The following is a 269439-nucleotide window of genomic DNA, read 5'->3' as shown; positions in this document are numbered from 1 at the left end:
TATTTCGTGAGTTGGGGCTTAAGAGAAAGGGATAGGGACGGGTACTGTATTCTTCCTGCTGTGGGTCCACAGCCGTCTACTCTGCTGTACCACACCAGCCTTTCCTGCCCTCTCCTGTTGGGCCAACAAGTCTTTGCACTGCCCAGCTCTTACTAGGGGCCTTCACCACCTTCTGGTCTGATCTTCTAGGCCCGAGATGTCCGGAATAGTGAAGTGGTGGCCATCAAGAAGATGTCCTACAGTGGGAAGCAGTCAAATGAGGTAGGTCAGGTCTGACAAGACTGGTGGGGGCCAGGTCAGGGGACCCCAGTCACAATGTGCAGGCTGAGTAAGCCTCTCCTCCCCTGACCTCCTCTTAGAAGTGGCAGGATATCATCAAGGAGGTGCGGTTCCTGCAGAAGCTCCGGCACCCCAATACCATTCAGTACCGGGGCTGTTACCTGAGGGAGCACACGGCTTGGGTGAGCTAGCCCCCTGACTCTGGCCTGATCTTTGCCCCCATCTTTGTCCTAGTCTCTTGGGTGGGCCCTGTTCCAGGTGCCATTATAGGGACCTTGGAAAGGAGGAGGTCTCCCCCAACTTCTTTAGTCCTCAGACGAACCCGTGAATAGCAGTGCCTGTCCAGAAGGAGAGGCTGGTTTGAAGATTGGCATAAACTGTTAGTAGTTGGAAAGGGGCACATGGGCTGGAGGAAATGGAGATAGAATGGGGTTTCGAAGGGATTCAGATGGGAGTGGTGGTATCTTGGGCTGTTTCTAGAGGAGTCCCTGGCTCTAGGGACTCTCCCATGACCACGTTGTTTTCTCAGTTGTCCTCCTTCTCTGTCTTTACCCCCCGGGGGCAATGCATGAGTGGAGGATAGGCAGAGAAACCCTCTGGATCTCTGCCCAAGGGAGATGGGGCAGGGGTGGCCAGATACGCTTATCTCTGACCCTTTAATCCTTTCTTAGCTGGTAATGGAGTATTGCCTGGGCTCAGCTTCTGACCTTCTAGAAGGTAAGTGGCTCTGACCAACAAGTGGGAGAAGGGAGAAGAGCAAAGAAGCTCTAGGAGAAGGGAGCAGGGGAGCTTGTTCCAGCGCCACCCTTGGGCTCCCTTCAGTTTGTTGTTTTTCCCTCACTCCCCAGTGCACAAGAAGCCCCTTCAGGAGGTGGAGATTGCAGCTGTGACCCACGGGGCCCTTCAGGGCCTGGCTTATCTGCACTCCCACAACATGATCCATAGGTACAAGCTGCACTGACAATGGCTGGGAGGGGGTGCACTCTGCACCAGTCCTCATTCAGTGGGCTATGGCCTTCTTGGAAACTTGTGCTAAAGCCCCTGCCCAGCCTTCCTGAGGTGCATGCCTTACCCTGTGCTTTGTCTCTGGCAGGGATGTGAAGGCTGGAAACATCTTGCTGTCAGAGCCAGGCTTGGTGAAGCTGGGGGACTTCGGCTCTGCATCTATCATGGCACCCGCCAACTCCTTTGTGGGCACCCCATACTGGTGAGTGGGGGTAGTGGTGAGTGGAGAGAGTCCCCAGGATGTTGGGAGCAGGAGTTGGCAGAGTCTGGGTGGGTGATCAGCCTCTTTCTCCTGACCTTTCTCCCAGGATGGCTCCAGAGGTGATCCTGGCAATGGATGAGGGGCAGTACGATGGCAAGGTGGATGTCTGGTCCTTGGGGATAACCTGCATCGAGCTGGGTAAGGACAACATCCTCTGTTCCTTTGTTCTTTTTTCTCCCACTCCTTTCTCTTTTTCTTACCATCCCCATACTATCTCACCCTCAGGCTTTCAAGCTCCTGTCCATTTTGACTCTACCCTTGATCCCCAATTCAGGCCAGCTGTCAAATCCTGCCAGCTCTTAGACCTGAAGATTTCGGAGCATTCCCTTCCTGTCCACTACTCTAGTTTGTTTTTTGTTTTTTGTTTTAAGAATTTATCTGACAGAGTACAAGCAGGGGGGAGAGCGACAGGCAAAAGGAGAGGGAGAAGCAGGCTCCCCGCTGAGCAGGGAGCCCGATGTGGTATTTGATGCCAGGATCCTGGTATCATAACCTGAGCCAAAAGCAGACGCTTAACCAACTGAGCCACCCAGGTGCCCCTATATCTTTTTTGAATGCCCACTGTGTGCCATGCTATGCTAGCAGGTTCTGGGGATATAGCAGGGAATGAGGTTCTTGCCCTCATGGAACTTATATTCTAGTTGGGGAAACAAGCATGTTTTCTCTCAGTGTGATAGAAGTTGAAAAGAGAAGTTAAAGGAACAGTACAACCGTAAAACAAAGGACTTGACGTAGTTCAGGGGCTGAGGAAGGTCTCCTTGTAACAGAGCTGTGTAAGCAGAACCGTAAGACAAATAGTAGCTGTGTGAAGACTATAGGGAAGAGCATTCCAGATAGGTAAGAGCAGGCATGGGGAGCTGAGACTAGCTTCGGTTGTTTGGAATATTACAGGTAATGCCGTGTAAAAAGCAGTGAGTGATAAGGCCAGAGAGGTTCAAGTGAGTTCATGAGGCCTTGCAGCCCTATCAAGGTTCTCATCTCTGCCAGCTTACACTACTGAAACAACTATTTGTGAGGTAATGTTCGTAAAGCCTTCAACACAGTTCTAGGCACAAGTAGTTGCCCAAGAAAGAGATGCCCTTAGCTCTTCTTATCAATGACTTCTTGCAGTGATCTTTCCTACCAATAGTCTCTTCTTCTCTCCAGTCTCTCTTATGTCAGAGAGATCTGCCCTAGCTGGGTGTTGTTGCTTCGCTCCCCTCTGCAAAGCCGTTAATGCTCCCCATTGCCTTCAAGACTGACGCCATCCCCACCCTTCCTTCCACCAAGCTAGAGGTTCCGCTTCCTGAACGTTCGCTCTCCCCTTCATGAGCACACCCTGAGTATGCCATGAACTTTTCCACTTTCTTGCCTTGGTTTGTATTGTGTCTTCTGCCCGAAGTCCGAGATTTGGACATATCCTTGTCCTCCATCTCCACATGTCTGCATTTGTCATTTGAGGCCACAGCCAGACAGGTGATGCAAATATGTGAAACAGGCCAGGTAGAAGAAAAATTGAGAGCTGTCCTTTTTATTCCTAGTTTTTGGTAGAGATGTGAATGCAGAGAAATATTTCTCTACTATTGAAGAAACAATTAGTCCTGATTATAAATGCCAGCTGATAGTCTGTATCAGAGAAGCAATGTGGAGAAGGCTCTGGCAAACTGGAGATTGCTGTTGCTTAGCCCATCATTATGTAGGAATGTTAGCTCCTTTTCACCAGATCTAATTTTTTAGGAGAAACTAGAAATTTAGATGATGATGGTGGTGGTGGTGGTGGTTATTAAATTGTTAGGTTGGAATTTAATTTGAAAATCACTGTTTAGGCCAAAAAACATAAACAACACAAAACATTTATCTGGGCCACAAGGAGCACCTGGCTTGTAATTTCTAATCTGAGGCCTAGCTCCAATATCCCTTTTTCTAAAGACCTACCCTTAATCCCCTGCCTATGTACCAGTTTGAGGGCCCACCATGCACACCCAGCTTCCCAGCCATTTTCCTGTCTCCTTCCCGGTTAGACTGGAAGTTCCCTGAGGACAGGGCCTGTCTCTTGTTTTTCCTTAACTTCCCCATAACACTTAGCAAGTTTTTTGTTTTTATTTGGAACCTAATAAATGTTAGTTGGGCTGATAACTGTGTTTCCTTCTTCTTCCTTTGGTGCTTATGCACACGTTGTTTTCTTTGATCCCTGCTCCACCGTGTGCAGGGGAGAGGATGCGTGTTACATTTTACAGAGGGAATTAATTGAGATTGTGAGAATTGGTCAGGGTCATGCAGCAAGGAAGTCAGAGAGCTGGGGTGTAGACCCAAATCTTTTGATTTCCATTCCAGCCTCCTCTGCCCACCTACCACCTCTCACCTTCTCCCTGTTGACCTTTCTCTGTAGCGGAACGGAAACCACCGCTGTTTAACATGAATGCGATGAGTGCCTTATACCACATTGCACAGAACGAGTCCCCCGTGCTCCAGTCAGGACACTGGTGAGAACTGGGATTCCTGGGCCCAGGGGTTAGGCCATACATAGAGTAAGGCTGCCTGGCTCATGGCCTTCCCACCCCTCCCTTATCCTCCCATGACTTCTAGGTCTGAGTACTTCCGGAATTTTGTTGACTCCTGTCTTCAGAAAATCCCTCAAGACAGACCAACCTCAGAGGTTCTTCTGAAGGTGAGGGCTCACTAGCCTAGCATTCTCCTAGAACTGTTGCCTGTTAGAATCACCTGAGAACCCCCTCAGTGACATTAGTGATTCCCAGTTCTTTCTCCACCAAGAACTTCATTATGAATTCCCACCCCCATTCCCAGTGCCCAATGGACTCTGTGTTTTGCAAGATTTTGTCTACCAGACTGCCTTTATTTATTTATTAAGTAATAATTTGTTTTCCCATCTTTTATTAATCAAAGATGTACATAATTGCCAGCCAGAGCTTCTGGTCTGCATGCGATAACCAGGGTTACCACACTGATCTGATGTAATTCAAGCCAAAAGCCTGTGTAGCCTTGTCATGGGTAAATGTATGATTTCCCTTAGGTGTGTTTTGAGTTATCAACAGTAGAGGGGCCCCCATTCCCTTCACAGATCCATGGGGGCCTAAGGAGACCTAGCTGGAAACTGATGTAGACAGTCTAGTTTGACCTACTTGTTCTGTAATCGTGGGATACCTTGTGAGGTTCAGAGAGGCCTCATGATGTGTCCAGCGGCACACAGCACTTTGATAGAGGACCTGAGCTACATTCCAGATCTCCTGACTGTCTTGTCTGTCAGCCGTGCCTGGAGGAACAGGAGCCTGTCCTGGGAGTAGTGATTGGGTGGTGAAAACTCATGTGGGCGCAGGGTTAAGACAAGGCTAGCATCAGCTTATGGTGGGCATGGGCCCCAGGGAAGTGTCTCAGGGCAGAGGGAACGCCAAAGCCCATGGATATTGGGGGGGGGAGGGGGGCAGGGTGCTCGGCAGCTGGCCTCAGCATTCTCTCCTCTCAGCACCGCTTTGTGCTCCGGGAGCGGCCACCCACAGTCATCATGGACCTAATCCAGAGGACTAAGGATGCTGTGCGGGAGCTAGACAACCTGCAGTACCGAAAGATGAAGAAGATACTGTTCCAGGAGGCACCCAATGGCCCTGGTGCTGAGGCCCCAGAGGAAGAGGAGGTGACCCAGCTTAGCATGCTACCCTTTTATACCACTGTGTTATGCTGGCCTCCTAGCAGCTGCTTGGCTCACTTTCCCTCTCCCTCTTCCTACCCTCTGTCTCCCTGTGCTGCCTCCATATACACACCCCTTGTCCTTCCCCTTCCCTGCCCAACAGCCTGCGCCCTGTCCACAGGAGGCCGAGCCCTATATGCACCGGGCTGGGACGCTGACCAGTTTAGAGAGTAGCCACTCAGTGCCCAGCATGTCCATCAGCGCCTCCAGTCAGAGCAGCTCAGTCAACAGCCTAGCGGATGCCTCAGACAACGAGGAGGAGGAGGAGGAAGAAGAAGAGGAGGAGGAGGAAGAGGAAGGGCCCGAAGCCCGAGAGATGGCTATGATGCAGGAAGGGGAGCACACGGTCACCTCCCATAGTTCCATCATCCACCGACTGCCGGTATGCAGCTCACCCTCAGTAAGCCTGATGGTGAGCAGGCTGAGCCCCAGTTCTCCCTCCCAAGCATGATTGCTCCTTCTCTAAGTCTCACTGGGTCTCCAGGGAACTCCCTTAGGGCCCTGAACCTTGGGCATTCCTTTTACCTTCCCTTCCTCTAGGGTTCTGACAACCTGTATGATGACCCCTACCAGCCAGAGATGACCCCCAGCCCTCTCCAGCCACCGGCAGCCCCGGCTCCCACCTCTACCACCTCTTCTGCCCGCCGCCGGGCCTACTGCCGCAACCGGGACCACTTTGCCACCATCCGTACTGCCTCCCTGGTAAGTGTGGCCATCCTCCCTCAGCCTGGATGCCTTAAACTCTAAGTCCAGAGATGATTTTTTCCACCTGTGGCACTGGATTAAGTCCAGATTGCACCCTCACTTTCTGTTGCTGTCTCTTGCCTTCTCTCCTCGACCCTCCCCACTGTCTTCTCGCAACAGACTGTTTTGGTCACATTGCCCAATGTGGGTATTCCTAGCTTGGGAAACTCTTACTCCTTTTTCCTGGCTAGACTTGAGTAGCATGTCCTGGGGTGTCTCCCCAGGCTCCTGGCCAGCCAGGTGCTTCACATCCCTGTGCTGTGTTGCTCCTAAATGGCATTATGATGGGTGTGCTGGATTTTGTGCCCCTGGAGGGCAAGGAATGGTGGCCAGTGTCTGCCTCATACCATTGTTTGGCTCTCAGGCTCACACCCATACCTGTATCTCATCCTTCCAGCTCCTCTGTAGGGAAAGGGTACAAGCCCATTTGAGAGATAAGGCAGTCGTGACTCAGGCGTGCTGTTGTCCAAGGCGCTTCCCCAAACACCTTTGGTGGTTCTCAAATTTTTAAATTAAGCAGGACCTTGGTCCTCCCAAAATCAAGTCATGGTTATGTTTTTCTCAGTTCACAGGAAAAGATGGATAGAGTTTTCATAAAACATAGTTTTTCATCCGTACGTTCAATAAACCTTTAGGTTACATTCTTGCTTGACTGCAAGCACCAACATCAGTTCCCTTGGAGGCTGGTGGTTAGTCTAGTATATTCTATGGCTAATGCTTATGGTTGACTGTTGTGCTAGGACAGCTCTTCAGATCCTGTGATGCTTAGTGCTTGGTGGTACTGTGCAGAGAGGTCTGTGACTTCCAGGGACTTAGCCACCTGGACTAGTTGGAGTCATGCCCACTTTACAATGGGATCTGAGCTCCAAACCTCAGATGGGGACATCCAGGCCAGTGTTCTTGATACTCCAACATCTCATGGTCCAGCTCCTAGCTCCATACCTGGACTGTGTAAGGAGTCCTTAGTGTTTGCTGAAATGGAAGGAAGCCAACACTTGTTAGGTCAGAGCATTTTATTAGACACTATGACATCTGTATCAGACTTAATTTCCACAGCTTCCTATGGAAGGGTATCATTGCTCCATTTAGCCAATGAGGGAGCGGAGGCATAATGTCATTACTTTGCTTGAGGTCACACGGTTAGTAAGTGGCCGAGCTGGGAGTGTAGCCCAGGCGTGTCTGATTTTGAATTAATTTGAATTGTTGCCACTTTTGTCCTGGGCCCTGTGTGGGTCTCAGCGGTTTGTGACATAGACTGTGTGTCCATCATCCTATGGAGGCAGCAGGCTCAGAGGGGCCGAGTGTGAGGAAAGCACCAAATGAGAATTAAACCCATGAATCTGAAACGCGTGTTCTCCAGTAGAGCACGACGATCGTGTTAATGAGATGGGGCAGGGCCGAGCCCCACTCCTCATCCTCTCTCCTGCCCCAGGTCAGCCGCCAGATCCAGGAGCACGAGCAGGACTCCGCGCTGCGGGAGCAGCTGAGCGGCTATAAGCGGATGCGACGACAGCACCAGAAACAGCTGCTGGCTCTGGAGTCACGGCTGAGGGGTGAACGTGAGGAGCACAGCGCGCGGCTGCAGCGGGAGCTTGAGGCCCAGCGGGCTGGCTTTGGGGCTGAGGCAGAAAAGCTGTCCCGGCGGCACCAGGCCATTGGAGAGAAGGAGGCTCGAGCTGCCCAGGCCGAGGAGCGTAAGTTCCAGCAGCACATCCTTGGGCAGCAGAAGAAGGAGCTGGCCGCCCTGCTGGAGGCACAGAAGCGAACCTACAAACTTCGGAAGGAGCAGCTGAAAGAGGTGGGATGGGGCCATCGCCTCGGGTGGGGCCTGTGGTGGGTGAGGCGCCCTGACCCCCTGCCCTCCCCACTGCCTTGCCCAGGAGCTCCAGGAGAACCCCAGCACCCCCAAGCGGGAGAAGGCCGAGTGGCTTCTGCGGCAGAAGGAGCAGCTCCAGCAGTGCCAGGCGGAGGAGGAGGCAGGTCTGCTGCGGCGGCAGCGCCAGTACTTTGAGCTTCAGTGTCGCCAGTATAAGCGCAAGATGCTGCTGGCTCGCCACAGCCTGGACCAGGACCTGCTGCGAGAGGTAGGCCACCCCATCCCCCATTCCCTCCCGCAGCACAGGCGCCTACCCCTTCCGTTTGCTTCGCTTAGGGTCATCTTTCCCCTCTGCCCTCTTTCATGTCACGGCTTGGCTTCTCTTCCACACCCCTTGTTTCCTCATGCCTGTCAGACCTGCTGGAGCTCCCTAGGCTCCTGTTCCCAGGCTAGCCAGGAGCTTGGCTCCCCTGCACCCCTCAGTTCCCTGTGCTTGGCTCCCTCTTCCAGAGAGTCCTGGAGCTCTCTTGATACCAACAAGGCTTCCTGACCAGGCTTGGGCCCTGCCTCCCTTCTACCTCAGGATTTGAACAAGAAGCAAACCCAGAAGGACTTGGAGTGTGCACTGCTGCTGCGGCAACATGAGGCCACGCGGGAGCTGGAGCTACGGCAGCTCCAGGCCGTCCAGCGCACACGGGCGGAGCTCACCCGCCTGCAGCACCAGACGGAGCTGGGCAACCAGCTGGAGTACAACAAGCGGCGTGAGCAAGAGTTGCGGCAGAAGCATGCGGCCCAGGTTCGCCAGCAGCCCAAGAGCCTCAAAGTACGTGCAGGCCAGCGTCCCCCGGGCCTCCCGCTCCCCATTCCTGGGGCTCTGGGACCACCCAGCACAGGCACCCCTAGAAAGGAGCAGCCCTGCTCATCTGGCCAGGAGGCAGTCCTGAACCAAAGAATTCTGGGAGAGGAGGAGGAAGCAGTTCCAGAGAGAAGGATTCTGGGAAAGGAAGGGGCCACCTTGGAGCCAGAGGAACAGAGGATATTGGGGGAAGAATCAGGGACCCCTAGTCCTGGTCCACAAAAACATAGGAGTTTGGTTGATGAGGAAGTTTGGGGTCTGCCTGAGGAGGAGATAGAGGAACTTAGAGTCCCATCCCTGGCACCCCAGGAGAGGAGCATTGTAGGCCAGGAGGCGGCTGGGGAATGGAGGTTATGGGGGAAGGAGGATGGGAGTCTCCTGGATGAGGAATTTGAGCTTGGCTGGATCCCAGGCCCAGCACTGACCCCAGTCCCTGAGGAGGAGGAAGAGGAAGAGGGAGCTCCAATTAGGACCCCGAGGGACCCTGGAGATGGCTGTCCCTCACCAGACATCCCGCCTGAACCCCCTCCAACACATCTGAGGCATGGCCCTGCTAGCCAGCTCCCTGGACTTCTGTCCCATGGTCTCCTGGCCGGCCTCTCCTTTGCAGTGGGGTCCTCCTCTGGCCTCCTGCCCCTACTACTTCTGCTGCTACTCCCACTGCTGGCAGCGCAGGGCGGGGGTGGCCTGCAGGCATCGCTGCTGGCCCTTGAGGTGGGGCTGGTGGGCCTGGGGGCCTCCTACCTACTTCTTTGTACGGCTCTGCACCTGCCCCCCAGTCTGTTCCTACTCCTGGCTCAGGGCACCGCACTGGGGGCCGTCCTGGGTCTGAGTTGGCGCCGTGGCCTTATGGGTGTCCCTCTGGGCCTTGGGGCCGCCTGGCTCCTAGCCTGGCCAGGCCTGGCTATACCTCTGGCAGCTCTCGCAGCTGGGGGCAAATGGGTGCGGCAGCAGGGCCCCCGGATGCACCGGGGTATCTCTCGACTCTGGTTGTGGGCTTTGCTGCACCTATCGCCCATGGCCTTTCGTGCCCTACAGGGCTGTGGGTCTGTGGGGGACCGGGGCCTGTTTGCACTCTACCCCAAAACCAACAAGGGTGGCTTTCGCAGCCGTTTGCCTGTCCCTGGGCCCCGGCGGGGTAATCCCCGTGCTGCCCGACACCCACTGGCCCTATTGGCGAGGTTTTGGACCCTGTGCAAGGGCTGGAACTGGCGCCTGGCACGGGCCAGCCAGGGTTTAGCCTCACATTTGCCCCCCTGGGCCATCCATACACTGGCCAGCTGGGGCCTGCTCCGGGGTGAAAGGCCCAGCCGTATTCCCCGGCTGCTGCCACGCAGCCAGCGCCGGCTAGGTCCTCCTGCCTCTCGCCAACCAGCGCCTGGGACTCTAACTGGGCGGCGATCCCGAACCCGCCAGTCCCGGGCCCTGCCTCCCTGGAGGTAACCAACTCTAGCTCCTCCTCAGCCCGAATCTAGAGCATCGAGCACTTTATCTCCCACTACTCAGTGAGGTTTCTCCAGTCCCAATCCTCTCCTCCCTTTCACCCCTCCTTCCTTAGTTTGCTTCCCCACCTCACCCCAGTCCTTTGGACCTCTAGACAGGCAGCCTCCTCCACCGTGGAGTCCGGAAGTTACACTTCGTGTTCTCCTGACACTCCTCCCCTACCCTAAATTATTGCTGTTCTCCCGCTGTGTGTGTGCTCATCCTCACCCTCATCAACTCAGGCCTGGGGCCGGGGGGTGGCGGTGGGTGGGAAGTCATGTTTTTTTTTTCTCTCTCTTTGATTTTGTTTTTCTGTCTCCCTTCCAACCTGTCCCCTTTCCCCCACCAAAAAAAAGAAAAAGACAAACACAAATAAAATATCTGAGCGGAACTGTACCTTTGGCCCAGGCTGCCTCTGTCTGCTTTGTCCTGCCGCCTAGCCTCCCGGGTATGCCCCCAATCTGGACCCTTGGCCCCCAGTTCCATGACCTCTTCACCCCCATCTACGTTATCTTAACCCCTTTCACTCCTCAGCCTCATCCTCTCTGCCTTCATAGCTTCGTTGCATCATGACCACCACCAGCTCGGAGGTCTGAGCCCCTGTTGAGCTTCCACAAGACTTCTTGGTCCCATAGTTCCCCTGTTGGTGGATTCTTTCCAGCGAGCCCTTAGGTTCCGGGTCCTTTGGTCCTCATCCCCTGCCTTTTCTCCCAACCCATTCCCTATGTGGTTCCCTCCTGTCTGGGAGCTGAATTTCTCTCCTGGCATTAGGCTTTACCCTAGAGGGCGTGGGGATGGGACTACAAACCCACTACAGTAGGGGGTGGTGAGTTTGGGGGACCAGGCAGAGTTGGGGCGCATGGAAATGGGATTGGTTTTGGGCTTGGGAGTGGGAGCTGAGTACATAAGGGGCCGGGCTGGAATGTGGAGATCTGGTCAGGGTAGCACCTGCTGGCCCATTGAACTTGTCAGGCCTTTTCTGGCCATCTCCTTTGCCCCTTTCCCTGGTGTGGCCCAAGATGGGGCTACTCCTTATCCATTTCTCAGCTCGGAGCTTATCCTCCTTCCCTCCCTCCCACCCTGAGGTGCTGAACCTGGGACTTCCTCTGTCTTTCCTTAGCCGTGTTGCTCTCTTCCATGGGTGTGTTGTGTGACCTGGTTCTCTCACTCTTATGCACATTCTGTATCTGCTCTCTTGGCTTCTGTCTCTGGGTTGTATTTTCTCCTTCTTTGCATGGTCAGAGTTTCTTGTGTGCACTCAGTACCCTAAAGATTTTCAGTTCCCTGTCCATGAACTCTCCTGCTGTTTCTTGTGAGTTTTCTACCCAACTCTGAACATGTTCTTGGCACCTGTCTTGTTTACTTTGTATCTCTTGCCCATTGAGAATCTTCCTGATCTCTCTCAACACAATCCCATCTCTCCATGTCTGTCTGTATACAACTCCCCCCGCCCCCTCTGTCTAACATGTTTTCTGTTTCTCTCCCTCTCCCTGTCTCTGCTTCTGTCTCCTCTTCTCTCTCTCTCTTCTCCCCCTCTCCCTGGTTGTTCCTCCTCCTCCTCTTCTTCCTCCTCCTCCTCCTCCTCCTCTCCCTTGCCCCCATCTCCCCTTGGTCCGTCCACTGCATAGTCTAAGGAGCTGCAGATCAAGAAGCAGTTCCAGGAGACGTGTAAGATCCAGACTCGGCAATACAAGGCCCTGCGGGCACACTTGCTGGAGACCACGCCCAAAGCTCAGCACAAGAGCCTCCTTAAGCGGCTCAAGGAAGAACAGACCCGCAAGCTGGCAATCCTAGCCGAGCAGTACGACCAGTCCATCTCAGAGATGCTCAGCTCACAGGCGGTGAGGCCTGGGGTCCAGGGAGGGAGCATGGTGGAGGCTGGCCTCTGTACGCCCAGCTTAGTTATGGGGAGTGGGAATGGGAGAGTGTGGACAAAGACGGGGCTTTTGTTCTTGGGGGAAACTTGGATACTCTCCCACTGTTAGAGTTCTCCGCAATGGTTTTATTGTCTCTCTCAAGTATTTTCTTAAGGTCTTGACAAAGCCAGCCTGACTACCAAGAACGCCAAGGAAAGAGTGGCTATAATTTTTTCCTGGGCCTGAGTTAGTTTAATGTGTTAACAGGGAGCAAATCAAAATGATTGTGGCCCTTGGGCCGATTTACTCAGACTTCTGGAGGATTTTGAAGATTGTTGTTCTAAGAGTGATCACACAACAACACTGGGATGGGCCAATTAAAAACTACACATAGTGTAAAACATCAAAGTGCCCCCTATTCATTGCCATTCTCTCACCCAATCCCACCTCTCAGAGGTAACTGTGAGTAATTGTATTTTAGATTTTTTTCCCTATGCGTATTTGGAAAATGACATACAATTTTAAACAGAAATGGGGTCGTATTGTACATACTGTTCTCTTCTTTTTCCACCTGATATTTCTTGGACATCTTTCCATGTCAGTACACCTGTCTCATTTTTGAAACAGCGTAGAATTTTCCATGGTATAGATGTACCATAATTTCTTTAACCCATCCCTTATTGGTGGACATTTAGGTTGTTTCCAGTATTTTGCTATTACAACGCTTCAGTGAACACCTCCGAGCACATGTGCAAGTATACCTGGGGGATAAATTCCTGGAAGTGTAATTGCTGTGTCACAGGGTATGACGATCTTTCATTCTGATAGATGTTGAGACTGGCTGCTACTTGAAACCTTAGGGCCCAGGCCTACCTGGGGCAGGGGAGGATTGTGGGGGGGGGGGGAGGAGGCCCCTGAAATGAGCTCTTCCTGTTTGCCAGCTGCGGCTTGATGAGACCCAGGAGGCAGAATTCCAGGCCCTGCGGCAGCAGCTTCAACAGGAGCTGGAGCTGCTCAATGCCTACCAGAGCAAGATCAAGATCCGCACAGAGAGTCAGCATGAGCGGGAGCTGCGGGAGCTGGAGCAGAGGGTGGCTCTGAGGCGGGCACTGCTGGAGCAGCGGGTAAGGGGGCTCTGACGCCAGGACGCTCTGGGAGGGCAGGCTCCCCACTTCCCGCCCCCGGATGTGCTAACCTCTCTTCTGGGTGTCCCAGGTGGAAGAGGAGCTGCTGGCCTTGCAGACAGGGCGCTCCGAGCGAATCCGGAGTTTGCTCGAGCGGCAGGCCCGTGAGATCGAGGCTTTCGATGCCGAGAGCATGAGGCTGGGCTTCTCCAGTATGGCTCTGGGGGGCATCCCAGCCGAGGCTGCTGCCCAGGGCTATCCCGCTCCACCCCCTGCCCCTGCCTGGCCCTCCCGTCCTGTTCCCCGATCGGGGGCACATTGGAGCCATGGTCCTCCTCCACCAGGCATGCCCCCCCCAGCCTGGCGTCAGCCCTCTCTGCTGGCTCCTCCAGGTCCCCCAAACTGGCTGGGGCCCCCCACACAGAGTGGTACACCCCGTGGTGGAGCCCTGCTGCTGCTAAGAAACAGCCCTCAGCCCCTGCGGCGGGCAGCCTCAGGGGGCAGTGGCAGTGACAACGTGGGCCCACCTGCCGCTGCAGTGCCTGGGCCTCTGAGCCGTAGCACCAGTGTCGCTTCCCACATCCTCAATGGTTCCTCCCACTTCTATTCCTGAAGTGCAGGGTGGATGAGCAGAGGAATGGGACAGGGGCAGGGGCAGGGGTGGGTGGAGCCTGATCCTGGAGGGCTGTAAGCTTGAGGCCCACCCAAGGGTGGGGGACAGGATGTTGGCTCCAGCTCCCCTCAGACCTCCTCATCTCACGAGCTTCTCGGGCTGGCCAGTGGCCCAGGGCCAGCTTGGGCATAGGTGCCTCAAGGCTGACCGGGAGCCCCTGCCTCCCCACCATGGTGCCAGGGTCTCTCTCCATCACAGCCTCGGGAAAGGAGGGAGATGTGTGTGTGTCAAATATTCATCTGGTCCCCTGGGGGAGGGGAAGGGTGGGTCTAGATATATTATATTCAAAGAACTATACTACCCCGTGTAATGGGGCCGTGGACCGGGGATGCCAGGCCCCCCCAGACCTGGGGTGTGGCAAAGCAGGTCTGGGGTGGGGAGAGCAGAAGGAAAAGGCCTTCCTAGGAAAGAAGGATCAGGATGGGGTCTTGGGGTCAGGTTGCCTGGTCTCTCCATTCCCCCCGTTGCTGTCTGACGTCCTGTGCCGTCTTGTCCTTTATCTTTTTTTTTTTTAATTGAGATCAGAGCTGGGGCAGGGGAACAAGGGAAGGACCTTCCGAAGGGGCTGCTCCCAGGCCAGGGGGCAGTCATGGGAGCCCCTCCCAGCTATGGGGTTGGCACAGAGCCCCACAGCAAGCTTTTAATAAACTGTTGGTTATTCTAACAGACCCCGGGACTCACCCTTTCTGTCCAAGTTGTGTATTAAGGACTGTTCGGTGGGAGGTGATAGTGTTCCTTGTATTTAAAAAAGGGAATTTATTGGGCTGTGTAACTAAAAATTTCAGTGATTTTAATGACTTTGGGCATGGCTGGATCCAGAGCTTTAAAGGAATTCATCAGTCTTTCAGCCTCTATTTCCCTTTGCCTTGGGCTTCAAAGATTTTCAGAAGGTTCACTTCATACACAGGCTCCCGGCAGCTCCAGACCTACATCTTAGCAGCAATCTCAACAGCGAGTATGCCAGAGGCCTGAGGTACTCGGATTGGTCAGGTCTACGCCCTGCACCCACCCCTTTAAGGCGAAAAGAATTGGCCCAGGGACTAAGTGGCTGTTTCCAGAAGGGGAGAAGGAAGACGTAAACACCAGCTGTCCCCAAGTCATTTCATTATGTTTCTCACATTTTTCTTAAGGCCAGTTATTCAGACGCTCCTCCCAGCTAGGCATGAAACACAGCTTAAAACAGGATGATGAGGGCCTTGCTGGTCAGGCTGGAGGAGGGGGGGTAGGAGCCACACTCTTTTCTGATAGAGTCTGGTGGCAGACTGGATGGCAGGGTCTGGAAGTGGGGACTTCATTTGGAGAAGCTGGGGGAAATAAAAGGGAACCAGACTGGGTGGGGACAGGGGCCACTCCTCACCTTCCTGGCTCAAAGGACAGGGAGGGAGGGTGGGGCCAGTTTTTTTTTTAATTTTTTTTATTTAAGTAATCTCTACACCCCAAACTCAGGAACCCCAAGATCAAGAGTCACATGCTTCTCCATCTGAGCCAGCCAGGCACCCCAAGTGGGGACCAGTTTTGATGAGGTGATTCAAACTCCTTTATTGAGTCTTAAAAAATAAACCCCTGTAAACGCCTTAAACTGAGAACGTGAGAAATAGGATCCCAACAACTTGTGTCCCTGGGGGGTGCAAAGTCTTCTTGGAAGAAAGCTGCTTCTGCTCTGCAGGCACAGATTGGAATGGGGGCTATGGGTGCTGTATCTGCTTTCTGCATGTGGAAAGCCGCCTGGGGAAGGGCAGGAGCTCAGTTACTCTCTCCATCACTGCTAATGATGCCACGCATATGTGACCAGTCTGGGGGTGGGGCACGGGGCTGCTCATCCTCTGAGCCCAAAGTCCGGCGGTATAGCTCCCCTGGGGGGTCTGCTTCACCTGAAGGGTTCCAAGCCGTGCGTCTTCGTGGCCGGCCTGGGTTGGGGGGCAGAAAAAGCAGGAGATCAGTTGTCTGAGAAAAATCCAGAGATTTTTGTATCTTGGAGAGTGGGAGGAAACCCCTCACCTGAACCACTGATGATGTTGGTAACGTCCAGGGAGGCCACCTCGGCTGCCTCCTCCCGCTGCTCCTTCAGGGCCCGGCACTTCTCTAAGGAAGGGTTACCTGGGGCAGAAAAGGCTGGTGATCCTCTCTTCCCCAGCAGCCCAGGCCCTCTCCTGCAGCCCCCAGGGCACACCCAGCCTCACCCTTCATGCCCAGGGCTTCCAGTTCTGCCCGGAGGACACTGAGGCGCTCCTTGTGTGAGCGGCAGGGGCCCAGCAGCTTCTTGTAGTTGCGATGGGCACCACAGGCCCGAATGTAACGCTTTAGCCTCATCACAGCTGGGTGGTCCTCACCGCGGCGACCAGAGCCAGCCTGTCCAGGAAAGACAGCAGCTGAAGGCCAAACCTTCTGGACTTGAGTCAGGGTCTCCCTCTTCCCTAAAGGTGGCCTCCCACCCCATTGTCACCCTCACCTTCCTGCCTTTGGGTTCCGGACTGCCATCTGTGGAAGAGGAGGAGGAGCTTCGTGTCCTGCCTTTCCTGGAGCTCTTCTTGAAAGAGTGGTTCTCCCTCTCCCTCTTAGGGCTTCCCCCTGCTTCACTGTCGCTCACCTCCCTCTCCGAGTCGCTTGCCTTACCACTGATACTGCCCACTTTGGCGGTCTTTCCAGTGCCTTCAGTAGTTGGTTTCACCTTTTTCCAGCTGTCTTCCTCATCCTCGCTGCTTCCACTCTGCCTTTTCCCACCCTTCTGTGGGGTCCTGTCCTTTCTCTTCCTCTGCACCAGGGGCTCTTCGTCTTCCCCGCTGTTATTCCCACTGCCTGCTCTTGCTTTTTCCTTTTCTTCCTCTCTGTCCCCTGAGTCTCCCAGCAGTCTTGCTGCCCTGCTTTTCTGCTTACAGCGCCTCTCCTCCCAAGCTGACTTTTTCCCTCCATTGCCCCAGGCTCCAGCTTTCCAATTCTCCTCCTCTTCCTCTCTGTTATCTTTCTTTTTGGCTAGGATGTCCTCCTCCTCACTGTCCTTTTCACTTTCCTGGTGGCTTTTAGCTCCTTTCTTTCCCTCCGCCTTCTTTCTTGTCCTCTGGATAGGTTCCTCCTCACTGTCCTCACTCTCCTCACTGGCCTGCTTCCTACTGGCTGAGGTTTTCCCTGGCGCCTCCTTATTCCTTGTCAGAGGTTCCTTCCTAATCCTGCCTTTAGACTCCTCCTCCTCTTCCTCATCTTCCTCACTGCTTTCTTCCTTTGAGACCTTACTTGTTCTGGCAGAGCCCTCTTCCTCCTCCTCACTGCTCTCCTTGGCCTCCACCTTCTCTAATCCAGTCTTTGCAGCCAGGTCCCTCTGCTGTTCTTCCTCATCACTGCTCTCCTCAACTGCTTTCTTTGAGGCTCGCTTTGGACTCTCCTCCTCAGCTGGACTGACTTCCGCTGCCGCCATCCCATTCTTTGCTGGGGGGCCAAAGCAGTCTGGACTGGAGGCTGCAGAGCCGGGCTCTGGAATGTGGAGAGAAAAGAAGGTTGGGATGGGTTCCTTCTGTCCCTTCTTCCAGTTGGGGTTGGTTGCCTCTGACAGATGGAGGGAAGGGCAACAGAAAACAGCTATCAATCAGTCCTCCCATCCCACCCCACCCCCCCGTTCCTGGTTCCCGACTCACTGGCCTTGGGCCCTCATCCAATGCCTTGGGATATAATACACGCACAGTAAATACCTTTTAAATGAACCAACTATGCAGAAGGCACTAACCTGACTCCGAATTGAAACGGAACCTTTTCCTCCCGAGGCCACTGCTGGGGGTGGGAGGCCTCTTTGCCTTCTTGGCAAGATCTAGCGTCTCTTCCCTGGCTTCTGCTTCATCCACCTGCGTGGGTGAGAGGGCAAAACGTGCACAAAGTTTGCGTTCCCTACCCCCTCCCAGGCCCCTCCTCCTCAGCAACAAACCCCGCCTCTGGTGGCCCAGGCTCGCGCCCACACCTGCACCTTCAGCAGCTCCTTCTCCACCAGCCGCTTCAGCGCCTGCTTCTCGTCAGGTTCCAGGTGGTCGCGGCCCGCGTGAGCCAAGAACCTCCGCCGCACGATGGAGTGCGTGAGCGTGCTGCGGAGACATGTGTCAAGACGGAGTCCCCGCCCCGCCCCTGCCCTTTCCAACCCCAACGACAGCCTCTAGTGCACCTGAGGTCCGGACGGCCTCGGAAGAAGCCACGGATGAACTCCTGCATCTCTTTCTCCCGCGCCATTTTGCTCCACCCAGGATTGGTGGCTCCCGCCTTTTTTTCTCTTCGGCCTCCGTCACTGCGTTTGACAGGAGCTTGCGCACTCGCAGGGTCGTGGCGCCGAGAGGGGAGGGACCGTTGGGGGTCGGTCGCGGGTCGCTTGGACCGAGAGCTTTTCCAGACAAAACTTGCTTGCCGCAGGCAGTTGGAGGGGTTCGCGGCTCCTCCCTTAGGATCAGTCGTTTTTTTAAAGTTCTCGTTAGAAACCGGCTCGGCGCCGGCAGCTTTCGGGTGTAACGTAATCAACCCGCGACACTGCCTCCGTCCGTGGTCACGGGCACTAGCTAGGCCGCTGTGATTTCGACAGACATATGAAAAAGGATATTCTCGCCTGAAGACTAGGAATCCCTGGGGGAAAGCCTTGTGGCTTGCGATTGCTAAGTACGTCCAGAATCCGTAAAGGTACCTCCGGCGTCCGCCATCTTTATGACATCATTGCGACGCCATCTTCAGCGTAGCCCCTGGAGGCTACGTTCTTTTCCTGGTGTTCATAAGAGGGCAGCCCTTGTGGTTAAGAGTCTTGGGCGCGGGGTACGCTGGGAGTTGTAGTCCCGGCGGACACAGCCTTACGGAGTCTCCGGAAGCGGAGGCGTGAGAGGCCGGGCTGTGCAGGCTCTGGGTAGCGGGACGCCCGAGTACTGCTGGGCACTGCTCCCGGGGCAGGTCATGAACGGGCCGGCGGACGGCGAAGTGGACTACAAGAAGAAATACCGGAACCTGAAGCGGAAGCTCAAGTTCCTCATCTACGTGAGTGCTGGGGTGAGAGGTTGTGGGGGTTGAGGCCTGGCGCTGGTAGGACCTCAGTTTACCCACGTGTAAAGGGAGCGGAGTCAGCTGTCGCCGGGTTCCGGGCCCCTTTACGGATGGCCGTTGGCTCAGCGTCCACCTTGCCTGTGATATAGGAACACGAGTGCTTCCAGGAGGAGCTGAGGAAGGCGCAGAGGAAGTTGCTGAAGGTGTCCCGGGATAAGAGGTGGGACACGGTGGGGGGAAGGGGGAATGTCTGCGGGTGATGTGGCTCTTGTGGATCTACATTCGGACCCCATCCTTGGAATTGGGCCACAAATGCATGGCGCCTGGCTTGGGGCTGTTGCGAGGATCCAGCGGGCCAGCCAGAAGAGACAGGGTCCAGGAGAACATTGCTGAGATGGGAATAAACACTTGTTCTCCCCGTCTCTTCTCTTAGTTTCCTCCTAGACCGACTTCTGCAGTACGAGAACGTGGATGAAGATTCTTCTGGTGAGCAAGGACATGAAAAATTGGCAGAGGATGTGGCTCCTGGCACTTCAGCAATCTTCCTGGGCCCCTCCTTATAGGCTGCGGAGGCTGATAAAACCTCCGGTGGTTCTTAAATCTATTGCTCGCCCTCCGCCTCTATCATTCTTTCACCCAAGCATTTATTGCTTTGCACAGGGGATACAGTGGAATTTGCGTCTAGCTGGAGGTGACAGGAAGGCAAAGAAACTAGGATCTTAGATTTGAAAGGAATAAAATGAGGGTTTTATGGTAGTGATCAGAATAGAGCAGGGGTTGATAAGCTTTTTTTGTAAAGGGCCAGATAAAAAATATTTCAGGCTTTGCAGAATTGTTGCAGCTACCCAGTTGTGCTGTTGTAGTGCAAAAGTAGCCATAGGTGATATGTAAGTAAATGAGCATGGATGTGTTTCAATAAAACTTTATTTATGCATGCTGAAATTTGAATTTCATGTGATTTTCACATGTCATAAGTAGTATTTTTCCTTTGAGCCCACCCCCGCCCCACATTTAAAAACGTAAAAGCCGTTCTTAGTTTGCAGACAACGCAAAAGCAGATGACAGCGTCAATAGCTCCAGAAAAGCCTTTCTTGAGAAGGAATGTTTGAGCTGGGACCTAGGTAAGAAGCGGAAACCAGTCTTGTGAAGATACAAGTGAGAGATTTCCAGGCAGAGGGAATGGCCAGTGCAGATGCCCTGACATGAGATGGGACCAGGTTGTCTGCAGAGCAAAAGGGCTGAAGCATGCAAAGCAATGTTTCCAAACTCCACTCTGAGCACTTCTTATCGTGTCAGCCCAAGGTCCCACGGACATACTTGCTTATGAGACAACAGAATGAGACAACCTGAAGGTCATCGTATGTAATTTGTTCTGATGGTTTTTAGACTGCTTTTTTCTTTACCTTTTTTTTTTTAAAACTTAATTCTGGTTGCAAACCAATAAGTTGACTTCATGACCAATTAATGGGTTGAGACCCACAGTTTGAAAAAGTGCTAAGGTGGGCATTTGTGGTCCTATTCCAGCGTGGGGTCCTCATAACCTATGACATATACGATCACCTGTCCCCATGGTGCCTTTAACACTGGTCTGGAGCCGGGTCAGCAGACAATGGGCAGCCAGGCTACTTGGTTTTGTAAATAACGTTTTATTGGAACACACAATGGCTTAGCTTATGTATGATGGGATGGTAGGTGATGGATGAGGTCAGAGAAATAGGCAGGAGCCAGCTCACGCAGGCCTAGGCAAACCTAGACTAAAAAAAGTTTGGCTTTTAGTCTTGCTTCTCATTGCCTGCCTGTTCTTTCCCTGAGGTCTTCCAAGTAACTTCCTGTTTGAGGGAGACTTCAGGACAGGAGCCATGAGAAAAACAGCATGTTCATGGTCAGAGTGGGAAAAATCTTGAGGAGTGAGAGCCAGAGACGTAAGCCGCCACTCGTATCCTGGAAAAGCCCACCGTCTGGTCAGGGAGACACCCACATATGACACATCTTAGCACAGTGTGAGGAGCGCCCTGACAAGTGAGAGTGGAGAGTTTTGGGGAGAGCCAGCAATTAACTGAGCCTGAGGGATTCTGGAAGACTTCTCAGAGAGGCGGTGTTTAATTTTACTTCTTAAAGGATCTGAGCGGAGAAACTGGGAACAGCCTATATCCCATGTATCGGTTATTTGTTAAGTGAACGATGGGCCTTCTAGGTAGAAGTGCAGAACTGGGAGATAAATTTCTTTTTAGAGGAAATGATGTGAAGGAAGAGCACAGTTCCGTCAGGAGACCAGAAAGGTAGCTTGAGACCAGATTTAAGAAGCACTCCGAATGCTTGCAGGCAGTAGGGGACATCACCAGGGAGGCTGGGATCAGCTTTCCCTATAGATCATTCTGGAGTTGGCATGGACGGTGGGTGGCAGGAGAGGTGAGATTGCTAAGCTGGCGATTTTGATGTTTTGGCCTGAGCTGGTGGTCGTTGGGATGTGGAGCACTGGATAAAGATAGGAGAGATGTGAAGGGTAGCTCTGCAGGACCCTGGACACGGGGTGGAGCAGAGGCAGGAGCTGAAGGCAGCTTAGGAGGCTCATAAAGGAGAGTGGGAGAAGACGGTCAATGAGTCAGAGATGGGGGTTCAAGCCTCGATGACCTCATCTGGAAAGAGGACATGATGCCCTCACCTTCTTCCTTGGATGGTTATGAACATGGAGTGGTGGTGAGCCTTTCAGAGTCTAGCACCCAGTTAAGTGCTTGACAGACATGTTACGAGGTAGAGTCCAGGCAGAAAGTCAGTTGTAAAAGGTTGTTTTAGGAAGCTGTGGGCTTCCCCAGAAGAGCACGTATGTGCCAGCTGGGGGTCAGATTCCCCGGGGCCCATCCATAGAATTGACATTGCACCTCTGGGGAGTAGGCCGGAGCCCCCCACCCTCCCTCTGACCAGCCCTCCCCACTCACAGACTCAGACGCCACTGCATCTTCAGATAACAGCGAGACAGAGGGAACACCCAAGCTGTCGGACACGCCAGCCCCCAAGAGGTGAGAAGAAGCCATCCTTCTCTGGAAGTGGAGGTGGGCAGGGGCGCCTGGGCCTTGGAGCTGCCTCTGATCCTCTCCTCCCCTGTCCTTTATCCAGGAAGAGAAGCCCTCCGCTGGGGGGTGCCCCCTCCCCCTCCAGCCTCTCCCTGCCTCCTTCAACGGGGTTTCCCCTTCAGGCCTCCACGGCCCCCTCCCCATACCTGAGCTCGGTGAGTTGCAGTCAAGGGTGGGAAGTGGTAACTGAACCGCCTGGGAGTAAGGTGGGCATTGTTGGGCAGACAGGCCTCAGGGGGAGGCTGGCCCAACTCTTGGGACATCTGTCTGGGTGTGGCCAGCAAGCATCCATTGGAGGGGTGTGAGTCGGGGCTGCCCACTTCTCTCTGGTTTAGGAATGGGGGACAGGCACGACTGAGGAGAGCAGAACTCAGGACACAGTCCTGCTGCTGTCCCCTCCCCTTCTGTTCTCAGGAGCCACACTCATCACCACCTCTTGTTTTTCCATTCCTTCTCCTGTTTGCGTTTCTTCCCTCCCCCCCACCCCATCCACTCCATTTCCCATCTCCATCCCCCCACTCCTGCCTGCAGCTGGCTTCCCCCCCCTACCCCCCATTCCCTTCTGACTACCTGGCCCTGCAGCTGCCCGAGCCCAGCCCCCTGAGGCCCAAGCGGGAGAAACGGCCCCGCCTGCCCCGGAAACTCAAGGTACCCTGATGGGGGTTGTTAGGGAGGGGCCAGAACGGCAGGAGGACCGCCATCTGAGGGAGGCTCGAGACAGGGGCTGGGGCCTGTCCAAGAACTTCCAAGGATCAATTTGGGGCTGCCGGGGGCCCAACCTAGGGCTAGGCACCGAGGGGTGGATCAGAGACATCCTGGCCCACAGGCTTGATGTGGAGAAAAAGGAGGGCAGGACCAGGCTTGGGGCACTCAGAACGAAGACTCATGGGGGCCAGGCTCATTGTTTGTGGTCTGTGATGTCAGGCAGCCCCCGAGGACAGGCAGAGTTGTGGGATCGGGAGTCAGGTGAAGACTGCACCCGTTAAAAAACAGCATCACCTTGAGCAGTCCTCTCTGACCCTCTAGGGCTCCTCTTCTGTGTCTGTAAATGAGTGATCAAACCACGTGTACCCAGCAAGTGTTTCCAGAGAACCTGCTGTGTCGCAGGCCCTGTTCTAGGTGCTGCAGACGCACTAGCGCACTAGAGAACAAAACAGACACAAATCCCCGCCCCCATGGAGCTCCCATTCTAGCGAGAGAGGTGGGAGACAGACAAGATAAGCAGGTGCTTGTACCGAGAAACGGGGCCAGGTCCAGCGGGGGCGGGGGGGGGGCCTCCAGAGCAGATAGGGGCCGGTGTCCGTGGGTGGGCGGTCTGGGACGGTGTTCGGTCAGAGGCTTAAGAAATGAGAAGCGGCAGTGTGGCTCTCTGAAAAGGTGTCTCCGGGAGGATGAGCTGTGCAGGGGCCCCCGAGGAGGGCGTGTCCCCCACCTATTTGCGGACCAGGAAGGAGACCATTGTGGTTGGAGGCAGGGGAGGGGATGGAGGGTAGGGTGAGCAGGTTTGAGAAACAACCAAGGGCAAGATGGTGGCACGCCTTCCCGGTGTTGTAGAGACTTTGCTTGTACCGTGAATGCAGTGGGGAGCAATGGGGAGCCGCTGCAGAAGGTCGGGCAGAGGGCAGTCTTCTCTGATTGACGGGACTCACTGCTGTGTGGAGAATGGACCCGGGAGGTGCTGGGTCAGGCTGGAAGGGGGGAGACCTCCGAGCAGGCTCTTGCCGTGAAGCAGGTAGAGTGGCTGGAAAGTGGCTGATGCCTCGATTTCAAGGACGGAGCCATGGGAAGACCGCGTGGGCTATGGGAAAAAGTGAAGCCCAGGGGCGGCTCCAGGGTGTGGGGCCCAGCGACTGAAGAAGTGGGCTGGCCTCCCTCTGAGATGGGGAGGCCTGGGAGGAGCAGCCTTGGGAGGGAAGACGAGGAGTTCGGTTGGACCTGCTGAGATGCTGTCTGGAAATGCCGGCGAGACAACAGGAGAACTCGAGCCTGGGGCTTGTGGGGTGCACGTTTTGAAGGCCTCAGCGTGCAGGCGGGTGTGATTGTCGGGGCAGAATGTGGTGGAGAAGGGAAGAGGCCCGCGTGCTGAGCCTCAGGAGAGATGCGGGCACAGAAGGCCCCTTGGCCTTCCAGCTCCGAGTCAAAGTGGAATTGGGACTAGACAGGACAGCTTTCACGTTGGGTTGACTGGAGCCGGAGGCAAAATGGGAGGTCACGTTTGTGGTGGTTAGGAGTGCGGGTTCTGGAGTTCAGATCCCAGCTCTGCCTCTTACCCTCTATATGACCTTGGCCCTTGAGCGTGAAAAGTGGGTAGGTAATGGGTGATGATGCTCTCCGTGCACTCTGCTCAGCAGGGTTTGGCCTCTGGCCTGTAGGGTAGGATGGTGCAGAAGGCCGGAGGCGGCAAAGCCTGGAGCGGCTGGGTAGAGGTGTGGCACAGGTGTGGTGTGACGCTGTGAGGCTTTCTGAGGTGCTGGGTCCTGACGTAGAGGTGATGGGGGGCTGAGTTGTGGCATCGAGGAGAGAAACGGTTGGTTGAGAGAGGCCCGGATCAATTGCTGTGATGGAGGAGGGGGTAAATCAGGGAAGGCCTCAAAGAAGAGGTAACATTTGAGCCCAGGGGAGGTGAGATTTGGAAATTGCAGGCTCAGCAAGAGTGGAAGGAAGACAAGGATGTGGCAGAAGTATTGTTTGGGCTGCGCAGGCATGAGGAGGGGGAAGGACGGTGGAAAGAAACATAGGGTGAGGGGGGATCACAGAGGCCTGGGTGCCCAGAGCCAGGAGGTCCTTGTAAAGTGGTGGGGCGTCACTGAAGTTTCTGGGTGGCTTGGTCTGAGGAGACAAGGGACAGCCGTGAAGACAGGAGCAGGTCAATGAAGGGCCTGAGTCTCAGTCAGGCGGAGAGGGTTTGAGCTTTCCACGCACTCCCCGTGTGACCTTGGGCAAGTCATTTCACCTTTTGAGCTTCAGCTTGCTTCTCTGTTCAGTAGGGTTGGTGTAGAATAGAGTGAGTTAAGGGAGAGAAAACACATAGCCCAGTGCCTGGTCTCTAGTAAGCTGCGGATAAGCAGGAGCTGCTCTGGCTCACACAGAGGCCATTGAGGAAGGCCAGGCCGGGGTGGGACTTAGGGATTAGGGTGAGGGTCCAAAGGTGGCAGCCAGAGGAGGGGGGCTGTCCTTATGGAGCTGGGCCTCCTGTCTGTCATCCGTCCTGGCCGAGTCCTGTACCCTGAGGCACTGACCAGGAGGTAAAAGCCCGCTCGGGCCGATCACCCCCCCCCCAGGACAGCAGCGGGGCTGGGGGCTCCTGAAGAGGCAGGCGGAAGGCTGTGAGGGCGGAAGGTGTGCAAGCAGTCCCTGTAAAGACACACTTAAGCGCTTCCTGCCACTGCCACCTGGGGCCAGACGGGACCCTGCCCAGTGGGGACCAGCAGGCCTGTGCCTCAAAGTCTCCATTTGCAAGTCTCTGATTCCTCCTCTGGCCCGTGACTTCCCTTCCCTTCCCTCCCCTCCTCTCCCCTTCCAGGGTGGTTGGAACGGACCGTTAATGGCAGCCACTTGGGACGTAGCAGGTGCTCAGTTTGGGCCCACAGGCAAAGCATGAGGCCCACGGAGCTCTCTGTGGAGGGGACTCCTGGTAGGGGCTGGGGGCTGGAGGGTTGGGCAGGAAGAGGCCACTTCCCAGCCTCAGAGGACAAAGCAAGACTTTTGATAAGTAGAAGAGGACACTCCAGGTGGAGGGACTCCTGTTCTCAGGCATACTTTCCCGCCTGTCCCAAGGGCAGTGAGGAGCCTGTCCCTTGAGGGGAGGAATGACACGCTCAGGTTTGTGTTTTAGAGAGCTCACTCTGGCTGCAGTGTGGAGGAGGAGCTGGCTCTGGGAGAGGCTGAAGGCAGGGAGTCCAGTTAGGAGGCTGGTACCGTAGCCCAGGTGAGCAGAGAGGAGGGCCTGGCTTCGGCCGTTGGCTGCGGGGATCCCAAGGAGGGGCCCATCCAAGATATAAGAGAAGCCTCACACGGCGGGGGGTGAAGACCTAGGACACCCTCCACCTAACCAGTGAGTCCCGAAGTAGGGAGAGGAGGCCAGTGCTGGCAAGTGGGGTGTGAGGTGTCCAGAGGCGGGCAGGCAGGCACTGCGGGCTGTGACCGGCTCTAAGTGCTTTCACAGGCGCAGCCAAGGTGCCTTCCCGGAGAGGGCGGGGCCTGGCCTTCCCCTCCTGGTTTCCTGTAAGACCCCCCACCACCACCACCACCCTCATCACCGCCTCCATCACCACCCCTCACCTGCAGGCACTCGCTGGGTTGAGACTCAAGGGGCTGAGGTGGGGCAGGCCCCCCACCCCGATTCCAGCATTGGCTGGCCCGGCTGTGTCCACTAGCCCTGGCGTGAGCCTTCACCCCCTTCCCTGTCCCCCAGAACTGCCTTAAGAGGCCCTGGCAGCCTTCTGGAGGTCCAGTACCTCTCTGACCAGCCCTCCCTGTGTTTCTTCCCCTTGCTGCAGATGGCGGTGGGACCCCCTGACTGCCCTGTGGGAGGGCCGCTGACCTTCCCGGGCCGGGGTTCTGGGGCCGGGGTGGGGGCAGCCCTGGCCCCACTGCCCCCACCCAAGATGCCTCCCCCCACGATCCTGAGCGCCGTCCCTCGGCAGATGTTCAGCGACGCGGGCAGCGGGGACGATGCCCTGGACGGGGACGATGACCTGGTGATCGACATCCCGGAGTGACCCCCTCTGTGGCCGAGCCCCTGCCCCGTGCCCGATGCCAGCACACACGAGCCCCCAGCTTCCGCAGAGACGTTTATTGATGCCCAGTTGCCATGCGGCGGCCACTGACACAATCAGAAGAGGCGTAAACATGCACGAATGTCCCCTGGGAGGTGGGTCCCCAGGGGGAGGGCAGAGGCCCTGCCCTCCCATCCCGGCCCCATCCAGGGGACAGTTCTTTAAATGAGTGGCCGGGAGCATCTGCCACCTCTGGGAGAGGCAGAGAGCCTGCGGGGGCCCCCCATTTAAAAGGGCAGCTGTACAGGGCTAGGTTGGTTGGTTGGTTTTTAATGAAGATTCTGTATTAAAGGAGTGGCTCTTTTTTTGTTGTTTTTTTTTTTCTGTCCTTCTCTTGTTTGGAGACATTCTCCTCCTCCGAACCCCCCCGAATCCGACCTCCTCCCTGTGGGCCGAGGGGGACGGGGCAGCCTGGAGAGGCAGGAGAGAGGAGCAGCAGCCCCCTGCGGGCCTGCCCAGGACGGGTGTTTGCATATTTGCGTGGTAGCGAGTCAGGCAGGAGGAAGTTTGCATATGTGAATATAGATCTCCACAGTCCCTCACGAGAAGACAGACCCACAGTCACGCGGACTCTCACAAAACAGGTAGTGGGGGGCGGGGCATCCACCCCGTGTAAACGTGCAACACACTCGTGCGAAGGTTGGGTACTGGCCCCGGCCCCGCGGGGCCCGCGCTGGGCAGGTGCCGTCCCGCTCAGGCTGAGGGCAGGGCACTGGCCGCGGGGGGCAGCTCGCTGGTCAGGGTGTGCCAGCGTTCCAGGGCTGCGTCCGGCTGCTGCAGACAGTCGCTCCAGTGCTTCCGGGCTTCGCCCCGGGCCCCGGGCCCCAGGGACACGCCACCTGGGAGGCAGCAAGAAGCAGGCACAGTCAGGGCCCATCTCTCTGCCAGCCTGCCCCCCCCCATCAGCCCCAGCCGTCAGGCTCCTCCCTCACCGATGAAGTCGTTGGATTTGCCGATGTCATAGTCCCAGACTGTGACTTCCAGAGTCTTGGTGGCCAGAGCAGAGAGCTCCATCTCGTAGAAGAAGTCCTGGGGCAGAGCAAGGCCACATCCTCCGTGAGGCCCTGCCCCAGCCTGACCTCCCCCCCCCCCCCCGGCCCCCTGGTTTCTGGGCCCTGCCCCGCTCACCTCATTGAACTCCGGATTGAGAGTCTTCTTCTTCACACATGTTTTATGCTTGGATTTCTTGTCCACGTCAGGCCTCAGGTACCTGCAGAGGAGGGTGGGGTGGAGGAGCGGGGCGGTCAGGGACAGGGCAGGCCCCAGAGGAAGGCCACGCAGAGGTCGGGCTCCCTGGGGAAGGGAGGGCAGCCTCACGTCTTGACGTAGGGGTCGGAGTAGCCGTTGACGTCCATGGCAGCCAGGTGGGCGCAGCGCACGATGCCCACCAGCAGCCCCCGGCGCCGAGAGCTGTAGCTGAGGCTCAGCAGGATACGCCCGCGCTCTTCCAGCAGCCCAGGCCCCTGCTCGGCCTGCTCCAGCTGTGGGGCAGACACGGGGGTCAGCCTGCGTCCTCACCACCACCACCCCCGCCCCCGACGTGGTCCCTGTGAGGTACCTCACCTCCTTCAGGTAACAGGAGATGCCCCTCAGTGCCGCCGACATGGAGGAGGGTGAAGCCAGCTGAGGGGACAGAGAGAAGGTTCTGGAAACCTGGCCTCGCTAGGGCCGCCCCCTGCCCAGCACCCCACCAGCCCCACACAGACCGGGACCTGGCGCTCAAGGCAGATGTTAAAATGTTTCTTCTGTGAAGGCTTGAGGCGGCGGAGGGGTACTCGGATCTCCCCGATAAATTCGTTGTGGCTCAGCTTGTCCTCGTCACAGACGGAGATCCTGGCAGGGAACTGCAGGGTCAGGGCCCCCTGGCGTGCCTGAGCCTGCTCCGGTGGGGGAGAAATGTCCTCCAACCGAACCCTGAGCACCTGAAGCCAGTCCTAGCTCTGCCCTAAATTCTCTACGCCTCACCTGTCCCGCAGGCTGTGGGGTGAGCACCCGGCCTGGGGCGGGAGGAGGATACTGTGATTTGCCCCGTTCCTCCATGCCTCCCTCTCCAGCTGCCCAGGCCATCCCCGGCCTATCGGGACCTCACAAATCCTGAGGACCACCGCCGTCCACTGCCTCCATTCAGAGCCTGGGGACGGGATCCAGCTGAACAGCATGCCCAGGGCCGGCACTGGTGGATGGTGGGTCACGGATTCAGTGTGCAAGGGGCTAGAAGCGCCTAGAGGAGCCTTGGGCTGTCGGACGAGATCCCACACCTCCCCTGGCGCTCCCGGCCTTGTCTGTATGGAGCAGAGAACCAGCCTGGGAGAGTCCCATGAGCCCAGCAATTAAGAAATGACTGTTTTTAGGGATGCCTGAGGGGCTCAGTCAGTTAAGCGTCTGCCTTCAGCTCAGGCCATGATCCCAGGGTCCTGGGGTCGAATCCATGCTCAGCGGGGAGTCTGCTCCTCCCTCTCCCCCTGCTTATGTGCTCACATTCTCTGTCTGACAAAATCTTATGATTGCCTTCAGTTCCGTTCGTCCCCTTCTGCAGCTCCGTGCACTTCCTTCTGTCCTGACACTCTTGGGGAGCTCCGTCATGGAGGGGTGTTCCCCACCTCTGCCACCTATTAGCTACCTGTGTGACCTTGGCTGAGTCATTTAACCTCCCTATGCCTCAATTCCCGTCTATGAAAGGGAGATAGTAGTACCCACTTCCTACAGCTGTCGGGATCAAGGGCAATAAGGGTAAAGGTGCACAGCGCAGGGCTGGGCACCAGCCAGCACTCAGCTACTGAGGCCTAGTGTGTGTGCATCTGAAAAATGGGCCAGGCTTCCTGGGGTCAGGCTCCCCCCAGGTCGGCCTCACAGCCAGCAGGGTGATCTCCAAAACCCAAGCCTGACCATGCCCCCGCCCCAATGCCAACCGTCCCCCAGCCTCCCTGTTGCCAAAAACACAGCTCAAGGCCTCACAAGCCTGGGCTGTGCTGCCCTTCAGTCCGGTCAGGGACTACAGTCCCCACAGCTCCACCTCCTGGGATGATGGAGTAAGTTTCCTGTCCCTGAAGACTGCACTCCTTAGCACTGTCAGGGGGGCACAGGCAACAGAATGGGCAGACCTCTGCTACATAGGCCTGCCTTGTCGGGGGCTTTGAGGAGGGCTCTTGGCAACCAGGGAAAGCTTCTAGGAGGAGGCACAGCGGGGAGCACTTTCCATGGAAAGGTCAGGAGTCTGGAACCTGACCCGCCCACAGTGGGCAAGCATCTGTTGGAGCAGCAGCAGGAGGAGGTATTTGGAGAGCAGGAAAGCCAGGGAAACATTTTGGCCTGCTGCCAAAGGGGCTGGGGAGCCAGTGATTGTTCCTGAGCACCTGAGGGGCTTAATGGGAGGCAGATCAACCAACCAAAGAAGGTGCCAGTGACAGCCCCCAGAGGAGGTGACGAGCTGGAGTCCTCAGTAATGGGGGGGGGGATGGGGCCCTCACCTGAGCACCTTGTGGGTGATGTCATCATCCGTGATTCCACTGTACGTCAGATCCTCATTCCACACGGGATTCAGCGTGTTCCTCTGAGTCTTAGTTTTTAGCTTATTGGCCTGAGGTGTGGGGACGGGGATTCTCAGTACATGCCCCCCCAGACCCATGGGGGCCAAAGGCAGGGGAAGGTTAGGAGGAGACCCACAAGCCGGATCAGGCTGGTGGAGGGAAGAGGCCATTACCTTGCAGGCCCCAGGCAGCAGGTGTAGCTTGACATAGGGGTCGGCCAGGCCATTGAAATCCATGGGCTTGAGGCCCTGCAAGGCAGGGGAGGGAAGGGAAGAGGGCTGCACGCTTCCAGCCTCCCTCCCTGCCTTCCTCTGCAGCGTAGATCCTCGGGGGGTGTGGAGAGTCAAGAAGATGGGTGCTGGGGGATAGGGGTCGGGGGAGCAGGAGGGGTCCAACCTGGGGACCTGGAAACAGGCAAACAGGGCCAGGGCTTGGGAGGCAGGGAGCACCCACCTTGGCCCTGAGAATACTACAGTGCAGAGTGCAGGAGGCCTGGTCGTAGAGAAGGTCAAACTCCAACATGCCCAGGGCGGCTGGGAAAGAGGGAAGAGGGAGCCTGCGTCAGGGTGTAAGGACAGGTGTGTGTGCGCGAGACCAGTGGGCAGGCTGGCTGTTGCGGTGCTGGCCAAGGTGTGTGCGTGTCAGTGTCTGTCAGCCTGCAAGTGTGTGCGCGAGCGTCTGGGTCCCTGGCTGGGCCGCAACTGGGGCTGTGTGGGTGGTTGAGTGTCTCAGCAGAAATATTGAATATTGAGCCTTTCTGAAACTGTAATCTCCACGCTGACTGCAGCCGTGGTGGCAGAGCCCGCCTCCCCCAACACGCCCAGCAGGGCCCCAGCCCCTCTTCACGGCCCCCCCGGAAGCCCCCCTCAGCCCCCGGGCCCTCCCAGCCCCCAGACTCACTGGTATCATCCGAGTCGTAGCTGTCCACCTCAGCTCCATCCTCGGGTGTGGTAGCCCCAAGGAGGGCTGCAGGAGGGGCCAGGGCCAGGGGGGCCAGGCGAGCAGGGGCCTCCCTGAAATCCCTGCCCCCGCCTTCAGGTCCTGGTCCCCGGCGGGGGAAGTAGTCAGAGATCTGCCGGATGGGCCGGATGGGCCCGGGGCACACGTTGATGGCCATGTGCTCCTGGATGTTGATGGTCATGCGGTCGCCCCTGCGGCCCCTCATGTGGCACCCTTGGCTGCGGGAGGGAGGTCCAAGAGAGCATGAGCCCCAGGCGGACTCCTCTTACCTGCTGTCTGCTGGCTGAGGGCCAGGCGGCAACCTCCCCAGTTGGTGGGGCCCTCCCTGGCTTCCCTTCCCAGGTGTCCAGGGAGAGGGTGGCCTGGGCCACTGGCGGCCAGGCAGGAGGCCTGGGCCCTCCAGACCCCCGCTTTGCTGCACCGGGGCTGGGCTGCCAGCCCACTCCCCCAGATAGGTCCTGGCTCCACCTTGGCCGTGCCCACATACCTTTGGACAAGTCCCAATGCCATCTTCCCAGCTCCTGCCCCTCATCCTGGGATGCCATCTGCCCCTGGGTCCTGCCTCCCTCCGAAGCAGCCCCGCAGGCCCCCTCCTCTGTCTCTCTGAGGCTCTGTCCATCCCTCTGCACCAGGCGCCAGTCTGGTCCGGGTGTCACCCACCCCTCTAGGCTTTCATGGCCCACTGTCCCTTCATTCAGCCCCAGGATCTGCCTGCCTGCCTGCCTGCCTGGTCCCCCCCTACCCTGCAGCCCCACGCGGGGACCCCTGCCTCGGATGCCTCCTCCTGAGACTGGCTGTCCAAGAGGAGCCAGAAATTGCAGCCTCCAGGGAGCTAGACACCCCATCCATCGGCACACAGGCTACCACACACGCGCTCCCTCACCCTCACGCCCCCGGCGGCCCAGCCCTCTGCACCTGTGTCTGTGCCTCCAACAGGTGCCCAAGCACTGGGGGGGACGGCAGGTACAGGCTGGGCGGTGGCGGCCGGCGACTCCCGCGGCGGCCAGCGAGAAGAGCGCGGAGTCCGGCGCTGAGAGCCGAGAGGGAGGGAGGGAGAGCAGGAGAAAGTGCGGGGAGGAGGGGGTGAGCGAGGTGGAGGCGAGGAAGCAGCCGGCGCAGGCGGCGGGGGGCGGGGAGGGGCGGCCGGAGGCTGGGGAGGGGGCGGGACTCTCCCGCCCGCGCCCGCGGGGCACAGTCCGGGACGCACGCGAGTGCACACACACACACCCACCCACGGGCACTCCCGCGCACACGCCTGCGCCCACGTGCGCACGCTCGCACACATGCACTAACCCACCCCGGAGAACTTCGCATGCACACACTCGCAGACACAGGGGCTGTCTGCGCCACCGGGAACCAGCGGTGAGAACTGCCCGGTGTTCCCCAACTCTCCGGAGACCTCGGGCCCCCGCCCCTGCCCCCGCGCGGAGCCAGCGGCGCCACCCTCCCCCGCGGTCTCCGTGCTTTCCTCTTGGGTCTGCGGGGCCGGACCACCCGCCTGGTTGCCATGGCGACGCCTGCTCCTCCTCCTCCCCCGCCCCCCGCGCATCCTCACGCCCCTCCCCCACGGAGCGGACGCAGGGGAGGGAGTAGGTTGTCTGGCCCTCTCCTCCCCATATCCATAGGGGCGGGGCTTAGAGATCCGCAGTGACCCAGGGGTGGGCCGGCGGAGGGGATCTGATCGGCCCGTGCTCGCTGGCCTGGGATCTGGGGGTCTCCAAGCCGGCCTGGGGAACCTCACAGTCGGAGGGAGGGGACAGGTCCGAGACCGTGGCTTCCCCCACGCCCCTTCTCTGTAGCTATTCAGGCGTCTCTCCTGTGGCCCAGCTCAGCCCGCAAAGGCCGGGGTCCCCTTCTTAGGGATGGCATCTCCCTTGGGAATACACCCTCCCTCACCCCACCCCCTGCCATCTCCAGTTCTGTCCATCAGGTGGGGAGGGGCGTGGAGCTTCGTTCTGAATGCTGCGGAGCCTTGCAGATCTGTCCCTCACCAGTCTGCCATTTCCCACCTGAACCCTACCATCTGCCTGTCAAACTCCAGCCTTGGATCTTTGCTCTTTTTTGCCCCAAACTCGCCATCTCCCAAAGACAGAGTGCTCACAGTGGCCTTCAAGGCCCGTCGGCACAAGACCCTGACTTCTCCTATCCGTGGCTGTCCGGCAGGAACATTACTTGCGGTTCCTAGAACGCACCTGGATCCCTAAGGCCTCTGGACCTTTGCTCACGGGACCTACCCAGGCCTGGAAGAGCTTCCCTTCCTTCCAGGGTCATCCTGGGTCACCTCTTCCTAGGAGCCTTCCTGGAGCATCTCCACCCCACCCCCTAGCTTCCAAAGTGCTACCTTAGGCTCAGTTCTTGCGCCTGTTTACATTCTGTCTCCCCCACCACCAGGGAGTGCCATGGAGGCTACCCCAAGCTGGGCCTACCACTAAACTGGTATCCTGAAGTATTGTGATTTAAAAGTAAGAGAGAAGCATAGTTGTACAGTAATGTGAATATACTTAACACTACTGAACCGTATGCTTGCAAACGGTTAAGATAGAAATATTATGTGTATTTTTTTAAAATACACGATTTTTTTAAAAACAGAGAGAAATGCAAAGTCAAACCACACTTGAGACAGCACTTATCACCTACCAGATGACAAAACTCAGAGCATCTGTTAACACACAATGCGTGCGACGCTGTGGGAAAATGGGCACCCCCACCCCCACCCCCACCACCCGAGGCCATTCTGACGCTGGATACCAAGATGACAAATACACAGACTTTTTGACCCAGAAATTCTACTTCTGGGATCTTATCCTACAGATATGCTGGCCGATGAGCAAAAGAATCGAAGTTCAGGGTTCTTAAATACGGTATGTTTGCAATGACCAAAGACTGGAAACAACCTAAATGTCCACAAGCAGGGGATCAGTTCAATCAGTTCCGACACAATTTCATACAATGAAAGAGGATGCAGCCACAGCAAAGGAGGAGGCCCGTGGACTTGTGTGCACGTACTTGTACGGAGTCATCTTCCCAATCTCGGCTTAACCTAAAAAAGTAAGGTGCGGAACAGTATGAATGGAATGGGGAGAAAAGAGTTTATATGTGTTTAGGTTTTTGTGCATAACTCATCCCTGGAAGGCTGCCCAAGAAAGTGGTAACTACATTAGGCTCTGAGGAGATTGCTGTGGGGGGCGGGGCAGGAATAGGAAAGACTTATTTTCTATGCTTTTGTACCTTTTGAAGTTTGTACCAGTCGCCTCTGTTCCCTATTCAAACGAATACATTAAAATAATATCTGTTTAAAGGCAACCATCAGGTTTCCTGTGGGGCTATCCAGGATAAGAGAGGAGGCAGGACCAAGGGAGACCCCGTCCAGGACCGGAGCTGGTGGGTTTGGCAAGAGGCAGACCCGGGCCTGCAGGGAGTGGGGGGAGCACGCTGGCCAAGAAGGCCTGCCCAGCAGTGCGCCTCCAGAAAGCCCTGTTGAGACAAGATGAGGAGGAAGCAAGAGCTCGAGCCAGTTGCAGGGCAAATGGCAGACAGTGCTGCACCCTCGCTGGTCCACAGGCTGGAAAGGTTTTCATCGCTCCATTCAGCCAATAAATATTTATTGGACACCTACTGTATGCTTTGGTGCAAGTGTATGACCCAGATCAGTGATCTCTAGCTTCACGGCCTTGTAGGGGAAATGGACAAAATACACAGACAACTCCGATGCAGTGAGATGGACGGCGGATAATCCCAAGGCCATGGGAGTTCCTCTCCCTCTCAAAGTGTGGTCTCAGCTGAGACCCGGAAGATAGGAGAAGTTAGCCAGTTCATGTTGGCGGGGGAGGGGGGGCTGTGTCCTAGGCACAGGTGTGTGCCAAGACTGGAGTGTGTGCTGAGCAAGGGCGGATCATGCAGGAGCTGGGCTGGGTGGGTGGATGGGGCTGGGCAGGAGTCTCGCAGGTCAGGGTAAGAAGGTCATAACTCACACAGGCACCACGGGAAGCCATTGAAGGGTTTAAAGTAGTGGATCTGAGTGTTCTAGTTTGTTCTCTCTGAGGGAAGAGTGAACAGAGAGCAGTCCACCAGTCCACGGGCTGTCGAAATACCAGGGGGGGCATGGGGTTGACTTGAAAGAGTGGAAAGCAATGGAGGATGAGGGAGGCGGATGGATTGGAGATTTGTGTTGGAAGTTGAGCCAACAGGTCTTGATGACGGCTCTGTCAGGAGAGAGGGAGGGAGAGGTTGGGATGACTCCTTGGGTGTTTGTGTCGAGCAGAGCGTCTCAAGGAACGGTGAGACCCGTTTGCGGCGATGGGAAGCAGGAGCCCAGTTTGGGATAGGAGAACCAAGAGCTCCATTTGGGATCTATTGAGTTGGAGATGGTTTTGGACATAGGGAGACACGAAGCAGGAAGTTGGGTAGAGGAGTCTGGAGCTCAGAGAGGACTCGGCTGGAAATATACATTTGTGACTCACCAGCATATAGATAGTATTTAAAGCCATGAGACTGAATGAGATCACCTAGGGAGAGAGAATATAGACAGAAAAGAGAAGGTCCAAGGCTGAGCTGGCTGGAGAAGGAGGAACCCTGAAAACGGGGGAGTGTGGCTCCCACGCCAAGAGGCAGGGGCATGCGCGCTCTGCTGGAGACAGACTGGAAGGAACAGAAGTAATCATTAGATTTGGCAAGTTAAGAGGTCATTGGTAGACTTGGCAAAAGTGGCTTCAGTGGAGTGGTGAGGACGAAGCCAGGTCGGGAGGGGTTGAAGAATACATTAAAGGTGAGGGAGCAGAGACAGCAAGTGTAGACAGCCCCATAGGGGTTGTCTGTCTATATTCTAATGATGTGCATCCAAGAGGTGTTTCCCCTGTGATCCCTGAGGGCTGAGACCGTGCCCTGGTGATTTCTATCTAACCCATAAACAGAGCCGGCTCGGAGCAGGAGCTCAATACATTTACTTAATGATCGGATGAATAAATGAATGAGAAATCACTGCCTATGTCAAAAGGGCCTTTTCTGGTGGAGAGGGCAGCTTCATTCTTTTGGGGCTAGTGAGGAAACTGCAAGATCCACGCCAATGGCTAAAGGCTCGGATCCCCTTCTCCCCACTAAAGGGGGGTGGCAGCCTCCCACAGGCCTGGGCTGTCAGGAGCCAGGTGGTTCGACCCCTCACATGCCTGATGTTGGATAAGTCACTTCCTCTTTCTTAGAAGAGAGACGTGCACGGGAAAGAGGCAGGTCCCGTAGATGTGAGTCTGTCTCCTGCTCCCCCATTTTCTCCTCCCTGGGCTTTACTGTTTAGGAAATAGAAGCTGAGCAGGGCAAGGACCTCCGTGGGGCTACTGTTGGGAGACCCAGAGGGTAGCCCCTGAGGGCAAAAAAAGAGGAAGGGTGGGGGACGGGAGGAAGGGGGGGCCTCCATCATAGGACAGAGGGCCTCCCAACGCGCCACAGACACATGCCTCATTTGGGGGAAGTCCCAGAATTGGGACTGACAGAGAACAGGCATCTGTGTAGTCAAACCAAGAAGACCCTGAAGTGTCCTTGGGTTTGGGCGGGGCGGGACACATCTGTGATGGACAGGCCCACCTGCCAATCAGAGGAGAGCTAACTCTTAGAGGCTGAGAGGGGCGCGCAGGCTTGACAGTGGCTGTTGGGAAGTGACAAATAGAGAAAAGCGGGGATTGGAAATGGGAAATGGGAAGGCCCTTGGGGGAGCCCACCCAGAGACAGGAGGCTGCGAGGGCTCCGTGGGTGACCAAGAGACCTGCCTCGAGATAGGCGGGGCCTTTTCTCCGACAACCCCAGTGCCCGCCATTCCCTCAGTAGTACCTTTTCCTGCAGCACCTGCGGGAAGAGGCGGGAGGAGGGCTTGGAGGAGCTGGAGCGGTGCCCTCGCGGGTGGGAGGGAAACGGGCAACCGTGAACACTGCTGCCACCTAGTGGGACAAGCCTGTTATTTCTCCTGGCTCCCAACCCCAGGGTCGTCCTCAGCTGAGTACTAAGTGACTCCTATGCCCTTGAATTTGGGGACCCAAGGCAGGGGGGAGCCTCAGAGAGGACAATGCACAGTTCTGGGAAGTGTGCGTCGCCCACATGATATTTGCCCCTCTATGCCTTGGTTCCCTTTTCCGTATAATGAGGGCAGGCTAGCTGTGGTGGGCAAGGGCGTCCATGGAGAGAGTGGATTCCAGGGGTAACGGGAGGTGTTTAGCCCTGCCCCCACCCCAGGAAAGACTGTGCCTGCTACACGATTGCAGTTCTCCTTAGTCCCAGCTTCCAGCAAGCTTGCCCCAAGTACCTCCTATTTCTAAATGCTGGGGCTGCCCCTGTTACTGTTTTATCATCAGCCTCACCCCAAAGGATGAAGGCCCTGGGGGCGGGGGTCCCAAAATGTCTTCTTCGGATGTGGGGACTTGGGGGGAAGAGTCCCAGCTCCCAGCACTTTCTCTCTCCCCTCACCCCATAGCTTGTGCTCAGAATGGCCCCAGGCTGTGACATCACAGAGCCCCCACCCCTGTCACAGGAGTGGAAGGGTCATGGGGCTGTGGCAGTGGGCATGGGCATGGATGTGGCTGGTTGGACTGGGGACCATAAAAACAGGTGGGAAGCTGTCCTGGGAGCAGTGGGGAGGAGGAAGTCTTGGGGGTGAAGGGTCAATCTGCCTTAGGAGCTGGGAGGCCAAGCAAGGGCCTTCTTCTCCCTCCACATGTCTCTCCCACCCTCCCCATCCAGCATGGGCCTTCGCATGGAGAGCTCAGCCGATCCTTGAGAAGTTCCTGGAACAAAACCAAGCCCCTCCCCAGCACACTAAGGCTGTGTGGCCTGACAGGGTCCTGGGTCGGCTACAGCCTCTTGGGGTGGAGGGCAGGGGCCTGCTTGATTCTTGACGTAGACTTTGCTCCCTAGCACCCAGCCGGGAGAGTGCCAACACCTTGGCCCGGGGAGCAGAGTCTCTGCTCTTCATAGACAGACCTGACTTCTTTGATTACCCAGACTCAGACCAAGCCAGGCTCCTGGCCGTGGCCCAGTTTATTGGAGAGAAACCTGTCATCTTTGTTAACTCAGGTATGAACCCGCCTGAGAAGGGGCTTCCTTCCTTGCCAGGGCCTGGAGAAGAACTGCCCTTGGCCCTTCCATTGGAAAGGAGGCCAGGGTCCCCATGTCCCCCTCCCTGTCTAACAGGATCCAACTCCGAGTTCTTCCATCACATCCTTGTGGGCGCTCTGGTGGTGGCCTTCCTCTTCCTCCTTTACCAGTTCTGCACACACATGTAAGGCCCCCCTTCCCCTGCCACTCCCATTTTTGCTGACCCCTCCCGCCTCAGCCTGCCTTGGGAGAGGCTGAAGGACCCAAAAGCCTAGTGTGGCCTCCCACTTCTGATCTCATATCCCATAGGACCTGGCAGAAAGGGGCCTGAGGAGCCGGACAAGGGCCCTGGACTCTGCCCTGAGTGCCCAAACCCGCCCTCCTCTCCTGCTGAATAAAAGTCTGCTTTTCTCTTCCCTGACTGCTCGGTAACCAGGCAGGGGGTCCTGCCCCATCCTGGGGTCATCCGTGCTTTCTACCCCCAGACCCCCCACCCTTCCCTGCACCAAAGAACTGGGTGAAGAGGGCCTTGGTGGCGTTCACGCAGATCAGATCGTCTTTATTAGCGGTCTGGAAAGCACCTCCCAGGGTCCCCTGACCCCAGACTGGAGGAAGCCTTGAGAGGTCTGTAGCACCAGGGACATGCCAGGGCCCGAGGGCAAGATGTGCAGCCTAGTGGGGAAGGGACGGGGTGCCCCCTCACCCGCCCCCGGGGTTGCTCAGCACTAGGAAGGTTGGGGGTAGCAGCCACCTCCCTCCCCCCACCCCCACAGACTAGTATGGATTTGGGCAAATAAATAAAATAAATAAGACTCCTCAGGCTGGCCTCCCCAAGAGAGAGGAGCAGTGGAGGCAGCTAGCCCCAAGCAAGGCCTGCGGGGGGAGGTTAAGGTGTCCCCTCCCTCCCAGATGGTGTGGGAACTGAGAAGAGTCTGCAGCAGGGGGGCTGGCTGGGATGGCCTTGGCAGCAGGGCCTCCCCCACATTCTCTGAGTCCTGGTCCCCTTGAGTCAGTTTCCCCACGGCCCTCTAGCCCTCAGTGGATGGGAAGTGATGTCCCCTTCCTCTGTCCTTTGCTTCCCCAGGGCCCCAGGGTTGGTGATGGGAGAAGGGGTGTGCAGGAAGGGGTTTGCTATCTTCAGCTCAGGCACTGCTGGGAGAAGAGGCTCCCCCTCCCTGCCTTTCACCTGGTCCCTGACCCTCTGCCCCCGGGGGGAGATGTCCCACCCCTTTGCAGTACACCTGTTGGTCCTGGGGCTGTCAGGGCAAGAGGCCTCTGGCTCCCACCCCCAGGCCCGGCAGCCCCAGAGCCCCATCCCCAAGGTATGGGGTGGGGTGGGGTGGGGAGGGTCCCCCGGCCCCACCCTCAGTCCTGGGTCTGACAGGGAGAGGGCGGCGGGGAGCCCCGGGGCCGGAAGAGGCGGCAGGCCCCGCGGCAGATAAGGAAGAACCAGTAGAGCTGGGGGGCCAGAAGCAGCGCGGCGCCCAGGTTGACGTGCGCCGGGATGGCGAGCGGCACGGCGAGCAGCGGCAGGCCAGCGTGCCGCCCGTAGGCCCAGTACAGGTAGGGGAAGAGCAGCACCCGACAGCAGAGGAAGCTGATGAGCATCAGGGCCCCGTTCACCTTGTGCAGCAGAGTGTGCTGCTGCTTGTACTGTGGGGGGGACGGGGGGAGGTCAGAGAGCAGGGGGGAGGGGTGCAGAGCGGGTGCCCCAACGCCAGCACCCTTCCCCTCCTCAGCACCCTGGGCCCCACCGCCCCTGACCCCGGGCCTGGGGCCCCTCCCAGACCTGGCCCGTTCAAGAATCCCTGAAGGTCCCTGAAAGCGCCCTCCCTCCAGGCTCACACACCCTCAGGCACCCTCTCACCTGGATGAGGATCTTGCCAAGGCAGACGAAGGGGGTGCTGACCTCAGCCATCAGCAAGCAGCCTAGAAAGAAATCTCCCTTGCCCTGACGCCACACCTGCGAAGGAGAGGGAGGAACTAGGCGGGCCTCACCCTGGACTCCCTCCCTCTTCTCTGGGGCCACTTTGGCAGATGCTCAACTTGGAAAGTCTGAACACCTGTGTGCATCGGCAAAGCTGCGAGCATGACGTCACCGTATCCCCCCAACCATCCTGCCAGGGAGACTCTATACCTTAAGTTACAGATGAGGAAACTGAGGCGCAGAGACCGGCAACCAGGGCTCCCAGGCATCACGGCTGGGCAGATCCAGCCCGGGCCAGGCTGACCCCAGACCCTGTTGCTATTTGGGGCTGGTCTGGGGCTCAGGAAACCCTCTGTGGGGACTCTCCATCCTGGGTCTGCCCTGCTGCTGGGGGACCCGGCCACAGGGCTTCCCGGGCTCCTGCAGTGCTGGCGCGAGCAGGACAGGGGGCCCTGGCTTTCAGCACCCCAACTCACCACCGACAGCGGGAAGCATACGAGCACCATGACGGCGTGGTGGAGCACCATGAGGAACTCCTTGTGCAGGTAGCCGCGCGCCACGGCCCAGGTGCTGCCCGGGGCTCTGGCCCCCCCTTCGTCCCCTCCGTGCCCCTTGACCTGGTGCTTGTGCCAGTGACAGAGGAACATGGCGTAGATGTCATAGATGAAGTAGGGCACTGCAAATTGCGTGTAGGCAGAGGAAAGCCAGTGTCTGTTGGGCGGAGAGAGAGAGGGGCGGGGATCAGAGAGGAAAGGAGATGGCTAGAGCAGCGACCAGGTGCCCGGGTCAGCGCTGGATGGGCCACCGGGAGTCAGATCGCAAGCGATATTCACAGCAACCCTGAGATGGCGGGACTCTCGAGTTCTGTGATGGAACCCAAGGGTAGAGAGCAAGACACTGGCCCAAGGTCGGATGGTCACAACGCTGACAGGTAGGAGTGCTGTGAATCAAACCCGGGCTCTCTGACCTCAGAACCCACCCATTTTTCATGTTCCTTCATTCATCATTCGTTCATTCATATTCTCTCTCTCTCTCTCTCTGCAATATGGGGAGAGGGGAGGTAGGGAAAAGACCACAAAGGACAGCCACAGACCACAGGGCAGTGACAGAGTGAGAGAGCAAGCTCAGGCAAGATCTGAGAGACAGCTGAGGTTAGGACAAATAACAGCAGAAGAGGCAAAAGCAGCGGAGAGGGGTCGTCTTGGCTGACATCCACTGACACGCGGGCATTGTTCTAATATCCAAAACATTTTACATGCATAAACTTATTCACTCCCCACAAAAACCCGACACAAAGTGGGGATGGTTCCCACCCCCCTTTTACAGATGAGGAAACTGAGAGACTAAGTGATTTGGCCAAGGAATAACCAACCACGGGAAGTCTGGCTCCACTGTCCCTAGAAGATTCGAGACAGGTGTCACAGACAAGCCACACTGGGGACTTGGTGGTGCTGTTAGGCCTGCAAATTCTGCCCGAATGTCGCCCAACCTCTTGTTTTTTTCAGGTACAGCCAAGCGTTAATGGAGAAAATGCTGAGCAAAAGGAGCCAAGAACAGAGAAAGTTCTGTGTACTTTGAGAGTAAACAAAAATGAAAAGTGCCTGAATATGCAATATTGCATTTTTCTTCTTGACTCAGCCCGTTGAGCACTTTCTCTTAAATGCTATAGCCCCGTGGCAGGTCTAAGGTGGGAGTGCAAGGTCAGGAAACTGGCCCAGCTAGGTGGAGGGATGAAAGCAAAGTCAGCCGGAGTGACACAGAAAAGGAGCTGAGACCATATATGAGGAGCTGCCCAAGGGAGAGGAGGAATGAGGGCCCGGGGGGAGGCCAGCGAAGGATCAGGTGAGATGGAGACAGACTGCAAACCCTGGGAAGACCGGTCTGCAAGGAGACAGGCAGTCCACTCCAGCAGGGATGATTTGGGGCAAAGAGAACCCGAGACTCATACTGGAGCATGAAGAAAGGGAGAGAGGTGAGGGAGCAGCAGCCCAGGTTAGCCACACAGGGCAGGAAAGCAGGGACAGCCCTGGTGGAAAGGGGTCCAACTGGCCCAAAGGGAGTTGGAGCAAGAATAGCTGGGAGAGCCACCCCAGGAGCCATGTGGCCTGTGGGGGGACCAGTCTTGGTTTAACTTGAAGAGTTAAACCCGTCCCCACACTCTCAGCAGTTAGGTGCTCAGAAGTAGGAACAGCTGTTGTCCCTGGATTAACCCTGATCTTCCCCACCCACCTGAGGATTACAGGGGAAAGGACAAGAACAGCCCTGGGTGGGGGGAGAGGAAATATAAAAGTGGAAAGGTGACCTCTGACTGAGAAGGCGAGAGCAAGAAAGACCCAGGGGTGGAGCAGAAGGGCGGAGGGGAAGAGGAAGCCCAGTTACCAAATGGGACCTGAAGAAGAGTTAAGCACCCACTGTGCAAGAGCCAGACTGCTTTAGGCATTTGACTCACGCAGCTCAATGCCTCGTCAGGGCAGCCCTTCCAGGAAGGGATGTACCTCCCTCCACAGAAAGGGAACTCATCTGGAGAGAAAGAGGGGCACCGCCAGGTCAGGGTCCTCCAGACAATGTTCCTGCAGCCCCACAGTTGCCAGAGAAGGGGGTCAGGGCCAGAAGTGAAGCATGGGGCTTCTTCAGCACCCCAATGAGCAATCTGCAGCAGCCCGCGGGTCACCTGGAGCCGGCCCGTCAGCACCACGGACAGGGCCCCTCTCCTTCCTCCTACGGCCCCACCTCTCAGGCCTGGGCTTTGTTGGCAAGCACCAGGCACTGCAGCAGCCTACAGTGCCAAAGTCTGGCCTCTTCCCCCTTCCCCCACCCCACCCCCCACGGGCGAACCATTAGTGGCCTTGTCTCTGTCATCTCTCTCCTCTGTCTCCCTCTTGTGCACGGAGCTGGGACTGGACACCTGGATTCTGGGAGGAGCTGAGGGGTGAGCCTGGCATGAGGAGGGAGGCAGCCCAGTTGGGTGCTGGTTAGAAAAGGGGTCTGAGGGATGTAAGGGGGGGAAGAGGTGGGGAGGAAAGGGCACACAGGACCTACTACGATATGAGAGGGCAGGAAGCCTAAGAGCCGCTGACAATCCTTTTTGATCCCCACTCCTTTACCCCCTGGCTCTGACCTTTAAGGACAGGACATGGATAAATTTATCCCTAGGTGTTGAGTTGCAGCTAATGCAGTTAACTTGCTCAGTCCCAAGTGAAGGGCTTGGGGACCACTGAAAGAGTCCCCTAGAAGACCTGGGGTCCTCGGGAGTCACACACGCACATGGGCTGCAGGAACTTGGGCAAAGGTGGTCTTGAGGCACTTACTGGTCATCTATGATGTGTTTGCAGGAGGTGGAAACGATGTAGCCAGCGGTGGAGGCCATGACGGCTTGGACAGAGGACACTAGCCTAGGGAGAAAGAGGGAGCAGAGGTAGAAGAAGGGGATGCAGCCCTCGGTTTCTCCTCTTTACTGTCCAGCTACTGCGCCTCGGGCCACTCTCTGCCTGTCTCTGCCTGAGGCCAGCCTGCCCAGGGCTCACCCCCAACCTCAGGCTCCAGGACCCCCCCCCCCCCCGCTGCTGCTACTCATTACACCCCACTCCTCCCTTGGTCAGTCGTGGACACTGAGTGGCCCTCTTCTCAGGAGGACACCAGGGAGGTCATCTTGAGGTGAGACAATGCTGATAACAAGGTCTCTTCCTGGGGAGGGGCAGCTCAGGGACAGCCCTGGATGGCAAGGGGGTGCCCCAGGCCTGTTCTCGCAGCACTCAGCCTTCCAGTCACCACGCCATTCCTTGGTGACCCCATATTCCCCCAGCCACTTTCCCGCTCACTCTTTGACTGTCCCCATGCTCCCCTCCCCAACTCTGGCCCTCATTCCAGCTTGTACGGAGTTCTACCTTCACTCCTCTATCTTTTGTACCCCCATACATGTGCCCTGACTAATACACAGCTCTCTGCCCCTCGCCTTGTTCCCTAATATCTTATAGGAATGTTTTAGTCACATGCTGGTCCTGTTTTGGAGGGTGGGAGGGTGAATGGGGGAGAGGGAAGAAAAGCAGTCTGGATACTAGTAGACCAGATGGCTGGGTTTGGACGAGGTCTCCTGGGACAGTGAGTAAGGCAGTGAAGGGGGCAGGAAGCTTGGAGGTAAAGCCCACCAACCACTTCAGGAACCCCCAGTCCCTAATGGGCCAAGGGTCCAGGGAAGGACTGGGGTCCCTTCCACCCCCATAATGCCTGAGAAGGGGAGAGGGGCCGAGGGGAAGGGATGCAGTTTACCTGGCTGAGACAATGACCGCGTCAGCCTCCTCCCAGCGCAGCTGGGGCAGCCGCTGGAGCGTGTTCTTGGAGAGGAGGAAGAGTCCGGGGAACACCACCCCCCCAGCCACCATTGGGGTCAGCATGGTGGCTCAGGCCTCGGGCAGGGAGGCTGGCGGCCGTGAGGGGACAGGGAGGCCGAGCTGAAGGGAGTTAGAGGTGGAGAAGGGACACCAAGCCAGGGAAGGAGAGAGAAAAAGAAAAAGGGGCACAAAGGGGACAGGGCGGGGATGGGATGGGGCAGGCGAGTCAGCCCAGAGGAAGGGAGAAAGGGAGTTAAATGAGACTGGGGAAATGGGGAGAGACTGGGTAGAGGGAGGATCCGGGAAAGGGAGCGGGAGGAAGCTGGCCAGAGGGCTGGAAGCGAGACAGGAGGAGAGGACTTGATAAGAGGACAGAGAGGGAGAGGGTACCGGAGGAGGAGGATGTGGGTGGGGGAGGGGAGGGAGAGAAGAGGCAGGTGGGGAGGGGGGGCTTACGTGGAGAGGCTGGGAGGACCCGAGAAGGCGGGGTGGGACTGTGGTGCCAGCCCTGAGAAGGAGGGAGAGAGGGAGGGAGGGAGAAGGGAGGGAGGGAAGGAGACAAGAGGAGCGGCTGGGCAAGTGGTCAGCGGTCAGCACTGCTCTCCCGCCTCTCGCTGCCGCCACGGTCCTTGCCGCCCGGCCGGGAGGCTGCACGGGGCATTATAGCGAGTTCCTGCCCAGCCCCCTGCCCCCTCGGTGGGGAGGGGGAGGGGGAGGGGGGAGTCACCAGCTTGGGGAGGGCGGGGGAGGGGTGGGGAATGATGGCACCGACCAGACACCAAGAAACCGGACCTGCAGCAGCGTCTCCCCATGCAGCTCTGAGCCACAGCAGCGGCTGCGACAGAGATGGGGGGGAGCAAAGAAAGAGGGAGGGGGAGGCCCTTAAAGAGACAGCAGCTGCGGCATAGGGGGCTGCTGGGGACATGGACCAGTGGAGGGTCGGCTCTCCTCTTGGGGAGGAAGGTGGCCCTGGGCACCCTGGCCAGCTGGGAGGGGGCTCTGAGCCCCCAGATGGGGGCTTGACCCTGTTTCCCACCAGCACATGGCAAATGCCTGCCATTTCTTCTCTGCCAGTGCCTCCCAAGTGGCCTGCTGGGGTCCCAGTTTAGGGGTGCCACTCCAGCAGAGAGGAAAAGGATTCCTTGGAGGAGGGAGTGAGACAAAGTGGTGCGTCTTGCTGTCTCTGAAGGATGAGTTTAAGCACTGGATGAGAATAAAAACACCTCCAGACAGCCTCCTTCCGGCTCAGAGACCCCCCCACATCCTTCACTCCAATGGGAAGGGGGAAAACTATAGGGAGAAGTGAGGTGCCCCTAGAGCCCATCTTCACTGCAAGGCTGTCCGGTGATCTTGTCTAACAATTGTAATAGCCCTGAGGTAACAGCACTTGTCCCGTTCTTGCAAGTCAAGAAATGGTCCTGAAGCCTACGGTGGCCCTCCCCAAGGTGACATATTTAGAAGAGGCCGGAGCCCTCCCATGCTGGGTATTAGAGTGACTACAGGGTTTGAAGAGGGTGAGGAAACCCTGCCTCTCTGAAAACCCACCTGGAATGGGACGATGCTCTTGCCCCTGTCCCTCAGGCTGCCTGGCCTCTCCTGGCCTCCCCTAAGCACTGGTCACTCGCTTTTTCTTCAGGTTTCTTATCTTCCTGACTCCCCTTCCTTGGGGACTTCACAGAACAGCAGTTTCCCAGTGGGAAAGGACCCCAGGGATTAGGTGGTTCAAACCCCTCATTCAACCACAAGGAAACCGAGGCACAGTGACTTGGCCAGGGTCACGCTGCATGTCCGAAGCCCAGCTGGAACCCCGCTGGCCTCTGAGCTGCTTCTCACCCTTTCGTGCTGCTTCCTGGAATTTGGCCTTCCTGTCCTGAACTCCACCGTCCTACGGACTTCTGCATGACCTGGGGCCTTGTACCCAAATCGTACTCTGGTTTCCAGGCCTACCCTAAGGTACACCTCAATAAGCAGCCCCACAATTTGTCTTTGCCTGTCCAAAGACCATTCCATTTCCTCCCCAAAAGAGAGGCTGAGGGCTGGATATGCAATTTTGTGCTGCCCTCTAGTGTCAGCGGAAGGAATAGACTGAGAGGTCTCTGGCCTTTGGCAGAAGGAGTTAGGGACAATTTAGGGGCAATAGTGGATCTAGCTTCTTGACCTCAGGGCTTCCTCTAAGGGGGAAAAGGACCCAACTTGTGTATGTTTACTATGTGCTGACCATGAGGCAATGTGGTTTATGTTCTTATTTAATCTTCCCAGATGGTAATATCTGTTTTATAGACAAGAAACGGGTTCAGAGATTGAAGGGAAAAAAAAAAAAGACAAAAAACTTGCCCAAGATAACACAGCTATGAGAACTGGCAAAACTGGATAGCTCCAAAGCCAAAGAGCAAAGCTGAGTTGGGGGTGGGTGGGCAATGGTAGGGCACCATAACTACTTGATTGAGGACTACAAACCTGGTCAAGTCGTGGCTTCTCTCTGGATGACCTGAACTACAGCCGGCAGAGACACTTTTCTGTCCTCCAGGAATTCACCCAGACACCCAAGTAAATTCTGCCTTCTGTCTGCTCCCTCTCCTACCTAAGTTTCCATGATAGTTCACACGTGTATTAAGCTGTGTCAAACAGGTCATAAATTGGCAGCGGAAGGGCCCGATCTGGCCCACAAACATGCTTTGCTTAGCCAGTCTGGTGTTGCCGGGATAGTATTTTCTTAAATTCTAACTTATTTGTCAGTGTTTGCAAATTAGGTGATTTCACATCGAAGCTCAACTTCTTTTGAGAAAGAACGAGAAAGTCAGACAACATGGAGCCCATATTCTAGCTCCATAATGTTTGGTGGGAGCCAAGCAGCTGCTGCTTCATTCAGTGGGCTGAATGTTGAGTCCTCCAGCTCACCAGTCATCCCCACAGAGCCTACAGCCTTGTTCCTTGCAGGAGTTGGCCACCCCTATTTCACAGACATGAATTCACCTATCCTCGCACAAGGTCTCCATGAAGACTGGAAGGTGGGTGTTCTTAGTAACCCATTTACAAGTTGGGGGGGGGGGGCTCTGAAGTTCAGAGAGGTTAAATAACTTGCAAAAGATCCCCTAGCCAGTTTCTTTTGAGTTTTAATCTACCCCTGGCACACGCACTCACACACACACACACACACACACACACACACACACTGCTCCTGCTGTCACCACTAACTCTTCCTGAAAGCAGGAGATCAGCTCCACCAGCCCTGGCCCAGGAAGGACGCCCTCACCCTGTCCTCTTACTTGGACGCCACCAAAACAGCCTCGGGTCTCTCCATCCGCAGGGTGGGGTGGTTCTGCAGGCCCCAGCAGAGGGCAGTGAAGCTCAGTGGGAAGAAAATGCAGCCCAGTACAAAGAGCAGGGTCATGCCTGTCTGGGGTAGAGAAGGTGAGAAAAGATGAGCATGAGAACCCACAGCGTCCCTTAGACCCAGAGACTCCCTTCACCCTGATAACTCAGCGGCCCATGGGATCCATTCATCTGTAACCCATGAGGCATTGCTCTTCCCTAATCTCTTTGGGATTTTTTTTTTTAAAGATTTTATTTATTTGAAAAGGACAGAGAGAGCAGGAGCGGGCGGGGGGGGGGGGGGTGGAGCAGAGGGAGAGAGAGAAGCAGACTCCCCGCTGAGCAGGAAGCCCAAGGTGGGGCTCAATCCCAGGACCCCAGGACTGGGAGATCATGACCTCAATCCAAGGCAGGTGCGTAAGCGACTGAGCCACCCAGGTGCCCCACTTTGGGATCTTTATTGCACTTTAAATATCCCTCCTCCAGGACAGTTGGGCATCCTAATTTTTTTTTTTAAATCAACCCATTCCAAGCATTTCATTCATTTTCCTGGAGCTGGTCCACACCTCCCAATCCATATCACACCTTAAAATTTCTTCTCTTCATCCTTCAACCCTAAGGATGTGCCTACTCCTTCTTATGATCTCCAACCCATCTCGTTCTCTGCCCGCCCCCAAGCTCTTCCAGTCCCCTCTCCCTTCTCCTAGGTTCTCACCTCTGAGGGGCAAGGTGGAGGCTACAGAGGGAGGCTGGTGATTCTCATCAGCACCCAGAACTCAGAAAAACCAGAGGGTGTTCAAATTGTAAAGATATTTGAAATTGAAAAATAATACTTTTTTAAAAAGAAAAAACCAAGGCATTATCCCAGTAACAGAGAAAAAAACCCAAGAAACAACAGAACCCCTGAAAACATACATATTTACATATATGTTATTTTTGTCTGGAAAAGTCTCCCCTCCCATCCACCACAGGGAGGGGAGGGGTGCAGGAGGCCCAGGGAGGGTGCAAGGAGTTGGGGCCCGCCATCCTGCATCTCCTAGGCAGCTTCGAGGGCCCCTTCTTCTAGGACACAAGAAAGGTGTCAAACTGCAAGGGCACGAGGCTGAGGCAGCCGGGCAGTTGAAGAGGGCGGGAACACCACGCTCCCATTGGTGGACGGGTGGACGGTTTAGAACACGCTCTCCTCCCATTGGCCCACCTCTTGACACATGTGCCCTATATATGCGTCCTGGCCGAGGGCCCTCCTCTGGCGGGGCGGGACTGTGCCGGGCCTTCTAATGCAGAACTGACCAATTAGAATTCGTCGATGGCTTGACGGACACCTTTGTTTCGGGCAGAGCTGAAAAAGGAGTCAGGAAAAGGAAGGAGGGGGAGAATAAGAACACCCTAAGGAGTCCTGGCTTTAAAAGGCGGCACAATATAGGATAATAGTTAAGATGGCAATTTCTAGGGTGGGACCATCTGGGCTTCAAATTCAGACTGCGGATAATAAAAGAAGCTGACTGTATGGCTCCATTTGGATGAAGTTCAAAACAGGCAGAATGTCTTCGGTGAAGATTCAGAATAGCGCTCAACTTGGGGCGGGGGAGGTATTGACTGAGGGGAGACCCCAGTGAGCCTCTGAGGTGTTGGGAATGCCCCTATTTTTTTTTAAGATTTTATTTATTTATTCGACAGCGATAGAGACAGCCAGTGAGAGAGGGAACACAAGCAGGGGGAGTGGGAGAGGAAGAAGCAGGCTCATAGCGGAGGAGCCCGATGTGGGGGCTCGATCCCACAACGCCGGGATCACGCCCTGAGCCGAAGGCAGACGCTTAACCGCTGTGCCACCCAGGCGCCCTAAGGAATGCCCCTATTTTGATCACGAGTGTACACATAGGTAAGCGTGCCCAAGGCGTACCCTTAAAATGTGTGCACTTTATTTAAATTAAGCTGGAATTAATTTTTAAAATGCTAAACAAATTTAGGCTCTGAATGATGGTGGGCCAATCTCTGGGGACCTCAATTCTTCATCCGTGAAGCTGGTATGATAATAATTCCAGGTCATTAAATGCCGCTTATGGAGCATTTACTATGGGCCAGACACTGATCTGAGCGCTTAAAAATATCAACTCATTTCCTCATTAACGGAGGAACAGCTTTGCGGGTTGTTTATTATTGTGTCTATTTTACAGAGATGGGAAAACAGAGGCACGGAGAGGTTTGGTACCTTGTCCGAGGTTACACAGGAAGTGAACAAGGTAGGATTTTTAAAATCCTATTTTCTGACTGCATTGGTCTCTATAATGTTAAACAGATATAGAAAACCCATAAACTCATTTTCCTAAAGGAACTGCAAGGTTAAAGACAAAAAAGATATCATTTTAATACAGTGTAGACATCAGTCACAATTTCAGAGCTTATCTCTGTGAATGGCTCTTGCTTGTTTAGTTACTCCATTTTCCCCCTCTGGGTAGGACTCTGAACATCAAATTAAAGGTTGAACCCAAAGCAAGGTAAGATTTTTTTTTTTAAGATTTTATGTATTTATTTGAGAGTGTGAGAGAGCGCATGAGCAGGGGGGAGGGGCAGAGGAAGAGGGAGAAGGAGACGCCCCGCTGAGCAGGGAGCCTGACCTCAGGACCCTGGGATCACGACCTGAGCCCAAGGCAGACGCTTGACTGAGCCACCCAGACGCCGCACAAGATAAGACCGTTAAAGATGAAGCCTTTAGGGGCGCCTGGGTGGCACAGTCGTTAAGTGTCTGCCTTGGGCTCAGGGCGTGGTCCCAGTGTTCTGGGATCAAGCCCCACATCAGGCTCCTCTGCTGGGAGCCTGCTTCTTCCTCTGCCACTCCCCCTGCTTGTGTTCCCTCTCTCGCTGGCTGTCTCTCTCTGTCAAATAAATAAATACAATCTTAAAATAAAAAAAAAAAGATGAAGCCTTTAGTTGCGTAATGAGTGGCCATTCTCCCCACCATCCTCTCCTCACCATCTGTCTAATCAGGACCCCTTGCACTGACTGCATAACCCACTATGGGTAACAACTCAAGTTGGAAAAATTTGGTTTACAGCACTCAACTTCTTTTTTTTCATGATTCTCCCCTACGCAGCCTTTTTTAGACAATTTGTCTCCTAATCACCACTCATCATGAAATTTTGATAACACAGTTCTACTGTATATCTGTGCTTAGGATACTAAAAAGTTTTTTGGTTTGTTTTTTTTTTTTTTTTTTTTTTTTGCCACCAAGAACCTATTTCTGTCCCCTTGGGGGCGATATTAGCCGCGTCGAAATGCACTGGAGTCACCATACTGCCACTTTTACACATACCGCCTCCACATCCAGCGAAAGTCCCATTCCACAGATGCAGGCAGCGAGAGGTTGCATTAATTACTGAAGATTGAAGTGGCTGGTAAATGGATCAGGGATCCAGAGACCTACAGAGATCCTAGCTCAGTTACTTAATTATCTTCTTCAAAACTGTGCTTTCTGACATGGAAAATGGTGGGACTGGTCCAAAGAGGTTTTCTCTAAACCTCGGGGTTGTGTGTGTCTGTTTGTTTTTACCCCATTTGACTTAACAATAGCAAACATCGATAAAGCGCATACTGGATGTCAGGCACCAATCCGTGCCCTATACATATACTAACTAATGGGTTGTCACAATAACCTAAGGAGGAGATACCATTATTACTTTCCCTTTATAGAGGAGGGAATCGAGGCACAGAGAGGTGGTGTGATTTGCTCAAGGTCACACAGGCAGTTAAGTGGCAGAGCTGGGATTTGAACCTAGTAGTCCGATTGGCAGAGTACCCATTCTTAACCATGTACTTTAAAAGGAAACTATCACTATCGAAAATAGAAAACCAGTATCACTTGCTGTAAATGAAGGTAACAAAAAAATAAATACAATGGAAAAAATAAAGTGTTCTAACCTTGTAGCTAGATACTTTCACCTGCTCGGAATTCTGAGCTGGAGGGCTGCACTCTCTTTGTTATAGATGAGACATGGCAAGATAAGTGTGGACAGAGAGGTGTTAAAGGGCTTCTGGCAGCAAAATGAGACCGGCTCCTGGAATAATCAGAAGTGTTGAAGAGGAACTGGAAAGAGAATAGCTTTCGTGCGCGCGCCTGATTTTTTGCAGACGGGTGTAGCGTGTAAAATAAACCCAAGACCGGTCGCATTCCACACACCGTGATCCCTCGTCCGGGCGTCCTAGGGGTGCCTGAACTCCCCGGAGGAGAGAGGGAGACCGTGCCAGTTTTGGGGGGCAGGGGGGTGCAGCCCTCAGGACCGCGCCCGTAGAGAGGGGCGTCATGGGGGGCACTCCCTAGGTGCCCATCCAGGCTCCAGGGACTCCAGCCGCTTTCCCACCCCAGCCTGGCTCCCCAAGGGAGTCTCTCACCCCCACTCGGTGCTCACACACCTGCCACACAATTCACCCGGGGCCTGGAGTTTACCGTTTCCTGCTACTCCAGGCTCCTGTTTCCAAATGGTGTCTCGTGCATCCCCTTTGCCTCGGTGCTGCGCAGCGCCGGCCCTGGGAGGCGTGCAGGTGTGATATCACCGAAGGCTGTGAATAAGTAAAGAATAAGCAGCCAAAAGTGGCCTGTTTCCCGCATGATACCCAGGGAAGGGTCCAATTCCCCCTACCCGTGCTCTGGGGAGAGTCCCGCCCAGCGCGCCAGAACATTTATTATTTAGTACTTTTATTGTACCTGTCCCAGGCTAGGCACTGTTCTAGGCAAGTCCAGTCCCACCCTTTATCTGTGCAGTAGAAAAAGCTGAAGGGCACGACTGGTGAGTGGAGTGAGAAAAGGAAGAGCCTGGCCAGGCCTTTTTTTCTCCCATAGATTGGCTGTGACACCTTGGTCAAGTGTCAGAACCTCTCTGAGCCTCGGGTGTATACACACAAAGTTCCACTTGCCTGGGCTCAAATCCTAGCTCTGTCACTCAACCAGCCAGGAGAACTCATGCAAGTGATTTATCACCTCTTAAAAGGAGGATGGGGGAGGGGGGAAGCAGTCGTACCTCTCCCTTGGGCTGCTAGGATAAGTGAATGAGATGTGTGTAAAGCATGCTTCCTATGTGGCCCCTTGTAAATTCTCACTGTGATATGCATTCCAGGTTGTTCTCGTCCTATTTTTTTATGAGCCCTTGTTCTATGCCGGGGACTCTACATACCTTTCCTCCGATCATCACGCATCCTCTCAGATCTTAGGTGACCCCACTTTCCCAATAAGTGAGACTCAAGCTCAGTGAGGTCAGCTGACTTGCCCAGTGGCACGACTAGAATCCATTGCCTGACCTTCTTTTTCAACCGGGTCAGGATTCTTTTCTATCTACAAAATGTAAATAAGGCAGGGCGGGGGAGCACCTGGGTGGCTCGGTCGGTTAACCATCTGCCTTTGGCTCTGGTCATGATCCCAGGGTTCTGGAATCGAGCCCTGTGTTAGGCTCCCTGCTGAGCAGGGAGTCTGCTTCTCCTTCTCCCTTTGCCCCTACCCCCTACCCCCCACTCCTGCTTTCTCTCTCTCTCTCCATTCTCTCTCTCAAATCAATCAATCAAATCAAATAAATAAAAATTAAATTAAAATAAGACGGAAATGATGGTTCATGCCACTTAGGTCTACTGTTAGGATTAAATAAGATGAAGTCTGGGAAGAGGGCTTGATGGATGCTTGCTCTAGTTCTGCTCCCTCGGCTTATTATTCCCTGGGCATAACTACCTGAGCACAGGCCTTTCATTTTCCTAACAGGACGCTGATAACCTCCTCTTAGTCTCTGGGAGGCAATATAGTCAGATGTCCATTAGGAGGGGCCGAAAGTCTAAGAGCAAATTCAGAGCAGCTGGGTTCCGTTCCCACGCCTGACTGCAGGCCGGGCTGAATTTCTCTCATCTTCTGGGTGTTCGGTGGGTCTCAGATCTCCCACCCACCCCACGAGGACTGAGAGTACATCATCTTTTTTCTCTCCTTCCTGGGGCAGTGCAAGACTCCACATGATCGTATCCGACATCTCCAATTCTGAACTTTAGGGAGAGCGAGGTCTTATGGTTACTTGGCTATCACGAAATCGGTTTCTCCCTGCCTCCAACAAATGGTGTGATGTGGGCGGAAGTGGCCTTGGCAAAGTGGGTGCATACATCGCCCGTCCCATTGATTTGTCTTGCAGAGAGCAGGCCCGGTGCACTGTCCACCATCCTGCATAATGTATGAGCCCATGGTAGGAACAGAATACCATCAGTGAATCTGTCCACTGCAGGCCATGGACGTGTCCAGAGGCCTTGCCAAGGCTGACGTCTCCCTGTTGGCAGGAACAGAACAGAGCGAGGGAGTCTGTGTCGCCTGAGGCCTTTCCCAGGGCAGGGGTGGGAACTGGCCTCATCTCGGGCCTCGGGATTCTGCAAAGAAGATGGGTTAGACAAGAAGACAGCCCCAAGAAGGCAATCTGACTCTGCCTTAGAATCAGCAATGGTGATATTGGGGACAGCCAGCCTCCTGTCTCCTGGGTCTGAAGCTCCCTCTGGGAGGGTGGGGGGGGTGGGAGAGGAGGAGGGTGGGACTCTGTCCGTGTGGTTGAAGGTGAGAAGGAGATTTGGGACCAGGGACACAAACCCTGGCGATTTCTGGGGTTGCCTCATGGTGCCAGAAATCCCCAGGGGCGGTGGTGGAGGCGAAGTACACGGGGGTGGAGGACATAGACAGAAGTAGGTATATGGTGGTACTGCTGATGTGGGAAACAAAGGCCGAAGAATAATTATTTCATTTCCTTACCACCTACAGCCCACTGACAAGTCCTTGAAACAGGCAGAGTGACATTCCTCTAGGGACTCAACTTCCTCAATGTTGACATTTGCTGAGGGCAAAAGACAATCCTAGCCCACCCCACCCCTTACCTCCCAGGGTCTTGTAAGTTTACTTTAATGTATAAAAATTCTTTTGGAAACTTCCTTTATCTCTAAACCCCCCAAGATACGTGTTGGCAATCATCCCCCAAGCATATGGCCCACCAATATACATCTGAAGGGTCTCAAGACTGAAGTTTTATTAGACAGTAATAAATGACCTTTCCCCAACAATAGCTAGCCCCCCCAAGGTCCTGGAAACCTTGCTTCCAAAATTCCTTAGAAACTTCCCCTATCCCTAACCCCCTCCCAACTTGAAAGTATATAATGGGCCACTCTGCATGACCCCATGGCAGTTCTTTCTACCCGCGAGTCCTATGCCCGTGCTTTAATAAAATCACCTTTTTGCACCAAAGATGTCTCAAGAATTCTTTCTTGGCCGTTGGCTTAGAACCCTAACGTTCTTTCCTACATCACTGCTTTCAGGGGAACATACCCGGATGCACTAATCGTGGATGAAGTCTGAGGCCCCGTTGTGCTTACGTGAGTGTACGTAGTCCAATCATGTATGTGTAGAACCCCAAAGGGCAGGAATGCAAGTGGGAGGTCCGAGTGGCTTGTGAGCCACGGGACAAGGGCATCTCGATAACAACCCTTTATTGGTGGATGGCTGGATTTGATTCGTTCATAGAATCAGTGAGTACTCGCTAGAGGCCCCCGGGACCACACCAACTGCCAGGGCTTGGGCTATGGGGATGAATCAGACCCAGGCACTTGCCGTCTAACCGTCTAACCAGGGAGCCAGGCACCAAAGGGGAGAATTCAAACACCTTGTCATCACTGCTGGAATAAGCATGCGAATAAGATGCCCAAAGCAGCCCCCTCTGCCTGAGGTTGGCAGGGAGACCTCCCTGAGACAAAATTGAGCAGAGGCTTGAAGGATGAGAGAGTTCTTCCGGGGGAAACAGGAAGGGTGTTCTAGGCAGAGGGAACAGTATCTGCAAATGTGTGGAGCTGTGGAACCCCTTGCACTGGCTCAGGAACCATGAACAGATCCTATGGGGGAAGACTGGAAGAATGATGGAACACAGAACAGTCTTACTTTTTTCTTTACAGATTATCTGACCCTGGTCCCCCAGTGCAACGTGTGTCCCAGGAGGGCAGGAAATTTGTCTGCCTTTTTCTCTGCCGGAAGCCCAGAGCCTAGATGAGATTTGCTGTTGATGAGCAAAGGGAAGATAGGAGGGGCCCAGACTGGATGAGGTTGACAGCGAAGCATTTGGACTTTGCCCTTTGGAGGTTTTAAAATAGAAAAAGGACAAGATGCAAGGTGGTGGGAGGAAATCACTTTGACAGTGACCTGAGGGGGAGGAGACCCACCCAAGTCTTAAACTCGAGCACTGTCAATAAAAAATGAGTGGGGTAAAGTTGGAAAAAAAAAAAAAAAGCAGAATGCTATACAACTGACGAGTAGCTTTGATTTTTACAACTTCCCCGTAAGGCAGGAGTTTCCCTGTTTTACAGAGGAGGAAATGGATTCCGCGAGGTTCAGGGACTTGGCCAAAGCCACACAGCACGTTGGTGGTGTAGCCCGGGGGGTCGGTGTCCCCTTTGCAGCGCCGCAGGACCCAGCAAGGGATGAGGACCCGACCAGGGCAGGTGGCAGCGGGAAATCGCCTTTTCCGTTCAGGAATAGCGGGAAAACCCGGCGGGCGGCGACCAAGAGGGGCTGGTGGCCTCCGAGGTTCGAGCCGGGGAAGAGCGGCGGGGAGAAGGAATTTGGGTCTCGGCGGCCGCCGTACGAGCGGCGCTCGGATCTCCATGGCAACGGCCAGAAGCAGCGGGAGCTTCTGGGCGGTGCAGCCGCCGCGCCCGATTGGACGAGCTTGGCGCGGAATCCGCGAACTGCCCGCGGCCCCGAGGGTGCAGGTGATGGGGACCGGTCACTGGAGGGAGCCGGGGTGTGGGGACAGCCAGGGGTGTAGCCAGGGTCAGGCTGGGGCCTGCGAGGGGGACGCCGCCTCGAATCCCCGGACCCCCGATGGACCAGGAGCCATCGTTCGGCCTCAGTTTCTCCAAGCGGGAATTGGGTGGGTGGGGGAGTGGGCACCCCAGTCCAATGGCCCCTCTCAGACTCTGAGACACAGGACTTTTTCTCCTTTGCAGCTCCTGGACTGACTGGCGCTGTCCTGACCCATGGACGTGAGTCCTAGGCCCCTTACCCTTTTCTGGAGCGGCCCCCTCAGGGCCTTAAACTCGCCTTGGAGCCCGAGCCCAGACTGGAGAGGGGGCTGTTTACCCAACATAGACCCTTCGAGCCCAGGACCAGAGCTGTGAGAGAGTGCCCGGAGTAGACTTCACACGGAGAGCACATTCCCGCTCTACCTGGCAAGATGAGAAGCTTGCCAAGTCACCGAGGAGGAAAGGCATCCCAGGCCAAGGGAACAGCTTGGGCAGAGCCTCGCGGGTGGGAGAGAGCACAGGCATTTGGGAAGCTGCTAGGACTTCAGTCTGGCCGGAGTATAGAGGAGGAAAGAGGGAGGAGTAGGCAGGGCTAGACTGGGGCTTTGTCCCTGAGATAAGAGGTTTGGACTGAGTCGGTGGGAGTCATTGATGGATTGTAAGGGAGGGTGCGATACACAACACAGCTGGTGTGGAAAGGGGCAAGATCGCAGATTGGAAGACATTTAGGGGCCAGTAACGTGGCCTGAGGGATGGCGAAGTAGTCCAGAGGACTCAGAGACAATAGATATGTATGGAGAGGCATTCTGAGAGGAAGATCAACAAGTCTTGGAAAATTCTCGAATGACCAACAGGTACTGATGGTCCTGAAATGGGGATGAGAGGGAAAAGTCACGTTTGGGGACCAGGATAGTGTAGTCCTAATGACTCTCTCCCCGCCATCTGGTGGCTGTTCCTTCCCTCATCCCGGCCACCTCCTCCGGGTGTCCTTCCTGGTATTTTTGTGTTCCCACAGCCCCTCCCACCTCCTTGTCACCCCTTCCTCCTGTGCTTGTCCAGGCCTCCTCTAGTCCATGGAATCCAACCCCGGCTCCCGTCAGCAGTCCTTCCCTGCTGCTCCCCATCCCTGCCATCGTGTTCATTGCTGTGGGGACCTATTTGTTGCTGCTCGGCGCGGTGCTGCTGGCTAGGCACTGCCTGCTGGTGAGGGGCCTGGTGGAGGCCGAAGGGTGGGCCCCGGGGAAGAGGAGGTGGTCAGGTAGTGCCCTCATCTGCAGGCCCTGACCCAGAGGCTCCTTTGCCATTTAGTCCCCACACCTATCCCTACGTGTCGTGTCCCCCCCACTTCCCCCCACCACCTGGCCCAGATCCTGCCCCGTTCCATCGCGTAGGCCCAGGGCTGCTGCACAGACTGCAGCTCCCCCTGCAAGAAGCAAGGCGCCTCCAGGCCCCAGGACTGTTGCTGGACCTGTGCCGAAGCCTGCGACTTCCCTCTGCCTAGCCCAGCCCACTGCCTGGATGCCTGCTGCCCCCAGCCCACCGAAGCTGTGAGTTCTCGTCCCAGCCCTGACCCCCTGAGCCCTGACCTGGGCCCTCTCTGGGCATTCTTTCGTTGGTGGTGTGCAACAACATGGGAGGCTGAGCCCCTGCTCTGGGCCCGGCCCCGTTCTGGGGGCTGGGTCAGTGGGAGACAGCCAAAGATGCCATGAACAGCACATCACGTACCTTCTGGTGCTGAAAGCCACTTGCAGAAAAGAAAGCAGGGTGGCAGCTGGGGACAGGTGGGTCACCTGGAGGGCATACTGACTTGCTTTCTAAAAGAAAAAACAACCTGGCACAGAGCTGCTGCTGCTCTCTGAGTGAGTACGACGCCCAGATCCTTTATGGAGGATTTGAGTGCCACTTTATTGACATTATCATTTACTCAGCAACCCTGAGAGCTGGGTATTTTTAAAAACCTGGATATATATGGTTCTGAGTACAAAAAGCATTGATTACAAAGTGCGCGTGTAGAAATACGTAGAAAGCACCAGTCGGCGCATAAACCAGCTCTGTAACCAAAGTCGTTATGTTTTGTGTGTGCCCCTCACGTCCTAAGAGACTATCACTGCTGTGTTACCTACCATTATTTGGCCAAGATGGGGTCATGCCACAAATACTCCTGCTACCTACCCTTTTTGATTTGGCATCACGCCTTGACCTCCTCTGTGCCTGTGGATGTAGACAGGTAAGTATTTCTAGCCTCCTTTTGCGGGGGGAGGAGCTGGCTGAGGGAGGTTCGGTCACTTCTACAATGTTACGTGGTAGAGTCTTACACAGCGAATTGCTCCATTGTGTGTCGAAACAGAATCCTCGGGGAGACGCCTGGCTCCCGGAGGACAGGCCATCTTTGCTTTTGTGGGTTGAAAGATGGTAAATGTAATCGACCACCTTCCTATTTTGGGCTCTGATTTAGACAGTGAAGCTCCTGCCCTTGAGGTGGTGACCTTCCCCAGGAGGAAAGAGGGAGGATAAAAGTCCAAGCAAATTCATAACTTGGGCTGACTGTCGTTGGTCAAATTTCCCGGGGGAGATTTTGAGTGTTGAAGGAAATTATGGGGCAAGGGGCTCTCCCCTTACAAAAAAATCTGCTTCTGGTTTCCTAGGGGTAGCTGGGAAAGGGAGCCCAGGACTGAGGCTAAGGGGGCAAAGGGGAAAAAGAAGATAACCCTGGGTCCTAAAAACTCCCTGTTTGATAGGAAATGCTCAGTTATGAAGCGATTTCTGGCCCCCTGCCCGGGGTATGCTGCCCCTTGCCCCTTCTGTCAGTCCAGGCCTCTCCTCGGTCAGGGTGACAGTGGAGCGAGGTGCAGGGAATTTCAGACCTGGAGACCTCAAGACCTGATCTACCTGGCTTCTGCCAGAGCCAGGAAGGAAGGATTCTAGAACGGCACAGGGCAGGGCAGGGTCGTTCTGTCCTTGAGCTGTCTTCGCACAAAGTACAGTAAAGTGTGTGTTCTTCAGTTTCCTTGTCGTAACAGTAACAACCACAAATACGCAAAGCTCTTGGCTACTTCACAGCCTTCAGAAACAGGCTTCCAGAGGCTGGAGTGACTTACCTGAGGCCCAGGCCGGGACACAAACCCAGGTTTCTCTTCCTCTTTGTGGGAGACACCTGCCTGCTCTGCTGCTTTCACCAAGCATGTGGCAAGGTTCTCATTCACTCGTTCACCCCATTCCTCCACCTACGAAAGATCTACGTAGTCATCGTTGAGGCACTGTGCCAGGCCCTAGGGGCTCCGTGAAACAAGCGGGACTGGGTCCCAATCCACACGGGGCTTCCAGGGCAGCGAAGGACAGGGGGAGGAAGTAGGCAGTTATGCTAGAGCAAGAGAAGCGAAGGGGCACATAGCGCGATGGTTGGTCCTCAGCCGTGGGTGTGATCAGAACTGTGGATGAGACAGACACAAAGCCAGGCGTTTGGGCCCCACACCCAGTAGGTCTGGCCGGGGCGGGGGGCGTGCAGAGCTGTGGCAGGACTCGCTGCCTTTTCTTGAGTGCTCACTAGGTACCCAGCATTGTGCCCAGTTCCCTCCACTGGTTCCCCCGCCGGGAGCCTTTGAAGCAGGCATTCTGTTTGTTTCCAAGATGACCAAACGGAGGCTCCAAACACGAGTGAGCCAAACCTGGGCCTGAATTTGACTCAAACCTGGGCCTGCGCTCTAACCGCCAGAGACGGCTGGCCGTCCCAAAGTCACAGGGAAGGAATTGGAGCAGAAGCTGCAGAGCCGAGAGAGAGACACAAGGGTTAACAGGCTCGTGGCATTCTTGTGTATGTACTCAAGTAGCAGATTCTTTCCAGAAGCCACATGGCTGCTTGTGAGAGTCGAGAAATCCATTAGACAGTTATTAATGACTAGCTGTAAACCCTTCCAGTGGACAGAGCCCAGAAATGCTTTTAATACCCTCTCCTCTGAGGTGAGGGCGGTGGAGCCTCTCTCAGCCACCAGTGCTGCGCACAGAATGACGCTGTGGTCCTCCAAAAACCCACAGAGCCCACTTCATCCCAAACTAGGACTCCCCAGGGACGCCCCAAACCACCCCTTCGTCAGACACAAGGAAACCGCTTCGCTCTCCCTTCCGCCACGATGCTTCTAGCATCTAGAGACAATTCTGCTGACAGCAGCACCAGCCCAGTTCAGACCCCTGTCCCTGCAGCCAGCAGATCCCCTTCCCTCACTGGAGCCCCTAGTGATATCTGATCTCACCGGTCATCTGCCACCGCACCCCCAAACCTCAGCTGTTTCAAAGGTCATTCCCCTATTCCTGGCTTGGCCGGGTATCTGACTGAGCTGTGCAACTGTGACTGTCAGCTCTGCCCCAGGCCTCAAGGAGCGAATCTCCTGGCACATCCTGGGTGTGTCCCACTCCAGCCACTTGGCCTGACTCCAGTCCATGCGTGAAGCAGTCGCAGATCACCCCTGTCACCAGGCAGGAGAGAAGTAGGCTGAAATAGACCGGTTCTCCCTTCTTGTCACGAAGGACATCCTGTCCTATTCCCCAAGAGACAAACCCTTCCCCCTGCCCCCCCGGAGCTGAAAAGTCCTCTTCTTTCTTCTTTGCCCAAAGCCGGGGGGGGGGAAATGGTTTGATTCATCCACTCGTTCAACATTCGTTTGTATCACACGTACCTGCCGAGGCCGAGTCCTCATGCTAGCTCAATGGTGACATGTCCCTGTCCCCACAGACCCAGAAAGAAGCTGATATTCCTCACCCTGGGAGGCAGTGGGGTCAAGGGGGATCTCCCTCTCTGAGGCTCTATTTCCTCTTTCGTAAATACAGACGCCCCCTGCGCAAGGTTCTGATAAAAGAGAGGTGACTCTTAAAAACATTAAAAAAAAAATCTGCCAATTACCATTTTCAAAGACAACTGAGGTTTTTCAGAATCATTCATGAATACAGTCTGCCTTTCAGGGAGCAGATGCTCAGAAATGATGAAGGAGGTCCTACAGTTGGGTCTCATGCCAAGGAAGAAATCCACAGAACCAAGGAGATAGTAGAACCAACTTCGAGCTGAACCTTGGGACTTAATGGAACAGGGCTACTTGATGTCTCAGCCTCCTTGCCTATAAAATGGGAAGAAGGAAAGAATGCCCTGAATAGTCTCTTCCAGCTCCTGAACTCAGTTGTTTGGAACACTGCCGCCTTGCTGATTTCTCAACAGTGCAGGGAATTGATTTGTTCCCAGGAATGGTAGATGGTACCCTCTGTTCCACTGGGCAAATGGGGCTTCCCAGGCCTCTCTGTTCCCTTCTCCCCTGAGAGGGAAAGAGCTTAGGGGACTGGTCACCCCTCCTCCTGCCTGCCTCCCTCACCCCTCTCTCCTCTCCCTCAGGATTGGGCCCCTCGCTGCCCCCGCTGCTGCCCACTTTGTGACTGTGCCTGCGCGTGCCAACTTCCTGACTGCCAGAGCCTCAACTGTCTCTGCTTCGAGATCAAGCTCCGATGAGGACCCAGAGTCCTTGCCCCTTGGGGAGTGGCCAGCCCCCAGGGCCCACATGCCTCATTCCCTGACCTGCCTTCAGGCACCTTTCTCCAGGCCACTGGAACCACAAATGGCCTGCCTAGCTCTTCGGCCTCTGAACCAGCCCTGGAGAGCCTGGCTCCCTGCAGAGCAGGACTCAGAGAGCCCTTGGCCATTTGGACTGCAGCCCCTTTGGAGGGCCAGGAGGGAAAGGGGCTAGCGCTCTGGCAGGTGACCCTGCCCGCCTCTCCACATAAACTATTATAATCGAAGGTGTGAGTGGGAGACACTGCTGGCCACGGAGCACCTCATGGGTCAAACCTGAGCCTTGAGTATCAGGATATAGGGGTACCCCAGCCACACCTTGTCTGTGGAATCTTGGTTATCTTCAGGTGAGTGTCATGCCTGCATCTGCTCTCCCTCCAAAGGAACGGTCTCCCCAGAATCACAAGAACCACCATCAGGGCCCGGCGGGGAGGGAGAAGAGAGAAGGAGGCAAGGAGGGCCACAGATTTCAGTCTCCTTTCCTCTTCTCCCTCTCCACAGATTCCTGCGCAAAGACTGATTTCTCTTAACAACCTTTGAGCGCCTCGGGCTGGATTTCCAAGGAAATTTCCTCTGAAGTACCGGTGAGTGGGCAGGGCCCGCCCCTAGCCCCCAACTAGGGCAGGCCCAGGGCTTCCTCCCCCTTCCCTCACTTGAGGCCTCATGCTGGCATGAATGTCAGGGGCTTCAGGTTTCCCTAAATATAGGTCCCTGCCAGGGGATCCGTGGCAAGGAAAGGGCAGGGGTCACCGGAGGAGGTTGGGGACATGGGCTGGGGGGAGGGCAGGAGCTGCCTTATAACCCAGCCCGGGAGCGGCCTGGCTCACTCGCTGCTGACCAGGCTCTGCCCGCTCTTTCTGCCTCCTCGCAGGTGGGCGCCAGCGGGACGCAGCAGGGGTGGAGTGGGGCCTAAGGGGTCCGGATGAGGAGGGGGGTCCTGGCCAGTAGGATGAGGAGCTCGGAATGTATTTAGGGGCTGAGCAGCTAGGGGCAGATTGGACTTGGAGGGGGAAGTCGGCCCAGGGAGACGTTTTCGCAGGGACTCCGGCGCCGCATCCCCAGACTCGCTGGGGCTGGCGGTGGCGGCTGCAGGCCGGTCCGCGTCGGCGGCGGGCGGAGGGGCGGAGAGCGCTTGCGCACGCGCGGTGAGGCTGGCCCTCCGGGCCCCGAACGGGACGGGCGCCACCAGGGCGCCGACACCCGCACGGGCGGGCCGCCCGGAACCTCTGCCCCGCCGTCCTCTCGTGCTCCTCCCGGGGCAGCCGCTCTTCCGCGTGGGCTGGTGGCCCGGGGAGGGGTGGCCCCGCGCCCCCGAGCCGGCAGGTTCGCAGGCCGGCAGACGCCCGACCTCCGGGCCCGCCACGGCGTGACACACGCGGCCGTCAGCGCAGGCCGGAAGCTGGGGCTGCCCCGGGCCGCCGCGCTGGGCCTAGGCGGGGAGGCTGAGCCTTCCTCTTTTCAGGCTCTTGCGCCCGCTTCCCCCCTCCCCATCTCCTCCGGTGCCCCAAATCGGCTGAGTCACGGCGCCCCAGAACGCGCCAACTGGGGGGAAAAGGGAGAGGGAGGGGAGGGCCTCGGCGACCCGCGGGATGTGGCCCGAGTCACGTCCTAGGGGGCCGGGGGAGGGATCGTGTTCTCGCCGCGCTGTCCCCGCCCAAGCGCCGCCTCAGGGCTTCGCCTTTCGGGGGCGGCCTCTCCACCGTTCCTCGCCTGCAATTGGACGCCGGGGCGCCTCCGGCCCCCTTCAAGGGAAAAAACCCGGCGGAGGCTGGCGTGGTGCCTTTATAAAGCCCGGCGCCACCTCCCTGCTGCCCGCCTTCTGCGCCGCCCCCTCAAGAGCTGAATAGGCTGCGTTCCTCCTGGAACGCGCCGCAGAACCAGGGTCCTGGTGACGACTGCCGCGTTCGCTCCCTCAGTCTGCTCGCCGGCCCGCAGCCCTCCACCGCCGCACCCCGCAAACCCGCCCCCTCGCGTGCCAGGTGAGCACCCCTCGCCATGTGCGAAGGTCAGGGACCGTGGAGAAGGATCCCGGGGGCCGTCGGCAGTCGGAGCCCCCCTCCCCCCAACCCCGGTCCCAGCATCTCCCCCGCCCCACTACCACCCATACCTCTGCTCCCAGCCCGGACTCCGCAACTTTATCGAGCCCCCTCGGTTTGCTGCGCAACGCAGCGGCTCCCCGCGCTGAGTCATGGCGGGGGAGGAAGCGGGACGAGATGAAGGGCCATTCTCTCTCTCTGCTTTTCTTGCTGGCACCCCAGATGCAAAGGATTATGGCCCCTTTGCCTCGGCGGGGGTCCTAAGAGGCAGCGAGGGGTGGGGGCCAGCTCATACACTGCCTCAGGGTTCCCGAAAGTGTGGTTGGGCCCTGCCCTGGGATGTGGGCGCACCTGGCGAGGAGGGGAAACCCCTTGGAGGCGCCTGATGCCCAGTTAACACTTAACGTGTCTTTCCTTATTGGGTGACCTTGATTGTGAGCCTGGAACAGCTGCAGCCGTGCGAGCAGACAGGAGCATTTTCATGGGAAGGGGTGGGGCGCTTGCCTCGCTACAGTTCTCTCACCCTGTATGAGCAGTGAGATTGGCAAACCTTACCCCTTTCCGCCACCCCCCCCCCACCCCTTTCCTGGGCTTCTGATTACCCTCCTGCCCTTTCTTCTAACACCTTTTTTCCTTTTCCTAACGCCTTCCCCCAACCCTGGGCGGAGAAGCTTGACCTTGGGGTGTCCTTGAGGCTTTAGTGCCTGGGCCAGCCCTGGGATCTTGGGTGGATTGGAAGGCCCTGGCAGTCAGAAGATCTGGGTTCTGATCTCAGCTCTGGCCCTTGTGCTGTGGGACTTGAAGCACAGAACTTTTCCCTTCTCTGGGTCCTTGGGTTGGGCCCTCTGCCTGCGTATCCCCTCTAAATTCTAAAATACTCGGGTTCGGTTCTGCTTCTAGGCAAGGTGACCCCATGGCAGAGCGCAAGCCAGAAGGGTCCAGCTTCTACACGACCTGTCTGTCCATGGCTCTGGCCTATTGCATTGCCCCAGATGTCAATACGCAACCCCACCCACCACAGCTGGGAAACACCCAGCAACAGGCAGAGTTAGGAAAGGTACAGGAGGCAGGCCTAGTATAGGGAAGTTGGGCGTAGGGGAGGGCTGGGGACAGGAAGTGGCCTGAGACCTGCCGGTATGGAGCAGGGGAGGTAGGTCCCGACCTCCAGGCAAGGGGCCCTGCTGGTCGGGAGACCACAGTGAGACCCAGCTAACCAGTCCTCCCCTATCTGCCTCCTTGCCCAGGAACTGACCGGCACCATGCCCTACCAGTACCCAGCGCTGACCCCGGAGCAGAAGAAAGAGCTTTCTGACATCGCTCACCGCATCGTGGCCCCGGGCAAGGGCATCCTGGCTGCAGATGAGTCCACTGGTATGGGCAGGACGCAGGAGGAGGAGAGCCTAGGGCCGAGGGTGACCGGCTGATCCCCTTATTTCCGTATGCTGCCCCCTTCCAGGGAGCATCGCCAAGCGGCTACAGTCCATCGGCACTGAGAACACCGAGGAGAACCGGCGTTTCTACCGCCAGCTGCTGCTCACTGCTGACGACCGCGTGAACCCCTGCATTGGGGGCGTCATCCTCTTCCACGAGACACTCTACCAGAAGACAGATGATGGGCGTCCCTTCCCCCAAGTTATCAAATCCAAGGGCGGTGTTGTGGGCATCAAGGTGAGGGGCGGGGTCTCAGGATGCGAGAGGTGAGATAGATCTCATGGAAAGAAGGCCAGAGTTGTACGCTGGGGGTGGGCATTGGGTTGGGAGTCTGGAGACTTGGGTGGGATCGCCCAGATCACCTCCAAAGCTTATGTGACAAAAGCTAGAAGCTTTTGGGACCTGCATGGCTTTTTTTTTTTTTTTTAAATCATCTTATTTTTAAGTAATCCCTATATCCAACATGGTGCTTGAACTCAAAACCAACCCCGAGATCAAGAGTCATAGGCTCCACCGACTGAGCCAGCCAGGCACCCCTGCTTGGCACTTTTAATCCTTGTAATTCCCAGAGCGCGGTATTCCCTTCGTCATACAGACAAAAACCCAGAAGCTCAAGGCAGTGAAGCGTGCGGCTCACTGAGTTAGTAAGTGCTAGGAGCCCAGGCTCTGTCCGATCACATCCCCACGTAGTTTCCCTCCTGCCATCAGGTAGTGTAACTGCGTGAAGACATTTGCAAAGCGAGATTACCATTTGAGAGAGTAAGGGAAGTTGAGGGCAGAGTGGAGTACTCGAGGTTGCTTCCCCGTCTTACACTGTTGCCCACCTTCCCGGGACAGGTGGACAAGGGCGTGGTGCCCCTGGCAGGAACAAACGGCGAGACCACCACCCAAGGTGAGAACTGCTCTGCTCCCCGCGCTCCAGACCAACCCATTCCAGGCCGCTACCCGTCTGGGTGCCAGCTGCCCCCTCCTTTGCCGTGCTCTGACTCCTCTGTTCCCCCCCAGGGCTGGATGGGCTGTCTGAGCGCTGCGCCCAGTACAAGAAGGACGGAGCTGACTTCGCCAAGTGGCGCTGTGTGCTGAAGATTGGGGAACACACCCCCTCAGCCCTTGCCATCATGGAAAATGCCAACGTTCTGGCCCGCTACGCCAGCATCTGCCAGCAGGTGGGCCTGCAGGTCCCTAACAGGCCACCTCCCACCTCCTCTGGTTCCAGAGTGTCAGCTAGCCTGCCACCCATCTGTCAGGATACATATCACCCCCTCACCCAAGGCAACAGTTCTGGAGCCGCACCAAGCGTCAGGCTGGGGCCCGTGGAGGATACTTGTGGGTTCTGTGAGCAGAGGAGCAGAATAGGGATTGTGTGGGTGGCTCGGAGGAGATGCGTGTCTCCTGCAGTCCGCTGAGGGGTGTGAAGCCATGAGTCTGTGTCATCATGGAGAGAAGATCTTGGCTGATGGCTGTGGACAGCTGTAGGTGGGCTCCAGGTTAGGAGGCCTCACGGCTGCCCTGTCCCCCACCCCACAGAATGGCATTGTGCCCATCGTGGAGCCTGAGATCCTCCCTGATGGGGACCACGACTTGAAGCGCTGTCAGTATGTAACCGAGAAGGTAAGGTGCCTGCCTGGGGCAAGGGCCTTGGGGCTGACCCCTGTCCCCACCTTGCCCCCAGCTCCACCCCAATCCACTTTGGCCCTGCTCTGCTCTAGGTGCTGGCTGCCGTCTACAAGGCTCTGAGTGACCACCACATCTACCTGGAAGGCACTTTGCTGAAGCCCAACATGGTAACCCCAGGCCACGCCTGCACCCACAAGTACTCTCATGAGGAGATTGCCATGGCAACTGTCACAGCACTGCGACGCACAGTGCCCCCCGCTGTCACTGGTGAGACCCACATCCTCATCTTGACCTCTGGGAGGTAGATGAACTGCACCCACAATCCTTACGCCCATTTGGTCAGATTTTTAGGTTGGTTTCTAGCGGCTTCTACCAGTGCCCAGGTCTTCGCCTACAGCCACTTACCCCACTTTACCCCCTTGTTCTACAGGGATCACCTTCCTGTCTGGAGGCCAGAGTGAGGAGGAGGCATCCATCAACCTCAACGCCATCAACAAGTGTCCCCTGCTGAAGCCGTGGGCCCTGACCTTCTCCTATGGCCGAGCTCTGCAGGCTTCTGCCCTGAAGGCCTGGGGTGGGAAGAAGGAGAACCTGAAGGCTGCCCAGGAGGAGTATGTCAAGCGAGCCCTGGTAAGGATGGGACTGGAGGGAGGTGGGCAGGGTGCCGGGGTGGATGGAATTCTGATGAGACCTCACTCTGGCTCCTCTCCCCTCTTAGGCCAACAGCCTCGCCTGCCAAGGAAAGTACACCCCAAGTGGTCAGGCCGGGGCTGCAGCCAGCGAGTCCCTCTTCATCTCTAACCATGCCTACTAAGCGGAGGTGTTCTAAGGCTGCCCCCTCAACACTCCAGCCCCCGCCCCCTCCCACACTCACTCTTGAAGAGGGGGGGCCTCATCGGGGCTCCAGGCTGCTCTCTCCCATCACTTTTCGCCTCCCACGTGACATTGGTGTGTGGTGTTGTCTGTATATGCTAACTCCATTGCTCTTTCCAGCCCACTGCCAATAAACAACTATTTAAGGGGGAGTCTGCTGTTCGTGTCTGGTGTTCAGGCCAGGGGAGGGCCAGGGGAGGTGGCAGAGGCTGAACAGTCCCTGTTTTCTGTTTTTCCTTGTGAGGCAGGAGAAAATCAAATGGGTTGGGAGAGGACCTTTCTGCTTCGTTTTACGCTTGCCCAGGGCTTCAAGAAGAGGGCTTGTGAAATTTTCTTCCCACCATCGAGGGCTCCTCCCCCTTTTGCCTGCAGCAACCGTTAAGGCTCACAGTTGGGGACTATGTGTATAACCGTTAGCTCAGCCTCACTTTTAGACCCAGAATTTACAGGTGCAGAAGCCCCCTCTGACAAAAACAGTTGCTGACAAAAAGCCAACATTTCCCGAGTGCTATGAGCCTGGTGACACAAGTGATCTGTAGGAGTCGGTACTCACGCTTAAGGCCGTACTGCTTGAGATGGCACTTTCTTGATGAATAAAAGATTGTTAATACGTATGTCCTTCATATACACTGTTGAGCTGCTTTGTTTTCCCATCTTAACAGGAGATAGGATTAGAACTAGCTTCTTAATCTTCTTGGGGCTGGGGAAGCCCTTGACAAACCTGGAATCCCTTTCTAACAGCGACCTCAGCAACACAAACAACTGGGGCTCGGGTTCCAGGTTAAGCCCTGAGCCAACGTAGCTGCTGTATTCCAGGAAGCCAGAACAAAGGCCCTGCCCTTAACCCCCTGTGCCATGCCCTGAACCCTTCCCCGGTCACCCAGGCTGGGGGGTAGCAGTTAATGCATCAGGTCTTCCGAGCTGACAAATTAGATCCTGGTCATAACCAGGGACCTTGTGACTCTTGCCATTTCCTGAATTTCCCGATATGGGCCCTTTCCTGTCTGACCGTCCCTCTAGAGAAAAAAAATAGCCTTGACTTTTGTGGTCTCTCTGGACTTAACCGAATCCCTATAGGGATGGTCATAGAGCTGACTTACTAGGACCTTCTAGGAGTTTAAGGACTTGGTCCTTTCCTTCAATGCACATTTGCATGTTGCCTACATACAACACCAAACCCACTCTTAGTGCTCCTCTCCCACTCTTAGTACTCCTCTAAACTTTGGCCTCACTTCTGTGCCTGGCCTCACTTCTGTGCCTAGCCTCACTCAATTCCCTGTGAAACCAAGTCAAGTAAAGCAAATAAAAACTTAAGGTCAACGGAAGATAGTAAAAAGGACTTTTCAGAAGGGAGCAGCCTGTGCAAAGCCTCAGACACCATAAAGTATGCTCTCAGACCAGTCCTCTCAAATGTCAATTTGGGGCTTTTGACCTTTTATAATAACAGTGAATTCCAGAGCGTGTAAGTGATAGGTGGAGGAGAAACTAGAAGGGATTCCTTAAAAAAAGGAATGCAACTTGCAGACAATAGGAAGCAACTGAGGGATGTCGGGGATTGTTCTGGAATCAGGGAGGTCATATTGACCGGGGCGAAGGCTAGGTGTGAGCAAGGTGGCTTCCTTTCTGCCTCTCACTTCAGAGGTCCTCTCTGGCAGATTTCTCCGGGGCTGTGGAAGGAGATTTGGACAGGATTCCTCCATCCATTGAACACGTATTTAGGTATGCCTACTCTGCCCGGCCGTGTTCCAAGCACTGGGGCTGCAAGGGCGACCCTCAGGGATTGTAACGCGGGAGGCCGACGCAAACAGAAATCAAAGCGTGCAACGAAGTTACAAGCGGGGCCGCAGCTCACTTTCTTCCCTCACGGAGAGTGCCGCGCAGCGCACTGAGTGTCCATCCGCCCGACTAGCAGCGGCCCCCTCCGCCCGCGGTCACCCCGGCTCGCAAGCTGCCGACATCCGGTTCCTCAGCTCATTTCCATTCTTAGGCTCGAGAGGTGGGGTTAGGGGCGCGGCGCGGGAAGGGGAGGGTGTGTATGACGCCATTTCCGGCGCGCGGCGGAACTGATCCCCCTTTGCTTCCGCGGCGGGGCCGGAAGTAGAAGCGGCGGTGGCGGCGGCCCAAAGCGAAGGGAAGGAGGAAGGCAGGGATCCCGGGAGCGGGAGCCGGAGTCGCGGCGGCGGTAATAGTCCGAGACCCCTCTAGGCCACCGTCCCGAGCGCGGGCCCGCGGGGTTCGACGGGAGTTAGCGGGGAGCGGCCAGGGCCGTGGGACTTTGGGGGTCCGGGGGCCGATGTGAGGGGAGGCGGGGGTGGGGGGGCCGGGCCAGCTCCAGGATCGAGTTGCCTCCCTACCTCCACCCCCGGCGCCCGCTACGGGCAGTCTGATCCACGGGCTCGCCTTCGCCTTTCTCAGGAGACCCCTGTGCGGTGCGGAGGGGGCGGCGGCCCCGGCTCTGACCCGCGCCGGGGGGGTGGGCCATGGCGGAGATCAGCGACCTGGACCGGCAGATCGAGCAACTGCGCCGCTGCGAGCTCATCAAAGAGAGCGAAGTCAAGGCCCTGTGCGCTAAGGCCAGGTGAGCCGGGTGGCCCCGCTGTCCCGGGGTTCCGGCCTGAGGCAGACCCAGCTGAGAACTTGGGGCCTGGTTCATCCTGGAATCTTTCCCAGAGAGGAGCAGAATAGAGCCACTTCCCTCGAGGAGCAAACAGCCTGTTGGGAAAAGACAGACCTGGAGAAAGACACTTAAAGTATTAGGTGATGTGTTTTCAGTGGCGTTAGAGAGTTATAAGAAGTACTTAGGAAGCTCAGGGAGACAGCCCTACTTGTCGGGGGAACAGAGGTGTCTTGGAGGAATTGAACTTTGGCGTAAGGCCTTGAAGAATAAGATGATAAAAGGGAGTGTCCACAAGAACAAAAGTTCAAGGCAGGAAAGCTAAAGACTCTGTGGTTTATAAAAATTTTTTTAATTCTAAGAGCAACCCCTAAAAGCAGGTGGAATTGTCCTCCTTTTGCAGGTGAGGACTCTTACGTTCAGAGTCAACCAGCAAGAAAAGGATGGAGGCTGAAGCCAGCGCTCCCTGTCCTGTCTCTTTTCAGGCCTTAATGCAAGATGGTGGAGTTGGATTACCGCGTGTTCAGGGTGAAGTGGTAGCAAATCAGCCAGAGTAGAATGAAACCTGACATGAAGGGAGGCCCGTGGGAAGCAGGATGATGTGGTTGAGAGCTCCGGCTTTGGAATGTGATGGTTCTAGGTTGGAATGTGAGCGCCGCCACTTACTGGCAGTGTTGGTGATCTTGAGTTCTCCGCACGGTTTCTTCATCTGTCAAGTGGGAATAATGAGTATTTAAGAAGACGGTGGTGAAGAACCAGTAAGTCGGTTCTTGGGACGAGCTTAGCATAGCACCTCGGTACAATGTAAGTGTTCAGCAGCTTTTAGGTGTTACTGTTCCTACCGTGTAGGGAGGGCGTTGCCGATAAGGACTGACATCACCGGGGAAGGCTTCTAAGAGGAGGTGGCCTTGAAAGATGCAACTAATTTGGATAGCGGATGGGAGCAGGGCCAGGGAGGAAGGACATTCCCGGCAGGATGAGAGCACGAGTGGAGGCTCTGAGATGTTTGGGCATCAGTGAGGAGACCACTTACCTGCCTCCCCTGAGGTACCGTTTGGGGCTTGCACCACGCTGGAGATTACCGGGAAGGAGCCAGCAAAATGACCCTACATTTGTGGAACAGCAGGCCCGCTATTGTACAAGAGGCCTTGTACTGACAAGCAACGTCTGTCTTCCCACAGCAATCTTGTGAGGTTGGAACTATTTGCTCCCTTTAACATGACTCCTAGAGGCCTCGTGACTCGACTGAGGTCACCCAGAGAGAAAGTGGCAGAGCTGGGCTCTGAACTGGCGGCTCTCGGCCTCTCGCTTGGCTTTACCTCAGACAGACCCACAGCGGCCAGACCAGGCCTGTTTGACGAACAGGCAAGGCCTCGTTTTAAATGCTTGTCTGTGACTCTCTGTGTTTTGCCATCTAAAGAAAATTTCCCTGACTGGACCAGCCCCAAAGTGTTTGTAGTCATCCCTGTTCCCTCGGTCTTGAGTGGCATTTTTAGGAACTTAAACCAGTTGTTACTTGGCACCGTTCTTTTTCCTGTAAGACTCATCGTGCCCTGAGGGCCTGAATTGATTTGGTGGTGATGGTAGCTAGTGCTTGCATCTAGAAAGCTAGCCTCCGTGCGCTCTCTCTCTTTATGTCAGTATAGTAAGAGAGCAGAGGGGTGGTGGTTGTTTTTTTTTTTTTTTTTTAAGTTTTGTTTATTTATTTGAAAGAGTGAGACAGACAGAGAGCATGAGTTGGGGGAGAGGGAGAAGCAGACTCCCCGCTGAGCAAGGAGCCCGATGCAGGGCTCGATCCCAGGACCCTGCGATCATGACCTGAGCCGAAGCAGATGCTTAACGGACTGAGCCCTAGACCGGAGGGTTGGAATCAGGTGGTCTTCAGTATGAATTCCAGCTTTGTCACCTATAAACAATATGACCCTGGCCAAGTCACTATACCTCTCCAAGACTTTGATGTCATTATGGAGCTCCAGTGGGATTCTGCACGTCGGGACAGGGACTGGGGCTTCAGCAGGCGCTTCCTAAAGGTGGCATTTGTTGCGGAAGTAAAGGTGGGCAGGTGTGAGCCCTGAAAGTTTGGATGTTGTGCTGCGAGTGACAGAGCTAGGGTCGGAGGCTGGCCCTTGTCCCCAGACCATGCTGGGCCCTGCCAGCATGGGTCGGGGGGCGTTAGACCTGGAATCTGTGGGTGAGGCTGGCACAGATTCTTAGGACTTTGGGCTCCTGAGTTGCCCTTCTTTCACTCTCCAGCTTCGTGACCTTGATCCTGCCCTTTTTTCCCTCTAAGCTGCAGTTTCTCTGTCAGATGAGGATGAAAAGAACTTTCCTGGGTCAGCTGGGAAGGTCAGCACAAGCAGTTGATGTGGAAGGATGTTGGACATGAGATGCTGTCCCGGTGGGAGGGCCTGGTTGCCGGCTGCGCCCTCAGACCCCTGCCAGGGCCTCCTCGCATTCCCAGAAAGCCAAGCAGGCACATTTCCCTCCAGGCGCCCTTGTCAGAGAGAGTACCCTCAGGGGCATAGGTAAAACCAGGGTTCTCCGAAGCTCCGAGTCTCCTGGGAGGAGGCTGGCAGGAAGAGGTAGGCGAGTGCCCGGGGCCCTCCCACACCGGAGCAGCTTGATAAAGGCTCCAGACCCCGGAGCCGGGCCTCCTGGTTCAAGTCCCCCCTGTGCGACTGTGGCCAGTGTACTCATCTGGGCAGCGGGCGGTGTCACAGTGCCTGCCTTTGGGGTTGGCTCTTCGAGTGTGTCATCGATGCAAAGCTCCTCCCGCGGTCCTGGGGCACGGCGTGCCCTGGAATGGTCACTGCTGCTGGCCTCAAGGTCGAAATCCGGAAGCGCGGCACCTCTTCCATGGCCTGTCTGTAACTGACCGAGTGGTTTTATGTCACATCCCCTCAAGTAGTAATAGGCTCCACTGCAGGGAGAAGTGAAAGAACAAAGTTGTCACTCCCTCTAAGGAGAAAGCCCCGCGTGTCACTTTGACGGTGTGTCTGAGGACTGGGTGCCTTTGGACAGTCTGGGCAACGCCTCGGTGATGGGCAGGGAGGGACTGTAAGCTCAGCGGGGGGCACGGTCTCAGAGCGCTCCAGGCCGAGGGAGCAGCGTGAGCAGAGGGCTCTGTGTGGAGAGGAGGTCTGTTTTCTGGAATGTGCCCCGGATGTATGAAAGAAGGCAGCAGGGAAGGTCAAGGCTTGGAAAGGCCACTGCATCCTTGGAAGGGCTTTGAATGCAGTAAGAGTCTGGGTTCTGGCCTGTTGGCCTTGGGGAAGCCCGGCCAGCCCGTCCTGGGGGTCGTGCACACCTCACTCCTGCCCCTAGAGGTTCAAGGACTACTTCATGTCCTCCCCTCCAAAAAGCTGAGGAATTGGGCCAGGCTGGCTTGGCTGTGGTGACCCTGGTCTTCTCCTGTCTCCAGAGAGATCTTGGTAGAGGAGAGCAACGTACAGAGAGTGGACTCGCCAGTCACGGTGAGTACCGTCTGTCCTCCCAGAGCCCGGCTCGCTCTCGGAGGCGCATGTGCGTTCCCCTTGATCTCACGGGCTGCCGAGGCCCAGCCCTCATCCCGGAGAGCCCAGACAGCCCCGTGTATCCGCTCGCTCTCCCATCTTCAAGGGAGCCTTGCTGTACGAAGCGGATGTTATGGGAAGGCTCTTTTGATTTGTTGGGGGGACGCTCTTGGCCAGAATAGGAGGCCTCTTGGTATGGTGAGTGATTCTCCTCCACGTGCTCCTGGGTGTTCTCTGTTACTAGGAGCTTGCTTCTGGGTTCTTTGAGGGGAACGGGGAGGAGAGGGCCAGGTCCTCCAGAAGCTACAGGTCTAGCTGGAACAACCTGGCTCTGGCCCTTCCCACAGAATAGTGGGCGCTGCATGTGGGATGGGGTGTGATTCTAGACCCGGCGAAGTCAGGTAGGAGAGTAGATTCTGGGCCCGGGAAAGTAGAGACTCGGCGGGAGGGCTGAGGAGCTCCCGAAGCAGGGCGTGTTTTGAAGGCTGGGCCCTGGGAGCAGAGCTTTCAGACTGTGTGAGTTCCGACCCCCCTGTCCTCACCTCCCAGGTATGCGGCGACATCCATGGGCAATTCTATGACCTCAAGGAGCTGTTCAGAGTAAGTGTGGGGAGACTGTGGGACAGAGAACCTGGGGGCCGACTGGAAGACCCCTCTCACTGAGAGTGGCAGCTTTGAATTTGGTGCGTGGAGTGTGGGCGAGAGGCCTGCAGTTAGGTGGGCCCTCTGAAAGAAGGGCCACTGCTTGACTGGCAAACGGGCTGCCACGGTGGGGGACATTTTGGGACCAGGCAGAATCTTCTCCCCCCACCAGGTGGGTGGCGACGTCCCTGAGACCAACTACCTCTTCATGGGAGACTTTGTGGACCGTGGTTTCTACAGCGTCGAAACGTTCCTCCTGCTGCTGGCACTTAAGGTGGGAGCCCGGGCTTCGGGTGCCCAAGCTGGGCCACCTCCAGCCTGACCTGTCTGTGCCCTCGTCCCCTGCCCCATCTGCCCCCAGCTCTGAGCTGTGCTGCTGGGGTCCAGCTTGCCAGGGGGTGGGCAGAGCCGCTCTCCTTGACTCGGGGGCGTCTGATGGGGCCCCTGGAGGGGGAGTCGAGCGGCGCGTTGGAGGGGAGGGAAGAGAGGCCCCCCGTGTTCAGAAAAGAGCAGGGCGTTGAGTTCGCCTAGGTATGGTCTCCATTGGTGGGCGAGATGACAAGGCCCCCGGGGGTCCGGGTAAGGACGCGGTGGCGAAAGAGGAGCCACTCAGTTTGTGGCTGATGGAGAGGGGTCAGCTTTGGAGCCCCTGGAGGAGAGACTGGGGCCTACGAGGCGGGTGCGGCAGGACTCAGGCGTGAGAGGACTGGGTGGGGCTGACACGTGAGGAGGTCCGGGAGGGAGGGTGAGGTGACGAGGGACGGCCAGAGCCCGGAGCCCAGCCCCGTGCGGGTGGCTGCCCGCAGGTTCGCTATCCTGACCGCATCACCCTGATCCGGGGCAACCACGAGAGCCGCCAGATCACCCAGGTCTACGGCTTCTACGACGAGTGTCTGCGCAAGTACGGCTCGGTGACCGTGTGGCGCTACTGCACGGAGATCTTCGACTACCTCAGCCTGTCGGCCATCATCGATGGCAAGGTGGGCCGGCCGCCGGGCCCTGCAGGGGTGGGACGGGTGGGGGAGGCGCTGGGCTCAGCTTGCCCGCGCTCCTGTCTTGTCGCCCTGTAGATCTTCTGTGTGCACGGGGGCCTTTCCCCGTCTATCCAGACCCTGGACCAGATCCGGACGATTGACCGGAAGCAAGAGGTGCCCCACGATGGGCCCATGTGTGACCTGCTCTGGTCCGACCCTGAAGGTGAGGGCGGGGGTGGGGCGGGCAGGGGCAGGCGGGCTCTTCCCTTAGTTTGGCAGGAGACTGAGGGGGTCCTGTGGTGAAAGGGACAGTTTAAAGGGTGGAAGGGACGGTCGGGCCAGACGGTGGGGAAGAGCAGAGCGGGGCTGGTCTTCACGGGCACGCTGCGTGCGGGGGGGGGGCGGGCACGGGCAGCTGGTGCGTTGAGCTCGGAGACGGGTTGGGCGTGTGTGTCCTCGCTGAGAGGCTTGTTGGGACAAGGTCATCCGTGCCCTCAGTGTGAAGGGGCTTCTGCAGAGGGTAGACTCCCAGAATGCTGGCCCCTGAGGATCCCTCATTTTGTGGGGTCCCCCAGCTCGTCTAGAGCAGAGCCGGGATTGAAAGCTGAGTCTCCCAAATACCAGTCCGGAGCTCCTTCTGTGACGGCACGGCCTCCGCTCCCTCCCTGCCCTGCCCAACTGCCTGGCCGCCACCCCCAAGGTGGCCGGGCCAGCCCTCTTCACACCTGCTGGACCCTCGTGGTCATTATCAGCACCTCCTTTCACTTTCGGGTACACCTGTTTAGCCAGTAAATCACATGGTCACTCTGATGACGGGGCAGCTCCAACTGTCCGAAAGTTCTTTCTCCTTTGGAGCTTCTCTGCTCCGGCATTTGCTGTCCTGTCTCCAGGATCCCCCAGAACACACTCCGGCCCTGGGCTCTTGCCCCAGGGGCCTGATTTGGAGAAGGGGATGGGATGTTCTCTTTCGAAGGGCAGTGGGCACCAGAGATGCCTTGAGGGCGCCGTCTCCCCCCATCCCTACCTTCCTTTGCCTCAGACACAACAGGCTGGGGCGTGAGCCCCCGTGGGGCTGGCTACCTGTTCGGCAGTGACGTGGTGGCCCAGTTCAACGCGGCCAATGACATTGACATGATCTGCCGTGCCCACCAACTGGTGATGGAAGGTTACAAGTGGCACTTCAATGAGACTGTGCTCACTGTGTGGTCAGCACCCAACTATTGCTACCGGTGAGCTGCCCGGGCCGGGAGGTCAAGGTTGGGGTGGGGAGCCGGGCTGACCCACTCTGACGCTACCGCCTCCCCCTGCCAGCTGTGGGAACGTGGCAGCCATCTTGGAGCTGGATGAGCACCTCCAGAAAGATTTCATCATCTTCGAGGCTGCTCCCCAAGAGACCCGGGGCATCCCCTCCAAGAAGCCCGTGGCCGATTACTTCCTGTGATCCCTCCAGCCCCTGCCCCTCCAGCCTCTCTGGCCCTCGGACCACTGTGACTCTGCCCTCTTCTCCAGACGGAGGCTGGGCATTGGGGGGCTATCTCAGCTCTGCTCTCCCCCCAGAGAGGGCACTTCGAGGGTGAGGACTTTCTCTGGAGAGGCTCGGAGCCTCGGCTCCACGCTCCTCTCCTTTCTTCCCACTTGAACCATGGAGTTTCCAATAATTTTTTGGTTTTCTTTTTTCCTTTTTTTTTTTTTTTGTTTGTTTTTAGATAAAAAATTTTGAGAGAAAAAAAGAAAAATTCTAATAAAAGGAGAAAAATGGTCTTTGGGTTTGTGTCCGACTTGATGGGTAATGACCAGCAACGCCGGCCTGGGACCTGGGGTGCACAGAGGACCTTGACTGCCCCAGAGCCTCCTGGGCTAGATCCAGTGACAGCAGCTGTTCCCCGGAGGCTTGCCACGTGCTAGGTAGAGAGCTGGGTTCTCAGAAGCGGCCTTATTTAATTCTCAAAACAAGTGAGTGTCAGGACATTCAGATTTCCCCATTTCCCTGGAAAGGAAACAGTCCCAGAGCTGCTGATTTACGCGCACGATGGTCAAGCAGCAGGAAATTGGCAAGTCGGAATCGGGGCCCAGGTCTTCCCACAGAACCTTCGCTTGCCCAGCCCCGCCCAGGGCTCAACAGCATTAGCTGACGTTTCTAGAGCACTGAGGCCTTTGGAGTTTTATTAACAAAAATACTCTGGTCCTGAGAACAGACTGGTATGGCTTGCGCTGGGGTGAGGGGGCACAACTTGCGGAGCCCAAGGGTGAGGCCCAGGAGGTGGGAGAGCTGGGCAGCGGCCCCATTTGGCCAGGCAGAGCCTCCCTTCATTCACACCCAGGTGAGAGCCTGGAAGGGGAAGCTGGCCCCAGCTGGACTCCCAGCAGCTTAGCCAGAGCTTTGAAGCCAGGGTGGGTGGGAGTGAAATCAAAGTGTGAAGTGGGGTGGGGGAGGCCCCAGGCAGCCATTTGGTGTGGGGGATGGGGCCAGTGGAAGTGATGGGGCTGCAGGCCTGGGGGAAGGGCAGCGGAGGTCTGTGATGGAAGATAGGGAGGGAGGCAGAGGGGCCCCCAGAGAGCTCAGTACATTGGTTTGGAGCCCACATCCAGGTAAGCCCCAGGGCCGGGGTAGGCAAGGGGGAAGGGACCCCCCTGGAGGAAGTGCGAGGCGAAGGGTGCCGGGGGTGCAGCTGCTGGGTATCCTGAGCCCCCTGGCCCAGGCTGCAGCTCCAGGAACGCAGCTGAGTAGGGGGTCGGACGCCCCGAGTCTGGAGCCTCAGGGAAGCTGGGGTTCCTGAAGTCAAGAGAGGTGTCAGAACAGGGGCAAGGGACCCCAACTTAGAACAGCCCAGCTCCGTGCCCTCGTCCCACTCACCTGGTTGGAAGGTGACTGGGGGCTCCATGAAAAGCCGCGGGGTGCAGAAGGTAGGCTTCGGCACTGGAGCCACCACACGGAGGGGCTGGCGCTGGGGCAGCTTCGCGGGGGGCCGGGGCCTGCTCTGGGTCCGACTCGCGGATGTCCCCACCCAGCGTGGAATCACAGGGACCGCCTGGTGCATCTGGGGAGACAGAGGGGACAGGTTGGGCTAAGGAAGACTGGCGCCTGAGGACTGGCCCCCGTCACTACTGAGACTATGCTCACCTCCACTCCCATAGGCCTCTGCGGCTACCGGCTCTGGGCCCCGCAGTTTCCTCTTCACACGGGCATCTCGCTCCCTGGAGAACAGTGACAATGATGATGATGATGATGATGACGACGATGGTGATGGTGATGGTGATGATGGTGGTAATAATAGCACTTGCCAGGCATTTCACCCTCCCAGGGACCCTGTCGGGTAGGTGCCATTATTATACCCATTCTACAGATGAAGGAACTGAAGGCCAGAGAAGTGACTAGAAAGCGGCGGAACTGGGCTCGATTTTCCCCCTTAAAACTTTCCAATGCTTTCCTATTGCATGTATTGCATTTGCGAAACCGCTCCCAAGCTAGAAGGCCAGGGCATGCTCTGAACCCCGCTCATCCCGCTTGGCTTGCCAAGCCACCATAACTGCCTTGCCGCCCGATTCTGGAATCCTCTTCTGTCTGCCCCTGCTCACCTGTTGAGCTCATCCTTGTCTCAGTTCCCATTCTTGTCTCACTTCCTCAAGGAAGTCCTCCCGAACTCCCACAGCATGACACAACCTCCCTCATGACATCTGTCCACAGTTTACATGTGTTCGGGTGACCCTTTGATTAATGGCTGCCTGACACACCTCGAGGGCAAGCGACAGCTCCGCGGGAGTGGTCCTCCGTACTCAGAATAGAAGCCAGAGTCCTAACTAAACCTTTAGTACCCAACAGAACGCGGCTCCCCTTCGCCTCTGACTTGCCTCTTCCCCTCCACCCACGCCACCGGCGCACCCTCCCTCAGGGCCCTCGCATAGGCTGTTCCTGCTTCTTGGCCCGCCTTTCCTCAGATGCCCACTATATACCCTTTAGGACTTGTCCAGGCCTCTAATCTATTGCATACCTCGCTCCGGTCCTTCCTCTCTTCCTTCATTTCTTTTCTCTTCAGAACTTATCCCTAACATGTAATATTTTACTTATGTCTGTTTGCTTGCCTCCTCTGTCCCCTAGAGTATCAGCCCCATAAGGGCAGGGGCTTTGGTTTTGTTCACGGATGGATCTCCAGCGCCTGGAACTGTGCGTGGCACACAGCAGGTGCTCAATGGGAAACACGAGTGATGAACGTCCTTACTTACTCCTGTGTTCCTGGCACACCGTGGTCAGCTCACGAACATTTGCTGAATGAGCGAGGGAATGAATGAACAATGCCCACCTCTTACAGTTTCTGCCGTTCTCCCGGAAGCCCTTGGCAAAGGGATTGGCTGCGATCTTCAGTTGTGTGATCTGGGGACACACATCCAGGGTCAAAGCTCCCGCGGGCCGGGGCAGGGCCCACCACCCCCCTCAAGCGGGGTCACTTACCCGCGGGTTTTGGTAGGCTGTCACAGAGATGAATGTGGTCTCAGGGAAGCGGAAGGAGGCGACCCCCCCCCAGTGCTGGCTGCAGAGCTGGGCTGCCCGCACCAGGTGTATGCGGGGCTGGTACTTGTGCATGGAGTGCAAGATCAGCTGGGAGAGAAGCACCGAGATCACTCCCTGCCTGGGGCCCCACCCCCACCCCTCAGCCTGTCCTCCCAGCCGCCGGGGCCTCACATGGCCATGGGGGTCCAGGGTGCTGTTGGTGAGCTTGACACGGTGGAAGGACACAGGCTGCCGCATCCAGTGTGCGCCCGTGGCAGGAGAGTCGGGGTGAATGTAGACGCGGTCAGGCAGGCGGGGTTCCGCCTTGCCGCTGGGCTCCCAGCGCCGGCCCTGCCAGCGGTAGCGAGCCCCATCCACTGGAACCACATCCAGAAGAAACAGGTAGCGGGCCTCGGGGTCCAGGCCAGTGACTGATACTCGACAAGCCGGGAACATGCGCCTGGACGGGGGAGGGGATGGGAGAGGCCTGGTGCTACCCACTGGCCGGGAGTGGGCACAGTGGTGGCTGTGCCCCCCGCGAGCTCACCCGGTTTTGTCAGAGACCCGTCAGGGAAGGTGGAATTAGAATTCAGAACGCAGGGTCTTCGAGCATCCCATTTTACACACGGGAAACACGACAGACAGGGGATCTGACCAGGGTCACACAGCGGTTTAGGAGCAGAGCCAGGACTCCTGACTCCTCGCCCCTCCAACTCCATGCGCAGAAGCCGTGGTGACACAGTTCTGTCCCTAAAATCCTTCCAGGAGTCTGCTGCCCCCCACTCTGCTCTCCTCGCCTAATCTCCAGCACCAGTCTACACCGCTGGCCAAACCTGCTTCGGGGAAAAAAATGTCCTGTCTGCAGCGAGGCAGAGGACTTAGCATGCTCGGGCCTGAGCTCCCGGCCTAGAAGGACATGGGCCACATGCTGACCGCATCCCTGCCTCCAGGGTGACTCCAGACCTAGTCATATACTGACCCCGATCCTGGCCAGATTTCCCTGAATGCTGGTCACTGGCTGGCCCTTGACCCCAGCCGTCGTCTGAACGCTGGCTCCCGCCGCAGGCTGACCCCTGATCTGGGCCACAAATGCACCTATAACCCAGCCAGACTTTCTGACCCAGGCCCAGGCTGACCTAGGACCCTTGCTATAGGTTGGTCCCTAAACCAGCTACAGATTCCACAGACTGACCCTTCGCCCTTGCCACGAATGACCCCGATCCAACCTTAGAGTGACCCTTGACCCAGGCCACACTCACACCCTGAACTCAAGCAGAGCTCTAGACCCTCTAGCAACCCCCAAACCTAGCCCCATCGCCAGGAACCCTGCCTTTCCCACAGACCCCACCAGGAACACACTGGGCCCTCTGACCCTGGCCCGGCCCTCACCTCCCAGCTTTGGTGATGACCATCTCTGTTCCCACAGAGTTGAACTCTTTCCACAGCTCCCGGTTCTCCAGGCTCAGGCTGACTCCAGGGAGCGAATGAAGGGCCTCTGGGGCTGGGGGGGGCCGGCTCAGTGCCCAGGGCGGGGGCCAGCGGGGGCAGGGGTGGGGGAGCGGCCAGGGTGCAGGGAGCAGCCTCAATCCCGGACAGGAAGCAATCCAATTTGGGAGTGTCCAGATCTGGAGACGGGGGCAGAATGAGGAGCCAGCAGAGGGCCACAGCCCCCCACGGTCCCTACACAGGAGCTGGTCCCCATGCTCACCAGGGTAGCGGTAGCCCTCTGCCAGGGCAGGCGGGAAGCTGGAATCTGTCCCCGGCTGGGGGGGCCCAAGGCGGTAGCCTGTCCCCAGGGAGGGGTACAACTCTCGTGGATGGTACATGGAGTAGTCCTGCCTGGCCTCAGGTCACGCTGCCTAGAGTCAGTCCCCCGGTGCTGAGAGATGCCCCCTTTATAGCTCACAGCTCAGCCCCTTCCAGACCCAGGATCACAGCCCCTCCCCTATTTGGGGCCCGGGAGTTGGGCTGGGGTGGAGACCCCTGGGGCCTGGAAGGGGTCCAAGAGGGGGCCGGATTCCTGGGTACCCTCCCCTTCTCTCCCCCCACCCCAGGCTTCATTAGCTCCGACCCCCTGCCCCCTCATTACATAATTAACTCCTCGGCCTGATTGATCCCCGGGGCTCGACAGGGACGCAGTTTGGCGCTTCCGGCCAGCTGGTCCCCGTTCCCACGGGGGGAGCCCCGGCTAGGGATAAGCTACTGAGGGGCGGGGCCTGGACCCTGGGATGGAGCCTAGAGTCCTGGGGTAGACCTTGGCGCCCCAGACTTTTCTAGCAGGTACCCCCACCTCCACCCCCTTCCCTCGGAGGTCAGAGCTTGGAGGGATGAAGCAGGACTGGAGGGAAAGAGCAGGGCTGGAGGGACTGGGCCTGAGCTTATTGTTACGCGGGGCACTGGGGACCTGGAGGAGTCCGCAGCCGAGGCCCGAACCCTGGAGTCCTTCCTTCCTGCTTCCCATTCTGCAAGACTTCCACCCTCCGCAGAGTCTCCGAAGCGCAGAAGCCCGCACAGCTCAACAGTCTCTGAAGGCCTGTGCCGGGGTTTCCCAGAAGGTCCCGCGCTGGGGAACCCTCGGAACTACACTTCCCAGCAGGCCCAGCGCCGACACTCGGTGCACAGCAGACGTTCAGATGCCGCTGGGGCCGCTGGAAATTGTAGTCGCGACGAGAAGGGCGGCGAGACTGGCGGCGCGGTTGCCTCCCAGGAGAGCTTGCCTCTAGGCGGCGGCAAAACGTTAAAGCCGAGAAGGCGCAGATCAGCCGAGGTCAAGGCCTAGGCAGGCAGAGTGGGGTCGGGAAGCTCCATGGGCAGAGATGGGTCCTGGGTCTCAGATGGCTGAGCCCCCGGAGCGCAGACTCCTGGCTTTGACCGCAGTGCCTACCCCATGCCATGTGGGGCCCAGAAAAGAACAGGTCTACAGAGGCAGAAATCAGCATTTGAGTCCCCCTTTCCCGGATTCCACGTGAGCCTGGGGCTGTCTCCACTCCATTGTTTTATTATGTACAAACGCTACAGAACGAGGGGAGCAGACACGCGTGGGGTAAGAGGGGCCCGGTGGGAGGAGTTCACAGGGCAGACGGTGCAATGGGGCCGGGGGAGCAGCACACAGGCCATATCTATAGGGCAGGAGAGGCAGGAAGGGGTTAAAAACGAGATCCAAGCCAGCCAGATCGCAGGGAGGTGCGGGGGTGTCGTCCACCTTCTGATCTCCCCCCAAGGTCACAGTGCATGCAATAAAATATATGTACAGGAGCTGGATCCTTCCTCTGTAGGGGCCCTGAGGGTCCAGAGCTCCCTTCTCCTGGAGGGAAGCCAGTGGCGCCCCCTGGCGTCCAGCCGGGCTCGAGCCACATGGGCAGGAGCAGGGGTCAGTCCCAGCCGTTGTCTTTGATCATGTGGTTGAGTTCAATGATGTACTTCCCCTCTTTGTACTTCTGGCTGCTCTCAAAGGCCTGTTCCTGAAAAGAGGGGAGAAGACATCATCCCCGGAGCAAGGGCTTTACCAAAAGGGATCAGGGTTGGGGAGCAGGTATGACTGGCCCCATTTTACATATAATGAAACTGTCATGCAGAGAAGCCAAACCACCTGGCCATAAGACAGACAGCTGGTAAATGACAGAGCCACGTTTCTCACTAATGGGACAGACCCAACTCTCTGAATTACTGGTACTTTTTAAGTACTATTGTTGGCTCCAACAGAGAGGATACGGAAGTTTCTAAAAGATCCAGGGATTACAGACTGGTAGCTAAATGCCAGTTTTGTCCTACACATGTGTTTTGTTTGGCCAGCAGATAGTTCAGTAAAAATAACCTTAAAATACGAAAACACAGGTGGGCCAGGCTCACTCGTTTGGCAGAGACTGTCCCCTCCCTCCCCAGAGCTCTCCTGCCCCTTTTGCAGACCCCCAGTATCTGCTTGGCCCTGCAGCACTTGAATTTTTGACCTCTGGATCAGGCCATCTCTTTATCTGACAGAGGTCCAGAGAGGTTGAGCCACCCATCTGGGGACACAAAGGAAATCTGTGGCAAGGCCAACGGTGAACTCGGGTTAGGGCAGCCCGCCTGGGCCATCCGCCCCCCAAAGAGGCACCACAGCTCCAAGGGATGCCTGAGGAGTCCTGGCCCTTGCCGTTCCCCAAGAGCATCTTCTTTTGCCGCATCTGATCTGATCCCCATAACAATTTTGGGTGCGAGGTGGTGGCTTTCTCCTCCACTGCCAGATAAGGCAATGAGACTCAGGGTAGTGAAATCAGACCCTGGACAGCAGCTATGGCAATGAGGGCAGTGAAAAGGAGGCCGTGGACCCAAGCTCCATGTTGCTGTGGGGTCTTGGGCAACTTCTCTAAACCCCTGAACTTCTCTAACCCCGCAGTGGAAGCTGGCTGTCAAGGACATGGAGTTAAAAACAAACAGAACACACAACCAGGATTCTGGTCCCTATGCTTTTCCTCACAGTTGTGTGATCTTGCAGAAGTTACCTAACCTCTCTGGGCCTTCTTTCCTTCTGGAAAGTGGAGTTAATAATAGACTCTACCTATAGGACTGTTGTAATGACGGCATGGGCTAATGTGTACCAAGCACACACAACAGTGCGTGGCCCATAAGCACTCAGTAAATGGTCATTCTGCTGATGGCCTCATCTCTAAAAGGGGGGTGCATGTGTCTGTGAGGAGAGGGATGAGCGGAGAGAAAAAGTCTAAAAGCCCTTGCAGGATGTGACAGAAGAGAGCATGGTCAGGGGATGAAAAGACAGTCCGACTGGTGGGAGCTGGGCCTGTGCGCTGAAACATGAGCGCATAACTGCTTGTGAGGAGGAACAGGTGATGTGAGGTTGGGTCAAAGGGTAGCCTGAGGTCACAGGTCACAGACTCACATATTTCCAGCCCAAAGTCGTCTTGCAGTTCTCGCAGTGGATGTCAGCGACAGCATGGAGGCCTGTCAGCAGCACCCGCTCCTCGGCTGGCCCGCAGCCCACGTTAACCCTGCGGGGACATGGGGGCAGTCCCAGGGAGGGTCCCGCCATCACAAAGCCCCCCTCTAGCTCGTATCCAACTGTGTCTGTCCTTAGCATCCAAGAGAAGGGCGATCACATCTTCCAACCTGAATCAGGGCACTCTGGGAGTCTCAGCATGATGCCAGGGGTCACAGGTCACAACAGAGGTCAGGGAAAGAAAGAAGGGGGACCGAATACTCACACAGAGTTGAAGAGGTAGGCACGCCCCTGACTGCCCTGGAAGGACTAAAGGGGGGGGAGGGAGAAAGGAAGGGAGTCAGGGCTATTGGTGGAGAGTTGCCAGGTACCCCTTCTAGCCTCTCGTTCTAGCCCCAACCGGGACCTGGTTACCTTGGAGATGAGGTCGTCGTGGTTGGCCAGGTGAGCGCGGCAGTGGGCACAGCTATACCTCCGGTGACAGTCATCCAAGTAGGCCTGAAACGTCTTGGGCTTTGAAATCCGCACCATGGCGGGGGCCGGGGGCAGTGGCCCCACGCGGGGAGCAGCCCACGGGGAGCAGAGGGAGCCCAGTGCCTGCCGGGGAGGGAGGGAGTGGGCTGTCAGGACCCGGGCCACACACATGCAGGCACACCCAGGGCCGTGGGGACTCTCTGTCACACTTGGCTGCTGTCTCCTCTCCCCAGAGCCACCAGCTTCTCCAGGGGCCAGAGCCGGCTCCGTTTTGACTCACTGAGGAGGCCCCAAGTTGCATCACGGGGAAACTGAGGCTTGGAGGAGCCTGAGGTGAGTCACCCATCTACTTCCGGCCTCACCCCTGCTGACCTGGCAACTGAAGCTGGAGGAAGGGGCTTTAGAGTGGATGAGCTGTCAGTTCTGGTTTAGGGGGAAGTATGGAGGGGGTGGGAACTGGATGGTCCTTAGGACCTCACCTGAACTGCCAAGGGCGGGGGGTGGGGTGGGGGAGGGAAGCGGCTCCACTTGAGGAACAGGGAGTTCACCTGCGGAGAGGGTCCCTCACCTGGAGAAGGCAGAGGCCCTCACTGAAGGTGGGGGGGTCACCTAGGAGGGGAGGGGCTCTTACCTGGGGGTGGGGCGCCGAGGCCTCGTCTGTGCCGAGGGGCGCTTACCTGCAACGCGGAGCCTTACCTGAGACCCCGGGGCTCACCTGGGGCGCGGGGCTGGGGGGCGGGCGCCGGGGAAAGGGGGCAGTCCTCGCTGGCGGGGCGGGGGGCGCGGGGCGCCGCGCAGCCGGGACGATGCGGGCCTCACCTCGCCTGGGCGCGCGGGGGCCCGGTCCGCCGGGGTGGCCTGGCCTGGGAGTGGGGGGCGCTCCTGGTGGGCGCCGTCCCCCCCGGCCCGGGTTCGCAGCCGCCGCGACTTGTTTACACCGAGACCAGCTGCTGCCGCCGCTGCGGCGGGAGGGGGAGGGGGCCGGCCTCTGGTCCCGGCGGTCGCCGTGGCCAATCGGCGCGCCGCATGCAAATGAGGGGGCGCGTCACACAGCGGCCAGCGCAGGCCCGGGCTGCCCTTCCCCCTGCTCTCGGCTCTGGCCGGCCCGGAAATGCGGCTGCGGCCCGCAACCCAGCCTGCCGGCCCCGCCGCCCGGTCCGGTGGCGCGTCTGGCCTCCCGCGGTGCTCGAAGGGGCCGGCTCTGCGGTGCCAGACCTGGCGCGGGGTTAGGAGGGGGATGGTGTCTGGACGCACGCCCCCGGGGAAATAATAGCCATAATTATCTGCGTTTAACCACCGCCCGTGCCCCAGTCTCTTAATCCCCGCAGCAATCCTATGAGGCAGCTTTTGCTATTGTTCCCATTTTACGCGGGAGCCGAGGTCAAAGAGGTCCAGCAGCTCTGCCGAGGTTATCCGGCTGGGAAGAGGCAAAGCTGGGCTTCACTTCGGTCGGATTCTGTTTGGTAGGCACCAGGGGAAGGCTCTTGGAACAGAAGAGCTAAGGGTGCCCATCTGCGTTAGACCTCTGGGAGCCGGAGCCTCGGAACATGGCAGTTCCTAGTGTTGAGTATCACCTCTTCCAGGCAGCCTCCTTTGATGCCCTTGCCTCTGCAGGTCGCGTTAGTTTACAGATGCTTCTACCTACTAGATGCTTCTACCCTACTAGACTTTTCTTATTTCCTGCAGTGGCCCCAGGATGCAGACTGGCCTAGAGTAGTCAAATGTTGGTGAAATGCGACTTGGTCAGTGAATAAGGTACTAGGGCTGGAGAGTGCTGAGGAGTTTGGGGGAGCTTCTGGCTCACATCTGGGAGTGGAAGGTTGGAACGGCTGAGGCAGCAGATGGGCACCGAGGACTCAGCCTAAGGCCATGTCTGCCCTCTGCAGCCTGGCGAGGAGGCCCACAGGGCCAGATGATGTCCCTTGCTGTGTGCCTAGGGCTCTTCACAGCCTCAGGAGAATGGAACCCGAGGCTCTGAAGGGGCAGGAGGCCTTGCTCCTTCCTGCAAGGGACATTCCTGAGGAGAGTGGAGGCCAGGCTGGCACAGGGTGTGGTCTGGAATGTCGTGGAACCAGTGGGTCAGGCTGGTTAGGGCCCCAAACTCTGGCCCTAGGCTGGCCTCTTCTGCCCTCAGTTGCCATCTTTGCAGTGGGCTAGGATCTCCTCCCACCCGTGCCCCCTAAACACCAACACGTGACTCGAAAGAAGATATTTATTGGGGAAGAGGCATAAAGGAGAGGGGGAGAGACTCCAGGCTTTCTAGGAGGCCTGGGCAGCTCTTCCGTGGTTGTCCAGGTAGCGCCTCAGGGCTGTGGGGTAATCGGTTATGACGCCGGTGGCCCCCAGGCCGTAGGCTGCTTCAAAATCCGACTCTTCGTTAAGGCACCAGAAGATCACCTGAGTGGGGACGGAGGGGCTCATAGTTCCACACGGTTTCCCTGGAACTTGCCCTCGCATCTAGATGCTGGGAGCTCTCCTCCTCCGTGGAGACCTCCCAGCGGTGGGATGCCGGGGCGGATTGTTCGATCGTCAGGAATTGTGCAAGCTGCTTATTAAATAGAGCCATTAGGAAATACTCAATTATATAAACTTGGAATTCCATAAATGATCTTAAAAATGAAGGTAATAAACACTCAAAACTCTTCCCTTCCTAATGATTTTACTACACGTGACTATTACCTCCGCTCTGGAGGTCAGTCACGTCCGTTGAATGTGTCAGGTGGAGATACCACCCAGACTCTGCTCAGCGACTCCCCGTTGGCTGCCGGGAACCGGACGGGGTGAGAGTACGCACACCAGGCAAATGATCTATTGCGCACACCGGAGCCCCTCTTCCTCCCCCGCAGAGCTGCTGTGGCACGTCTGCGAGCAGGCCACTGTCCCCGTGTTCTACACCTGCCCTGTGGCCCGCGTCCTCTTGTGGGCATGGAGGTGGGGAGAGACGGTATCGTGCCCTGGGCAAGTCACCGTGACGAAAGGGAATGATGGTCCAACCTCCAGAGTTGCAGTGAAGACCCTCGGAGTTGGGGGCAGGGGGGGGTGCTAATCTGAAGGAGGTGTGTCATCCCCGTGCCTCAGTCACCCCCACGGCTGGGCAGCGGAGTCCTGGCCTGTCCGCGAACTCCGCCAGCGACGCCCGACACCTGGCAGTGACAGCACCTGCCTCCCGAGACTCTGCTTCGCCACACGGTGGCCAGAGTGACCCTTAGTGGAGTCAACCCAACTGGATCAGGCCTCTCCCCTGCTTCCGGCCCTCGAAAGCTTCCCTTCCTCCAGGCTGATGTCCCGGCTCCTTCCTGCCGCTCACAGGCTGCCTGCTTCAGCCTCTGCTGCCTGCCGCAGCTCCCCCTGCGCCACTTCCTCCACACTGCAGCCTGCTGGAACCCCCGTCAGTGCCTCCCACCCGCCTGGCCTCCGGCTCCGCCCGGCCCGCATGCTGAGCCTCCTGCCGGAGATGCTGTCCCTTTCCCCTCCCTGCGAACCAGCTCCTCACTTCTTCCGGAAGGCCTCCTTGGACCCTACAGACCACAGCGCTGCTTCCCTTCAGTCCCCTTGGTGCCCTGTGATTGTCTGCCTCACTTCCTTCCTCTGCCCGATTCGATGGTCAGCTCCCTGCCACCGCAGTGCCTGCGACGTAGCGTAGCCTTCTCAACAAAGGTCTGCTAATTAAATGACCTGGTCAAAGTGGATGCCCAGGGGAGGGCCGGGGAGTAGGCTGGGCTGCTTTTTCCCTTCTCTGGTCTTTCCCGAGCCCCACTCCCCCTCTCCTCAGGAATCGGGACATCAGTTCAATACACCGTCATCACCCACATCGTCATGATAATGGCTAGCACTTCTCAAGCATTAAGAAGTACCAGGTGAATACACCATTGCCCCCACTTTACAGATCAAGAGACTGAGACTCCAGAGGTGACCTGCCAGGTGATCCGGTTGGTGGGTGGCAGAGCTGTGACGGGGATGCTTTGCTAGGCCCACACTGTGAACCACCCACTTGCTGAGGGGGGTGGCGGTCAAGGCTCACCTGCACTCCTCGCTGTTCCAGGTGTTGGATGAGACTCTTCCTCATGATTAACCTGGTGGGGAGGGGGTGGCAGAGGCCACAATGAGAGGGGGCTAAACAGGGCAGTGGGAGGTCTCCACGGGGACCCGCCCCCCAGTATTCTTGCCCCCTCACCATTTGGAAACCACAGCTGCCAGCTTGTTCAGCCCAGGGGAGGAAAATGGGAAGTAGGTCCTGCAAAGAGGTGGTGTCACGGTCAGTCCCCTGCGTCTCACTCTATCATGGGGTTGGGGTGATAGTGACCCCTGGCCAGTGTCACCCTGGCTCCTCTAGAAGAACCTTTGCAGTTGCCCAGATGAACAAGTCCCCTGTCGCTCCGTGACAGTCTGCTCCCACATCCGTGCCTCCATACACTGAGAGTGTGCCCCCCGCCTCGCCGTTTTACACAAGAGGAAACTCAGTTTTGGAGAGCCGGAGTGACCTGCCCAAGGTGTCACAGCACATCTGTGCTGGGGCCAGGGCCGAGACCAGAACCCCGCTTGATTCCCAAGCTGGATGCACGACCTGAAGGTCCCCTGGTTGGGCCTGACCGGCTTCCTGTGGCCAGACAATGCTCGGCGGGTCTGCTACTTGCCCTGATTGGCCCACTTCAGGGAAGACTCTGGAGGCCCTTTATAATGTCCCAGCGCAGGCTCTGGAGTCAGGCCCAGGCAAACTCGGGCCCTGCGCTTCCAGCTGTGTGGCCTTGAGCAAATTACAGAACCTCTCTGAGCCTCAGATTCTCCATGGGGACCGTGGGGGTCACGAGTCCTGTAACTTCTGGGTTGCTGCAAGGTAAAGCTCTCATCAACTAAAGGATGTGAAGACACTTTGCAAACCCTGTATAAAAAGTTATGTACACGAAGTTCTGTAGCCTAGTGATGTCTTTGTGGCAAAGGATTGTGGGGGCTGGCTGGGAGCCTCCCTCAGGACAACAGAGGGGAGAAGAGAACACTAGAGCTGCCAGAGTTCTCAGAAAGGGGCCAGGCTTAAGAGCTGGCGAAGTATCCAAATTCCTGGTACTTTACCCGGCTGCTACTTTGTTAATCCTGGTCCCCCAGCAGGAGAAAGCTTGCTTTTCCTTTTGAGAATCAGAGAATGATACTATAATTGATAAGTATTTGTCTCCCAGCCACACTGTAAGCTCAAGGGGGCTTTATCACCCCCCCAATCTTATTTACTAGTGTAACTGCACCTGGAACAGAGTAGACATTCAATAAATATTTGTTGGATGAAGGGATGAATAAATGAATACTTTGTCCAAAAACTCCATCCACATCAACATGCATCTGCATAGAGTTTCAAGGGGTTTGAGGTGCCCCCCCCCTTTAGTATTCATGAATGCTCGCTGAGAACCACTGTCTTCAGAGGACCTTGGGGGTTGTCCTTGAGGATGGTCAGGGAGCTGAGGACCCTGTGTCATGGGGCTTGAAGTGGGGGGGGGTATTTATCTGAGGACAGAAGCATCTGGGGGCCTGGGGGAGGATGCAGAAGGGAAACGGGGACCCTGTGGGTACCTATTGATGATGGTGGGCAGGAAGCAGATGAAAAACCTTTCCGGGATGTGGACGAAGGGCAGCAACCCCAGGTAATAGACCAGCACCAACCATAGTCCTCGGCTTATCGTGAAGGCAAACGGCATCTCGGGGTTCTGGGAGGCAAGGGGAAATGAGAAGGCTGTAGGCCTGCTTCTGGGAAAGCAGAGAGGAGCCTCAGGCTGCCCGGGGAACAGTGCTGGACATTCAGGAAGCTCTACCACCTGCAGGATCAAAGCTGTGATCTTGGCCCAGTGTTCAGGCCTAACTGCACCCCCCAGTTCCCGCCAGCATGCCTTTGCTCACACTTCTCCCAGCACCTCTCCTCTCCAAATCCTCCCCTTTGAGATCCTGCTTGGGGCCAGTTCCTCCACAACCCCCCAGACCTGTCCAGCCTAGGCCCCTGGAGCCCCCAGCTCCCGGGAGGAGGGGCCGCTGGAGTAGGGAAGGCACAGGGACTCACAGCAGCCCGGCACTTCCTCATGACTGAGCTCTTCTCCGAGGCCCAGATGGTGATTTCACTGCGGTCAAAGTGCCTCACCAGGCCCGCTACCTGCGAGGAGGAGGAGGAGAAGGGGATGAAGGGGAGTCAGGCCTCTCTCCAGCCCCGGGCCCCTGGCCACCCCTGCCCGTCGTCCCACCTTGTTAATGAGCTCTTCGTTTACTGCTTTGACCTCCACACTCATGGGCATCCGAGGGAACCTCCGGAACATGTCCTCCAGACTCACCATGCGCCGGTCTGTCCCGTGTGCAAAGTGGCCTGGGTGGGTTGTGCGAGAGGGCTCAGACCGCGATGGGTGGGATGGAGTGGGAATCCAACAGGAGGGACAGAGTCCCAGAGGGGAAGAGAGGGCAGGAGATTGACGCTATGCCCCCACTGGGTGAGGTCACGCTCCTACCTGGTGAGAAGTAAACCTCCAGCTCCTCCTTGTAGAGGGGCAGCTCCTGGGGAGAACAGGGGGCAAGTCACCAGAAGGCCCACGTGGAAGCACGGTGGCTCTCTGGGTACGGTGGGGGGCCAGGGCGAGGCCCACCTCAAAGTCCAGGCTGCTCACGTCCCTATTCACGCCTGACTGGCGAGACAGGTTCTCGTCGTGGGACACCACCACCACGCCATCCCGGGTCAGCTGGCAGTCGAGCTCCAGGAAGTCGGATCGCTGTGCCATGGAGCTATGGGAGCGAAGGTCAGTGCGGGGGGCCCAGGGCAGAGGGGAGCTAGGGGCAGAATTCACGGCAGGATGCACAGGCTCTGCGCTGCACACCTCCAGGGGGGCCTGGTCCCTTGAACTAGGGAGTGGCGCCCCCTGGCGTCACGCGGTGCACGACCGCAGCCGGCAGCCTGGGTGGCAGGTGCACGCACTCACTTCTCCATGGCCTCCATGGTGTGCTCCAGTCGCTCTCCCGATCCTGTGCGGGGCAGCTGGGTGGGTCCCAGGGGCCTGGCCTCCCTCCTCTCCCCTCACCCCCTGCCTCTTCTTCCGCCTTCCCCACCCAGCTCTGCCACCCTGCTCTCCTCCTCCCTCGGGCTCTGCCTCTTTCCATCAGCTTGCCGCCCAGCCCTCCCCCGCTGCTGTCCACCCCGGCACCTTGCTTCCCTGCTTCCCTGCTTCCCTGCTTCCCTGCTTCCCGACTCCACCCTCCCTAGCCGCCATCACCATCCTCCCTTTCTACCCGCACCCAGCTCACCTGCTCGGTGGGCCCCCAGGCGCGGCAGGAAGGCCGGCGCCCAGGGCGTGTGCAGCAGGCGAGGCCGGCGCAGGAAGAAGACGGAGAGCATGACATAGCTGCCCAGGGCGGGCAGGGCATAGTACAGCACCGGGCTCATGGCCACGCTGCTTCTCGGGGCTCCTGCTGTGTGCACTCTGACGTTCCTGACGGACTGTGCTGCCTCCGCTGACAGCCGGCCGGTGTAGTCTGGCTCCACCGCTGGTCCTGGTCGCTGCCACACCCCTGGGACCTGCTGAGCCTGCTCCTGGCCTGGGGCCAGGCTGCAGGGCTCAGCTGGGGATGGGGGGAGGTAGGAGGAGAGGCTTCCGGCAGCCAGGACTCTCCCACCTCTAAACCCTTCACAGACCCCAGGACCCAGGCTCCCCTTGGCCACACTGTGGGAAACAAACTCCCCACCACCCCTGGGTCAGCTACAACCTTCCCCCCTCCCATGGGTGCTTGTGGCCAGGGTATCCAACACGCCACACCGAGCCATTTCCAGAGAATCCGGGGGTGTGGAGAATGCCCCTGAGTCACCCCCGAATCACCCCCAGCCAGTTCGACGGGAAGCCATTAGGGATGGGAGAGGACAGTGACTAAGGGGAAAATTGACCCCACTCTGTCTAGGAGTCTGGTGCTCCTCACAATCCCATCTTCAGCCCTGGCCAGCTGGGGAGCCAAAGATCACCAGGATTGTATAAAGGCGCACTGCTGGGAAGTGGCTGGGCAGGGGCATCGGTCCTCAAAGCAAGGGTCAGGGTGGGGGTGTCGGCGGATACAGACAGAGCCAGGGCCATCATATACACATCTCTATATTTATATATTAGATAGAGGCGCAGGGGTGGGCGGGGGCACCAGGCTCTCCTCGGGGCCCCCCCGCTCCACTTCTGTTCACCCACACACGGAGGCAGCAGGGGTGTTAGACGTGGCCACTTTGGGGGAGGGGGTGTAGGCCTGAGCCCTGCTCCTCAGGGGTACTAGCCCTTGAGCCTTAGGAATATTCCTTCAGGGAAAATAGGGTGGGGTTTTAATGGGTCAGGGCTTGCCCCGAGTCCCTACTCAGTAACCCCCATCCCCCCACTGCCCTTCAGTAGGTCCCGGGGCAGCCAGAGCCCTTCCATTCCAGAACTACCAGAGGCTGGGATAGCTGGGGTAGACGAAGGCAAGCAGCAGAGGGCAATTTGCTTTGGGGCCACCCGAGCCCCTCAGGTCCTGGGAGGCGAGGTGGGGCAGAGGGAGCCTTGGCCTGCCTGAAGCAGGAGACCAGAGCGAAGCCGGGGAAGGTGGCCAGGCTTGCCCTCTGCCCTGCCCGGGGGCCTGCCGGGGGTCTGGGCGGGGCACAGTGTCCATTTCCTAACAGTCCGGCAGGGGAGGGGCAGGCAGGAGGCAGGGCCTAAACAAAAAAAAGAGGTGGGAAAGGAACCGTCAGAACCCACCAGAGGACGTGCCAGAGTCCTGACCTCCACCTCCCTCATCTCATCTCACGGCTGCCCTGCCCGGGATGGGCCTGGTCATCCTTAACTGTATGTGGGGGGGCCTCAGTGCCTAGCTCAGGGCACAGCTGGAGGGTGGAACTAGCTAATGCGTATAAACACCCGAGAACAGTGCTTAGGGCTCTGTGCCTGCTGTTGTCCTCAGAGCTCTCCCCAGGAAACTGAGGCACAGAGAGCTGAGGGGTCTTGCACAATGTTGCACGGCTCTTACTAAGTGTCAGGGCTGGAGCTGGAGCGTAGGGGTGTTTGCCTTCCTTCCATCGGGCTGCTGCTGGGCGGGAGGACGGAAAGAGACTCGAGGAAGGAGAGCTGTGTGGGCAGCTGTGAGAACCACTGACCCGGGCATCAGGTGCGAGGGAACTTGGCATCTGGGTCAGGCTGGGTACTGCCGGCTCCTCCCAAAGCAATTACTGCCCGACCTGCCTCTCTGCCCACACCGGGGAGCCAAAACCTGGCTCCCTGTCCACAGATCAGGGAGAGGGGCACTCGGGGACCTCCAGCCATGGAGGCTGGAGGGTGCCGGGGTGCAGGGTATTGCCAGGTGGGAGACCTTCAGGGCTGCGGTCTGTGGCCTGGGCAGGCTCTAGCCTTTCTGTTGCCACCATGCACCTGCCTCGTGGGCGTGAACAAGCCTGTGATTGTATGGAGGTGTGCTGCACACACCGGTATCGGGGTGAGTCTGTGCGTGGGCAGTAGGAAGCACTCACCAGGCCCCAAGGAACAGAGGTGTCTGTCCAGATTAGGGGGCCTCCAGCGCCCCAGGCTGGAAGCGGGCTGTCTCCTGGAAGATGAGCTCCTTCAGCCGCTCCTTGGGTAGATCATCCAGCTCCATGTCAAAGGTGAAAGGCTCCTCGGCCACCGGCTGCGGTGGCAAAGAAGTCAGGCTCAGGCCGGGCGCTGAGGGACGCCTACCCATCACCGACCCGGCAGCCCCGCTGCTGGCGGCTGGCCCACCTCATCTGTTGGGTCGTAGTACTGCTCCAAGTAGGGGTGAGCCAGCGCTTCTTCCACTGTGATCCGTTTGTTGGGGTTAAAGGTCAACATCCGGTCTAGCAGGTCAAGGGCTAGGTAAGGGCAGGAGTCAGGGGTCAAAGAGAAGGCTGGAAGAGCTCCCAGAAGCATTGCTTTGCTTCTCGTGCCCAGGGTCCTGTCTACTCAGGCATCTGCTTGGCTCATGTACCCTCCTCTGCACGGAGTTTCTATCCAGTACCAGCCCCCGAGTCTCTCTTACCTTTGGAGTCCGACTTGGGAAAAAGCTTGGCCCAGGCCACCTTGGTCTTGGAGGGCAGAGACTGCAGGTAGTTTCGGGCCTTCATATTGATGATACAATTCAAGTCCTCCTGGGATGGGGAGCCCAGGATACCTGTGGGTAAGGCAGGTGCCTCGGTGAGAGTTCTCCTCTCCCTTCTCAGAACAGAAGGCACCCAAAACAGGAGTCCCCACCAATGAGCTCCAAGCCGTGACAGTCATCTCCCAGCCAACACTATGGTGATGAAGGGCAAGGGGTCTGGATGGGGGCAGCCACAGGTTCAAATCCTGATAGGAGCACTAAGTGTGGGGCTTAGTGGGCTCCTCCCATCTATCGAATGGGGATCGTGTCTATATCTCACTGAAATACTGTGAGAGGCCGTAGGGGCTCCACATGTGGTGGGACCCTGGCTATAAAGAAACCTCACCTCCCACTCATCTCCCTCCCACTTAGCTGGCCAGGCCCCCCTCACCCAGAATGTGGTTGAGCTGGTCCAGGTAGTGCTTGCCAGGGAAGATGGGCCGGTTGGAGAGCATCTCAGCCAGAATGCAGCCCACAGACCAGATGTCGATGGACTTGGTGTAGCCCTAGGGAGGAGGAGAAAGCAGTGGGCTCCTGGGCCAGCCTCAACAGGGCGCTGCTGTCTGGGCCAAGCCACTATCCAATCTAGACTCAATACCAGCCAGGAAGGAAGAGGGCAGAGGCCTGGAGGACCTAATGCTCAGCCTCCTTCCAGAGCCTAAGAACTGGCATCATGTGACAAGGCCTGGAGGCAGACATCCTGCATCATGGGAGTCATGCCTGGCTCAGAGGTGTCTCCAGCACTTTCTGGGACCTGGCCCCTTCCCTTCAGGGGTGGGTGGCCCCCCTACCTTAGAGTTAAGCATGATTTCTGGAGCCCGGTACCAGCGTGTGGCCACATATTCTGTCAGGAAGCCGGTGTGGTCATGCTCAGGGTCCGCAATCCGGGCCAGGCCAAAATCGCAGATCTGGAAGCCAACCCAGGCTGCTAAGCTTGGCGCTCAAGGCCCAAGGCCCAGGCAGTCCTAGCGCCACGCCTCTGCCCACGCCGCTCCCTTTGCTTGTGATGTTCTACTCGAGGGGGCTACTGGTCACCTGGGAGCCCCAGACCCATGGGAGGAGGGGACAGGCACCCAATCCTCTGACCTTAAGGTCGCAGGTGGTGTTGATGAGCAGGTTAGAGGGCTTTAGATCCCGGTGGAGCACGTTGGCTGAGTGGATGTACTTGAGGCCCCGCAGGATCTGGTAGAGGAAGTAGCAAACATGGTCGTTGCTCAGCTGCTGGCTTTTGAGCAACTTGTACAGGTCTGTCTCCATCAGGTCCTGCACAATGTAGCTGAGGTTGGCACCGGAGACCCCCCAGGTGGGGGCAGTGGGAGGCACTGGGTTAAGGAGAACAGGCTCTGGTGGCTAGGCTTCACCTCCCCTTCCAGCTAGTGCCCCTCAGACTCAGAAGATCTGCCAGCCCATCGCATGAGCTGCACAAGGCTCAGATTCAAGGCTGCAGCTCAGCAGGCGGCCCTGAACAAAAGTACTTCCATTCTGTGGCCTCAGTTTCCTTCTTGGGAAAACAGGGGTCATATGCTTGCAGGCGGCGAGAGAGCTTCACGGTTAGGAGCGACAGCTCTGGAGTCACTCTGCTGGTGCCTGAAACCCCCCACTCCACTGCTCACTGGCCTTAGGACCTCAACCCGCCTGCACCTCCATTTCCTCATGTGGGAAGTAGGGGAAAGAATGGTTCTTGGGAGGGTAACTATGAAGATTCCGTGACATGACCCGTGTAAACGAGCCAGCCCAGCCCAGAGCTTGGCACGTTGTCAGTGCTCAGCAAACATGAACTAGTGTTGCTATTATAAATGCCACATGGCTGTTGAGAGGGTTAAATGAGATAGTGCGAACACCATCTGGCGTGCAATAAATGTTTGCTTAAAAATAAATGCCTGCCTTATGGGAATGGTTTGGGCAAGACGAATGAGGAGAAACTCCCAACAGCACGCTCCTCCTCAAAGCGTGCTTGGCCATACATCAGAAGACAGAGGAGTAAATGTCCTTTTGTATTTTAAGAGAAAACAAAAATTAAACATACGTTAGGTAAATAAGTAAATAAATAAATGCCATTTGGTTGGTCTCTGAAAGAGTAAGTCAGGACTGCCTTTTAGAATCAGCCTCGAAAGGGCCTTCTGGAGACCTCTGGGCCGCTGTTTTAGAGGTGAGGAGGCCCAGCACGATGCAGTGACTTGCTTAAGGTCACACGGCGAGCTGGGGGCGAGTGTGGAGATTTCCTGCCCACAGCTTGTGGTGGGGGCTGCAGACGGTGCAGCACAGATCCCCACGTTTGGGTGGAGAACTGGGACTGGCTGGGGGTGGGTGGGGTGGGGAGAGGTGATGGGTGCTACAAGCCACGAACGACAGGGCCTGGCAGGAAGTGGACGACAAGCTCGGGAAGCAATGTGGGGTGGTGGGGGGAGGGCAATAAAGGCAAGGCTGTCCCTCCCTGGGCAAAGTGCAAGTCCACAGGTGACTGGGGTGAGGCTCTGAGCAGGAAGTGCCAGAGAAAGGACAGTTCTCATCCAGGGGAGGGTTGGAGGAGGCAGCAACAGCAGCACCTGATTTTAGGCTTTCTGAGCCTCAGTTTCCTCATCTTTGAAATGGAGCTGGTGAGACCCATCTCCTATAGCAGCTGGGAGGGAGAATCAGAAATGCCAAAGCACTTGGCATGCACAGCACCTCACTCATAGTAGGCCCTCGGAAATGGGCGGTTTTCTTCCTCTCTGCCGTCCTTCAAGTCTGGGGACCCAGAGAGGAAAGAATCATCGTCTGTTAAACAAGAACTGACTGTGGGCAGAGGCTGGGTCACGTCACAGAACTGCAGATGTCAAAAGACAAAGCTCCCATAGAGCCCAACCCTCCCCACCCTCCCCCCAAATGAGGCCCCGCAGAACAGACTTGCCCAAGGCCACACAGCCTGGCTGCGGCAGGCTAGGATTCACCTCCGGCCTTCCAGCCCTCTTACACCCTGTGGTCTCTTTTCTGCTGGAAAGTTTCATTTACTGGGTTTGTTTTGGAGTGTGGCAGGGAAGAAGGAAACAGAAAGAAAGCCAACATTCTCCCAGCCCAGCTCTGAGGCCGTGCCTGGCCAGCCATCTGGCCAAGGTGAAGGATACACATCTCTCATGGCTTCCAGGGTGGGCGCCCGCAGAATGTCCCGAATGCCAATGACGTTCTCGTGGCGGAAGCGCAGCAAGATCTGGATCTCCCGCAGTGTGCGCTGGCAGTAGGTCTGATGCTCGAAGGGGCTGATTTTCTTGATGGCCACGCGAATCTTGCGCACGTGGTCGTAAGCTGAGCTGAGAGGGCCAGAGAGATGTTGGTGTGGCCTGACATAGGGGGAGTCCAGGCCTGGTGGCCCCACCCAGGCCTGAGCAGGGAGGGGAGGGAGCATGAGAGGACTCTGGCCAAGTCATAAACAATGCTGGTTCCTTCCTGCTGTGAAGGCCTGGGATCTCCAGGGAGAAAGCTGGGGCCCAGCCAGGCAGCCCTTCAGTGACTTCACAAACAGAGGAAGAGACTGACCGCTCACTGACTTCCCCTCTCCTCAACCCTGTCCATTCTAGTTGCCCTGACCTCTCATCCTCCCCTCTCCAGGATGGGCTCCCTCAACCCAAGACAGGTCCAGGGAGTGGGAGGTGAGGGGAGGACGTCCAGTGAGGCAGATACATCGAGGGACAGGGAAAGAAGGGATGAGGAGGGCACTGGTGTTAGGGCGAGGCGCCTGGACAGGAGAGCTGTTCCCAGAGGAACAAAGGCCCAGAGCACACACTGGGGAGGAGAGCGCTCACGGACCCCCCCTAAAAGTTGCAAGGACACACTCCTGGACCCCTCATGGCTCACTGGGCCCCTGGCTCCAGGCCCAAAGCCCTGCCCCACCCTGCCTAGCCCCTGAGCTCTGCTCTTCTCTCTCCCGAACTCCTTGGCAGGCCTCACTGGGAGAATCCAAGGCATCCTCTCCCCAGAGCAGGGTCCTTCACTCGGTCCTCACTAAGGATATCACCTCCCTAAGAATACTTAGTGTCTCCGCCTCAACCCGTGTCCCTAGGGTCCCCAAAGTCCCCACAGCTGCCCCGCGTACACTCAGACGTCCCTCCCCTCATTACAGAATGGTCGCTTCTGGGGCCTCCAAGCCCCCTCCCCTTAGAATGTACGCGGCGCCGCTCCCCAGAAAGCACCCCCAAGGCCCCCCTCCGTGGGACGCCCCCCAGCCTGGAGAAGCCCCCCGCCTCCTCAGGACACTGGGAGTCTCCCCGGCCCAGAAGGCACTCATCATCCCTCCCGGCCCCCCACCTCCTGAGCCCCCCTCCTCCCGGAACGCCCCCCTCACCTGACCATGCCGTACGCGCCCCTCGCCGATGTAATGCAGCTCCGTGTAGCGCGGGCCCACGTCGAACGGCTGCCCCTTCACTACCTCCACCTCCCCCGAGACCCCCGGGCCGACCCCATCAGCTCCCCGGGGCTCCCCCGCCCCCGCCCCCCTGACGCCGCCGCCGCCATCTCCACTCCTCCCCTCCCTCCCGCCCGCCTCCCCCCACGGCGGCCCCGCCCGAGGCCCCGCCCCTTCCCTCCCGCCTCGCCACCAGCGGAGCGGTGCGCGCCAGGCCCCGCCCCCGCGCGCCCCCGCGCGCCCCCCGCGCCCGCCACGTGACCTGCGCCCCGCGCGCTCACGCTTCTCCCTCCGCTGCTGCCGTGGTCCCCGGCCCCCGCCCGCTCCGTCTGCTCCAGGCAGCCTAGGGGCTCCCGGGGCGACGGGGGAGACGGTCCACACCCTCCCGTCGAATGCAGAAGAGCCGGCAGGGCCGCCCGGTGACCTTCCCCAGAGCCACCCAGCAAGTGTGTGCGGGAGCTGGACCAGGACAGAGTCGCCCGCGCCCCCCCCCAGCTCTGCTGCAGCCCGAGTTGAGTTGCGGCCGGGGGCTCGAAATAGAACCCCAAGGGAACCCTAGCCAGCCCTCTGGAGTGTGGCCTCCCTGAGCCAGGCCCGGCCCGATGATAAAGCGGTCCCCCTCCGTGTTTCCCAGTAGCGTGGGAGATGGTTTCTTCACAGGTGTGGCCTGCCTTTCACCAGATGAGGACACTGAATGAAGCCTGAGCCGGGGCTGGGGGACTTAGAGCTGGAGAACCCACAGGTCCAGACTTCCAGCCCAAAGGCTTTCTGACAGAGGCCTGCAAGAGTCGGCTAGGGACTTGGCCCCTGCCCCCAAGCGGGGCAGTGCCTGAAGTGATGGCAGATAACCTCAGCCCACCCTTCCGTGGAACTGCAGCAGGACGGTTGACTAGGTTGGCAAAAATACACTATCAGGCTTTCCTCAAAAAAACAGCAAACTGGGTAACGTTTTTGTTGTCATTGGACTTGGTAAAACTGGAATCCTGGCAAGATCATCATCTTTTGATTGGGTCCTCGACTTTGTAGTTTACACCATGTTTGGACCAGCTGAGCTGCTTCTGTAGGACAGCCCCATATTATAGGTGTCATCTGATTCTCTTAGCAGGTCGCAGGGGCCACATCGGTCTTGCTCATTACTGTATCCCCTCCTTGTGCCTGACACTCAGATATTCAAAGATTTTTGACTGCATGAATCAAATTTTACAGACGAGGAATCTGAGTTGGGGAGTTGAGACTCAAAATGATATCTTCTGACACAGAAGCAGAGGCTCTTTTAAATTCCATTCAATCTCCAGAATCATAGACTGTTAACACTGAGGAAAGAGCCCTCGGGGGCCATCCAGTCCATCCCCCTCACTTCATAGAGAAGATGTGAGCTGGAACATCACGTTGTAAGTAATCACGTTGTGTTTTTTTAATCCCTTAGAAGCTGGGAGTAGATCCTTATATGCATTACAGATCAAGAGACCAAAGGGAACAGTAATTATGATTCTGAAATTGCTCATAATTAGATCTACAGCCAGGCACTCTAATTCAGATTAATGAGACCAAGTTGCTGGTTCCCAATAGCCTACAAGTCAGTGAAGGTTTAAAAGATGCTAATTAGACCAATGTTTTGGTTTTTTTGTTTTGGTATGTTGTTTTTGTTTTTAGCTATTCATTTGATAAGCTGTGAGTAGTATTGTGTGCAAAGCTCTGAACTGGGCACTGTGGCTGATGAAAGATTACTATATAGTTGTGAATTAGTGGTTAAGAGCAACAGGTCTCTGGATTTTCTCGGTTAGAATCCAGTCTTCACCGCTTACTCACTGTGTTACCCTGGGCAGATTACCCTCTGGTCTCGCCACCTGTGGAGTTTCTAATCTGTTGAAGAGAAAAGTTGCATATACATAAACCAATGTAATACAAGATAGATGGATGTCATATCTGGTGTGTGAGCTCAGGGTTCATGAGATCGCTCTTCTTTCTTTATGTGGGGAGGGGCAGAGGGAGAGAGAGAGAAAATCTCAAGCAGACTCCCCGCTGAGCACGGAGCCCAACATGGTACTCGATCTCACAACCCTGAGATCATGACCTGAGCCGAAATCAAGAGTCAGACACTTAACCGACGGAGCCACCCAGGTGCCCAAAGACATCACTCTTTCTTAGAGAATCGAGGACGGAGTTAAGGAGGAGATAGCATTTGCATGATGGAAAAAGAAGTAGGGTTTGGGAAGGTTGGCACAGAGGGAAGGCTTTGAAAAGGAGCAGCGTGAGTCCCGGCATAGAGGCCGAGCATGATTTGTCCGGTGTGGCTGCAGTGTAAACGATTAAAGGGAGTTCAGGCTGGAGAGGCAGGTTGGGGCCAGATTGAGGAAGGCCTTTGGTTCGGGCAGGGAGTTTGGATGTTACTCAGTAAGCAGTTAAAAGGCTTTGAGGGACTTTTGCCAGATCATTTTGCAACTGTGGGAGAATATAATGACTCAGAGAAAGCACCATGGAGTTCAGCGTGGAGTCAGGCTTCCTGAGCGGACCGCGTTTCCCAGCAGAGGAAAGGCTGGTGCCTGGGGAGTGGTGCCTGCCACATCAAGCTTGCGTCTGTTTCAGAGGAGTGTGGCTCAGATCCCCCTCTAGTGGCTGAGGCTGGTACTTCCTTGGGATTTCGTGGTCTATTTCACAGACCAATACTCGGCTAATAAAGGCTGAACAGCTATTCCGCAGCAGGCACTTTTATGTATTTTGTCTCCCGTCATCCTTACAGCAGCCATATGAACATTTAACAGAAAAAACCCCAGAAGCTTACCAAACTACTGAGTTGGAAGGAGCTTTTGGAATAATTTTCTCCATCAGACAGTGCATTACGTCACAGCTCACTGCGCTGTTAGAGTTTTCCTAACGGCTGCCGTTGGCTTAGTTCTGTCCTCTGGATCTACCCAGACTAAAGCTTAAACTAGCTCTTATCTGTGATGTCAAGGTCACAAGAGAGGCCAGTGGGCAGTTAGCCCAGGGTAACATGTGAAGAGCACAATTTTGCATTCCCATTTCAGCCACCTCAGCTGGTCAGCACAACCCGAGAAGGCAGCAAATGTGCAGCAACAGGGGTCAGAACACATTTAATAATTTATGGGGCGCCTGGATGGCTCATTTGGTTGGGGATCTGCCTTCGGCTCAGGTCATGATCCCGGGGTCCTGGGATCGAGTCCCTCATCGGGCTCCCTGCTGAGTGGGGAGTCTGCTTCTCCCTCTGCCCCTCCCCTCCACTTGTGCTTGCTCTCTCTCTCAAAAATAAATAAAATCTTTTAAAAAATAATTTATAAAGACTTAAGAACTGACCTTTATTTTCTTTAACCCCAAAACTCTCTGAAATAGTTTTTTTGTTTGTTTCTTTTCATCACTTCTCCTATCTTAGAGATGAGCTCTACTCAGACATCTCTCCTCTGGAATAACCATTCTGCAGATGACCCCTTCTCTGAGATCTTTATTTTATTTTATTTTATTTGTTTATTTGAGAGAGAGAGAGACCACACATGAGGGAGTAGGGGAGAAGGCGAGGGAGATGGAGAGAATCTCCAGCAGGAGCCTGATGTGGGGCTCGATCTCACGACCCTGAGATCACCACCCTGAGATCATGACCCTGAGATCATGACCTGAGCCAACACCAAGAGTCAGACACTCAACCGTCTGAGCCATCCGGGCGCCACAGCCCCTTCTCTGAAATCTTTGTGGTCAGCACTGCCTGCCCCACTGGGCTCCTTTCTCTGTGGCATCACCCTTGGTTATGTCATACTCTGGAGGTATCAGCTGTTTCCTTTATGTAAATCTCTGCCCTTAGCTGTTGCCTTTCGCCTTAGTTCCAGTGGCAGAGTTTCAGCATTTGCCGGACAGCTTCACCTGGAGGCTCGTGGATGCTTCCATAGCCAGTGAAATGTGTCCTTTTTACTTTAAGGCTGTTTGTCTTCCAGACTCTCCTTGCTGCACTTCCGCCAGCAGTCTCAGCATTGGACCCTCTCATGTCTCATTTGTCCAGCCAACTCTTTGCCATTTTATTACCACCATAGCTCCTGAGGCCGTCATCGCTACTGCGGCTCAAATCCTAATTGCATATTTTTATTTTGTTCCTTTTTAAGTTTTTTTTATAATTTCAGAACTTACCAAAAAGTTGCAAAAACATTTCAAAGTATTCTGTATACCCCTTCATCAACAAACCCTAAATGTTAATTTTATTTTTTTTTAAAGATTTTATTGATTTATTTGACGGAGAGAGAGACAGCCAGTGAGAGAGGGAACACAAGCAGGGGGAGTGGGAGAGGAAGAAGCAGGCTCATAGCTGAGGAGCCTGATGTGGGGCTCGATCCCAGGACTCTGGGATCACACCCTGAGCCAAAGGCAGACGCTTAACGACTGAGCCACCCAGCTGCCCCAATGTTAACATTTTAAATAAACAGTGCAATTATTAAAATCAAGACATTAACATCAGTATAGTTAACCTATAGATTTTTTTTCCCCTAAATTTTGCCAATTGTCCCACGAATCTCTGTTTTCTGGTTCAGGATCCAATCCAGGAGCACATGTTGTGTTCAGTTGTTAGGACTCCTTTATTCCCTTTAATCTGGAAAAGTTCCTTAGTCTTTTTTTGAGGGGCTGGGTTTTTTCAAGACCTTGACACTTTGGAAGATTAAAGCCAGTTATTTTGTAGCATGTCCCTAGGTTTGGGCTTGTCTTATGTTTCCTTGTGATTCCTCATTTCACTTGCCTTCACCATTGTATTTCCCATGTACCATTGTACTGACTGGTCTCCTTTCTTCAGCCCTTATGAGGTTTGTATTAAGCAGGAATCTTTCAGTAGCAAGAGGTCAAAGACCCAGCTCGAACCGACTTAAACAAGAGAGGAAGTTCATTGACTTACTGAAAAGTTTAGAGGTAGATATTAAGGTGGGGTTGGGTCCAGGGACTCAATATCATTAGGATTTGGGTCCCAACCCTAAGCTCTGCCTTCTTCTGAATTGGTTCCATTCTCAGCTGGTTCCTCTCATGGTGACAGGAGCGCCAGACGTTCCAGATTTAAGTCTGATTTTTCCCCCCAGTAACTCCAGGAGGAGGAAAAGCTTACCTCTGTCTGTCTCTCTGTCTTCTTGTCACTAAAACCCCAGATTTGGGGTGCCTGGGAGGCTCAGTCATTAAGTGTCTGCCTTCAGCTCAGGGCGTGATCCCAGAGTCCTGGGATCGAGCCCCACATCGGGCTCCTCCGCTAGGAGCCTGCTTCTTCCTCTCCCACTCCCCCTGCTTGTGTTCCCTCTTTTGCTGGCTGTCTCTCTCTCTGTCCAATAAGTAAATAAAATCTTTTAAAAATTTTAAATAAATAAACCAATATTAAAAAAAAAACACACCCAGATTTGACTCCCATTGGTTTTTACCAATGCCTAAATCAATCAGTGTGGAATTGGGGATTTAGTCATCTCTACCTGTGTGACATGAACTAGGTGAGGAGAGGGATGGTTTCCCACGGAAAATCGGGGTGCTGGCCCCAGAAAGCGTTAACCAGGCAACACCGCAGTGTCCATTACAATGTTTCTGATTAGACATTTATTTATTTATTTATTTAAAATTTAAATTTAATGTACTATACCTTGGCTAATTGATTAGAAATTCTTAATTCCTCCCATGAACTACCAAAGTCCAAATTCCTTGACCAACTTCCAAGGCTCTACTTAGTTTGATCCGAATCTATCTTTTTGGACTCCTTTTCTAGATGAACCTTTTGCTCTAGCCAAACTGGACTTCTCACTGGCCTGCATAGTACACATTCCTGCTTTGGCACCTCTGCTTACGCTGTTTCTGCTCTTATGGGTGCTCCCTCCGTGGCATGGGTTTTTCAGTAAAAGGAATCCTTTCCACTTCCAGAATTAGCTCAAATACCACCCTTTCGTGGGGAGGAAACATCCTGGTATTGTCTACCTGCATGTGTTGTATCTATATTTCCTTTTTTTTCTTTTTGAAATTATCTTTTCTTTTTTAAAAAAGATTATTTATTTATTTGACAGAGAGAGAGACAGTGAGAGAGGGAACACAAGCAGGGGGAGTGGGAGAGGAAGAAGCAGGCTTCCCGCTGAGCAGGGAGCCCAATGCGGGGCTCGATCCCAGGACCCCCCGGTTCATGACCTGAGCCGAAGGCAGACGCTTAACGACTGAGCCACCCAGGCTCCCCTGTATCTCTACGTCTTATTTCTTAGAGCAAATGTCAAATTTGTATTATATTTATTTATGTACTCGTCCTGCCCTCCCTACTAAGTCGTAAAACGTCCTGAAGGCCACAGTGCTGGCGTCTTTACTTTTAAACCCTCTCCAGCATCAAGTAGTGTTTTGCTCTCAATAGAGATTTGTTGAATGACGGACCTGAATATTTATGGCCTGGTGTCCATAGCCTTCATCGGCTGGGATAGCGCTTTTCTAGATGAGCTCAGGGTTGACTGTGTTCCTGTTAAAATGCAGCATCCAAAATAGAACGCTGTTTTCTATATGTAGCCTAGCCGGTGGGAGTGCAGTGGGAGTATTGCTTCCCTTGTATTGGGCCAATATTTCATTTTCTTCCACAAAGAGCCTGTCCCTGAACCCCCAGTCTGAAATATCTGCTCTTCATAGGCCTCCCTCGTGGGGTTCTTTTCGCGTGTGGAACTTAGCACAATTTCTCATTGCACATTCATTTGTGAGGGGATGGAGTGCAGCGATGAGCTGGGTGGGGGCTGTAAGAGTCCCTTCTCTTTCTGCTTCTGTCTATTTACTTCCCAGAGCCCTGGAGAGATGAAGTATACTTCTATTACCTGCAGAAGCTTGGATTATATGATATCACCATGCATTTATTGAGCTCCTTTGTGCTGGGGGGGGGGCGATGGCTAAATTGGAGGGGGAAACTGAGTGCTTCCCAAGCGCTAGCTTTTTGGGAAGCACATGATCTTATTTGATTTTCACACTAGCTTTGCGAGGTAGATGTTGGCCTTTTGCTCCAGACCATACATGGGATGAGTGTCAGGCCTGGGACTGGAACCCATGTTCCTCTGGCTCCAGACTGGAGGCTGCAAATGGGTGGCCCAAGGCCATATTCAGCCTGCAGATGAAGAGCACGAGGGGGGTGGGGCAGGGAGGGGCAGAGGGAGAGGGAGAAGCAGCCTCCCCACTGAGCTTGAGATCATAACATGGGTCCAAGGCAGATGCTTAGCCGACTGAGCCACCCAGGCACCCCTCTGTCACTCTAGTTTTGCTTTTTCTAGGATTTCCTATAAATGGAATCATACACTATGGGGTGTTTGACTTCTTACACTTAGTGTAATACCTTTGAGATTCATCTGTGTTCTTCTGTATGTTAATACTTCATTCCTTGAAACCAAGTGTTTTTTTCAGTTATAATATATACATCATAAAATTCAGTATTTGAAAATGTACAATTCAGTAATTTTTAGTGTATTTGCAAGGTTGTGCCGCCATCACTGTTATCTAATTCTAGAACATTCTCATCACCCCAAAAAGAAACCCCGTACCCATTAGCAGTCACTGCCTGCTCCCCCCACTCCCTCCAGCTCCTGCCAACCACTGATCTGCTTTTTGTCTCTACGGACTTGCCTATTCCGGACATTGCCTATAAATGGAATAATGTAATATGTGGCTTTTCCACCTGGCTTGCTTTACTTAGCATGTTTTCAAGATTCGTCCAGATTGGGGTGCCTGGGGGGCTCAGTCGGTTAAGCATCTGCCTTCGGCTCAGGTCATGATCCAGGGTCCTGGGATGGAGCCCCGCATCAGGCTCGCTGCTCAGCAGGGAATCTGCCTCTCCCCTTGCTCCTGCTCTCCCTCTCAAATAAATAAATAAAACCTTAAGAAAAAAAGATTCATCCAGATCGTAGCATACATTAGTGCTTCAATTTTTTTTTAAGATTTTATTTATTTATTTGACAGAGAGAGAGACAGCCAGCGAGAGAGGGAACACAAGCAGGGGGAGTGGGAGAGGAAGAAGCAGGCTCCTAGCGGAGAAGCCTGAAGTGGGGCTCGATCCCAGAACGCCGGGATCATGCCCTGAGCCGAAGGCAGACGCTTAACCGCTGTGCCACCCAGGCGCCCCAGTGCTTCAATTTTTATGCTGGAATCATATTTCATTGTATGGAGATACCATTCTTATATATCCATTCATTAGTTGATGGATCTTGGGATGTTTCCTTTTTTTTTTTTAAAGTAGACTCTACACTCAACGTGGGGTCCGAATTCACGACCCCAAGATCAAGAGTTGCATGTTCAATCTACTGAGCCAGCCAGGCACCCCTACACTTTTTTTTTTTTTTTGAAGATGTACTTATTTATTCTGAGAGAGGTGGGTGGCCGGGCAGAGGGAAAGAACCCTTAAGTAGACGCCTCACCAAGTGCGAAGCCTGACGGGGCTCCATCCCATGACCCGCGAGATCCCCACCAGAGCCGAAACCTGGAGCTGGACACTTAACTGACCAGGCGGCCCGCCCCTCCACTTTTTGACTGTTACGAATAATGGTGCTATGAACATTTCTTTCTTTCTTTTTATTTTTTTTAAAGATTTTATTTATTTATTTGACAGAGAGAGAGACAGCCAACGAGAGAGGGAACACAGGCAGGGGGAGTGGGAGAGGAAGAAGCAGGCTCATAGCGGAGGAGCCCGATGTGGGGCTCGATCCCAGAACGCCAGGATCACTCCCTGAGCCGAAGGCAGACGCCTAACAACGACAGAGCCACCCAGGCGCCCCCTGCTATGAACATTTCTGTGCAAGTTTTTGTATGACCATGTATCTTCAGGTCTCTTGAGTGTATACTTAGGAGAATTGCTAGATCACATGGTAACTTGATGTTTAACTTTTTGGGGAACGGCCGCAGCATTTTCCGTGGGGGCTGTACCCTTTTATATTATCACCAGCTGTGTATGAGGGCTTCAGTTTCTCTTCTCACCTCTTATTATTTGTCTTTTTTATTATACCCATCCTAGTAGATGTGAAGTGGTGGCTTGTGGTTTTTATTTGCATTTTCCTAATGGCTATGTGCTTGTTGGCCATTTATATATCTTCTTTGGAGAAATGTTTCTTCAAGTCCTTTGCCCATTTTAAAATTGGGATGTTAGGGCACCTGGGTGGCTCAGTCGGTTAAGCGTCTGCCTTTGACTCAGGTCATGATCTCGGGGTCCTGGGATTGAGCCCCGTGATGGGCTCCCTGCTCAGCGGGGAGTCTGCTTCTCCCTCTCCCTCTGCTCCTCCCCCTGCTCGTGCTTGCTCTCTCAGTCTCTCTCTCAAATAAATAAATGGAATCTTAAAAAAAAATTGGGACGTTAGTCTTCTTGTTGTTGAGTTGTTCAAGTTCTTTATATATTCTGTTAGTATTCTATTGGGTACATGATTTTCAAATATTTTCTCCCATTTAATAGATTGTCTTTTTCATTTAATTAAAGTACAAAATGTTTTAATTTTGAGAAGATACAATTTGTTTTTTTCTTCTATTGCTTGTGCTTAGGTTTTGTATCTAAGAAACTGTGGCTTACTCCCAGGTCATGAAGATTTATGTCTGTGTTTTCGTCTAAGAGTTTTGTGGGTTTCGTTCTTATATTTAGGTCTTTGATCCACTTTTAGATATTTTGTATATGGTGTGATGTAGGAGTCCAAGCTTATTCCATGTGGATATCCAGGGATCCCAGCACCATTTGTTGATAAGACTGTTCTTTCCCCATTGAACTGTCTTGGCACCCTTGTTGAAAACCAGCTCACCATAGATATATGGGTTTATCTTTGGTCTTTCGGTTATTTTCCATCAGTCTAATCATTGCTTCTTTCTTTCTGCTTCCTTTGGGTTTGGTTTGTGCTTCTTTTTCCAGTGTCTAAAGGTGGATAATTAGGTCATTGTTTACAGATCTTTCTCTTTTCTAATTTGGGCATTTCTTATATAGGCTCAAATTTATAGCCGCTCCCCTTTAAGCACTCTCAGATGCACACCGTAAGTTTTTATATGTCGTATCTTCATTTTCATTCATCTCAAAGTATTTTCTTCTTTTTGTTATTCAAAGTATTTTCTAACTTCCCTTGTGATTTCTTTTTTGTCTCACTGATAATTTAAATAGCATGTTGTTTGATTCCCACATATTTGTGAATTTCCCCAATTTTTTTTTTTTAAGGTTTTTATTTATTTGACAGAGCACAGGCAGGGGGAGCAGCAGAGGGAGAGGGAGAAGCAGGCTCCATGCTGAGGAGGGAGCCTAATGCAGGGCTCGATCCCAGGACCCTGGGACCATGACCTGAGCCGAAGGCAGAGGCTCAACCAACTGAGCTACCCAGGCACCCCCCCCCAAAATTTCTTTTTTAAAAAAAGATATACAATAGCAGATTTTCTAAGAGGTTGGGCTTCTATTTATTTTTTTAAAAAGGAATCTCTATGCCTAACGTGGTGTTCAGACTCTCCACGCTGAGATCAAGAGTTGCATACACTACCAACTGAGCCAGCCAGGTGCCCCCCCAAATTTCTTGTTGTTATTAATTTCCCATTTCATTGTGATCAGAGAACATATTTTGTCTGACTTCAATCCTTTTAAATTTATGGAGGCTTGTTCTATGGCCTAGCACATGGTCCATCCTGGAGAATGTTCCACGTGCACTTGAGAAGATATGTACGTGCTGCTGTTCTGTAGGTGGCTGTTAGGTCCGTTCTGTTTGGTACTGCTCAGGTGGTCCTTGTTTCACTATTGTCTAGTTAATTCTGTTCATTAGCAAAGGTGCAGTATTGACATCTCCAGTCATTATTGCTGAATTTATATTTCCCCCCTTAATTTTGTCTGCCTTTGCTTCATATATTTCTTTGTTAGGTCGGCATATGATTGTAAGTGCTACATCTTCCTGATGGGTTGACTTTTAATTATAAAATGTCCCTTTTATCTGTAGTACCATTTTTTTTTTTTTTTGGTATTAAAGTCTACTTTGGGGGCACTTGCTTGGCTCAGTCGGTTGAGCCTCCAACTCTTGGTTTAGGCTCAAGTCATGATCTTGGGGTCCTGTGATCGAGCCTCGTGTTGGGCTCCATGCTCAGTGGGGGAGTCTGCTTGAAGATTCTCCCCTCTACTCCTCTCCTTACTCTCTCTCTCTCTAATAAATAAATCTTTACTTATTTTTAAAAAAGATTTTATTTATTTATTTGACAGAGAGAGAGAGAGAGAGAGAGAGAGAGAGAGCACAAGCAGGGGGAGTGGCAGGCAGAGGGGAAGGGAGAAGCAGGCTCCTTGCTGAGCAGAGAGCCCCATGCAGGGCTCAATCCCAGGACCCTGGAATCATGACCTGAGCCAAAGGCAGCTGCTCGACTGAGCCACTCAGGCGCCCTCTAATAAATAAATCTTCTAGAAAGTCTGTTTTGTCTGATATTAGTGTAGCCATTCCAGCTTTCTTAGGGTTGCTTTTTGCATGATATATCTTATTCCATTCAGTTACTTTCAACCTATTTGTATCTTTCAAACTAAATTTCCTTTATTGCTTTCTTTTGCATTGAGTACATGTTTTCATGTGTCATTTTTTTCTGTTAAAATTTTTTACTGTATTTTTTACTTATTTTCTTAATGGTTGCTCTAGGGCTTACCACATACATATTAACTAATCAGAATATACATCAAATTTATGCTACCTTAATTCCATTGAGATATACAATGTTACTCCTATGTCATTCTATTTCCCCTTCCTCTTTTCTGTGCTATTATTGTTATACATGTTACTATATGTTTCAAACCCGACAATACATTGTTATAAGCTTATATGATTTTATGTCACTAAGGAAGCTGAGAAAAGAAAGGAAGGCAAGTGTATATTTAGACTTTATTATATTTATTCAGGTTACCATCTGGTGTAATTTACTTACACCAATACAACTTTGGTCCCACCCACCTTTGAGCTGTTGTTATCAAATATACTAGATTCTTTTTTTTTTTTTAAAGATTTTATTTATTTATTTGACAGAGATAGAGACAGCCAGCGAGAGAGGGAACACAAGCAGGGGGAGTGGGAGAGGAAGAAGCAGGCTCCCAGCAGAGGAGCCTGATGTGGGGCTCGATCCCAGAGCGCCAGGATCACTCCCTGAGCCGAAGGCAGACGCCCAACCGCTGTGCCACCCAGGCGCCCCCAAATATACTAGATTCTTATATGTTATAGATCCAACAATACAGTTCTATGTGTATTGTTTTATACAATTGCTTCCGAAATCATTTAAGAGAAGAAAAGAAGAATATGCATCATACTGACATAATAACTTAATTACCTTGATTGGTACTTTTGTTTTTCTGTGTGTGGATTTGAATTTCCATCTGGGTTTACTTGCATGCAGCTTGGTACATTTCTTAGTATTTCTTGAAAGGCAGGTCTGCTAACAACACATTCTCTCAGTTTTGTTTGAAAATATTTTTATTTTGCCTCCATTTGTGAAAGGTAGTTTTGCTGGATATAAAATTTATTGGTTGATTTTTTTTCTTTCAGGGCAGCTAATCTTTATTATCCACAAATTCTGTATTTGCGAATTTGCTTACTTGCTAAATTTTATTTGTAACCACAGACCGAGTACTCTTGGTGCTTTTGCGGTCATTTGTGGGCATGTGCGGAACAGCAAAAAATTGAGATCAGCAGACGTGCATGTTCCAAGCTGAGGTTGAACAAAGTGGTGCTCTGCCTTCTTTTCTTTCTTAATTTTGTAAAAATTTTATTTTATTTAAATCCAATTAATTAATATATAGTGTATTATTAGTTTCAGAGGTAGAGTTTAGTAATTGATCAGTTGCATGTAACACCCAGTGCTCATTCCATCACGTGCCCTCCTTAATGCCCATCACCCAGTTACCCCATCCCCCCACCCACCTCCCCTCCAGCAACCCTCAGTTTGTTTCCTAGAGTTAAGAGTCTCTGAAGGTTTGTCTCCCTCTCTGATTTTGTCTCGTTTTATTTTTCTCTCCTTCCCCCTGTGATCCTCTGTTTTGTTTCTTAAATTCCACATATGAGTGAAATCGTATAATCGTCTTTCTCTGACTGACTTATTTCATTTAGTATAATACCCTCTAGTTCCATCCACGTCATTGCAAATGGTTAAGATTTCATTTTTTTTAATGGCTGAGTACTATTCCATTGTGTGTATGAACCACATCTTTTTTTGTCCATTCTTCTGTCGATGGACATCTGGGCTCTTTCCATAGTTCGGCTATTGTGGACGTTGTTGCTATAAACATTGGCGTGTAGGTGCCCCTTCAGATCACTACATTTGTATCTTTGGGTAAATCCCTAGTAGTGCAGTTTCTGGGTCATAGGGTAGCTCTATTTCTAACTTTTTGAGGACCCTCCATACTGTTTCCCAGAGCGGCTGCACCAGCTTGTGTTCCCACCAACAGTGTAAGAGGGTTCCCCTTTCTCTGCATCCTCGCCAACATCTGTCATTTCCTGACTTGTTAATTTTAGCCATTTTTTTTTAAAGATTTTATTTATTTATTTGACAGAGAGAGACAGCCAGCGAGAGAGGGAACACAAGCAGGGGGAGTGGGAGAGGAAGAAGCAGGCTCACAGCAGAGGAGCCTGATGTGGGGCTAGATCCCAGAACGCCGGGATCACGCCCTGAGCCGAAGGCAGACGCTTAACCGCTGTGCCACCCAGGCGCCCCAATTTTAGCCATTTTTAAAAAAGATTTTATTTGTTTCTTTGCCAGAGCGAGAGAGAGCGAGAGAGAGAGAGAGAGAGAGAGCATGCACAAGCAGGGGGAGCAGCAGGCAGAGGGAGGAGCAGGTTCCCCACTGATCTAGGACCCTGATATGGGACTCGATCCCATGGCCCTGGGATCATGACCTTAGCTGAAGGCAGACACTTAACCAACCAACAGCTGAAGGCAGATGCCACCCAGGCACCCCAATTTTAGCCATTCTGACTAGTTTGAGGTGGTATCTCATTGTGGTTTTCATCTGTATTTCCCTGATGCTGAGTGATGTTGAGCATTGTTTCATGTGTCTGTTGGCCATTTGGATGTCTTCTTTGCAGAAATGTCTGCTCCTGTCTTCTGCCCATTTCTTGATTAGATTATTTGTTTTTTGGGTATTGAGTTTGAGTAGTTCTTTATAGATCTTGGATACTAGCCCTTTATCTGATAAGACATTTGCAAATATCTTCTCCTATTCTATAGGCTGTGTTTTGGTTTTGTTGACTGTTTCCTTTGCTGTGCAAAAGCTTTTTATCTTGATGGAGTCCCAATAATTCATTTTTGCTTTTGTTTCCCTTGCCTTTGGAGACGCATCTTGCAAGAAGCTGCTGTGGCCGAGGTCCTAGAGCTTACTGCCTGTGTTTTTCTCTAGGATTTTGATGGGTTCCTGTCTCACATTAAGTCTTTCATCCATTTTGAATTATGTTTGTGTATGTTGTAAGAAAATAGTCCAGTTTCATTCTTTTTTTTTCATTTAAAAAAAATATTTTAAGAGAAAGCTCAAGAGAGCACAGATGGTGGACGGTGGGGAGAAGCAGACTCCCCACTGAGCAGGGAACCTGATGTGGGGCTCGATCTCAGGACCCTGAGATCATGACCTGAGCAGAAAGCAAATGCTTAACGAACCAATTGAGCCACCCGGGCGTCCCCAGTTTCATTCTTCTGCATGTGGCTGTCCAGTTTTCCTAACACCATTTGTTGAAGAGACTGTCTTTTTTTCCATTGGATATTCTTTCCTGCGTTGTCAAAGATTAGTCGAGTATAGAGTTGAGGGTCCATTTCTGGGGTCTCTGTTCTGTTCCATCGGTCCATGTGTCTGTTTTTGTGCCAGTCCATACTCTCTTGATGACTACAGCTTTGTAATAAAACTTGAAGTCAGTCATTGTGATGCCCCCAGCATTGGTTTTCTTTTTCAACTTTCCTCTGCCTATTCAGGGTCTTTTCTGGTTCCATACAGATTTTAGGATTATTTGTTCCAGCTCTGTGAAAATAATTGATGAATATTTTGATAGGGTTTGCATTGAAGTGTAGATTGCTCTAGGTAGCATGGACATTTTAATAATATTTGTTCTTCCAATCCATGAGCATGGAACATTTTTCCATTTCTTTGTGTCTTCCTCAATTTCTTCATAAGGGCTCTATAGTTTTCTGAGTACAGATTCTTTGCCTCTTTGGTTTGGTGTATTCCTAGGTATCTTATGGTTTTGGGTGCAACTGTAAATGGGATCGACTCCTTAATTTCTCTTTCTTCGGTCTCCTTGTTAGTTTATAGAAATGCAACTGATTTCTGTGCATTGATTTTATATCCTGTCAGGTTGCTGAATTCCTGTATGAGTTCTAGCAATTTTGGGGTGGAGTCTTTTGGGTTTTCCACATAGAGTATCATGTCACCTGCAAAGAGTGAGAATTTGACTTCTTTGCTGATTTGGATGCCTTTTATTTCTTTTTGTTGTCTGATTGCTGAGGCTACAACTTCTAGAACTATGTTGAACAGCAGTGGTGATAGTGGACATGCCTGCCATGTTCCTGACTAGGGGAAAAGCTCTCAGTTTTTCCCCAGTCCTTTTAATGTACTGTTGGATCCTATTGGCTAGTCTCTTGGTGAGTATTTTGGCATTCATATTCATCAGGGATATTGGTCTGTAATTCTCCTTTTTGATGGGGTCTTTGTCTGGTTTTGGGATCAAGGAAGTGCTGGCTTCATAGAAAGAGTTTGGAAGTTTTTCTTCCATTTCTATTTTTTGAAACAGCTTCAGAAGAATAGGTATTAATTCTCCTTTAAATGTTTGGTAGAATTCCCCTGGGAAGCCATCTGGTCTTGGACTCTTGTGTTTTGGGAGATTTTTGATTACTGCTTCAGTTTCTTTGCTGGTTATGGGTCTGTTCAGATTTTCTATTTCTTCCTGTTTCAGTTTTGGTAGTTTTTGTGTTTCTAGGAATGCATCCATTTCTTCCAGATTGCCTAACTTGTTGGTATATAGTTGCTAATAATATGTTCCTATAATTGTTTGTATTTCTTCAGTGTTGGTTGTGATCTTTCCTCTTTCATTTATGATTTTATTTATTTGGGTCCTTTGTCCTTTCTTTTTGATAAGTCTGGCAGGGGGGTTTATTGATCTTACTAATTTTTTTTGGAGAATCAGCTCCTAGTTTCGTTGATCTGTTCTACTGTTCTTTTGGTTTCTATTTCATTGATTTCTGCTCTAATCTTTATTCTTTCTCTTCTCCTGCTGGATTTAGGCTTTATTTCCTGTTCCTTTTCTAGCTCCTTTAGGCGTAAGGTTAGATTGTGTATTTGAGACTTTTCTTGTTTCTTGAGAAAGGCTTATATTGCTGTGTACTTCCCTGGTAGGACCGCCTTTGCTGCATCCCAAAGATTTTGAACAGTTGTGTTTTCATTTTCATTTGCTTCCATGGATTTTAAAAATTCTTCTTTAATTTCCTGGCTGACCCATTCATTCTTTAGTAGGATGCTCTTTAACCTCCATGTATTTGTGTTCCTTCCAAATGTTCTCTTGTGATTGAGTTCAAGTTTTAAAGCATTGTGGTCTGAGAATATGCAGAGAATGATCCCAATCTTTTGGTGCAGTTGAGACCTGATTTGTGGCCCAATATATGATCTGTTCTGGAGAATGTTCCATGTGAACTAGAGAAGAATGTGTATTCTGTTGCTTCAGGATGGAATGCTTTGAATATATCTGTGAAGGCCATCTGGTCCAGTGTGTCATTCAAAGCCCTTGTTTCCTCGTTGATCTTCTCCTTAGATGATCTGTCCATTACAGTGAGTGGGGTGTTAAAGTCCCCTACGATTATTGTATTATTATCAGTGTGTTTCTTTAGATGCTCCGCCTTCTTATTTCAGCTCTTATACTATAAATAAGTGTCCTTGTCATGGTCTGTTTAGTGCCATGAGCTTGCATTTTTGTGCATTTTGGTGGTGTGTTTGCTGTTTAAATAGCAATTTAAAATTCTGAAATGCTGTCTAGTGTTCCTAAGTGCAAGAATGCCATGATATGCCTTAGGAGAAAAATACATGTGCTAGAGAAGGTTCATTCAGGCATTAATTATAGTGCCGATGGCCATGAGTTCAATGTTAGTGAATCAATAATATATATTAAATAAGGTGTCTTTAAGCAGAAACACATAAAACAGGATTATAGAAACTTTGAACAACACGGGTTTGAATGACATGTGTCCATTTTTAAATTTAATTTAATTTTTAAAATATTTATTTGAGAGAACATGTGAGAGAGAGCACGCACACAAGAGAGAGCATGGGTCGGGGGGTGGGGTGGGGAAAGGCAGAGGGAGAGCGAGAAGTGGACTGCCCACTGAGCAGGGAGTCTAATGTGGGACTCGATCCCAGGACCCTGGGATCATGACCTGAGCCTAAAGCAGATGCTTTATTGACTAAACCATCCAAGCGTTCTATGAGTCCCTTATACATGGATTTTTTTCAATAAATACATTAGAAAATTTTTTGGAGATTGCAATTTACAATTTAAAAAACTCACAGACAAACCATGTACCTTGAAATACCAAAAAAATTTTAAAAAGTTAGATATTATTGTAAGAATACCATATGTAATACATATAGTGTATAAAATATGTGTTGCTTATGTTATCGGTAAGGCTTCTGGTCAATAGCAGGCTGTCAGTAGTTAAGTTTTGGGGGAGTCAAAAGTTATAGATGAATTTTTGACTATGTGGGGTGTTGGCATCCTAACTCCCGTGTTGTTCAGGGGTCAACCTTATATTGATCAGCTCTCAAAAATAAGTGACCAGAGCCTGGCAGGACTTAACCCAGTATTTCCTCATAGGAGCAAGGGTTCAGTATTTGCTAATTCAGTGTCCACAATGACTTTATAGGATATAACTACCATGAACAATGAGACTCAACTGTGCCTTGAGTATGTCATCCCACTGCCTTCTGGCCCCCATTGTTTTGGACAAGAAGTCAGGTGTTAATCTCATAGTAGCTGCTTTGCATATGATGACTCCTTTTTTCTGTTAATGCTTTCAAGACTTTGTCTTTCAATACTTTTACTGTAATGTTTCTGGGTGTGGATCTCTTTGTACTTATCCTACTTAGAGTTCATATTTTAGCAAATCTTAGCAAATTTGGAAAGTGTGTAGCCAAGTTTTCTTCAACTTTTTTTTCCTGTTCCTTTCTCCTGTCTTTTTTTTTTTTTTTAAGATTTTATTTATTTATTTGACAGAGAGAGAGACAGCCAGCGAGAGAGGGAACACAAGCAGGGGAAGTGGGAGAGGAAGAAGCAGGCTCCCAGTGGAGGAGGGAGCCCGAGGAGGGGCTCGATCCCAGGACTCTGGGATCACGCCCTGAGCCGAAGGCAGACTCTTAATGACTAAGCCACCCAGGAGCCCCTGTCCTCTGGTATTCTTACTACATGTATGTTGGTACTCTTAAAGGTATCCCACATTTCTCTGAGGCTCTGTTCATTTTTCTTTTCCTTTTTTAAAAGATTTTCTTTATTTATTTGTCAGAGAGAGAGAGAGCGAGTACAAGCAGTGGGAGCGGCAGGCAGAGGGAGAAGCAGGCTCCTTGCTGAGCAAGGAGCCCAATGCGGGACTTGATCCCAGGACCTTGGGATCATGACCTGAGCTGAAGGCAGACGCTTAACCTACTGAGCCACCCAGGCGTCCCTGATTAGTATACTTTTCAACTCCAAAATTTTTATTAATTAAAAAAATAATTTCTACCTATTTATTGATATTTTCTATTTGATGAGACATTATCACCATACCTTCCTTTGTTTCTTTAAGCATGGCTTTCTTGAGTTCTTTGAACATTTTTATAAGGGCTACATTGAAGTCTGTTAAATCTGACATCCAGGGGAACCTGCGTGGCTCAGTCGGTTAAGCAGCCAACTCTTGATTTTGGCTCAGGTCATGTTCTCGGGGTCCTGGGATCAAGCCCTGTGTCAGGCTCCTTGCTCAGTGGGGAGTCTGCTCGAGGATTTTCTCTCCCTCTGACCCTCCCCCTGCTTGTGCTCTCTGTCTCCATCTCCCTTTCTCTCTAAAATAAATAAATCTTAAAAAAAAATCTAACATCCAGTTCCTCTCACAGGGGGTTTCTGTTACCTGATCTTTTGCTTGTGTGTGGGTCACACTTTTCTCTTTCTTTGCATGTCTCATAATTTTTGTTGAAAACTGGACATTTTAGGTAATATAGCAACTCTGGATACAGATTCCCTTCCCCCTCCCTGGGGGTTTGTTTATTTATTTTCTGACTTGACTAGGCTATTTTAGTTAAGCCTATTTCCCCTCAGCCTGAAACCTTTGGTGTCGCTCTTCAGAGGACACCGCCTTGGGCACGTGCACAGTCACTTTGGGATGACAATGGTTGTAGCAGGTTCTCTTTGATTCTCTCTTTCCCTGACTTCTCTGTTAAGCTGTCTGCTTCCTCTGGTATTACACACTCCTTGTTATCCACTAATTACTGACGGATTGCTCTACTGTTTGTGCCCTGGGGGATATATTGCTCAGCACTCTGATCCAAGTAAATTTGGCGGGGGATAAGTTGTGATGCTGGGCTTTGAGGTTCATTCTGACCTTAGGAGGGCTTTTCTTAGCTGTCTCTTTCCCAGATTCTCTGAATTGAATGGCCTATGGTTTAGCTTTTTATTCTTTAAATATGTGGCTCTTTTTATTTTTTACTATTTTATTTGTTTATTTGAGAGAGAGAGAGGAAGAGAGCATGATGGGGAGGGACAGAGGGAGAAGCAGACTCCTTGCTGAGCGGGGATCCCGGTGTGGGGCTTGATCCCAGGACCCCAAGTTCATGATCTGAACCAAAGGCAGAGGCTTAACTGACTGAGCCACCCAGGGACCCCAAGCCTTATGATTCTTAATTAAGGGGAGCTGTTGGTTTTTTTGTTTTGTTTTATTTTAGAGAGTGTCCTTAGGCTTGACATTTCACACATTGTGTCTTGAATAAAGTTAGTTCCTTTGGAGAGAGCCTCAAATCTTTTTTTCTTTTCTTTTTTTTCCAAGTATCTTTTCTTATGAACTGCCTCTCCCCTGGGCAACATCTCGAGGCACTACTCTGGACACTGGATAGGGCAGTAGCCTCTGGTCTTCTTGGCTTGCCACTCCCAGCATGGGATCCCTGCTCTTCGAGCAAGCAGCGATGAGGGCAAGCAGAACCCGGTATTCTTGGGCTGTCACACCTGGGACAGAGCCTCCATCCTATCAATAGGGTCTGGGAGGGAGAAGGAAGCCCTCTACCTCTCTGCCACACTCACCAGAAGTTTCACCTCTTCAAGTTGGAGTTGGAGGGGATGAGAAATGCTGGCAGCTTGCTCCTTCTGGTGAGATATGGTAAGGTTTGACTGGGAGCTGAGGGGAGAGGGAACCCTGTCTTTTCTTTTTTAAGATTTTATTTTTAAGTAATCTCTACACCCAATGGGGGACTTGAACTTACAACCCCAAGATGAAGAGTTGCGTGTTCCACCAACTAAGCCGGCCAGGCATCCTGGGATCCCTGTCTTTTTTTATCATACCTGCTCAGAATGGAATTTCCCTGAAGCTGAGTTGAGGAGAGAGAGAGTAAGAGGGAGGAGGGAATTGGTTGTGGCTCACATGCTACAGACTCTCCCTATTCTTACCAAGTAGTAGTAGGTTTTCTTAAATAAATGTGTCTTTGTTGGCTAAATGTCATTAGGACAGTTTCCGAAGACTTTGTTTCTTTTTAAAAAATAATTTTCACCAGCTTCATTTTTGGAGGGATTGGGTATACAGAGCTCCTCAAATTGTCATCTCAGAGCTTTGATCTCCCCCAGCTTTTCTTTTAAAGCCTTTTGGTTAGTCTGTTGTTTGCTCTACCAGTTGTCCACTGCCTCCAGGACCTGCAAAGTTAAAACACTTGTCTGTAACTGTTTTCAGCAAATTCCTCCTGGGGAGAAGCTTTTTCACTCTGGGCAAGCTTCAGCTGAAGCCAAATACAGACAGCCTTGTAAGTGTGGTTCTTCTACAGAACCATAAGACAGTGCCAATAATGACAATTCTTTGGGAGTAAGAATTGGAAAGAGCTCCATCTCTGTGCTGTTTCCTTCATTGGCTGCCAGGTTGCACTAGGGATGTGGGCTGTTTTTCAAGGTTGCAACAGAGCTGGAGAGTGGGGGACAGGACTAGGGCAAGTTAAAATATCACAAAGTTCACTGTTCTTACCAAGATTCAGCCATGTTTCTTGAATGAGCATTCTTCAAGTTGTTATAAGCCTTTGGTTACTTTCCAGAGTTTCGAAAAAAGTTGATCCTGGCCATTTTTGTGGGAGTTTTCATTGCTTTTATGTAAGAGTTAATTTGCATAGGTCCTTTCTTTGCTATTTTTGAGGACATCACCAAAATCAATATTTCGTTAATACTAATGTTCAAACTACTAGAGATCCATTAAATTCCTGTACATGTGCTCAGGTTTCTTTATAAGATCTACGACGATGTCTTAAAAGACTGTGTTTCTTCCTTGAAATAAAGGCAGAAAGCAAGTGAAGTCGTGCAGGTTCCCCTGTCTAACAGTGTTGTAACCCTATCGTAACACTGTGAAAAAGGGAAACGAGGTTTATTTAGCATGAATAGTTCTCACTGCTCCTGCCACTTGGTGCTCACAAATGATCTGAAGAATATAGTATCTAGAACCTTGCCAGGGCAACTAATACCAAAGTCACTGGGGAATGGTTTTATGAATTACTTTTTAAAATTTCTTGAAAGTCAGGATATTTACCTATCCCCAGTCCTTTTCTTATTTTCTAAAATTTCTCAGAGTTTGTCTGCAGTATTTCCAAAACCGTATCTTTCAGGATCTTGGGGGATGGACTGCGTCCAAATCTGAGGTCTTGAACATTTCAATTGAGTCAGTATTCTCCTATCATTCTTCACTTCTTGGGGATATCACTTTCCTCCTAACTCCAACCTTCGGCAATTTTAATCTTGAGCCTCATTCTTCTTATAGAAGACAAACCAAATGAAAGTTGAGAGGTTCTGCTTTCTCTTGGTCATCTGTTAATATTACACCATCAACCCTAAGCAATGGGCTCATTTCTTCCTTTTTCTTGCTCCAAATATAGCTATAAAAACCCTTTTTGTTGTCTATAGTATGTTTCACAACCTCAGCTCATTCCGAGTTAGAGCCATCGTGACACCGGATCCTATAGGTTTATACCAGTCTTTTGTGTTATCCCTGAGTTTGTGGCTCTTCTTCTAGCCTCTGTCATAGTCTCCTATGCAGCCACTCTTGTTCCTTTAAATGTTCCCCCATTGCTTCTTCATCAAGATCTAGAAGGGATGAAGGAGATGGGGGAAATGGATATTCTGGAAATGGTCATTAAAATCACGCATATTGGGGCGCCTGGGTGGCTCAGTCAGTTAAGCATCCAAGTCTTGATTTTGGCTCAGATCTTGATCTCAGGGTCATGGGATGGAGCCCCATGTTGGGCTCCATGCTTAGTGGGGAGTCTGCTTGAGATTCCCTCTCTCCCTCGTCCTCTGCCCTCCCGTGCTCTGTCTCTCTCAAATAAATAAATAAGTCTTAAAAAAAAACCCTCACATATTAATTTAGTATTGGAACATAAAGAAAGAGATTTAGTACACATAATGAGATAATTGTTCATTAATTTAGCATTCAGTGTCTAATTTATGCATCATCTGTTTAGCATCCAGTGATTAACTTAGCATTGGAATAGTCATAGGCATTGTCTTATTCATGCTGAGTACATCAATACATAATTACATGCTGCTTTTTCCCTTACCCCCCTTTTTTAAAAGTAGGCTCCGTGCCCAACGTGGGGCTCAAACTCACCGCCCTGAGATTAAGAGTCACATGTTCTACTGGCTGAGCCAGCCAGGCACCCCTTCCCTTAGGTTTTGTTGCATCTATCTATTACTATGTAACGAACCAGCACAATATTTAGTGGCATAACATGACCTTTTTATTATTATTATTATTACTTATTGATTCTGTGGGTCAGGAATTTGGAAAAGGCATATCAGGGAAAGCTATACTTTGTTCTACGATGTCCAGCCTCAGCTTGGATGACTTGAACAGCTGGGGGTGACTTTTCCAGCCAGGGTTGGAAGAGCTGTGGCTGGAGGACCCACTTCCAAGATGGCTTCTTCACTCAGATGAGTCATCTGGACTGAGATGGCTGGGGACAGGCTCAAATGGGACTGTCAGCCATAGTGCCAATGGCTGTCCTAACTCGCATGGTTATGGCAAGCTGTGGTTGGACTTCTTGCCTGGGAGTTCCATCCTTGGAGGTCACATACCATCCCTTCCACCGTGCTGTTTATTGAAGCAGCCACAGCCTGCCCAGATGAAGGAGAAGCACCTAGACCACACCTGTGACGGGTGACGTGTCAAAGAATTTATGGCTCAGAAGAACTGCTCAGCCAACCCACAGAATTGTAAGCTCCATAAAATAGTTATTGCTTAGGGGCGCCTGGGTAGCGCAGTCGTTAAAGCGTCTGCCTTCGGCTCAGGGCGTGATCCCGGCGTACCGGGATCGAGTCCCACATCGGGCTCCTCCGCTATGAGCCTGCTTCTTCCTCTCCCACTCCCCCTGCTGTGTTCCCTCTCTCGCTGGCTGTCTCTCTGTTAAATAAATAAATAAAATCTTTAAAAAAAAAAAAAAATAGTTATTGCTTAAGGCCATTAAAAAAAAAAAGAATTTATAGCCATATTTTAAAAGTGCCTCGCTTTACAAATAATTATTTTTAAAGGTGAAGTATAGGTCTCTGGCTGGACGGTTGCCAAGCCAGTAACTGGGAATATTTATTTTCTTTCTTCCTTTTTTTTTTTTTTTAAAGATTTTATTTATTTATTTATTTTTTGTCAGAGGGGGAGAGAGAGAGAGAGAGAGCATGCATGAATGGGGGGAGGGGCAGAGGAAGAGGGAGAAGCACACTCCCCACTGAGGAGGGAGCCCAATGCAGGACTTGATTCCCAGACCCTGGGATCATGACCTGAGCCAAAGACAGACGCCCCATTGACTGAGCCACCCAGGTGTCCCTGGAAATATTTATTTTTAACAAATTTCTTCTTTTGATCAATTAAAACATCTTTGTATAGAGAATAAATCTATGCTTCTTATAAAAATGCAGACATACGGTGAGTGAGACAATTCTCCTCCATCTTAACTGAGTTTTTTACTTCTTTATTTTCCGAAGTTACATATATGCATGTTTAGGAATTCTATGTGGCTTATTATGAAAAACCAGGGTCCTCCATCACTTGTTTCCTGTTCCCCAGAAGCACTATATTCATCCTCGTTAGCGGATTCCTTTCTAGTCTCCATATATCTAAATAGCACGCTCAGGGCACCCGGGTGGCTCAGTCGGTTAAGCGTCGGCCTTCCTCTCAGGTCATGATCCCAGGGTCCTGGGATGGAGCCCCACCCTCGGGCTCTCCGCTCAGCGGGGAGCCTGCTTCTCCCTCCCCCTCTGCCCCTCCCTCTGCTCTTTCTCTGTCTCTCAAATAAATAAATAAAATCTTTAAAAAAAAATAGCATGCCCATATTGCTGCTTCTTGATTTTTCGGTTTTAGGCATTATCTGTGATATCTTGGAAGCTAAGCCTTTAACATTTTCATCCTTCCTACACTTCCTGTCTTCACCTCCCCCCCCCCCCCCCCCCGCCATGTTACCGTATCACACACAGTTTTGGTTACATAGATATTCCGAGTTTACGTCACTGTAACTATGTGAACGCTCTCCACCGCCGAACCACGCAGCTGCTTTCCTTTTCCTGCACCTCTTGTTCCCCCCTTTCCCTGCCACTGAGTTAATAATTACGTCCTGTTCTTGTTTTGTTCGTCTGCTTGTGCGCACAACACGAATTCCATCTCAAACTCTATCTCATTACATTCAAACACATTAGATTTCCTATTGGTTTTCTTTTCTTTTTTTTTTTTTAAGATTTTATTTATTTATTCGACAGAGATAGAGACAGCCAGCAAGAGAGGGAACACAAGCAGGGGGAGTGGGAGAGGAAGCAGGCTCATAGCAGAGGAGCCTGATGTGGGGCTCGATCCCAGAACGCCGGGATCACGCCCTGAGCCGAAGGCAGACGCCTAACCGCTGTGCCACCCAGGCGCCCCTGGTTTTATTTTCTTAAAGACCCATCTCCGTAGCCTTCTGACCTGCTTCCCGCTGGGGTGGTTCTGCTCCAGGCCCCAACTCTATTCACCACCTACTGGAACTTCATGGTTTTCTTGAGGTGGATCCCTACTTTTCTGGATTCCACGTCTTCCTCTTTCTTGCTTTATCCCTTGTTTTGGTGGGCACGTCCTCTAGTACTTTGATCAGTAAGGGTGCATTTTGGAGACTTTGGATGTCTAAACATGTCTTTATTTTACCTTTACGCTTAAGAGCTTGGATAGAGTATTCAAGATTGGAAACATTTGTCCTCAGTATTTCGAATGCACAGCTCTGTCTTCTGACTCCTGTTGTCAACATTGAGAAATCCAGCTCCACTCGGGTTCGTGGCTATTAGAAAACTGTTCCGTCTGTATGGAAGCAGGAAGGGATCTTCTGTAGCATGCCGGGGTTCTCGGCTTCTGGGTCTGGGACGCCTGGCTGGCTCCTTTGGTAGAGCATGCCACTAACTCTTGATCTTGGGGCCTTGAGTTTGAGACCCACACGGGGCCTAGAGATTACTTAAAAAAACAAACAAAACAAACAAAAAAACAAACCAACAACTTCCTGGTCTGGATGTTTCCATTTACTGTGTTGGGCCCCATCAGTGTGGAAATGCATTCCCTATGCATTTTTCTTCTTTTACAGTAGAAATGCGTACTAAGAAAACCTATCACTTAGATCAAGAAATAAAAGATTGGGGCGCCTGGGTGGCACAGCAGTTAAGCGTCTGCCTTCGGCTCAGGGCGTGATCCCGGCATTATGGGATCGAGCCCCACATCAGGCTCCTCTGCTATGAGCCTGCTTCTTCCTCTCCCACTCCCCCTGCTTGTGTTCCCTCTCTCGCTGGCTGTCTCTATCTCTGTCAAATAAATAAATAAAATCTTTTAAAAAAAAAAGAAAGAAAGAAAGAAAAGATTGCCAGCATCCCCAGAAACCCAGTCCCAGTTCCAGGTGGGTCCCTCCCTCGGAGGCCCAGTGACCATCGTGACGGTTGCGATGACCACATTCTTGCTTCTCTTGGTAGTCCTTCCCCCCCAGAGAGCGATCCAAGCATCAGTTTAGTTCTGCCTATTTGGGACTTTATAAGAGTGAACTACCCATAACATAAAATTTACCGCCTCAGCCTTCTCCAAGGAATATACAGCTCAGGGGTGTTAAGTACGTTCGCGTTGTTGGGCAGCCCATTTCCAGAACTCCTCTCATCTTCGTCAACCCAAACTCTGTACCCATTAGACAGCAACTCTCTATTCCCTTGGCCCCCCGGCCCCTGGCAACCACCGTTCTACTTCCTGTCTCTGAATTCGACCACTCCAGGTACCCCATGTGAACGAATCACACAGCATTGGCCTCTTTGTGACTGGCTTATTTCCCTTTGTCTAAGGGCCTCAAGGCTCGTCCATGCTGTAGCATGTGTCCGAATTTCCTGCCTTCCTGAGGCAGAAAAATATTTAATTGTGTGTGTGTGTGTGTGTGTGTGTGTGTGTGTGTGTGTGTATCCTATTTTGTTTATCTACTCAAGCATTTGGCCTCTGTTTTTTATATATTGGATGCTTTCTGCACATGTCTGGTGAATCCTGGGGTCGTAAGCACGGGATAGTTACAAACCAAACGAAAGGTCTGCATGTGTGGGTAGCCCCCTCCTGTGGCCTTCCCCGCAGAGACCCAGCTGGCCATGTGGGAGCTCCTGATGTCAGTGTCTTCAGGTCTTTCTTCTTGGTTTGGCCAGATTCCCTGCAGAAAGCTCTTTCCATTTCCTGCCGAAGGTGCCCATCTCTGTGTCCTTGGAGGCTTCTGCAAAGGAAATCTGTTGACTTATTTTTCTTCCACTGCCAGCTCCAGATTCTGCTTTCTTAGTTCTAGTAAACCGGTTACCACGTGCCCATCTACTAACCACCTTTGAAAATTGTGTTCTACCGTCTTCTCTCCCATTCTCACTGTGCTCTGAGGTTTGTGGCATTAGAAAAATCTTCTTCCTGCTACGTTATTACGTGGCAGGAACAGAGGTTAATACCTGTATTTAACGTACCATTGTAACTTTAATCCAATTTTTAACAACAAATCTCTTCTTGAAGTAGAATGTAGAGACACCCAGTTGGCTTGTGACTAAATTGTCTGATTCTTGAAATTCAAGAGTTCCGAAGAGGAATAGCTTTATGGAAAAAATGGAGATCTCAGGGGCATGGGCTGGGCTTGACTAGGTAGAAGGGAGTGATGAGAAAGCCAAAAGCCAGAGATAGTGAATTTTGCCTCAAGGGAAGGGGTCAAGAGTAAGAGTTGTGTGGGGCAGATTAAAAAGAAATCCCGAGGGCTAGGATAAGAAGATTGGATTTTCTGCCGGAATAGAGTAGTCTGTCATGTTAGCGTCGGAGTGTCACAGGAAAACATTTACACATTTGAATGTTCATGAGGACATTTACAAAAATAGATAAAAGGTGATAATTTGTACTGTTTCCTGATAAGATCCCTGGTTGGTATCCGTGATGTCAGACGATTTGCACCAGGTGTAGTGTGGGTGAAAAAGTAGAAGTCCGGGATGTCAGGGTCGTACCTGAGGTTTGAGGACTGTGACTGGATGTGGAGGAAAAGGAAAATGTGACCAAGGGCTCAGCAATGCTGGCGACACAAATGTGAAACTCATCTCCCAACACACGCAGCCACCTCTAGGTTACGGGACAGAGTTGAGACAGAGCTTACCCGGTGCTTGTGTGTGCAAAAAGGGAGATCAGAGAGAAAGCGTAGAAAACAAAATGCTTGTCAGTGCAGCATTTGTCGTTCTCGACAGTCTGTGGAAGCCAGTGGTGAACATTTTGAATACTTGCCTCGGAGAAAGGTGCGTGCTCTCACATGATAACACAGTTTTAATTTCAAGTCGAAGCACAGTTTTCTCTGCTTGTTCGACGTCTAAATCTTTATAGGAAAAAACCAAGCTGTCCCCGAGAAAAAGCGCGTGCCCACCCGGCTTGAACCTACAGATGGAATTAGTGGTTGTGTGCGAGCGTTTTAGCACTACTCAGCGTCAGCGTTATAGCTTTGTCTTTGGCGTGTTTCCTGGGTTCGTGCTTGGCTTGGAGGTGTTTTACCAACGTTGTGAACCCTGCCATCCCTCATCAGTGTTAGAAGTACTAAGGAGAAAGTGTGCTGGTAGCAATAAGTGATCGTAAGTCATAAGAACATGGTGAAGAGTCATGTGTCTACAAGGTGGATTTCTCCGTGATATAAGTCCGTCCTGAAAATCAAATACCCAGTGATGCGAGCGGCAGAAAGGAGTCACTGACATTGATCATCAAGAGAAGAGGAAGAGCGATTGCCAAATGCCTCCGAGACCCATCCGCTTGATATTAGTTAGGAAAACCTAACAGGTTCGGCTTGGTGAAGGTTCCGGGTGGAAACTTTAGTCACCTGACTGGTAGGTTCATATGCCAAGGCCCTCCCGACACAGACAGCATCCGGATGAATAACCAGGTGGCAACCGTGAGTGGGCGTGGCCGTGAGGAGCTACCTCTGACATCCACATAGAAAGGGAGGTTTTCTTCGGCCACAGATGTCGACAACAGTGTTCTGTAAGACATCTGCAAGGAGGATAACAGGAGCTTGTTCTAACAAGCTCATAGTCCGGGTTCATGGAAATGGATCTCGGGGACGCAAGCCCAACCCCCACTCGCTTCCTTACAAATGAACGGGCATGTCAGTAGCACTTCTGGATCGAACCTGTTTCTAGAATAATGAGCTTCTTTATTAGTTACCAAGACTTCTTCTTCCAAATGGGACATGTAAATAGTATTTATTGAATATCCACTGTGTACAGGGCCTTGGGGAAAGCAAAGATGAGTAAGACTTGATCCTGCCCCGAAAGGAAGTTACAGCCTAAGTGGGGAGTATGTGCACATAAATAGTTTGTTGTAATACTTTATAAGTGTAATTAGACACTGTATTATTATTATTATCATACTGTATTATAGTGATGGAACTATCCAGAGGGTGCTATGGAACCCAGACGGGAGAGTCTTCCTGGAAGAGGTGAGGCTCGAGCATAGTCCAAAAGAATGAGAAAGGCGCACGACGGAGCCGAAGGGAGATGAGAAGAAGCAGGGTGCGTGCATGTGGATATTTAGCCTCTGGCTAGTGAGTGACTCAGGGGTCGGGTCACCGAGGACCATCCATGTTGCATTAAGAGTAGACTCTATTTGGTTTTAGACAATAAAGGTTGTTAAAAGGTTTGAAAAGGGATCTGCCATCAGATTTATAGCTTAGGTAGCCTCTTAGTTTTCTATTGCTGCCCTAACAAGTCACTACAAACCTAGAGACTATAACACATATGTATTGTCTCACAAGGTCTGTAGTTCAGAAGTCAAGGTTGGCTCAACCGTTCTCTCTGCTCTGGGATTCAACCAGGCTGAAATCAAGGTGGCGGCCAGCTGGACGCTGGAGGCTCTGTGGAGAATCCACCTATTCAGGTTGTCGACGGCATCTAGGTCATTGTGGTTGTAGGTAGGACTGAGGCCCCCGTTTCCTGGCTGCTGTCTGCCAGGGGCCCCCCTGGCTCCTGCAGACCTCACTCCTACACTTGCACACCGCCTCCCATCCCAGAGCCAGCAGCCACGTGTCGAATCTCTGACTTCCTCTTCTGCCACATCTCTCTGGCTTCCAGCTGGGAAAGTTCTCGGCTCTTACAGGCTTCTGTGATTAGATTGGGCTCACCTGGATAATCCAGGATACTCTCCCTATTTTAAGGTCTGTAGAGTTAGTTACATCTGCAAAGTCCTTTTACCTCTGTAAGATAGCGTGTTCACACGTTCCAGGGGCCGGGTGTGGACACCCCTGAAGAGGCATTATTCGGCAGCTTCCAAAGGGCAAGTCCTTCTCTCACACCCATGCTGGTTTTCCTCCTCTCTCCCTGGCTGCTTTAAAAAACAAAAACGAAAAACCCAGCTTCATTGAGGTATAATCTACATTCACCATTTATGTACTCAAATTATGACTTTGAGCAAATTCATGGAGTCATGCAACCGTTACCTTAATCTGCTCTTGGAGTTCCATCATCTCAAAAAGATTTCCCACACTAATACCAGTCCATTGGCTTTCTCTTTTTACTCTCTTGTTGAGGCCCATCTTCCTTGGAATGCTTAGGTTGGCCAGGACTTTTTTTGGCTGTCTGGGAAATACCCACGTTTAGGACATTCTTTACCAGGTGTGCAGGAATACACATTAAGCTGCCGTCATCTCACTTGAAACTAACATTGTGTGTCAACTATACTAAAAACAAAAAAAAGGGGGGGAGTTTAGAAAAAAAAATTGTTCACACTGGTTACCTCAGGGCAATGAGAATGCAGGGTTGGTGGCGAAATGATTAATTATTTCTTTATGGATCTTTCAGGATTTAATGTACAATGAGCAGATATTTCTTTTTTTTTTTAAAGTTTTTTTAGTGTATTTATTTGAGAGAGAGAGAGCGAGAGCACAGAGGGGGAGTGAGAGGGAGAAGCAGACTCCCCGCTGAGCAGAGAGCCCGATGTGGGACTCGATCTTAGGACCCCAGGATCATGACCTGAGCCAAAGGCAGATGCTTAACCAACTGAGCCACGCAGGTGCCCCTGGTATTGCTTTTGAGATGAAAAAGTCTTCATTGTGAAAACACTGAAAAATCAATTCTTTCCTATTCTGTGACTGAACAATAAAAGGGATGCTTCGAACACAAAGAAACAGTGCCAGGTATTATGTGAAAGGCCCCTCAACTCAGATAGGTGCCAAGTCCCCCCATTCTTATACTTCTCCAGTCGTCATCCTGACCCTGACGGGGAAGTACGTGACGTTGGCGCCACAGCTGGTCATGGCACCAGAAGGTCGAGGCCAGACGTGGGGGACATACTCTGTTTCTTCAGTCGAGTCTTTGAAATAGAAGCTTCAAGAGAAAACCAGTTTTAGGAATGTTGGCAAGGCCAGTACAAAATTTTGCAATGGAGTAGTTGTGAAATATTAACAAAGTTCCAAGATATGTTTAGGTCTAGATACTGCTGTAAGAACTGTTTCTGTTGTTTTAATTTAAGGTTGTTTTTTTAACTTCTGCAGAAGGAAGATAGAAAATTGTGTTGGCTACCTCAAAAACTGAAAGCTTTACCAGCTTTTTACAGTTTGAAGGAATAAAAGAAATTTTGAATGGGAAATCTCATAAATTTCTTTGTAAACAGGTTCATTTGAAACGATAAGAAAGTAAAATGGATGAAGTATTGTTAAACTCCCACACTAGCCGTGATTAATAATTTCTCATAATTATTAAAATATATTTCATAATTCTTACAAAAAGGATTTATATTTTTAAATGGTAGCAAAATAAATTGACAGCAAGAGAGTTCTTATGTCTTTTCATTGAATGGTAGGAAAACAAAGCATTTACTTTCTTAAAATTAGGAACAGAGTAAGGCCACATATAAAGCCACACATATCTTTTTTAAAAAACAGTTTTGGGACGCCTGGGTAGCGCAGTCGTTAGGCGTCTGCCTTTGGCTCAGGGCGTGATCCCGGTGTTCCGGGATCGAGCCCCACATTGGGCTCCTCTGCTGGGAGCCTGCTTCTTCCTCTCCCACTCCCCCTGCTTGTGTTCCCTCTCTCACTGGCTATCTCTCTGTCAAATAAATAAATAAAAAATCTTAAAAAAAAAACAGTTTTATTGAAATGTAATACATATTATATAAAGTTTACCTTTTTAAAGATTTTATTTATTTGAGAGAGAGACCACTAGAGAGAGAGAGAGCAAGCATGAGTCGGGGGCAGAGGGAGAGGGAGAAGCAGGCTCTCTGCTGAGCAAGGAGCCTGACATGGGCCTTGATCCCAGGGGGACCCTGGGATCACGACCTGAGCTGACCCAGGTGCCCCTAAAGGTTACCCTTTTAAAGTGTACAGTTCAGTGGTTTCATTCTTCACTGTATTCACAAAGCTGTATATCCATCACCATTATCTAATTTCAGAAGATTTTTATCCCCCCAAGAACAAAACCCCACGCTCATTAGCAGTCACTCCCTATCTCCTTCCTACACCCCTCATTCCTGGCAACCATGAACCTAATTTTTGACTTTATAGATTTGCCTATTCTGGACAAGTCACATGTGAAGTTTTTGCTAAGCCTGATCAGGAATTTCTGAAGTCTATTTTTACAGAGAGCTTTTCTTATCAGCAAAATGAAAGAGATAAAAAAAAGATTTCTTTATTTGAGAGAGAGAGAGGGAGGGAGGGAACACAAGCAGGGAGGAGGGGCAGAGGGAGAGGGAGAAGCAGACCCCCCACCAAGCAGGGAGTCCAGTGTGGGGCTCAATCCCAAGTCCCTGGGATCATGACCTGAGCTTTAGGCAGAGACCCAGCCTACTGAGCCACAAAGGCACCCCAATGAAAGAGACTTAAAATGTAGCACCTGACCCCAAAAAAGTTATTTGAGGTTCAACCGATTTATTGCAGCTTCTATTTAATTAAAGCCAATTTGTTATTAGACACCTTGGGGACATTACTACCAACCTTACAGAAATAAATACTATGAAGAACTGTATGCCAGTAATTTAGATAACTTAAATTGGAATGGACAAAGTCCTAGAAAGACAACAACTGCCAAATTTCCAGAAGAAATAGAAAATCTGAATAGATCTACAGCAAGTAAAGAAATTGAATTACTAACAAAAAAGCTTTCCACAGGGGCGCCTGGGTGGCACAGCGGTTAAGCGTCTGCCTTCGGCTCAGGGCGTGATCCCGGCGTTATGGGATCGAGCCCCACATCAGGCTCCTCTGCTATGAGCCTGCTTCTTCCTCTCCCGCTCCCCCTGCTTGTGTTCCCTCTGTTGCTGGCTGTCTCTATCTCTGTCGAATAAATAAATAAAATCTTTAAAAAAAAACCATGAAAATGGTTTAAAAAAAAAAAAAAAAAGCTTTCCACAAAAAGAAGCTCAGGCCCAAATGGCTTCACTGGTGAATTTGACCAAACATTTAAAGAAGAAGTAATGCCGTTTCTTTGTAAACTCTTCCAAGAAATAGAAGAGAGAACACTTGCCCACTCTAAAAGGCCAGTATCAGCCTGATACCAAAACTAAACAAAGACATCACAATAAAAACAAAACTATACATTAACATTGTTTATGAATTTAGAGGTGAGAATCCCAACAGCTATCAGCAAACAAAATCCAGCAACTATAAAGAAGATAACACACTATGACCAAGTGAGGTTTATCTCAGGAATGCAAGGTTGGTTTAACATCTAAAAATAAATTAATGTCATATATTATATTATTAGAATAAAGGAGAAAACTCCACATAATCATCTTAACATATGCAGAAAAAGCCTTTGACAAAATCCAACACCTTCTCATGATAAAAACATCCAACAAACTAGAAATAGAAGGAAACTTCCTCTACCTGATAAACAGCGTCTATGAAAAATCCTACCGCCAACATCATACTTAATAGCGAAAGTTCAGGAACAAGACAAGGATGTCCACTCTTGCCACTTCTGTGTGATATTGTATTGGGTATTCTAGCCAGGAAAATCAGGCAAGAAAATGAATTAAAGGCATCCAGATTGGAAAGAAAGACGTAAAACTATCTCTATTTGCAGATGACATTATCTTGTATATAGAACACCTTAAGGTAGTTACCTATTAAAAAATGAGAACTACATCACTAATCATCGGGAAAATGCAAGTCAAAACCACAGAGAGGCAGCGTCTCACACCTACTAGGACGGTCATTATAAAAAACAAAACGTGGGGCGCCTGGGTGGCACAGTGGTTGGGCGTCTGCCTTCGGCTCAGGGCGTGATCCCGGCATTGTGGGATCGAGCCCCACATCAGGCTCCTCCGCTATGAGCCTGCTTCTTCCTCTCCCACTCCCCCTGCTTGTGTTCCCTCTCTCGCTGGCTGTCTCTATCTCTGCCGAATAAATAAATAAAATCTTTAAAAAAAAAAAAACGAAACTGGAAATAATAAGTGTTGGTGAGGGTGACGGAAAAACAGAACCCTTGTGCACTGTTGATGGGAATGTAGAATGGAGCAGCCCCTATGAAAACAGCGTGGAAGTTCCTAAAAAAAACAGAATGACCAAATGATGAAGCAATCCAACTTCTCGTATTTATCCAAAAATAATTTATTATTATTATTTTTAAAAGATTTTATTTATTTATTTGACAGAGAGACAGTCAGTGAGAGAGGGAACACAGCAGGGGGAGTGTGAGAGGAAGAAGCAGGCTCCTAGCGGAGGAGCCTGATGTGGGGCTCGATCCCAGAACGCCGGGATCACGCCCTGAGCCGAAGGCAGACGCCTAACGACTGCGCCACCCAGGCGCCCCTATCCAAAAAGAATTTAAATCAGGAACTTGATGATATCTTTGCACACCCAAGTCCATTTGCAGCATTATTCACAAGAGCCAAGATATAGAAACAACCTGAGTGTCCACTGATGGATGAAAGGAAAAAGAAAATGTGGTATATACATACAGTGGAATATTATTCAGCCATAAAAAACAATCCTGTCATATGCTACAACGTGGGTGATCCTTGAGGGCCTTACACTCAGTGAAGCAAACCAGTTACAAAAAAGACAACCACATGAGTCCAAATTCATAGAAACAAAAATTAAAATGGTGGTTGGGGCGCCTGGGTGGCACAGCGGTTGGGCGTCTGCCTTTGGCTCAGGGCGTGATCCTGGCGTTGTGGGATCGAGCCCCACATCAGGCTCTTCTGCTATGAGCCTGCTTCTTCCTTTCCCACTCCCCCTGCTTGTGTTCCCTCTCTCGCTGGCTGTCTCTATCTCTGTCAAATAAATAAATAAAATCTTTAAAAAAATAAAATAAAATAAAATAAAATAAAATAAAATGGTGGTTGCCAAGGGCTGAGGAGAGGAGAAAATGGCGAGTTGCTGTTCTATGGGTACAGAATTTTAGTCATGCAAGATGGAAAGAGATGTGTTGTACAACGCTGTGCTTACAGTTGGCAATACTGTACTATATACTTAAAAATTATTGACAGTAGGTCTCATGTTATGTCTTTTTCACCATAATTAAAAAAAAACCTGGAACTAATTAATGAGTTCAGCAAAGTTGTAGGATAGTAGGTCAATATGCAAAAATCAGTTATGGTATGGTCACTTGCAATGAATAATCCAAAAAGGAAATTAAGGAAACAATTAATTTATAATAGTACCAAAAGGATAAAATGATTGAGAATAAATGTAACAAAAGAAAAGTAACACATATGCTCTGAAAACTTCAAATAATTGTTGAAAGATACTAAAGAAGATCTAAATAAATGGAAAGACAGTTTATGCTCCTGGATCAGAAGACATAATGTTGTTAAATTGATATACAGATTAAACACAAACCCTTCCAGAACCCCAGTGGCTTTTTTTTTTTAAGTTGTTATTTATTTGAGAGAAAGTGAGAGAGAGAGAGAGAGAGAGAGCACAAGACGGGGGGAGGGCCAGAGGGAGAAGCAGACTCCCCACTGAGCGGGGACCTCAATGCAGACTCCATCCTGGGACTCCAAGATTATGACCTGAGTCGAAGGCAATCACTTCACTGACTGAGCCACTCAGGCGCCCTCCCCCCGCCCAGTGGCTTTTTAAATAGAAATTGGCAAGTGTATTCTAAAATTCATATAGGAATTCATGGGTCCCAGAGTAGCCAAAATAATCTTGAAAAAGAACACATTTTGAGAACTCACAATTTCAAGACTTACCAAGTTACAGTAATCAAGGCAGTGTAGTACTGGCATAAGGATAGGCATATGGGCCAGTAGAATAGAATATAGAGTCCAGAAATAAATCCATCTATCTATGGTCAATTGGCTTTTCACAAGGATGCCAAGACAATTCAATGGAGGAAAAGTAGTCATTGAACAAATGGTTCTAGCATAACTGTATACACACATGCAAAGAATGAATTTGGACTTCCTACCTCACACCATATACAAAAATTAACTCAAAAATCCATCAAAAGCCTACATGTAAAAAGCTAAATCTATAAAACTCTTGGAGAAAAACATAGGGATAAGTCTCCATGGCCTTGAATTTGGCAGTGCTTTCTTAGATAAGTCACCAAAAGCACAAGCAACAAAAGAAAAAAATAGATAAACTGGACTTCATCAAAATTTAAAACTTCTGTTCTTCAAAGGACACCATCACGAAAGTGAAAAAACAACCCACAGAATAGGAAATATTTCAGATCATACAGCTTATAAGGACTTATATCCAAAATATATTTAAAAACTTACAATTCAGTATTAAAAAGACAACCCAGTTGAGAGCAGACAAAGGATCCGAATAGACATTGCTCCAAAGAAAATATACAGATGGCCAATAAGCACATGAAAACGTGCTCAACATCATTAGTCATTAGAAAAGTGCACATAAAAAGTCCCATGAGATTCCATTTTCATAGCCACTAAGGTGGTTATAATAAAAGAGTTGAATAATAACAAGTTTTGGAAGGAAGGGATCACCAGTGTATCTTTTCTGTGAGCAGGGAAAGGTTTACATGAAGCCATGCCTAATGACTTCTTCCGGTCTCATTGGCCAATTTGAGACAAATGATCATTTCTGAACCAATCACTAGCATGAGGAATAGGATTTCCATGATTGCATTACACTAACCATTTGCAGCGAAATGGAGGAGGTTTGGGTAGGCAACCATCATCGCATCACTACAGACTTCCAAAGGAAATTCCGGTTCCTATTACTAGAGTAGAGAAGAGAGGATTATGCAAAATCAACACGTGTCTCCTGCGCCATTGGAATCCGCTGGGGTGTGGTGAGAAAAATCATTAACTTGGTCCTGGAGTCTGCTACAACGTGTTGGTGATTTTAGAGGGTACTTCACTCTCCAGCCCTCAGTTTTTCCAAATGGAAGGTTTCCTTCTAGCTTTTAAATAGTACTGCAACTGCGTGTGTGTGTGTGTAAATATATATATGTGTATTTTTTGTATATGTGTAAAGATATATATGTATATACATATATATGTATTTTAATATATATATTTATATATATATTAAAAATACACATTGCCTTCTAGCAATGAAAAAAGGCACACATGCTTTTCTGCAACTCTGATAACAACATAAGAACTTTTCTGTCATTCAAAATGTCATTACCCTATTATTTATGTACTATGAGACTCCTACGGTGTGTGTTTTTGCCTGCCAAACACTACTCTTTCTTCCACCCCGAATTTACTTTGTGGAAAATTTTGTCCAGACTCTAACTAACCGGTCTCTGGATCTTGGTTTCATCACCCATAAAAAGAGGGAGCTGGCAAAGGTCCCTTCTAGTGTTAGTGTCCCAAGAGCTCCCAAGAGAGGCTACAGGGGGGATTTGTATCCCTTGGAGAGACCCTGCCGGGGGCTGACAAGGCTTTGGAATAATGTTCTCCCTCGAGCTCATGCGTGGTGAACTCGGTTTGTCAGTTTCAAAATGGAAGTTGATCCATGGTGGGTCTGGTTCTTTGAAAATGCAGCACGTTGGACGTAAATCAAAATGGAGTCTTCTCTGCTGAGTGTCCTTTGTTAGACGTGCATATCGTTTCTGCTTTTCAGATCAGTCAGACCAGGCCCCTGAGCCTCGCCAGCAGGCTGTTTATGTCACCACGACTCTGAGAACTGGAAAGCCTGGAATGTATTTGTCTTCAGGCACAATTAGCTCAAGGGGCTCAGCAGGGTCATCAGATCAATCTGTATCTTTTCCTTTCCCCACTCCTCACTCCCACTTGGTTTTCCTTTGTTGGCCTTACTCTCGGGAAGGCTCTCCTCACATAGTGACAGAAAGGATTCCAGAAAAAGACCCAAGGCTGACATGGGTTGGTGAGACTTCCACTCCTGCACCAGCTCTAACGGACAGGCACAAAACCTAGATCTACCAACCCAGCCGCCGGAGTGGATTCTATCCTAAAGAATAATGGAGGAATCTTGAAATGGGGTTGACATGGTCAGATCTGTGTGTCAGGGAGGAGGAGTCTGGCCAAGGGGCAGGGATTGGGAGCAATGGAGGAGACTGGAACGGGGGAGACTTGCTAGCAGGCTCTTGGACTCATTCTGGGCAGAAGTGAGGAGGGGTTGAACTGGGGTGATGGCAGCGGGATGGAGGGTGGACCGGCCAGGGAAGACGGTGGTGAAGGGAGAGTGTGTGTGAGTTGGTGGCTTATTAGCAGTGTTGGGAAACAAAGAAGGATTTTTGTTTAGTGAATGTTGGGTCCTGTGCTGGGAGATAAAACTCAATCTGGTGGAAGAGTTGGACCTGTAAATAACTGTTATCCAATATATGGATTACCATGATGGAGGAATGCACCAGGGGCCACTCGCACAGGGGCGAAAAGAAACGACTCTAGGACTGGCCGTGGGGGGAGGGGGTGTTAGGGAAGGCGTCACAGAGAAGGGAGTCTTGACCCGAGTCTTAATGGATAAGTAAGGTACATAAGAGCTTTGGTAGCAAACAGAGAGATTTCAGGCCTGCGCCAAGGGCAAAGAACAGAGTCCAAAAATTGTTGGCCAGAAAAACCACATCCAAACCAAAGACATATTTAGCTTTGCTCATATAACATTTTTAGACATTTTTGAATGAGCTGCCAACATTGAAAGATCTGGAGCTTTCATATAAAAATCCATATTTCTAACTTGTCTCGAAAAGTCAGGTTTAGCTTCACAGGGCCCCCATTCCTGAGCAGTACAAAGGGCTAATGCAGCCACAGCCCCTCCGCTCCCTCTTGTCATTCACCTGGCCTGCAAACTCTGTCACTGTCCGGATCAAAAGGAGCAGTCAGTTTCTTCTCCCCTGGAACCGGGGCTGGTCATGGGACTGCTTTACCGGTAGAATGTGGTAGAAGGACCCCTGGCCGTCACCTGGCCTACCGTCTTGGAGCACTCTCTCTCGGCACACTCCCTCTCGAAACCCTAACCCTAACCCACACTTAACACTAATAGTGTGAAGTCACAAAGTTCTGGAGTCGTTTTCTCTGCCACAGGTAACTGGACCGGCCACCTCCTCTCCTCCCCTTGTAGACATATGAGGGTCCAGCCTCCGGAGCAGAGGAGTGAGAGAGCATGTTGAGTTTGGGTAATGGTGAATAGCAAGGCCAGAAGGGGGAGATCAGGAAGGGCTTTGGATGCCATGCTGGGGGAGTTTCAGCTTTTTTGCTTGAGGATCTGGTAGGGTTTTGTAGGGTGGGTGTCTTATGATCAGGAAGGCCATAGATGTCCTTAAAGAGGGAGCGGAAGATGGTCCAAGCAACACAACTCAAACAGGGGTCTGAGCACAGAGGGAAAGGGAGAGATTTGAGGTCAAGACTGCTTCCTCTGGGAGGCCCTCCCTGATATGCAGGTTAAGCCCTCCAGTTGGCAGTCAGCACAAGGGAGCACGGGCGGCAAGCCTGGGCCACAGAGACAGATTGGGGGGGGGGTGTCCAAGTTTGTAATTGAGGAGTGCCTGGGTGGCTCAGTCGGTTAATTGTCTGCCTTCAGCTCAGGTCATGATCCCCCAGTCCTGGGATCGAGACCCTCATCGGGCTCCCTGCTCAGCAGAGAGCCTGCTTCTCCCTCTCCCTCCGCTGCTCCCCCTGCTTGTGCTTTCTCTGTCTCTCTCTCAAATAAATAAATAAAATCTTTTTTTTAATAAAAAGTTTGTAGCTGAAGCTGTAGCTATGGATGAGATAGTGGGGGGGAATTTGGGAGCCAGGAGAAGCAGAGTCCTGGGAGCACCTTGCAAGCTAAGCAAAGGGAGCCGCTCTGCAGAGGGTGGAGAGAGAAAGCTGCAGAACAGTGCAGGGAAGCAGGAGAGGGACACCAAGGGAAGATTCCAGAGGGAGGGGGAGTCAGGAGCGTCAGATGACCACCAGAACGTTTGATTTCATGATCAGGACGTTATCGGTGGACTTGGTGCGGGCAAGTCTGTGTCTGATGGTGGGAACGGAGCCAGACCCACGGAGGTGAAGGAGTAAGCAGGAGATGAGGAAGTGAGGGCAGTGAGCGTAAACAGCTCTTTCAGGAAACTTGATGGTGAAGAGCGGGAGTGAGATAGGGAAGTGGTTTGAGGCTGCCAAGTTCAGAGAGGTTCCCCCAAAGGCACAGGGCACTTAAGCTTGTTTGTACACACCCAAGAGAAAGGGTCTGTGGAGAGTAGAACTTGGCAGTGCAGGGGAGAGGGGGTGAGAGACAGAGTGAGGTCACCGAGGAAATGGGATGTGTCCCAAGAAGGAGGAGTCGGCCTAGGGCCCAAGTAGGACATCTCCGTGATTACAGTTTGGGGCTATTTATAGGGACCGGAGGTGCTGTTGCTGGTGGGAGCAGAGGGGTTGAAAGAATTCTCACCTCTTTTCTCCATAAAATAGGAGTGATGACCATCTCACGAATGTGAGGAAGGCAGCCTGAGCAGACGGCCGCTGGAAGCGTCTGGCAAGGTTGGCTAAGGCCTGAGCCTGTGGAAACGGCATCCTTATATGCCTCCTGCCAGGACTGGTTCTCAAATGTGGGTCAGGGCTGAGCCTGCAGGCAGCTGGAGGACCAGCTGAGTGGAGGCCTGGGGGCCACAGGAGCAAGGACCAGGCTATCAGAGGGACCCCTGACACACGAGACCCCGTCACTTCTTTGCTTACAGACTTGTGGGCGCTTCTCCTTGTCTTCGGAGCGAACTCCTTGAGAAGAGATCTGCCTCTTGCTGAACCCCTAGCTCTAGCGCCTTCCCCTTCAGCCCAGGCACCCGAGGCTCCAGCGCGGCAAAGAGCTCACCATTCCCTGAAATGTCCTTGCCTCTTCCTTGCCTTTCCTGGAACTGCTTTTTCCCCTCTCCCTTCCCTTCTCTACCTGGCAAACTCGTATTCAAGATCCAGTTTTAATGTGACGTCATTCGTCCGTCAGGCCATCTGTGGAGTGTCCGCCGTGCTTCGTCCCTAGCTGGCCATCCCGACTGCGCTCCAGTTTGTAAACCCATCTGCTCTGATGGTGGCCTGGACAGTTTGAATGGACTCCTGGGTTCCAGTGTCAGGCAGCTTTGTATTTGAAGCCTAGTTTGTGTGACCTTGGGTAGGTCATTTATCTCCTCGGAGCCTCGATTTCATCATCTGGAAAAGCGGGACAATAAAGTAGCTCACAGGGCTCCTGAGACCCCAGGGGTGGAATGTGAGTGCTGACCGGGGACCTAGAGCTGCCTGGAGCAGTCAGGACTCTGGGTTGTAAGTGACAGAAACTAATTTGAAAGTCTCCTTTTACAGCTGATTTGTTTTATTTATTTGGCAGAGAGAGAGAGAGGGAGGGAGAGAGAGAATAAGCAGGGGGAGCAGCAGGGGGAGAGGAGTGAGCAGGCTGTCTGCTGAGCAGGGAGCCCCACGTGGGGCTCGATCCCAGGACCCTGGAACCAGTTGAAGGCAGATGGTCAACTGACTGGGCCACCCAGATGCCCTAATTGATATTTTTAAAGACTCTTTTACTGTTTTCCCTCTTTTTCTCTTAATGCCATTTATTTATTGAAACCAGGTAATTTGTCCTATAAAATGTTTACACGTTTCTAGATTCACACATTTTCACATTCGAGATTTACATAATTGCTTCCTCATGGTGTTATCTAGCCTGTTCTTCTATCCCCCTTATTTCCTACAAACTATTAGCTAGAGCTAGAGGGTCGAGTAGATTCAAGATGCTGGTGATGATTATAATGATGATTTTGGTAAGAAAACTACAAAGGTGTTACTACATGCTTATTGTGTCATTTTTAAAAATATTTTATTTATTTATTTATTAGAGAGAAAGTACAAGCAGGGGGAGCAGCAGGGAGAGGGAGAAACAGGCTCCCCACTGAGCAAGGAGCCCGATGTGGGACTCGATCCCAGGACCCTGGGATCATGACCTGAGCGGAAGACAGATGCTTAACGAACTGAGCCACCCAGGCGCCCGTTATTGCCTCATCTTATAGGAGGTACCTAATGTCTGGTTGTCCTACTTTTAGTGATGTTAAGATTGACTGCTGAGTCCTTTTTTTTTTTTTTAAGGTAATCATGTAACGGTGAACGTAAGAAATTATTGCTAACTTTTTTCTGTGTAATTATATATTACATAAGGGTATTGTGCTTAGGTAAGATAAAAATCTTTATCTGACATACAATAACATGGATGAATCTCAAAACATGCTGCGTGAAAAAAGCCAGACTCATACTCCATGATTTCATTTGTATGGAAAATTCCCTACTGACAAAAAGCAGATCAGTGGTTGCCTGGGGCTGAGGATAAGGATTTGTTATAGACAGGCTTGAGGGAACTTTTAGGGGAGATGGAAATATTTCATATCTTGATTATGGAGCTTATTACTTGGGTGTATACAGTTGTCAAAACTAACAGAACCTGAACTTAAAATGAGTGTGTTTTATCATATGGAAAGAAAGATGTATCTTACTGTAGATAAAGATGATTTTAGAAGGAAATGAAACAAGGTTACAACTAGAATAAGAAGAATCCCTTCAGAATCGCCACAGAACCATACTATGCCTATGGGGGAAAATCTAATGATTATAAGACCTTTACAGCGAAAATTACAAGATTATATTACAGTGTTCTTTAATATTAACAGAAGACATAAATATGTGGGCCAATAAGCTGCAGTCATGGATGGAAGTCTAAATCTCATTCCTAAATTAATCTATAAAGTTAATTCAATTTTATTAAAAATTCTACGAGGTTTTTTTTTTTTAAAGATTTATTTATTTATTTCACAGAGACAGCCAGCGAGAGAGGGAACACAAGCAGGGGGAGTGGGAGAGGGAGAAGCAAGCTCCCAGCAGAGGAGCCTGATGTGGGGCTCGATCCCAGAATGCCGGGATCACGCCCTGAGCCAAAGGCAGACGCTTAACAACTGTGCCACCCAGCTGCCCCTAAAAATTCTACAAGTTTTTAAAGAAGTCTTTCTCTGTCAGAGGGGCATGCTGAAGTATTTACGTTGAAATGCTATGATGTCTAGGATTTGTTTTAATAGATGCCAAGAAAATTATGTGGACGAAATGAATCAACACTGGCCATGTGTTGATAATTGTTGAAGCTGGGGGATGGGCACACACTCTAGAAAGTGACCAAGGGTGTGCATGATTTACAGGTGAGGAAACGTCCCTTTGCCCGGGCAGCAGGACATGGTGAAGCTGCGGTTCTCCGGGTCTGTCTGACTCCAACATGCTTTACAGCCTCTTGAGAGCGGTCCCGTTCCTCTCCAGAGCGGGTGTACCCACCAGGGCTCTTCCAGTTGTAAGTGCCAGAAATCCAACTTATTGGCCTACGTAGAAAAAGGAACCCATGTCTTACGTGACAGAAAGGTTAAGGGGTTCAGGCACAGTTTGATCCAGATACTCAAATGATGTCAAGAATACGTCAGTCTTCATATCTCGCTTCTGCAGTTGTCCATGTGGGCTGATTCCGGCCAACTTTTCCTATATGGCGACAAGATAGTCACGACTAGCACTGACCGTATAGCCTATCAGCTTACTAACCCCCAGTGGAAAGACGGCTCTTTTTCCCAGCAGCTCCAACGAATCTGCTTCTGATTGCATAGCCTTGAATCAAGTGCCCATCCCTGAACCAATCAAAAAAGATTGCTTTAACTGGGGGGGGGGGGGAGAACCGTAGCCCTGTGCCCCACCTTGGACCCCGTCTTGAACTTCAGGGACTGCCAGTGAGGAAAGGTTGGTCCCCCAAAGGAAACTCGAGTTGCGGCCACCATAAAGAGGGTTTTGGTGAGATGCTAGCTCAGCAGCACGCACCAGGTACACTGTCCCAACGCCCCTCACTGGGAGCGCTCAGCCCCTTCGTAGACACAAGAGGAGCCTCGGGGCAGGGCCTTCACCACCCACCACTGAACGGACGCTTGGTCTTGTGTTCTCCGGACATCTGCTGGCGGAGAAGCTGAAACATAACTCCCGCCACCGGCCTCCCCATACCTGTCCGCCCCGCCCCATGCTGCAGACCCGCTGGGAGTGAGAACAGCATCCGTGCTTCCCGGCTTGTCCCTCTGCACGCCTGCCAGGCTCTTGCCTCCGGGGCGTGGTTTTCAGGTATCTCGCCAACGCGCTCTTCCTCTGCTGGAAAAGGAGGGCTCCAGGATGGAGGGCAGTGTGTGCCTGTTTCCTCCATAAAACGAAGTGGGGTCTGCCACCTAGAGGTGCTGCGCGGACTAAAGGATTCACAGCGCCAAGACAGTGCCCCGCGCAGAGTGGGCGCACGGTAAACGCAGCGGTTATTCTTACCATTTCCGGTGGAGACCATACATCCCCGTCCAGTTGCTTCCGTCCAGTGGCAGGACCCGCAGGTTCCTACGACTGAATCGGGTGGAACACTTTTACATGCGTTGTCTCACTTGAGCCTTATCGCTTTGTGAAGCGGGCTGGACAGATTGTCTTTATCCCCCATTTACAGATGAAGAAACTGCGGTTCAGAGAGGTTAGAGTTCATGGCCAAGAGCATGCAGCCAATCAGTGGTGGCGGTGGGATGTGAACCAGTCCCTTGAAGAATCACGTTATTGGGCCTTTGCTCAGCTGCTCCTAGCCCACCAGGCCTCCTTCGGTGGTGCCTGTTGGCCCCCTCTCACCTTGTCGGGTCCAGCCCAGATACCTGGCGAATAGTAACCATGGGGAGAGCCCACATCCATTAAGCACTTGCTACACTCCAGACCGGGTACATAACGCTTTGCTCTCCCCACTTGAGGTAGGTGTGACTCTTACAGAGGGAGAAGCTGAGGCTGACGGAGCCTGCCCAAGGTCACTCGGTAGTGTGACAGCCAGGAGCCCAGCTTGGAAAGCAGTCTGAGTTTGGAGTAGGCCTCTCTTGCCCTCTCATCCCGGCCTGCACGAGGCCTTCTCCGAATCCAAGGATGACAACGGAGTCCTCCTTGCTCTTGAGTATGGGGTCTGGCTTCCTCCTCTGCCTGGCATCCTTGGAGCCGGCCTTGGGCTGCTGAGAGCTCTCTGGGGACAGGAGCCGGACCCTGACTCACCGACCTCTGCCCCCCTGCAGGAGGAAGCCTCTGTAAGGCCAGAGTCATTCACTTGTTCCCTGTGAGGCAGGCGGGTCCCAGGTGCTCCCAGATGATGACAGGAGATGGGAGAGGAGAGGTGACTCTGCCAAGGCCACCGTTTGTAAATGTAGGAGCCTGGACGGGACCCCAGGGTTCGGCTCTCCATCCCTGGCCGGGGTGGGGGGGGGGAAGAGGGGGTAGGCGGGCGGAAGGCAGCTCGGCCTCAGCTGGGGGCGGGCGCGGGGGCCGGACTTCTGTGAATTCCAGGGACAGGATGGCGAGTGGGCTGGGGGCGGACTGAAGGAGGGAAGAAGGAACAGGGTATTTTTGCATTTTGACATTACAAAAGTGCCGATTAGATTGTCAGCGACTGGCCGGCAGCATCTGCTTGCGTTCTGAGTTGGCAGGCGCGGCCGAACCGACGGAGGGAGAGGCGGCCGCGGGCGGGGGGTGGGGGTGGGGGCGGTGCCTCCACCCCGAGAAGGGCTATCCCCTTTAAGAGCTCCGCCCAAAGGGGCGCTGCCACCCCTAAGGAGGCGGGCAGACGCCGCTTCTCATTCATTGTCTTGACAAGAGCATCCTCAGCGGGCTGTCTCTGGCTCCGCCGGCTCCTTCCTCGTCCTCCTCCTCTCCCTCCTCCATTTGGCGGGTCACTCATCTCTCAGCAGCAGGTAAGCCTGGGTCCCCGGGCAAGGGACAGGGCATCGCTGCCCTGGGCCACCTGTGGGGCATCCGTGAGCTCGGCGGAAGGCGGCCGTGGGGGCGGACGGGCTGTCAGCGCGCCGCTGGGAGAGGGGATCGAGCCGTCCGCGCCGCGCGTGCAGGGGACTCGCCCGGGGGAGGGGGGTGTGCGTGGGAGGGTCCATCTGCGTGTCCCAGGGCGCTGTGCACAGGCCGGGGTGAGGGACCACCGCAGCCAAGATGGAGGTGGGGGAGCGGGGGGGGGGGGGGGCTGGCTCGCGCCAGAACGGGCGTCAGGGGTGGGGGCAGGGTGGGGTGAGCCGAGCAGCTGCCCTGAGCTTGGAGACAGGAAGGGGTTGAGAGCAAAACAAGAAAAGACCAAGTTCCCCTTTCCGCGGTTTCTGAGCCTGGTACCTGCGGTGGGGGAGGAGGCAGGGTGGGGCGATGGCTTCCTGTCCCCCAAGCTCGGCTTTGGGGCTCCCCTCTCCCCAGGCCCAGGTTTCGCATCTGGGTCTGATCCCCCTGCCCCTGGACTGCTTCTCCTCACACAGGCTCCTCACCTGCTTCCAGGGCAGGCGCACCGGAGCCTCCCGGAGCCTCACGGGGCAGGCCAGGGCAGCGGGGTGCCCAGCGAGAAGGGCCAGGGCCAAAGGCAGTCTAAGGGGCAAAGCTCGGGAGGTGGGGTAGAGGCCTGGGAGGGTGCCCTCTGAGCAGGCGGCATGGCCCCTACACGGCCGGGAAGGTGATGCAGTTGGGTGTCGGGATGGGGCCTGTAGCCTGGGGAGCCAGAGGTGATCCCTGAGGCTTCAGTCGCTCTCCACCCGGCCCGGTGGGGGAAAACCATCCTTGCTGGACCTCAGAGAATCAGCGCCGCCTTTCCCTTCCCCTGAATAGTTCCAGAGCGGGTGGAGATGGTACTTAAGGGCACCTGCTTAGGCAGACTCGAGAGGCAGAGGTGTGGGGAGGAGAGAATGGGACCCAAGCCATCTGCTGTTTCTGGAGCCCAGAGACCCTCCTCCTGGGCAGGCCCACATGCTGCTCCCCTCTGGATGCCCAGCCCTGTGCCAGGAGGTGAGGGAGGAAGCTCCCCATGTGGGTGTGAGGGATGTGAGGTGTGGCTGCTGTGACTGAGAGAACCCCCCCTCCAGGCTGTCGCCACCGAAGCCCCCAGAGGGTGGGAATGTGAGCCATTGGAGGGGGGGCCATATCCGGCAGCAGTCGACAGATCGGCCCTTGGTGCTACCCCACGCTGGGCTCTGCCGCAGAGGCGGAAGGTATAGACGCGAGGCCCAGGGTGGGCAGAGAAGGTGGGCCTTGCAGGTTGGCCAGGAATGAGAAGGGGTGAGGAGGGCGAGCAAGAGGGAGACAAGATGGCAGTCCAGAGGAGGGGGCAGGGAGCCCAGGGAGCCGATGCTGGGGAAGTTAGTTGAGACCTTAAACACTGGCTGAGGGGTGTCCTGGGGGACACGGGCGACACTCTAAGGTCAGAGTCGACCTGAAGGGAGAAAAGCCCTCAAACCCACGTGTCCCCCCAGGATGAGCCGGCAGGTGGTCCGCTCCAGCAAGTTCCGCCACGTGTTTGGACAGCCAGCCAAGGCCGACCAGTGCTATGAGGATGTGCGCGTCTCACAGACCACCTGGGATAGTGGCTTCTGTGCTGTCAACCCCAAGTTTGTGGCCCTGATCTGCGAGGCCAGTGGGGGAGGGGCCTTCCTGGTGCTGCCCCTGGGCAAGGTGAGCCCCTGGAGCCCTTGGGCCAGTAGCCTTCCACATGAGGGGGGCCTCTGGTCCTCCAGTGGCCCCACAGAGGTCCTGATTAGGTGACTGTCACCAAGCCTTCTTGGGCTGCAGCCTTGTCAGCTGTAAAACTGAGCTGGGCCACATGAGCCTCCAGCCTCCTCCAGCTCCTACGTGCAGTGGTCGCGTGGAAACTGAAGCTCAGGTGACACCAGAAAGGTCATCCAGCAAGTCTTGCAGACCCGGGGCCTTCTCCCCTCCGGAGCACTGAGAGAGCTCCACCGGGTCCGGGCAGACCCAGCGGTGTTCTCGGGGTGGGAGGGGCTCTGGGCCTGGCCCCGTCTGAGCCCCCGGGAGCTCTGGCCCCCTGGCTGCAGGCAGGGATGATGTGAGAGGCCCTCTCCCATCCCCCAGACCTGCCTTCCCTCTGTACCTGCTGTACCCCCTTCCGCTCTGCTGACCCCCACCCCCAGCACACTCCTGTGCTCTTGGGGGGTGAGACAGGAAGGGGAGATGGGTCCTAAGTTGTTACCTTAAAAGGGCCGATGGAAGCCAAGAGAAGAGGAAGTGGTTGTGGGGCGAGGGCTGGGGCGCTCTTCACACAGGAAGCCCTGCGGCAGCAGCTGTCCCCGGAAGCGGCCATTTCCAAACCTCGGCTCCTGCCCGGGGCCAGTTTGGACAGACTTCCCCGGTCCCTATCCTGTTGGAAGGACCCCTCCCCATCCCCACACTTTCCTGGGGTCCCTAACCTTAATACAACCTCCCCTGCCCCGGGCCTTGGCCTGTCATCCCCTGGAAAGCCTCCCTCAGGGAAGCTGGGGTGGGAGTGCCAGCACCCAGGGCATTGGTGAGAAAGGTGGGGGTGGAGATGTCAGGACCTTGGCCAGGGTCTGACAGTAAGGCAGGACCAGGGCCCAGTGTGCCCCCTGGTACCCAGCCCCACACCCTCATCCTGCATTACTTGTGGACAGCCCTTCTGAGTTGCCCAGACACCCCTGGGACTGGGGCAGAGGACCAAAGCCTCCCACCCTAGGCCCTGTTCCACCTCCCAGGGACCCCACTGCCTCCCTCCCTGTGCCTCTCTGAAGGGTTGTGGGGAGGCTGGATCAGGTTTGGAAAGCAAAAGTCCCTCCCTCAGAGGCCCTGCTCTGCCCCCTAGACTGGACGTGTGGACAAGAATGTCCCCATGGTCTGTGGCCACACGGCCCCAGTGCTAGACATCGCCTGGTGCCCGCATAACGATAACGTCATTGCCAGCGGCTCTGAGGATTGCACGGTCATGGTGAGCGGTGGGGGGACACAAGGGCTGGGGGAGCTCTAGCACTGGATCTGACATTTGGAACCCCCAAGTCTCACTCGCCCCTTCTCTGCAGGTGTGGGAGATTCCTGATGGGGGCCTGACGCTGCCCCTGCGGGAGCCTGTCGTCACCCTGGAGGGCCACACCAAGCGCGTGGGCATCGTGGCCTGGCACCCCACAGCCCAGAACGTGCTGCTCAGTGCAGGTGCCTGGGGGGAGAAGAGGGGTGGGCCGGTCACCCGACGGCAAGGGACAGAGGCTCGCGGTTTCTAACGCTGGCGATACCACCCAGGTTGTGACAACGTGATCCTGGTGTGGGACGTGGGCACCGGGGTGGCTGTGCTGACACTGGGCTCCGACGTGCACCCGGACACAATCTACAGCGTGGACTGGAGCCGAGACGGCGCCCTCATCTGCACCTCCTGCCGTGACAAGCGTGTGCGCATCATCGAGCCCCGCAAAGGCACCGTTGTTGCCGTGAGTTGCCCTGAATCATGACCCTTGATCCCAGGCCCTTTACCCGCCTCTGCACCATCAGCCAGGTCCCTCTTTCGCCCTCAGCTGGGGTCTGGTGCTTAGGATGTGTGCGTGGGTACCTGACTGACCGCGTCCCTTTCCTTCCAGGAGAAGGACCGTCCCCATGAAGGGACCCGGCCTGTGCGTGCAGTCTTTGTATCAGACGGGAAGATCCTGACCACGGGCTTCAGCCGCATGAGTGAGCGGCAGGTGGCGCTGTGGGACACGGTGCGTGCCGGCCGGGGAGCGGAGACCCGCCGCGACTGGAGGCTTAGTGTCTGCCCTGCCACTTGCCCGATCAGATAGAGCCATGGGCCTCAGTTGACCCTCTGTGGGATGCAAGTCTCCACTGGTTGTTCAGAGAGGGCCCTCCCCAAGTCTGTGCCCCGAGCTCTTCGCAGGCCCGGCTTGGCCCAGCTCATTGTTCCCCGTTTCCCCCATCGCTGCAGAAGCACCTGGAGGAGCCACTGTCCCTGCAGGAACTGGACACCAGCAGCGGCGTCCTGCTGCCCTTCTTTGACCCCGACACCAACATAGTCTACCTCTGCGGCAAGGTGTCCCCGTCGGGCAGGGACTCGCGGGCCGGGGGTGGGAGGTGGAGGGAGGAGGGCTCGGAAGGGACCTGGCTGGAGGCCGCCGTGGCGTTGATGCCCGCGTCTGCATCCGCCGCCCGCAGGGTGACAGCTCCATCCGCTACTTCGAGATCACTTCCGAGGCCCCATTCCTGCACTATCTCTCCATGTTCAGTTCCAAGGAGTCCCAGCGGGGCATGGGTTACATGCCCAAACGTGGCCTGGAGGTGAACAAGTGTGAGATTGCCAGGTGACTGACCCCTGACCCTGACCTGAGCATGCTCCCTGGGCAGTGCTGACCCCACTCGGACCTTCAGCTCTGGGCCAGCCATGCGCGGGCGCTGCTCACCTTCTTATTTCCACAGATTCTACAAGCTGCACGAGCGGAGGTGTGAGCCCATTGCCATGACAGTGCCTAGAAAGGTGATGCTCCCATGTCCCTTCCTGGGCCCCGGGCCAGGCACTGACCTCGCACGGTTGCAGGGTGGCGGTGTGGCCCAAGCACTCTCTTACCCAGCCTTGGCCTTGCCCACAGTCGGACCTGTTCCAGGAGGACCTTTACCCACCCACCGCAGGGCCCGATGCTGCCCTCACGGCTGAGGAGTGGCTGGGGGGCCGGGATGCTGGGCCCCTCCTCATTTCCCTCAAGGACGGCTACGTGCCTCCAAAGAGCCGGGAGCTGAGGGTCAACCGGGGCCTGGACACTGGGCGCAGGAAGACAGTACCAGAGGCCAGTGGGACCCCCAGCTCGGTGAGAAGTGGATGGGAATCTGGGAGTTAGGACGGGAAGATGTGCAGGGCAGGGGCTGCTACTGATGTGGTCCTTGTCCCACCGGAAGGAGGCTGGTGTTCGGGCCATCCTACACTCATGTTGGGGACCCTCTGCGGGGAGAGCAACCCTCTGGGGGCCAGGAGCGGGTAATCCTCAGGCCTCAGAAAACAGGTTTCAGGTGTCTTGGCCTGCAGCTGAGGGACAGAAGGGCCACGCCCTGGAGCTCTTGGTAGGGCGGTGGGGGGCTCCCCGGGTGAAGGATGGGCCTGGGACTGATGTGGGGCTGGCTCCCCCAGGATGCCGTAGCCCGGCTGGAGGAGGAAATGAGGAAGCTCCAGGCCACGGTGCAGGAACTACAGAAGCGCTTGGATAGGCTGGAGGAGACGGTCCAGGCCAAGTAGAGGACCGCAGGGCCTCAGCGGGGGCCACGGCATCGCCTCCCTCCCTCCATTCACACCCTTCTCCTCAGGCCATGATGGCAGATAAAAAATAATAATAAAATGGCTTTATTTTCTGGTACCTCTGACTCGGATGGTCCCCTGGATGCTGGGTCTGCTGAACGGACCTGCCCTCGAGCTGCCCCTTCGGTTGCCTTGATGAGATTGGCCCGTACCAGGAGCTGGGGCGGGGGGGCGCCTCTTGAGCACCTGAGGCCACAAAAACAGGCTTCGGTGGGTGGGAGCCGTCCCACGCTCTTGTGGGTTGAGAGCTGGCAGGGTCTGAGCTATGCAAGGCCTTGCCTGGGGCGAGCCTCAAAAATTCCCACAATGACTTAGAATTTGCCTTTCCTGGCCAACTGCCACAGGCTGTGTGCGACTGTCCAGTCACTGTCACTGGTGAGGAACCAAAACTCACATGACACCTAGACGGCGCTTACAGGATGTGTTTCAAACTGCACAACATCAGAGGATCTTCTGTGAGGCCAAGCTTAGAACCGAACCCTGGTTTACGGGTGAGGACACGGAGGCATAGAGCAGGAGAGGGGCCTGCGGGAGGCAGACCTTGAGTCATGAGCCCCGCCCCCTTCTGGTCCCTAGTCTTCCTGCCAAGTTGCTGCCTCCCAGTACCTCACTCTGGGATCCTCCCCAGACAGAAGAGACCTGTCAGGCCCTGTCAAGTGGGGGCTTAGAAGTGGGTGTCTGATGTCCAACTCAGTGAGGCCAGGCCAGGGCTACTGGGATGGGTGTCCTGGCCCCAGCAGATCTCCCCTCATACCACACAGGGACCACAGCAAGGACTAAGGGCCTCATTCACCCGCCCTCCCCCAGCTTCCAGCACCACCTGCATAGAGAGAGAGGCAGGGCCCATCTGAGTCTCAATCTCTATGCAAGCCGTGTGACCCTGGGCAAGTCACTTCTCTCCAGGCCTCAGGTGCTCTATAACAAGGAGGGATAGCATCGCAGCTCTGTGAACGCACTGGGTGGATCTTATCAGGGGTATGATAAAGAGAGAAGCAGAAAATCTGGAACGTGGGCCTCTTAAAGCGACATTCCTTCCCTGAGCCTCTCCTGCACAGCAGCGGTGATGTGCCCTCCTAGTGAAGTCGTACTTAAGTACTCTGTCACTAGCTCTCCTCCTGGCCCAAGGGAGCCGAGGAAAGGCCAGGAAAGGATCCTAGGAACCCAGAAGGGTTAACCTGTCATCACCATAACTTCCAGCTTTTCTGATAGGAACAAGAGGGAGGTAGGAAGTGGGATGGTTATTTAGGGGCCAAGAAACTGGCCCTGAAAAGGGGAACAGAGGGGTGGGATGGTTAAGAACTGCAAGCCCTCACCCCCAAAGAGCCCTGGCGCCATCTGGGGCACTTGCTACCCTCCTGGGTCCCAGGGACCCCATCTGTGCCAGGCCTTAACCAATCCTGGCACCTGTGTTTAAGATTGATACCAAGGGCATCATGTGCCCCAATTTTATGGCTCAGGTGGCCTTATTTTCCTGCTTTAACCCTATCCCTATCTCCTGCCCACAGCTCCATTCCTGAAACGCTCATGGTCTCCTCAGGGACAACTGTGGCCACACAAAGCCCTGGGCTAAAGGGACACTGGATTTTCTCCAGTGGACCAGAAAACAACAGCATTTCCAGTGTTTCAGTGTCCCTGCTGGGGTACCACCTCCCCTGAGACTGTGAGGGGCTGGGTAACCTGCAGGGAAGCACAGGATCCTCTATTCCCCTGACATTAGGGTGATGTTGGGGAGTGGGGGAAGTTTGTTAAATTGGCCAGTGCCCTGAAGCCCTGGGTACTTTTTCATCCGTGCATCTTGAAAACTGGCAGAGGGCAGGAACCCCTGGTAATGGCCAATGAACAGCAGCAGTGGCCCTAAGGTTCTACCAAGAATTACAGAGAAGGCCGGTGCCGCCTGCCCTGGAAGAGACTTTAATTTCATTTTGTAAGTGGGGACACAGAGGCCTGTGTGTGAGGGACTTGTCCAAGGTAAGACAATGGAAAGTGGCAGGGCAGGGAGAAACCAGGCTCTACACTCAAGCTCAGCATCCCTCCCAGCCTCCCACACACAACACACTGACACAGAAGCCGGCCCTGATTCATAATTTAATGGCTGTGCAGGCCTTGGTCTCTTATTTCTGCCGCTCACGGGCCCACTGCTCTGGGGTCAGGGTTTTCTGCTCAAAGGCATGAATGTGCAGAAGCTCTTCCGCTAGGCACGTGTTCACCAGCCTGGGGGAAGAGATGGGGTTAGGAAATGGAAGGCCGGGGCCTGAGTCGCAGCCTCCTAAGGTAGGGTGACCCAGGAGACTGGAGGTGTCCTCCAAATTGTGTCCCCGGGACCTGGGAACCAAAGAGGCAGAGGGCCTAAGTCTCAATACAGGGGCCACGAAGGCGGGATCCTTGGGGTCGTGGTTCACGGTGCAGGGCCGCACTGACGGGGGCGAGGGACTTAGGTGTAGGGGAGTGGCCAGGGTTGGGGTCCCGGCGCTGGGATGGCGCTGAGCGAGGTATTCCCGAGGCCTCACCGGTGTCTCTGAAGCAGTGGCTTCCCCTCGAACTTGGCCGACACCACCAGGACTCGGAAGCTGGACGCGCAACGGTTGGGAGTCGTGTCCTCGACCTCCTATGGGGCAGAACGGTGGGGAGAGTGTGAAACCCGCCCCTCAGGCGCGCTTTCCCCCTTGGGCGAAACCGGGCCGCACAACTCACCACATGCTCTGCCTCCAAGTCCCGCTGCAGCTTCTCCCGGAGGTATTCGGCGCTGAGTTCCATTGCGGTAACCCAGAAAGGGCGGCAGCCTAGCCGGGATGGAACCCCCGCTCCGACCCCAGCCACACTGCTTCCGCCCTTACTGACGCCACTTCCGCTGAGGACTCTACTTCCGCCCTTACTAAAGCGTCCGTAAACACAGCACTTCCGCCCTCACGCAAGCCCAGCTTTCCAACGGTCCTGGGTTTCCGCGCTTACCGTCAGCCCGCCAGTCGGAGTCTGCACAAGGACGGGGTCGAGCGCTTACAGGTGTCCGCCGCCTGCACCCCAGCCTGGGTTCTGTGGGCCCGTTTGGACACCCTACTGCAGCCAGGAGAGGGTGCGCGAACCTGCATTGCTGCGGCCTCTACGGTACCCCGGGGTCGCCCCCAAACGCTTTCTCCGAGACAAGCATTTTGCTGCCCTGGCAGCTCAGCCCTCCCTGAGGTCACAGGCCCCAGCAATCAACCCACAAGTCCCGATGGGCCCTGCGGGGGACGCGGCAAGGCCCGGGCGCTTCTTCGGCGTCTACCTGCTCTACTGCCTGAACCCTCGGCACCGGGGGCGCGTCTACGTGGGGTTCACCGTCAACCCTGCTCGTCGGGTCCAGCAGCACAACGGGGGCCGCAAAAAAGGCGGGGCCTGGCGGACCAGCGGACGCGGGCCTTGGTAAGAAGGACTGGATTTCTGTTTGGAGAAGGGCTTCAAGGAGGAGGCGGGGCTCGGAGGAGGAGAGGCCTGCCGAGAGAGGCGGGGCACTGTGGTGGCTGAAAGCCGGGCTGGGGTTGGGGCCCTGGTGACGAGGGCGGGCCTATCACAGGGGAGGAGCGCGGTGGGAAGGCGGAGCCCTGTGAAACTCAGCCGTGGGACTATGGCAGGGGTTGGGTAGGAAGGGGACTGATCATCTAGGCTTGGTCCGGTGACAGCGGGCTGATGAACAAGGCGGGGGTTGGAAAAGAGAGAGCCTGCAAGGAAGAGGAACTGAGGAGGGCAGTTAAGTACCTGTGCTGGAGGCGGGGCCTGAGGTTGACAGGTGCGAAGGGACGTACCTCCACAAAGGGGGCGGAGCCTCGCGGAATGGGCCTGAAGCCGGGCGTGAGAACTCCACTCTCGGGTAGGACTGGGGGCGAACCATGGCGAAGGGATTCGGCTTGACACCAACCGGTTGGGGCGGGGTCTCATGGGCCACGTCCTCGTTCTCGTCCCCAGGGAGATGGTGCTTATCGTGCACGGCTTCCCTTCCGCCGTGGCCGCCCTTCGGGTAAGAAAGGAGACGGGGGGGGGGGGGGAGGGCGGTGGGAGGAGAGGGGGGGGCTTGGGGCCTAAGCCGGGGGCGGCCCTGAAGCCCCTACTTCCTGCCCGCAGTTCGAGTGGGCCTGGCAGCACCCGCACGCCTCGCGCCGCCTGGCGCACGTGGGCCCGCGCGTGCGCAGCGAGGCCGCCTTCCCTTTCCACCTGCGCGTGCTGGCGCACATGCTGCGCGCGCCGCCCTGGGCGCGCCTCCCGCTCACCGTGCGCTGGCTGCGCGCCGACTTCCGACGTGAGTTGTGCCCGCCGCCGCCGCCGCACATGCCGCTGGCCTTCGGGCCTCCGCCGCCCCGCGCCCCGGCCCCGAGGAGCCGCTCCGGTACCTCAGCTGACGCGGAGTCCGAGCCCGACCAAGACACCGAGGCCTGCTGCGCCCTGTGCGCGCGCTCCTTCCAGGTGAGCCGCCCCACCCGGTCTCCAGGTCGCTGCGAGACTAGGGTTCAAACGAGTTGGGATCCAGCTGTTTATTTCAGGACCGGGCAGCCCTCTGACACCCTTTGCCCTCATGACTAAAATGGGGATGCTAGTACTTCCTGCTGTTCCTCCAAACCAGTACCCTCTTGCTCAGGGCCCTTGCCCTTCCCCTTTGACTGGAAGGTTCTTCCCTAGACCTAGACCTTCACTTCAGTCTTTATAAAATGCCACCTTCTCCTTCTCCATGAGGTCTTCCTTGGCTCGCCATCTAAAACTGCAGTTCTTCCTTGTACACTCCCCTGCCTTTTTGGTTTTTTTCTCATAAAGCCTAAACACTTATTGTCTAACATAGTAGGTGTTTTATTTATCTTATTGTCAGTATCTCCCCTGCCCCAGTACAAGGCAGTTCTTGTTCACTGCCGTAGTCAAGGGTCTGTTAAACAACAGGTGGCCAATAAATATTTAACAAATTAACTGAGATGCTGGGCCTGACTTCTCAGCTCTCAGGAAATGTAAATTGAGTCCTTGCCATTCAGGCATTAAGTGGCCTGCCTGAGATCACTTAGCCGGTAAGAACTATAGGTCTGGCTGCAGTGGCCAATGCTGTTTCTATAATCACTGCTAATGCTCCGGGGCGGGGGGGGGGGGGGGGAGGGATCGGCTAGCTTAATCCCTGTGGGAAAGTACTGTAACCTCTCCATGCCTCATTTCATCTATAAAATGCAAATAGTAGTGGTATGTGCCTCCTAGCGTTGTTTAATGTAAAGCCTCTGGAAGAGTGTCTGGTCCATAGAAATTGTGACTGTTAGCTCCATCATTCCTCCTGGTTTTCTCTCTTACCTGCCTGCCACCTCGGACAGGATGAAGAGGGCCCCCTCTGCTGCCCCCACCCTGGCTGCCGCCTAAGAGCCCACGTGATCTGCCTAGCAGAGGAGTTCCTGCAAGAAGAGCCGGGGCAGCTTCTGCCCCTAGAGGGCCAGTGCCCTGGGTGAGTCCAGCACCCCCGCCCCAGCCTGGTCATGCTCTGGGAAGATGGTGCCAGTTGTCCAAGTCCAGGCGCCGGGGCAGCTGAGTCCTTATCTTGGCACCCAGGGCCTAGCCTGGAGGAGACTTGGGATCCTGATTGTATCTCCTACCAACTGCATCCCTTGGTAGCTGTAAGAATTCACTGCTGTGGGGAGACCTGATCTGGCTGTGCCGGATGGGCGCCGAGGAGGAAGAGGAGGACTTGGAATCAGAAGAGGTGAGACGTGGCTTTGACCCCAGCCTCCCTACCCCATCCCATACCCGAGGCTGCCTTTGACCAGTCTTCTTGTCTCCGCAGGAGCACTGGACAGACATGCTGGAGACCTGACCCGCAGCGCCCCCGACCCTCCGCCTTCTCCTTGTCTGCGCCGCCCCTGCGGGTCTGGGTACCTTTTACTTGAGTACAATAAAGAGTCTGAGTTAAGGGAACTTTCTGGTGTTTGTGCAGCGGAGGAGGGGTCCTGGAGCTAGGAGACAGACCCTGCCAGTCACTGGGGCCTGAGCAGAAGAGCAGAGTGGGGAGGGACCGTTCACCTGCATGGACCAGCCTCTCCTCTACCTGGAGGCCCACGTGCCTCAGCTTCCCCCCCCATGCTTCTGACATCACACAATTCTTTGCATGCTTGGGAGACCCACACCCTCGACTCAGAGCCCATCCAAATCCAGTGCCCAGCTTGACTTTGGACTTTAATCCAAATAATCAGGACAGAGGCCAAGAGTGGGGTGGGTAGGGGGATACACTACCCCATGGGGCCCTGTGGCCCTGCAAGCCCCAACTCCTTCTTGTCGCTGTCTGGGAGCCCCTTCAAACCCGGTGAAAGGAAGGCACCTTGTGGGGGCCGTGGTTCTGTCACCAACCATGAACGAGTCTCCCTGAAGTCTTCAGAGCTGTGCAGCTGGACGCGTTCCCAGGGTTAGGAGACTCGGCGTTCTTGCCCTTTTCTCTCCCTGTTGCCTCAGGAGGCCTGCCCCGCCTCCTCTGCTCCGCCCCAACCCCTATCACCCTGACCCCCCCCCAACATTGCCCTGTACTGGCCTTGTGGTCAGAGGTCAGACTAGCTAGCAGTGCTGGAATGCCTGCGCTGCTGGGGGCCTGGGGGCCCCTCCCAGCCTGAACCTCTGGCGTCTTCAAGACTGGCCTGGAGCCAGCAGGAAGGTGAGTGGCCCTGCTCCCAAGGAAGCCACCTATCCTCTCTGCTCCGCCCACTCTAAACTGGCTGGGTCTATCAACAAGCTGTCAGTTGGCCGGCCCTGCAGGGGTAGAGTTCAGAGGGCAGATCAGGAGCGAAGATTACACAACAAAAACCCCCCAAAATTAAAGTGAAAACTTACTGGGCTCTTTTGTCTAGTTTCAGTCTTCCCTTTGTTTTCTACATACTAAACCCACATTTTGGGTTTTCAGGCCAGTCTAAGCTTGGCTCCGGCTGGGGTGCTAAGGGGGGGAGCACAGGGGAGCCCTCCCACTCTTAACTCCACCCTTTCCTTCCTGGAGACCGGCTCCAGATCCCTCCCACTTCGGATTTATAAACCCTTCAGCTCAGAGAGCAGTTCTGCTCTCACCGCACGGCACCCAGTGAGCCAGAGCGCAAAGCAGTCACAAGACCAAGATCCAGAGAGGTCTGGTGAGTTCCCAGGTGGGGTGGGCTGGGCAGGGCTGGCTCCTGTCTCTCTGCGGCTGCCTGTAGTGGCATCCTCACCCTTTCCCTCTGGATGGCCCATCTCCATCAGCCAACCACAACCCCGGGTTGAACCCCCCTTCCTTCTTCTGCTGACTCCTCACTTTTGCTCCTCCGCATACCAGACTCTGGCCCCCCAAACAAGCTCACGTTCAGCTGGCTCTGTTTATCCCCGAGCCAAGAGAGTGTGGTTTGGCAGGTAGGATCACAGGCCCCGCTGGCCTCTGGCATGTCCCCGTGTGTGAGGGGCCCAGGTTGCTCACGGGGACGGTGCCGCCGCAGAAGTAGGGGGAGAACCGGCAGGCGGGGAGTTAGGACGGGCGGGTGCCAGAGCAGTAGTTCTCAAGGGCACACCGGCGTCTCCCGGAGATTCCAAAAACTGGGATCGGGCCCAAGAGAGGGATTGAATTGGTTTGGGGTGTGGCCCCAGGCACAGGGATTCTTAAAAGGCCTGCAGGTAAAGCAAAGGGGCAGCCAGGGCCGCGACCCGCTGCATGAGCGCTACGTGTGGGTTTGAACCCCAGCTGCCACCACCCACTAGCTTTGTGTGCAGAGGCAAGCCAGCCCCAGCCCCTCACCTTAAAGCAAGATTTCAACCGATGGCACGTTGTGATGTCGTTAAGGCAAGTCGGCCACGCTCGGGCCCTTGACGCCGCAGATGGAGCTCGTCCAGGACAACTTGCGCCCGCCGCTGGAGTATGTGAAGGGGGTCCCGCTCATCAAATGGTTTGCAGAGGCAATGGAGTCCCTGGAGGACTTCCAAGCCCAGCCCGATGACCTGCTTATCAGCACTTACCCCAAATCTGGTAGGGGACAAGGGTCACCCACTCCTGTCCTGGGCCACCGGCAGGGGCCTGCCCTCAGCCCTGCTCACCTCGCCTTTCCCTGCTCTCCAGGCACCACCTGGGTGAGCGAGATCCTGGATATGATCTACCAAGGCGGCGACGTACAGAAGTGTCACAGGGCCCCCATCTTTATGCGGGTTCCCTTCCTTGAGTTCAAGGTTCCAGGGGTCCCCACAGGTGTGTAGAGGGGCTCTGGGGACCAGTGGAGCAGAGGAAGGGGGCAGGACTGGGCTCCGGCTGAGCAGAGCTTTCCCTACCCATGGCACAGGTTTGGAGGCCCTGAAAGATACACCAGCTCCACGAATCATCAAGACACACCTGCCCTTGGCTCTGCTCCCCCAGACCTTGCTGGATCAGAAGGTCAAGGTGAGTTGCAGAGGAAGCCAGGCAAGAGGCTGCTGGGGCCATCCCAGCTTTGGCCCTGTCTGCTGGGAAGGTCTCATCTTAAGGGGGGAGACGGTCTGCTTCATCCCTTGATGGGGTCGGTGAAAGGGAGACTCCTCTGTGCAGAGCTGGGAAAGGCGGTCTTCTCCGCAGGAGGCCCGTGGAGGACGGGGCTGGTGAGGATCTGGCGCACCTTGTTCCAGATCTGGGTATGGCGGCACTGAGGGGATTAGATTAGCATCGAGTATGGTTCCAGGCAAGTCAGCCTCTAAGCCTGTTTCCCCCTTGGCCAGACCAAGAGCTAACTGCCCTCGAAGGGATGCTGTGAAGGGCAGAACCGCCTGGCTCGCTGTGTGGTGGTGACGCTCGGGTGTGTGTGTGTGGGGGGTCATCTGTGCCTCCAGGTGGTCTACGTGGCCCGCAATGCAAAGGATGTGGCTGTCTCCTTTTACCACTTCTACCGCATGGCCAAGGTGCACCCTGACCCTGAGACCTGGGACAACTTCCTGGAGAAGTTCATGGCTGGGGAAGGTGGGCCTGAGTCTGGAGGAAGGAGCGGGGAGGAGCTGAGTGGCAGCCAGCCAAAGCTAATGCCAGCCTGTGTGTCCATGTCTCTGCCCCTTCCCCCAGTGTCCTACGGGTCCTGGTATCAGCACGTGCAGGAGTGGTGGGAGCTGAGTCACACCCACCCTGTTCTCTACCTCTTCTACGAGGACATGAAAGAGGTGAGGCCACCTGCTGCCGCTTCCGTCCAGGTCACACGTGGAGAGGCAGGAATGCCCCAGGGACCTGCCAAGGCCCTCTCGGCCGCCTGCCCCCCACCAGTCCCCCAGGGCCCCCAGCCCGCCTTCCTGCCCGGGACCCGGAGCTGCAGCGTCACCAGGGCGGCAAGGCTGTATAGCTCTGATCTCAGACCCGAGTGACCCACAGCCACAGTAACGAAAGAGGACCGTCCCTGGCCTCACCCATCAAGATGCAAACAAGAGCTTGTATCAGGGTCACAGGGCAGGGCAACTACTGTGCCCCAGGGAAAGAGGACCCAAGTCCAGGACCTGGGGCTGAGTGGTCTCTAGGCAGAAGTGGCCAGATCCCGGGGAGTTGGGGGGCCCTCCCTTTTGTTTGCTCAATGAGCAATCCCAGCCTCCACTGAAAAGCTCCTCTGCTGCCCTAGAACCCCAAAAGGGAGATTCAGAAGATCCTGAAGTTCGTGGGGCGTTCCCTGCCGGAGGAGACGGTGGATCTCATCGTCAAGCACTCGTCTTTCTCGGAGATGAAGAACAACGCCATGGCTAACTACAGCACCCTGCCCCATGACGTCATGGACCACAGCATTTCGGCCTTCATGAGGAAAGGTGAGTGCCCGTGCGGGACGGGCGTCCGGGGAGCCACGCGTGGAAGCGGAGGCGAGAGCTGGCCCGAGCCACCCGGAGCCTGCTGTGCGGCCGGGGCCTGCAGCCGTCCTCCTCTCTGTCCACAGGCATGTCAGGGGACTGGAAGACCACCTTCACTGTGGCCCAGAACGAGCGCTTTGACGCCGACTATGCCAAGAAGATGGCGGGCTGCGGCCTCAGCTTCCGCACAGAGCTGTGAGCGGGGCTCCCCGGGAGGCACGCCGAAGGCCCCGCTGCCGTGACACTCCCAGCCTCAAGAATAAAGTTCTGTGTGTGTGACACCGAGAGCCTTTAATGCTAGCAAACCTGAGCTGAAAGAAAATGCCCGCTGGGACCAAATGAAGCCACCTCCCCGGGGGCCTCCAGTTCCCCAACTTGCCCGGTTATGGGGAAGGGGAGAAGGGCCTGGAAAAAAACAAAACCAAGGAGATGTGGGCAAAGGGGAACAATATTTATTAGCCATGAAATCTTTTGCTGCATTCCCCTACGAGGGTGGCAGGAGACCGTGCGTCCGCCAGCCCGCTTCACTTTTTCTTGGGCTCCTTACAAGCCACCACGTACCTCTGGGCCACGTTGAGGGGAGGGGAGTAACCGTCTGCGTACGAGGTGTCTTCAAACAGCACTGAATAGTCATCCTGGGGCTGTGGCAGGGGGCAGACAGGAAGGGCTGGTCAGAGAGCCCCAGGCGAGGCCCCCAGCCCAGACTGACGGGAACCTCTGGTACACGGGCTCCCAGCCTCTCCTGTCCCCATCCTCACTCTGAACCTAGTCCCTGCTACGACAGAGCCCTTTTCTCGGCAACAAAGGGCCAGGGGACAAAGAGCAGGGAGGAGGGAGACCTGCTGTCTATGTGGGGGATCTGGTAGCTTTTGGGGACCCTCTGTTAGGGGGATCAAGGAAAACCCAGAGGGCAGCAGGCAGGGCTCCTGGAGGAAGAGGGGAGAACAGCCTGGAACTGCCATCAGGGGATGGGTCACCAGCATGAGGAAGCACAGCCTCAGATGGAGAAAGGGCAGTGGTGCGACAGCCAAGGGTGAAGGACAGGCCCTGGGCATGTGCTGCCCATCTCAGCGCAAAAGTGAGGTGAGACCAGAGGGTACATCGGTCCCATTCCACGCGAGGCCGGCTAGGCCCCTGAAGGTTGGAGGGGGGGGTTGGCTGGCACTGCCCTAGGGGACAGGGCAGAGTGGAAGCAGGAGAGGGTAACCCGTAGGATTCTCCTAGCTCAGAGAAGGTGGAAGGTGACCCGGTGACCCATCCGCTCAGCCCAGTCCTGGCGTCCTGGTCTGTCTGTCCCCTGGGGGCCGCCTTACCCGTTGCGGGGGCGTGTGGATCAGCGCACGGTAGAAGCAGGTGGTCTGGGGATACAGGGCCAGCACGAGCTGCTCCTTCTGAAACAAGGCTTCGGGGTCCGTCTCCGGGTTGGCTTTCCACTGGGGCAGTGGGATGATGCGCCGCCGGCTCAGCGTGTGTCTCCTGGAAGGGGGGCTCAGGTCAACCCACGGCCGGCAGGGGGGCTCCTTCCCAGCAGCTGCCGGGTCCCTCCCTCACCCGCGCACTCACTCTTTGCCTTCTTCATCAATGTCATCGACCTCATACCTGCAGAACAGAGAGAACACGGTGGCTGCGGGGAGGTGCGCGGTGCAAGTCCGGGAGTGGCGGGGAGGGGAAGGGTGGGGCGTGGGGAGGGGAAGCAGCCCGGGGAGCTGGAGGCACAGCCGTCCTGTCCCCACAGGCACCCTGGGGGAGGCTCTTCTCCCAGCCTGCAGAGGGGGCGAGGGGCAGCGAGCGCAGGGGGTAACGGGAGAGCGGACCGAGGGCGGGCGTCCACTCACTTGTTGGTGGCGTGACTGTAGCTGACCACCTCGGCCAGGATCCACTGCTCGTCCCCGTCCACAGCCTTTACCCGGGCAGCCACCTTGTCCCCAGGTTTGGCCACGTAGTCCCCAGAGGCTGGAATGGCCCCACAGAGGGGTGGGGGCCTGAGGGTTGGAATAAGGTGTTAGTCCCAGCTCTTCTCTCTCGTCAGCTCCCCCCACCCCGGGCCTGCCCTCACTTGTCACCAGGCTTCCCGATCCACAGGGGCAGGGTCATGGCCGACTGCTGCAGCAGGGTCATCAGCACCCCCCTGCGCATGGTCTTCCGAGGGGGCTCCGAGTCATTGTACAGGCCCGCGATCTTGGCCGCTGTGGGAAGAAGCGCGCCCCTGAGGCACCAGGGCCAGGGCTCCCGCGGCCCCACGCTCGCACTGGTGCAAGTTCCCACCCAGGGCCCAGCGTGATCCCTGCCCCCCCACTAGACGCCCACGGTGAAAGGACCCGTGAGAGGTCAGGTGAGTGCACCTCCTGGGGGGGGCGGTGGGGAGGGAACTAGAGAGGGCAAAAGAAGGGTTCTGAGGTGCCGGTCACATCCGTTTGTCCAGTCAGCGAACGTTTCACAGAGCCGTCGGCATGCTGTGTGTACCCTGCTACTCCGTGTCGTCATTCAACAGAGAACTAGGAGGACGGCCATAGGTGGGCGGACCCCTGACCTCCTCGGGCGTGGCTCAACACCCCCAGCCACCGTCGCGCAAGCCCAACCGGCAGTGGGACGTGTCTGACGGGCAAGGCGTCTGCCCGCTGTGGGTTCAGTGAAAGGGGAGGAGGTGGGAGAGCCGCGGCGGTCTGAAGGGATCTGGAAGCCAACCCCCTGTGTGAACTCCATGTGAAGGAGCTTACCACACGCAGAGGGGGGGGGGGGGGGCAGGAAGGAGGCAACTGTCCCAGGCACAAGGGGGAGAGAAGCATGCGAGGGCGGGGTGAGATCTCCCAGGTCTGCACAGGGACACTGGGAGCCCCTGCCTCCGAGCGCCGGCCAGGACCTCCACTCCGTCCCAGACCCAGGCTGCCCAGACGCGCTCCCCGTGAGAAGTCCACGGACCGAGCCCACGGGGCTGAGGCGCCCCCGCTCCCGCAGGGAGCCACGACGGCTGCTCTCAGGGAGCCTCACTCCACCTGCTCCGGAAGCGCCAAGCTTGTCTCCAACTCACCAATCCGCCTTTCTTCCAAGAGAGACTTGATTTCCGCTATCTTATCTAGAGCTTTCCGGAGGATGCTGAGGGTGGGGAGAAGGGAGAGAAGAGGTCTGGATGAAGCACAAAGCACAGACTTCCTTTTCTGCTTACAGCAGGCTGGGCAACTCAGACCAGCCCTACTGCCAAAAACTATAAACCCTGTTTTTTCAATGAATTAATTTTATGATATTTAGTTAGAATATTATATTCATTTATGACTTTATTTTTAAGTAATCTCTACGTCCAATGTGGGACTCGAAGCCATAACCCCAAGTTCAAGAGTTGCGTGCTCTGCAGACAGCCCGCCAGGGGCTCCTGTGTTTACATTTTAAAGGCATGAAAGAACGGACAAGGTAGCGAGAGGTCGCGCACCAAAGAATCCAAGAGGACCCCAGGCGGTAACCCCAGCAGAGCCAGCCGCATCTGATTGAGGCTGAAGAAGCCATGCCTTAGTGCTGGCCCCTCGAACAGTCTGGACATTCGGAGGATAGAAGTTAAAGCTCGGCGTCTGCCCGAGCTGGGACAAGTCAAAGGAGACGCTCCAGAGGACTGTGGGGCATTCTCTGGGCTCGGAGCGGGGCTGAGGGTGGAGGGAATTGGTCTCTGATAGGCTGCAGCCCCAGGAAACCTCTGGAGTTCCTTTACAGCGTTCCAGGGTGGCTGGGGCCCAGGCAATCCCGCAGAAGTGAACACAATCCTCTCTGGAGGAAGGTTTCTTTATCCTAGATCTCGAGGCCTCCCCCAAAGAATATTTCAATAGGAAAAAGCAGCCCAGACTCCATTTGGGGTCATTTATTCTCCTCCTGTCCTGGGGCACTTCCTCTGGTCAACCTTTAGTAAGTACCCCCAGGGTTCTAAAGGCCTTCATTCGACAGGAGGGAGACACCGCCTCACAGATGGGCCAGCCTCGGGGGACGCCCCGGGCTCTTGTGGAGCTCATCCGGCAGGGCCAGAGGCCGGGTGTGGTCGGGCACCAGGAGAGCAGCAGAGAAAAAGCCAGGAGGCCAAAGGGAACTCGGGAGTCTGACCATTGCTGCTGGACCTGGCTGAAGAGCACAGTTTTATGAAGCATGGCCTAAGCCAGACTCTGTGAGACAGTAACGGAGTGGGTCCTAACCCTAGCCGCATATCAGAATCCCCTGGGGAGCTTTATTTTATTTATTTATTTATTTATTTTCTTTAAGTAGGTCCCACACTCAGCGTGGAGCCCGATGTGGGGCTTAAACTCACAACTCTGAGATCAAGGCCTGAGCTGAGATCAAGAGTTGGACGCTCAACTGACAGAGCCACCCAGGCGCCCCTCCCGTGGGGAGCTTAAAAAAAAAATCCCAATTGTTTTAGGCAGGAATCATAAACAGATGCCAAAGCCGGGCGTCTGCCAGGACATGGGATATTTACATCATCAGTGTCTCCCGTAGAGACTTCCTCATCACATAAGGGAAAATGGGAACAACCCCGCACACACTGCAAGAGACCACCTTCCGACGGAGACTAGGGTGGCGCCTCTGCTCTCAGCAAGCTAGGACACTCCCGGGCTGCAAGCACCCCCAGCCAACCGCGCTGTCCAGGGCCCGGCACGGTGGCCTCGTTCTCTCCTCTGCGCCCCTGACCTCCTAGCCCCCGAGCTGCCCGGGCCCCTGCACGGCGGCACCGTAGCTCTGCCTGCCCCAGCCGGCCGCCCCTACCCTACCCTGTCTTCCCCAGCCGGAACTCCGGCTAATGCAGCTACCCGCCGCCTGCGGCCCAAGCACCACTGAGGACGCCATCCCTTCCACTGTCGAGAAATGCCTTTTGCACTAAGGTTAGAAAATGATTTGATCCCACCTGGAAATGGCTACCTGTTTATGGAAAGTGGGATCTTTGATCTTGTTTCCCTTTGATCCCTCCTGCCAGTGTGCCAACTCAAGGCCTTTTTTTTTAAAAAAAGAGACCAACTGTTAAATTAAAGGACAGGGGTTCTCTATTTTCTACAAAACAGGAGGATGAAAACCAGCTGGGGGGCAGCCTTGGCGCACATGGAAGAGAGAAGGGCGATGCGTCAACGGGTCTGGGGCTAGCTCCTGAGGCGGGCTCTTGGCACCTCTCCTTAGACACGTGTGGGTGGCGGAGACTGCTGCAGGGACACACGCAGACGTGTTCCCCACCCGGACTGGGAGCCTCTCACGCGCTCCCGTGCCCAGCATGGCGCCTGGTGCCCACGGGGACAGGATCTAGTGATGAATGTAGGAACTTCTGAGAGTCAAAAAGTGAAATGGCGGCAGGATTGCAAAAGGTTGGCCCCTGCAATTCTGAAAGGAGCTTATAAATGTTTAACTCCGGGTGGGTCAATACCAGAAAAGAGCCCGCACCAAACTGGTTTCAGAAGCAGTGGCTTTGCCAGCAGTGAGTGGGAAGGGCCCTTTTGCCTTTTATTCTCAAATGCGTGCATTACTCAAGCTGACACAAGCCATACTCCAGGGCAGATGAGTAGAAAAGGGCCTGACAGCCAGATGGCAAATGTGCACGTCAGAAGAGGGGCAGGAAGGGGGGGCCGGGAAGCCGGTAAACAACACAGCAATCCGAAGGCGCGGTGTCTCCTCCTGCACAAGCCGGCCCCAGCCCAGCATGGCGAGCCCTGTCAGGTCCCTCTGTCTAAGCTGCAGAGCCTGGAATCTTCAGCTTCCCCTTGGCCAAATGGTCCCCCAGTGTTATTTCAGAACTTGCCCTCGAACCCACCCTTGCTTCTCCATCCCCACGACCACTGTCTTGGCTCAATTCCATCACCATCTCTTGCCTGGTCTCCTAACTGGCCTTGAATCTCACCCCGTCTGCCCTCCATGCAGCAGCCAGGGTTTCTCTCCTGCTTTACATCTTCGCTGGCTCCCTATGGCCTCCAGGATAAACTCCAGTTATTGGAAGCCCTCCCTTCCCCAGCCTTGCCCTTCCCCAGCCACAGAGGACTGGTTCTCATTCCCCGACCCCCCCCCCCCCGAGTGCGCATGCCCGGTATGCACTCCTCCATGGCCTCTGCGTGTCTCCCCCGGACCCCTACTTCAAGTCTCTCCTCCTCCCTGTGGCTTTTGCAGGCCCCCAGGCACAGTGAGCCCACCATGGCTGGCCCACCAACTACAACTGTCCTGGTCACTGTTTTCTTAGGGTGCCTCTCCTTTCGACCGTTTGCCCTCGTAGGCTGGGTCCTCGCTATCCTCGTGTCTCTGTATGGGGACTGCCCAGCACCAGGCAAAGGGTAAGCACCAGCAAAGATGTGCAAAATAAAGACGATGGCAGGCAAAGGAAATCTGGGACCGTGAGTACAAGGCAGGGTCTGTGAAGGGCCAGATGGGAGGACTTAGGGTGCGGCCATAACACGTGCAAGGCAGTATTTAAACAGCAGGCCACGACTCATTAGGGACTTGTGAGATTAATTTCTGGGGTAACAACCAGCATTTAAAAAAAACAGAACAGAGGATGCCTGGCTGGCTCAGTCCTAAGAGCACGTGACTCTTGATCTCTGGTCGGGAGTTCGAGCCCCATGTCAGGTGTATAGATTACTTAAAAAACAAAACAAAACCCAGACTATATATAGGGTAACAATACAACCTGTGGGACGCCTGGGTGGCTCATCTGGTTAAGTGGCTGCCTTCAGCTCAGGTCATGAACCTAAGGTCCTGAGATTGAGTCCCACATCGGGCTCCTTACTCAGCAGGGAGCCTGCTTCTCCCTCTGCCTGCCATTCCCCCTGCTTGTGCTCACTCTCTCTCTCTGATTTAAAAAAAAAAAAATTAAAAACAAAAAAACAAAACAAAAACCAGGGACGCCTAGGTGGCTCAGCTGGTTGAGTGACTGCCTTCGGCCCAGGTCGTAGTCCTGGGATCGAGCCCCCCACTGGGCTCCCTGCTCAGCGGGAAGTGTGCTTCTCCCTCTGCCCCTCCCCCCTCTCATGCTCTCTCTCTCTCAGATAAATAAATCAAATCTTAAAATAAATAAGTAAAAACAAAAAAAACCCAGTACAAACTGCGCTTCTTGCTCCAGCTCTGTGACGTACGTACATATAAAATACACGCGTGTGCTGTGGAACGGCCATCGTTACACCGCTCTAGCGCGGTATTAAAGAATGTGAACTTTGGGTTTACAACCGGGCTCCCTGACTTGCTAGCTGCGTCACTTTGAGCAGATTATGGAACCCCTTGTGTCTTACTGTCCTCACTGGTACAATGGGGGTAACGTCCAAGCACCTTGCGGTCGCTCTGAGCGTTACATGAGCTAAATACGTCAAGTAGCTGGGACGGTAGCTGGCTCAGCGCGGCCACACAGGAGTCCTGATTAGTATTATTATAGCGACAATGACGAGGTCTTAGAATGAAGATGAAGCCACGACAGAGATGTATTTCCTACCATGGGTTATGGTCAAAGAGTGTGAAAACCACTGGTGTGAGCAATTTAGATACATTATCTCGTGTCGTGCTGACAGTTCTGTAGACAGTTATGATCCCCGTGGCAATGATGGAGCGACTGGGTCTCAGCGGAGCTACTGCTGCCGGTCACCTGACAAGGAAAAGGCCCTGCAGGGTCCGGCCCCTGCATCTAGGAAACAGCAGGGCTAGCGGGAAGGCGGGGGGCCCCAAGGGACAGCCTGGGGAGCGGGAATCTGCTCATCTGTGGCCGGAAAGGCGGCGGGGGCTGGGGTCCGCAGGCTCCTGCAGCCCAGCACACGGGTGGGCGGCAAAGGGGAGGGGACAGGACTCACTTGCACTCAGCCTCCGCATCCGCCTTGGCGGTCGTGTAGAGCCCACGCAGCTTTGTCCGGTAATAGGGAGAGACTGCAAAGCGAGCAGAGGAAGAGGCGTGGGCAAGGGCGCAGCTGGCGGTCCCACGGTGCTGCTTCCATGCACCCGAGTTGGACTTCCAGAGGCGTGCAGAGGCCATGGACGGAGACGTGAGCTTTGGTGGCTCAGAAGTGCCCCCTGAGGCCCAGGTCCCATGTTTAACGAGTTCACGTTTTCATATGGTACAAACGCCATCACTGCATGTGGCAGAAGACTTTCTAGCCTTTGCCGTAGCATGACACACGCAGAAACTATTTCTCGGCGCACAGGAAAACAGACAACAGTTCTCACAGCTGCTCGGAGTTGGAAAGCACCAACCCAGGAGGCTGAGCAGGAGGGCCTTTGGGGCACATGCAGGGGATGCTAGGAGGGAAGCTCTCTCTTTAGAAAACACCAGCTAACCGGGGTGCTTGTGCACTCAAAGGTGTTCCCCTGGGTGCAGCTTTAACACTGACTTCCCAGTCCCTAGAGCTGAGGGATTTTAAGGTTCCTTAGTGCTAGGTAGTTTGTCATCTGTTTCCTGGGTCACCTTAGGTCACTCAGCCAAAGGGAAAACTGTCCCTCTGGCTAAGGAGAAGCTCGTTTTGGATTATGTAGATACACGCAAAAGTCCTGTCTGCAACTAGTGATAGCCACGTTCTGGGTCTCAGCCACCCGACCTTGTCCTCCCCTTTCTCTTCTGAGCCCAGGGACTTACTCTTGTTCTCTGTCTGCATCCTCTCATGGGTCTTCTGGATGTTCACTAAGTTGTGTTCACTCCGCGAACGCTCTTCCTGCAGGGATAAGGTCAACAGGGCAGGAGGACGGCCCTTCGTCCTGCTGTGGCACCCGGCATCCCAGCCCAGAGGCCCCAGAAATGCGTACGCCAGTATCTTATGACCCTTACTTTTCAGGTTACATCCCACTACAAAGGACATCATTTGGGAAGGCAATCCCAGGACCGCTCCCTTCTGGGCCATAGGACCATGTGGTGCATGGCTCCCAGGAGATGGGTCATTGTGTAACTATAAACCTGGGTGGGGGCGCCTGGGTGGCTCAGTCGGTGAAGTGTCCAACTCTTGATCTCAGGGTCGTGAGTTCAAGCCCCGTGTTGGGCTCCAATTGTAATTTATATCAATGCACTATAACTGCCCTGACCCAAGAACAGATCAAAGTAAGACATTCTACAGCTGGCAGAGACAGGACTGTCATTTTGGGTACCACCTGGGGCCCCCCAAGTAGGAGGTGGGCCCTGCTATAGGAGAACACACAATGAAAAGCAGTCTCAGCAGAAGCCTGTGAGCTGAACAGGGCGCTGGCTTTGTCCCCAGACGACTCAGAACCGAGAAATAACTGAATAGTGGCCAACGGGAATAAAGCAAGTACTGTGAAGTAAAAATACTATAAAGCAAAAATATCGTCCATAACGGCACCTGGAAAATGGGCAAGGCCATTCTGTTGGGAAGGCATACCAAACAGCTCTGTGATTCTCACTAACTCATTCTGTAGCGAAACTGAACTCTGCCATGACCGTAGCTGAACGGGGCGCAACCCGCCGGCCACGCTAGTAAGCCTCAGCTGCCTCACGTCCAGAAGTCATGTGCTAACACTGAGGGGCAAATGTGCCGGGAGCCGGAGCCAGAGTCTCCTCGGACGGGAACGCTGACGGGCAACGAGGGGCCCGAGGAAGAACTGGCTTCAGCTCACCGTCGGCTGATTTCTGTGCTGAACAGTTTTACGCAGATGTATGATAAGGCGCGGACAGTACTGGATGAGGCGGGAAGGGGTAATCAGATCAGCGCAGATTATGGGAACGTATACAGCGGCTCGAGGGGACAGACTGCTTGTTTCTGGCAGTCTCCCCCGCCCCTCCACGGCCAGGCATACCCGTCCTCACGCCGCCGCGCTCTCTCCCGGGCAGCTGCCGTACTAACTCGAGGCTCCGCTATCATTTCGCTGCGAAGGAGCCGAGGCCGAGGGCCGGGGCGGGGGCGGCTGCGCCGTAAAAGACGAACTCAGCAGGCCTGTGTTTTCAGACCCTGCACATTCCCAACAAGGCCCCTGACCGGCTCCTGGGAGAGAACGTCTACACTCTTGGCATACCCGGCCTGCTAAGGGCATCTTCGTTCAGCGGGGATAAGGGGCTGGAGGGAGAAGGGGGGTCATGATGGGTACAGGGCATTTTTGTCAGATGAAGAAAATGTTCTGAAACTGATCGTGGTGATGGTGGCCCGACTCTGTGAATAGACTGAAAACCACTGGAATCGTAGACTTCAAATGGGTGAGCTGTACGGTATGTGGCTCCTATCTCATCACAGCTGTTAGGGAACAGCGAGGATCACGATGTCCTGCCGCTGATAGAAAATCTGGCGCTCACCCCACGTTCTCCTCCTCTCCCGGTTCATCGGTCACCTGGTCCCTGCATGTCCAAAGTCTGTGAACGCCTCCCCGCCCCATGGCTTGCGGCTCGCGTGCTGCCCTCCAGGCGCCAAGGGCTGCGGCTTCTTACCTGGGTCTGTTTGATCAGCTGGTGGAGCTCCGTGAGCAGCTCTGCGATGCGGGAATCAGCAGACACCAGAGCCATGGGGCGGACCAGGGCCTGGCGAGGGGCGAACAGAAGGGACCCCGTTAATGGCTGCTGCCTGCTGAAGCTCAGAGGGTCCAGGGATGACCTCACACCGGAACATATTAAGGCTTCAGGAATTTCGCATAATTTCTACAACAGGCACACTAGCATTTACCCGAACAACAGAACCCGAGGTTTCTCATCACTGCTCTTGACGGTGCTTCCCAAGTAACTTAACACACCACATAAACCAGCCTCATTAGTCAAAAGGGCTTTATTTAGAATTTGAATCTTGGGAAGCTTCAAAGTCTATGCCTCAACAGGATCGCAGATCACCATGAAACTCAGGATTTCGTTAACCGAGCTGGCTGTGAGATTCTATAGGTGGTTATAGGGCTGTTAGCAAAACTTAGCTCCTCTAATATTGAGAAGTTTTCTTCTCTCTTTGTTTAAGACTACTTTCTTAAGTAATCAAAGACCTGATAAAGACAAAACATAGAAGCGTTGGTTTTCTGGGCACATAAAGAAGAATAAACCTTTGTTTACAATTTCTTATCATGAGCACACCAACGATCTGAGAAAACGAAAGCAGAGCATCAATCTTATACCAGCGTACTTTTAAAACCCATTTATTGTGGGACGCGTGGGTGGCTCAGTCGGTTAAGCGTCTGACTTTGGCTCAGGTCATGATCTCAGGGTGCTGAACTGAGCCCCGCAGGGAATCTGTTTCTCTCTCTCCCACAAATAAATAACATCTTAAAAAAGAAAAAATCCATCTATTTCAATCTTAGTCCTGACTACAAAGTTCTTTTCAAAGATCTGCCTTCACAAACCTTCTACAACTTTCTTTTTCATTCCGATTTTGTCCTAAGCCTTTTCTCTCTAAATAACCAGTCTCATTTTAGGACAAAATTACTTTTTTCCCCTCAACAAAATGTATTCTCATTTTGTTTTGTTTTTTAAAATATTTTTTTCTTTAAGATTTTATTTATTTGAGAGAGAGAGAGAACATGAGCAGGGGGAAGGGCTGAGGAAGCAGCAGACTCCCCAGCTTGATCCCAGGACCCCAGGATCATGACCCCAGCTGAAGGCAGACACCCAACCGACTGAGCCACCCAGGAGCCCCTGTATTCTCATTTCTTACACATTTCCTACTTGCCTAAATACAGAGTTGAGTCTGTTGGTAAACATGCTTTACGCTTTACTGAAAGACTGTGCTATGGAGAAAACATACGTTTTTAGAAATTATGCACTGTACTCATAAATTGCCAGTCTAAAGAATTCTGGGGCAGCAGACAGTTCACAACTGGTTATTACTTAATTTTCACTGGACACTAAGGTTTCTGAGTTAAAATTCTGTTAAATGTCATTAAGGCTGATGGGATGGGTAAGGAAAGCAACTCTGTCAGGTTCTCCGCGATAAGTCGCCAGAAGCACAGACCCGTGGTCAGTCAACAATGCAGTAGTATTTTATGTCGCCGGGGACAAGACTTAGATTGTCAGTGAATTCAATCCAATGTATTGTTTAACTTAGCAAAACTTGAAAGATTCAGGTTATCAAGGATTTGAAAGCCATTTAAAAGTGTTACCTATAAACCTTTTTTTTCTTTTTTTAAGTAGGCTCCACATCCAGCGTGGAGTCCAGTGCGAGGCTAGAACTCATGACTGTGAGATCAAGACCTGGGCCGAGATCAGCAGTTGGACACTTAACTGACTGAGCCCCCCCAGAAACCTTCTTATTTATTCAACCTACCTGTTCTTTTTTTTTTTTTTTTAAGATTTTATTTATTTATTTGACAGAGAGAGAGACAGCCAGCGAGAGAGGGAACACAAGCAGGGGGAGTGGGAGAGGAATAAGCAGGCTCCCAGCAGAGGAGCCTGACGTGGGGCTCGATCCCAGAACGCCAGGATCACGCCCTGAGCCAAAGGCAGATGCTTAACGACTGAGCCACCCAGGCGCCCCCAACCTACCCGCTCTTAACAACTAGCCATGAAAGCTTTGAGACGGGTAAAACTACCCATCATCTTAGGCCAGCTTTTGAAGACAAATTACAGCAAAGATACCACGAGCTTATCTTACCTTTAGTAAACCTCAGTAAAATTTTCACATTTAATGCTGATAATGCTAAAGACACGTCCATCTTAATTAAACTAACAAACCTAAATCAGCTTCAATACAGATTACGTTGCACCTGGGCCCACCGAAAGTCAATCAATTTGTTCCCCACTGTCAATTTTACTTGGGGCCCCCGATGGGGAAATCTGAACAGCGTGGTCTAAGTCCAAGGGAACTCCTGGACCTCTTCATGCTGATTCAGGGGTGCTTCAGTTTGAACCTTGTAAGGCGGTGGTGCAACAGCTTGGGGTGCTCTTTGCTCCTCCACAGTGAGGGCAGGAGCAGGAGCCAACGGCGCCAGAGGCACCGAGGTCTTACCAGAACTGGTTCTGTAAGCCAAGCCTGGCCTAGGGTGGCGCAGAAACGTGGGGAGAGGGAAGGGGTGGCAGAAGAGGGGAGGTGCTGCCAACAAGGCTGGAGGTGAAGAACAGCCCGAACAGAAGAAAGAGGACTCCGGGTCCTAAAGCTCATCAGCTGGGGCAGAAGAACAGATGCACGTTTCCTTTCCACCCACGAAAAGTGAACAGGCGGTCCGCGCCAAGCCAGAGAATACGGGGAACCTCCTAGAAACAAAAGGAGTTTCAGCAGCTGCTTGGGAATACTGCTTGAAGTCACTGTCCCGAGGGAGACCAACCACAGACAACTGGCAGTTAGCACAGCCATCCACCTGGAAACGAATGAGGGAGAAGCCCCCTCGTACAAGAAAGAGTCAGGCAACATTCATCCAGTCCTCTCGAGACACACCACAGATCTGATGCACAAAAGAAGCCGCAAAGAGGCGGCAAGTAACTTGGGAAAGAGAGGGAGACGCGGACAGGATCTTGGCAGCAACCTGTTGACAGGAAAGAAGGCGGGGCACATACAGAACAGGACCACTCCCTTGACTGGATCGTGGGTAAAGTTCATGAGAAAGTTGCCCAGATTAGATAGATTCTTGCCCAGATTAGATTCTTTCTTCATGGCTCTCATTTGTCCTTACCCCTGGGCTGTTTGGCATTCTCGGTCCTGCTCTCAGATTAAGTGGTCCCCTGTCGGGTGAGTGCCCCAAATGGGTAACAGCTCCCTCTGGTCCCTTTCAGGAAGCATATGGTCAGATATACCTTGGATTTTATGCTCATGGAAGGTTCACACTGGGTTACTGACGAGGAAACCTTACACGGGAGTCTTAAGATCAGCGGCCAGTCTGATGACATGTATGGCCATCCTGTGCCCAAGAATACGAGTATTCAACGAACCGGTAAAACAGTGAGAGCCTGAGCCCAACACCGTTATGGCCACGGTACTGGTGTCCGGCCAGATGGCAGGAGGTTGTCCCTCCCTGTAGTGTAGCCAAAGGAAGGAGGTTCTCTCCTGAGCACCTGGACAAGGCACATTCCAAAGGGTCATACTATTCAGGAGATCTCTGAAGAACAGTAAGAGACAAAGATTTGGGGTAAAGAAGACTTACCGAGCTGCACTGAATCTCCCGAATCCCTTTTGGGGCTGTCCCCATACAGGCCACCAAACTTATGTGGGGGTTGTTGAGCGCAATGGTCAGAAAGAATTCTTGAGTTGTTGACAGTGCAACTTAGCAAGTTTATTTAAGTAGCGCGGGGACAGGACCCATGGGCAGAAAGAACTGCGCTCTGGCTGTGTGAGGCTGGTGGTTATATACTCAGCAATCAAAGGGAAGGAGGCACACGGGGAGTATCGGATTACAAAAGTTTCTTTGAATTTCTAAAACTACCTTTGCAAGATTCCTCTGGTGTTTATCATTCAGTTCGATATTAACTATTGGTGAGCTATACAGGCAGTCACGAGACCCTTGAAGAATGTAGCAATCAGCACATATTTGATCCCTATCAAAGGTCAGCCTTCCTGGCTAAGGGTAACCATTTTCCTGCTTCTGTCCCTCATCGTTTTCTTTCTCTTTTCTTTTCTTTTCTTTTCTCTTTTTTCTTTTCTCTTCTCTTCTCTTCTTTCTTTCTCAAGATTTGACATATTTGAGAGAGTGTACAAGTGCAGGAGCAGGGGGAGGGGCAGGGGAAGAGGGAGAAGCAGACTCCCCGCTGAGCAAGGAGCCTGACACGGGGGCTCGATCCCAAAGCCGGAGACTACGACCCGGAGGCCACAACCTGGTTCGAAGGCAGATGCCCGACTGACTGAGCCACCCAGGCGCCCCTATCCCTCATCATTTTCAATGCAATCCCAGCTGGCTTCTTTGCAGAAATTAACAAACTCATCCTAAAATTCATATGGTAATTCAAGGGACCCAGAATAGACAAAACAATCTCGAAAATAAAGAAGTTTTCCCAATTACAAAACGCACTACACAAAGCTACAGTAATTAAGACAGTGAGGTACTGGCATAAGGATAGACCTAAAGATCCATGAAACAAAATCGAGAGACCAGAAATAAACCCTCACACCCACAGTCAATTAATTTCCAACCAGGGTACCAAGATAACCTTCATGGGAAAAGAATCATCTTTTTGACAAATGGCGCTGGGACAACTAGATATCCAAATGTAAAAGAACGAATTTAGACCCTGACTTCAGACCATATACAAAAATGATCTGAATAGACCGTTCTCCAAAGAAAATATATGAATGGCCAAGACGCCCACGAAGAGATGCTCAGTATCGTTAGCCATCAGGGAAACACGAATCAAAACCACTAGGAGATTATCAGTTCACCCTCATCAGGATGGCTATCATCCAAAAGAGACCCAGTAACAAGTGTCGGCGAGGGTGTGGAGAAATGCGAATGGATAGAGTGGTTTTAGTCACACAAAGGAATGTATTACTCAACAATGAAAGGAGTGAAGTCCTGATCTGTGCTACAACACATGAACCTTGAAAACCTTATGCTAAGTAAAAGCCACACGCAGCAGACTACATATTGTAGGAGTCCATTTAGAGGAAATAGCCAGAATCCAAGTCTAAAGGCTTGTTAATTTTAGATAGACACACCTCCCTACCCGGACCCCCTAGTCTTAGGCAAACCCTAACCTACTTTCTGTTTCTACAGATTTGCCCATTCTGTATTTCTTTTCTTCTTATTGTGGAATAATACTCCTTTGTTTGCATACACCACATTTTGTATATTAATCCATCAACCAATGGATATTTGGTTCACTTGTGCTCACTTTTTGGCTACTGAGAATAATGCTGTTATGAGGAGCGCCTGGCTGGCTCAGTTGGTAGAGAACGCAACTCTTGATCTCAGGGTTGTAGGTTCAAGCCCCACATTGGGTGTAGAGATTGCTTTAAAATAAAATATTTAAAAAAGAAGAAGAATGCTATCACGAACACTCGTGGACAAGTTTTTCCGTGGACATGTTTTCATTTTCTGGGTCTACCTCGTAATGGAATTGCTGAGTCCTATGGTCATTCTACGTTTAACCTTATAAGGAGCTGCCAGACTGTTCCCAAAGTGGCTGCACCATTTTCCATTCCCATCAGCAATGCCCGAGGGTTGAGAGTTCCGACCCAATGTGTCTGATTGTCTTTCTGGTCAGCCATCCTGGTGGGCTGTGAAATGTTAACTAGCGGTTTTGATTTACATTTCCCCAGTGGGTAACGATGGAACGTGTTTTCACATGTTTATTAGCCCTCTGTGTGTCTTCTTTGGAGAACTGCCCTTTACCCATTTTTACTGAGTTATTCGTCTCTTTATTATTGAATTTTGTCCTCTGAAACACATTTTTAAATTTTTATGCAGTCCAATGTACCTATTTTTCTCTGACTGCTTGGGATACTCCGTAGAAAGATCCCAGGAAGGGATGGATTAGCATGGAAGAGGGTTGTTCTTTTTCCTGCTAACTAAAGCAGGAATCCTAGGTGGAACCACCTGCCTTCTACCTGCCCACACCCGCGCAGAGTAAAACTGGGGCAAGCCCCAAGCTGGACATGGGGGGTTGACCACGTAAATTGGTTATCCTTCCCAGTGATTCTGCCCCACACTTCAAACTTCCTCAGTGTGTTTGCTGTTGCCCTCAGGCCTGGGTCTGGACCCCCCTCCCCAGCTCAAGTCCTGGGTTCCTACTCTGCTCAGAAGAGAAGCCAGAGACCTTGTTCCCACCATCAACACACTGAGTTACGTGCAGCAGCGCCTGCCACCTCTGCGTCCGAGCGGGAAGGACTAGCCCCGCGCTTACTGAAGCACAGCCCCTCCTCTGGGCTCTGGACCCCATCTCCTCTTGGGCCATCTGATACCCCTTTCCCGTGCGGTAGGAGCAAAACGAGCATACTTCAGGAGAGCCCATCTTAAAAAAAAAAATGAAGGGCTTCCAATCCCCACTCACCTCCAGCTCCCCACCCTGTTTCTCTTCACAGAAAAACTTAAGTTGTCCAAGCATGTGTCTCTCGACCTCACCCCCGTTTTACTTTTCAAGCCACTTCAGTGTGGCTTCTGCCCTCCCCAGTGCAGTCCATGGCACGGCCCTCCTCACCAAGGATACAAACGTTACACTTCCAAGGATCAGCTTGAGATGGGTTCTGCTGGATGGTCCCTAAAAAGCCAAACTTGTCTCTTACTGGACTCCGCCTTATTCACTGGCTTCTTCTCCCCCAAGCGGACCGGAAGCTCCCCAGGCAAGCGCACACATCTCTGCTTCCATCAACAGTCCCCTGACACCAATAACCACCACTGAGAGATCAGCTCAAGGACTTGGGAGGAACTTCACAATTTTTTCTACTTCACACGCCATCTCTCTCCTGCCCTGACCCCCCCCCCCTTCCATTAGGTCCATTTCAAATTTCCCACATCAACTGTTCCAAACTTTGTTGTTAAGTATAGGCTTTTCCCCTGGCTCCTGCAGCCTACCTCATTATCAACTATGAACCACATGGTACCAACTCCCAAATCTGCAGCCAGACCCTATGACTTCCCCAAGATTCAGAACCTTATGTTCATGCCGGCTGGACAACTCTGTCGGAGAAGACCCCAAATCCCTATGCTCGACAGAGACATTCCTTACATGAGCCGCTCTACTTTTGTATGCTAGAAATAGTCTACAGTTTAAAAACACTTTTAATCAATGCATCCAGAAAATATCCTAAAATTAAATAATGGATGGTAGTACAAGTCTATAAATATACTTTAAAAAACCCAACAATGAATCGTGCACTTTGAATGGGTGAATTATATGGTATGTGAATTTTAACTCAATAAAACATAAAAAAAAAATCAGTACGTCCAAAACCAGACACCTCATACTTCCTGCTCTGCCCTGCCTTCCAGATGTGGGCTGATGGCATCCAGCACTGCCCAGCTAGCTTCCCAGGCTGTGGATCCCAGAGTCACCCATTCCTCCTTCTGGATCGTCTACCACCCCCACCTCCCTGATCCACCCTCTTCAAATTCTAGGGATTTTGCCTCAGAAATTTCTCTCAAACCCAGCCCCTCCCTTCCACCACACCTGTCACTGTCTTAGTTGGGGCTCTCATCACATCACAATATCATCCCATCTCTATGCCTCATTGTGGTTGGGCACAAAGCCTGTTTCTCTTAAGAAAAAGAATATTGTAATATATACATATATATGAAATATATGCACATAATAAAAAAATTCAGATGATACCAGAAGTACAATGAAATCTCCCACCCCTAGAAGCAACCCCTACTGTTTCTTTGGTGTTTCTCCAGAGGCATCCCATGGAAACACAGGGGGAACGAAGCGTGGTATCTCATCGAACCGTCTGCAAACGGAAGATGCGAGACAGACACACGCGCGCGAGACGGAGGCGGACACTCAACAGCGCACTGGCTGGAAAAGTTGACCCACGTGGCCTGGAGGGGAGGGAGTAGCTCAAACACCAAAGCAGGCAGCAGTGGGGAGGTGGGCCCCATTTCTGGAGACCTTCACCCTCCGACACTCAGCCCCTACACCAATTATCGGGATCCCCTCATGTATGAATGGTTACCGATGGTTTTTCAAAGGCTTTCATCTCCCCTTGTTTCTATCCAGTGTGAAATCCTGAGAAGTGCTGACACGGGTAACGGCGCCCTGGAGGGTCGCCTTGCCTGCGGGGTAGCGCCCTGCCTGCGAAAACCTCACTTCATGATTTTATGAAAAACCGCTGCCATCTCTGGAACCACTTGGTCACCAACTCAGCAAGTGGCCGGTCAAGGTCTTCCACTACCCGGATGCCCCTTCCCCCAGGACCGAATAGACAAACGCCAGCATGTTCTTTCTGCTCTATGCCCCCTCTTCCTGGGGGGCACTCCTTAACCACGCAGCAGTCAGGAACTCCCCTGGCTCCCCAGGGCACTCTGGCCACACCGCTCCTTCCACTTTTTCTTAATTAACAGGAAAAAAAAATAGTATAACAATATTAAAGAACCATTAAAGCAAGTGCCAGCCACCTAAAATGATTTTCATTCTGTGTGCCACTCCCTGCACAAGCAATATAACGGCGATCAGTGGGCATATGCTCTTGTAAAGCTGGTTTCTATCTGTGTGGGAGTTCACTTCTCACATTCCCAGCCCCTTAAGTACAAGAACAGAGTTTTACTCATCTTCGTCTCTTGGCACCCAAAATGAAGCCTGAACTAGGGAGGGCTTGGCAGCTGTTTGTCAGCAAGTACTCTGGGAAACACAGGAGGAGGCAGCACACCCAGTTCTCAGAGCAGTATAAACTCATACAAAGAAATGAAATACGCCGCTTGCAAGATAGCCAGCAGACAAATGAACCGACATGCGTACTTTCGGCGCATTCCAAGAAGGGGAACAGGGACAGGACAGCTGCTAAGTTCTCATGAGGCCACAGAGGCACCTTTGGGGAACTCCTGAGCCTTTTCCGAGGCTGAGTAAAACCAGAGCACCCACTTGAGGATTCACAACATAAGGAAGGTCCAGGCGGTGCCTGGCACAATGTGTACGCTGAGTGAACACGAGCTACCCACTCCTTGTCTGGAAGTGGGGGTCAGGGAACTGTTGGGAAAAAAACAGGGACTATGCTAAAGTGAGCGAAGCCGTCAAAGGCCCAAGCACAAGAAAACACTGATGCATCCCAAGCCGGGGGAGAGCAAGCCTGACGTGATGGGCCGCATGGAGTCCACGCCGCTGAGGAGCGCTCTCCTGTCTGAGCCCTGGCTCCTGGGCGGTGCCCGGCTTGGGAGAACCACCCCACTTCACAGTTTTACAACAAACTAGCTCCAGATCCAGTCAGTTGAGAACTTGAATTGCCCCCAGGAAACACCCCCAGTGCCAGAGCCTCTGGGAACAAAGCACCGGGCATGGAACCACACCTGATGGAAAGGCCAGAGCTCCAAGCTGGGAGGAAGTGGCTTCCAGCCCACGCTGCCCGTTATCAGAGTCCAAGGGCCCCAGCTGATGCCATCACGATTCTCACCGGAAGCCCCAGTTGCTCGACCTCTTGCCATGTACAGTGTTGTCATCTTCATTATATTTAAAACAAGCGTTTAGCCATTCTCGCTAGCGCGAAGCGGATTTCCACCGTGGTTTTACTCCAGACTTCTCCGGTGGCTGACGACGTTGGGCACCTCCCCAGGCGCTTACTTGGCCTCCTTTACATTCAATTCAGTGGCTTTTTAGTCCAGTCACAAGGCTGTGCCACCATCACCACTACCTCATTTTAGAATATCTTCATGACCTCCCAAAACCGGTACCCATCTGTAGTCACTCCCCAGTCCTCCCTCCCCCCAGCCACGGGTAACTAACTGTTCATTCTACGATCTGGACTTCGCGGATCTGTCTTTTCTGGCCACTTGACAACGCAGCATCACACAGTATACGGCCTGCGGAGACTGGCTTCCTTCACTGAGCACAATATTTTCAAGGTTCATCCCTAGTGTACGTGCGTCAGTATTTCACTCCTTTAACGGCTGACTGATAGCCCATTGTATGGACAGACCTCATTCTGTTTTTGCATTCACCAGCTGATGGGACACTTAGGTTAAATGACTTTTATATCAAGAATTTGGGGGGCACCTGGGTGCCTCAGTTGTTGAGGGTCTGCCTTCGGCTCAGGGCGTGATCCCAGGGTCCTGGGATCGAGCCCCACATCGGGCTCCCTGCTCCGCTGGGAGCCTGCTTCTTCCTCTCCCACTCGCCCTGCTTGTGTTCCCTTTCTTGCTGGCTGTCTCTCACTCTGTCAAATAAATAAATAAAACCTATAAAAAAAAAATTGGAATTCCTCCTGCGTGGCTATCTTGTTTCCAAGATGAGCCTCTCTCGTGTGACGAGGCATTAACAACAACAATCAGGGGGCGCCTGGGTGGCACAGCGGTTAAGCGTCTGCCTTCGGCTCAGGGTGTGATCCTGGCGTTGTGGGATCGAGCCCCACATCAGGCTCCTCTGCTATGAGCCTGCTTCTTCCTCTCCCACTCCCCCTGCTTGTGTTCCCTCTCTCGCTGGCTGTCTCTGTCTCTGTCGAATAAATAAAATCTTTAAAAAAAAAAAAACAAAAACAAAAACAAAACAACAACAACAATCAGGAGACTCACCAGCGCCACCCCTTTCTTCCGGGCATCCACTCCTGCTCCACTTAGTCCAGTTAGAGGGGTGTTTTTTGCCTGTTTGTTTTGTGCGTGTGGGCGCGCAGTTTATAATTGTTATTTGCGGGAGGGCTGGCCTGATACGAGCTACTCCACCACTACAGGAAGCGACCTCTGAGCATTCTGCCCATAACCTTTTCTCCATTTTGGTAACAGCACTCCAATTCCTCTTTGGGAGACTGTCCTTCGCCTTGGCTCCAAAGATGTGAGTGTTCCCTTCTCCCTGACCACTATGACTGGCTCAGGAAGAGGTATGTGACCCAGTCTGGTCCAAATCAACTTAAGATCTTTTGCTGGGAGCCATCTGCAAAGACATACCTTCTTTCAGTTGGCTGTGAACAGAGTAGCAGGGAAGCCTGAAACTGATGGAGGCTTTTGCCTACCTGAGAAAGAAGCCAACATGGAGAGAAATAGCACTGAAAGACATAAAAAGTCCTGGTGACATAGGTTTCTGGATATAACCGTGCCTGAAGCTGCTATACCCAGGCCTTTTCAGTTAGAGTCTAACAGATACTCCTTTTCTGCTTGGACTAGTTTGGGTTCACTTTTTGTTAACTGCAACTGAGACGTCTAATACGTAATTCTAGGCACAAAGGACTTTTAACTGCTAACCACCCAGTCAAACCTGCTCTCTAGCCTTCTCTCTAGAAGCCAAGGCCTCATACAAACAAATCCAAACATCCTAAACTTAAACCCCTCTAACATTAATCCTATAGGGCTTAAGACAATAAGAGCTTTGTTCTCAATCAAAGGGAAGGAAGGCATCTAAGACCCTACATTAAGATCCCATACTCTCAATCTGGCCACCACCACCAACGATCGATATTCATCAATTGGTTTGAAAAAAATTAAGGAGATGCTGATTTCTTTCCCCTAGTACCTACCATGCTTCCAGACCAAAGCTTACACAGGGGATTCTCACTGAAACCTTACAGCCTCCCCATAAGCACACCCTCTTTACAGCTGGGGAAACTGAAGTTCAGACTAGTTTAACGATGCCCGGTAACTCGGGAAATACAGGTAGTTGCAAAACTGCAAACTCTGAAATCTGTGCTTTCCCTTCCAATTTCAAGCTTTGTAACCAGCTCGGCTTATTCAATAGCAAAAGAGATCACAGAAGCAGAACAATTTCAGCTACTGGAAATCGTCAACCAACTGTTAGGTTATTAAGATCACTGATACTCAAAGTATCACCAGTAAGGTGGTGATTCATGATGGCATCTGATAAAGAGGTAGAAACATAAAGGTAATCAGTCCTTACTGAATACCTACTATGTGCTAGGCACTTTTATGTAGATGACCCCCTCTAACTCTCCTAACGGTCCCGCAGAGTAAGTGCTCTACTCTTCATTTCGCACTGTGGAAGCCGGAGTGTTGGAGAAATCAGTGACTTTACCCAGGTCACGCAAGTAATAAGGGGTAGAAGTGGGATTCAAATCCAGATGTGACGCTACGACCTACATGTTAAGGCTCGAACAGCCCTCATAGGATCAACATCCAAATCCTGCTGGTTCAATGTTCAACAAACTGGCTTCCAGTCCACAGACACAGAGACCACAAACCCCGGAGTGACGTAAATTGGATATTTTTTTCCAATGCAGATGATACATCAAAATTCTATAGGAGATTCATTTTCATTCATTTCATTTCAAAGATTCATTTAAAATCTTTGTAAGGCAGTCAGTCCGGAGGCTGCGGCTGCAGGGGAATCACCGAGGAGAAGCTGCAAAGATGCTCTCCGTGCGCGTCGCCGAGCCATGGCCCTCCCCCTCCCTCGGCAGGCCGGGCTGGTCCCCAAAAATGCTTTGGGATCACCCTTCACCGCTGCAAGGAACTTCCATGCCTCTAACACTGGTCTTCAGAAGACTGGCGCCGCTGAAGAGCCCTCTACACTTGAAGAGCCTGTTCTCGGAGCTGACACCTCTGTTCACCTTCCGTACCTGGCCCCTTATTCTGGCTGTTCTACGGGAGAATATGTTAGATAGAATGGCAAACATGCTTTGATCATCTACGAAGACTTATCCGAACAGGCTGTTGCTCACCGTCAGATGTCTCTGCTGCTCCGCCGGCCCCCTGGTCGAGGCCTATCCTGGTGAAGTGTTCTACCTACACTCCCGTCTGCCAGAGAGAGCAGCCAAAGTGAACGATTCTTTCGGTGGTGGCTCCTTGACTGCTTTACCAGTCATAGGAACACAAGCTGGTGATGTGCTGCTTATGTTCCAACAGATGTCATTTCCATCACTGACGGACAGATCTTCCGGGAAACAGAATTGCTTTGGAAACAGAATTGCTTTACAAAGGTACCTGCCCTGACGTTAACGTTGGTTTGTCTGTGTCCCGTGTGGGATCTGCTGCCCAAACCGGGCCATGAAGCAGACGGCAGGTACCACGAAGCTCTAATCGGCTTAGTATGGCGAGGTTGCTGCTTCTGCCCAGCTCGGTTCTGACCCTGATGCTGCCACTCGACAGCTCCTGAGTCGTGGTGTTCGACCGAGCTGCCGAAGCAAGGACAGTGTTCTCCCACGGCTACTGAAGAACGAGTGGCTGTTATTTATGCGGGTCTAAGAGGGTGTCTTGATAAATTGGAGCCCAGCAAGATCACGGAGTTTGAGCCTGCGTGCCTGGCTCATGTTGTCAGCCAGCACCAAGCCCTGTTGGGCAATATAAGGACTGATGAAAGGATCTCAGAACAGTCAGATGCTAAGCTGAAAGAGATTATAACAAACTTCTTGGCTGGATTTGAATCTTACACTCCAGTGGAGTCACATGAAATACCAGTGTGGTTTTGTCGTCGTTTATTCTAGCAATCGGTTCCATTTGTAAAAGGATTACTCTCGTACTCCAGATGTGCAGAAATTACGTTAAAAATCAAGGTTCCATATTGGTTGGTAAAAATAAATAAATAAATAAATAAATAAATAAATAAATAGAATCTTTGTAAGACCGCCTGTATACAAATTTAGAAATGAGGTTAAAAAGGCCTGTGACTTACTGCATGTCCCCGTTTCCAGCTCTAGAAAGTTGGGGGTCACTGAAACTATGGAGGCTGATGGACCTACCCACTGAGAACAGGGTGTCTCACGGTTGGGCCAGGTGTTTATAAAACACACACTGTGGTTTACAAAGCACTTTCTGTTTTAGATTTTTTTTTTTTTTAAGTTTATTTATTTAAGCAATCTCTGTACCCAACATGGGGCTTGAACTCTTGACCCCAAGACCAAGAGGCGCATGCTCCTCTGACGGAGCCAGCCAGGCGCTCTTACAAAACACTTTCAAGGCACTGCTTCAGATCCCGGACAGCCAGCCCCTCTCGAAGAGCACTGGCACACAGTAGCCAGAGTGAGCAATTCCAGGGCCCGCATCCCAAGCAAGCACGCACTTCTGTGCTTCCGTCAGGCCTGCCTGACATGCCCCTTGGTCCTTCCCCCACTTCTCTCTGGGTGTCGAATGTGCCCATCTTTCAGGGTCCAAATCAACTGGTAGCAAAGTTAACACTTCCACAGCAGCACTTGCCGACCTTCTTCACACCACGGCACACGCAGAACAGAATACTTACGGTCACATTTGCATGGCATACTGGTGTAAAAGAACAAAGCTGCTCGCAGCCAGAAAAGAATGGCAGAGGGATCTGGCTGCCCCAGGCCCCACTCATCTGCCCTGAGGCCAACGGCAGTCAAAACTTCCAAAGGACAGTGCGCAAACTTCTCGCATCGTTCTTGGACTTGTCACACAGACGCTGAGAGACTGTCTCACTTACTTGTCTCTCCTGCAGACCATGAGCTCTTAGAAGACTGACATGCAGCTGTATTCGTCTTTACGTTCCCAGCAACTAGCATAGGGCCTGGCACCTATTAAGTCTTCAGAATAGATTACTGAACCAAACTGAATCGTGAAAATCTCTTAAAATCGTCTTTCAACCATTCTGAAGCTTGGCTAGTCAATACCTTTTCTCCAATGCCAGAAAAAAAAAAATGAGTTGCCTTTGTTTTTTTTTGAGTAAGCTCCATGCCCAGCATAGAGCCCAATGACAGGCCTGACTTGGGGCCCGAACTTATGACTCCAAGATTAAGACCTGAGGGGCACCTGGGTGGCTCAGTCGTTAAGCGGCTGCCTTCAGCTCAGGGTGTGATCCCAGAGTCCTGGGATCGAGCCCCGCATCAGGCTCCTCCGCTGGGAGCCGGCTTCTTCCTCTCCCACTCCCCCTGCTTGTGTTCCCTCTCTCTCTGTCTCTCTCTCTGTCAAATAAATAAATAAAATCTTTAAAAAAAAAAAAAAAAGATTAAGACCTGAGCTGAGATCAAGAGTCGGACGCTTAACCAACCGAGCCACCCAGGCACCCCAATTAGTTGCTATTATACTCTAAGAGGGACAATCTACTCCCCATCTATGGAGAAGAGGTACTTCTCTATAAATTCATTCACTCAATAATATTTGTCAAATACCTACTCTGTGCCAGGCATGAGAAATATACAGTAGTGAATGAGACAAAGCGTCCCTGCCTTGCTTACGAAATCCAGTCCAGAAAGGAACACAGACATTAAACAAATAGTTCCATATACTTAAGGTCGGTGAAGTAAACACTTTAAAAGGGACACAGAGAACACAACAGATACACGGATAAATTTGAATAAACAATGACAGGCAATATTGAAGAACTGAAAACACAAATTCCCAGGCAAAAAGGACTAAGTGCCAAAGAGAATATCTCTTTGGGAGAATATCTCTTTGAGAGAATAAGTGCCAGTAGTGAAACTTCAAAGCCTCAAGGGCAAATATCGCACTAATACACTGGAGAAGGAAAGGGTCGGGGCACAAAAACCAGTGTTTAGCCTGAGCAACTAAAAGAATGGGAAGACTGGGGAAGGTAAAGGTATGTGAGGGGTAAAACTCAAAATTTCAGTACTGGACATGTGTGAGATGCCGATTTGACATTTTAAGAGATGTCATTAGAGAGGTGAATATAAGAATCTGGAGTTCAAGGCAGAGCACTGGATTGAAGATCAAAATTGGAGAATACAATAGACGGTATTCGTACTTCAAGTCTTGAAATGGATAGCTCCTAGGAAGTGGACTCAGAGAAGGGATTAGGATGAGGTCTTGGGGCAGTACAACCATTAAAGATAAAGAACAAGAAATCAGCAGAGGGGAGAGCTACAGCTGAGGCTAAAAAAGAGAAGGTTCCACAAATCAAATGAAGAACGTGCTTCAAGGAAGGGCAGTGATGGCCGCATCGACCACTGCTACAGGAGTGAGAACGAACTTAACACTGAATTTGGCGACCGAGAGATCACTGGTAGCTTCTACAAAGTGCTATTTCAGCGGAGTGGCGAGGGCCTAGACTGGGGCGGGTTCAGAGACCTGGAGATGAGGCGCCAGCTAGAGGCTGAAACCTCACGCTGCAAGCGGGCGCAGAAAGATGGGGCGGCAACTGGAAGTCTCTGGAGGGCAAGTAAAGTTATCTCGTTAACAGGGGCTCATCCTCAGGCACTGTCTTCTCGCACCTGAGTTGAGCACCCCGCCTCCGCCGCCTCCGCCGCCTCCGCGCCCCGCACGGCGCACGCCCGCTTCCCCTCCTCGCCTAGCCGGCCAGCGCACGCGCAGATCCCAAAGACCGCCGGCGCGGGCCCTCCCTCCCCAAGCTCCGCCTCTCCCCGCCCAGGGCGCGTGCGCACCGCCCCTAGAGAGCCGCCTCAGGGAGGCCCGGGAATGGGGACCAACCGGGAGGGACCCTGGCCCTCCACTCCCGCCATTCCCCGGGGGCCCCACACCGCGACCCATCCCCACCTGCCAAGCCACGGGGCGGAAGAGGCACGTCGCGCTGGAAATTACGACGGCAGGCGCGGGCGCGTCCCTCGAATGCTTTTCAAAGCCTGAAGATCAAAACGCGCTTACGTTCGAAGATTCGCGGCACGTCGAGAACCACACACGCTTTTTTCCTTTTATGAGCCAGTCGTAACGCGAACCCCCTCCACGCATGCGCCGTCCTGCCTCTGTGACGTGCCGCGCTGCTCCTTGGGATATGTAGTTTTTTACCTTATAATGCTATGCCCGACTCGCCCGCTGAACATTTTAACAAACTAGAGCCCTTGTGTTTCAGTATCCTTTCTCATTCCCCCAAGCCTCTGTAAAATAATCAAAATAATTTTTTAAACCTCAAACTGCTCCAAAACGATAACGTCTATTTTTTTTAATGTTTAAATAAAACAAGCAGATCCGTAGACCCAGAAATGGCACTTTTACGTTCCCAGGAACGTATTAAGGACATGAGTAAATATTAAACTACATTAGTTTACATCCTAGTATCTTATAATTTCTTACATAACCCCTACCAAAGTTTAGAATTACATTGTATATACTTTATTTGATACACTTGCCAGCTCAGTAAGGTTAGAACCATCTGTTTTGTTCACCTTTGTATCCCCAATACCTAGCACTCCTGGTACCTGTGAGGGCACACCATAGGCCCTCAATATTTTTGTATGCACTTAGAAGAATCTCAGACTTCAACACAAACTATTTCAGCCCCAAATTAACACATCATTTTTTGCCATCAAGTTTGTTTTTCTTTTTGAGGTCTCTATCTCAATGAATGGCAATGACCGTCTATCCAGTCACAGCTCTACACCCTGCATTTTAAGAAGCTTATCTGGCAAGGATTTCACAAATTTTGCATTTGTAGAGGTCTCAGGAGCTATTTCTCCAGAATGTCAGCTATGGACCTTAGTTACTCCTCCCGAGAGATTTGGGGCTCACAACTGTTTGTTTGAATTTATCTGTAATCTTTGATGTTTCTACTGTTAAACAACAAAGATTCAACTGAGTAACTGAAAAGGTGAAATTGGGTTTATTTAAGATTCATGGATCAGGCAGCATCCCATCTGACAAGGAGAAAGGAGTTCCACCAAGCTGAAGAAAAGGAAAGGTTTATAGTGGAGAAAAGGGTATTATCAGTCAAGAATGCATTGCTTTAGGCAAGGTCACCCTCCTACGGGGAATGAATGGAAGGGACCTATCGCTAAATTTCCTAGCGCTGACCAAGAAATTCCACGTTGGTTGGTGAAATAATAGATAATAACAGCTCACACTTGTTGGCCACTTACTGTGTACCTGGCACTGTTACATATGCTTTCTGTGTTTCATTCATTTCACATATTCCATCCATTTTTCATCTCCACCACATGTGCCATAGTTTAAGGGGCCTTGACACTTGCCTGAACAACTGCAAGACTTGTTCATTGTTTATTTCCAGATGTAGAGGTTGGGCTACTCATTGCTTGCTTCACGACAGACTATAATCATTGGGCTCTGTCTCCCCTCTCTCTTGTTTTATCTGTTTATGGCCTTTATCTCTTTTCGGTACTCCTCCTCCCTTCCCCGGTGTGTGTAAGAGTGTCTTTGTCAAACATGCATGTTGTCTAGTTTGCATGTATTTTTAATTCACCTAAATGATATTGTGCTGTTAAGCTCATTCAGTTTCTTATTTTTCCCCACTCAGCACTATGCTTTTAAGAATTATCCTTGTTGCTGTGTGTGCCTGTTACTTAGAATAACTGTGCAATATTTCATAATGGACACTCACACTGTGGTTATCTGGACCCATGGTGATGGACATCTAACTTGCCTCCAACTACTGGCTGAAGTGAACAGCCTCATGCATGTCCTCTTGTGGCCAGTGTGAGGATTTTTCTGGAAAGTGTAATTTCTCTGAGCATACTCAGTAAGACTGAGTATAGCCCCTTGAATTGTCTGCCCTCCCCCATTTGTCCAGAGCATTCTTCTTTCCCCCCGCTTCCCTTTACTCTTCCTTTTTTAAGATTCTACTTATTTATTTGAGAGAGAGGGGACATGAACAGGGGAAGGGCAGAGGGAGAGGGAGAAGCAGACTCCCAGGTGAGTGGCGATTCCCCTTGCGGGGCTCAGGGATCATGACCTGAGTCGAAGGCAGACATTTGAGGGACTGAGCCGCACCCCCCGCCCCGGCACCCCAGGAGCACTCTTCTTAAAAAGCAAAGGTGTGCATGAGCTGGCACCCCTATCCACCTGGCCCCACCGCCTCCTCTCCCCACACTCTCCACCTCCCTCTCCCCTCCAGCCTCTTCTTTAGGTCTTCCATAAGTGCCGTGGTCCTCCCCCTTCTCTGCAAAGGCTTTGTGGAGCACATTTCCCTCCTCTGTTTACTTCCAAGTCTCCTACTCATCTTCAGATCTCCCTGACTGGGTCACATCCCTGGGTCATGATCCCTCAAGAACACCGTGTGGACCTCCTGTAATTGTGACGGTAACACAATGTCATGATTTTACATTTGTTTATGCCAAAATCTATGTCTGTCCTACCTCTCACCCCTCACGTTATAACCTCCATGAAGGCTGGCCTCATACCTCTTTATGTTCATTACTGTATCTTTAGCACATGTGCCTGGCACATAACAAAAATATTTGTTGGATCAAAGAGATAATGAAGGTGTTCTGTCTGCTTAGGAAGGGCCATTGAGGGGGCAGCAGCTTGGTGGGGGTGACTGCTATAGAATTTGGTCCTCAGCTCTGCAGAACCAGAAATTCCATGTCGCTAGCAACCTCTCAGGGTAGACTCACACTGATGCAACTCACAAGAGACTGATGTGTAAACCAGAACCCACTAAGTTATATGGGGAGATTTAGAATTGTGGTGCTGACCAGAACACTCCCTTTGCTTGGGCAGCAGAGTCCCTTTCTGTAAGAAAGCCACAGAGGCAAAGAAGACTGGGCCCTTCTGGTCTATCCTTTAGTCTCATTGCATCAGAGCATCACATCTGAAATCCTTTCTAAAAAGCCTTGAAGTCACAGGGCTCGTGACTGAAGGTCTCTCGAGGACACGCAGAGGGAGTTACATAGCATGACTCCCTAACAATCCTTTAACAAATCCCTCTCTTCACAGAGTTCCACTGCTGAGGGCAATGCTCACATCTCTCCCCTCTCTTTGCTTTCTCCCCCACTCAGAACTGGTTTTTTACAAAGGGACTTCAGGCACCTTCTATGAAAGCCAGCTACCCCTCTCTCACCTTGTCCCTGTTCATGCCTACCCATCACCCACTTGAACAAAACAAAAAAAGGCTTGAAGCCCACATCCATCTTGCTGGTTCTGATGATAGAACTAACTAGAGGTCGTATCATCCCCAGGCACCCAAGAGACAGGAATGCTGGCTTACCATTCAAAGGAACGTGAAGGAATTCAACCCAACTAGCTTATGCACATACAAGTAGTCTGAGCACATACGGGCATGGGCACGATCCGGAGCACGTGAGGACCAGATGCACCTCATGAAATCTCCAACATAAAGAACAAAGATATGTTTCAGATTCCAAGCCTTTCAAAAGATGGGACAAACAGACCTTCCTGGGACCAGACAAAGCAGCACAGAAGCAATTAAGTCCCATGCGTTAACATGACTTCATGGGCCTCCAATCCACAGCATCCACCTTCTCAGAAGACCCTCCCCCCACCCTGTACCCCCCCACCCCCAATTTTGCCCTTAGAAACCCTCGCTTGTAAGCCATCATGGGTCTGGGACTTGGAGCATTAGCTCCCTGAATGGCACCACACCGATAAATCGCCTGATATCCTTCACTGCGGAAGCTCGGTGTCAGTTTTCATTGGCTTGCTGAGCGCTGGGGGAACCAGGTCTCATTTGGTTTGGTGACAGGCTGGTCAGTCGGATCTGACCTCCCATGGGAGACAGGCGGAGCAAGTTGTCCACGCTTACTGCTTTTCGTCCCCAACGCATAAAAAGAAGCCACAGCATGACCAGAAGGTGGCATTGTGTGCCTGGAACCCAAGGGAGGAAGGGGATACAATACATTAACTCTTAAAAAATTGCTTTAATCCCCCTCGCTTCTAAAATAGGTCTACACTGTAGGAAGCCACACATTGCCGAGATCTAGAATCTGTAATGGAGAAAGTATACATTTTCCATAATGCCAGTCTAGGGTAGGACCACTCTGGAGAGTGTGGTACACATTCCATCCCCTAGTCTCCCCTCCCTTTTTATTGCAATAACTACAATACAATAATTTTGCTTAGAAAGATTGGCCTGGGGCTCGTGCTCCGTGGGTGGCAGCAGCTTCTCAAGTTGCAGGAACCCCTGGGACCTGGGACCACCAACAGTAGGGCTCCAGGGAAGGGGGCGGTTGGTGCAAGGGGCACCAGATCCTGCCCCTGACGAGCCCGGAGCTCTACAGCCATTCCCTACCCTCCACCACCCACTCAAACTGCAAGATGATGGTCTTTACTATTTGAATATATTATTTGGATAGAGTTTCCTCCCTTAGTGTGGAATGATGTATCAGATTGACCAGGCCACGAAGCAAGTACTCAGAGATCGCTTTGAGGGACCCCCAGGATTCTCTTGACGTTCCTCAGGCAGGATGCCACTTTCGAAGACCAGTACTTCTAGAGGGGGTCCCAGGAGCACCTCACCATCCAGGAGTGGTTAGACAGAGTCAGCTAAATCACATAAAACCTGGACTGGGATCCATACAATTGAGGATTGTGGTCCTATCCAAGAAACCCTTACCAGAAATTACAAGGTGATATTGTCCACATGGGTTTTTTTTTTTTTAAGATTTTATTCATTTATTTGTGAAAGAGAGAGAACACAATCAGGGGGAGGGGCAGGGGGAGAGGAAGAAGCAGACTCCCCGCTGAGTGTGGATTCTTTTTCCCCCCATTCAGGGCTCAATCCCAAGACCCTGCGATCATGACCTGAGCCGAAGGCAGATGCTTCACCGACTGAGCCACCCAGGTGCCCCATCCACCTGGTTATTTGAACAGACAGCTGGACATTAAAGACCTCTGTGTGTTTATTGCACCCAGAACATGGCAGACTGCCCAGCAGAGAAGGTGAGCCTGTGAACACAGAAGGGACAGCATTGGACATCAGACACCACGGTCCCAGTGAGAAACGGATTTGAGACTTGAAGAGACAAGACTCTTCACTGGAGGTAAATATCATCATTTTACGAAGATAAACATTGCTGTTACGTATGTACTTTTTACTACTCAAGCTGGGTTTACAAAGTGAAATTGAACGGAGAATATACAGTAACGTGAGCTGAGTAGGTGGCTAATATGGTTGCTTCAGTTATTTCTGAAATCCACCTGGTTCTGTTCTTCATGCGTGTGTGGGTGCATACCAGGTACCGAGGGGCAAGGGAGGCATATTGTACTACTGAAGTTGTTGCGAATTATGGTGATAATAAAAAGTAGATGATTTTGGTCAATTAGAGACCAAAGATGTGAGATGCGTGAGATGGCTCACACTAGAGCGTCAGACTGCTGACATTGCTCCCCTCCTGCCACTGAGCTCCGTGACATGACCCAATTGATATAAAAATTTTAGCTTAACTAGAAGTCTATACTATGCCGCTTGGGGTGCCTGGGTGGCTCAGTCAGTTATGCGTCTGTCTGCCATCCGCTCAGGTCATGATCCCAGGGTCCTGGGATGAGTCCCGCATTGGGCTCCCTGCTAGGCGGGGAGTCTACTCCTCCCTCTCCCTCTGCTGCTCTCCCTGCTTGTCCGCTCGCTCTCTTTCTCTCTCTAATAATTAATTAATTAAATCTTTTTAAAAATCACCCTAAATATCAAATTATTTAAAGAATTAAAAAAAAAGAAGTCTATACTATGCCTCTAAAGAGGCATTGTAAGTTACAGGGCTTGGAAAATCTTAATGTCTACGTGTAAGCAGGAGCCACGTACCCTTCTTTTCTCCTTTCTTTTTCTTTTTTTTTTTTAAAGATTTTATTTATTTTTTTGACAGAGACAGCCAGCGAGAGAGGGAACACAAGCAGGGGGAATGGGAGAGGAAGAAGCAGGCTCCCAGCGTAGGAGCCTGATGCGGGGCTCGATCCCAGAACACCGGGATCATGCCCTGAGCCGAAGGCAGACGCTTAACGACTGCGCCACCCAGGCGCCCCTCTTTCTTTTTTTTTTTAAAAGATTTTATTTATCTCCTTGGTACACAGTGATGCCACCAGCCCAGCCTGATTGCATACCCTGCCTTCGGCCTGGGAATCTCTGGTCCTTTGAGCCAAGGACTTTTGCATCTCCACGGGGCTATCCAGGCTTTCCTGACTTGGAGAGTTTAACTTGTGGAGCTGGGTGTGTTTTGCTGTCTCTCTCAGTCACTCTTTTTTTTTTTCTAAGATATTTATTTATTTATATATTTATTTATTTATCAGAGAGAGAGAGAGTGAGCACAAGCAGGAGGAGTGACAGGCAGAGGGAGAAGCAGGCTCCCCTCTGAGCAAGGAGCCTGATGCAGGACTCGATCCCAGGACCCCGGGGATCATGACCTGAGCCGAAGGCAGATGCTTAGCCATCGGAGCCACCCAGGCATCCATGTCAGTCACTCTTGTTGAGGCTTCACTGCCTCTAGGAAGACTGCCCTGATTCTCTCCCCACCCCCACACCATCCCCACCATCCCTACTCCCCGTTGGGTTGGGTACCCTCCTGAGAGCTCCCCAGCCCCCTGAGTTTACTTCACGCTGATCACACTGGGTTATAATAGGTGTGCCTGGAAATCTCCTGGAATGTCATATGTAGAAAGAAAAGAAACTTCCTCGTGGCTGATTATACATATACACCTTTTCCCACCGAGTCACCTTCTCAGGTCCATGCCATGGGGTCCCCAAAGTCTCTTCTCCCTTCCCCCCCCCCCCGCGCCTGCCCTGCTCCCCACCCCAGGATCTGAACTTTCTTCTTCCAGCAAGTGCAGGATCAAGGCCGGGGAGATGTTCTTCTCTGGCTCCGTGAAGGATGGTCCTAGTGCCTTTACGGTCTTCTATGGGACTAGGATTGGACCTCTCAGTTCCCCCAGAGCAGAGCACATGGAAGCTTAGAAACCCACTGATCTTAAAATAGCTTCATGAATTCAACTGATCATTTATTGAGCACTGACTGTGTGCCAGGCCTGGGGGATACAGTAGGATAGACAAAATTCCTGCCCTCGCGATGATAACGCTAAGAGTTGACATTTATTGACCACTTTGTTCTAGGCACTGTGCTGAGCCTTTACAAGAACTGGCCCTTTTAATCCTCACAGCAATCTCACCAGGTAGGTATTATTATTAATTTCCTCATGCAAATGAGGAAACTGAGGCACAGAGAGGCTAAATAACTTGTCTAAGGGCACAAAACTAACAAGTACAAGAACCAGGCTTTGGACCCAGGTGGTCCGGCTGCACAGCCTACTTCTTTAACCGCTAAATAAACCAAACCAGCACTGCATTCTTGTGGGGCCAAATCATGGAGAAGTAAAATAAAAAAATTAGTGATGACAGAATGTACAATATGGAGAAAGTACAAGAAAATGAAGGTAATGGGGGGGAGGGCACCTGGGTGGCTCAGTCGGCTAAGCGTCTGCCTTCAGCCAGGTCATGATCCCAGGGTCCTGGGATCGAGTCCCCCACCGGGCTCCCTGCTCAGTGGGAGACTTCTTCTCCCTCTGCCTCTGCCTGCCACGCCCCTGGCTTGTGCTCTCTCTCTGTCAGATAAATAAATAAAAATCTTTTTAAAAAAATAAGGGTAATAGGGTAAAATGGGGCATTCTTAGCACCCAGCCTTGTCCAAAGCAGGGCGGGCTGGAAGAAGGAATCCCTGACAGGTGTTTCCACACACACACAGTTGCCGAACCTTTGCCAGTGTTTGGCCGGCTGTGCTTAGAACCAGGCTAGGCTGGAACTGGGGTCAGGTAGACCTCGGGGGTGGGGGTGGGGGTGGGGGATTCTCCACCACTCACCAGCCTCATGACCTTGAGCAAATCTCTCTGAGCTTTGGTTTCCCTTCTTTGAAGATTGCTGGATATAGCAGTCCACCCTGTGCTGGCTTGCGACCAAGCCCTCTCACCCCTAGCAGTGCTGTCACCATCTCCCCTTTCCAGATGAGCAGATCGAAAGTCAGAAGTGAGCCCAAGATCTCGCGGCTAGTAATGGGGAATTTGTGGGGGTGTTCTTAGTAGTCACCGTGACAGAGACGCTGAGGAGGACAGTCGCATGCAGAATTGTCCCACATCCTGCAAACATTTGAGCGTCCTGCTAGACATTCATGAAGCGAAAACACTCATTTACAAGGACCTGAGCCTGGAACCTACCCCATCCTATGTCGTGACGAAGACTACCACCTTGTAAGAACCCCATATCTTGGGCACCTGGGTGGCTCGGTCACTTAAGCGTCTGCCATCAGCTCAGGTCATGATCTCAGGGTTCTGGGATCGAGCCCCATGTCGGGCTCCCTAGTCAGTGGGGAGCCTGCTTCTCCCTCTTCCTCTGACGCTCCCCCATGCTCGCAGGCGCTCTCCCTCTCTCTCAAATAAATAAATAAAATCTTTAAAAGAAAAAAAAAGATCCTCAATCTCCTTGTGGTCTCCACCTTAATTTGTCTGGGTGTGCTATCTTTGCTTAAGATTACTTTCCTCTTTCCCTTATCGGGTTTGTTATTGGTGGGAAGGAAAGCTTCTCCTCCTAGCCTTCAGTATCTTCCAGCTGGACTAAGAATTAAATTGACATGAGACAGATTGACAACAGAAAAAAAGCAAAGTGTTATTATGTGCGCATGAAGGCCCCATCATGAAACTGAGACCTAACGAATTGACCAAGGCAGGTAGTTTTTATCCTTTTAGACAAAGAGACAATAAAACTGTGAGGAGTTGAAAGGAGACAGAAAACTTGGTAAATTAGTAAAAAAAAAAAAATAAATAATGACCCTCTCGGCTCTAAATGTCTTTTTTTTTTTTTTAAAGATTTTATTTTATTCGGCAGAGATAGAGACAGCCAGCGAGAGAAGGAACACAAGCAGGGGGAGTGGGAGAGGAAGAAGCAGGCTCCCAGCGGAGGAGCCTGATGTGGGGCTCAAACCCAGAACACTGGGATCACGCCCTGAGCCGAAGGCAGACGCTTAACCGCTGTGCCACCCAGGCGCCCCTTGGCTCTAAATGTTTTATCTCTGGTGATAAGGGTGTCTCTTTACCTCTCGGTACAGGGAGGGGACCTTTTACCCGGGAAATGTATCTCCTGCTTTCAGGGGGACAGAGGAAGGTCTGAGAGTCATTCTGACACTGGCCGTCTCTTAAGTCACTTTTATTTAAAATAACCAATATGCAAAAGCAGCACATTTTGGGGCGGCCTTCCCCTGGCCCTTACGTAATTATCCCAAACCGTGTTTTACTCGAGTGACCTCACTTTCATTTCCTGGATGTTCAAGAACTCACAAATCCACCAAACCTGAAAAACAAAAACTAAATTTAATTCTGGCTCAGGCCAGGGAGAAACACAAGCAGAAGTACCTCTTCTTGCGAAGCAAAGGACGAGACTGGGTTATTACAGGGTTTGGGGGAAGGTGCGATTAGGTAACGTTGAGATGAAACGGGGGTGGGGGGGGGTGGGAACGGGAGCAGAGAATGAACACCTGGCCGGGTCCCAGCCTGTCCTATTGTGCTGGAGACCGCTGAGGTTAAAAAAAACATAAGCTGGAAGGTTGTGTCTGCCTCCTTTCCTGCCGGGGACCGTGGGAGCCGGCACATAAGCCTCGGTGAAAGCAGGAGTGGGCAGGGTCCACTGGACCCACATAGGGCAGATCCCTTCAGGTGACGGTGGAAAATTCCACCTCCATGCTCTTCTCGTGTGAATCCCTTCCCTTAATTCATAAAATAGGTACAAATATCTGTTTGCTGCATAATGTCTTCTACGCCAGTATATCCACATTTTGAAAGCCATTATTTCATTATAAATCAATTTCCTGGGGCGCCTGGGTGGCTCCGTGGGTTAAGCGTCTGCCTTCGGCTCAGGTCATGGTCTCAGGGTCCTGGGATCGAGTCCACCCCCCCAACACGTTGGGGGGGAGTCTGCGCTCAGCAGGGAATCTGCTTCTCCCTCTCCCTCCCCGCCCCCCCGCTCATGCTCTAATGAATACATAAAAAAATCTTCAAAGAAAAAAAAATGATTTCCCTTTGCGTCTCCTTTACCTCATAGGGGCGGCATTATCGAGCTGTTTGGAAAGTATGTGGATTACTTCCCGTCATGCAGCTTACAGGGTACCAGGCACCTTCGCAAGTGTCCTTGCCTGTGGTGTCTCACTCGATTCTCTGACCAACTCTGGGAGGTCGAGGCAGTTATCATCATCCTCGTTTTTTACGGAAGAGAAAACCGGGGCCCAGAGAGGGAAGGTAACTTGTCCGGGGGCACCCAGGAAGTAGGAGAGCAAAGGTTTGAAGCCAGGGCAGCCGGCTCCAGAATCCGCACTCTTAACGTACTCTGCTAGCCTCCCTCTCCGGTGAGGGAAACTACCTAGGGACCCGCTCCCCCCACAGCTCAGGATATTAAGGGGGCTTTCCAGATGTTTCTTATCGAAAAGGGGTGTTGGGTGTGTTAGGGGTGAGAACCACCGACCTAGTTCGTGTGTGTTCTTCACGCCACAATCTGCCACCAGGGTCCTGAGTCTGAGCCAGAATTGGGGTGGGGGTCAGCTGTGTGGCGGGGGGCAGGGGACGGACAGGAAGGAGTGGGCCAGGTGAGGCCCTCGGATCCCCACTGGCCATGATCCCAAGGACTGTTTACGCCCAGACTCAGCCTCTCTCCTCCTCCTCCTCCCTGAGGGGCGGGGATCTCCTCTGTGGAAAAATACCCAGCTGGGCGAGCCCCAGTGAGAGGGAGGAGGCAAGGGGAAGGGGCTGGGACTCACAGGCCACTCTGTCCCCCTCTCGTGATTGCTGTTTACTGGGTCGGGTTCTGGGAAAGGGCCAGATTGCATCAGACAGGGCCTGAGGAGGACACGTGGCCTTATAAGTTGGGGCCAGTGAACAGGGAGGTGTCGGGAAACCAGACACAAACAAAGCTTTCGAAGCCGACCGAGAGAGAGACAGAGAGAGAGAGAGAGTCAGCTGTGATGGCCACCTTTCCAGGAGCAGCCAGCCCGGCCCGGCAGCCCCCAGGCCCAGAGGACGAAGACCCCAGCCTGGATGAATACGACCTCTACAGCCTGGCTCATTCCTACCTGGGTAAGTCTGGCCCCGTCACCTTTCTGGTCCCTCCACTTCTACCCCCACACCCCCAGCTAGGATTCCTCCTCGGCCTCCTCTGCACCCCCAACCCATTCTCTCCCCTGTTCCCTTGACCCCTCAAGTCACCCCTTCGAACCCCTCTCCCACTGAGTGCTGTCCGGCTCAGCCCTTGGACCTCATGCACCCCTAGAATATGGGAGCATCAAGAGACCATCGGGGGCCCCTTATTCCACAGATGGGGCAACAGGGATGATGACTGCCCCAAAGCTATGTGGGGCCCACTCCCCAGTCTGCCTCCCCCAAACCATGCTCCTTCCACCCCGCCCCCCCCCCGCCCCCCTGCCTCTCCTTGGATGTACCTTGCGTCCGTCCACCTCACCTCCGCCTCTTGCCTGGTTCCCAGGAGTCGGAGGCCGGAAAGGTCGCACCAAGAGAGAAGCTGCTGCCCACACCAACCGGCCCAGCCCCGGCGGCCATGAGAGGAAGCTGGTGACCAAGCTCCAGAACACGGAGCGGAAAAGGCGAGGGGCACGGTCCTGAGGCGGAGCTGGAAGTAAGGAGTCAGGGGACCCAGGGGTCCCTCTGCCTTGGAAGGACGTGCCTGAATGTGTGTGGTTGGGTGGGAAGAAGGGATCCAAGAACCGTTGTCTCAACATAGAATAAAATGAGACACACATTCAACTCTGAGTTTCCTAGGGACCAGAGCAAAGGGGGAAACACGAACCTTTCCAATGGGAGGGAAATTCGGTTTACAGGGAGGGAAACAGAGGCCCAGAGAGGGTAGGGTCCTTTTCTGGAGACACACAGCAAGTGACCAGGAGAGGCGGGGTTAGAACTCAGGATTAGAACCGTTTCTTCTCTTCCCTTGCCCCAGATGAGGCCAGAGCACGGACACCACACAGCGATGGAGACAAGACCGCGGAGAATCGGAGAATCGGCCCCCGGGGGCAGGGCCCAGGCCTGCTTGCCCCCCACCCCACCCCCAGGACTTACCCTACCTGACTGAGGCTCCGAGGGGCCACCAAGGAAGTGCCCCCAGCCCCAGCAAAAGGACAAGATAGGGAGCAAGAGGCAGGGAATGGAGAGGCAGAGTCTCAAAAAGTACCCCCTAAAAAGAAAGACAGCGAAGAAACTGGACCTCCCTAAGGGTGGGAAGGACAATAAACAAAGTAGAGCTGCAGCTTGTGTGTCGGATCTGTCCCCTCTCTGCGCAGTGCTGTGTGTCCGTGTTTCTGGCTGCGTTTGCACGAGGCAATGAGAACCGGTTTTGTCAGTGTCCGACGTTGCTCATGCGTCTGGGAGCGGGTGTATCTGATTCTGCCTGGGCGGGTAGAGGCCAGCGTCTTTTCTTTTGTTTTATTTTGCTGCACGTATGTTTTGGCCAACGTGTCTCCACGGTTTCTTACGAAATGCAAGAGAAATTCCTGTTTCTTTGTCATGCTGCCTGGGAAACAAGCTCCCTCCCCAGCTCCTCTCCATTTCGAGAATAAACAATCTTCTTGATCATATCATTTGCATATAAAACCACCTTCTGGGGGGCGCCTGGGTGGCTCAGTCAGGTAAGCTTCTAATCTCCCCTCAGGTCTCCCCCTCAGGGTGGTGAGTTCAAGCCCCACATTGGGGCCACGCCCAGTGTGGAGCCTACTTACAAATAAAATAAAACTAAAAATACATAAAAACCACCTTTTGAAGTGAATGGTGTTTATTGTGCCACCTGCAAAATGGAGAAAACTAAGATTTAGAATATGAAGGGACTTGCCCCAGATGACTGAGGGCTCAAATTCAAGGATTCTCACTGTCCTCATCTATGGGGCGCGTGCCTCTGCGAAGGGGGGTGCCAGGACGGGGTTCTGGGAGGTCAGCTGGGGAGGAAGATCCTTACCTCGTATCTATAATAAGTCTTAGGACCCGAGTTTGAGAAGAACGTAGGGCAAATAAGAGGATCTAATGATTGAGATACATGTTTGGGCTACTGTAATGAAACAGGATAGAAAGTTCTCTGTCACATAACAGCTCCAAGGGTCAGTACTCTTGGGCCGAAATGACAACTTCACCATGTCAGGGATTCCAGCTGCTTTTAGCTCAATGTTCTGCCACCCTCAAAACATGGCTTCCGGGGCACTTGGGTGGCTCAGTCGGTTGAGCGTCTGACTCTTGGTGTCAGCTCAGGTTGTGATCTCAGGGTCGTGAGATCGAGCCCTGCGTCGGGCTCTGTGCTCAGCGCACAGCCTGCTTGAGATTCTTTCTCCTTCTGCCCCTGCCTTTCTCAAATAAATCTTTAAAAAAACAAAAACAAAAAACTCATGGCTTCCACTTTGGGGTCCAAACTAGCTGCTTTGGTACCTGCCATCACATCTGCATCTCAACCTGTGGAAAGGGAGTAGGGAAGGAACCAGGGAAAGCAACACCGATTCATTTTGAAGGCCATGACCTAAAAGTAGAATCCATTATATCTGGTCAGAATTTAATTACATGGCCACACCTAACTACGAGAGAGTCTGGGAAACATAGTTTTTAGGTGCTTAGCCACGTGTTGGCCAAAACGTGGGGAGGGCAAGAGAATGAATACTGGAAAAAGAAAACTAGCAAGAAACATTTTCCATGGGCAGACTCAACAGGAGGAGGGAGAAAAACCCCAAGCCCTGGGCAAAGCATTTTTCCTTTTCTCCTGCCCGTCCACGTAAGCCCTAGGCTGCAAAACTTGGAGCCAATTGTTCTTAGGGACCTAAGCATATGAGCAGAAGAATGAGGCACCTGCTGGAGTAGTGAGTGACAGGAGCACAGCCCATCAAGACCAGCTTGAACCTCTGGGAATCTCCGTCCACTGGCCTCCCCTGAGTCCGACCGACTAACAGGCACGGAATCTCTGGCCGGGTAGAATGTTAGAGGACATCTAGTCCAACCCCACCACACTGCAGACCGGGGTCGCCTCTGCTTGCTTGAATACCACTACGGACAGGGAACTTGCTGCCTTTCAGTTGCCTGATACCTTCTCAGAGCACCTTGTTAATGTGAGCTGAAAGGGCGCTTGGGTGGCTCAGTCGGTTAAGCATCTGCTTTCAGCTCAGGTCATGATCCTGGGGTCCTGGGATCGAGGCCCACATGGGGCTCCCTGCTCAGTGGGGAGTCTGCTTCTCCCTCTCCCTCTGCCCCTCCCCTCCTCAGCTTGTGCTTTCTCTCTCGAATAAATAAATAAAATCTTTAAAAAAAAATGTGGGCTGAAATCTGACTCTCCCACTTGCCCCTGAACGAGCTTCTGGTCCCTTCTGTCTGAGATGCCCTCAATCCCAGCTACCCTGCTAGGCTCAGCTCTTCAAAGTCTTCCATCACCAGCCCTCCACCACCACCCGTCCCTCACCGCCATTCAGGGAGACACCTATTCTGGAATCATACAGCCAACCTGTGCCCAGGCTCTCACAAGCATTCGGCATACAGCTCCTTCAGACTTCCCCCGAGCCCCTCTTTCCGTGATCAATTATTTAGTCATTCAGTTACTGTTTATCAGATGCCTGTTGTATTACCAGGGCCTGGTCGAAGGCATGGACTGCAAAGAGAGACAAATGGGACCCTGTATGATTGGAACGAGGCCTTAGTGCCAGTGTCTGCTCCTGAATTCAGCAGACAGATGGGAGGAGCAGCTCTGGGCCATGAGCTCTCAGCCCAGTACGGATCCGATGTGTCAGCATCAGAAAATCATGGCCAGAGCTCCCAAGTATTGAGCTACTACTCCGTGATAGGTGTTTTATAGGCTTTGTTCTGTTTAATCCTTCCAATAACCCAACAGGCAGACTATTATTGATCCTATTTTACAGTGCAGAAAACCGAGGTTCAGAGAAGTTAAGTAACTGGCTCAAAGTCACACAGCCACAACCCGCAGGAGTGGGATCTTGAACTCAGGTCTGTCTAATTTTTGAAGCCTGGGCCTTTCCCTTTTTACTATATGCCTGAGAATAACCATGTACTGACAATGTGAAATCCTAGATGTTAATTTTTGGTTAATTACGCCTTCTGCCTCAGTTTCCCATCCTGTCAAAAGGTACTTTAAATGAGAAAACAAAGGCTGCAAAGTGCTGTGTCTCTAGCTGAACCTGGCCACTCCCTGTGTCCTGGGTCCTTGACACTTTGCCAGAAGGGCCCACATGGTACTCTCACTCCTGGCATCTCATTGGCCTTCCCTGGCCTCGCCCTTCCCTGGCACAGTCTCTGCCTGGGAGGCCTTTAAATGGCTGTTCCAGGAACCAGATAATTCTTGGAATTACTGAATGTGCATATCTGAACGGATCCTGGGTGTTAGAGCCCCATTCTCTACCCTTTGCAGAAGGGCCTGGTGGGGCAAGGGGCAGGGAGCGGCTGAAAATCACATGAGGACTGGGGACCCAGGGGGGACAAGAACCCACTCTTGATTCTGACCCCTCCAGAATCTTCCTCTTCTGTTCCATCCTCTCTTCTACCCCCTTTCTTTTTGATCCCCTAGCTGCACGTAATATCTGTCTCCCCTGTTTCTAAGATTCCTCCTGAGAACGGAGGGACGACTGACCTCTCCTGCGCCTCGGGAGCTTACAGACGTTTCCCCATCGGGTTGCCACGGTTCAAAGGATTCCGGCTCCTTGCCTAGAATCAGGACACTCACCCTGGGGCTCTTTATTGGCTTCCCAGACACCTAGCCCTCTTCCGCCCACTCAGCTCTCAGATGTGTATTTTTTTAAATTTCAAAATCACCCCATAGTTGACGTTTAACTGGCACTCCTTAAAGGTAATGCTAATAATAGGAACAGTGACAGCTACCATTATTGATCATCTGCCCGAGGGTTTTCCCAGCCTCACCTTTGACACAGCACCTTTGTGATTTCTACCCTACGTGCATTTAGGCTATACCATTGCTTACTTAGAAGTTTTAAAATAACCTCCCTACCTTTTTCACTCAAATATATTTTAAAAGGAGACTAGGGGCGGCTGGGTGGCTCAGTTGGTTAAATATTCGGACTCTTGATCTCAGCTCAGGGCTTGATCTCAGGGTCGCGAGTTCAAGCCCCGCATTAGGCTCCACGCTGGGCATGGGAGCCTACTTAAAAAGAGAGAGGGGGGGGGCTACATAACCACCAAAAACGGAAAACCACAATCACTTGTCATAACTAGAAGAGTGTAAAAAGAAACACCTAATTATAACTTTTTTCAGTCCACGTGTGCACACCGTCCATGACCTTGTGCGCTAAGAGTCACAGGTGTTCCACTCGGAGAAACACCATGTGTTTACAAGCCAGACACTCTGCCAGGAATTTTGCATACACGGAAGGAGGCCTCACTGTCATCACTTGGTTACAGATGAGTTAAAGACACGGATCCTGGCTTCCCTGCCCGGGGACTCTGATTTCATTGGTCTGCGGTGGAGCCTGGGCAGTGGGAGTTTGGAGAGTGAGTCTAATTCGCAGGGGGTGTTTGAGGACGTCTGATCCAGTGAGCTTTTGTCTCGGATTGCATATACCGGACACGGTCACGGCAAGGGCTCCCAACTACGGTGCTCGCCTTACCATGTGGCCTTGCCACCTTCCCATCAGATGGGGGACACAGGACTGTGTTCCCTTTGAACACGGGAGGACCTTTGGGAGCACCTGCCCTGCCAGAGGCAGGCGGAAGTCGCGGTATCCTAACACGCCACGACACCATGCATATCCACCTCGCTCTCCGGAGCCTGGTCGCCCTGCTGTGTGAAAGTCCAAATACCATGCATGGAGAGACAACGTGGCAAGGCCGCCTGTCGAGGTCATTCTGGTCTTCCGCCCCGCTGAAGTCCCAGCTGAAAGCCAAATGTGTGAGCAGAGGGAGCCTGCAGATGGTTCCAGGCCCCGCTGTACAGTCTCCTCCAGCCACAGGGTCTTCCCAGATGAGGCCTGACATACTGGGGACCAGAAACGAGACACCTCCAATTGCCCTTCCACAGACGTAGAGCATAATAAAACGGTCATTGCCGAGTATTACGTTCGGGGGTGGTTGGTTACGCAGCAATAGTGACTGGAACGGACTTATGGTCCCCCCAGACCTATGTCCAGATCCTGTCTGCAGACTTGGCTGTGACCTGAAACAAGTTATTATTTACTCTGTATCTTAACGTCCACATCGGTGAACAGGGGATGAAGAGTACACCCACCCCCTGGAAGGGTTTTGAGAACTCAAGGAAATGGAGTTCGAGCACTTAGCAGGGCACCCAATCCAGAACAAGAGCTTAACGAAACAGCAGAGTAGCAGACAGGATGGGCTCTGGACCCAAACTCCGTGGGTTCAAATCCCAGCTCTCTTATTTTTCTCCGTGACCTTGGGCCAGTTCCCTGACCTTTCTAGCCTCGGTTTCCCCACGTGTAAAATAGGAATGCCAGGACCATTCAGCATAGGGTTCCCTGCTGTGATTAAGTCAGTGTTGCAAAATGCGTAGGAAGCAGCTCGTAAGGGACTGGAGCAATGACACGGACCCAGAGCTCAGGCGCCGGAGCCGGATCTGTTGTGTCAGCTGGTATTTCCTGCTCCTTTTCTGCCCGCGGCCGGTGTTGGATGAGGTCAGTTCACAGCGTTTTCTCTCCTTTCTCCAGGGCTGCTCAGGAGCAGAGCTGGGAAGGGGCACGGAATGCTCCTGGCCTCCACATCCCCTCGGTACTCTGTCATCTGTCAAGGTGTCTGTCCCTCTGTCCCCTCTTCTACCCCTGCTGTCCTTTCTCTCCGCTCTTTACCATCAACCCACACAGCCGTGCTCTCGCTGTGCCCTGGGCCACTTCCCACAGCCCCCATGTCACACCCGGGTGCAGGGATACGTCTGGGGCCTGTCCACCGCTGGAAAAGGGGGCACAGTCCCTCCTGTCCTCAGATCTCTCCGTACTACTCAGAACGAGTATGGCCTGGACTCTGTGGGGACACATCAGTTCTAACTTCTTGTTTCCTTTTCAAATCACTCCCTTCCTTCCTTGACTTGGGGAGTATTTTAAAGTCTGCCCCACCCCCACCCCATCCACCTGTTCTTATGTCACCACGATTCTCCCCACGATTCTCCCGTGCCTTCAGTCCCCTACCGCTGTCGAGCTAAAAACGAAACTGCACTGACATCCCTCCACCGTAGCAATGAGAGCCACGGGGCCCTCGCCGGTTTAACAGGAATGGGATGAGCGTAAAAGGGAGTATGGGGGAAACTCCACTTTGGTTTGTATATAAAAACTGCATGGCAATGGATGGTAACCGGGCTTCTGGAGGTGATGGCTTTGCAGGGCATGCCCACGTCGAATTATAACGTCACACCCGAAGCTTACAGGGTGTATACCAATTTGACCTCAATAAAAAAGCGTGAAAATATTATTCAGCCACAGCAATTATTATTCTCACACTGAATATTTGCCGAAGTCCTGTGGGAGGGCAAAGGTTATGGGTTCACTGCCGGTCACAGCCCGAGCTGGGAGTGGACCAGCCGTGCTGACACCCATGTCTGTCCGAGGCTTCTAGAGAGCTCTGTGGCCTTCAGGAAGTGTGGGGGGGGGCGGGCGGGGAGAACTACCCACCCCCAGAGTCCCTGTGTGAGAAGCCAGCCCTGACTGAGGACCCCTTTCCCCTGGGGCTGGACATAACACCCAGGTCTCTGTTAACTAGAAGCCTTCTTTTCTATGTAAAACAAAGTGTTCTTTGCTTTTCTCATTATAAAAGCAGGAATCAGAAGATAACCACCAATCTCTGGGTTCAGTCCTCTGACTGATCACATCCTCCTTTCAACTTTTTTTTTCACCCCCCATTTTTCTTTCCCCCTCCTTTCAACTTTAGTCTTACATCAGCTCTACACGACTTTATCCTGTTCTCTCTTTCCTGAAGAACTGGTTTGGAGAGCTGTGGTGCTGCTGCTGCTGCTGCTGCTGCTGCTGCTGCTGGTGGTGGTTTTTTAACTGTTTGAGGAAATAATCATTTATTCATTCAACAAATATTTATCGAGCCAGGGAATATTCTAGAAGCTATGGATACAGCGGTAAAATGGAGCTTACATTCTAGTGGGGGCAGATAAACAATGAATAGTAAATGACCAAACACAAGAATTTCAGCAGGGCTTGTGCAATTTAAAATGCCTTGGTTAGGGGCGCCTGGGTGGCACAGCGGTTAAGCGTCTGCCTTCGGCTCAGGGCGTGATCCCGGCGTTATGGGATCGAGCCCCACATCAGGTTCCTCCGCTATGAGCCTGCTTCTTCCTCTCCCACTCCCCCTGCTTGTGTTCCCTCTCTCACTGGCTGTCTCTGTCAAAAAAATAAATAAAATCTTAAAAAAAAAATGCCTTGGTTAGGAAAAGCCTCACCGAGAAGGGAGGGCCTTTAAAAAGTGAAGGCCAGAAGGAAGCTAGGGAGTGCTTTGTGCTGAAATTCCTCTATTTCCTTGAGAGCACACAGTAAACGTCCAACATACTATGTATTTTTCTTATTAATTCATCGTCTGGGGTTAGAGGAGGTGACCACTGGCAGCCGAGACAACCCGAGGCAAGAAGGGCTGGAGGCTCAGGGACCAGAGGCAGAGAGCAGGGGCTGGGGCGGGGGGCGGGGGGGGGGCGGCCAGAGTCCTCTCCCCTGCTTACGTGGGTCCCTCCATCACCCCAGTCAGGTGCTGTGGTCCCCGCCCCCATCCCCACCCCGGCTCGTGTGCCCGCTCTCTCTCAAATAAATAAACAAAATCTTTAAACAAACAAACAAAACCGTTCATGAATGAGTGTGTCAGAACTGGTCTTGCTTCACACCGCCCCTTTGCTGTGCACATTTCTCCTCTCAGGATCCTCAGTTCCAAGGAAGTGGAAGAGGACCCTCGGTGGGGGCGCCCCGCGGGGCTCCTCGCACCCACAGCGAAAGCAGGAGCGATCTTCTCTTAAAAGCCTTGAAACCTGGCACTGTTTGGACAGGAGGCCTCAGGGCGAGGCCTCTTGCTGTCTTTCGCTTCTGGGCAGGGTTTCTGTTTTCTGGCCCCTCTTCCTTTGTTCGTTCATTAGAAGCGGTTTGCGCTGGAGTTTACACCGTCAGGTGTCATTGACATTTGCTACGACAGTACCCCTTCAATATCCTCACCCCCCCCCCCAAAAGTGTGTGAGATGATGAGTGTGTCCATTAACTCAAGGGGCGGAAACCTTCCACGTGCACTCATCTACCAGATCATCACCTCGTGGGCGCCTGGGTGGCGCAGTCGTTAAGCGTCTGCCTTCGGCTCAGGGCGTGATCCCGGCGTTCCGGGATCGAGTCCCACATCAGGCTCCTCCGCTGGGAGCCTGCTTCTTCCTCTCCCACTCCCCCTGCTGTGTTCCCTCTCTCGCTGGCTGTCTCTCTGTCACATAAATAAATAAAATCTTGAAAAAAAAAAAAAGATCATCACCTCGTGTCCTTTAAATAGCTTATCATTGTCAGTTATGCTTCCATAAAGATAGGGGGGAAACACAGTGTGGCCTCTCAAACTGTACTGTTTTGGTTCAAATTTCAGTCCTGCTGCCGCTTGTTATTAGCCTCAGTTTCCTTCTCTATAAAATGGATTGTTCTGACAAATAAAATTGAGCATGTGTGTGCAAACCCGTCTGAGCAGTGCCTGGCACATAGAGAAGGCTCGTCGGTGCTAACCGCTACACGAGGCGGTAGAGTATAGCGGTCAAGAAAACCAGAGGTCCTGGGTTCAAATCCCAGGGCTGTGGCTTACTAGCTGGGTAACCTTGGACACAAAGCCTTCATGGTCCTCAGTTTCCTTTTCAGAGAAGGACATGAATAATAATACCTACAGGGGAGGGTTATTGTGATTACATGAGCCAGTTGTTGAAAAATTTCTGGCACATATAAGCATTTGATTAAATTATAATATTTTACAACTATAATATAATATAAAATATAACTATAATATATAATATGTATAATATAATCTTATACAATTATAATATAATTTTAACTTGTTCCATGAAGGCAGAACTTTCTGCCGGCCCCACTCACTGCCGAACTCCAATGCCTAGAACAATGTCCGGGACATACTGAGTTGGCGGTGGGTAAATATGGACCAAGATTCTGCTCTGTTTTCACATCGCCCTTTCTATCTGAAATGCTCTCTCCACTGGCTTCCGACAGAGTGCTCTTTTTACTACACGATATATTCACCGTTATCATTTTAAAAAATCTGGTCTGTGATTTTTGACATTGGAAATCCGTTGTGAAGGCAGATTAAAGTGGGGGAGAAGACCCGTGCTGCAAATGGCAGAAACACAGCTCAAAATAGCTTCCGCCAAAAAAGAAAATTGGCTCATGAAACTGAACATTTCAGAATGATTGCTTCAGGAATAGCTGGATCCAGGAGCCCAAAATCAATAATGAGATTCCTGTCTCCCTCTCCAGCTCTCAGCTCTCCTTTCCCATGTGTGGGCTCCAACCTGAGGCAGAGTCTTCCCTCACGGCGGCCAACAGCAGATCCAGATTCACATCCTACCTGTTTAGTCATATGGGCAGAGAGAAAGGCTCTTTCCTGACAGCAAGTCCAGGGACTGACTCTCAGTGTGTCACGCACCCACCCTTGAACTGCCCACTCTCATGAGGGGCACAGAGTACCCTGACTGGCTAGGTCTGTCAGGTGCCAGCCATGGGGGGGATCTCAGCCTCCGTAAGAGAACAGATAAATTCCCCAAAGGAAAGTCCACTTTTTTTTTTTTGAAAGAAGAAAGGGTAGGCAGGTGGAAACGGCCGATGGTAACCACATCCCAAGGGATGCTCTTCTCTGCTCATCCTCTTACTTGCTGACCAGTTGACAAGCTTTGCTTTATGTGCTCTCAAGAGTAATAACATTTGCCCATTTCTGGAGCCCATGTTCAATTTCTTTCTCCGTGAGGAAGGCACTGCTATGCCCATGCTGCAGGTGCAGAAATGCGGGCCGCACAGGGGCTGGCCAGGGTCTCCCAGTCAGTTACAAATGGCCCTGCTTCGACGTGTTCTCTCTGGTTTGACAAGTTTGTCCAGTCTTCTCAACTAGGTGGCCACCTCTGTGGACAACGACTGTGGTTGCCACACGTTGGTACTTGGCCCTCACTTTTGTCTCCCTCTGTCCTACCCAGGGCACCACTCTAATTCGGAATCATGAAAAGAGTAGAAGTTGTTCATACCAATACTGCCGATAGGACTCCGGTGTCTGACGAGGTCGATGGACACGTGAGGTCTGGAAAAGACCCTAGGGCTCTCGGACGGGCCCAGAATGTGTAGAAAAATTGAAAAGCTAAGAGATGAGCAGTCCTCAGAGCCATAGAAGGAAGAAGCCACTTATGGAAAAATGAGACGTGATGAGGGACAAGGAGCTAGTTATTTGAAGGGCTGAGGAAAGAATGTTCTAGGCAGAAGGAAGAATAAGTCCAAAGGCCCTGAGGTAGAAGTGTGCCTGGTATGTGTGTGGGGCAGCTGGAAGGTGTGGGAGGGAATAAAGGAGGCCAGTGGGAAGGATCATGAGGACTTTGTCAGCCATTGGGAGGGTTTTTGCTTTTACTTAGAGCCACGGGAATCGGTGAACCCAGGACCAAAACCGAGGCAGAAGGAGGAAAAGTGGGTGGGCGGAAACATACATGTTGTATATATTCTTTTTCATGAATCAGATAGTATATAAAAATACAAGCAGTGATGGGGCGTCTGGGTGGCTCAGGCAGTTAAGCACTGACTCTCGATTTTGGCTCAGGTCATGATCTCAGGGTCGTGAGATCGAGCCCTGTGTTAGGCTCCGTGCTGGGCGTGGAGCCTACTTAAGATTCTCTCTCCCTCTCCCTCTGCCCCTCAACCCCTCCATGCACACACACACACACACACACACACACACACACTCTCTTTAAAAAAATAAAAATACATATAAATATAAGCAGTGAGTATGTCCCATTCCTGGGGAGTGAGCTGTCCACTCAGCTGGGGGTGTCACAGGCCGTGGGCCAGATGAGTGAGACACATGGAGGCAGGGGTGGCTGAGATCCCGGGGAGTCTGCCAGGTGAGGGCCCTGGGGGTGGTGTGGGGACCGGGGTGAGCCTCAGCGCTTAGGGCTCCTGGAGGACCTGGTGTCTACCAGGGCCTGCCCACCTCCCTCAGCCATCTGGCAGGGCCTGTCCTGGGGCTCAGCCCAGGGTCTGTCTCCATTCTAAGGGGTCTTCATAGAGAGGCTTGATGAAGCCTCCCCTGGCCCAGGAAGGCAGGGGTGGGGGTGTCCCACCCCCTGGTTCTCAGATTTGAAGCTGTCCACACCCTGGCCCAGGGCCCAATTGGCTTGCTCCCTGAGATTTCCGCTTCTGGCCTGAATTCTGCTCTGATTCATGTTTCTGGGTCACTAGGTCCCCTCTGCCTGTGTCCCCCACCACCGGCACCCCCAGCCATCCCTACTTCCTGAGGTGCAAATGCAGCCTCTTCTGTTTCTTACCTTCTTCCTCCCACTCTCCTTCGGCCTTTCTTTGTCCATTGATGACCACCGTCCCTTCTATTTATTAATGACAACTAACATTTCTTGCCTTGTGAGTCAGGCCTTACGCTACTACCAATAGCTAAAACCTATAATTTTACCGTATGCCAGGCCGTGTGCCAACCACTTCATAAATAATAGCTTGTTGAATCCTCCAAACGGTCTTATGACTTTCTATTATTTTCCCCATGTCGTAGACGACAAAACAGGCACAGAGAGGTTCAGTAACTTGCCCAAGATCAACAGCCACTCAGCGGTGACCATTTCTGTGTATAACGGTCCCAGCATCCTATCCAGCTGGTTGAAGTAACCTCCCCACTGGGGAGACGAGCCAAGAACAGGGAGATTTCAGGCTTTGACCAAAGGAAGTATTGGAACCGTGAAAGCGAAGGTCTGTCTCCCTCCCAAGCGGGGCCCTGACCCCTGACGCCCTGTGCCCTCCCAAGTTCACCTTCACGACTGAGCTAAAGGCGGGGCGCAGGGCTGGAAGCATGAGCCTGATCGTGCGGATGAGGAAACTGAAGCACACAATATTCGGGTCTCTTTCTCAAGAGGGGACAAGCATGTGGGGAAGGGCGAGCAGGGCCGGGACTCGAAGTGGGACTTTTTATCCCCAGGCGGGTGTTTTTTCTCTGCAGCCCTGCCTCCTGGGCTTCAAACTCTTCCTTCCTGGCAGTACAGAGCTGGCGGCCCACCCTCTCCGCACACCCGGCGCAGCTCGCGGTCCTCCCACCCCGGCCTTCGTGTGTCACTTAACACGGAACACCCAGCGATAAACTGCTCATCCGTAGTTAGCCACCCCCCCCCTCCCCTTTCTCTTAGACCCTCCCACGGTCCTCCCAAAAGAGACACCCCATTTAGAGGCAGCGCCCCAGGTCTATGGGAGAGGGCGTGGCGAGTGCGTGCTGCAGAATAAATCCTGGTAGACCCCCGGGTGTGTGGGGGTTGGGGATGCATGCACACAACGGGGGAGAAGTCTGGTGATGAGGGCTGCGGTTCTGGACCTTTCCACCTTCTCTCCCGGGAAGGGGGCGGGCACTATGCCTCGGGGCTCAGGGTCTCACCATCCCTGTTTGGGAGACTCAGAGGTGTGGCCCCAGCTCCAGCCTGGCCTCCCCTCCCCTCCCCCCAGCCTTCCTGCTTTCCACGAAGCCCATCTTGGTTTAACCGAGGGGTGAGTTTCAAGCCCTGGAGCTGACATCAGAGGGCCTAGGGATTCCCCTCACTAGCCCAAGCTAAAAACGGGGGACTTGAGTTCCAGTCTTCGTTCTGTCCCTGATCTGCTGCGTGACCCTGAAGAAGACTTCCCCTGCCTGATTCCATCCTGATGTCACATCTGTAGCTTCTAACTTCTACTTCCTGGGCTCAGGATTCCCATGCAACCCGGTGGAGTGCCCCACGGGGTCCGAGCTATAACGGGGTACTTGGGAAATAATCAGAACATTGGTGGATGGTTCTTTTCCCTCTTTTTTTAATCATCTAGGTTTTAATTTCCCTACGTAATCGCAGTGGCAGCATTTGAAAACTGCTACTACTTTTAAATGAGGAACCTGAGGTCCGGAGCTGGCCAGTGACTCACCTGAGGTCACCAGAAGTGTTAGCTACACACTGGAGTCTAGAGCTTGGCATTCTTGGCTTCCTTTCCAGCAGTTCTCAGCCTTCACCACATCCCTTCCATTTCCTGCTGGGATCCCAGCCCAAGCCTCAGCTCACCAGCCAAGATCCGCTTGTGGAAACTGAGGCCCAGGTAGACAGAGACGGGCCCAGGCCCATCCTCCAAGGATAAGGACAGAAGCTGGTGCCACCCTCATTGGCTCTCTGGCTTCTTGGCCAGGATCTGTTAAGATCATCGGCTGAGGGCCATGCCCAGCAGCCCAGCTGCCCACTTTACATCCTCAGGACCTGTCTGGAGCCTTGGCCAGAGCGGGAGAAGGCTGACAGTGAGAGCTCAGGGCTTAGCAGCTGGTCCCCGACCTGCCTCTCTATCGGGCAACTTACGGAGCACCAGCTGTGAGCAGAGCCCACATTAGACACTCGGCGGCAGAAGATGGACTCATTCGCTGATTTACAAAGAAGCTGCTATCGTTGGCTACTGGGGATATGTCAGTGCACATAACGGGCAGAATGCCCACCCCTGTGGAATTCATACTCTAGTGCGTGGAGACAGGCCAAAAAAAAGGAGAGAGAAAGTATTAGATGTTTTTAAACGTTATGTAGAAAAATCATGTAGGGAAAGGGATAGAAAGTGTGTGGGGGGGCGCCTGGGTGTCTCAGTTGGTTAAGCGTCTGTCTTCTGCTCAGGTCATGATCTCAGGGTCCTGGGATCGAGTCCTACATGGGGCTCCCTGCTCAGTGGGGAGCCTGCTTCTCCCTCTGCCTCTGACTGCCGCTCTCCCGGCTTGTGCTTGCTCTCTCTGTTAAATAAATAAATAAAATATATTTTTTAAAAAGTGCCAGGGGGACTTAATAGATACAGGCAAGTAATTTAAATAAAGTGAACATTTATTTTTTTTTAAGATTTTATTTATTTATTCGACAGAGATAGAGACAGCCAGCGAGAGAGGGAACACAAGCAGGGGGAGTGGGAGAGGAAGAAGCAGGCTCATAGCAGAGGAGCCTGATGTGGGGCTCGATCCCAGAACGCCGGGATCACGCCCTGAGCCGAAGGCAGACGCTTAACCGCTGTGCCACCCAGGCGCCCCAAAGTGAACATTTATTAAAGATAATGTCCACAAACTATGATTACATGGGATTTCCGGAATCTAATGAAGGTAATCTATAAAAAGCTAAGGAAAAAATACTTAGTAATGAACAGTTTAAAGCTTACTTGCTGAAATGAAGAAACAAATAAATATATTCACTATCACGTCTAATTAACCTGGTGCTGAGGTACCGAGCTAGAAGAACAAAGCAACGCAAATAATGTGCATTTTTTAAAGGTGTAAAATCTGGAAAAGGCACCATTTGCCTTTTACAACCAGAAACAAAGTAGGACAAACTACAAATTAATGATCTTTCTTCAACTCATCAAGGAACTGAGGTCACAAGGCAAACAACTAACCTTACATTCAGAATAGGACAGATACCTTCAGTTAGAAATAGACTATTTACTCATGGCAGACACTGGTACAAACCATATAAACTGACAAAAATATGAATCTGGAATTTTGTTTTAATGAAACCCACTGCAAATTAAAAACGTAGGTTAAAAATGAAAGTATGTTCAAAAAAAGATAAACCACGTGAACACTAATGAAAGAGAGCAGGACTCGCCAAATTAATTTCAGAAAAAGTAATCTTCAGGGAAAAAATATGAATGTTACCATGGATAAAGAGAGACATTATATTCTGATAAGAGCGTCAGTTCTTCAAAAAGACATCAACAATCCTAATTGTGTCTATACCTAAATAATAGAGCGTCAGAACACGTGAGAGAAATTAATAAATCTAAAAGGAAAAAAATATATGTACACAGTTATAGTTGGACATTTCTTTCTAGAAAAAGGAAAGAGAAAGTGCCAGGTGCAGGGTTGCGTCTTTTAATCGGGTCAGTGAGGACTCCATTTGAGAAGGTGACGTTTGAGCAGGGATCATAAGAAGAGGGTGGGCTTTGCAGATATCTGGAAGAAGAGTGTTCCAGGCAGAAGGGACAGCAAGTGCAAAGGCCCTGAGGCAGGAGCATGCCTGGCATGTTCTAGGAACAATGCGGGAGCCAGTGTGGCTGGAGTGGAATGAGTGAGGATAGAGTAAGCAAGATAAATAAATATACAATGTGCATTGGAGACAGGATTTGTGGCAGGAAGGAATGAGCTATTCAGGGGAGGAAACCTGTGACAAGGGGTAGTTTCAGAGTAGGCTGAGAAGAGGGGACTCCAGTGAAGACGGTGAGGGCTTTCTAGGCAAAGAAAAGAGCCGATGGAAAGGCAAGCTGGTATGAGATGGCTCATCATATTCAAGCACGAAGCTCCAGTTGCTGGAGAGGACTAGGGCAGGAGCCAGGGAGGCTACAGGTGTCAGCTGCAGCCAGATCGAGAAGGGCAGATGAGCAAAAAGAGACAGGAGGTCTTGGGGAACCCTAAGAGAAGGTTGAGAGGATCAGGAGGTTGTGGTGAGAGAGTGGGAGGTGGAGTTCAAGGTTTGAGAACCACAGCAGTTCTGAGCAATAGCAAAGGATGGGGAGTGGTTGTGGTCAGAGGGTGGGTGGGGTGGCTTGCCTCCAGGATGGACAGCAGGACTTGGGAATGTGAGGAAGACCAGCCAGGACCTGTGTCTGTCCTCATCATCAGTCTCAGGATGTTTGGGACCTCCCCTCCAGTGGGGAGCCTCAGTGGCGTGGGATGTGGGGGAATGAGCTGCTACCACTAGGGGACACTGCAAGGGAAACCAGTTCGGGCTAGGCAGGTGCCAGCCGCTTGCTCTTCCTTTTCCTTCTCCTCCAAGCGACCCTCTGGAATTGCTCCCCCAAATGTACTGGTACTTCCCGGGCAGTTGGTTCCAGGCGGCCCTGCTGGGCAGGGTCTCTGTAGGGCTGAGGAGGCACAGTATAGAAAGGGAAAGCCCCCTTGGTTTCTGTCTCACTGCAGGGACCCAGCAGGGAAACCCCACAGATCCCAAAAGGAAAGTGGGCCTCGGGGAAGACCAAGAAACCCCCATCTTGTCCCTGAAGATGGAAAATCCAGGGTGGGGCTAAGGGTGGAGCTGTGCTGGAAGGGAGACCTGTGGTTGATGCAGCCCAGCCCTGACAGCCATCCATGGAGCAGAAACACGCAGAGCAGGTTTATTCTGGGACCTGGCTGAGCCCCATCCTGAGCTCATACAAACCCAACCTGGGAAGCTCTGACCCTAGACATCAACAGAGCTCTTATCCCAGCCCAAGCCTGAGCCCTGACCTGAGTCACAGTCTCCGTCAGAACCTTAGCCACATCCCGAGCTCTGTGCCCAATATGGAATGAGCTCTAAGCCCAACCCCAAATGGTCCCAAGCAGAGCCTCCAGGTCATTGATATCCCTGACCCCAAACACAGACAGAGACAGGACATTGGCCCCAGGCAAAGCTCTAGACCAAGTCCTGCTCTTGACCAAGTCCCGATCCTGGTTATAGACTGAGCTCTAATCTTAGATCTTCCTCTGGCCAAGGACTGAGCTCTTGGCTCTGAACGGATCCATTCTCATCTGCCTGACCCTGGCTGTAGACTGAGCCCTGATCCTGCCTAGACTGGGACTCCCTGCTCCACACAAAGCCCTATCCCTTCTCCACATGGAGCTCCCCACTTCCTTCACACTCCCTCCCTCAGCCATCTGGTAAACCAGAAAAGAGTAGGATGACTCAAAACCCCAAGTACTCTCTGATGGGCAATCCCCTTACCTGGCCATCCATCTTCTACAGGACAGTGAGCTGGTGATGGCACTAGGATGATAATGACAGAGCAGAGGAACAGGAAGGTTTGAGTCTCTGGGACCTGTCAGTCCCTAGAGCAGTGGCTCACCCAGGAGCAGGGACGTGAGGGGAGATCTGGTTCTGGAGGCTCAGTAGGGGGTCCGGAGCTTGGATTGACCGAAACTCCAGCTTCCCGCCACCCCCCACTGCACCTCCCGCCCCCTCTGGGAAGGGAAATGACATTTCCCCATTTCAGCAAGGGGTGGTGAGGAGAGAAGACTGAGTGCAAAGCCGAAAGTACAAGCAGGAAGGAAAGTGAAACTGGCGCAGCCCCCAGTATAAGACCCCTGCCCGGGAGATGGCTGGCCACACAGGCTGGGCCCCGCTATGGGCCAGATGGCAGGCGACCTTGGCTGGCGTGAGTTTGAGGCCAGGGCTGGGGGTGGAGGGGTGGCAAGCTTGGCTGAGACTGGGCAGGGGATGGGAAGGCTTGATGGGTGTGGATGGGGGCCAGGGGCTGAGGGGCAACTACTTGGCCAAGACTAAGGATACAGGATACAGTCTACCGGAGAACGGGAATGAGTCTGGCATGAATGAGGGGCAGGGGCAGAGGGGTGATGGTTTGGCCAGGGCTGGGCAGAGGACAGGAAGGTTTGACTGGCCTGAAGGGAGAGAGGTGGGCAGGCAGTTTGAACAGGACGAGGACCAGGCAGATAAGTGAAGAATTTGGTTGGAGTGAATGAACAGGGACCAGACAGTGTGACTGAGAACTGGGACTGGTAGAGGAAGAACAGCAGGAGGAGCTGGCTGGAGTGTGGGGCTGGGGCCAAGGAGTCAGCAGCCTAACTGGGTCAAGGGTCTGTAGCTTGGAAGGAGATCCAATCCGCAGTTAGTGACTCAAGGAGTCAGAGGCTGGAACCAGAGCCCCAGAAGAGGAGCAGATGGTTGGGCCACAGTAGGGACCAAAGGCTGGAGAATGAGGATAGACCCAGGGCCAAGGACCCAGGATTGGGTACAGAGGGCAGGGAGAAGCCATGGAAAGGGTCTGGGGCTCCAGAACTCAGACAGGAAGCAGAGGGTCAGTAGGAAATGGCACAGCTCAATTCTGGGTGGACCATATCAAAGAGCCTGGGGGCACGCACTTTCCCTCAAAATAGAGCTAAGAGGAACCCCACACTGTCTGAAGTCTCTGGGATGCCGGAGCGGTCCCCAAGCCAGGGGAGCCTGAATGCTCTGGGTCGCAGGCACCGCCCCCCACCTCTGGAAGTACATTGGTGAATGGAAGTACCCAGAAGCTCCCCTTGGTCTTTATGTACAGGACAATTCGGGGAGCAGAGCCCGGGGCTTAGAGATCAAGAACGGACAGGGGAGAGGCACAGAGAGGAGGGTGAGCAGGAACAGACTTAGACTTACAGCCTAGTTTTGGTTTGTGTTTCGAGAATTGTGTAACTCCAGTGATTGCTAGATTTCCTCTCCCTGATGGAGAAACCATCAAACACTGCTCTCTTCCCAGAGCTCCCACCCTAGGGCCCCTCTCCCTTCTGTCCAGGAAACATAGGGCAGGAAGTACTTTCAGAAATCAACTGGTCTGACTCCCCCATTTTACAGATGGGAACCTGAGGCACAGAGGTAAGAGATGACTTGCTCAAGGGAAGAACCTGGATGAGAAACCAAGGTTCTGTCTCCCATTCTGGGCTCTCCCCCTCTTCCTGGCACCCCCTGTTCTTCCAACACTGCAGAGTGACCCACCTGCCTTAGGGGTGGCTGGACCAACCTGTCCTTCTGACTCCCTGGGATAGAGCCTCCAGCACCGCCTGCCCACCCCTGGGGCTCTAGTTCAAGCCATCAGAGCCGCCTGGCTAAGCCCAAGGAATCCTTGGCAGAACACAGTGTGCCCACTCCAGGGGAGGTGGCTGCTTCCTCTAAGTTCCCTGGGGGAAGCACACAGGCTCTGCATTTGTGCCGATCTGGAATCCAGTCCTGGTTCCTTTACCCTCTAGCTATTTGACCTTAGCCTAGTCAACTTCACTGAGTCTCATTTTCCTCATCTGCAAAATGCACAGGATAACAGCACCCAGGCTACCAGATAGAGTTGAGCGGTTTGTTCACTGAGAAAGACACTTGGCCAACAGAGTTAGTGGGGGTTGAGATCCAGCCTCAGATCTGCTTGCAAAGTTGGGTACTCTGTGCAAGGTTGTGTCTGTCTTGGAGAAGGGGTATCTTCTTTTCATTCATACAGAAATGCCATACAATGTCCTCAAAAGCTTCCATCTTATTAGTGGCTATGTGGGGTCAGCAAGATGGCACACAGGGCTTGCCTATAGCACAGGCTAGAAAAGGCACGTGAGTTCTTCTCAAGCTTTCCCCTCATCTGGCCTACCATCTCCCCGCTCTCTCCAGGGCTCAGCCTTTTGCTGCTCTCCTTACTCCTGGCACGAGCTGGTGTCTGGGGATTCCCGAGACCACCAGGGAGGTCCCCCCTGAGCCTGCAGGAGTTGCAGAGGGAGTTCAAGGTCAGCCTGCAGCTTGCCAGGAAGCTGCTCTCCGAGGTTCGGACCCAGGCCCACCACTTTGTAAGTCTCTCTAATGCAACTGGTTTTGTGTATGGGCAAATCCTCACTCTCTCTGGCCCCCACTAACAGACCTTTCCCCCACAGGCTGAATCTCACCTGCCAGGAGTGAGCCTGGACCTCCTGCCCCTGGGAGATCAGCTCCCCAATGTCTCCCTGACCTTCCAGGCCTGGCACAGCCTCTCTGTGAGTTGGGGGCTGGTGGAGTGGGGCCGGAGAGCTGGCAGTAAGGCTGGGCCGGGTGGATGGAGATGAAGTCGGGGATTGAATGGAAAATGGATTTGGGGAGGAATGAAGGGATCGGATCTGGATGAGGCTGAGTATGTCATTGGATATAAAGATACAGCTGGAATAACGAAGTGGTGTGAGAATGAGGCTGCACATATGGAGGAGGGATGGGGCTGGGATTAGGAGTGGGACTAGAGTTGGAAGGAGGCTGGAGACAAGATAAAAACACAAGTGAGGAAACAGACAGGAAAGACGATGGTGAAGAAGGGGACAGAATGGGGCTGTGGGCAGAGAGTGATAGGACAGTGGAGTTGGGGTTGGGTTTGATCCACAGCCTGGGAGCCTTGCCTGACCCCTTCCCTTCCCTCCCACAGGACCCAGAAAGACTCTGCTTCCTTTCCATGATGCTTCGCCCCTTCCATGTGCTCTTGGGACGCCTGGGAAACCAGGGGGGCTGGACCAGCTCAGAGAAGATGCAGCTGTGGACCGTGAGACTGGATCTCCGGGATTTGCAGCGGCACCTCCGCTTCCAGGTAGGGTGTCCACCCACCTCCTCACCCCCCAGAGACCGACACAAAACACTGAAGCTCATTGGCTCCCTTTTAAAAACACCCTCTGCCCACAGGTTGGGTAAGTTTGGAGGGAGATGCTTTCGATCCTCTGAGTGTGTGGCGGGGGGAGGAGGGGCGGCCCTGGCTCCGTCCCCTGAATCTCTGCCTTCTCTTGGGGTCTTGGTCTGAGCAGCTCTGAAGCACCCGGAACAGCTGCTGGCGTCAGCAGGCCCCGCAACAAAGCTGGTTCCCTTCTCCCTCAGCCTCTCACATCACCACACCCTCCGAACATTTCCAGGGGAAACTGGCATTTTCCTCTTAACAACAGAAAATGCAAGCAGCGTGAAAACTAGCTATACCACCTTTCTGCCCATTTCAGATCCTACACTGACCCTTAAGAGAAGTTCTGGAATTCCAGATGCCCAGGGCAATCCTGGATGAGTGTGCCAGCTCCACGAGCAGCACCCTGCTCTGTGACTTCCATTTTCTTGGGCCAAAAAATCAGGCAGGACGCGTGAGATGATGACATAATGGAAGATCTAAAGTAGGGGCTGTCCAGGGAAGTCATGACCTTGTGGTCTCTGATGTCATTCTGTACCACTGGGCACATAAAGGAACAAGGATGGGCTCCGGGTCTCAGCTTGGCCATTGTCTGACCCATGGGCGTCTCCTTGCAGGTGCTGGCCGCAGGACTCAACCTCCCTGAGGAGGAGAATGAGGAGAGGAAGGGGCTGCTCGAATGGGCTCCGGGGGGCCCCTCGCAGATATCCGCACAGCCGTCCTGGCCCCAGCTTCTCTATACTTACCAGCTGCTGCATTCCCTAGAGCTCGTCTTGGCTCGGGCCGTGAGGGACTTGCTCTTGCTCTCCCAGGCTGGAAACCCAGCCCCAGCCTTGGGGTGCTCAACATCCAGCTCCCAGCCCTGATGGAGTGACTTCTCAGCCCCTTCCCTTCACCCTTCAGGACCTGAGGACTAGAGTCTGGGCAGCGGGACGGCCTCCAGCTCATTGGCCTTAAACAAGGCAGGACTCCAGCGGCCTCCCACCCCAACCCCTACCCGATAACTTAAGGCCCCTCCAGTCCCTGGCGGATATTTATTTCTTGGATATTTATTTATTGTTCAGGGAAATGATGGTTTATTTATTGTTTCGGAGCCTGCTAGCTGTCCTCGGGCGAGGCCACCATGCGGGGTGCCTAATAAAGCACTCTCATTCTCCGTCGGCCTCAGCTTCTTTTCCAAGAAGGGGTACCTGACCCCCAAAGGACAAGAGTCTGTAGCCTCTGGCCATACTGTATCCCTTTCTGCTCCTGAATTCTGGGGGGGGGGGGGGGGGTCCTGGGTACCTTCCCGGATTCTGGCTTGCTGGGCTGTGGTTGCCATAGTAACCAGCAGAGTTGTGAGTTGGCTCCGATCTGCTTCCCATCAACCTCTGATTGCAAATGGAGCTTGGAGCTTGTAGGCCCTGCTGACCCCTTTCTTCCAGGCTAGCTCCCACCCCCGAGGTTCGTGTTACTGTTCCACAGCTCTCAGAAGGCCCCAGGTGGGGGCTGGGAGCAGTCAGGGAGGGAAACCTGCGGGGAGAACTGTCCCGTTCCCTCGGTCCTCCATACAGCCAAGACAGATGGGAGAGGTGGTCAGGCTCCCGGGGGCCTGGGGCCCTCACTGCGGCTTTGGCTGGCCCAGCCGGGCTTGCAGTTCCTGCATCATGCCGCCGTGTGCAAGGCCAAACCTGCAGACGGAGACAGGTCACGGAAGCTGGTCTCCAGGGGGCCACAGCCTCCTCCACACCCCAGCCCCACCACCTCACCCCATGCTTACCCACGTCCCAGGGGCCTTCTCCTGGCTGGCAGTGGGGTCCTTTCAGGTTTTGGGGGGCTTGGCTCTGGGGGTTCCTCTGGCTGGAGAAGTCTCTGCTCAGGAGTTGACCGCTCTTCCTCCGGCGGGGGGCTGGGAGGCCCCTCCTGCTGCTCGGGGGCGCGGCTCCGACGGAAGGAGGGCCGGGAGCGGCGCAGTGAGGAGTTGCGAGACAGGAGTACACGGCTCCGGGGGACAGAGACGTCCAGGAGAGACCCAGGGAGCAGGGCCTGCAGGAAACGGGGCACATGGTACCACGGGGCCAGATCTGAGGTTCTGCCCTACCCAGCCCTAGACCCGAGTGGAGCTCTCACCTCACTCCAGCTGTCGCAAGCATCCCCTCTGGCACTCTCTGCCGTCTCCCCGCGTGGCCCAGGCTCGGCCTCTGCAGGCTCCTGGTGTGTTGACTGGCCCTGGACGTCCTCCAGGCCTTCTGGAACAATCTCCTTGGCCTCTGCTCTCCAGTCTTCCGTCACCTCAGCATCCTCCACATCAAGGGGCCTTCCGGCTTCTCCCTCGGGGTGGTGGTCCCCACCCTGCCCCTCACTGCCTTGCCCTCGCTCCTCCATTTGCCATCCCACAGCCTCCTCTTCCAACAGCGTCTGCCCTCCTGGGAGCCCCTCGGCTTCCACTGTGGCCACGGTCCCCTCTGCCCTCGCCGGCTGGGAGCCCGAGGTAAAGCCATCCACCCCACAGCTTCCTTCTGCCACCACACCTTCCGGGACCTCCACCCGCTCTCCCCTGGGCTCACCCTCTCTGGCCTCCAAAGCCTCTGCTTGGTCCCCTCTGCCAGTCACCTCCTTGTCTGCTGAGCCCTCCAGGCCAAACACGGGCCCACCTCGGTTTTCTCCATGTGTAGTCTCCCCCAGCTCCACACCTCCCCCAGCCTCCTGCCTCCCTTCTGAGTCCCAAGCTTCCCCAGCCTCTCTTTCAAGCCCTCCCCCAGCCCCAGCAGCCCTTCCAACCAGAGCTACCTTATCCCTCACTATCTCAGCAGCCAAAGAACTGGCCCCTGGGTCCTCGCTGTCCTGGAGGCTCAGAGTGGCCTCCTCCAGCCTCCAGTCTTGGCTGAATGTTGTGTCTGCCCACCAGGGCACTGCAGCCTCCACCACCTCATCCTCAGTTTCTCTGGCATCTGACTCTCCCAGTGACTGACCTGTCCCTGCGTCTGCCCCAAGCCTTCCACCCAGCTCCTGGCTCTCTGCTCCAAGGGTCTCTCCTTCCTCTGTTCCACACCCTGAGTCCTGGGCTGTCTTCCATTCCCCGCCTGCCTCCGGGACATCTGGGAGCGCAGACTCTCTGCCTCCCTCGGCCTCCTTCGGTGCCTGGCCTCCTGCAGCCTCCTCCTCCCCCTCTTGAGCATCTGCTTTTTCTTCCTGGGTCTCCCCTCTCTCCACATCCCTTCCTTGGTTTTCCCAGACTTCTGCCCCAGGGGCGTCAGGCTTTACATCTCCCATGGTCCTGGGGTACTCCTCCAGGCCCCCTTCCGTCTCCTCTTTGCTCAGGGCTGAAGCGCCCCAGAGCTCTTCCTCACCCCCCTGTCCTTCTTCAGGGTGCTCTGTCGGGGTCTGGGGGCCTGCCTTCAGCTCAGGTTCCTGGACTTCAGTGACCTCGTGCTCAAGGCCACCCCACTCCACCCCCTGGGCTTCTCCGCCTGTCTGAGCCTCCCCCTCACTCCTCTCCCCGCTGAACTCCTTCTCAGGACTGCTGGCCTCTGGGGTTGCTTCCAGGTCAGTATCTCCTTCAGCCTCATTTACCACGTTGTCCTTGGGCAACTCAGCCTCTGTGGCCCAGCAACCCTCTTCCCCCTCTTTGACCTTCTCTGCCTGCATCACCTCCTCCAGACTGGCTGGAACAGCCCTGACCATTGAGGCTTGCTTCCCCTCAGCCTCTTTCCCTCCCTGATCCGCCTGGACCTCAAAGCCTGCCCCTACCTCCCCCTCTGACCCCTGGCCTTCTGCAGCCTCCCTTCCTGCTGTCTGGTCCTTAGCCGCTTCTTCTGTGCCCTCAGTTCCCAGGGTCTGGGTCTGTTTGGGGGAAAAGCTCATCTCAGCCTCTCTATTCTCATCCACCTCCTTCTCCTGGTCTCCCCTGGAGGCCTCCTGGAATGCCCAGGCCCTCCCAGTGCCCTCTGGGATCTTTTCTCCTGAGACTTCCTCATATTCTGTCTTCCTGGCTCCTAAGAGGTCACCCTCTTTCCCGACTGAGGTTGTCATGGCCTCTACCCTGCCAAAAGTTATCCCAGCCTCCTCCCTGCCTGAGGCTGTGCTGTCCTCCTCCCCACCTGAGGCTGTGCTGTCTTCCTCCTCCCTGCCTGAGGCTCTGCTGTCCTCCTCCTTGCCTGAGGTTGTCCCAGCCTCCTCCCTGCCTGTGGCTGTTTTATCCTCCTCCTCCCTTTCTGAGATTGTGCTGTCCTCTCCTCTGTCTGAGGCTGTCCCGTCCTCCCCCCTGCGTGAGACTGTCCTGTCCTCCCCGCCTGAGATTGTCCCTTCCTCTACCCTGCCTAAAGTTATCCCAGCCTCCTCCCTGCCTGAGGCTGTGCTGTCCTCCTCCCCACCTGAGGCTGTGCTGTCTTCCTCCTCCCTGCCTGAGGCTGTGCTGTCCTCCTCCTTGTCTGAGGTTGTCCCAGCCTCCTCCCTGCCTGTGGCTGTTCTATCCTCCTCCTCCCTTTCTGAGGCTGTGCTGTCCTCTCCTCTGTCTGAGGCTGTCCCGTCCTCCCCCCTGCCTGAGACTGTCCTGTCCTCCTCCCCTCCTGAGGTTGTCCCGGCCTCTACCCTGCCTAAAGTTATCCCAGCCTCCTCCCTGCCTGAGGCTGTGCTGTCTTCCTCCTCCCCACCTGAGGCTGTCCTGTCCTCCCCCCTGCCTGAGACTGTCCTGTCTTCCTCCCCACCTGAGGATGTCCCAGACTCCCCCCTGCCTGAGACTGTCCTGTCCTCCTCCCCGCCTGAGGTTGTCCTGGCCTCTACCCTGCCTAAAGTTATCCCAGCCTCCTCCCTGCCTGTGGCTGTCCTGGCTTCCTCCCTGTCTGAGGCTGTTCTATCCTCCTCCTCCCTTTCTGAGGCTGTGCTGTCCTCTCCTCTATCTGAGGCTGTCTTGTCCTCCCCCCTTCCTGAGCCTGTCCTGTCCTCCTCCCTGCCTGAAGATGTCCCAGCCTCCTCCTTGCCTGAGACTGTCCTGGCTTCCTCCCTGTCTGAGGCTGTGCCGTCCTCCACTCTGCCTAAGGCTGTGCTGTCCTCCTTCCTGCCTAACGCTGTGCTGTCCTCCTCCCCGCCTAAGGCTGTTCTAGCCTCCTCCCTGACTGAGGTTGTCCCGTCCTCAGATTCTGTCCCTGACTCCTGTGCTTCCTGTGCCCTTGTGCTTGGGCTACCCCTTAGGACCCCCATTACCTCTTCTTCCTTCCCGGCCTCATTGGCTGCAGACCCTTGGATCTCCTGTGCAACCGCTTCCTTGACCGGCTGCTCTAATGACTCCCTGCTGTCCCCTGCTACCTTTTGCCCATCAGCACCTGCCTCCCCCTCAGGCTCCCTGTGCCAGGTCCACTCTGACTCCGCCTTCCTGGCCACCTCTGGTTTTCTTTCCCTGACCTCTTCCGCCTCCTCCTCCTGTTCCCAGGTTCTCAGTGTCTCCTCTCTGTTCACTTCCTGCTCATTGGGCCTTTGACTCTCCTGGGCTTGGCTGCTGTTGTCTCGAGCAGCCTCACACCCTGCCTCGGACTCCTTTCTGGACTCTAAGTGGGCCCTTGGCTCCTGGCACCTGGCAGCCTTGGTTGCCTCCCAGACCCCAGTGTCCTGCCTATGTGCCTGAGACCCATGGGAGCTGCCTTCTTCCCAACCCCAGGTCTGTTCTGTAGCTGAACTTCCCTCCTGGGTTCTTCCAGCCTCTCCGGGCCCTCCTAGCCCTCTATCCTCCTGGCTTTGGCTGCCTCCAAGGCCCTCCAGGGCCTCCTGGGCTCCCTTCTCTTCAGGCTTCCCTGGCCTTCCTGCAGCCACCTCCCCCAGTTCCTCGGCTGCCCTCGCCTCCTTCCTCTCTGCAGTGGGGACCTCATCTCCCATAAGGTAGGAGACAAAGGAGCTGAGGGAATCCTAGAAGAGAAGGGGGAGGGGATAAAGGCATAAAGGGGAAGCCCAGCCCTCTCCCTGGGGACCCAGGCCCAGAGGAACTCAGGCCACAGAAGAGGGGCTCTGGGATCTGGGAGGGGAAAGAGAACTGGATTTGCAGAAGGAAAAGGAAAAGGTTAGATTAGGGGTAGGTGGGTGTGTCTGTGGAGGTGGGGGGATTGAAATCCAGAAATTATCAGGCTAGGAGGCTATCTGATCTTGGGAAAGGGATAGTCTGAGGAGAGTTTCAAAGGGAGGAGGGGAGGGGAGGCCCCAGGGAGCAGGGTGAAAGTCTCTGGCATTGCTTTGCCCCTCTCACCAGTGCTCCCCGTAAGGCCTGATGCAGCCCAGGGAGATGTAGCCGGAGGAAATCCATCCTGTCTGTCTCTGTCTGTGTGTCCAGAAAGCTGACAAATGACCGTCCCCACCCACCGAGACAAGCCAGTCTTCCCCGGGGGCCCAAGACACTTCCTCTTCCCCTGTGTCTCCCTGACGCATCCCCCGTCCAGGCCCTGCCCACCCTCTGCCATGCCCACAGCAGCTTCCAGCCCTGGCTGGGAAATAGGTATGCATCACACAGGGGATTCAGGTGCATATTTGGAGCTGAAGGGCAAGCAGGGAGGCCATAAAGAAAAACATGGGAGCAGGAGACCTCAGAATTGGGGAGGGGGGGAGGGGACGTGTGGCAACTGCAGCTCAAGTGACTCAGGTCTTATATTCACACCTCAGCCATTTCCGGCTCCCCCCAAGCCACAGCCACTCTGTGAGAGGAAGCTGGGGTTTGTGGTTCCTGTTTTGCCTAGGGACAAGGAGTAGGAGTGAAGAGGGGCTGGTAAGAGCTTTGGCTTCTCATTTCAGGGTCATTAATGCTTCCTCAAGGGGAAGAAGCGGCTGGATTGGAGGCTCCAGGGCCCACTGCCTCATCCGTAGTCGTTCTTGCAAAACAAAACTTGGCTAAGCTTTGTATTGTGGTTATTTGTGTCTACCTCCCACCCTCCTGTGAGTTCCTTGAAGGCAGAGGCCACGTATGACATGTTGCTGAGTTTGTCAGGTCCCGCATGGGTAGTAGGATACCATTTTTCATTGGTTGAGTAACCTGGGAATCTGACCAAAGGGGGCACATTTCAAACAGCAGTCTGAGGACTTGGTGGTGAGAAAGAGCTGGTAGAGGTGGGCACCAGCTGGTGGAAGCCCATAGAAGAGATTAGCAGGGGAAGGACTCAATGAAGAAAATTCAGGATGCTGCTTTACCACCTAGAGGAAGGTAAGAGAATGATCACTTCTTATTTTGGACTATGTGAAGTGACTTTGATCTAAACCTCTTCCCGCAATCCCCTCCCTGACCCCCACTTTCTGAATTTCCAATTAGAGGAACTAGATGAGATCACGAATCAGAATCTTGGACCTTAGAATCATCTGGTCTAAGCATTCTTGATGCAGGCAGGAATTCTGCCGCAGCCTGCTGAGCCAAGCACATCTGCCCCTTGTGCTCTATTTCCTATTGTTAAAAGGGCCTCTAAGGTCAGCTTTAGTTCTAACCTTGTATCATCACCAGCAACTTTCCTTTTTTTTGTTTTCTCATCTGTAAAACCAGAGGTTGGACTATTTCTGTGATATTCTTTGGTTCTGAGATAATTTGGGGAAAGGGATCTCTTTAATGCTTTGGATACTGCCAGTAGACAGAAATCCTCTTCTTAAGTGAGAATTATCTTGATTTTCAGTTCTTAAAGCAATGTAAGGGCAACGGAGAGAAATAAGAATGCCCTGAAGCTGGCTGTCTTTGTTCCCAGCTAGAAACGGGGACCAGAGTAGCCGGGAGGCCATATTTATTTCTGGCAACTGAGGGCCGCGAAAGGAGCTGAAGCCGCTCGCTGCCATGACTAGTGCTGGCACGACAAGGCCAAGAACTTGCGCGCGGCTAGTCTGACGTCACGGCTCTTCTTGCTGATCCCACCCGCTCCAGTTTTAAACCAGCGGTTCCAGGGTTCTCCCGGCCTCTCTCAGTCCCTCGCCCCGAGGCTGGGAAAGCCCGAAGCCAAGGCAGAGAGAGGACCCGGAAGTTGTGGTGACCTCCGAGCACGTGATGAGGGGGCCCGCTGGCGCTGTCACGTGACCGGTCAACCTGCGGTACCTCGAGGCCGAACTTGCAGCTGCTCTTAAAGGTACAGACCGCGGAGCCCCCTGCTTTAAAGGGGGCTGGGCAGAGTCCCACGGGTGGGGCGTGATGCGGGGGTGCGAGGGCGCGAGATGGACCCCCGGGGTAACGTGGTGGGTCGCCCGGCGCGAGTGCAGACCAGAAGCCGGAGCTGGGACCTGCAGTGGGGCGTTGATCCTTCTCATCTGTCGCAGACCCTCACCCGCCAGGTCGGAGCCAATTCTGGACCCTCGCTGACTTTGAACCCTTCGCGGGGTCTGAATTTGATGCCATGGGAGGCTGTGCGGGCTCGCGGCGGCGCCTTTTGGATTCCGAGGGTGCGTATTCCCGCCCACCCTCCTGAGAGTGACAGCCTCTGCCCTGCGACCCACCTGACTCGAGGCTCGGGCTCTGGCTCGGCCCCGGGGAGGACACCCGTGGGGCCTTCGTGCCCCTGCGAGTGGGGTAGGGGTCATGCTGTCTTCTTCTCGCCCTCCCAGGGGAGGAGACCGCCCCAGAACCTCGGCCCCCCTTGTCGGACCGTCAGGGCGCCCTTTGGAAGAACGCGATGGGTTTCTGGTGAGTGGCCCCAAGAGTTCAGCAGAAGTAAAAATGGGGTGGGAAGAGTTGGGAAGCAACAGGAGGAAAAAGGCAAGAAAGAGTTGAGCTGCGAAAAGGAGCCGAATTCACAAATATTTACTAAACCCGGTTGGTTTGCCCTGAGGCGGTGTGTAAACCTCCAAGACGTCGCTTATTTACTTAAACCTTCACATTTGGGCCAGATCTTCATATCACCTGTAGGACTACTTACTTTATGTTTTTACTTCAAGCACTTCAGAATTTAAATTTTGTAAATATGTGTATTTTTTAGAAGAAAACTTTAAATCACTACTCTAGATGGGAAGCCAATGTTTTTCCTAATGCACGTTTTAATAAACGCATTCCCACTTTTTAAAAGGTCACCATCTACCTCCTGAAATCATTCCAGTATTGGGCCTTGGGAAGTCCTTCTAGTGCTAACCTGAACATCGAGGGCTTAGGTGGCACACTGGGTTGGAAGTGACTTCCCATGTGACTCTGGAAGAGTCCCATCACCTCTCTCAGCCTCTGGTTGACAGCAGCAAAATGGGAAGAACGGTGGGAACACTTTATAGACTTGTGAAAAGAGCACATGAAATCTCTGGCACTGGGCCCAGTTCCTTTCCCATCACTGAGTGCAGCTCTGGGAAATGAGAGTAAGCAAAAAAAGATCCTTCATGGGTCATAAAGGGCTTTGGTATGATCTTGTTTAATCCCCACAGCCCCCTGTGAGGTAGTGAGAAGAAAAACCTGTATCCCCATTTACAGGTGAGTAGTCCAAGGCCACTCAAGTAGGAAGTGGCAGGCTTTTTTTTTTTTTTTTTTAAGATTTTATTTGTTTATCAGAGAGAGTGAGAGGCAAGCGGAGGAGGGAGGGAAGCAGGCTCCCCACTGAGCAAGGATCCCGATGCAGGACTCCATCCCAGGATCCTGGGATCATGACCTGAGCCAAAGGCAGATGCTTAACCAACTGAGCCACCCAGGTGTCCCCAAGGAAGCGGCAGACTTGGAACCTGAACTCGGTTCTTTGGGCTTCAAGCCCCAGGATCTTTCTCTACTGTTCCACAGCACATCAGAAACAGTGGATCGGTGGATGAGAAATGCCCCAGGAATTGAACCATGGTGGGAGCTTGGAGGAGAGAGTCATCAAGGATGACTTTCTTCTCTTCCTGGAAGAGACAAGATGTGAACCCAAGTCTGTCATCCCAAAGCCCGTATTTCTAGCCCAAACACCGAAATGGAGATGGGGTGTGGTGAGAGAGAAAAACAAGGGAGCTAACTGAAGGCCACGGGAAGGGGAGATTTGGTGCTAGGACTGTGAGTAGATTGTAAGCCTGGAAGGAGGTTAAGATCTGTTCTTGTATGTCAGTTATATCTCAATAAAACTGAAGGGGGGAAAAAAGTCTGTCCTGCTCACTCCAGGCTCCTGGGCCTTTGCAACAACTTCTCCTACGTGGTGATGCTCAGCGCGGCCCATGACATCCTTAGCCACCAGAGGGCGTCTGGGAACCAGAGCCACGTAAGTGACCCTTTCCACCACCACCACCATGTTTAGTCCTTATGGGAAGATGAGGGACTCACCCTAGAGCAGGGACGCCTTTGAAAAACTCATGGAATGGGGTGGCCAAGGGGTGGGGCAAGGGGACTAAAGTTCCCAGTCTCCCAGACCACAGAGCAGGAAGGGTTTTTAAGAAGCCATTGATGCCACATAGACAAACTCAGATGTTGGCTGAATGGGGCCATGGTCTATGACAGCGTTTCTTAACCCCAGCGCTGTTAATTTTAGGCTGGAGAATTCTTTGTTGTGGAGCTTTCCTGTGCATTGTACGGTGCTTAGTATCACCCCCATCCTCTACCGGTAGCATACCGTACCCTGTTCTATAGTTGAGACAAGAATGCCTGCAGGCATTGCCGAATGTTCCCTGGGGGTGTATAATCACCTCCAGTTGAGAACCTCTTGTCTGATGAGCTGGAGACAGGGCGGGGGGTCTCTGCGGAAGGAGCACAACCACCACCTTGCCGAGTCCAACAGGGAATTTGGTCCAAGGTCAGCTTTTCTGGAAACCCATTTCTTTTTCTTGGCTGAAAAAGACTTTATCAAATTATTTAAAATCTTGCCGTTTACATATTCACGTGTCTACATAAAACAGTTACTTGTAATCCTCGGGTCAGGGGGTGCTGAGGTGGGCCACCCATGAGCCTGGCAGAGAAGCAAATGAGACCAGGCTTGGAGCCACAGGGCTTTAAAAAACTGGATGTCCTCCTAGGGGCCTCAGAGGAGTAGGGCGAAGAGGAAAGGGTCACCTCAGGGGTTTGGTTTAACCCCACCCTCGCAGATCTCTAACTGAATCTCCTTTCCCGTCCTCAGGGGAGAGGGACCCATTTCCACACTGTAGCCTTACTGTGTAGGTGCCCACTCCCTAAAATCAATGTGGCAAACACACCCGAGCATCCACTGGAAGAGGTCCTTATGAGTACACTTATATCAGAGAAAACAAGGCACCTTGGGAGCTCTACAGCTCACTCTCCCACCTGTATCTCATTCCGGACAGAAAGTGGAAATTTGGAAACCCATTTTTTTTTAATGAAAGCTCCTGAATGTGTTACCCAAGTAGAGCCCATTTAAGGGGCCATCCTTGCCCTTAGTTTGAGGATTTCTATGGTAACCTCACCCTCCCGGTCGTGCACCCAGAGAAACTGAGGTCCCAAGAGGCCAGTGTTGACCCAAGGCCATCCCTCAAGTTAGGGCTGAGCTGGGACTGGAGCCAGGCCTTTTTTTGTGTCTCCTCCTGCCTCCCTGGGTGAGAGAATATTCTCTGTCATCAGGTGGACCCACACCCACCGCCCACCCCCCACAATAGCTCATCTCGATTTGACTGCAACTCTGTCTCCACGGCTGTGAGTACCCATCTGGTCCGCCCCTGACCCCACCCCCCCAGTCCCTCGGCACCCAGCTGCGACCATCATGATTGTAATAATTAAGATCATTTCCTGAGCCTTTTCTGTGTGTAGCATGCATTGGCTCATGTAATCCTCATAGTGGCACTGTGAGCTAAGCACTGTAAACCTCCCCCCATTTTCCAGATGAGGGAACTGAAGTTCTTGAGACAATGCTAAGGAACGGCAGAGCTGGGACTTGAACCCAGATCTGTCTGACCTCAGAGCCTGTGTCTGCAGCAGGTCGACCTGGCTGGTGTCTGTCTTCCCTTGGTCACTTGGTTGGGAGGCTTGTCCCTGGGACCGTCTGGCATCTCACTCTCTTCTTCTGTTCCAGGCAGTGCTTCTGGCAGATATCCTCCCCACCCTCGTCATCAAATTGCTGGCTCCTCTTGGTCTGCATCTGCTGCCCTACAGGTCTGAGTGGGGGTGGCGCGAGGAAGGGCAGGTGGGACCTGAAGAGTGGGGAGGCCAGGAGGGCTAAGGAAGTGGCGGGAGGGCTGGGGAGTTGTGGGCAGAAGCTGACCTTCCTCTTCCCTCCCAACCTCTCGCCCTCAGCCCCCGGGTTCTCGTCAGTGGGATTTGTGCCGCTGGAAGCTTCGTCCTGGTTGCCTTCTCTCATTCAGTGGGGACCAGCCTGTGTGGTGAGTGTGAGGTTCTGTGTCCGGTGGGGAACCCAGAGGAACCGAAACGGAGTATTGGGTAGTCTCCCCAACTTCCGAGAGGAAAGGGATTGTTCTTGTAACCCTCAGAAGCCTGCTGGGACTGTCACGAGTAGGAGATGGGAGATGAGGTCATTTTGGAGGGATGGGTGGTGGTTGGGGTCGGGGGTGGGGGGCAGAGACAGGAGGAAATGGATGGAGCTCGAGATGAGCAGAGTCCCCAAGGCTCTGTGACGGGGCCACTGAGGCATCCAGGATGCGTTCTTGCTCCGGAGTAGATAACTGGGTGGATGGAGGTCCCGTTCCCTATGAGAGGGCATGCAGCGGAGCCGGTTGGTTTTCTTTCAGATCTGAAGCCCTCCTCCACGCCCCCCCCACCCCCGCCGGTCCAGGGGATCTATTTTTAGCCCCTCTGAGCTGATGCAGAGGAGGCCGTGGCCAGACACCTCAGGGGATCGGGGCTATTAGGGAGGCTAGGTGTGGCCACTGCCATGCTTGTCCTCCCCCCAGGTGTGGTCTTGGCTAGCATCTCGTCAGGTCTGGGGGAAATCACCTTCCTCTCGCTCACTGCCTTCTACCCCAGGTAAGCAGGCAGAGCCGGGAGTGGGGGAGAGGACCCCCTGGTGCTGGCTTTGGTCCTTCCTCATCTCTTGTGTTCTTCTCAGGGCTGTGATCTCCTGGTGGTCCTCAGGAACTGGGGCAGCAGGGCTGCTGGGAGCATTGTCCTATCTGGGCCTCACCCAGGCTGGCCTCTCCCCACAGCACACCCTGCTGTCCATGCTGGGTATCCCCGCCCTGCTGCTGGCCAGGTAGGCTGCGTGGGCTGGGAGGATGAGGGATTCGAGGAGAGAACTAGATCGGGCCCCTCATCTTCAGATCCCGGCAGCCTTGTAAGGAGGGGATGTGGGCTCTGGACTGAGAGAGGCCTGGCTTGAGTTCTGGAGCTGCTCTAGTGTGAGACAAGGTGCCCCACCCCCATGATTTTGCAGATTATTGCTTGGGACAAGGCCATGTAGAAAAAGTGAATCGATTTAAAGGAAAATAAGAAGCAGAAAATTTATATAGGAGGAGCGTAGACATGGCCGATATAAAAGAGACTGAAATTTGGGAAGTTCTGGCCCAGCACAGAATGAACACATAATAATCATTAGAAGAACAATGACAAGAAAACGGAGCTGACTTGCTTGGCAGGAGCCCGGAGTCCAAACAAGAGCGGGTGGGTAGAAACAGCAAGGAGCCAAATTTCAGTCCTAAGGAAGGAAGCGCTTTCCTCAGTCGGAGCTCTCTGGCACGGGATCGGAGGGGCTGCAAGGAGTGTAGAAATGATGGGGGGCTGCCCCGGGAGGGAGCAGCCTCTCCAGCCCGACAGAGGCGCTTCGGTCTCATCTTCCTCCCACCCGTTCCTAGCTATTTCTTTTTGCTCACACCTCCTGAGCCCCAGGACCCTGGAGGGGAAGAAGACGCAGAGACATCAGCACGGCAGCCCCTGATAGGCAGCGAGGCCCCAGGGTCGAAGCCAGGTAGGAGACCCAGGAGTCCCTCAGAGCCGTCACTCTCCCTCTGGACGGGTGTTGGCCTTTCCTCTCTCCAGTGGACACAGTCGGGAGGGGAGGTGGACGGCAGTGCCGGTTATGGTAAGAGCCAGCTGCATTCATCTACTCAAGAACTGCGCACTGGGGCACCTGAGGGGCTCAGTCGGTTAAGCGTCCGGCTCTTGATTGCGTCTCAGGTCATTATCTCAGGGTCATGGGATCGAGCCCCGCATTGGGCTCCACGCTGAGCGTGGAGTCTGCTTCCTTCTCTCGCTCCCTCGACCCCTCCCCCATTCCCATTCTCTGTCTTTCTCTCTCTCTCTCTCTCTCAAATAAAATCAATCCTAAAAAACAAACAAACAAACAAAAACAACCAGAAAACTGCTCAGTGAGTACTCACGGGTGCTGATGGTCACTGGGGCCACCGGGTGGCTGAGATGAGGAAAGGGGGCAGATTCATACACAAGTAGATGAATCGGGAACATGTTATTTTCGAGGCTTGGTAAGTGCTGGCCGGACATAAAGCAGGGATTGCTGCTAGGAACCAGGGGGCATAGAGAAGGGTGCCACCTAGAGGAGGTGGTCTGTGAAGGCCTTTTTGAGGAGGTATCATTGGGCTGAACTTTGAATGACAGGGAGTCAGCCTTACTGACTTACCGAGGGACAGGACATGGGGTGAACAGGTTGCAGGCCGAGGGAACAGCAAGTCCTAAGATCCTGTGGCAGGAAGGAGCTTGGATGTTCAGGAAGCAGGAGGAAGGGGCCAGTGTGGCTGGGTTGGAGAGTGTCCTTATCAGACTGTGTAAGAGCCATGGAGAGGTCCCACCAATTAATCCCCCCCCTTTTTTTTAAATCGTGGTGAAATACACCTAACATGAAGTTTACCAATTTAACCATTTTTTAAAAGAGGGCGAGTGTGGGGTGGGGAGGGGCAGGGAGAGAGAGAGAAAATCTTAAGCGCAGAGCCCGACACGGGGCTCCATCTCACAACCCCGAGATCATGACCTGAGCTGAAATCAAGAGTCAGACGCTCAACCGACTGAGCCACCCAGGCGCCCCTTAACCATTTTCGGTTGTACAATCCAGTGGAATTGAAGTGCATTCTTGCTGAGGGTGTGAATGTGGTTGGTCCTTGCCCACCAGCACCCCTCTGCCGAGTCGCTGTGCCGACCTCACCTGCCCTTCCCTCCCTGTTCCCTGCAGACTCCAGCCCAAGCCTCTCCCTTCAGGAAAAGTGGACCGTGTTCAAGGTACGGATGGTGGCTGCAGCGGGTCCCCCCCCCTGTGGCCAGTGCCCACCTGCCAGCCTTCTGCTCATGTCTTCTGACTCTTCCAGGGCCTGCTGCGGTACATCGTCCCGTTGGTCCTGGTTTACTTTGCGGAGTATTTCATCAATCAGGGACTTGTGAGTGAGGGCTGCTGGGAGGGGTGGAAGTAGCGATCGAGGCGGGGCCCCACATGTCTCTGTCCATCTGCCGTGTCTGCTCTTTGCCGCAGTTTGAGCTCCTGTTCTTCCGGAACACATCCCTGAGTCATGCTCAGCAGTATCGCTGGTAAGAAGGGTGAGGGGGTGGGCGGCAGGACGGGTGGGGGGCTGGGGGGCCCCTTGATAATAGGGCCTGGGGGCGGCCGGGGCCAGCCTGCTGCATAGGCACCCACAGGGGCTTCCTCCTCCTGCCTGCCCCCATCGAAGGTACCAGATGCTCTACCAGGCTGGCGTCTTTGTTTCCCGCTCTTCTCTCCGCTGCTGTCGCATCCGTTTCACGTGGGTCCTGGCCCTGCTGCAGGTACCGAGCCCGGCCCTCCCTCCGTTCCCACCTTGGCTCCCAGCTTCCCACACCCCAGGCTTCCTTCCCTCAGCAGAAAATGTTTGTTGCTAGTCGTCAGGTTCTGAGCCCAGGGAACAGAAGGCCAGCAGGGCTCCAGCTCCATGTAAAATGTGTGACGTCGGGAGCCTGGCAAAGCTGACTGCAAATCCCAGCCTCTGTTCTCTGTAGCTGTGTGACTTAGGGCAGGTCCCTGAACCAGCCTGAGCCAACATTTCCTCATCTATGAATCAGGCGGAGCCAACATCTACTTCTCAGGGTAGTCGCAACAAATACAGATGAGAAGAAGTGTTTTAATCCACTGGAAGCACTTAATGATTATTCCCACAAGCCTCGTGCAGAGACACAGGCTTTCAAATAACATTTGCACGGGTTAAAAAAAAAAAAAGTACTGTCCTTTTATTCTGGATGGTTCATTACGATAAAATCAGCGATGTTGTAGCCAGCAGGTTATTTACCGCGAGGCTGGTGAGCAAATTGAACTTCGTGTGGCCAAAGCATTACAGCGTTAAGTGAACACACACCGTTCTCGCCCACGGTCTAACCAAGGTAGCGTCACATGACCAGCGTTCATTGTTTCAAGGTCCTGAGTCTATAGCCCCTGAAGGTAGCTATCAAAGTTAACCTAATGTTAGTTCAGGAAAGTCCTTTTTTAATAAACTGAGGCCAGTTCTAGGATAACAAGATACAGACCAAGTATAGGTCGCACGGGAGTGTCATGGGGGCGCCCTGTGCCTGTCCTCCAGCTTTCTCCCTTCTTTGAGCAGTACCGCTAGTCCAGGGCCTTGTACCCCAAAAGCCCCAAGTCGTTGCGTCAACAATTCTGAACTCGGGGTTCTTCGTTAGATGCCACCGAAATGGGTAGCTTAGGATTTTAGCTGTAGTTTTAACCAAGGCTGGTCTGTAGAATTGGCGGCTTGTAATCACTGAGTTCCATTACAGAAGTGGCCTCACGCTACAAACTAAAGCGCTGACAGGGTGTCGCCAGTCACATCAGCGGCGCGGGGATGTGTTCCTTTAAATGCAGATCTCTGAGCTCACTTCATTAGAACCTTCGAGGGCAAGGCCTGTGTGGGTCACAAGATGGCCGGGTGATCTGTATGTATATCGAGCATGTGAGCCGCCATGGCAGCCTCCACACTGGGGAGGCAACCCTATGCGCCCAGGCCTGGGACACTGGGGTCCTCTGAAGGACTGGGGCACAGAGGAGGGACCTACTCCCCTAGGTGGGGTCAGAGAGGCTTCCTTAAAGACATGAGAACGCCTCGGCCAGAGTTTCTCAACCTTGGCAGTGTTGACATTTGGGGTTGGATCATTCTTTGGTGAGGGGCTTTCCATGCACCACAGAACTGAGCGGCGTCCATGGCCTCTACCCACTCCCTCCCCACTCGCAGCAGCCAAGAACATGTTTAGATGTTGCCAAGTGTCCCCTGGGTGGCAAAAGTCACACCCAGTTGAGAACTGCCTATTGACACCCATAGTCTCAGTCTGGTAAAATGGTGGTAGAGGGGTGGGTCTCTCTCTTCAGGGAGCCCTTGGGAGGAGGCACGAGCGCCCAGGAGCGGGAGGGGTCCTGATCCAAGCTGGGCTGCAAACAGTGGTGACCAGGAAACCCAAAGTGAGGGAAGGGGAATAGCGTTCCAGGAGCGATATGAGCCAAGGTGAAGTTGGGAGAGAGACCTACAACGTCTAGGGTGCTGGGACAGGAGAGGGAGAAGGCCCACCCCAGATCCCAGGGTCTGGTAGGCCAGCTGGGTGTTGGGATTTGACCTGGGCTTTTCAGCCCTCTCAGTATCTCCCAGAACCAGGGGCCACTGGATGGGATGGCAGCCTTTGGTCCCAGGCTCAATGCCCCCCTCCACCTGCATCCCCAGTGCTTCAACTTGGCCTTCCTGCTGGTGGACGTGTGGTTGAACTTCCTGCCCAGCATCTACCTCGTCTTCCTGATCATTCTGTATGAGGGGCTCCTCGGAGGGGCTGCCTACGTGAACACCTTCCACAACATCGCCCTGGAGGTCAGCACCAGCTGGGCGAGGGCGCGGGGAGGCCTCTCTGGGGAAGGCCTGGGCCGGGGTGGCCAGGACTGAAGCCTCACCCCTGCTTCCTGCCCTCCGCAGACAAGTGATGAGCATCGGGAATTTGCCATGGCAGCCGCCTGCATCTCCGACACTTTGGGAATCTCCCTGTCGGGGCTCTTGGCCCTGCCTCTGCACGACTTCCTTTGTCACCTGCCGTGATGCTCTGCTTTCTCACTCGGGCCTGTACTGACAGGCCGGCAAGACAGACCGCGGGCCTGCAGCCCAGAGCTCGCCCACGAGCTCTGCCCCAGGCTTCCCTGAGCGGCTGGGGTGCAGAGACGTGCTGAGGTCTTGTTCCCCTGTGAGCGAGCCAGCAGTTTTTGCCCACTCCCAGGCTGGCCTTCGGGAGTTTCTTCATGGCGTTACGTCCTCAGAATAAATTCCTATTTTATCAGTTTTATTAATTGACTCCTGTGGCATTTTTCTGCTTGGAAAAAAATGTTCTCTTGTTATATGAGTAATACAAACCCACTTTGGAATATATGCAGGAGAGTATAAAGAAAGCATTTCAGGGGCGCCTGGGTGGCACAGCGGTTAAGCGTCTGCCTTCCGCTCAGGGCGTGATCCCAGCATTGTGGGATCGAGCCCCACATCAGGCTCCTCCGCTATGAGCCTGCTTCTTCCTCTCCCACTCCCCCTGCTTGTGTTCCCTCTCTCGCTGGCTGTCTCTATCTCTGTCAAATAAATAAATAAAATCCTTAAAAAAAAAAAAAAGAAAGAAAGAAAGCATTTCAGCAGATTTCTACCTAGTCTTTGAGGCTTTACTCATTCATTCATTCATTCATTCATTCATTCACTGTATGGGGCAATCTACGTATATTTTCCCCCAACATGTAAGTTTACAAACATACAGAGAGGTTGAAAGAATGCCTACAATAAGTGCTCCTTTTTTTTTTTTAAGATTTTATTTATTTATTTGACAGAGATAGAGACAGCCAGCGAGAGAGGGAACACAAGCAGGGGGAGTGGGAGAGGAAGAAGCAGGCTTCCGTGGGAAGAGCCTGACATGGGGCTCGATCCCAGAACTCCAGGATCACGCCCTGAGCTGAAGGCAGATGCTTAACGACTGAGCCACCCAGGCACCCCATACGATAAGTGCTCCCGTAGGCACCACCTGGGTTCTGTGGTGAAGATTTTGCTACATTACTTTATCACATATGTAACACTCTATCCAAATGAGTCTCTGATTTTTGTACTGTATTTCAAAGCAGGAGGCTGGCTTTAATACACTTCCCTGTGGTTTTTTTAAAGACTTTGTTTTATTTTTAAAAAGATTTTATTTATTTGACAGCACAAGCAGGGGGAGCAGCAGAGGGAGAGGAAGAAGCAGACTTTCCACTGAGCAGGGAGCCATATGCAGGACTTGATCCCAAGACCCCGGGATTGTGACCCAAGCCGAAGGCAGATGCCTAACCGACTGAACCACCCAGGCGCCCCAATATTTTGTTTTTAAGTAATCTCTACGTCTAGCATGGGGCTCGAACCCACAATCCCGCAATCAAGACTCTCATGCTCCACCGAGTGAGTCAGCCAGACGCCCCTAATACACTTCCCTCTAAACGCTTCAGCATGTGCCTTAACTAGAGTCCAGTATTTTTGTACAGTCCTTTTTTTTGGTACAATTTTTATATAGTAAAATGCACAAGTCGTTATATATTTTTAAAGTAACTAATGCTGGCTCAGCAGTGTTTCCCATACTCCCATGTTTGCCATGTCTGTGCATAACAATACTTTTATTCACTTAATATTTTTCATTAAATGACTTGTAATATAAATTTTTTAAGGGACGCTTAATGCTCCTATCGAAATCATGAGTCTGAAAAGCTAGTCCCTCTGCCTACTCTGCCTGCTGCTCCCCCAGCTTGGACTCTCTCTCTCTCTGACAAATAAATACATAAGATATTTTAAAAAAATGTTTTGCGAATTTTACGATGAGCTTGTCAATTTCTAAAAAGAGCAAGTTGTGATTTTGATAGGGATTGCACTGAACCTGTAGATCAGTTTTGGAAGTATTACCAACTTAACAACATTGACTCTTTTGATCCATGAACATGGGATGTCTTTCCTCTTACTTAGATCTTTATTTTCTTCCAGGAATGCTTTCTAGTTTCAGAGCATACATTTTGCACTTCTTTTGTTAAATTTATTTCTAAGCATTTCATTCTTTGTTGGTGCCTTTGTAAGTAGAATTATTTTGTTTTGTTTTTTAGAGAGGTGGTAGGGGCAGAGGGAGAAAGAGAGGGAGAATCTTAAGCCGGCTCCATGTCCAATGAGGAGCCTGACGTGGGGCTCGATCTCTCGACCCTGAGAGCATGACTTGAGCCAAGATCAAGAGTCAGTTGCCCCAGTGGAATTGTTTTCTTAACTTCCTTTTTGGATTGGTCTTTATAAATGTACAAAAATACAATTGCTTTTTGTCTATGGATCTTTTACCCTCCAACCTTGCTAAACTCATTATAATTTCCAATAGGTTTTTGGTAAATTCCATAGGATTTTCTATATACAAGGTCTGTCCCCTGCAAACCTATCTAATCTAGATATCTTTTATTTGACTTTTTTGCTGAATTGCCTTGGCTAGAAACGCTAGCACAGCATTGAATAGAAGTTGTGAGAGTAGACTTCTTGTCTTGTTCCTGATTTTAGGAGAAAAGCTTTCAATCTTTCATCATTAAGTATGATGTTAGCTGTGGATTTTTTGTAGATGTCCTGTATATCATACTGAGGAAGTTCCCTTCTGTTCCTAGTTTGTAATGTGTTTTTATCATGAAGATGTTTTGCATGTTAGTCAAATCCTTTTTTTTTTCTTTGCATATTGAATGATCACGTGGTTTTTCTTTTTTTGACATGGTGCCTTACATTAACTCATTTCCATATGCTAACCCGACTTTGCATTCCTAATAAATCTCACTCGGTCATGGTTTGTGTGTTAGATTTTCTTTTTTTTTTTAAGATTTTATTTATTTATTCGATAGAGATAGAGACAGCCAGCGAGAGAGGGAACACAAGCAGGGGGAGTGGGAGAGGAAGAAGCAGGCTCATAGCAGAAGAGCCTGATGTGGGGCTCGATCCCATAACGCCGGGATTACGCCCTGAGCTGAAGGCAGATGCTTAACCGCTGTGCCACCCAGGCGCCCCTGTGTGTTAGATTTTCTAGTATTTTTTTTTTAAGATTTTACCCATTTATTAGAGAGAGAGAGAGACAGTCAGTGAGAGAGGGAACACAAGCAGGGGGAGTGGGAGAGGAAGAAGCAGGCTCCCAGCAGAGGAACCTGATGTGGGGCTCGATCCCAGAACTCCGGGATCACGCCCTGAGGCGCCCCAGATTTTCTAGTGTTTTGTTGAGAATCTTTGTGTCTCTATTCATAAGAGATATTGGTCTGAAGTTTTCTCGTGTCACTTTTGTCTGGTTTTGGTATCAGGGTAATGCTGACCTCATAGAATCAGTTGGGAAGTAGTCCCTCTTCTATTTTCTCAAAGAATTTGTGAAGAACTGGTGTTAATTCTTTAAGTAGTTGCAGAATTATTAACCAGCGGAACCATATGGACCTGGACTTTTCTATGTGGGTAGTTTTTGCTACATGTGGTTTTTAAGCACTTGAAATGTGGCTAGTATGACTGAGAAACTGCACTTTTAATTTCATTTAATATATGACAAGTGACAGATGACTATTGTTGACCATACTGAACAGAACAGGTCTTGGACAGTGGTTCTCAGTGGGGTGACACTGCCCCCTCTGGTCATTTTGGAAGTTTGCGGGGGTTTTGAATCTCACTATGAATGAAGGCATCACCCTTACAGGGGGAGGGCCAATTTCCCACGGCTGAGTGGCTTCTCAGTGTCCCCACCAGACATCTAACAATATATGCCAAGAATCTAACTTCATTTTACATGTGAACTCGAGATATATCTTGCTTGCTTTTTTTTTTTTTTTAAGATTTTATTTCTTTGTCAGAGAGAGAGAGAGAAAGAGAGCGAGCACATGCAAGAGGAGCTGCAGGCAGGAGAAGCAGCCTCCCTGCCGAGCAAGGAGCCTGATGGGGCTCGATCCCAGGACCCTGAGATCATGACCTGAGCTGAAAGCAGACGCTTAACCAACTGAGCCACTCAGGCATCCCTCTTGCTTGCTTTTAATATACACTGAATTTTCCAGTTATTCAACTATGACGTACATTGAAAGAAGATTGCATTTTGTTCTGTTTGGATCTTAACCAAGAGCTGTTCATTATATTTGGGAAGTCCCTTCACCGAAGGCAACACTCTTAGTAAAACCTATTGTTTTTTGGCTGCCGTCGTAGCTGCCTCGTTCACTGTGATCCTAAATACATGTAAAAAGGCTGAGTATATATATATATATATATATACACATACCTCTTTCAAAATATCAACTATAAAGGAAAAAGTTCAACATTTGTTCATATTACAGTTGTCTTCTCATAAATCCAAACTATGTCATTGCAAGTAGGTGCCAATCTCTGACTACTTCTTTACATCATCTAGGGAAGTCACACCTTATCATTTACATATGTAAGTACATGGTTTTTCTTAAAGATTTTATTTATTTATTTGAGAGAGAGCGAGAGAGAGAGAGAGAGAGAGAGCATGAACAGGGGGAGGGGCTGAGGGAGAGGCAGAAGCGGACTCCCCACTCCCCAGCAGGGAGCCTGACATGGGACTCGAACCCAGGACCCTGGGATCATGACCTGAGCCGAAGGCAGACGCTTGACCGACTGAGCCACCCAGGCGCCCAATACATGTCTTACATAAAGAATATTTTCCTTTTTCTCCTTTACAAATGCAGTTAGAATATAGCAGTATTTACTGAAGCAGAATAAACACTTCCTCTATGGTCTAGCTATGGGTCTATCTCACCCAAGAAGATAAGTATTTATGTCCACAGAAAGACTGGTATGAAAATGTTGATAAAAGCTTTACTCACCATAGCCCAGGTTGGGCACCCCCCAACTCAACAGGAGAATTAACACATTATGGCGTAGTTACACGGTTGGAAAGGATTGAGCAATCATAACAGGAGGACCTACCACTTCCTAACAACATGGATGAATCTCACAGGCTTCCAAAAGAGGCCAGACACAAAAAGGGACACACATTGTAATTCTATGTATCTGAATCTCAAGGACAGGCAGAACTAACACGAGGGTGCACGTGGAAACAGTCGGCGCACTTTGCTGTCTGTATGTTGCCTTTCCTTTCAATAGCAATCAAAACAGCAACCTGCGATTGAGCACGTACTGAAATGCACGGAGGGAGATACTAAGATGTGTAAGGATACTATCCCTGTCTTCAAGGAGCTCGGGGGCTATTGGGGAAAATAAAACACACAAAGTAAAAACAAAAAATTGTGTGTGTCAGAAGGTTATAGTCTCTATAAATTTCATAACGTGTCAAGATATTTGTTTTAAGAAATGGGACACTGAATCTACCAGAACAGAGGTCTCCGTGGCTGGAGCGGAGTGAGAAGAGAGAGCATGCTAGGGTTTAGTCCCAGAGGGGAGCCTTTTTTTTTTTTTTTAAAGATTTTATTTATTTATGTGACAGAGAGACAGTCAGCGAGAGAGGGAACACAGCAGGGGAGCGAGAGAGGAAGAAGCAGGCTCCCAGCGGAGGAGCCTGATGTGGGGCTCGATCCCAGAACGCCGGAATCACGCCCTGAGCCGAAGGCAGACGCTTTAACGACTGAGCCACCCAGGCGCCCCCCAGAGGGGAGTCTTAATTCCACCCTTCTCCTTCCCCTTTGCTTGTGCTTGGTCCTCCGTCTCCTCTCAGGCCATTCCCCTCTTACAATTATAATGTATCCCTTTGATCAACATTAGAAAGTAAGACAGTGTATCCAGAAGAGTCTTCTGTGGCCTCGGGATTGAAGGATCTGGTTTTGGGGACCTCACTCTGTCACTAGCTTAGCCACCAGGGGCTCTTTCAGAGTTTGGGTTTTCTTGTCCATAGGATGAGATTAGCAGTAGCTGCTTTGCCTGCCTACCTACAAGTTTGTCATGACTTTCAAATGCCTGTATGCATTTGAAGTTCCTGTTCAAATGCCAGCAATGACTAACACCTTTCGGCTTGCTGGTTGCATTATTACAGGCATTCAGGAACGATCTGCCAGGGAAAACGTGACGCCCACATGAACTGTAGGCACCAGACTGATCAAAGCTCTGCCAGGGTATCCTTCCTGCTCCGGGCCCATTAAGGACCCCATCAAAATCTAAGCAGTAACAAAATTCGCCCATTAAAAACGCCCATGTTACGCTTGGCTCCAGTTATGAAGCCTAGTTAGCCTCATAAAGGAAGAAATTCTCAGGTTTTCTTTCCTCTGCTATCCTAGTCACAAGACTAAGCTGTGGTAACTCAAATAATTGTCAGGGTCTAGCTCTGAAACAGAGAAGCTCTCAACAGTTCTGATGGCCATGAAATAATGTTTGTGTTGGAATACAGGCTAGCCGTGGGATCTTGGGCAAGTCACTTGACCTCGTAGGGGTCAGCATCCTCTTTTTTTTTTTTTTTTTAAGATTTTATTTATTTATTTATTCAACAGAAAGACAGCCAGTGAGAGAGGGAATACAAGCAGGGGGAGTGGGAGAGGAAGAAGCAGGCTCCCAGTGGAGCAGTGAGCCCGATGCAGGGCTCCATCCCAGGACCCTGGGATCACGCCCTGAGCAAAGGCAGACGCTTAACGACTGAGCCACGCAGGCGCCCCTCAGCATCCTCTTCTGTAAAGGGTTGTTGTGAAGACTTAAAAGAGGCTTTCATCAAGAGGAGTGTGAGGAAATGCATTTTATGGCTCATGATATAATGGTACAGTGGTCTGCCATGAAAAAGAATGAGAAAGGTCCACATGCCTTATACAAAGAGCTGCAAGATATGTGAATAATGAAAAAAGATACAGAAGAGCGCAAAAAGAATGCTATGATTTGTGTAACGAAAAAGGTGAGGATATACATATATTCTATATCTCTATTGATATATCTCCCTGTATAAATATAGATACATAAAAAGATATAGATATATGAGGGGCGCCTGGGTGGCACAGCGGTTAAGCGTCTGCCTTTGGCTCAGGGCATGATCCCGGCGTTGTGGGATCGAGCCCCACATCGGGCTCTTCCTCTGGGAGCCTGCTTCTTCCTCTCCCACTCCCCCTGCTTATGTTCCCTCTCTCGCTGGCTGTCTCTCTCTCTGTCAGATAAATAAATAAATAAAATCTTTAAAAAAAAAAGATATAGATATATGTATGTATGTGTATCATAAGGATTATATCAGTGAGGATCTACCAGATACCTAGCTATCTATATGTTTATTGATATAAGCCATAGCCATACACATACACACATAACTCTGTATCCTCTTACATATCTTAGCTATATATACAGAGAAATGTGTGGAAGATTAACACTGTAACCCAATGATTGTGTTTGCCTCTGGGGAGAGAAACTGAGGAACTGGGAGTCAGGGCTGGGAAAGAGATTTCTTTTTTTTTTTTTTTTAAGATTTTATTTATTTATTTGACAGAGATAGAGACAGCCAGCGAGAGAGGGAACACAAGCAGGGGGAGTGGGAGAGGAAGAAGCAGGCTCCTAGCAGAGGAGCCCGATGTGGGGCTCGATCCCATAATGCCGGGATCACGCCCTGAGCCGAAGGCAGACGCTTAACCGCTGTGCCACCCAGGCGCCCCTGGAAAGAGATTTCTTCTTCCCCGTTCATTCCTCTGTATCATTTACATTTTGTAATGTACATTTAACAAACGTAATTACATTTTGTAATTGTGTCCATGTATTAAGAGAAAGATCGTCCATGTGAAAGGGCTTGGCACACACTAATATTTTGCCTTAAAAATATTTGTGGTTGAACCATGAACCTTGTTCCATTAAGACCTCCATTTACCCAGGAGGTCCTGAGTGTGTTTTTTAATTTTTCTTAAAAAAAAAAAACTGCACCAAATGTGGCACGTGGTATCATATTACGTTGTGACCACACTGGGTGGACTGTGGGTACATGGATGCTCATTAGAATAATCTTTATTCTTGGGGTGCCTGGGTGGCTCAGTCGGTTAAGGGTCCTGGGATCGAGCCCTGTGTCAGGCTCCTTGCTCGGTGGGGAGCCTACTTCTCCCTCTCCCTCTGCCTGCTGCTCCTCCTGCTTGTGCTCTCTCTCTCTCTTGTTATCTCTCTGACAAATTAATTAACTGATTTTTAAAATCTTTATATAAAGGGGCGCCTGGGTGGCAGAGCGGTTAAACGTCTGCCTTCAGCTCAGGGCGTGATCCCGGCGTTATGGGATCGCGCCCCACATCAGGCTCCTCTGCTGGGAGCCTGCTTCTTCCTCTCCCACTCCCCCTGCTTGTGTTCCCTCTCTCGCTGGCTGTCTCTATCTCTGTCGAATAAATAAATAAAATCTTTAAAAAATCTTTATATAAAAAAGAATAGTCTTTATTTTTGTCTCTATGCTTGAAATTTTTATAATAAAAAATTAAATTTAAGAAGCCCGCTGGGTAGTAAGTGGAGAGGGTTACAAGAGTGGAACTTCGGGGTGCGGGGAATCTGGCCACGTCCTGTTTTTGATGTGAGTGCTGGTTATACAGGCGCGCTCACTTTAAGAAAACTCATCGAGCTGTACCCTTATGACCAGTCACTTGTCTGAATCTATGTTACACTTCAATAAAAAATTCATTTAAAAAGCCACCCCACCTCCCTGTTAAATTGAAATTTTCCATAATGACTTAGTAAAGGATTGGTAAAAAATAGAGTTCAATAGGATTTTTTTTTTTTTTTTTTTTTGCCACTCATAGGGTGTTGGGAGTAATGGGAAGCCACTCTAAAATCCGTAGCCTTCCTGTAGTGTGAATTGGCATTTCTTCATCTTCAGTGACATTGATTTTTACCTCCCTCCACCTCCTTTCCCCTTAGGAGTTGCTGTGCGTTCCTTTTCCGTTTGGGGAGGTGAAGAGGTTGGTGTCAGAATCAAGTGGATCTGTGGGGAGGGAGGGAAGAAGGGAGGAAAGGAGAGAGAGAGAAAGGGAGACAGAGAAAAAGGGAAGGGAAGAAGAACAGAGGCGACAGGCCAAGACATGTGGAGAGGCCCTGCCACATTCTAACCCCAATGTACCCCAGCGTTCCTGCCTCCAGGATTTTCACACTGTTTTCTCTACCCAAAGTGGCCTCCTTCTTTCCCTTCAGTCTGCTAATTCCTACTTCTCTTTCAGGGGACCACTGTGCCTTCAATGCTAAACACAGGTCCAGAAATGCAGCAAATACTGAATGAACTACCTTTAAAAATGGAAAACAGTCCCTGTGCTGTTAAAAGCCCCGCTGATGGTTTCTTCGACTCACCTGGATTTAAATCCACAGGCCTATAAGGACCTGCGTGACCTAGTACGGTCTACTTCTATACTATTAATGCCTGCTCGCTTCACTGATAACACACAGGCATTCCCTTTAGTCCCAGAACCTGGCCGAGTTCATTTCTGCCTCAGGGCCTTTACACTTGCTGTTTCCCTTCCCTAGACGAAGAGTTGGGAATGCTCTTTCCCTAGAAGACCATCTGCATGGCTCCCTTCTTTCTGTCATTTGGATCTCAACTCAAATGTCACCTCTTCAGAGGCTCTGCCCTTCCTATCTAAAATAATCTTCCTGTCTAACCTGTTACTTTAAAATCTTTATGGTGCTAATTACTATCAGAAATTATTTATTTACTTGTTTATTTATGCCACTTCAATAGAATATGAGTTCCTTGTGAAGTCAGGGACCATTTCTGTCTTATTCACTGGTGTAGTCAGTGCCTAGGACACTGCTGGTTCATAATAAATGCTTGGTAAATCAGTATTTGTGGAACAATGAGTGAATACTAGCTAATTACTTATTATATGTTTATTTTGTACATGGCACTGCCCTAAATGCTTCACATATACTAAGTCATTTAACTTTCACACAACCATTTTATAGTTGGGGAGAAAGAAGCACAGGGAGGTTAGGAAATTTGCCTAAATTCACACAAAGTGGCAGAGCCAGGATTTGTATCCAAGGTCTAATTTGAAGTTTGCTCTAAGCCTAGCTCCAAAACCTAGCAGCTCATCAGCGTTACGTGGGCGCTTTTAAAAAAAAAAAAAAGGAAACTCCTGGCCCTGAAATTCTGATTCCGCACGTGGTGGGTAAGGTTGGGTATCTGCGAGTAACAAAACGTTGACAGTCGGCTTTGAGACTCTCCAGGCTCCGCTCTGCCCGCCAAGGTTACATCAGGCCTGTCCCCGCCCCTGCGTGGCGCGAAGACCACTGGGAGTTGTAGTCGCCGGTATAGTTCGTCATTGCCTCCCGGAAGTGACGTATAGGTCCCATCTTCCCTCTTTTCGCGTTTCCGGCGTTCCGGCTACACGGTGTGACTCGCGAGCTCAGACGGTGTGTATTTCTTGGGCCTTGTCTTTTGAGGAGGGGACGCAGATCGGGGTGCTTACGGGGATGGTGAGAGGTGGGGGTCGGGAGGTGGGGACCCTGACCCCTCCTTGTCTGTGACTCCGGCTTTCCCGCAGGTCCGGCCGCGCCCGCCGTAGCCCCTCAGTGCCGTCGCCATGTCGCGGTTTTTCACCACCGGTTCGGACAGCGAGTCCGAGTCGTCTCTGTCGGGGGAGGAACTCGTCACCAAACCCGTCGGGGGTAACTACGGCAAACAGTGAGTGGGGGGCCTGCGCCGTAGTGACCACTCGGGGAGTGCGTAGTTCGGCAGGCTCCGGAAGGCTGCGTATGTGGGAGGGAATGCAGGTGGGGGCGACGACGAGGTGCGCAAGGACGCGGCGAGAGCGGGTTCTGGGGATGTCGAGAGTTTAAGGGACCAAAGCATTGTTGAAGGGACAGCCCTTCACGCCTCAGGGCGCCGTGAATGTGGGAGTCTACCCGCCGGGTACAAGGTGATAGAGTCAGAAGAGATTGCCCACTGGCTGGGTCTGTTGCATCAGCTTTTTAATTGGCCTGCATGTCCGTGGCCTCTCTACCACCGCTCCTCCGCTCGGCATCAGACTCCGAAAGTCCTAGTTACTTGAGAGCTGCTCGATGTGGCTCTGAAAGCCCAGCCACCTGGTACTGCGGGCTGGCTCACCATCATCTGTTATTTTCCTCTCTTTGATATTCACTTAAATACCCTTCTCCTGGGGTGCCTGGGTAACTCAGTTAGTTAGGCGTCTGCCTTAGGCTCAGGTCGTGAGTCCATGGTCCTGGGATCGAGCTCCACAGAGCTCCACATCGGGCTCCCTGCTCATCGGGGTATCTGCTAATCCCTCTACCTCCCCTGCTTGTGCCTGCTTGGGCTCTGTCAAATAAATAGATAAAATTTATTTATTTATCTATTTTTAAAGATTTTATTTATTTATTTGACACAGAGAGAGAGAGAGAGAGGGAACACAAGCAGGGGGAGTAGGAGAGGAAGAAGCAGGCTCCCAGCGGGAGAGCCTGATGCGGGGCTCGATCCCATAACGCGAGATCACGCCCTGAGCGGAAGGCAGACGCTTAACGACTGAGCCACCCAGGCGCCCCTAAAATAATTTAAAAATAAGTAAATAAATACCCTTCCCCAGCTCTGTAAATTAAAAATTGTTTTCACTTTTTGAAGCAGTGGACTGTTTCTCGAACTTCCTTCATACATGCCACTTGCACCTTTTCTATATCCCTGTACCACTGTTTAATAATACATGTAAATATGCACATATGCCCATCGGAATATGATTTTATATTATTGCCACAATTGGAAAACCAATAGCACTTATTCTAAAATACAAAATAATTGGAAAATTAATAAAATGAAAAGAAAAGAGATATATTGCCATCTGAATGTTGTCTGTGGTCTAGTCTCTTAAAGAAAAGTGCCAGGAGGTGTTAAAGCCATTAGGACTTTTTCCTTGCCCTTGGCCTCTCCCACTCTTGCAAACATTGGTTTCTATGATCTAATTCAAGTACCACCTTCTTAAAGCCTTTTCCATTCATTCTAGCTGAAGTACCCTTTTTTCCTTGACTTCTTTCAGTACTTAGTTACTTGTGTTTTCATGTAATTAGTTTTCTGACCCAGTAAGTAAATACCTGTTTATTTTATTTATTTATTTTTTAAAAAGATTTTATTTATTTATCTGACAGAGAAAGAGACAGCCAGCGAGAGAGGGAACACAAGCAGGGGGAGTGGGAGAGGAAGAAGCAGGCTCATAGCGGAGGAGCCTGATGTGGGGCTTGATCCCATAACGCCGGGATCACGGCCTGAGTTGAAGGCAGACGCTTAACCGCTGTGCCACCCAGGCGCCCCCCTGTGTTTATTTTTGAGTAGATGGAATGATCATCCTTGTATGTGCAACAGTGTTTGACAAAAGGGCATACGTGAAGTAGGTGTAAATGATTAAGTTGTGTATGATGAGGCTTTGAAAGGAAGCATCAAGTATGATGGCCTGAATAATTCCATTCTTTCTGCTCCATCTGAGAAGGGAAATAGAGATCACTTGAAAAGACCGGAGCAAGGAAGGGAAGTTAATGGTCTTTGTTTTTTCGAACAGGCCATTGTTGCTGAGTGAGGATGAAGAAGATACCAAGAGAGTTGTCCGAAGTGCTAAGGACAAGAGGTGAGGCCATGGGGAGGCCAGATGACGGGGAATCTCTGTAGCAGTCATGGGTTTTCTGGTGTTGGTGGGCATATCCAATGTGGTTTTGGGCTCCCAACCCAGGTTTGAGGAGCTGACCAACCTCATCCGGACCATCCGTAATGCCATGAAGATTCGGGATGTCACCAAGTGCCTGGAAGAGTTTGAGCTCCTGGGAAAAGCATATGGGAAGGCTAAGAGCATTGTGGACAAGGAAGGCGTCCCCCGGTTCTATATCCGCATCCTGGCTGATCTGGAGGACTATCTTAATGAGGTGTGATTCCTGTGGGTTCTGGAGGATCCAGAGGGGATTGCGGACCTGGGGCCTGCTCCTAACCCACCTTCAGGGATCCTGTCTCCTCTTGCTGTACATACAGTACTTCCTGGAACCTGAGAAAAAGGGGGGTGAAGCAAGGAGAGGGACCTTTTTTGGCCAAGAGTTTTAATCATATTTATTTTCATACTCTTATTTGTGATTTTTTTTTCTTGGTGGTGACACACAGAGAATCTTTAAAAAAAAATAAGTTAACAAATACAGTTGGTAAGCAGTACAGGTGGTGTACAGATAGCAAAACTCATCATGGTTGTGGTGAAGCCTGGCGGTTAGGAAATACTGCTTAGTCTCACATCCCTGTTCTCCCTTTCTTCCCTCGGCTGTCCTTTAGCTATGGGAAGATAAGGAAGGGAAGAAGAAGATGAACAAGAACAACGCCAAGGCCCTGAGCACCCTGCGCCAGAAGATCCGAAAATACAACCGAGATTTCGAGGCCCACATTACAAATTACAAGCAGGTGGGGATGCTTGAGGCAGACTTTCTGAACTATGGGGACAGTGACGCCCTGAGCAAGACAGAAGAGCATTTGCAAATGGAAGGCATGCCTGGAGAAGGGATCAGCATGCATGTCTCTGGGGTGGAGAGGGAGGTTGGGGAGGATGGGGTGGTGGTTGACAGGCATCATTAATTATTCTCGCATCTCACTTGGTTAAGAACCCTGAGCAGTCTGCAGACGAAGATGCTGAGAAGAATGAGGAGGATTCAGAAGGTGAGGGGGGGCCCTCACTGCGCAGGGTTACAAGTCCACAGTCGGGGGGTTCCCTTGGCATGCTTTCTTGGTTGCTCCTCCTCGCTCTTCACCACTCTCTTTTCTCTCTCCTTACCCCCCAGGCTCTTCAGATGAGGATGAGGATGAGGATGGAGTCAGTGCTGCAGCTTTCCTGAAGAAGAAATCAGAAGCTCCTTCTGGGGAGAGTCGCAAGTTCCTCAAAAAGATGGAGGTAAGAGCCAGGGCGAGACTACGAAGTGTGATTTGCCTGCCATGGACTATTCTCAGGTTCCTGGGGAGAAGACGACTTTCAGAGCCCTAGGCTTGGGAGGGGCGGGGTTTAGTAGATTCTGGTTTGAGTAAAGCTTTCATCTTGGATCAGAGCACGGAGCTACCTGGAACCTGGAGCACTAGATTCGGGACCCAGGTCTGCCCCCTGGGGAGCTGTGTGTTCCTGGAGCAAGTCTGCACTTCTCTCTGGGTCTTGGTGGTCCAGTCCAGCGCTTCATATTGCTGATTCATGAATATTCACTCTTGTTCTGCTCCTGAAAACCCCTGGAACTTGGGTCAGTAGGGAGAGCAGGGAGACTAGTCAGTCTCCCCATTCTTTTCCTACTGATTCTTTTATTTCTCTAAGGATGATGATGAGGATTCGGAAGATTCAGAAGATGATGAAGACTGGGACACGGGTTCCACGTCTTCTGATTCTGACTCAGAGGAGGAAGAAGGGAAGCAGACAGTGCTGGCCTCACGATTCCTTAAAAAGTAAGAAAAGTGGTGGTGCATAGGGCTGCAGCGGGAAGTGTAGGAAGCCCACAGTCGTCTTGAAGGTGGTTGCTTCTTCCGTGAAGTGCTTTTACGTTGTCTGGGCCAGCGGAGGGGTCTCGGGCAAGTATGTTGGGTGGCTATGGTCACAAAGCTAGTGTGTCCTGAGGATGGGATTTGAAGGCCCCTGAGTCGAGCGTTTAACCGTGAGATGACTCCCTGCACGTGGGGTGTATGTGTCTTTCTGGCACCAGCTAGCTGTGCAGTGTCGGACGGTTTGCTTTCCTTCCCCAGTCTTCCATTTTCGCATCTGTAGAATGGGTTACCTGCTCCTGGCTCTGAGGAGAGCTGAGAGTGATTTGTCGGGCAGCAGTTCAGCGCAGGACCAGCCGGCAGTGTGGCTACTCTCGTCACTCTCCCTGGGAACTGTGTCTTATGTTAGCATGTAGACTGCAGCAAGCCTTCGTGAGCTTTCCCAGGACAGTCTGGGAGCGGGGGAGGAATCTGATTTGGACTCCGGTTCCGCCCCTTAGTCCTTTAGTAGCCATCAGCTTTGCTAAGTTACGTAACCCTCATCATAGGCTTCCGAGTCTTCCTCTGAAATCAAGGTGATGCCTGCCCCTGTGTGCCCCAGAAGGGTTCCATATCACGCCCTTTGATAACAGTGCTGCTGCTTACGGAAACGGTTGCTGTGGTTGGGGGTTCCTCCCCTGCTTTGAAAAGTTGGGGTTGTGTTGCTTCAGGAAGTAGTGAGTTCCCTGGCACTGCAGAGGACTAGACACAGCCGTTTGTTGAGAAGCCTTTTTTACTCTGCTGCACTTGACTGGTCAAGCCCAGGAAGCATGTGTATCTGATATGTGTTTGTTTATAACGCTTCTAACACCATACGTGTGGGTTTGGTTTTTTTTCCTCACACCTTCTGGTTCTCAGCTCTCTGGACACCAACAGGGTGTTCAACACGCAGTTCAGTTCTGAAACAACCCAGAGTGATTGCAGACCCCACAGGTTAAGGGGTTCTACAAGACTGCCCCTACGTCAGAAGCCAGTGGCAAGTCCCAAGGTTGGCTCCTGTACTTCTGACCAACCAGCTATGAATTCAGAGTTTCCACAACCCCCTCAGTTTCGATAATTGGCTAGAACAACCCACAGAACTTGGGAAAGCACTTTACTTGGAATTACCCATTTATTTTAAAGGGCTTTAAAAGGGTATAACTCAGGAGCAGCCAGGTAGAAGAGATGCACAGGGTGGGGTGTGGGAGAACAGGCCCAGAGCTTCCATTCCCTTGCTGGGCACACCACACTCACAGCACCGCAGTCCGTTTACCAACCAGGAACTTTCCAAACTTCATCATTTAGGGATGTTTGTGGAGTTTATGACATAGGCATGATTTGAGTAAGTCATTGTTCATTGATGATAAGCTCAATCTCCAGCCCTTGTTCCCCTCCTAGTGGTCGCAGAGAGATTGAAAGTTCCAGACCTCTATAATCATGCCATGGTCTTTCTGGCAACCAGCCCCCTCCCTTTCCTTGGGCAACCACTGAGTTGCTTTCTATCTCTAGATAAGTTTGCCTTTTCTAGAATTTCATGCAAATGGAATCACACAGTAGGTTACTTGATTGGGAGGGATTTGGCTTTTTTCACTCAAAGTAATTAAGGTGAATCCTATCTTCTATTTTCTTTCTCACTCTTTTCTACTTTCTAAGCCATTTCTAGATAGTATTCTTTTTTTCCCCCTGTTGCTCAGTTTGTTTCCCTCTAATGGTTTGGGAGTTACGTGCTGTCCTTTTAGAGATTACCCTTGATTTATATTTTTAGCCTGTGAAATTTTATTTTGTATACCTAATCAAAAAAAAAAATCTAAAATTAGATTGAGTTAAAATTCCAGTTGACCGAAGTTGGGTTAAACCATGGGATCCTCAGAAGTCTTTGACGTTGAGTTTGATTTTATGTCAACAAATAATTCAGAAACACTATTTTACTTGTGTCACGAGACCAGTTTTTAAGGTTGATTTCCAACCAAGGCGAAAGCAAGATTTATGTAAGAGGAAAAAGAACAAGGAGAGAGAAACCACAGATGGTTTGGGAACAGTGAATTTTGATCACACGTTTTTTTCTCATTAGCTATCTAAGCCAACCAGGGTTAGTGTTAGTAGTTAATGGGTTTTCTAGAAGCGTGACCGTCTGTTTCCATGGTGTCTGCCAGGATCCTTTTTCAGCATCTCCATATTAAATCAGTCTATACCCTTTTCCTCATCAGATTTTCTCAGCTTTGATATTTTGGTTAAAACAAGCACAGAAAGGAATGGGTTTAATCTCAGGAGCTTCCATCTCTTTTTGGTGTGCGGTAAGGCTGTCCAGCAACATTAAGGCACCTGGACATCAGGTAGTGGGTTGGGCAGAAAATAGGAGGCCAATCACAGATGTTATAAGAAACTTAGAGTCTGTATTCTATTTAATTTTTTAATCAGGATAAGCCTATCTATGGGAATGCCTTAAAGAATCAGTTTAGTGAACTTTTAAACCAAGTGGACTTTTTTTCTCTTTTTTTCAAGTGGCTTTTTTCTTTAGTGCCCAAGCCTGGGGGAGGGGGGCAAAGGCAGAGGGAGAAGCGGGCTCCCGCTGAGCAGGGAGCCCGATGCGGAGCTCGATCGCAGGACTCCAGGATCATGACCTGAGCCAAAGGCAGCCACTTAACTGAATGAGCCACACAGAGAGCCCCTCGAGTAGCTTTGTGCTTAATTGACATATTTTCCCAAAGTATCCAAGTGCAGTAAGATGTTATTCGTTGTACATCTTTATTATAGTCTTGGCTGACTTTTACAGTTTTTATTTAGGGTTAATTAATTCTTAACTAAGGAAATTATTAATGTGAGTTTGGGGCTAAAATATTGATTTAACTTGCTATGTGGACATCAGAGGTAAATTACAGATCACACATTAATGTTTTCGAATTTGTAATTGGGGTAGGAATTCTTAAGTACAAACCGATGAACTCTAGTGTCTTGAATCCCTTCCGATAAATTACCACGTTAGACTCTTAATCAAATGTGGGTGTTCTGAGGGTGAAATCCGAAGCCGGCACCTGTCCGTGGAGGGCAAGGAGAGACCAAAGAAGAGACAGATGTCTCCAGGTGGGCAGGCGGCAGGTTTCATAAGCAAGGGGACTGACAGGCGAGACCTGTCTTGGAAGGCCTTGTAGTACATCTCTGCACCCACCCACCAGAATCAGACAAGTTTATGTAGAGCTCTTAACGGAGTAGTGTCACATTCACAGTCCAGATGGTCTTAACGCGTTACTCACGAGGCTGCATTCTTGAAATGACCCCCAGAGTGGGAATGGTGGGCAGAACGTTCATGGCAAGGATGGGGAGAGGGTAAGGGGTCTCCCGTTGCCCATGGCCAGCTCAAGGGTCAGCCAGCAGTTATGTCCTCTCGATGCCCTTCAACAATGAACAATGATGATTTTTTTTTTTAAGATTTTATTTATTTATTCGACAGAGATAGAGACAGCCAGCGAGAGAGGGAACACAAGCAGGGGGAGTGGGAGAGGAAGAAGCAGGCTCATAGCGGAGGAGCCTGATGTGGGGCTCGGTCCCATAACACCGGGATCACGCCCTGAGCCAAAGGCAGACGCCTAACCGCTGTGCCACCCAGGTGCCCCGATTTTTTTTTGAAACTTAGATAATTAACTGTTGATAAGGTCAGCAGTAGAGAAAAAAAGCAAAAAAAAAATTAACATGGCGTAAAAGAGAAGGAAAACACATAATAAAACGTAATTCTTTTGTCTTGATTGTGAACCTTGATTTGAAGGTGTATTGGAGGAAGTTACCTACCTCTGGTACCATGATTGGCCTGTGGAATTTCACAGAGATACTGCCTACTTCTAAGAGTTACTGGCTTCTGAAGGCCTTTGTGTGTGTGTGTGTGTGTGTGTGTGTGTGAACGAACCTCAGGATGAATCTGGTGGGACTGGATGTCCAGATTGTTAGGATCCTAAGCAAGCGTGTGTAGGGGCTCTGGATCAGTAGTTTTTCTTAAGAGGGCATGGAATCCTTTTCAGCGTAGCTTTAGGGCTTACTTCTGTTGGTGTCTCTTAGTATCTTTTGTCTCTTGTCTCTTCTATTTAATAGAAGTGTATTTAGTGATGTCCCTTTGGGAAAGTAGCTTACATCAGTTCGATGTATAACTGAGAGGATAAGCATTAGTTTTCTAATTTTCAACAAGATGTGAATATGCCAAGGTGTAGTCTGTCCTAGGGGAGAGAGGTCAAGCCAAGTTTTAGTCTTCCAATTAGAATTTCATAGCGTGAGAGTGGCACCTGGCTGGCTCAGTTGGAGCATGCAACTCTTGATCTCGGGGTTGTGAGTTCAAGCCCCATGTTGGGTGTAGAGATGACTTAAAAATGAAATCTTAAAGAAAAAAAAAAAGGAATTTCATAGAGTGAGAGTTCATTGTTCATTGTGTTTTTGAAGTGTGAATCCCCATAACCTTAGGACTAGTAGTAAAATTTTAGGCCTGGAAAGATTAAGTTCTTTTGAAATTTAAGCAGCATTGATTTAAAAATAGCATTGGTTTTTGATCTTCTCAGAGCTTTAGGGATATGACTAAGAGGTTTCAGTTTAGTGAACATACTTCGTGCGGCTGCAAAGGATTTTACCTGTAAAGTGAGCTTTTGTCGTTAAAGAGAGTGTTACCATAGTACAGGGAGAAAACCTGCAAGCTGTTGCGTTCTGGATACATCCTTTGGCAAGTGAAAAAGTGATCCAGCTGGCAAACTTATAAACTATTACTAAAACATAGTCAGACCTTTTAAGCACTTAAAATGAAATTTATTGGTAGATGTTTAGATGGCAGTTGATGAGAATTATAATTTGAATATCTGTTGAGTCTGTCTGGAAAGATTTGTTCATCACTATCTATGTAAAGTTTGAGATAATTTGTCTCTGTTGTTGGGTTTATATTTCATTATATAGTATTAAAGTCTGGAGATGGTTTCAGACACCAAGTGGCCTGAGACTGCTTTGGGGTAGCCAGTGATGTTTTTCGCTTTTGTGGGGGAATTTTGTTGTCTTGAACAATTGTTTTTTAAATTTAGAATTTAGTTTAATTCTCATAAGCAGGAAGCAGTCAGTCTGGGAACAGCAAATTTTTTTACACTAACTTCAAACTGAGAAGTTGGTGGCTGGTGAAAAGATTAGATAGAGCAACTGGTAATAAGGAACAACTGTGTCTCCATGGATATAGTTCCTCTGGAAAACCTGAGAGGTTAGCTGTGGGGCAACATGGCAGGCTGTTTCTGTGTCTACAGTGGCCAGGTTGGCCCCTCTACCTTATTAGACCAGGCCACACTGTTCCCTTCATAAGATTTTCTTAGTGGGTGTGGTATGGTGACAGGCCTTGGTTAGTAGTCTGGCAGATTCACGTGCTTTATAGTCCTTGCTTTGGTTATGGTTATGGTTAACTTTAGTTCACTCTCATAGAATATAACTTGAACCCAGGCTTGATGGAGAAAAAGAGAAAGAAAGTTCATGGGAAGAAGAAGCCGCAGAGGTGGAGTGGGACTGGTTTTTCATCTTCTCCCATGTCTCCTGGCAGGGCCCCCACCACAGAGGAGGACAAGAAGGCGGCTGAGAAGAAACGGGAGGACAAAGCCAAGAAGAAGCACGATAGGAAATCTAAGCGCCTGGATGAGGAGGAGGAAGACAATGAAGGCGGGGAGTGGGAAAGGGTCCGGGGTGGAGTGCCCCTCGTTAAGGTGAGGGCTTTAGTGTTTTGTGGTTTTCTGTTTTTTGGGGTTTTTTTAAGACTTATTTATTTGAGAGAGCATGCGCATGTGCTTGAGTGGGGAAAAGGGCACAGGGAGAGAATCTTCAAGCAGACTCCTTGCTGAATGCGGAGCCCAGTGTGGGGCTTGATTCCATGACCCATGAGATCATGACCTGAGCCAAAACCAAGAGTCAGACACTTAACTGACTGAGCCACCCAGGTGCCCTGGGCTTTAGTATTAAAATGAATTGGAAAACTGTTTGGGAGAGCACACAGGTGCCCCCCGGTTGGTTTGGGAGGAAAGTTAGGGCAAGAATAGGTTTATCAGCTTGCACATGACAGGACATGTGTTGCCCAGGAGAAGCCAAAAATGTTTGCCAAGGGAACCGAGATCACCCACGCTGTTGTCATCAAGAAATTGAATGAGATCCTACAGGCACGAGGCAAGAAGGGAACGGACCGGTAAGATTCATGGGCCTGGACTGTGAGATTACAGGGTGAATGTTCTTTTTCTCTAAAACATGGTTGGAGGTTGGTGGGGCAGTAGCGCTGTTCGGGAAGATCTGTGTGTGGCTACAGTTGAAGGAATGGTATGCTTGGAACCTACCAGTCCATTTTCTGTCCTTTACTCTTCCTCTGATCTTAAACCAGTCACTTAAACTTGGGGATTATTTTCCAATCTGCAGAACGGGAATCTTCACTTTCTTTAATTATTTGGTAACCGAAGAGGAGGGCAGACTGTTAGCGTTATTGCTGTTTCTGTTTGGAATTTATAAAGGAGAAGCAAGTATGCAGGTGGTGAAGGTAGGGGGGTAGTGGGAATGACGCTGCCTTGCTTTGTCTGAAGAGGACACGCTGTGTGACAGGATGAGGTTTTTTGATTTGTCTCTGATGCCTCACCCCCTTTCTCCTCCCCTCCAGGGCAGCCCAGATTGAACTGCTGCAGTTGCTGGTTCAGATTGCGTCTGAAAACAACCTGGGGGAGGGTGTTATAGTCAAGATCAAGTTCAATATCATCGCCTCTCTCTATGACTACAACCCGAACCTGGCCACGTACATGAAGGTGAGGGCGATGAAGAGGAGCACCCAGAGCCGAGCTAGCTGTTTGGGGGGGTGGGGTGTTGCCTAGTGTCTTAAAACTCAGAGACTGTGGAAGCAGTCTTGGTAGTTGAAGGCCCCATGGATTCCTGGTGAGGGGGCTCTTCGGAGGCCTCGTGCGTCTTCTGCCTTCACGCCTCTTGACTGCCATCTGCTCTCTCGACAGCCTGAGATGTGGCAGAAGTGCCTGGACTGCATCAATGAGCTGATGGACATCCTGTTTGCAAACCCTAACATCTTTGTTGGAGAGAACATTCTGGAGGAGAGTGAGAACCTGCACAACGTTGACCAGGTACAGAGAGAAATTGGAGGCTATTTGGAGGTGTATGTTGTCTGCCTTGCGAAGGCTCAGTGGAGACAGAAGGGTCAAAGTCTGGCAGTGAGATCTGGGCTAATTTATTTGCTCCTCCTTTGTCTTCTTGTCCAGCCACTGCGTGTCCGTGGCTGTATCCTAACCCTGGTGGAACGAATGGATGAAGAATTTACCAAAATAATGCAAAATACTGATCCTCACTCCCAAGGTAAGCTTGGGCAAGCATGGACATCAGTGAGAGGGAAGGTGCAAGGAGTAAAACTAAGGGTTATATACTAACAGAGTGTCCGGGGAAAACCAGGCCTGCCTTACCCAGAATTCACACGGAGGGCCTGGGAAGATGCTAGGCCCCACTCCCATAGCTTCTAATTCAATAAGTCGGAGGCAGGGGGATGTCCTCCATATTTTGTATTACTTGCCTGTTCCCAGGTGATGCTGCCGTCTGGGGACTGTACTTTGGGAATCGTTGGGGTCTGGTCTCAGTCCACTTTGTTTTTTGGCTTGGATCCGAGGCATTTGGGTTGGGGGAAGTGCAGGGCATTTACTTGGTGAAATGTGAATGCCCACATGTGCCCACTAAGTCGGGTGTAGTGACAAACGAGGCAGCCAGAGGCCTTTCACGCTCCCGGGGCTTACATTTCAGTGCTAGAGAAAGACATTTCAACGGGTAAATAAAACGGGGCAATTGTAGGTAATGTGAAGTGTGCATTAGAAATTCAGATAGGGACCTGTGTTAGTGAGAGACGGGGTGGGGGTGGCCGCTGTAGATAATGGTTGAAAAGGCATCTTAAGGTGGGGGCCGTTTGAGGTAAGATCCGAACGAGGAGGACGAGTTAATCGGGAGGAAGTAGCAGACGAGCGCACCTGACAGGAGCAGGAAGTGAGTGGCCGGGGAGGCGATGGTGCTTTCGGGGCAGGGGGAGGAGACTGCGGACGGGCACAGAAAACACGCAGAGGTGGCGGGCCTGACGGGGGACAGGTGATGGGGAAGCCGGGTGCCCGGCTGAGCGGGGGGCTCTCCCCGCCAGAGTACGTGGAGCACCTGAAGGACGAGGCGCAGGTGTGCGCCATCATCGAGCGCGTGCAGCGCTACCTGGAGGAGAAGGGCACCACCGAGGAGATCTGCCGCGTGTACTTGAGGCGCATCCTGCACACCTACTACAAGTTTGATTACAAGGCCCACCAGCGGCAGCTCACCCCCCCCGAGGGCTCCTCAAAGGTGAGTCTTCGCGGCCACGTCACGGGGGGCGGGTGTCTGTCGGGACCTAAGGGCGAATCTGTCCCCTGGGAGTTCTCTGAGGCGGAGCAGGGAGGGTCCCTGGGAGGGACGGGAGTGAGGCTGGCCGGAGTCTCACCTTTGGTTGCTGAAGCCTGAGCCGTGGTCTCTGCCGGCTCTGCTAACAACATCCCGCCCCGCCCAGTCTGAGCAAGACCAGGCGGAGAACGAGGGCGAGGACTCGGCCGTGCTGATGGAGAGGCTGTGCAAGTACATCTACGCCAAGGACCGCACGGACCGCATCCGCACGTGCGCCATCCTGTGCCACATCTACCACCACGCCCTACACTCCCGCTGGTACCAGGCCCGGGACCTCATGCTCATGAGCCACCTGCAAGACAACATTCAGCACGCGGACCCGCCGGTGCAGGTAGGGTGGGAAGGGGAGACCAGGCCGGGCCCCCATCCTTGGGGCAGAATGGCTCAGCCGCCTTAGCTACGTATCTGGCCGGTGGAGAAATGAGCAGACACCTGGTCCTTCCCAGATGCTGACGTTCTCTGATCCTCCTGCCCGTTTGCATGTTGTGGCCCGTTCTGACACCACTAGAGGCCTTTGGATTGGAGATTTGGGTTCAGCAAATGTTTATGGTCCCCACCGTGTGTCTAGTTGAGAGCACTAGGAGGTATTTTAAAAGGTGAGAGGAACCTTAACAAGTTGTTAAACGAAGGAAAGACGGGACCCAGATGCAGTGTGGTGTGTTAGGACAGGACAGTGGGACAGCTGTGTGTGTGGCAGTGCCATGGGGACATTGTCATATGGGAGCGTTGCAGCTGTGTCTAAGTGCAGGTCCTGTAAATGTGTTTAACACAATGAAGCAATCTTGACGTGTAGGACAGTGCACATTGTGAACCTGAGAACCTGAGGCGAAGCCATGCGATGGCGGTTTTTAATAGCATTCCCGTTTGTCCTTTCTTATTCCGGTGCCTGAATTTATCTCGAGTTCTTGATCTGTGTTCCTCTTGATGGACTCCTGGTCTGTTTACAGTGTGGGGCTATCATAAAGAAGCTGTCATGAACATTTATAAGTCTTTGTGTGGCTGTACATTTTCTCTTGGGTAAATAGTTAAGAATAGAATTGCTGTATCAAAGTGTAGGTGTGTGTCCGTTTGCATAAGAGCCCAGAAGTAGTTACACCACTTTACACTCCTAGCGGAATGTGTGCATATTATACTTCTTGTTGATATTTGGCATTGTCGATCTTTTTAGTTTAAGGCACATTGGTTGTTGTTTAATGGTATCTCCGTATTGTGTTGGTTCATAGTTCCCTGATAACCCCTGAAATTGACCATTTTCTATTACTGGTTACCAGTCCTTTGTCGGATGAATGTTTTCCAAATATTTTCTTCCTGTCTCTGTTCTGCGTATTCATTTTTAACACGATGTCTTGTGGTATAGTCTAATTTAACAGTTTTTTCTTTTATGCTTATTATTTTTGGGGTCCTGTCTATAGAAATCTTCACAATTCACAATATTTTCTTTTTTGTTGTTGTTGTTAAAGATTTTATTTATTTACTTGACAGAGATAGAGACAGCCAGCGAGAGAGGGAACACAAGCAGGGGGAGTAGGAGAGGAAGAAGCAGGCTCACAGCGGAGGAGCCTGATGTGGGGCTCAATCCCATAACGCTGGGATCACGCCCTGAGCCGAAGGCAGACGCTTAACGACTGAGCCACCCAGGCGCCCCACAAAGATACTTTCTTTTTAACTTTTTTTTTTTTTTTTTGTGGAAGTCCTTAAAGGTTTTGGCTTTCACATTTAGATCTATGGTATGAAGTCAGGGTCAAGGACATTCTTTCCCCATCATACTGTTTTGGTGCCTTTGTGGAAAACCACATGAAAAAAACCATATAGCCTCATAATTTTAAGTGTGTTTTTGTTCTGTTCTGTTTCATTCATTCATCTCTTTGTCTTTGTGCCAGTCCCACACTGTCTTGATTTCTGTGCCTGTAAGTAAGTCTTGAAGTCAGGTAGTATGAGTCCTCCCACTTTGTTCTTTTTTTTAAGAATTCTCACAGAATTTTAGAATTTTCTTGTCAATTTCTACAAAAACGCCTGCTGGAATTCTATGGAATCTATAAATCAGTTTTGAGAGAATTGACATCTTAATAACAACATTGAACCTTTCAATCTTACACCTTATTCTTTAATTTTCCTCTGCAGTGTTCTGTGGTTTACCTTGTAGAAGTGTCACACGTTTTTTAAGAAATTATTCCTGAAGGGGCGCCTCTGTGGCTCAAGTCAGTTAAGCGCCTGACTTTTGATTTCGGCTCTGGTCATGATCTCAGGGTTGTGAGATTGAGCCCTGCACTGGCCTCTGCTCTGGGCATGAAGCCTGCTTAAGATTCTCTCTGTCCCTCTTGCATTGTCCCCCTCCCCCCCCCCCACTTTCTCTCCCTGTCTCTCTAAAAAAAAGGAGAAGAAGAAAGTATTCCTGAATATCATGGGTTTCAAAGCTATTGTAAACGTAACTGTTTTTAATCTCATTTTCTAATTGTTAATAAACTACTAGTATATAAAAATACAATTCATTTTTGTATTTTGGCCTTGAATGGATGCATCTATTTTGCTAAATTCACTTGTTTGCTTTAACTTTTCTGCTGAAATAATCATGTCATCTGCATACAGTTTTATTGCTATACCAGCCTTTGACTTTCCTTTTTTCTTTCTTCTTTTTTTAATTTTTACAAGATTTTGTTTATCTGAGAGAACACAAGTGGGAGAGAGGGGCAAGAGAGGGAGAAGCAGGCTTTCTGCTCAGCCCGATGTGGGGCTCAATCTCAGGACCCCAGGATCTTGATCTGAGCCGAAGGCAGTTGCTTAACCAACTGAGCCACCCAGGCACCCTTCCTTTTTTCTTTCTTTCTTGCCATATTGCAGTAACTCAAATCTCCACTACTTAGTGCTGCACAGACCTTGCCTCGTCCCCAGTCTTAGGGAAGCGGTCAACATGTTACCACTGAGTGTAACGTTAGCTGTAGTATTTTTGTAGATGCGCTTTCTCGGATTGACGAAGTTCTCTTCGGATCCTAGTTGACTGAGAATTTTTGTCCTAAAGAGATGATGAATTTTGTTAAGAGCTTTTTCTGCATCTACTGAAATGATGCAGTTATTTCTCCTTTATCGTGTTCATATGGTGAGTAACCATGATTTTAGATTTTTGTATCAGCTTTGCATTCCAGAGATACAGCCTGTTTGATTATGATCTGTTATCTCTTTTATATATGGCTGGACTTTGTCTGCTAATATTTTTTCAGGCTCTTTGCATCTGTGTTCAGGACTGGTACTGACCTGAATACTTTTATTGTCATCGATAAAGACTTTATCCGCCCTCCCCGCCCCCCAGAATCCATACTACCTAAAGTCTTCCCCTATCTTCATTAGTGGCAAGTCCATATTTTCAGTTGTCTAGGCCAGAAACCTCGGAGTCAAACTGGATGGTTTTTCTCTGACCTCCCTCGTCTGATTCCCCTGCCACTTGTGTTTAGAGTCTGTACCTGACCACTTCCCACTTCCACTGCTGCCCTCTGGTCTCTGCTTCTGCCCTTGTTTCCCTTCAGGCTATTGTAATGCAGCAGCCAGGGTTAACCGTGTTAAATCAGATTATATCACTTATTTTCTCAAAACCTTCACATGGTTTCCCATCTTAAAAGCATTAACATGGCCTGCGGGCCCGTGTGCTTGTCTGTCCAGTTTCTGCTCACATCTTTACAGTTCCAGCCATATCGCTCTCCTGGTTCCTTGAGGACACCAGCCATAGTTCTTCCACAAGGGCCTTTTTTATTGACCTTTCCTTTTTTCTAGAATACTCTTCTTCCAGATACCTGCAGGACATGGTCCCTTTCTTTCTGTCAGGTTTTTATTTAAACATTCCCTTCAAAATGAGGCCTTCCCTAGTTGTCCTATATAAAATTGTGAGTTCCTGCCGCCACCGCACAAGCTCCCTTCTTAACTCCCTCCTCTGTTTTATTTTTCTCCTTGGCATGAGTCCCCATCTGCATATTGGTTATTTTGTTCTCTGTCCCCTTATCCCTAGAACGTAAACTCCGTGGAAGGATGGGGACTTGACCGTTTGGTTCTCTGTCCCAGCCCATAGCCAAGTGCTCAGCACCTCGGAGGTGCTCGGCGTAGATTTGCCGACTGGATGAACAGCCTGCCTTGTGGTTGTCCCTTCTGAGTGCCTTGCTTTCGTTCGCAGATCCTGTACAACCGCACCATGGTGCAGCTGGGCATCTGTGCCTTCCGCCAGGGCCTGACCAAGGACGCTCACAATGCCCTGCTGGACATTCAGTCAAGCGGCCGGGCCAAGGAGCTTCTGGGCCAGGGGCTGCTGCTGCGCAGCCTGCAGGAGCGCAACCAGGAGCAGGAGAAGGTGGAGCGGCGCCGGCAGGTGCCCTTCCACCTGCATATCAACCTGGAGCTGCTGGAGTGTGTGTATCTGGTGTCCGCCATGCTCCTGGAGATCCCTTACATGGCTGCCCACGAGAGCGACGCCCGCCGACGCATGATCAGCAAGCAGTTCCATCACCAGCTGCGGGTGGGCGAGCGACAGCCCCTGCTGGGTGAGTGTGGGGCTCTGCAGTGCAGCTGGCTTTGCTCAGTCGTCCCTTGATGCCTTTTTTTAAGGTTTTATTTATTTGAGAGAGAGCACAAGCAGAGGGGGAAGGGGGACAGGGAGAGGGAGAAGCAGACCCCTCGCTGAGCAGAGAGCCCAAAGGGGGGGCTCCATCCCAGGACCCCGGGACCATGACTTGAGCCAAAGGCAGACGCTTAACCGACTGAGCCACCCAGGTGCCCTTCTTGATGCCTTTTTATTCAGAGGATTAAGACAAACTAAAGGAAATAACTTTCACACAAGATGATTCCATTTGATGCAGTGATGTTTCCACATAGAACCTAGAAACGTCCATTTACTCAGTAGTCTCTGTGGTCTCTTACCGTGGATACGTTGTCTTGGCTTACGTATTAAGCTCTTACTTACTGTCATTCTCCTCTTCAGTCTCTGTTTCTCAGCATTCTCTTTCTACCAAATTTATGATGTTACACACCCCCAGGGCTTTTCACAGTTCTTTGCCTGTAGAAAAAGTCCAGCCTCCTTAGTCACTAAGTTAAACTCTCCATGACCCGACTCCAGTGATATTTTTTATATAATGTAAACTTACATAGTACTTCTTTTGTGCCAGGTACTGTTTTAAGAAGTGTTTTATAGATAGTGATGCATTTAATTGTCATTAGTAATAACTCTGTGGTATGGGTACCATTATTATCTCCTTTTTTCCTGGTTAAGAAACTGAGGCTTAAGCAATAAGTGACTTACCTAAGTTTAACACAGTCTTACTAACCTTTTTTCCTATTTTTCCCTTCATAGACATTGTTTTTCTGCCAACCAAGTAGACCCTTGGCATTTGAGAATCTAACATTGGCTCCTTTGATCACTTGAAATCTGATCAATCAGTCCAGGATTGGGTGGTAGTGATTGCACTAGGAAAGGAATTTGAATCGTGCTTTGCCCGTGGGTTGGTGCCTGGAAGGACTTGGGGAGTGACCAAGCTTACGGTCTCCTCAGATCTGCCCTCCTCTGGTTGTGTGCGTGGTTGTGTTGCGTGCAGGTGGCCCTTTCACAGATTTTGTCTGCCTTATGTAGTGAAGCTTTGTCTTATTTTAATTGGAAAATTTACATTGGAATTCTGTATCTGCAGCATCGCTTCGGGCTCTCTGGCTCCCTGCAGTCCGCGCCTCTCTCTGACTGCCTGGGACCAAAAGGCAGTTTCTCGTTCAGCTCTGTGCTACTGTTGATTTTGCAGAGAAATGGTCTTTGAACCTCTAACTTTGCCTCTCTTAAAAGTGACAGAGTAAGAAGGGTAGTGTTCTCTTGCTTGTCCTTAGCCTTATTCATACGTTTCTCTTTGGGGCTGATCTGTTACAACTTTGAGCATGCTCCCTGTGCTAGGGTCTGCCGTGTTCATGTTTCTTTGCACCTGCCATCCGTTGCAGTCGTAGAGTTTTTGCACTTTTGTCGTCTACTCTGAACTCCAGTTACTCTTGTTTGCCATGTTTCTTTTCCTGGGTTGTCTTTAAAGAAAAATAAGCCGAAGCAGTGACACACACATAGGGTTAGATCATGAAGGTGGTATAAGAAGGAATGAAGCTTGGTAGATACAGTTCCAGTTAAGATATTAGAAATCTTTTTAGGTCAGGGCGCCTGGGTGGCTCAGTTGGTTAAGTGTCCCAACTCTTGATCTTAGCTCAGGTCTTGATCTCAGGGTCCTGAGTTCAACCCCCATGTTGGGCTCCACGCTGGGTGTGGAGCCTACTTAAAAAAAAGAAAAAAGGAAATCTAAGACTCTTTTCCTAGGAAAGTGTACATAAGGATAGACACAACAATTTGGCAGCATTGTCAAGGGGCTCACCAATCCCCTGAAGCATGCCATAGGCTGATTTAGTCTGAATAAATGTATTTTGATATTAAGTGATTTATACAATCACACGGCTATTTAATGGAGATCTGGGAGAGGCCCAGTCTGGTTGTTTGCTCTCCTGTCCCATGTTCCTCCTTGAGTGGTGCCTGAGGCAGGAGCCATGGTCCCAAGCTTCCCCTGGGCCCTGCCTCATTCCCAACCTTTCAGGTCCCCCTGAGTCAATGAGGGAACACGTTGTTGCTGCCTCCAAGGCTATGAAGATGGGCGACTGGAAGACCTGCCACAGTTTTATCATCAATGAAAAGATGAATGGCAAAGTGTGGGACCTTTTCCCCGAGGCTGACAAAGTCCGAACCATGCTGGTTAGGTGAGCAGAGAAGAGGGCCATGGTGGGTGGGGAAGAAAAGACTGGTTGGTCTCCTTCCCTGAAGATCTCCCGCCTTTTCTGCTTTCTTCCCACAGAAAGATTCAGGAAGAGTCACTGCGGACCTACCTCTTCACCTATAGCAGTGTCTATGACTCCATCAGGTAGGATGGGCCCTAGGATGGCAGAGGGGTCCCAGCTTTGTGGGCCAAGCTCCTAAGTGCTCCCTGCTCTCTGCCTTCTTTCTCCCCAGTATGGAGACTCTGTCTGACATGTTTGAACTGGACCTGCCCACCGTGCACTCCATCATCAGCAAGATGATCATTAACGAGGAGCTGATGGTAAGGGCCAGGGTGGAGAATGGGCAGGTGGAGTCATGGGGAGTTTGGAGTGGAGGTCTGGGTCATGGCCGTTCTCTGCCTCGCTCCCGTCAGGCCTCCCTGGACCAGCCGACGCAGACGGTGGTGATGCACCGCACCGAGCCCACCGCCCAGCAGAACCTGGCCCTGCAGCTGGCGGAGAAGCTGGGCAGCCTGGTGGAGAATAACGAGCGCGTGTTCGACCACAAGCAGGGCACCTACGGCGGCTACTTCCGAGGTCAGCGGTTCTGTCCCTCTGCTCTCCCAGGGTCCTGGCCCCCTTCCCGCCTCTTCACTGTCATTCACGTCCTCCTCCCCTCCCCTCTCCCCTGCAGACCAGAAGGACGGCTACCGCAAGAACGAGGGCTACATGCGCCGGGGCGGCTACCGCCAGCAGCAATCTCAGACAGCCTACTGATGGCCTCGCTTCTGTGCCTGCGGCCCAGACCATTCAGCCTCTCAGTCGTAGACCACACCCCGAGTTATTAAAGTTCTGTTTAGAGTTGTTACCGTGCCCGCTTGTCTGCATGTCGCCACAGAGGTGGGTTGCACACATTCATTTGCTAATTCTGTTTCTGAGTTCCTGCCACATGACGGGCACAAGGCTCAGGATGCAGAGATGACTTGTACGTATCCCTGACGTTAGAGAGCCTGCTGCTCTTTGACATTTGACAGAATGGTAAGTTCTACCAGGGCTTTGGAAGGCAGTGGTTGTGTTGAATAGGATGTGACTCTGGAGCGTAAATATCAGGAAAGCGTAATGGAGGTGGTGGTGATGATTGGACCTTGAGGGGGGTTGGGTGGTGGTTCTCCAGGCAGGGGAAAGGGAGAGTTAGTGTGGACCTGTGGGAAGTATGGTCTTTGGGCCAGTGTGATCTGCAGTTAACCTGGATCTGATAAAGGCAGGCATCAGAATTAAGAGTCAGCACTGATGGGCGCCTGGGTGGCTCAGTCGGTTAGGCAGCTGCCTTTGGCTCAGGTCATGATCTCGGGGTCCTGGGATCAAGGTCCGTATTGGGCTCTTTGCTCGGTGGGGAGCCTGCTCCTCCCTCTCCCTCTGCCTGCCTTTCTCCCTGCTTGTTCTCTGCCTCTCTCTCTCAAATAAATAGAAAAAAATCTTAAAAAAAAAAAAAAAAAGAGCCAGCACTGAGAAACATGCCAGCCCTGTGACATCTAAACATCTAAATATGTGATCATATTTGTAGTTTGTATTGTGTTTCCAGAAGTATTGATCCACAGGAAATTGGAGAATTTTTGTAAATGATCCACTGCATTTGAGAAGCGTGGATGTAGGCAGAGGAGAAAGAGCAAGTGCAAAGGATTGGAGGAGTGACAGAATAAAGTGTGTGTGGAGTGCATGCAGGAGGTTGGATGGGGCCACCTCATGGAGACAAATGCTTTGGACTTTTGGAAACAAAATACACGAATGGAT

The 269439-nt window shown here is 52.6% G+C and overlaps 22 protein-coding genes and 1 pseudogene across 54 annotated transcripts in view; 13 read left to right on the top strand and 10 right to left on the bottom strand.

Moving 5' to 3' along the window:
* TAOK2 (TAO kinase 2) overlaps positions 1-14447 on the top strand; it is an 18459-nt gene extending 4012 nt beyond the window's left edge. The window contains exons 2-19 of one of the 6 annotated variants that reach the window (XM_026515733.4): positions 1-6; positions 190-261; positions 360-461; positions 951-996; positions 1128-1224; positions 1373-1486; positions 1593-1684; positions 3915-4008; positions 4112-4193; positions 5007-5174; positions 5332-5610; positions 5769-5930; positions 7405-7770; positions 7853-8056; positions 8372-8611; positions 11755-11967; positions 12924-13106; positions 13198-14447. The exon at positions 1-6 is cut by the window's left edge and continues 161 nt beyond it. In XM_026515733.4, the coding sequence (XP_026371518.1) occupies positions 1-6; positions 190-261; positions 360-461; positions 951-996; positions 1128-1224; positions 1373-1486; positions 1593-1684; positions 3915-4008; positions 4112-4193; positions 5007-5174; positions 5332-5610; positions 5769-5930; positions 7405-7770; positions 7853-8056; positions 8372-8611; positions 11755-11967; positions 12924-13106; positions 13198-13719 (3042 nt within the window). In that variant the 3' untranslated portion in view covers positions 13720-14447. Of the gene's footprint in view, positions 7-189; positions 262-359; positions 462-950; positions 997-1127; positions 1225-1372; positions 1487-1592; positions 1685-3914; positions 4009-4111; positions 4194-5006; positions 5175-5331; positions 5611-5768; positions 5931-7404; positions 7771-7852; positions 8057-8371; positions 10523-11754; positions 11968-12923; positions 13107-13197 lie in introns of those variants that run through there. The other 5 variants (XM_026515734.4, XM_026515735.4, XM_048224643.2 and 2 more) reach the window with 5 other exon arrangements.
* An 851-nt stretch (positions 14448-15298) lies between these two features.
* HIRIP3 (HIRA interacting protein 3) lies at positions 15299-18007 on the bottom strand. Of its 2 annotated transcripts, none has more exons than XM_026515738.4 (7): positions 17921-18007; positions 17723-17843; positions 17495-17609; positions 16229-17244; positions 15960-16128; positions 15778-15876; positions 15299-15686 (listed from the first exon to the last, which is right to left on the bottom strand). In XM_026515738.4, the coding sequence occupies exons 1-7, from the start codon at positions 17983-17985 to the stop codon at positions 15523-15525; spliced, it is 1749 nt and encodes a 582-aa protein (XP_026371523.1). In that variant the 5' UTR covers positions 17986-18007; the 3' UTR covers positions 15299-15522. The 2 variants fall into 2 exon arrangements, with proteins under 2 accessions (XP_026371523.1, XP_026371525.1); XM_026515740.4 differs by having other exon boundaries at positions 17729-17843.
* Positions 18008-18531: 524 nt separating this feature from the next.
* Positions 18532-26927, top strand: INO80E (INO80 complex subunit E). 4 transcript variants are annotated; one of them, XM_026515743.4, is made up of 7 exons: positions 18532-18768; positions 18924-18994; positions 19208-19260; positions 21713-21791; positions 21889-22000; positions 22428-22493; positions 26345-26927. In XM_026515743.4, the coding sequence occupies exons 1-7, from the start codon at positions 18688-18690 to the stop codon at positions 26564-26566; spliced, it is 684 nt and encodes a 227-aa protein (XP_026371528.1). In that variant the 5' UTR covers positions 18532-18687; the 3' UTR covers positions 26567-26927. The 4 variants fall into 4 exon arrangements, with proteins under 4 accessions (XP_026371528.1, XP_026371527.1, XP_026371530.1 ...); XM_026515742.4 differs by having other exon boundaries at positions 22377-22493; XM_026515745.4 differs by lacking the exon at positions 26345-26927 and adding an exon at positions 25681-26332 and having other exon boundaries at positions 22377-22493.
* A 163-nt stretch (positions 26928-27090) lies between these two features.
* On the bottom strand, positions 27091-31315 carry DOC2A (double C2 domain alpha). Its single transcript, XM_026515741.3, has 10 exons — positions 31051-31315; positions 30604-30683; positions 30324-30398; positions 30091-30200; positions 28330-28456; positions 28187-28246; positions 27941-28104; positions 27752-27833; positions 27556-27652; positions 27091-27462 (listed from the first exon to the last, which is right to left on the bottom strand). The coding sequence occupies exons 1-10, from the start codon at positions 31313-31315 to the stop codon at positions 27317-27319; spliced, it is 1206 nt and encodes a 401-aa protein (XP_026371526.1). The 3' UTR covers positions 27091-27316.
* Positions 31316-39549: 8234 nt separating this feature from the next.
* On the bottom strand, positions 39550-44502 carry TLCD3B (TLC domain containing 3B). Its single transcript, XM_026516362.3, has 5 exons — positions 44378-44502; positions 43420-43503; positions 40588-40822; positions 40052-40147; positions 39550-39837 (listed from the first exon to the last, which is right to left on the bottom strand). The coding sequence occupies exons 1-5, from the start codon at positions 44500-44502 to the stop codon at positions 39550-39552; spliced, it is 828 nt and encodes a 275-aa protein (XP_026372147.1).
* An 11898-nt stretch (positions 44503-56400) lies between these two features.
* On the top strand, positions 56401-62748 carry LOC113267653 (keratin-associated protein 10-10). The gene is made up of 6 exons (XM_026515731.4): positions 56401-56508; positions 56746-56781; positions 57601-57744; positions 57933-58088; positions 61916-62436; positions 62591-62748. Exons 2-5 carry the CDS (start codon positions 56776-56778, stop codon positions 62027-62029), a joined length of 420 nt encoding a protein of 139 aa, XP_026371516.1. The 5' UTR covers positions 56401-56508; positions 56746-56775; the 3' UTR covers positions 62030-62436; positions 62591-62748.
* Positions 62749-62820: 72 nt separating this feature from the next.
* ALDOA (aldolase, fructose-bisphosphate A) lies at positions 62821-68198 on the top strand. Of its 2 annotated transcripts, none has more exons than XM_044390181.2 (9): positions 62821-62960; positions 65370-65496; positions 65582-65793; positions 66394-66448; positions 66562-66722; positions 67084-67167; positions 67266-67440; positions 67604-67803; positions 67892-68198. In XM_044390181.2, the coding sequence occupies exons 2-9, from the start codon at positions 65385-65387 to the stop codon at positions 67985-67987; spliced, it is 1095 nt and encodes a 364-aa protein (XP_044246116.1). In that variant the 5' UTR covers positions 62821-62960; positions 65370-65384; the 3' UTR covers positions 67988-68198. The 2 variants fall into 2 exon arrangements, with proteins under 2 accessions (XP_044246116.1, XP_026371515.1); XM_026515730.4 differs by lacking the exon at positions 62821-62960 and adding an exon at positions 63706-64068.
* Positions 68199-70132: 1934 nt separating this feature from the next.
* On the top strand, positions 70133-77548 carry PPP4C (protein phosphatase 4 catalytic subunit). 2 transcript variants are annotated; one of them, XM_026515726.4, is made up of 9 exons: positions 70133-70228; positions 70462-70624; positions 74082-74133; positions 74722-74772; positions 74987-75088; positions 75621-75794; positions 75885-76011; positions 76828-77017; positions 77100-77548. In XM_026515726.4, the coding sequence occupies exons 2-9, from the start codon at positions 70527-70529 to the stop codon at positions 77227-77229; spliced, it is 924 nt and encodes a 307-aa protein (XP_026371511.1). In that variant the 5' UTR covers positions 70133-70228; positions 70462-70526; the 3' UTR covers positions 77230-77548. The 2 variants fall into 2 exon arrangements, with proteins under 2 accessions (XP_026371511.1, XP_026371512.1); XM_026515727.4 differs by lacking the exon at positions 70133-70228 and adding an exon at positions 72951-73006 and having other exon boundaries at positions 70549-70624.
* A 163-nt stretch (positions 77549-77711) lies between these two features.
* On the bottom strand, positions 77712-82290 carry TBX6 (T-box transcription factor 6). The gene is given in 9 exon segments (XM_026515725.4): positions 77712-78561; positions 78643-78826; positions 78910-78983; positions 80087-80157; positions 80236-80382; positions 80467-80734; positions 81664-81782; positions 81784-81899; positions 81983-82290. Coding segments are annotated over 9 exon segments (1311 nt in total). The 5' UTR covers positions 82101-82290; the 3' UTR covers positions 77712-78347.
* Positions 82291-83252: 962 nt separating this feature from the next.
* On the bottom strand, positions 83253-86419 carry YPEL3 (yippee like 3). 3 transcript variants are annotated; one of them, XM_057314934.1, is made up of 5 exons: positions 86397-86419; positions 85622-85804; positions 85473-85516; positions 85151-85259; positions 83253-83735 (listed from the first exon to the last, which is right to left on the bottom strand). In XM_057314934.1, the coding sequence occupies exons 2-5, from the start codon at positions 85736-85738 to the stop codon at positions 83646-83648; spliced, it is 360 nt and encodes a 119-aa protein (XP_057170917.1). In that variant the 5' UTR covers positions 85739-85804; positions 86397-86419; the 3' UTR covers positions 83253-83645. The 3 variants fall into 3 exon arrangements, with proteins under 3 accessions (XP_057170917.1, XP_048080725.1, XP_026371509.1); XM_048224768.2 differs by lacking the exon at positions 86397-86419 and adding an exon at positions 86313-86337; XM_026515724.4 differs by lacking the exon at positions 86397-86419 and having other exon boundaries at positions 85622-86154.
* Positions 86420-87879: 1460 nt separating this feature from the next.
* On the bottom strand, positions 87880-93671 carry GDPD3 (glycerophosphodiester phosphodiesterase domain containing 3). Of its 3 annotated transcripts, XM_026515723.4 has the most exons (10): positions 92942-93671; positions 92620-92662; positions 92290-92425; positions 92155-92200; positions 91897-92015; positions 91719-91808; positions 91238-91371; positions 89856-89915; positions 89703-89754; positions 87880-88078 (listed from the first exon to the last, which is right to left on the bottom strand). In XM_026515723.4, exons 1-10 carry the CDS (start codon positions 93078-93080, stop codon positions 87941-87943), a joined length of 957 nt encoding a protein of 318 aa, XP_026371508.1. In that variant the 5' UTR covers positions 93081-93671; the 3' UTR covers positions 87880-87940. The 3 variants fall into 3 exon arrangements, 2 of the variants coding, with proteins under 2 accessions (XP_026371508.1, XP_044246140.2); XM_044390205.3 differs by having other exon boundaries at positions 87984-89754; XR_008960324.1 differs by lacking the exon at positions 87880-88078 and having other exon boundaries at positions 89705-89754; positions 89856-90508.
* Positions 93672-93756: 85 nt separating this feature from the next.
* MAPK3 (mitogen-activated protein kinase 3) lies at positions 93757-103001 on the bottom strand. Its single transcript, XM_026515719.4, is given in 11 exon segments — positions 93757-94355; positions 95163-95317; positions 95410-95519; positions 95687-95818; positions 96177-96291; positions 96577-96693; positions 96872-97061; positions 98890-99072; positions 100104-100123; positions 100125-100254; positions 102946-103001. Coding segments are annotated over 10 exon segments (1176 nt in total). The 3' UTR covers positions 93757-94355; positions 95163-95194.
* CORO1A (coronin 1A) lies at positions 100423-151360 on the top strand. Of its 5 annotated transcripts, none has more exons than XM_026515708.4 (12): positions 145734-145936; positions 147095-147220; positions 147482-147680; positions 148843-148965; positions 149057-149186; positions 149274-149458; positions 149606-149725; positions 149947-150051; positions 150174-150319; positions 150435-150492; positions 150605-150820; positions 151138-151360. In XM_026515708.4, exons 3-12 carry the CDS (start codon positions 147483-147485, stop codon positions 151240-151242), a joined length of 1386 nt encoding a protein of 461 aa, XP_026371493.1. In that variant the 5' UTR covers positions 145734-145936; positions 147095-147220; position 147482; the 3' UTR covers positions 151243-151360. The 5 variants fall into 5 exon arrangements, with proteins under 5 accessions (XP_048080593.1, XP_057170913.1, XP_026371493.1 ...); XM_048224635.2 differs by lacking the exon at positions 145734-145936 and adding an exon at positions 146321-147017; XM_048224636.2 differs by lacking the exons at positions 145734-145936; positions 147095-147220 and adding an exon at positions 100423-101554.
* Positions 151361-153369: 2009 nt separating this feature from the next.
* On the bottom strand, positions 153370-154098 carry BOLA2B (bolA family member 2B). The gene is made up of 3 exons (XM_026515718.4): positions 153994-154098; positions 153810-153907; positions 153370-153513 (listed from the first exon to the last, which is right to left on the bottom strand). The coding sequence occupies exons 1-3, from the start codon at positions 154054-154056 to the stop codon at positions 153414-153416; spliced, it is 261 nt and encodes an 86-aa protein (XP_026371503.1). The 5' UTR covers positions 154057-154098; the 3' UTR covers positions 153370-153413.
* A 415-nt stretch (positions 154099-154513) lies between these two features.
* On the top strand, positions 154514-157209 carry SLX1A (SLX1 homolog A, structure-specific endonuclease subunit). Of its 2 annotated transcripts, XM_026515716.4 has the most exons (6): positions 154514-154701; positions 155242-155293; positions 155398-155736; positions 156615-156742; positions 156910-156997; positions 157079-157209. In XM_026515716.4, the coding sequence occupies exons 1-6, from the start codon at positions 154514-154516 to the stop codon at positions 157106-157108; spliced, it is 825 nt and encodes a 274-aa protein (XP_026371501.1). In that variant the 3' UTR covers positions 157109-157209. The 2 variants fall into 2 exon arrangements, with proteins under 2 accessions (XP_026371501.1, XP_057170916.1); XM_057314933.1 differs by lacking the exon at positions 157079-157209 and having other exon boundaries at positions 156847-156934.
* A 633-nt stretch (positions 157210-157842) lies between these two features.
* Positions 157843-161355, top strand: LOC113267642 (sulfotransferase 1A1). 3 transcript variants are annotated; one of them, XM_026515715.4, is made up of 9 exons: positions 157843-157936; positions 158284-158402; positions 159080-159262; positions 159353-159478; positions 159570-159667; positions 160090-160216; positions 160316-160410; positions 160857-161037; positions 161163-161355. In XM_026515715.4, exons 3-9 carry the CDS (start codon positions 159115-159117, stop codon positions 161273-161275), a joined length of 888 nt encoding a protein of 295 aa, XP_026371500.1. In that variant the 5' UTR covers positions 157843-157936; positions 158284-158402; positions 159080-159114; the 3' UTR covers positions 161276-161355. The 3 variants fall into 3 exon arrangements, with proteins under 3 accessions (XP_026371500.1, XP_057170915.1, XP_048080597.1); XM_057314932.1 differs by having other exon boundaries at positions 158273-158402; XM_048224640.2 differs by lacking the exon at positions 157843-157936 and having other exon boundaries at positions 158308-158397.
* A 151-nt stretch (positions 161356-161506) lies between these two features.
* On the bottom strand, positions 161507-188072 carry SGF29 (SAGA complex associated factor 29). 5 transcript variants are annotated; one of them, XM_026515710.4, is made up of 10 exons: positions 187990-188072; positions 171422-171511; positions 169631-169706; positions 168855-168927; positions 164105-164169; positions 163133-163262; positions 162912-163058; positions 162640-162675; positions 162390-162552; positions 161507-161717 (listed from the first exon to the last, which is right to left on the bottom strand). In XM_026515710.4, the coding sequence occupies exons 2-10, from the start codon at positions 171494-171496 to the stop codon at positions 161601-161603; spliced, it is 882 nt and encodes a 293-aa protein (XP_026371495.1). In that variant the 5' UTR covers positions 171497-171511; positions 187990-188072; the 3' UTR covers positions 161507-161600. The 5 variants fall into 5 exon arrangements, with proteins under 5 accessions (XP_026371495.1, XP_026371497.1, XP_057170914.1 ...); XM_026515712.4 differs by having other exon boundaries at positions 187882-188041; XM_057314931.1 differs by lacking the exon at positions 187990-188072 and adding an exon at positions 187599-187618.
* LOC113267640 (ATP synthase subunit alpha, mitochondrial-like) lies at positions 183855-184901 on the top strand (annotated as a pseudogene).
* A 10699-nt stretch (positions 188073-198771) lies between the features above and the next one.
* Positions 198772-200807, top strand: NUPR1 (nuclear protein 1, transcriptional regulator). The gene is made up of 3 exons (XM_026515706.4): positions 198772-199122; positions 199529-199678; positions 200000-200807. Exons 1-2 carry the CDS (start codon positions 199011-199013, stop codon positions 199663-199665), a joined length of 249 nt encoding a protein of 82 aa, XP_026371491.1. The 5' UTR covers positions 198772-199010; the 3' UTR covers positions 199666-199678; positions 200000-200807.
* A 16482-nt stretch (positions 200808-217289) lies between these two features.
* Positions 217290-221501, top strand: IL27 (interleukin 27). The gene is made up of 5 exons (XM_026515705.3): positions 217290-217361; positions 219344-219516; positions 219601-219699; positions 220116-220274; positions 220970-221501. The coding sequence occupies exons 1-5, from the start codon at positions 217331-217333 to the stop codon at positions 221216-221218; spliced, it is 711 nt and encodes a 236-aa protein (XP_026371490.1). The 5' UTR covers positions 217290-217330; the 3' UTR covers positions 221219-221501.
* On the bottom strand, positions 221399-226663 carry APOBR (apolipoprotein B receptor). Its single transcript, XM_026515704.4, has 4 exons — positions 226564-226663; positions 222462-226229; positions 222112-222377; positions 221399-222022 (listed from the first exon to the last, which is right to left on the bottom strand). The coding sequence occupies exons 1-4, from the start codon at positions 226618-226620 to the stop codon at positions 221953-221955; spliced, it is 4161 nt and encodes a 1386-aa protein (XP_026371489.2). The 5' UTR covers positions 226621-226663; the 3' UTR covers positions 221399-221952.
* On the top strand, positions 226567-238392 carry CLN3 (CLN3 lysosomal/endosomal transmembrane protein, battenin). Of its 7 annotated transcripts, XM_026515702.4 has the most exons (18): positions 226567-227508; positions 228208-228406; positions 228594-228716; positions 228879-228957; positions 229680-229725; positions 230380-230476; positions 231784-231855; positions 232232-232311; positions 232453-232538; positions 233067-233139; positions 233222-233365; positions 233964-234076; positions 235292-235338; positions 235425-235493; positions 235586-235641; positions 235782-235875; positions 237789-237929; positions 238032-238392. In XM_026515702.4, exons 3-18 carry the CDS (start codon positions 228666-228668, stop codon positions 238149-238151), a joined length of 1368 nt encoding a protein of 455 aa, XP_026371487.1. In that variant the 5' UTR covers positions 226567-227508; positions 228208-228406; positions 228594-228665; the 3' UTR covers positions 238152-238392. The 7 variants fall into 7 exon arrangements, with proteins under 7 accessions (XP_026371487.1, XP_048080712.1, XP_044246143.1 ...); XM_048224755.2 differs by lacking the exon at positions 229680-229725 and having other exon boundaries at positions 227206-227508; XM_044390207.3 differs by lacking the exon at positions 226567-227508 and having other exon boundaries at positions 228162-228406; positions 228609-228716.
* Positions 238393-248301: 9909 nt separating this feature from the next.
* LOC113267633 (eukaryotic translation initiation factor 3 subunit C) lies at positions 248302-268513 on the top strand. Its single transcript, XM_026515701.4, has 21 exons — positions 248302-248393; positions 248525-248664; positions 250523-250588; positions 250691-250880; positions 251272-251397; positions 251595-251649; positions 251772-251881; positions 252287-252414; positions 258011-258170; positions 258540-258643; positions 259103-259244; positions 259446-259571; positions 259707-259800; positions 260621-260811; positions 261014-261238; positions 265064-265427; positions 267492-267651; positions 267747-267812; positions 267902-267989; positions 268083-268245; positions 268343-268513. The coding sequence occupies exons 2-21, from the start codon at positions 248564-248566 to the stop codon at positions 268423-268425; spliced, it is 2742 nt and encodes a 913-aa protein (XP_026371486.1). The 5' UTR covers positions 248302-248393; positions 248525-248563; the 3' UTR covers positions 268426-268513.
* The last annotated feature ends 926 nt before the right edge of the window (positions 268514-269439 follow it).

The sequence above is a fragment of the Ursus arctos genome, unplaced genomic scaffold, assembly GCF_023065955.2.
Source record: "Ursus arctos isolate Adak ecotype North America unplaced genomic scaffold, UrsArc2.0 scaffold_2, whole genome shotgun sequence".
In the NCBI taxonomy this organism is placed as follows: domain Eukaryota; kingdom Metazoa; phylum Chordata; class Mammalia; order Carnivora; family Ursidae; genus Ursus; species Ursus arctos.
This window is presented reverse-complemented; position numbering and strand designations above follow the sequence as displayed.

Coding starts and splice junctions, on each gene's coding strand:
- HIRIP3 (XM_026515738.4), bottom strand. CDS start 17,985: ATGGCGCGGGAGAAAGAGATGCAGGAGTTCATCCGTGGCTTCTTCCGA. Junction 15,877..15,959: donor GGAAGCCCTGGGCATGAAGG/GTGAGGCTGGGT, acceptor TTTCTGCCCCAG/GTAACCCTTCCTTAGAGAAG. Junction 15,687..15,777: donor CAACATCATCAGTGGTTCAG/GTGAGGGGTTTC, acceptor CCCCCAACCCAG/GCCGGCCACGAAGACGCACG.
- INO80E (XM_026515742.4), top strand. CDS start 18,688: ATGAACGGGCCGGCGGACGGCGAAGTGGACTACAAGAAGAAATACCGG. Junction 18,769..18,923: donor AGCTCAAGTTCCTCATCTAC/GTGAGTGCTGGG, acceptor CCTGTGATATAG/GAACACGAGTGCTTCCAGGA. Junction 19,261..21,712: donor CGTGGATGAAGATTCTTCTG/GTGAGCAAGGAC, acceptor CCCCACTCACAG/ACTCAGACGCCACTGCATCT.
- DOC2A (XM_026515741.3), bottom strand. CDS start 31,315: ATGAGGGGCCGCAGGGGCGACCGCATGACCATCAACATCCAGGAGCAC. Junction 30,201..30,323: donor TGCTGCCTGGGGCCTGCAAG/GTAATGGCCTCT, acceptor CCCACACCTCAG/GCCAATAAGCTAAAAACTAA. Junction 28,247..28,329: donor GCCTTGAGCGCCAGGTCCCG/GTCTGTGTGGGG, acceptor CTGTCCCCTCAG/CTGGCTTCACCCTCCTCCAT.
- TLCD3B (XM_026516362.3), bottom strand. CDS start 44,502: ATGCTGACCCCAATGGTGGCTGGGGGGGTGGTGTTCCCCGGACTCTTC. Junction 43,504..44,377: donor GCGGTCATTGTCTCAGCCAG/GTAAACTGCATC, acceptor CTTTCTCCCTAG/GCTAGTGTCCTCTGTCCAAG. Junction 39,838..40,051: donor TTGGCAAGATCCTCATCCAG/GTGAGAGGGTGC, acceptor TCCCCCCCACAG/TACAAGCAGCAGCACACTCT.
- LOC113267653 (XM_026515731.4), top strand. Junction 57,745..57,932: donor TGGCTAGGCACTGCCTGCTG/GTGAGGGGCCTG, acceptor TCCATCGCGTAG/GCCCAGGGCTGCTGCACAGA. Junction 58,089..61,915: donor GCCCCCAGCCCACCGAAGCT/GTGAGTTCTCGT, acceptor CCTCTCCCTCAG/GATTGGGCCCCTCGCTGCCC.
- ALDOA (XM_044390181.2), top strand. CDS start 65,385: ATGCCCTACCAGTACCCAGCGCTGACCCCGGAGCAGAAGAAAGAGCTT. Junction 65,497..65,581: donor GGCTGCAGATGAGTCCACTG/GTATGGGCAGGA, acceptor GCCCCCTTCCAG/GGAGCATCGCCAAGCGGCTA. Junction 67,441..67,603: donor AGTGCCCCCCGCTGTCACTG/GTGAGACCCACA, acceptor CTTGTTCTACAG/GGATCACCTTCCTGTCTGGA.
- PPP4C (XM_026515726.4), top strand. CDS start 70,527: ATGGCGGAGATCAGCGACCTGGACCGGCAGATCGAGCAACTGCGCCGC. Junction 75,795..75,884: donor CGGCCATCATCGATGGCAAG/GTGGGCCGGCCG, acceptor GTCGCCCTGTAG/ATCTTCTGTGTGCACGGGGG. Junction 77,018..77,099: donor GCACCCAACTATTGCTACCG/GTGAGCTGCCCG, acceptor TCCCCCTGCCAG/CTGTGGGAACGTGGCAGCCA.
- YPEL3 (XM_026515724.4), bottom strand. CDS start 85,852: ATGTGTGTGGCCCGGGTCCTGACAGCCCACTCCCTCCCTCCCCGGCAG. Junction 85,517..85,621: donor ACGACGACCTCATCTCCAAG/GTAACCAGGTCC, acceptor CCCCCCCTTTAG/TCCTTCCAGGGCAGTCAGGG. Junction 85,260..85,472: donor GCCTACCTCTTCAACTCTGT/GTGAGTATTCGG, acceptor ATGTCCCCGCAG/GGTTAACGTGGGCTGCGGGC.
- GDPD3 (XM_044390205.3), bottom strand. CDS start 93,080: ATGAGCCCGGTGCTGTACTATGCCCTGCCCGCCCTGGGCAGCTATGTC. Junction 91,809..91,896: donor ACGAAGAGCTCATTAACAAG/GTGGGACGACGG, acceptor TCCTCCTCGCAG/GTAGCGGGCCTGGTGAGGCA. Junction 91,372..91,718: donor TGAGGAAGTGCCGGGCTGCT/GTGAGTCCCTGT, acceptor CTTGCCTCCCAG/AACCCCGAGATGCCGTTTGC.
- CORO1A (XM_048224636.2), top strand. CDS start 147,483: ATGAGCCGGCAGGTGGTCCGCTCCAGCAAGTTCCGCCACGTGTTTGGA. Junction 147,681..148,842: donor TGGTGCTGCCCCTGGGCAAG/GTGAGCCCCTGG, acceptor TCTGCCCCCTAG/ACTGGACGTGTGGACAAGAA. Junction 150,320..150,434: donor AACAAGTGTGAGATTGCCAG/GTGACTGACCCC, acceptor TTATTTCCACAG/ATTCTACAAGCTGCACGAGC.
- BOLA2B (XM_026515718.4), bottom strand. CDS start 154,056: ATGGAACTCAGCGCCGAATACCTCCGGGAGAAGCTGCAGCGGGACTTG. Junction 153,908..153,993: donor ACTTGGAGGCAGAGCATGTG/GTGAGTTGTGCG, acceptor TCTGCCCCATAG/GAGGTCGAGGACACGACTCC. Junction 153,514..153,809: donor CCACTGCTTCAGAGACACCG/GTGAGGCCTCGG, acceptor CTCTTCCCCCAG/GCTGGTGAACACGTGCCTAG.
- SLX1A (XM_026515716.4), top strand. CDS start 154,514: ATGGGCCCTGCGGGGGACGCGGCAAGGCCCGGGCGCTTCTTCGGCGTC. Junction 156,743..156,909: donor CTAGAGGGCCAGTGCCCTGG/GTGAGTCCAGCA, acceptor ATCCCTTGGTAG/CTGTAAGAATTCACTGCTGT. Junction 156,998..157,078: donor AGGACTTGGAATCAGAAGAG/GTGAGACGTGGC, acceptor TTGTCTCCGCAG/GAGCACTGGACAGACATGCT.
- LOC113267642 (XM_026515715.4), top strand. CDS start 159,115: ATGGAGCTCGTCCAGGACAACTTGCGCCCGCCGCTGGAGTATGTGAAG. Junction 159,479..159,569: donor GGTTCCAGGGGTCCCCACAG/GTGTGTAGAGGG, acceptor CCCATGGCACAG/GTTTGGAGGCCCTGAAAGAT. Junction 160,217..160,315: donor GAAGTTCATGGCTGGGGAAG/GTGGGCCTGAGT, acceptor CCCTTCCCCCAG/TGTCCTACGGGTCCTGGTAT.
- SGF29 (XM_026515711.4), bottom strand. CDS start 175,086: ATGGGGACAGCCCCAAAAGGGATTCGGGAGATTCAGTGCAGCTCG. Junction 171,512..175,041: donor GGGAGATTCAGTGCAGCTCG/GTAAGTCTTCTT, acceptor GCCCCTCGCCAG/GCCCTGGTCCGCCCCATGGC. Junction 168,928..169,630: donor GATGCAGACAGAGAACAAGA/GTAAGTCCCTGG, acceptor CTCGCTTTGCAG/TCTCTCCCTATTACCGGACA.
- NUPR1 (XM_026515706.4), top strand. CDS start 199,011: ATGGCCACCTTTCCAGGAGCAGCCAGCCCGGCCCGGCAGCCCCCAGGC. Junction 199,123..199,528: donor CCTGGCTCATTCCTACCTGG/GTAAGTCTGGCC, acceptor CCTGGTTCCCAG/GAGTCGGAGGCCGGAAAGGT.
- IL27 (XM_026515705.3), top strand. CDS start 217,331: ATGGGCCAGATGGCAGGCGACCTTGGCTGGC. Junction 219,517..219,600: donor GGACCCAGGCCCACCACTTT/GTAAGTCTCTCT, acceptor TTTCCCCCACAG/GCTGAATCTCACCTGCCAGG. Junction 220,275..220,969: donor AGCGGCACCTCCGCTTCCAG/GTAGGGTGTCCA, acceptor GTCTCCTTGCAG/GTGCTGGCCGCAGGACTCAA.
- APOBR (XM_026515704.4), bottom strand. CDS start 226,620: ATGGATTTCCTCCGGCTACATCTCCCTGGGCTGCATCAGGCCTTACGG. Junction 226,230..226,563: donor AGGCCTTACGGGGAGCACTG/GTGAGAGGGGCA, acceptor CTTCTCTTCTAG/GATTCCCTCAGCTCCTTTGT. Junction 222,023..222,111: donor AGAAGGCCCCTGGGACGTGG/GTAAGCATGGGG, acceptor CTCCGTCTGCAG/GTTTGGCCTTGCACACGGCG.
- CLN3 (XM_044390206.3), top strand. CDS start 228,492: ATGGACCCCCGGGGTAACGTGGTGGGTCGCCCGGCGCGAGTGCAGACC. Junction 228,717..228,878: donor GCGCCTTTTGGATTCCGAGG/GTGCGTATTCCC, acceptor TCGCCCTCCCAG/GGGAGGAGACCGCCCCAGAA. Junction 231,856..232,231: donor GCAACTCTGTCTCCACGGCT/GTGAGTACCCAT, acceptor CTTCTGTTCCAG/GCAGTGCTTCTGGCAGATAT.
- LOC113267633 (XM_026515701.4), top strand. CDS start 248,564: ATGTCGCGGTTTTTCACCACCGGTTCGGACAGCGAGTCCGAGTCGTCT. Junction 251,398..251,594: donor ACATTACAAATTACAAGCAG/GTGGGGATGCTT, acceptor CACTTGGTTAAG/AACCCTGAGCAGTCTGCAGA. Junction 251,650..251,771: donor GAATGAGGAGGATTCAGAAG/GTGAGGGGGGGC, acceptor CTTACCCCCCAG/GCTCTTCAGATGAGGATGAG.